Source organism: Balaenoptera musculus, chromosome 14 (assembly GCF_009873245.2).
Source record: "Balaenoptera musculus isolate JJ_BM4_2016_0621 chromosome 14, mBalMus1.pri.v3, whole genome shotgun sequence".
Lineage (NCBI taxonomy): Eukaryota > Metazoa > Chordata > Mammalia > Artiodactyla > Balaenopteridae > Balaenoptera > Balaenoptera musculus.
Window position 1 is genome coordinate 24,718,104 of NC_045798.1, and position 288,358 is coordinate 25,006,461.

Consider the following 288,358-nt stretch of genomic DNA (forward strand, 5'->3'; position numbering starts at 1 on the left):
CATGGCAACCAGCAAGGTTTTGAAGAGGCGGTGACAGGTTCAGCACAAACCAGCTACCATGGGGAGTGCGTGTCAGTCTGTCAGCTAAAGTCAGTGGCAAAATTACCACCTTCTGGGGCTTTCTCTGACATGGCCAACTTGACCTTCTAAAGAAAGAGAAACAGAATGATGATGACAAAGTCATTTCCGTCCCCCAGCATTCCAGGTCTGTATTCTGTTCCTCTCTCCATCACCAAGTCGTTCAGTACTCCCACTTTGAAGCCACCAGCAGAGCAGATGTGGTGACTGCTGTCTACGAAACATGTGTGATCACAGGGCTAGAGAGAGGAGACAGCTCTGGTAAGGTAGGTGACTTGCCTATTGGCTGACATTTCCTGCCTTGTGGAATTCATTCCCAAGAACCCTAATGTGTCTTGCTAGGAAATTTCAGATTGGGTTCATTGCTTTAAGAATTCACGGTTTTTATCACATCAAAAAAATAAAATACTTAGGGATAAACCTTACCAAGGAGGTGAAAGACTTATTGCTAAGAACTATAAAACATTAATAAAGGAAACCAAAGATGATTCAAAGATATGGAAAGATATCCCATGCTCTTGGATTGGAAGAATTAATATTGTTTAAATGGCCATACTACCCAAAGCAATCTACAGATTTAATGCAGTACCTATCAAAATACCCATGACATTTTTCACAGAACTAGAACAAATAATCCTAAAATTTATATGGAACCATAAAAGACCCAGAATTGCCACAGCAATCCTGAGGAAAAAGAACAAAGCAGGAGGCATAACCCTCCCAGACTTCAGACAATATTACAAAGCTACAGTCATTGAAACGTGTGGTACTGGCACAAAAACAGACATATGGATCAATGGAACAGAATAGAAAGCCCAAAAATAAACTCACACACCTATGGACAATTAATCTTCGACAAGGGAGGCAAGAATATACAATGGGGAAAAGACAGTCTCTTCAGCAAATGGTGTTGAGAAAGTTGGACAGCCACATGTAAATCAATGAAATTAGAACACACCCTCTCACCATACACAAAAATAAACTCAAAATGGCTTAAAGACTTAAATATAAGACAAGACACCATAAAACTCTTAGAAGAGGACATAAGCAAAACATTCTCTGACATAAATCATACCAATGTTTTCTTTGGTCAGTCTTCTAAGGCAATAGAAATAAAAGTAAAAATAAACAAATGGGACCTAATCAAACTTACAAGTTTTTGCACAGCAAAGGAAACCATAAACAAAATGAAAAGACAACCTACGAACTGGGAGAACATATTTGCAAATGATGTGACCAACAAGTGCTTAATTCTCAAAATATACAAACAGCTCCTACAATTCAATAACAAAAACAAACAATCCGATAGAAAAATGGGCAGAAGACGTAAATAGACGTTCCTCCAAAGAAGACCTACAGATGGCCAACAGGCACATGAAAAGATGCTCATCACCGCTAATTATTAGAGAAATGCACATCAAAACTACAATGAGGTACCACCTCACACCAGTTAGAATGACCATCATTAAAACATCTACAAATAATAAATACTGGAGGCGGTGTGGAGCAAAGGGAATCCTCTTACACTGTTGGTGGGAATGTAAATTGGTGCAGCCATTATAGAAAACAGTATGGAGGTTCCTCAAAAAAACTAAAAATAGAGTTGCCATATGATCCAGTAATCATATGATCCAGAAATCATATAACTCCTGGGCATATACCCAGACAAAACTATAATTCAAAAAGATACATGCACCCCAATGTTCATAGCAGCACTATTTACAATAGCCAAGACATGGAAACAACCTAAATGTCCATCGACAGACGAATGGATAAAAAAGATGTGGTACACATATACAATGGACTATTACTCAGCCATTAAAAAGAATGAAATAATGCCATTTGCAGCAACGTGAATGGACCTAGAGATTATCATATGAAGTGAAGTCAGAAAGAGAAAAACAAATACTATATGATATCACTTATACGTGGAATCTAAAATACGACACAAATGAACATCTACAACACAAAAACAGACTCACAGACTTGTGAGTTGCCAAAGGGGAGGGGGTTGAGGAGGGAAGGTTTGGAAGTTTGGGGTTAGCAGATGCAAACTATTATATATAGGATGGATAAACAACAAGGTCCTACTGTATAGCACAGGAAACTATATTCAATACTCTGTGATAAACCATAATGGAAAATAATATATATATATGTATAACTGAGTCACTTTGCTGTACAGCAGAAATTAAACACAACATTGTAAATTTTTAAAAATTCATGGTTTTTACATAGTTGCATGTAGGGGAGAAAGAGGGGCATACATTTCTCACAGACCCTGAGATTCTGCTGGATTTGGGGAGACATTCCTGGTAGGTGTGTGCCACACCTGTAAAAGTCTAATTACAGGTGGGCTAGGTATGGGGCACTGTCAGCAGGAGAGCTGGTGACCTCCCTCTCCAGCTTCCTAAGGAGCTGGGTGTGGTGCATGTTTAAAAAAAAAAAAAGAAATCCTCAATGAGATTCAACAAACACCTTGCCACTCTCACAAATGCAAAAGGAGAAACTGTTATATTTATTTTGCTCTAGATTTTATCAGCCATTTGGCCACAGAAGAAAGACCTCTGTTTGCCTTGTCAGATATGCTCAACTTAGAATCTGCAGGAGATGCCACGTATCCTCAAGGCTCTTACCATTTCTCTGCACTTGTGTTCCTTGTCCTGCAGGCTTTCTCTGGAGCACCCCAGCTATTGATACAGGTGACAGGCCAGTGTGTCAGGGAATTAACAAACTCTGAGAGCAGCCGTCATCCAACTGAAGGGAGATGAGGGACAATTATCTCTGCTCTCTCGTCGCTTGGAATGGGGAGGTTAGGGTGTGTGTCTACACTGGCTCCAAGGGTTCCCAGGTGGAAGAGAATTTCTTTTTTTATAAATTTATTTATTTATTTATTTTTGGCTGTGTTGGGTCTTCGTTGCTGCGCGGCCTTCTCTAGCTGTGGCGAGCGGGGGCTACTCTTCGTTGTGGTGAGTGAGCTTCTCATTACCGTGGCTTCTCTTGTTGCGGAGCACAGGCTCTAGGCGCACAGGCTTCAGTAGTTGTGGCACACAGGCTCAGTAGTTGTGGCTCGTGGGCTCTAGAGCGCAGGCTCAGTAGTTGTGGCGCACGGGCTTAGTTGCTCCGTGGCATGTGGGATCTTCCTAGACCAGGGCTCGAACCGTGTCCCCTGCACTGGCAGGCGGATTCTTAACCACTGCGCCAGCAGGGAAGTCCCGAGAATTTCATTAAGCAAGTTATGCACTTATTTACTGCACCTTTTACTGACTGCCTCTCTTCTCCTGACTCATTTCCCTACTGACCTGTGGATAGTTCCTGGGAGGACTTTTTATATATTTAATTTTATTTTCCCACCAATTTTTAAAAATGAGGTGAAATTCACATCCTAACATAAAATTAACCATTTTACAGCGAGCAGTTCACTGCCATTTAGTACGTTCACAATGTTGTGCAATGCCATCTCTATCTGATTCCAAATCATTTTCAGCAGCGCAAAAGAAAACCTCACACCTATTAAGCTATTACTCCCCCACCCCACCCCCTCCTCAGCCCCTGGCAACCACCAATCTGCATTCTGTTTCTATGTATTTACCTATTCTGGATATTTCACATAAATGAAATCGTATAATATGTGACTTTTTGAGTCTGGCTTCTTTCACTTAGCATAATACTTTCAAGGTTGATTCACGTTGTAGGATGTGTCGGTACTTCATTCCTTTTTAAGGTGAATAATATTGCATTGTATAGATGCACCAATTTTGTTTATTCATTTGTCTATTAATAGGTATTTGGGTTGTTTCCACCTTTTAAGCTGTTGTAAATAGTGCTGCTATGAACATCCACGTACAAGAACTGGTTTGAGTCCCTGGTTTCAATTCATTTGGGCCTATATTACCTAGAAGTGCAATTGCTGCATCTTATAATTCAATGTTTAACTTTTTGAAGAACTGCCCAACTATCTCCACGGTGGTTATACTGGGGTTCAATTTCCCCACATCCTCGCCACCACTTACTATTTTCTGTTTAAAATTATGCCTATCCTAGAGGGTGTGAAATACCTCATTAAATACCTTTTCCATGTGCTCGTTCCCAAACACATGGAAAAGTTTAAAAAAAGAACACAAAGCACAGAACACCTGTGTACCGTCCGCTTAGCTTCAACAATTTGGATTTGCCGGAGTAGTTCCTGGTGGTGTCATTTAACCCGTTCGTCCATCTTGTGTATTTTCTGTAAACTGGGAGTTTTGTCTAAAAGCCTGAATAGGTTCAGGTGAAACATCTCAACTTAACATTTTAAATAATAATAGCAGACAAGAGTACTAGGCGCGTAGTAGGGGCCCACTGTTCCACGCACATATTCTTACCGAATCTCAAGATGACTCTGGGTAGAGGAGGCAGCAGTTGTTTCTACCTGCCCGGAATCCACAGCTGTCTCTTCTGGCCGCAACACTTTGATTTTCTTCTCAGAAACCACCGTTCCTCCTTTGGTCCTCCGGCTAGGAGACGCTGACCGCAATCCCTAACACCAGAGGTGCACCTGACTAAGGCGTAACAACCAGAGTTGCAGTGATTGGCCAACGAGAGGCACGTGATCCACTTGGGCCAATGAGAGCCAGCCTTTGCGCTACCGCAGTTCATGGAATAGAAGGCTACCTCTTTTGACTGTAGGACTCACTGTAAAGAGAGTACTGCCAAGTAGTTATGAAAGGGCATCATTTGTCAGATACACCCTGATTTGAGAAATGTTCAAACGTGAAAAGGAAAAATGTCTTACATTGCTGGCCATCTTGCCCTCCCTGGAGGAGAGCCTGTCTGAAGAGTGAAGAGGTGTTTCCTGGGGAGAGTTGCTTAACTCTCCATGCATTCTTTCCTCTTTTCTAGTGGCCTAGGGACAAGCATTGGGAGGCTGCTGGCTGAAGCTCTGGATGCTCAGGAAACCGACCCGTTCTCCCCCAACACCTGCAGGAAATGCCCTCTACTCACTCATCTTTCCTGACAACCAGGGTCCTTTGGGTCCCCACATTTGCAGAGACTTCATGGATTCCATTGAGTGGGGGAGTGGGGGCTGATCGGGGGGAGGCAGCTACACAGTCCCCAGAGACGGGTCTGTGATGGACAAGACAGTCCCATGGGGACTACAGTGGTGGCCAGGGCACTGGGAGGGAGCTCCCAGAAACCACCCTCCCCCAAAGATCTCCAGGCACTGGGCTCAGAAATCGGACTGTTTGAAGGGTGACCACTTAGCTGTGTGACACTGGGCAAGTTACCCAGCCTCTCTGAGCCTCAGCTTCCTTATCTATACTGGCTTGTCATTTACAAGGTTGCTGGGAGGCTTAAATGAGAACATCTCTACAGAGCTTATCACAACGCCAGGCACATTGTGAGTGCTTACCACTTGTTAGCTGTCGCTCTGCCCAAGGTTACCCAGACCTTATGTGTCTGGCCAGCCTTGAACCTAGGGATGTCTGGCTCTCCCGCTGTGCTCTTAACACCTCCCCAGGATCCTTTCACAGCCTAGATCTCCTCCCCCTTTCCCCACTCTTGTCACTCTCTTAAACTCACAGCTAAATTGTGACAAAAGAGGGATTTGTGGCAAATGGCTCAGCAGGATTTAGAAGCAACTGCTGGGCACATCTGCTGCACACGTTGACAGACTCCAGAGAACAAAACTGTGACCACCTCAGCTCACCTCCGGAGTCTACAGTGGGGGTGGGAAGGGATGAGCCGGAGGACTGGGTGTGGGGCAACACCCATCGGGACCTCCAGGGGCCTCCCAGACCCTCCAGTTGTGTGTCTTTCAAAATCACAAAGCTTAGGAATGAGGTTTGTGTATGTGCTCTTTTTGTTGGAATCTCAAAAGTCACAAGATATTTTTAACAGAGGTGGACACCGGAGAAATTCAGCGATGGCTGTGTAAGGCAGGTTTCCGGGCAGCCCAAGATGTGCTCAGCCTGACAATCTGGTCCCTGGGAGATGGAGCTGGTGCCGGGATGATGTGGGGACGGGGGTGGGATACAGACAGAGACCAAGAGAGAAACAGAGGGAGGAACAAAGAGATAGATACAGAGGGAAACAGAGACACACAGAAGCAGAGAGGGAGAGAGACAGAAGCAGAAACACAGAGAAAGGCAGAGAGAGAAAAAGAAAGAGACAGAGACAAAGAGACAGAAAGAATCAGAAGGACAGAGAGAGGACAGAAAGAGGAAGAGAAGAGGACATTTGTTAATTTAAAGAGAAAGAAAAGAGAGAGGCAAGAAAACGGAGAGAAAGAGCGGGGGCAGGGAGAACTTGAGGCGAGGAGACAAAGATTAGAGGGAAAAAGGAAACAGAGGAGAGAAAGGCTGAGGGGAGCAGAGAAAGGAGGTGGGAGGGGGCGGGAGGGATCTGATTAGCCGGTGAGGACCTTTCCCCATTTCTGTCTCCTGTATTTTTCCTCCAGCAGGTGGAGCGCCAAATTAGCAATAATCTCGTGCCTGTGGAAGCCCTGAATCCCAGCCCAGTATCCAGGCTATGTTAGAGGTTTATGGATCTGGTTCTGTACTAGCTTTTTTCCCCACCAGTTTCCGCTCCAAAGTAGATCCTTCTCCTAGGCACTCAATGCTTGTTCATAGGACACAACTTTGGGAAGACCCTGGGAGATACCGACAGCCTGGAACCGGGCACATAATTTTCAAAATGCAAACATGGGGCCCCTTGTTCAAAAATTATCAAGACCTTGACAGCTGATCATTAAACCAAGCATGGGGCTCTTCCAAGGGCAGGGCACCTACTCCCCTCACTTAGATGAGAGTGAGTGGGAGAGCGAGGACCCCAGGGCCTCTGGGAATGGCAAGAGGCAATGACTCTACCTTGGGGTTCTCTGTTAACTTCATTCATTCATTCATTCAACAGATATTTAAGACTGCTAGCCTGTAGCTACAGTCTTAAATATGGCAACAAAACCCTCCATTTCTCAAGTATTTTTCTGTGCTAAGCATTTTATGTGCATTATCTCATTTCATTCTCATTAATAACTAGACAGCGTGGCTGTTATTATCACCAGTCCCATTTTACAGATGAGGAAACTGAGGTCACTGGCTTAAGTCCCAGGGCTATTAAGTGGTAGAGCCAGGGCTGTCTGCCTAGAGCCCTATTCTTTACTGTCAGGCCTGTCTGTCTCTATTCCTCTTCTGAAAGGAACAGGAGACAGAAAGTGAGGCTCAGTAGAAAGGAGCATCTGCTTCACGATTTCTGGTGAGCAGGGAAATTAGAGGGACGAAAAGGGGAGTAGACTTTAAACAGGAGGCAGTCCCTTCCACATAAATGTAGGAGTTTTCACATACTGGGGTATGGGCAGAATTGGCAGGAAGCAACAAATCATGGCCCCAAAAGCACAGCCTGCCTGTGCCCTAGGGACACGGGAATGAGCAGAGTTCAGAAATTCAGCATCTGATGTGTAGTGAAAACATCCGGTGCAAGGAATTACGGTTTTGTAAGTTTGGTTTGTTTTTCTGAAGTCGCTAACACACCGTGTCAGTTTGCCTTGCAGCGGGCACCACTTGATGGATGTGTCACGTCCTCTGGAACGGGGGTTCTTAGCCTGGGGGTGGGAGTGAGCTCTGGTTCTCCTGCATCTGGATGTAGCTTTCCTGGTGGGCGCTCTCCAGAAGCAGACCCTGAGTTAAGATGCCACTAAAAGTGGTCGTTTGGGAGGTGATACCAGGAAGCACCAAAGGACAGTGGGTAAGTAACCCTCAGAAGGGAAGGAAGACCATAAAAAGTCTTATTATTGTTATTAAGCACTGGGAACTCTGGGGACAGCATAGAACATACCTCACAGTTGTTCCTCCCAAGGGAAGTAAGAGCTGGGATAGTAATCCCTCAACTCCATCCCTCATTGGCTGAGAACTGCTCCCAGGTATATCCCTCTAGCGCGTCCAGATGCCCTGTAAGCCACGTAGAGTATTTGATTCTTACCTGTGGGTCTTGACATTCGGTATATGAGTTATTCCTAAATATAGAATTGTCGGTACGCTACACAAATATTACAAATTTTCAGATGTATATAGATGCTTTGTGAATATGACTGCAGGTGTGTGTTTGGGGGGAGAGGCACCTACACAAGACATATTTTCTCAATTACCCGACATACAAATAATAGTCCATTAGTAATATACCTCTTAGTTTCAAGGGACAGAAACCCAACTCAAATTGGCTTTATCCCAAAGAGAAGTTTTGGTTCATATGATTGCAAAGGCAAGAGAAAGTGGGTCTGACTTTCAGTCCAGTTGGATCCAAGAGCCTCAGCAACGTCACCAGGAGTCTCTTTTTTTCCATTTCTGGGATTTGTTTTTCTTGGTCTTTTTTTCATTTACAGCCAGGCTTGTCCCACGTGACAGCAAGATGGTTGCCGGCAGGTCCTGACATCCCTCCAGCAGCCTGGTAACTCCCACACAAAGAGTGAGCCTGTTTCCCATTGGCCCAGATTGGGTCATGTGACCATCTCTGAGCTAATTCTGGAATCTGATTTGCCAGGCTGTGGCCACGTGCTCAGAGTCAGGCGGTAGGGTGGCTCCACCCAAGCACGTGGACTGAGATCCCCTCTCTCTCGTGGTTCCCCAAAGTAAAATGGAGGAGCTGTTACTAAAAGAAGGGAGCCTAGATTTCCATTACAACCAGCATGTGGAGTGCCCGCCACGAAAAAGGGACCTTCCTTTTGGAAAATGTTGGGATGTAGACCAAAATATACCAGGGTCTTCCTAAAGAGACATACAGTTGGTTGATTTGGGGATAAAAGTATGGTTCTTGCAACATAATTTGATGAAATCATTTTGATTATATAAACCGCTCAGAGAATCCTCCAGTAGAAAATAGTTGAAATTCAGGAAGGAGGGACTCTGGTGGGGGGGGTGCGGGGAACTGAGGCAGAGTGGATAAATATCCACTGTAGAGAAGAGGTCCAGGTAGAAGAGCCTCCCTGCAGGTGGAATCCCACAGTACCGTGGGTTAGAGCCCAACTGATAAGAAAAGAGGGATTCTGGAACTGCTGGCAAAGCCTTTCAGATAAATAAGCACAATGGTTCCCTACTGATTGTCCTTGGCATTCTTTTTAGCTTTTGACACAACACATTCTGCTGCAGTAAACAACCTTGTACAAAAATCCTCTCCCCGGTGCCTTGTATTTCTGTGGGATAAGTGGAATAAATTATGATGTTGCACACCATGGGCTATAACTCAGCTTTAAAATAATAAGCTGGAGCTTTATGCAATGACCTGGTGAGATGTCTGGGATAGATATGTCCCCTCTCTCTCTCTCTCTCGATAAAAAAAAGCAAGGTGCAGAATTTTTTCTTTTTTTGAGGAAAACTAAAAACTTTGTGTTTTTATGAGCAAGGGGAGTGGTGTGGAAGGACACCCATCAAACAGTGAATATTAATATTTTAATGATGTGGGACTAGAGGGCTTGAAAAGGTGATTAGCTTGCTTACTAGTCCAGTGGGCTATTTTTATACACATATATATTTCACACACAATCAAACAAAAATGTAAAGAGGAAGCCTGCCTTCTAAGAAGGTTGAAGATTGGCCTGCAGGTTGGGGGTTAGGGAAAATTGAAAAGGCATATATTGCTTTTATAGAAAAGGGAGGTAGGGTTGGTAGATAAAATGCCCAGTTAAATTTGGATTTCACATAAAGGACAAATAAATTTTAGCATAAGTGTATCCCAAACATTGCACTCTCCCACTGGCCCAGCTTGGGTCATGTGACCATCTCAGAACTAATCATGGAACCTCTGACTGGCCAGAGGGTAGTCAGGTGCCCATGGGGTCAGAACTTATACTACAGATTTACACATATTTTTCAAAATCTGATTTTCAAATTTAACTGGGTGTCCTATAGTTTTATTTTTTAAATTTGGCAACCCTGTGTGGAAAGAAGTAAGCTGTCTGGGTAGGGGGTGGGGGTAGTGAGCAGGGGGCCCCAGCTCTGTAAGTGGGAGAGCACTGAAGTTTGGAGAGGGAGAGAGATTAGAACAGGAGCCCAGGAATGTGAGACTCTTGAGGACAGAATTGGGGACAGAGACTTTTAAGGAAGTTTCCTTGGGTGATGTGCCTCTCACTCAGTTCCCTTGAGAGACCATCATCAGTAAAAATTCGATTCTTCAAGTCTTCTGTGGACTTAGAGTGGTTGAGGCCTACACTATGTGAGCCCCTGGTCCAAAGTGAGCCCGTTTTTTAACCATAACACCTTCTGCCTGGATCTATTTCATGCGCAAGGAGAAAGTACCAATGATGTTAGTTTCTCTTTCTCTGTCAAGAGTCAAGGGCAGTCCACTCATCCTCCAAATTGAAAACTGTTGTATCAGAAACAATCCATTTCATCAGATGACTTTGTCCGAAAGGAATAAACCTTGTGAGGCAGTGAAGTGTGGCTGAGGCTGCCATCTGGTGGTTGAAAGGGACTCAGACGCTGGCAACCTTGGCCATACCTCGGGCTTCCCTGTTTGGTTGATATTAATTTCTCCACAAATATTTAAGAATGCCTATATGTGCCAGGCAACCATGTTGCAAACAGTAGTATTAACAGCATTGTTTTAAAATGGGAATTTTTTAGTTGAGTGCAAATAAAAACTTATACTGGAAATGTAAGGAAATGAAAAGTAGGTCTTTAAAACTTGTAAGCCATGAAATTCATGTCGAAACTACTTTTTCTATCCTACGCCATCTTTTAGGGTAGAGGGTTAGTAAATCTTGGACAGAGTTATAACATGGAGAGAGAAAGAGTGGGGAGCAGAGGGAGGAGAAAGGAGGGAGGGAGAGAAACTTGGAATGGGAGGTTCGTGGGGGCACAAGAGCTGAAAAGTTGATAGAACTTTCCAGAAAGTGTCATTCATACCTTATCTTTGCTTTTAGATTCCACTTTGGTGAAATATTTCTTCTGTTTATACTGTTGCAGAATATACAGAACCATCACCTGTATTTATGGAGCTGGTTTCATGCATTATTATGCTTTACACTTGGGACAGGTAGGTTGATGCTGGTGCCATCAGCGGGCCAGGGTTTTCTATCCACTTAGTGTCCATTCTTAGTGGCTTGCTTTTGTCCTCACGCTGGACTCTTCCATTGCAAGATGAACACTCAAGTCCTGAAGTATCATGACTGGGTTCAGAAAGGAGAAAAGGGGGCTGGTGCTGTAGCAGCTGTGTGTGTCCCCTTTTATCAGGAAAGCAAACACTTTTTTAGGGCAACCCTCCCTTTCCACCAACACACACACACACACACACACACAGAGCCAACTTCAGCTAATGCTTGTTGACCAGAATGGGTCAGAGGATCAACCCTAACAGCAAGGGAGGCTGGGGAACTGGGTAACAGGATTGTCATAATTGAAACCAGCCATGACCCGTTGTTGGAAGATGGGTTCATGGCTGCTCTGAACAAAATTAGGGTTCCATTAGCAGAGAGAAGAGAAACAGATATTGGATATTGTCTGCCCCAACATTCCATCACTTTTAGGACAGTTAGTAACTTTTCCTTCCTCTTTTATGCAGGGATTTAGAAGCCCCATAGCGAGGAGTTTCACAGTGACATAGAAAGGCGACTCCTCCCTCTTGGGGTCCCTCACTCCAATACGCTGCTAATCGTTGACAGAGTCAAGATTCAAACCCAGAGTTCCAGCTCCTCATTACTGCTGAACGCAGCCAAACACCTCCCAGGACAAAGCCAAGTGAGGCAGAGTCCCTGAGCTCAGGGCGTCCACAGGATCAGAGCCTGCTTGGGTTCTGGGCGCCCCGGGAGGGAGAAGCACTGCTCAGGCTGGCTCAGGCACTCCTACCCGGGACATCGACCAGGAGCCGGGCCTCCCGGGTCCCCTTCCCTCATGGATGAGCTATGTGGACTTGGGCAGGTAACTTGGCCTCTCTGAGCCTCAGACGTCACATCTGTAAGAGGAGAATGATAATAATTTTACTCACAGGAGTAAATGAGATATTAAAGGGCATCAAATAACTAGGAAATCTAAAACTATTCTACAAGAGAAAGTGTGTTTAAAATGTAGAAAACAAAACAAAAAGAACTAGCAAGCAGCCAAGGAACGCCAGCTACTATTACCATGATTGTTATGATTATTACTACGTTATCCTGGCAGGGATCGCTTTGGTCACTGCTTTATTGTTCTCCCTGGCCCAGGGCTGCCCATTCTGCTCCGTTTGTCTGAAGCACATTTACTAGTGCGGGTGGGCTCATGGTCTCAGGGGAAGCTCTGTCTCTCCACTCTTGTTCTAAACTTGTAGGCAGCCAGGCCTGGGAAACACAGTCTTGGTTTCCGAAAGCATCCCGGGCACCCTCTGCCTTTCCGTCTTCTTTCTTCACCTTGTCTGTCCTTCCTCGGAATCTCCTCCGTTCCAGAGCTGATTTTGAGTGACAGGCCCATGGATGATTCAGCCCCACCCTGGTCCTGCCAGTGGCCCCGCCCCACTGGTGAAACTTCTCCCCAGGAAACCTATCAGAAGCCCCACCCCTTCATTTTATAACGGAAGATGATTGGATAGCTGCAGGGAAGGAGCACGCCCGGCGTCCACCCAGGATGCTGCCCTACGTACCTCCCACACCCCGTTCTCCATTTACAGTGAGTTGTCCCTGAGACGATAAGGCGAACTTGGAGCCCCCTTCCCCCTAATCCTTGAAAATTACCTGAATTTTGGATTGGATTCCCCACGTGGCCACCAGAGGGAGCATTAAACACAAAGTCCAGTCCTATCCTTCCCCTCCCTACATACGTGCGGCCTGCCCCCTTCGGCCTCTCTGCCCCCCTCCCACCACGCAACCCCCTCTCCACCCTCCAGCCACACGGGCTGTCCCTCAAAGGGGACAAGCTCCCACTGGCCTCCCTCTGCCCCGAAGCTTCCCCAAACATCCCCGTATGGCTTTACTCTCCTTTCCGTCCCAGCTTAAAATCACCTCCTTGACCGCCCACCCCTAACCACAGCCGCTCCTGGCTTATCCCTGCACTTGTCATTCCTGGCTCATATCCTTGCTTGTGGTCATCTCTCAGGATTTTTCTACTTTCTTCTGGGTACCACCTGGAGGATTGCTTTCTTTGTCAAATGGAGACAGGCCAGTGATGGTTAATTGTATGTGTCAATTTGACCGGGCTAAGGGATGACCAGATAGCTGGCCAGACATATTTTCAGGTGTGTCTGTGAGGGTGTTTCCAAAGGGATTAGCATTTGAATTGGGAAACTGAGTAAAGATCATCACCCTCACCAGGGCAGATGGGCATCTTTCCAACCCACGGAGGGCCTGAAGAGAACAAAAGGACGGAGAATTTGCTGTCTGCTTGAACTGGAGCATCTCTGCTCTCCTGTCCTCGGACACTGATGCTCCTGCTATGCCCTGCATGGTGGTATGTGATGATGGCAGTGGACGTGTCTTGTTCCAAACATTCCCCAAATGTTCCTGGAACCATTCCCGAGTTGGCAGTCCTGTCTTGGCATTCAAAGTCTCAGTAGGTGTCATCCCAGCCGAATCCCCAGAAACTGGAAACATTCCACTCAGAGCCAGCCTGGAGCGTTTGTAACAAAACCCCATAGCTTTGACTCTTTTTCATTTCTTTTATTAGCATCAATATATACAAAGTGGAAAATGACTTCATTTCATTATTCTAGCTTAGAAAGTTTGTTTTGCATTTAATTCTATTTGGGCATAAAATGGAAATGAAAACTTCCCAGGAGAAGCCTACCTTTGGGGGTTCCGAACAACTCAATAAAACGTGACCTCAAATGACCCAGCGACCTCAAAAACATAGGAAAGTCATACCCTTTGGATTGACCAAAAGAAAGGTCATTTTTGCCCAAGGCTCACGCTCAGCCTACATCTACCTACGTATTTGCCCAGTCCCGTCCGTCTGCTTATACAACCATTTGGATCACGTAGCCACTTTGTTTCCTGCTGGGCTGTTTGGCAGTTTCCAAAGCTATCAGCCTGAGGTTCTGCAGGCTCTCCAAGGAGCTGGCTTCAAAAGATCATTTTTAAAGCATGTCCATGGAACTAAATAAGGATGGCCATCAAGTAGCAACCAGAATACTTATGTTGGCTAAATAATTCTACCCTCTACCACCAAAAAAAAGCAGAAAGATGAGTCCCAAGCCGAAGAGGGTTGAGTGTGTGCATTTTTAAAGCACAGGGCGGTAGCTGGCAGATACAGCTTATACGAATTAGCATGTAATACGCACCATCACGTGCATTCTTTGAAGCTCGAAATCTCTGTAAACGTATTTCCCCGATGTTTTACAAAGAGAAGCTTGTAGGACGGTTCAGTCTGTTCTCAAGTTTCTCAAGATTGTATCCTGTTCAAAAATATTTAATCCCAGCGGGTTTTAACATTGAGCTTATTAAAAACAGACATGACATGAGCTGAAATGAGATGCCTGGTAAATTTTTGGCACGATTATTATGATTTGTTTTACCTTTACATATTACAAAGACACATTCAGGTATTTTAAAAAGAAAAATAGACACCAACCTGTCTTTTCAATCACACTGTACATTGTCAAGCTTGCGTGATTCATCTTTTGACTAAAACAAACTTTTAAAACATGGTCACAGGTGCTGTATGACTAGGACAGAACTAAGACATTGGAATCCTGGAAAAAAAAAGAAAAATCAACACCTCTCTACCCCATCCAACAGCCAATAAGAACTCCTGGGCCATGGCCTGGCCAGTTTTAGGGAACAGGGTTAGAATAAAGATTTTATATTTTGTCAGTCTTTATGAAAGGCAAATATTTAGTGTTCACGTAACCACAGTATGTTCTAAAATTAAATATCATTAATAGAGGTCTTCATTCTGGATGACCCAGGGTTAGGGTTAGAATCAGCATCAAATAGATATAAAAGCAAAGATTTGATTCTGCCTTCAAAAAAAAAAGTTTGCATTATTTGCATTGCTGGTCTTTCTCCAGATATGACATTGCTCACTAATGGTCTGGAACATTTCTCCTCTGGTTCTTTCATAAAATGGGGTGGGCTTTGGGCAGCTGGAAAGCAGCCTTTTATGATCTCTTGCTGTGCAGCATGAATGCATGCTTGAAGGAACAGATGTGCAGGATTCTTTTCTGGCAGAAGGAAAATATTTGGGCCTCAGACCCCCCCCAAGATTGAGGTCCACGGTCCCGGCTGGGAGGAGAGGATGTGTGTGTGTGTGTGTGTGCGCGCGTGCACGCACAAAGCCAACTGCTGTATTCTGTTTCAGATGCTTCCTAAGCAAGCTACCAAAACATGGACTCCCAGCCATTCTCCCAAAGGCATGGCAGCCAGAAAGGTCTTGTTTGAAAACCAGCTGATTTAAAACAATTCTAGAGAGCACGGGAAGGCTCCAAAGAGGACCGCAAAAGCCACTGGGCCGGTGCGCCTCTCCGAGCCACTGGCTGACGCTAGGGACATGAATTAGCCTCACATGCACTTTTCCTTCCAAGCATCCTCACCCCTTGCCTTCTCTTTGCACCTATATTTAGAAAAGAATCTTCCAGATAATCACACACTCATCAGTCCTACTGGGTTGAGGTGAAAGGACTCTGATAAAATACCAGGATGCAGGATTAATGAGATGCTAAGAGTTCCTTTCTGGCCTAAAATTCCTCCTTCTCTCCTCACTGGAGTTCAAATCGTGTGATGTGGATGCCGTTGTGTTTTTAAGCCCCCCGTGCCTGTTCCTCGGCACCTCTACGGTCAAGCATTCACGCCACCATCCAACATCCGGGCAGAGCTTCAGAGAACAGAAAAGTAGTTTCTGCTCATAGGACCCTCCCTCCCTCCAAAATACTTGACTGCAAGTGTATTCTGAAGGTGCCACCTTTTATAGTGACAGTGCACTTGAGTCTCCCCTAGTTTGAGGGCTCTGGCAGTGCAGCACCCCGGGAGGGAAACAGAGCTCACCCCTGGACTTCTCCCCTGCAACCCAAAACCTCTTAACACTATGGGCGGTGCCGCTCACGCCTGCAAAGACTACAGATCTATCATCACAGCTTGAGGGTGGCCTTGCTGAACAAGGTGATCGATTCTGGCCCTTGGAGCATAAATTACCTGCTCTTTCACCGTTGAAACAGTGTCACGGAAAAGAACATTTTATTCTCTCGATTCCCTTAGCCAGCTTTCCCCCTCATCCACTTCTTCATTGGAACTCTCAGATCTCCCATCTTCTCTGAAAACTTTCCTTGTCATCTGTCACCTTTATAGAAAGAAAATATTTTCTTAGTTTGCCAGCATCCAGCGAGGCCAGGGTGGTGAAAGAGAATATTTATGTAACACCTTTGCTGCCTTCCGAGGGGCCATGGGAGGGAGGGGACGGGGCAGGATCTTTTAGAAGCTGGGGCAAATGGAAGGGAGAACACAGACTGGTTTTGGAGTAGAGCTGTTTAAGTCTCCGTGCTAGATTTCAACCCAAGTTAATCCAACAAGAAATACCCTTTCCAACCTAATCTTGGGACTTAGATTTGTACGAAAAACAGCATGGGCGTGGATCCTGAAGATGCACGCGATCTGACGCAGCCGTAGCATGGCATTGCTGATAGGAGAAGCAGCCTGTTGCCGTTTTTTTTTTTTTTTTCCCTCTTCCCTCTACTGCTGTGTTTGCTATTTTACAGGTCCTCCACCTGCCTTCAGGATTGAGGCTGTACCACTAATTTGGCTGCAGCTGCAATACATCCAACCACACCTATTTCGATTTTAAATATAATAAATACAGTGAAGAAAACAGTAAGTCTTCAGTAAAGAGTCTAAAGAAAAGACAGCCGACACTCTGGGCTTTCCATCAAATGCCACATAGTCTCTGGATGAATTTCTCGAGGAGGTTGTAGTTGAGTTTGTATCTGTAAGTTCCCTTCTCACGTGGAGCTCTCTCTAGATGGAAACTTCATACTCTCTGGTTTCCTGCGAGAGAGAGAAGCACAGATCTGTTGACCCCTTGTGTGGCAGAGTGACTCATGCATCGTTCTGGATCTTCACCCTTCCCTGTAGCCAAGATACTGGGCATAGGACTTTGCAGTGCTCTTTACTCTGACCTTGACTTGCTTTTACCAATGGGTTATGGGAAAGTGGGTCATAAGAGGGGCTTGAAAAGTGCCTGTGTGTTTCTGCTGCTGGTGTCCTGCCCTTCTGCCTTCACCATGAGTAGAGCATGCCTTTAGCACCAGCAAGAAGATGAGAGTCATGGACAGCAGAGCTGAGTCATCAGCCAACCACAGATGTGTGAGTGAGCACTGCCAAACCAGGACTACCACCCGGCTGAAACTAGCTGAAAACACTGCCCCGTGGACTGATGAGCAAATTAACGCTTGTTACTTTGAGCGACTGAGTTTTGGGATTGTTACTCAGCATTATCACAGTGCTCGGTGACTGATACATATACGAATAAGTCTTAATAAGGTCTAGTTTCTAAAGTGCTATTTTTCATCAGCTTGACCTTCTCTGAGGATTCAGAAACAAGCTATACACAATGTAAAGTAACATATGACCTTGTCTTACCAGTGCCATATCTAAAATGACCACAACATGTAGGCAGCAACCAGTTCAATTTCTCCAATACTCATGGAGTGTGTGTAATATACTCCAGACCCTCAGGGCAAAGGAGTAGGGAGATAGAAGAAGTCATAGGCTCGGCCCCATGTCACTGTCACATGCTTTAATGGAGGTCTACAGTTCCCACTGGGTCAACACAGATAAGCAGTTCTGTCTGTGCTTCATGGTAGATGGAAGTGTGGGGGGCAGGCTCCAAGGTGGTCCTCAGGATCCCCAGCCTCCTGGTATTCACATTCCTCGTATGATCCCTTCCCCTTAACTGTATGCAGAACCTATGATTTGCTTCTAAGCAACAGAATACAGCAAAGGTGCTAGGATGTCACATCCATGTTTATATTTTGTAGGATTGTGACCTCTCTCTCTCTCTCTCTCTCTCTCGTGCTGACTCTGAAAAAGCAAGCTGCCATGTTGTGAGTTGTTCTATGGAGAGGGACACATAGAAAGGAACTGAGGTTGACAGCATGCAAGAAACTGAGCCCCTCAGTCCAACGACCTGCAAGAAACTGGATGCTATCAACAATCATGTGAGCTTGGAAGTGGATCCTTCCCCAGTCAAGCCGCAGATGAGACTGCAGCCTTGACTGACACCTTGATTGTAGCCTGTGAGTCCTGGAGCAGAGGACCTACATAAGCTGTGCCTGGACTCCTGACCTACGGAATCTATGGGGTAATAAATGTGTGTCCTTTAGGCTCCTAAATTTGCAATAATATTGTTACATATCAATTGATAACCAACAGGAGGTCAGAGTAAGCAGGAGTGACGGAAGGTTAGCACGGACAAGGAACAAGTCAAGTTTATGCCCCCAATGTTGGGAGATGATTGTACATCATCACACAGTGAATTTGAAGGGTTGTGGTTTTGCAAACTCATGACCAGCCTTCTTGTTCTTCACACATGCCTCTGGGCCTTTGCATGTGCTCTCCTGTCTTCCTGGCATCTTCTTCAGCCACCTTATATGACTCAGCTTTCTCAAAGATGAGATGAGATGGCCTTCTCCCATCCCATCAAACACTCATAGCACCCTGTCCAGTTTCTTTCATGGCCCTTAAAAATTATGGTTTGTTGCAATCAAGATATTCACTGGCATATTTGATTGTTTGAGGTTCAAGGAGAGGCAAGAAAGTCTAACAGAGTTTGCATCCTGGCTGCAGGCTGTGTGTTCTGGCTGTGTGCAATCTTGACCAAATCGTTTGTCCTCTCCCTGAACCTCAATGTCCTCATCAGTCAATCAGAAATAACTAGAGAATCCATCACAAAGAGTTACAAGGATTCAAGGGGATTATGCATTTAAGGTGCCTGGCCCATAATATTACTATTACCATTACTACTACTACCACTACTACTACTACTACTACTATTATTATTGATATCTGTCTCCTTTGTGAGATTATAAGCTCATTAACGGAAGGACTGTGTCTATTTGGTTCAGCTGTGTCCCTAGTACCAACACAAGGCTGCTGCTCAAATGTGTGGGGATGGTGCACACTGCCATTCAATAAGAAATGTAGTTTAATAAGATGTTGGGAACGCTGCCCACTGCCACCAGGCCACCGCTGGGCTCTGACCCAACTCAGCTGTCTCTCCATGGGTCTCTGGTGCAGCCCCTCCTTTCTGTGACCATTCTGCTAAGAACAAACAGTTACAGGCTTGTCATCAGTTCCTAGAACGAGCTGAGTTCTCCAGCAGTTACCTCAATAGGGGTCTTGGCGGGGATGAGACAGGAGGACCACTGGCCATGCCTTTCTGCCAGCAGCATCATGAGCAAAAGGAAATTAAACCTCCCATTTCGATGTCGATGGATTCAGAGCAAAGAGGGAGGCACCAGGGAGAGAAGAGAGACCCACTCACCCCTGTCTCATAAATGGGGTTGTCGAACTCGGTTTCCACGGTGATCTGGCTGTAGGGGTGGGAGTACATCAGGGGCAGGCGGAGGTTGGAGTAATAGCGGCATCTGGAGAAGAGACGGTGAAGGGAAGAGAAGTTACTTTTCCTGGACGAGGAGACACCTTACAGTCCCACAGGGGAACGGTGGGTGCCACTTCCTGAGCATGGGCACCTCCATGGATAACAAAGAGGATGTGTGGAGACAGCCTCCTGTAGGTGAGAATCCGAGTGGGGTGAAAGCTGAAATCATAATCGCTCTCAATTTCTAACCCAGTCAGTGACCCTTAAAGCCCCGGACCTCCCCTTACTGCAGCTTAATGTGTTTTCTCCTGTAAGATGATACAAGTCCCTCTTTAATGCAAAGAGCAAGCGCAATAATAATGAGCATTTATTAAGCATATACTGTGTTGCCTCAGAGCAGCCTTCCCTGACCACCTATTTAGATCTGGTCTCTGTTCCCACACCCTGTCTCTTTCCTTTATTGTGTTTATTATAGTGTGTGATAATGTGTGTATTTCTCCTCTCCCCCTTCCAGACTGTGAGCTCCACAGGGACCATTTAGAGTAGGCAAATGCCTGCCTCAGGGCCTTTGCACATGCTGCTTCTCTGCCTGGAATCCTCCTCTCCCAGATATTTGCATAGTTTACTCATTGTTGCTTTCAAGCTCTTACTCAAATGTGATTTCTCACTGGGGCCTCCTCTAACCCTCCCCCACTTAAAATGCAACCCCTGCCTCACCCCAGCTCCCTTTTTCTCTCTTCTAAGTTTTCTTTTTCTCCCTGCATTTTTCACCTTCTAATGTACTACTTACTTTTATATTATACTTTACTTATTGTCTCTCTTCCCCCATCAGAACCTGTGCCCCACATGTCAACAATTTCTTTTTGTTTTGTTCACGACGATGGTCTTAGAGCCCAGAAAATGGCCTGGTACAGAGTCGGTGCTCAATAATTGTGAAATTGAACAAATTAGTGAATATGCTAGCCATAGATGAATATCTTCCTTCCTTATTAAAGGCACGTTCTATGATCCCCGACACCTGGGACAATGACATTAGACTGTCAATACATACGTGTTGAATAAATGAGGGAATGAATGATTGAATGAAGGAAAGAATGAGTCAGTGTGCCTGGCAATAGGAAATGTCTCTCTCTCCCATTAAACATTAGCTCTGTGAGGTCAGGAGAGTGTCTGCCTGATTTGTTGCTGCATGCTCAGCCCTCCTACCATGAAGGGTTGGCAGGCGCACGATCTAAATATTTCTCAGAGTTGAATTGAATCACACCATCCCTTCAATCACACAAATGCCACTGTCCCCAAGAGTGGAGACCCTGAGGCTCAGGGTCCAGTGACGAGCCCAGGCCCCCAGCACGCTGGTCGCTGAGTGGGTGAGAGCCCCACTCCCACCCGAAGCCCCATACCTGGTGATGTAAATGTAGGCTCCTCCCAGCAGTAAGGAGATGATGAGGACTGGGATGAAGATAGCCAGTGCCATGTTTCCCCCTTCCAGAGACGTCTCAGCTGCCGCTTCTGCTACTAAACGCACAAGCCAGTGAGGGCACCTGGCTCCCAGGGGAGTACCCGCCCTCCCAGCCCTGCACCCACTCCAAGGCCTAATGTCACAGAGCCAGCCACTGGAGAACCATCTCCAGAAGGGAGAAGAGGCAGAGAGTAAAGGAAATGGTGCTGGTTCTTGGCAACAGAGCCCCAGACCCATTCTTGGATGGGGTGGTCATCAGTTGAAATCTGGTTAAAATCCAATTCCAGGGAAGACTTGGAGAAAATCCCCAACGTGCTAACTGGAAAGGCAGATTTGCCTGACAGTCCATGGAGAAGACAGAGTTGTGTCTAGACTGGCAGGTCCCTCCCAGACCTGCTCAATCAGACCCTCCAGCAGAGGGCGCTGGGCAGCTGGGTCAGTGCTCGGTACCTGCACACCTCATGACACCCCAACTGCACACCCCGTGACACCCTAACAGTGAAGACACAGTTTTCACCCTCAGAGGCCACGGCTGCACACTCTCAGGCAACCCTCTCGGCCTCACCTGGGGCCTCCCGCTACCTCCCAGTGGTTAGCAGAAATCACAAGAACTATGACGATTATTGTGGAGGTGGAGGGGGGGAAGGGGGCGTTTTCCGAGCAAGGCTTGAAGGCAGACTCCACATCCCTTCTGGACACATTTTTCTCTGCCGTTCCCCACAGCCACGTCTAACAGAGCTCGGCGTTACGCAAATCTGCAATCTGTTAACCACCACTCCTTGGGTCTGAAAAATCAATCTTAATACCCATGATAAACGTGTGAGCCCAGAACATTACGATGGCATCACACCCTCTGAGCAACCCAGGCCTTTGAGATGTTCTCATGGTTCATTGGCCGGTGCAAGACAGCAAAGGAAGGACCTGAATAGAGCCTAACACCATAAATGCCCTTTTTCTTCTAGCGGAGTGACTAATACATGCTCCCCACAACCTACACATATATTTGAGCTCCGGCTCTGTCTGCTTGGATTAAAATGTCATCTGTTGCAGGAAAGAGCAACGAATGACATGTAATTTCCACTGCCCCAGATTCTGAGTGAACAATTTATTGTCAGAAAGATAAGTGGCTCCAAAAATAATTTTTAAAACTGTCCAATTGGTTATATATATATTTTTTAACAAAACAAAATGTTATTTTTTTCCTGACACGACAGCCCAGGGAGTGGTTTTGTACCAAACTGAACGAAGGTTATACAGAATGCAGAACATTTTACGTGTGGGATGCATTGAAAAGGGAAGATAAAACAAAATCCTGGATCACTTTTAGCATCTGTTCCACACTAATAAATCTCCCTTGGTAATTTCTAACAAGAACAGAAAACAAGGGGGATCCAGGGGCAGCTATTTTGGGGAAGAAAAAGACGGAGGGGCAAACAGACCACAGAGAATCCCCTGGGGAAGACCTTTCCCTCCCGAAACCAGGAGCTTGCTCAGCATGAAAGGTGAGGCATCTCTGGATTTAGCTCCCCCAGATAGCACCACATGGCTGAAAAGTTTTACAAGAGGGTATGTGTTTCTCAGGCACGTGAACTCCCAGATGTTTTTACCTCGTCATCATGAACAGAACGGGCGTCAAATCTCTTTCAGGTCATAGTTAGGACTATAAGTTGCAAATTCAATGATTTTTTTGTTCTTTACAATGTCATTTGTTTTGAAATTACCTTCAGCAGTGTGAAGGCAGAATTTTTTGCTTAATTTTCTGTTAAGCGCCTGGATAAGGATCTCCAAGGACCTTCCCTTGCTTTCTGCTATTAGCTTGGTTTATGGGATTTTTTTCTTCATGGGACTCACCTTCTAAAGCATGTTCAAAGCTGTCTTGATTAACTGAAAGAGAAATTGGAGCATTGGTCAATGTCAAGTGAATTCACTCTGTTTGCATGAAGCCTCCCCCAAATTAGGTGCAAAAGTCCATTCCATGCTTTGCTGTAGTGCTGTGGTTTTGTTTGTTTATATTTTTTAATCTTAGGCTACTGGAATTAGTGGAAATGCCTGGACTCATTCCCTTCCTAAGTTCCTGAGAGAAGATGAGACAGATATGAAAGGAAAAGGACAATAATTACTGAATACTCACCACATGTCAGATACTGGGCATCAAGAGCTTTATATATATTCGCTCACTTAACACTCACAACAATCTCATTAGGTAGATACTATTCTCATCCCCATTTAACAGATGAGCAAACAGAGGTTCAGAGAAGTGAAGTGATTTCTCTGACACCACACAGCTCCTAAGTGATGGAGGCAGGATTTAAACTTGCTTGGCTTTCTTGGGCCTTTGCTCTTAACTACATAGTCCTGGTCTCTTCAGTGCTTTTGTGTCGGACTAAGGCTGATGAATGGTGAGGGGCAAGACAAAATTCCAAATCCGAAATCCTGAGCCCAGCCAGAGGTGAAACTGTTTTCCCGCTTTGAAATATACATTTATATGAACCTTTCTAATTTCACTTTTATTCCATATTGATTTGGAATATAGGATTTTTATTCCATATTTTCATTCCTTCATTGCCATAGACTGGAACTCTCTGGAGTTGGTTTATTCCCTGGATTCCCTGTATAACTTCTCTGGAAGTTCAGGATGATGGGGGCTGGTGTCTTCACGCTTTGGCATCCAAGTCATCATGATAGCTGAGCACAAAAATATACCCACAGGGACGGGGTTCAGGGATGCAAAACCCCCAGAGTGAAGGGTTTCGATGGAAAGATTGCATGATAAGGTCGTGGGAGGAGCTGGCCCCCAAAGGCCCAGCAATAGCCGTGTCCTACATAATACGGAGATTTCCTAGTTAGAGCTTTGGTCAAAGTGACTCTCTGACTTTCATCGTTATCATGTGATGATAACAGAACCAGCCGACAAAAAAGCTAACTAACTAACTAACTAACTGACTGCAGACATCTCTGGAGCCAGGGCATTAGGAAAATGCAAAGATTAAGGCAGATGCTTCCTACCCAAGACATGAATGGGACCTTGATTGCGTGTCTGGGAGGGCACGAGCTTCCATGAAATCTTAGAAATGGAAGGAAATGTTGAACCTCTGAGTGTGATCAGTGGGCCCCGGGGGCACGTGCTAAGAGGCAGCTTCCTGGGCCCTTTCCTGGACCTGCCAGGGCGGCGTCCTTGGGAACCCAGGGCCCCTGAGTCCCAGGGGGTGGCCTCACACTGGTGCTCTGTCATTTCTCCAACTCTAGACCACAAACGATGGACTCCACTTTTTTGGGGAAGAGGAAGTGATTTATTATTTCATTACAGGGTTGGCAGGGTGGGTCACAGGAGTGGAAATGGAGAGGAGAGAATAGGGCAATGGTCTCCCAAGACAATGTCTTTCCTGCTAGACGGTCTGTCGTACCTGAGGGGCCAGGACTGCCTCACCTGGTGGGGTTTCAAAGGCAGGGAATTTATAATTAGCAGAAGTGGGTTCAAATCCGAGATTTGTCTTGTACCAGTTGTGTGGTTTGGGGTAAGTCATTTAACCTCTGTGAGCCTCTCTGTCCACATCTGTGAAATGGGTATGACGGCTCACCTATCTCAGAGTATGGTCATGAGGCAATTCAGGGAAAATCTTTTTTTATAGGTACAATTCACATAACATAAAATTAACCATTTTAATTCAGTGTCCAATTCAGGGGCATTTAGTACATTCACAATAGTGCAAGCATCACCTCTATCTAGTTCTAAAACATTTTCATCATCTCAAAAGGAGATTCAGTATCAATTAAGCAGTTACTCTTCCCTCCCCACCAGCACCTGGGGAGCTCTAATCTGAGTTCCATCTCTATGGATTTACCTATTCTGGATATTTCATTCGAATTGAATCATACAATGTGTGGCCTTTTGTGTCTGGCTTCTTTCACTGAGCATAACCTTTTCAAGGTTCATCCATGTTACAGCATTCCTGTTTACGGCTGAACAATATTCCCTTATATGAACATGCCACATTCTGCTTATCCATTCACCAGCTGATGGACATTTGGGTCGTTTCCATCTTTTGTGAATAATGCTGCTACGATCATTTGTACAAGTGTTGGTTTGAATACCTGTTTTCAATTACTTTGTGCCTATACCCAGGAGTAGAAATTCTGGCCGGGAAAGTATTTTTAAGCCTTAATGCTGAACTTCATGAACGAGCATTTGGGGATCCGCTGAAGTTACGGGTTCCCAAGTAGAAATGTAAAACTGCATGTTTCGGTTCCCCCGGGGGAGAGAATTCAGAGTTTTCTGCCTGATTCTCAAAAGGGTATTAACACCATAAAAGGTTAAATCCACTTGCCTAAAGCGTTGAACATATTTAGGATATGATTATGATTTTCACACCTCAAAGACGCGGATAAATGGATCCAAATCTCACTAGGTATGCCCTAACTTAATTTCAACGATGAGTGGTTCACTGATTCTAAAATACACTTCCCCCGCTTTTCACCATCTCTGAGATGGGGGGTGTCTTACAATCACTGGGGTATTACAATCGCTGCCACCAGGTGGCGCTCAAGATGCCTGTGCTTGTGCAATCATCAGCCCAGGACCATCAGTACCTGGAGGATAGGTGTGAGCATCTTGGGAGAACGCCCAGAGGCGACAGGGGAACACCCATCACCCTTGGGAACCACGTGGTTGTGAGAAGGGGGTGCAGGAGGCGGGAAACGTTTCAGCAACGTTGTCCAAGCAGGAGTCAAAAGCAGGCTGCCTCTCCTTTATGATAAAAACCTAAGCTCTTTTAGTAGGTAAAAACAAAAATGCTAAGCAAGGAGAAGGCACCGTGTCATAGTTTAATTGGCAGCCATGTCCTTTCTCAGCAGTGCAGAAAATAACGGTGGTGTCTTAGATTTAGTGAAACACAGTAGCCTGGCTTTTTAGAGCAAGTTTAGAATCGCTGCAAGTCAGTCTTTACATCTCTGGGTCCCTCATTCCCTGGGACTTCGGGGGTGGGGAGGTGGTGGTTTCTTTACCTTTACAGACGGGCAGGGGCCCATTCCAGTGGGATGGCTGTCCCAGGATGCATCGAATGGTCACTTCGCCCATGAGCTCGAAGCCCTCATAGCACATGAAGGTGAGGGACTCTCCTGGCAGGTAGAGTCGTTTGTACAGGATTTGGTACCCATTTTCAGGTAACCCTGGGTTGTCACATGCCAGGGACTCCTCCGCTGAAATGCAAGCCAAAAGGAGCTCTGATGAGACGATGTAAATCTTTGGGGACTCCTACTCAGGGCCTGTGTGATCTGAGGCCAGTCTCTCCAGCATCACTTCTCTGCATCCCCACCTTGCACTGAACTGTTGCCCACTCCTCAAACTCACCTTTCCCTCTCCCACCTCTGGGCATGGGTTACACATGGGCACAGTAGGATATACTAAGCTGTGGAATCTGGGTTAAAAATCTGGGTTCTGCTACTTACTAGCTGTGTGACCTCCAGCAAGGGCGACAACCTCTCTGAGCCTCAGTTTCCTCATCAGTAAAATGGCAATAATAGCAGTACCTATCTCACAGGGACTTGGAAGATTAAACAAGATAATGTGTGCAAATGCTTAGCATGCCCTTGAAATGTAAGTACTCAGTAAATAATGGACGGTGGTGTCGCTAAATTATGAAATATTCCTCCTGCTTCTCACCTTATACCTCACCTGCCCACACAGCCTGGATAAGTCTTGTTTTTCAATACTCAGTCCTCATATCTCCTCCTTCAGGAAGCCTTCCCTGATGCCCCCTACCCCTAATTGAGTCACTAATCTCACTGGAGATGAGCCTGTTAAGGCATGCTGGAAGCTCAGGGCCTGGTATACAGCAGGAACACAAATGACCCTAACATATACAGCAGGAGCATCATAAGTGATGCCTGCTAGCTTAAGACTTATTGGAGAGTTGAACCTGCCAGTTTGACCCATTCCAGGGCCAGTGTGTGATCTAGTTCCTTTTCAGCACATGGATGGACTGGAAAGCCAGCAAAAACTGCTGTGCACACAAGACCACACATCCTGAAACATTAAAAATTCTTATTATTAAAAAATTTAAACTGGGTAAAATCTCCATAATATAAAATTTACCACCTTAACCATTTTAAGTATACAGTTCAGTAGTGTCAAATACATTCCCATTGTTGTACAATCAATCTCCAGAACTCTTCATCTTCCCAAATGGAAACTCCGTCCCCATTAAACACTAACTCCCCATCTCCCCTCCCAACCAGCCCCTGGCAACCACCATTCTACTTTCTGTCTCTATGACTTTGACTACTCTAGGGACCACGTATAAGTGGAATCCTCCAGTATTTGTCGTTTTGCGACTGGCTTATTACACTGAGCATAATATCCTCAAGGGTCATCCATGTTGTAGCTTGTGTCAGAATTTCCTTCCTTTTTAAGGCTGAATCATATTCCATTGTATGGCTGGACAACATTTTGTTTATTCATCCATCCATCAATGGACACTTGAATGGCTTCCCCTTTCAGCTATTGTGAATAATGCTGCTATGAACATGGGTGTGCAAATACCTCTTTGAGACCCTGCCTTCAATTCTGTGGGTAGATACCCAGAAGTGGGATTTCTGGACCATACACTAATCCTACATGTAACTTTCTGAGGAACCACCATCCCATTTTCTACAGTGGCAGCACCATTTTACATTCCCACAAACAGAGAACAAGGGGTTTTCTACGCCAAATCCTAAAACATTTTCTTCCTTCTGGATCTTGCTTTGCTGTACAAAGACCCAAGTCTTTACATATCACAGCTGCACCTGCCATACATGTTTCAGAGAAACAAGCTTCTGTCCACAGCTTCCAATACTCACTTGATTAGTGAAACTCGGAAGAGATGACATGCTGTCTCTTTTACCTGAAGGATTCCTGTAATATCTGAGTTATTTTTACAACCTACTAGTGTAATCCCCCAGCTTGCCATCACCCTGACTCTGCAGGCCCTCGGTTTAGAACGTGGAGCAGGTGGGTCTTTTATTATTTCATACCTGGTGATTCCACTGCGCTTGGAGAAGAGGCAGTGTCTCCAGATTGGGCTATTAGGGCTTTGTCCATCTGCTTCCTGCCTCCCTCTCAAATGGTTCCTCACTTTACATCGAACTAGTCACATTTTGCCAGATGGGTTACTCTGTTTCACCCCTTTGTGCTTTGCCTATGCTGTTCCCTCTGTCTGAGATGCCCTTCCCCTTCCTATCTAAAGGAGAGTGACATAAATACACTACCATGTGTAAAATAGATAGCTAGTGGGAACCTGCTGTATAGCACAGGGAGCTCAGCTTGGTGCTCTGTGATGACCTAGAGGGGTGGGATGGGGAGGGGGGTGGGAGGGAGGTCCAAATGGGAGGGGATATGCGTATACATGTAGCTGATTCGCTTCATTGTACAGCAGAAACTGGCACAACATTGTAAAGCAATTATACTCCAATAAAAAAAAAATAAAGGAGAGTGCAGTGGAAGGGCTAAGACAGCCCTTAATAATCTTCACCTGCTGGTATTAACGCTCTTTGCGGCTCTTTGTAGCAGGACCTGTGACTCACTTCCAACCAATAAAGTATCAATACAGCAAAGATGAAGGGCTGTCACTTCCGTGAGGATGTTATATAAGACTGTAGTTCTGTCTTGCTAGCAGACTCTCCACTGTCTTTGGAGTAGGAGCTCCAAAGCTTGGAAGTGGATCCTTCCCCCGATTAAGCCTTCAGATGAGACTCCAGCCCCAGGTCTCTCTTACGAGAGATCCTGAACCAAAGGACCCAGTTAAGCTGTTCCCAGACTCCAGACCCATAGAAACTGTAAGATAATAAATATGGGTTGTTTCAAGCATCTTATTTTATAAGGCAGATCTCAAGAATTCCCCCAAGGAGCCAGATCTGTCCCCAGCAGCATGAATTCCCCTGTCCTTGGAACGCTGTTCTATAACCTTCACAGACCTCCATCACAGCTTCAGAATCTTTTATGGCACTGTTTGATTCTCACCTTGCCCACTCACTCCCAGGCTGGAAACTCATCTTATGTTCATGCCAGGAATTCCAGTGCCTAGCACCTTGCCTGGATCACAGGAAGCATTCATTCATTCATTGGGTCAATGAATGTTTATTGAACACCTATTATGTGCCAACACATAAGTAGCACTGAGGACACAGAAGTGAATGAAACAGATATAACCCCTTGCCCCATGGAAATTGTGGATGGCACATAGTATAACAGAAGTCCCAACTAGACCCTATTTCTCTGTGAATTTGACCTACACATGGGCTCTACTTAGCTTGTGCAAGTCAGGGTATTTCATGTAATAATCTAAATTTCTGGCTTCTTCTGAAACATTGGAAGATAAGACAATACTGGGTTCACATAACTACATGGCAATGATTGTGACCTGGAGCCCAAGCACTCAACTCACATGGCGTTGAGTAGAAGCTGTCCCCCTTAGATAAGAAATATGTTCCCCAGTTAGCCACAATCCTTACCGCTCCCTATTGTTCTACACATGGTACCTGCCTGACATTTAGGAAGGCATTTTAATGTATCACCTTTCCAAGGAACAAATGAATGAATGACTATGTTTCAGTGACAGTAATCACCACTAATGAGGAATTGGGGCTTTGATCTCTTTGAATGGGTGGGTCGATAGGGACCTGGCTTAGAAGGTTCCTAAGGTTCCTAGGGTTCCAACCTCTTGAGGTTGAAAGATTTTTTTCTTTGTAATTCAATAGCAGCCTTCATCAGGGGTGAAGAACTGTTTTCCTCCCATACCTGCAATCCAGGAAGCCAGCCTGTAGAAAGGGACTTGCTGGGTCGCTGGGCGGCTAGGGGTGCATCTTGCACAACAATGCAGATGCACCTTGGCAGGCGCTGGTGCTTTTATTCAGAAAACATCTAGCAAGTGTCTACTGCATGCCAGGCAACGCACTCAGCAGTGGGGCCAGAAGGCGAATCAGACACCATTCCTGCCCTCCAGAGACTGTGGTCTCAATGCTTTAAGGGGGCAAACAAATGTAAATGGACAATTAAACAAAAAGAGATGGCAGCTGCTGTCAGAGAGAGAAGCTCAAAAGAGTAAGGGGCACCTGGAGGAGACCCCCTAAGTCAGCGGGGGCGGGGCTGTTAGAGCAGCTGAGAGAGAGAAGCAGAGATATTGACTAGCATTCCCTTCAGTTCAGACTCCCAGAAATGAGGCACCAGGTGGTTCTGCCGATGCCTGACCAAAGCTAATCCCTCCACTAAACCAAGGTCATCTCTATGGTTGAAGTTCACCCACGGGCACTTGAGAACAGCCAATGTTACCAAGTCTGGGCCCCCGGTCAAAACACAATGCCTTCCTTCAATCAATCACGGGAACCCTTAAAGACAGCATTGTGTTATGCGTCCATGGAAGACACCTAGAAGGACTGGTAAGGTATCATTAACCTTGCAGAGTGTGCCTGGGGTATGAGCTGTAGGAAGAGAAAATTTTCCTTTTACATTTTATAGTCCTATATAGCATATGGATGTATCGTTTTAAAAACAGGTTGGGCACGCCTTACTTTTATAGTATACACAGGTAATAACATCATGACCCAAACCCTGAACCCATGTCCTAATGATTCCTCTGAAAGTTTGCTCTTCAACCTGGCTGGAGTCTGTAGAGCTGGGGTTGGCTTTTACTCACTGCTGTATCTTCAGCAGTCTGGCACACAGTAGGTGCCCAATAAATGTTTCTTGATAGACCTTACATCAATTCAACTGAAAGAAGATTACAGAATAGAAGTTCTTGGGCTCAAGTGCCTAATGGCCCGGGATTCAGATCCTAGTTATGCACCTGTGGGTAAGATATTTGACCTCTGTGAGCCTCAACTTCCTCATCTGTGAAATGGGATAGCTCATAGGGTTGCTATGATGATGAAATGTGCTCATGCAAGTGAGGGTGAGCAACATATAGTAGCACCCAGTAAAGGCTGGTTATTTTTCTGGGTTTTACAATTTTGGTCATATTTTCATCCCAACTTTACTATTGTTTACTTAATCTTTTTAAAAATTTCTATTATTTTTCCATTTAAACAGTGCTACATAATTTTTTTTTTTTTTTTAAGAAATTCACGTTCTTTTATTTATTTATTTATTTATTTATTTATGACTGTGTTGGGTCTTCGTTTCTGTGCGAGGGCTTTCTCTAGTTGTGGCAAGTGGGGACCACTCTTCATCGCGGTGCGCGGGCCTCTCACCATCGCGGCCTCTCTTGTTGCAGAGCACAGGCTCCAGACGCGCAGGCTCAGTAATTGTGGCTCACGGGCCCAGTTGCTCCGTGGCATGTGGGATCTTCCCAGACCAGGGCTCGAACCCGTGTCCCCTGCATCGGCAGGCAGACTCCCAACCACTGCGCCACCAGGGAAGCCCCCAGTGCTACATAATTTAGCCTCACCCCAAATAATAACATTCTTATAATCACAGGTTTCAAATGTCAGTTTTATTTTTAAAGATTTTCTTAACATTGAAAAGTTAATCTGGGCACTGTCTAAAGCCACACGGGTATCGCCAATGGAGTATATAATACTCCTTGGGAAATGCAGACCAATGCACTACACTTTACAGTTTATGAACTTCCAGAGTCTAGAATTCACTCTTTGGGTTTTAAAAAAAATTTTTTCAGTCCAGCAGACATTTGCTCTGTCCCTATGTTCCAGGCTTGTGCTAGGAGCTGGTAGAGAGTAGGGAACTAAAGAAGCATGGTTCCTATTTCCCCAGGACTCAGTCTAGTAGGGGAGAGGAACAGTTATCAGGTAATTGCAATCCAGTGCTTGGTAGCAGCTGTGATGGGAGAAACACAGAGCAGAAACCTCACTGAGTCAGTCAGAGGTGGGAAGGTCAGGGAAGGTTTTCAGAGGAAACCTGGAAATCCAGTGCTCTACTGGGAGAGAGTGAAGACTCAGACCCCAGGTAAGTGCTGATCTGATTCCTTGGCTTCCCACCCTCCTGGGAATCCAGCTTCCCAGTAAGTGATCCTTAAGAGAAGATAAATCCTTAAGACACACACACACACAAAAAGGTATTACCTGCAGTGTAGCAGAGTGGCCAGCAGGTGGCAGTGGCCATGCAGAAGGATTTCCCTACAAACTTTCCCTGGAATTTTCTTTCATAAATGAACAGATTAATGAGTATAATAAATATTTCTTGAGCACCTTCTATGTGCCAGGCCTTGGACATACAACAGTGAGCAAGACAGACATGGCCCCTGCCTTCATGTAATTTAATGTTCATGTATTCCACAATATTTCCTGTACCAGGCACTGTCCTGGCCCTGCAGAGATAGAAGGTGACAAAGGACAAATTCTTAGACCTGGAGGTAAAGGAAGAGACTGACAGCAGGTCCAGGAAGATGAGGGGGAGGCATCATCAGCTGTTCTTACCTGGCTTCATAGTAGAATCACCCTAGGTCATTCAGTGAGCTGGCTTTGCCCCCTAAGGAATTTTAATCAGTCCCCCCAAATATTCTTATTAAAGCTCCCCAGGTGATTCTAAAGTCCAGCCAGCAAAGAAGGCATACTGATGGCCAAGAGGCACATGAAAAGATGCTCCACGTCACTAATTATTAGAGAAATGCAAATCAAAACTATAATGGGGTACCACCTCACACCGGTCAGAATGGCCATCATCAAAAAGTCTACGAATAACAAATGCTGGAGAGTGTGGAGAAAAGGGAACCCTCCTACACTGTTGGTGGGAATGTAAATTGGTGCAGCCACTATGGAAAACAGTATGGAGGTTCCTTAAAAAACTAAAAATAGAGTTACCATATGATCCAGCAATCCCACTCCCTGAGCATATACCCGGAAAAAATTCTAATTCAAAAAGATACATGCAGCACCATTTACAATAGCCAAGACATGGAAGCAACCTAAATGTCCATCAACAGATGAATGGATAAAGAAGATGCGGAATACACACACACACACACAGACACACAGACACACCCCATGGAATATTACTCAGCCATAAAAAAGAATGAAATAATGCTATTTGCAGCAACATGGATGGACCTAGAGATGACCATACAAAGTGAAGTCAGTCAGAGAAAAATACCATATGATATCATTTATATGTGGAATCTAAAAAAATGATACAAATGAACTGATTTACAAAACAGAAATAGACTCATAAAGTCCAGCCAGAACTTTAGGGCTGAAGGGTTTAGGGCTCAGAACTGCAGCTCTGGTGTCTTGACATGGTTAAGAAATTAATAATTTAATCCATTGATTTCCAAAATATTCAAATACCCATTCTGTACCAGATGATTTGCAAATATTATTTCTAATCCTCCCCTAAATCTTTAAAGATGGTAACAGTACTGACCAGAATAGCCAAAATTTACTGAGAGCATCCTATGAGCCAGGCACTATTTGGAGTTCTTTTATCTATAAACTCAGTTATTTATTACAACAACCCCAAGGCACAGACATTGTTATGACTCTCCCCATTTTATATCGGTGCAAATGAAGCACAGAACTGTTGGGTATCTCGCTGGGTAACCTGTCAAGCTAGTTAGTGGGAGAGATAGGATTCAAATCCAAGTGGTCCAAGTCCACTGTTAATCACCACACCATATGGACATTTTACAGATGAGGAAACTGAGGCTCAGGGGAAGGTCTCCTGTGAAAGGTCCCACAAGAAGGAAGTGGCTGAGTTATGATTTGAGTCTCTGCCTCCAAAGTCAATCCAATTCAATTTTGACCCAACCATCAGTAAGAGTCTGAGAAGAATTCCACATGGAATTCCACCTCTGGCAGAAACCAGCTGTCTTTGAAGGCATCTGTACTTATCTTTAGCTCCCAGAAGATGGCAGGAAAGTGATGAGGGAAGTGACTTGAATTTGAAACTGGAGGCCGGGATCCGCTGTGTTACCTCGGGTGAATCAATTCATGTCTCTGAACTTCACTTTTTCCTGCCTGCTACGTATACAGACTGGACCAAGACCCCATCCTTAAGCTGAGATGTGGCTGGGCAATGACATTCCTACACTGAGGAGGTACCCACACTTTGAGATAAGATTGTTTAAGGCAGGTTTTCTCAACTTAGATGCTGTTGACATTTTGGGCTGGGTAATTCTTTGCGGTGGGGCTGTCCTGTGCCCTGTAGGATGTTCGGCAGCATCCCTGGCCTCTGCCCACTAGATGCCAGTAGCACTCCTCTTCCCCTGTTGTGACAACCAAAGATGTCTCTAGAAATTGCCTTTGACAATTGTCCCCTGGGGAGCAGATTCACCCCTGGTGGAGAATCACTTGTCTAAGGTTTAAACAATTCTGATGGCAATCCGTGTGATTTCAACCTGTTCTCTCCCAGGAATTCAAGTGACTTGGACTGATGGTCTTATAGACGTAATTACAAACCTACCCTCATTTTTATCTTCCTCCCATTTCCCCCCTCTCTTTAAGTATAGGAAAAAATGTACATTTTTAGAGCACATTTGTGCGAAACGCTCAAAATCAGGTTTCTTGGTTATTGCTATGAATGATTTGTAATATACTCTACAGTAGTGGAGCAGTGAAACTGAGTGGTAATTAGCAACCAATGTTAACTGAGCACTTATTATATACCAGACACACTGTTATGAGCATCTGTATTGATGGTTGGCATGATCATTCTTTCTGATGAGGACACCGGCTTCGGCTTGTTCAAAGTCACGCAGCTGGCAAGTGGCAGGGCTGAGATGCAAACCTGACCTGCTGGATTTGAAGTCCTGTGCACTTACCGGTTCTGCTATAATGAAGGGCCCTTCTCCTGCCCAAATTCCCTGGGCTATCGTGAATTGCTCTGAGCTATTGCTTCCTCAGAGACAGGAATTTTTAAATGAAGAAGGGCACCCAGCTAGAGCCTGGTATGCTGGCCGAGGTGAGGCCGCTGGGGATGATTCATCAATGGAAACTTTTACTATGGCCACCGTCTGGCCATGTGGGTTCTATCCAGGTCAGGAAATCTCCACATCTCGTATTTGTGGTGTTCTGGGGGCAGGGCTGTGAAGGGCCAGGGCCTCCTGGGGAATCCCTATATGCCTCTCTGGAGAGCCACCCATAAAACCCTCACTATCTTTGTCAGAGCCTCATTACTTTTCATGCTGTGGTTTATGTCTTCTGGATGGGACCCCCAGCAGCCATCTACCATGCCGCCACCAAAGAAGGGAAGCTGCAACAAAGCCACGAAACTCAATAAAGACTGCATTAGTATTGTTAACAAGGACGATGACAGTAATAGTAACAAATACTGTTATTTTTTGAGCCTGCTGGGCCCAAGGGATACAAGAACCAATTGGATACATTCCTAGCAAGCAAGGTATGTGTTTGAGTCTCTGAACATATAAACAGATCATTTCGATAAGCTGCAGCAAGTGCTGTGTAGCTATAGGAGCCATGGGAGTGCAGATGAGAGAAACAAGACCTAGCCTAGGCAGTCAGGGAGGTCTTTCTGGAGGAGGTGATACTGCGGATCCATTGTTATTTCTTTCATAGACTTGTTTCTCCTCCCCCATCTTCAATAGACCTCAGGCTCCCTGACAGTGCAGATTGTGTCTGTTTACATATTGCTGCATTTTTGCCATATTTTCAGGACCTAACACCATTGTTCCCAAACTATACACCATGATGCCCTCGGGTGCCACCATGAGCTCATAGGGGTGCTGTGAGATTTTTAAAAAATGTTGAGGAGACACAGTGACATCTTCCAGCCTCATGTGAACTCCTAGCTTGAGAAAGTTCATCAGATTGAGTTTTAACATCAGATTGAGCTACATTCTTTTTTTTTTTTTTTTTGGGGGGGTGCATATAGATTGCAGTTTATTTACTTTTTTTAACATCTTTATTGGAGTCTAACTGCTTCACAATGGAGCGACATTCTTTTTGATGATGCCCCATCTTTGCAAAGCTAGGTTTTCTGTGGTTGTTGTGCTAAAAAGCAAGAACTGTGACAAAATCAGTGTGGAACAGGAGATGCAGGTGGCAGAGTCCAGTCTGATGCTAAGAGTCTGAGAAGTTTGGCAGAGCCCAGGAGGCACACACACTCCCGCAGCAGTAGTTGGATTATTACTGTAATTGTAAGTAAGTGTTACTTAAGAACGAAATAAAAATTTTACAATCTTTTCTCTCAATTTATGTGCATTACTTTCTCAAGCAGCTCCTAAGTTGTCAGGATACAGCTGCTTATTAAGTGGTTTGGACCTAACTGCTTAATAAATAGAATTGTTAGGTATTCTGGCCTAGGAAATCTACGAAACAATCCTGACACTCCAAAGATACTGTGAGTTGAGAAAGTTTGGGAACCTCTGTCCTAGCGTGCACCTGCAGATAAGAGGACTTGTTAAATGACCGAATTACATCCAACAAACCTGCATGGTAGGAAGTAGTAATCCATTTTCACAGATGGGGGCCCTAGGTCCAGAGAGGGCAAGCTACTGGTCCAAGGTCACCCAGCAGAGCTGGAGGTGGGTCTGACAGCAAATTTCAGACTCTTCCCTCTACCTACGCCTGACCTGTCTATTCTTGAAGGGGCCTGGCGTAAATGGACCAGGAGTGAAAAGACATGGCTTTGAGCCCCAGCTGGACCAAACGAGGTGTTGGCAAGTGACTGTGAACAGAGGCTGCAGATGTCCAGAGCTTATACGATTTGCTTGTTGGTGGAAAGTCTTGGTCAACAGTAGAGCCCCAGAGCTTCACCCGGGAACCAGGGCTGCAGAGTACGAGGTAGGAAGAAGACACTTTGGGGGTTAGGCAGGCTTTAGCTGGAATCCTGGGTTTTCCCCTTCCTTGCTGTGTGACCTCAGGAAAGCTGCTCACCCTCTCTGGGCCTTCTCTGCCTGCTTTTAAGTGGACACGCAAACCATTCATGCAGTTTTGTGAGGGTTAAATGTGTGAATGTTGGGGAAGGGCTGGGCACAGCCAAGGTGCTCATCAAATCAGGGCTGTTTCCTTGGTTCAGCAGAAGAAACATTTTAAAGCTGTTTTATTGGACTTCCGTGGTGGCACAGTGGTTAAGAATCCGCCTGCCAATGCAGGCGACACAGGTTCGAGCCCTGGTCCAGGAAGATCCCACATGCCGTGGAGCAACTAAGCCCGTGTGCCACAACTACTGAGCCTGCGCTCTAGAGCCCACTAGCCACAACTACTGAGACCGTGTGTCACATTTACTGAAGCCCACTTGGCTAGAGCCCGTGCTCCGCAACAAGAGAAGCCACCGCAATGAGAAGCCCACGCACCGCAACGAAGAGTAGTCCCTGCTCCCCGCAACTAGAGAAAGCCCGTGTGCAGCAACGAAGACCGAACGCAGCCAAAGATAAATACATAAATAAATTAAAAAAAAAATAAAGCTGTTTTATGTCCAATAACCTTGTTAAAAATACTCTCGGAACCCAGATACAACCGCCCCCTCAGTCTGGGCACCTTGTTGCTAGAATCTGACTATCCTCCTGCCTCGTGTGTCATCTCCCGTCAGCCTCACCTACCTGGAACAATGCTGGAACCCCATGCTGGGTTCTCCTGGCATCTGGGAGGAGGATGGCGTGTCTCCTGACACCCAGCTTGACTCGTGAACTCATTAGCATGGGTGTCAGGGACACCTTCTCACCAGAGCTCTGCAGATCTTAGGGAAAGGCGGTGGCCCCGGAGGGAGCGGGGCTGCTTCTCGGAAACCCAGCAGCTGCTGCAGCCCAGAGGGTCTTTGGAGGCTGTGCCTCATTAGTGAGGTGCCTTTTCTTTCTTTTAAAAAAATATTTCCACCTTTCAGTATTTTAAAGGGGAAATGGGAGCTGTATTTGCTTCCTGGGCTGCTGTAACAAACTGCCACAAACAGGGGTCGTAGGACAACAGTCGTTCCTTGTCTCATAGCTCTGGAGGCTAGAAGCCTGAAATCAAGGAGGCAGCAGGGCCCTGCTCCCTCTCAAACCTCCGGAAGGAAGATGCTTCCCTGCCTCTCCCTGGTTTCTGGTGGTCTCTGGCAATTCTTGGCATCCTTGACTTGCAGGTACAACGCTCCCATCACTGCCTCTGTCATCACGCGATGCTCTCTGCCTGTGTCCGTGTCTCCATGTGAGTCCAAATTTCCCTCTTCTTGTAAGGACACCAGTCACTGGATTAACGCCCACCGTAATCTGGTATGACCTCATCCTAACTTGATTATATCTGCAAAGACCCTATTTCCCCAAACCTCATCGTTACAGGTACTGGGGGTTAGGACTTCGACGTTGTTTTTGGGGGGGGACACAATTAAACCCCAAACAGGAACCAACCAGTCAGTGTCAGAACTTGGCCCAAAGGTGTGGGGACTGGGAAGGGATGTGGTGGTGGCTAAGGGGTGAGGACCATAGACTACAATTCCACTGGGACAGCCCTGTGTGAGTTTGCGCCCTGCCACCCATGGTGAAATGATGGCGGTGCCAGGCTGGTGGAAGGGATGCTGGCCTTGGAGATCAGAGCCCTAAACCTGAATCCTAGCTCTGCCCACAAAGAAGTTTTGTGACCTTAGTCATACTTCCCTTTGAGAATCAATTTCCTTTACATACCCCCCTCCACACACGCATTTATACATGTGTGTGTGCACATATATACATTCACAAAAATACATATATATATAATCTAGTTAGCAATGTATTTTACACATGATAACTACTGTTATCTGTATCTTCCTCTGAGCTTTAGTTTCCTTAATGTATATGTGCATGTATATACACACATACTGTACACATATATACATATATGTTCACAAATACATATAACATGCTTAGCAAAATGTCTTACACATTCGATAGATAACAACTATTTCTTTATCTGTAAAATGAGGGCAGCTGTGTTTTATCTCAAGGTTATCCTCAATTGCATTTTATCTCCCAGATTCCCTTCAGCTCTGAAATTCTAGGACTCAGACTAAATTCTAGGACTCAGACTAAATTCTAGGACTAAGGCAGATGGGAACACAGGGTTGTGTGGTCCAAGATTCCCTGTTACTTGCGCAAACAGAATAATAAAGTCTCTCCTTTTCTGTGCAGAGCTTTTTATTGCGATGAATTCCCACTTGTCTGTATTTGCTTTTGTTGCCTGTGCCTTTGGTGTCATATCCGTGAAATCATTGCCAAGACCAATGTCAGGGAGCTTTTCCCCTATGTTTTCTTCTAGAATTTTTACAGTTTCAGGCCTTACATTTAAGTCTTTAACCATTTTGAGTTGATTTTTGTGTATGGTGTCAGATAAGGGTCCAATTTCAAAGAAAACAATCAGTGAGAGAAATCTTCAATGTACTGAATGAGAGAACATATTTGCAAACCATGTATCTGATAAGGGGTTAATTTCCAAAATACGTAAGGAACTCCTACAACTCAATAGCCGACAAATAAATAACCCAATTAAAAAATGGGCAAAGGACTTGAATAGACATTTCTCCAAAGAAGATATACAAATGGCCAACATGTACACGAAAGATGCTCAACGTCATGGTCATCAGGGAAATGCTAATCAAAACTACAATAAGATATCACCTCACACATGGTAGGATGGCTATTATCAAAGAAACAAAAGACAGCAAGAGTTGGTGAGGGCATGAAGAAGAGGGAACCCTTGGTGGGAATGCAAAATGGTGCAGCCGCTATGGAAAAAAAAAACAGTGTGAAGGTTCCTCAAACAATTAAAGATAGAACAAGCATTATGATCCAGCAATCCCTCTTCTGGGTATTTACCCAAAATAACTGAAATCAGGATCTTGAAGAGATTTTAGCACTGCTGTGTTCATTGCAGCACTATTTCCACTAGCCAAGATGTGGAAACAAACATCACTGATGGATGAATGGATACAGTAAACGTGGTATATACATACAACGGAATATCATTCAGCTTTGAAAAAGAAGGAAATTCTGCCATATGTGACAACATGGATGGACCTTGAGGACATTATGCTGAGTGAAATAAGCCAGTCACAAAAGGACAAATACTGTCTGGTTCTACTTATAGGATGCATCTAAGATAGTCAAATTCAGGGACTTCCCTGGTGGTCCAGTGGGTAAGACTCCAGGCTCCCAATGCAGGGGGCCTGGGTTCGATCCCTGGTCGGGGAACTAGATCCCACATGCATGCCGCAACTAAGAAGTCCGCATACCTCAACTAAGAATCCACATGCTGCAATTAAGAAGTCCGCATGCCGCAACTAAGAGTTTGCGTGCCACAACTAAGAAGTCTGTATGCTGCAACTAAGAGCTCACATGAAACAACTAAGAGCCTGCATGTTGCAACAAAGATCCTGTGTGCCACAACTAAGACCCAGCACAGCCTAAATAAATATTTTTTTAAAAATGGAAATTTATTTTAAAAAATAGTCAAATTCTTACCATATGATCCAGCAATGCCACTCCTGGGCATATATCTGGGCAAAACTATAATCCAAAAAGATACATGCGCCCTTATGTTCATAGCAGCACTATTCACAACAACCAAGACATGGAAACAACCTAAATGTCCATCGACAGATAAATGGATAAAGAAGATGTGGTACATATATACAATGGAATACTACTCAGCCATAAAACAGAATGAAATAATGCCATTTGGGGCATCATAGATGCAACTAGAGATTATCGTGCAAAGTGAAGTAAGTCAGAAAGAGAAAGACAAATACCATATGATATCATGTATATGTGGAATCTAAAATATGACACAAATGAACCTATCTGTGAAACAGAAACAGACTCATGGACATAGAGAACAGACTGGTGGTTGCCAAGGGGGTTGGGGAGGGATGGGGTGGGAGGCTGGGGTCAGCAGATGTAGGCTTTTATATATGGAGTGGATAAGCAGCAAGGTCCTACTGGATGGCACAGAGAACCAGGTTCAATAGCCTATGATAAACAGTAATGGAAAAGAGTATAAAAAAAAGACTGTATATATATGTATAACTGAATCACTTTGCTGTATAGCAGTAATTAACTCAACATTGGAAATCAACTATGCTTCAATAAAAAAATCTTTTAAAAAAAGGTCAAATTCATAGAACCAGAGAGCGAAATGGTGGCTGCCTGGGGCTGGAGGAAGGGGAAACGGGGAAATTGCTTATCAACAGGCATAAAGTTCCCATTATGCAAGGTAAGTAAGTTCTAAAGATCTGCTGTACAACACCATGCCTTTGAGTTAATGATACTCTATTATACACTTAAGGATTTGCTAAAAGGGTCCATTTCATGTTGTGTTCTTACCACACCTTCCCCCTTTTTGAGAAGAGAAAATGGGAACCCAGAAACATAATTCTTCCTCTAATAAAGGAATCAGATGTCAATTAAGGAAAATTTATGAAGTAGATGATGTGCACTTAAATTTTTCATTTATTTGGGTCTGTGCGATAAATTCCTTTCGTGGGCTGAGAAAGCTGAATTTATGGACTAGCACAGGGGACCCTGGCCTTGGCTGCCTCATGGATAGAAAGAGAGGAAGGTCTCCCCAGAGTTTGAATTTGACCATGCTCTGTTCTTTATCAGAGCAACGAACATCTCTGTTATTAATTAATTATGTGAATGTGAATTAATGCACGTGACTGCTCAGAATGGTGCCTGGCATACAATAAGTGCTCAATAAGTACAGGCATACCTTGCTTTATTGCGTGTTGCTTTACTGCGCTTCACAGATACTGTGTTTTGTTTTGTTTTTTTTTTTACGAATTGAAGGTTTGTGGCAACCCTGCGTGGTCAGATGAGGGTTACCATTTTTTTTTTAGCAATAAAGTCTTTTAAAATTAAGGTACATACATTTTTTTTTTTAAGATGTAATGCTATAGCACACTTAATAGATTACAGTATAGGCTAAACATAACTTTTATATGCACTGGGAAACCCAAAATTTTGCTTTATTGCAATATTTTCTTTTATTGTGGTGGTCTGGAACTGAACCCACAGTATCTCTGAGGTCTGCCTGTATCTGTTTATCCAATGGAAAAGGACAAGGATTTTCTTGCTTTCCAATTGTCTTCCAAACAGTGAATGCTTTTGTCCATCTAAATGGCAGGGCTGCTTGTTTGTGGCCAAGAAAAAACTCCACAAAGCCTGTTTTGATACTTGGTGAGAAGTGACAAAACACAGCTACTTCAGGAGAGAGCCACGTCCTTAAGTTACACTCTGTTCATCACATAAGATGTAGTTTACAATTAACATAAACATACAATAAACGTCTATTTTTTTGTTGTTGTTTAAAGTCTGATTCCCCAGCACTATCGAGACCTCAGTGCAGCTCTGGGAGCTTGGGCTGGCTGTGCCCTTAATGGATCTCTTCAAAACACACTCATAAAATAGCAGTGCAGCTGACATCTCTAAACCCCAGGAATTGCGTGAGGCTTTGTTCCTTCTGCAGAGCCTCATGCTTTTCTTAAGCAATGGGTCCGATCCCTGTCAGCACATCAGAAACCTTGGGGAGCTTTTGAAACTCACGCTACACCTCAGACCAATTGCATCCGAATCTCCAGGGCGTTTTAAAACATCCTAGATGATTCCCATGCGCCATCAAGGCTGAGACCCGCCCCCAGACCCCTGCTCTCCACCTCCTCTGCCTGGTGAGAATATGCAGTTACTCTTCCATTCTCAGAGTGACCTTGGAAGCCTGTTTTTGAGTTTTTATGGTAGAGAAACCCCCCAAAGTGTTTTTTTAACCAAACGTTTGCTTTGACAGCTCCACAGAGGAGGTCAAAGAGAGTCTAAATCACTCTATTTACTGCCCTGCAGACTGCTCAATTTTAATCGCTTAGAGTCAGGCAGGCCTGGGTTTGCCTCTGGCCTCCTTCTTAACTAACTAGCTGTGTGACCTGGGGCAATGATTTCACCTCTTTGAACCTTAGTATCCTCTTCGGAAGATGGAGACAGTACTGCCATGCTCACGAAGCTACCCAAGGGAGAAGAGAGGGAAATCTGGTAAAGGACTCAGCACAGTGCCTGATGAACTTACCGTAAATGTTAGAGTAGCCATGCCCTCAATCCCTGTTAGCTACTGTTGGGGGACAGTGATAACAAACGCTCCCAAGAGTGGGGACCTCCTCCTAGCAGCCCAGCCCTCCACCGGGAATAGGAAGAAGCCAACCCCCAGATGCACCCTGGAGGCTCAAGCCGATAAGGAGGACTCACACACACAGTGGGGCAGGCGAGAGGTCCAGATGGGCGTGCCGGTTTCACGGCTGTAGCAGGTCAGGAGGGAGCTCCCTTCCAGCACGAAGCCCGTGTTGCAGGTGTACTGGATGGTGGTGCCCACCAGCAGCACGGGGTCCGAAATCAAGCGGGTCGAGTGGTCTACTTCCCCGGGATCGGTGCAGTACATAACTACACGAGATGAAATCAAACCAAGTGGGTGTTAGGGCCTGATGACCACTGGTTTGCTGAGAACTACAGAATGATCTAGAACGTTTCCTCACTTAGTTCTTTCCCTGTTTGAAAGACACTGCATGCGGCTGGAGAACAGGCCAGGACAACAGAGTTCTGAATTTAATTTCACTTTTAGGAATTTGCCCAAAGAAATGTTTGCATCAGGGCCCAAAGACCCATATACAAGGCTGCACATTGCACATAATAATATTATATTTGTAATGGTTAAAAAGCAATCCTTTAACAGAAGAGGAGTTAAATATCATGCAACAACCATTCCATGAAATCCTGACCGACCACTAATGAGAACAAAGTGCTCTTTCTCACTGCTTTCTTAACTACAGGAAAATAAGCATCCATTCCATTCATTCATTCATTCACTCATTCATTTATTTGGCCTCACCGTGTCGCGTGTGGGATCTTAGTTCCCTGACCAGGGATTGAATCCCCGGCCCAGGGCAGTGAAAGCGCGGAGTCCTAACCACCGGACTGCCAGGGAAGTCCTGAGTGTCCATTACTTTTAAGTTAAAAAGTCAGTATAGATAAAAGGAAAAGAATAAACCAATTAAAAAGGAATGAAGTATGGAAAAGAGAGAAACTGAGTTTTAAATTGACAACTGTAATGTAAATTTTGCACTGTGACTCATGATACACTATTGTTAATATTTATGCAGAAAGGAAACATCTTAAGACTAAATAAAACCTATTTCCAATTGTGCTGCAAAAATAAAAATAAAAAGGAATGAAGTAGATCACGTGTGTGATATGAAAAGATATGAAAAGATGTCTATTTCTGAGTTGAAGAAAAAAGCTGTTGCAAGGCAGTTTCTAGAAATTGATGCCTATTATGGTAAAATATAGCTGCAGCTATTTCTATATGTGTATCCATATATATCTCAACATACACAATACACACACACATACATATTTACGTATGTGTGTAACAGACACATACATACATATGCAATTGGAATAAAACAGAATAAACTTTTGAGAGTGGCCTCATTGCTAGAGAGCAGATCATAAGGGATTTTTCACTTTCTACCTCATTATTTTACTACCACTTGATTACCATATTTGTTACTGGCACAATTTTAAGATATAGTTATATATTTACATCTTTTAATGTCAAGAGTGGAGCTTAACCAATGAAAGGTGATTATAACATTCAGGGACTTCTAGGTGGGACCCCATTGTTCTAGGAGGTTCTTCTGCTCTCATTTCACTAGAAGAGAAGCACTTTGGTGGGTCTGTGTCTTGAACGCAGAGTGAGCGTGGCACCCAGCCTGGGAACATAAACATGCAGGCATACAACAGGCCCAATACACATTTATTTGCTCTACTTTGGGCCCTTTCTTGGCAAAAATTGAGGCATGGGAGGGGACCCCCCCCATAGAGAGCTAGTTATGTCCCCTCCAAGCCCTTAAAAATGTTTAAAAAATAATAATGATGATGTAGATCGCATTGGTGGGTTCGTGATGGATCTCTCTTAATTGCACATCTCACTGTCCATTTTTATTTTCTATCACAATCCACACACATACACACACCCCACATTCTGTTGCAGAACAAATCGATGTGTTTGTGTAGCTGGTTTTATGAATCTTTAGGAGTTCTTTCATGTTTCCCACCATTATAATTTTCCTTGATGTTGGAATGTTTATGACAGGAATTGTATGTAACCCCCCCCATGCTTTCCTTCCCTGACAGCCTCTTTCTCTGCTGCACTTAATATTTCTTCTTGGGCAATTGGTGATTTAAGTCATGCTGAACAGATCTACCAAGTATCACCAAGGATCCAAGGATTCCCAGGAAGAAGGTTGCAGACTAGAGCTTTATGTAGGAGGTGGGAAGCAAATGGATGAGGGGAGAGGCCAAATTTAGCTCCCCCCGCCCCCCCCCATACTAAGACATCAGGGTAGAAACCATTAGAGGCACTTCCTGTCACTACCCCTCTTCAAGACGCTAAATTCAGCTATCACTAGACACACTTGGCCTGCACTCAGGCAAGCAGGCAGAAGGAACCAGGAGACTGGGCTGGATGCTGTCTGGATAGTCAGCTACCTACCAGTGTCTACTTCAATGTAAATGCAAGAGAAAGACCACTGAAGGTTTAGAAACAAGGAGAAGTTTTCTTGTTTCTCTAGATACCTTCACTAAGGCATTGTCAGAAAATTCAAGCTACTTCTTTTAAAAAATTATCATCGATCAAACTATTTCCATTTTGGAAATGTTGAGAAAATAAAACGTGCCTTAAAAAAAAAAAAGTTGGCTACCTACCATAGGGGTTTTGAACTGGGGCTCCAAGGGTCAACTTAGATTTGTTTTGCTTGGCTGCTGCAGGTATTTTAACGACTTGAATTTGAATGATGTTTTTACACAGGCTATATATATTCCTGTTGACCGCAGTCCATACCATTCCCTAATGTCTCATACCCAGCCTGCTTTACTTATTTCCATTATCTGCCAGGCTTTTGAAACCACCTGAGTCTGAGATCCCTGCCGTTGGGCTACAAAATGACATTGGTGAACAGCACCGCTGTGCTGGTGGAGTAGAAGAGAGGCCAGATTCTACACTGAATAGCTCCTCCGCATCCATGCAAAAAATACTCCATGGGAGGGATTTTCCATCCAATGACCTAGAGGAAAACAACAAGACTACTCTTACTTTTCTCACAAAATGGGGGATCGCTGCTCCAGCTGAGGTCCCACTGGCAGGTGAGGGTGTCGCTCCCCACGATGTCATAGCCGGGGTCACACTGGTAGGTGATTCTGGCTCCCCTCACGAGCTCCGTATGAGAAGTGGTTTTCCAACCATTCTGGATCTCGGGCAAATCTGAGCAGGAGTCGTTCCTTGACACCTCTTTAAAATAAAAACATCATCCTTAGATGGGGAGGTGGCCTTGTTGTTGGGGGTTCCTTTTATGAATGTCAGAAGGAAGAGCAAATAGAAGAAAAAGCCCCCAAAAGTAAGCAACACAACTTCTGAAATCCCTTAGCCTGCAAGAACTCTTCTCTAGGGGGATTTTACAATGATTTCTTCCCATTTTGGATGTGGAACCTCCAGCCAAGCCATCAGAGGACTGCAGCCCCAGCTGATATCTTGACTATAACCTCATGACAGGCCCCAAATCAGGACCACCCAGTATTAACTCCTGAATTCCTGACTCACAGAAACTGTGAGATAGTAAATGTTTACTGCTAATTTTGGGGGGTCATCTGTTACATAGCAATAGGTTGCTACTATACTCAGCCTTGTCCTAAGAATGTCCATAAATCTATGGGTTTGATGGATTAGTCACATACATTTTTGTAATGCAGACTAAGATAAACACATAACTATTAAGATAGAAATAATTATTGGTTGCATTCTTCAAATCCCGTTGCCTACCATCACTGAACATTAACCACACTCCAGAAGATGCTACACACAGCTTATCGTCACAGAATCTTCCTCTGGAATAATTGTTTTCCTCCTGCAAACCTTTGTTACTAAGGTAGCAATCCAAAGCTCACTATTATCACTCTCGCTTCCAAGTGCCCACTGCACAGATTTTGAGAAGAGAGCTAATTATGCCATGTAATTAATTTGCAGCTCTTATGTGCTTCTGGGGAAAGCAAAGCACCTCTACTGTCTGCAGGAAAGTCATTCTGAGAAACAAGCAATGGCTTTTCCTGGGATTTCATCATGATTTTATTTGGGGGAAGGAGATCTCCTGGGTGTCTGCAAGAGGAAGGGGAGCGGGAAATGGCTTCTAGAACTGCTTGGTGGGGAACAGGAGCCTCTATTTTTAGGCCTTTGAAAAATCAGCCAAGCCCTGGATTTGGGACACAGCTGCAAATGTTCAAACTCTGGATGAAAGAGGAGAAATGGGGGCAAATACTGGATATGTGGTCTGCCTTGTGCCAAATGCTTTGGGACTGAGAAAGGTTTGCTTGTCTGACTTTTCAAGATGAGCCGGCATGGCTACACATTTCCATGGGCCCTCCCATCTCCTCCGTAGCATTCATCACATTTGTCATTCTCAGCGGCTGCCACGATGCAGCAGAGCCTTGATTCAAACCTTGGCCCCACCGTCTACTAACTGGGTGGTTTCGGCTAAGTCACTTAACCTTCTGTTCTTCAGTTCCCAGACTCTACCCCCAGAGATTCAGGAATCTGCATGTTCACCAAACACCCTAGGCAGAGCTTCTGGAATTATCTGTTCCTCTGAACCTTTGTTAACTTTGCTTAGAATGAGAAAACTGGCCCAGGAGTCAGAGAACTTCCCTTCTAATCCTCTTTATTTTAGAAGCTGTGTGACTCCAGTCACGTCAATAAATGTCTCTGGGCCTCACTGTCCTCAATCAGAGAATGGAGACAAGAATCATGACCCTGTCTAGCCCTAGAGGCAAGATGAAAACTAATTAATGTGCAGGACACGAGAATAACACTAAGACAAGTTATATGGATTCATTGATTTGTTTGACTAAGATGTTGTGAGTGCCTACTATGTGCCAGGCACCAGGAATATAGAGATCTGAAGTCATGGTTCCATGCTCACAGTCAAGATCAGCACCATGGTCCAACTTCTGGGCAAAAGAAATACCTAAATGTACTGAATACATACCACCACTTCCCAGTCTTATGCTCACGGCAGACATCACTAATCAACCATAGTAATCTCTTTCTTTGAATCAAGCTGAAACCTCCCAATCCTTCTCAACACAACATTCCAGGGAGCCACTGTCATTTGATTGGAGTTGACCTACAATATGGAACTTATTTATTATCCTGGGATTAGAGGAATAAACATACAAGTGACCAATATCTCTTTGAAAAACACTGCTTACTTATCTCTGCTTTTTAATTCCTTTCCCTCCCATGTACTTGACCACAGACAACAGCAAAACATAAGAAGCAGTGAGAAGAATGGGTCTTTGCTTCTGTCTGTGCAAAGGAGAATTATGGGAAGTCAGAACCATGTAGGCCCAGTGTTCCTATGGAAGGTTCTGACAGCAGCCAGAGCAGAAAAGCCTCGGCCACTTTCCAGAGCTGGGGTCAGGCCTTGAGATCAGTGTAGGAGCTTCAGTATTCTCTAGATGAGGGGCTTCCCTGGTGGCGCAGTGGTTAAGAATCCACCTGCCAATGCAGGGGACACGGGTTTGAGCCCGGGTCCAGGAAGATCCCACGTGCCGCAGAGCAATTAAGCCCGTGCGCCACAGCTACTGAGCCTGCGCTCTAGAGCCCACAAGCCACAACTACTGAAGCCCGTGTGCCTAGAGCCCATGCTCCAGCACAGGAGAAGCCACCACAATAAGAAGCCCACGCACCGCAACAAAGAGTAGCCCCCACTTGCCGCAACTAGAGAAAGCCCGTACGCAGCAACGAAGACCCAACGCAGCCAAAAAAGAAAAAACGAATTCTCTAGATGACAACAGAAACCCCCAACCCTTCCATCTGATCCCTCTACTGGATGGGAGTTGCATCTGTGTCTGGTTAAATCTAGACCCAGGGTAGCAAATACCTCTCCCATGCCCATGACCGACATCACTAATCAATCACGGCATTCTTTTCCACCGACTTCAGGCATGGCCTCCTCTGAAAACAACATGGTCTTCAACCCAGGTAGTCACGGGCAATTGACTGACTTCAAAATTAAATACAGAGGCCCACTTTCCTTCTCTGTGAAATTAACCTGTGTTTCTTTAAGAGAAATAAGCAAAAAGTTGAGCTGTTCTCTCTTTTTGTGTCACCCATATTAGCCAGGCTGTGTACCCCTGGGAAGCACTCTCTGGAATCCTGTGCTCATCAGCATATGATCCTGATATTGTCTGTTAATGGGACTCTTCCATTTTCACTAACTGGCTCAAGGGCAGGGAGAGAATTCTATTCATTCCTGTATCCTGATGCCTAGGACAGGGCCTAGCATGAAAGTTTGTGAACCAAACTCTCTGGAAAATGGAGATAATGCGTTTGAAGATGAAATAAAATAATATATGTAAGAGTGCTTGCCAACCGCAAATTGTCACACAAATCTAAGTTTCAGCTTCAATTAACAAGAGCACCTCCTCTTCAAAATATTGCCAAACTGAACAATGGCCAGGCTTTCTGGTCAACCTTGGGCAGCCTTGGATAGAGTCATATTTCTGCCATCAAGCTGAATGCAGTTTTGCAAGACTGACTCGGGCACCAGAGAAGACAAATGAGCAAAACTATGACCTCATCTTCCAGTAGGGAGGGAGGTGGGGAAGAAAGGTCTAAGGAGACAGACTGAAGCCAAGTCACCAGAAACTTTCCCTCCAAAGGCAGCTGACTCTGGAGGGCACGTTGCCTGGACAGCCTCTGCCCAGGGCATCACCCAGTAAAGAACGCATGGAAAATGGCAGCAGTAACACTCTGAAAATACCTAGCGTCGCGATCAAGGGTAAAAAGGCCCCCGAGAAACATAAAAAAAAAGATCAATACTTGTGATTGCTTCTCTGAGAGGCACCTGCAGAGCAGAGTGGGGATGGGAAGTGTCTACCAGCTGGAAATTAAAAAAAGCAAGGGACTTATTTTCATATGCATGAGGCTCCTTGAGACAGCCAATGGTCAGGGAACTAGCTTGTATTCTGGAGGCAGGAGGAGATACAAAGAGAACACTTTGTATTAGCTAGAGATGGGCAAATCTTCAAGCCAAGGGGAAGAACCAAAGACACGGAATCGTGCTCAAGCCAGGGTCTTTGGTGGTGGCAGAGAGACTTGGCAGGATCAGTTCTCCTTTTCCCGGTTCCACCTTGGAAATCAAGACGTCAACCTCTTCCCTGGGGGGTGCAAGCAAGTCCCCTAACTGCTGGCTGAATCCTGCCCATTGAAATCCTCAGGAAGCAAGCACCCACCATCTTGGATGCCAAAAGAAGTTAGGTCTTCTCTACCTCTTTGTGTCTCCCAGGTTCTCTGCTGTTGCCAAAAATATTGGGGGTAGAGAAACCCTAAGAGCTGGGAGCCAGGAAGCCTGGGTGTGAGCCCCAGGTCCGCCCCTGATGATCAAGTCCCTCATCCCTGGTGGTCCAGGGCTTCTTGTGCTGTGACGAGACAGGGCTGGACCAGACACTGTCAGTTCAAGTCCCTTCCAGGGCTGGGATCAGTGGGACTTCACAGTGTTCTGGTCCCCTGACTGCTGGCGAGGATAGCAGCTTGGACTAGGGTGGGGGACGTGGATAGATGGAGAAGAGTACTTGGATCTGAGATATACTGTGGCAGGAGAGTTGGGAGGATGGACTGGATACAGGGGAAGCAGCCTGAGAAACCAGGAGAGCTGTGGTCCCGCCTCCCGGGATGGGCAGACAGCAGGAGGCGCAGTGAGTGGTGGTGAGAGCGGGGAGGCAAAGAGGTCGTTCTGTTCTGTCCATGCTAAACCTGAGCTGCCAATGAGACATGCAAGAGCGCGGTGAGCAGGGAGCTGGAGAGATCTGGAGTTCACGGGAGGGGTCAAGGCTGTAGGTACAAACTAGGGGTCAATGGAATATAGATAAGCATTGTTTAAAACCATGGGCCTGGATGACAGCACTCAGATAGAAGGCAGGACAGGGTCCAGGATGGGACCCTCCAAGGTTTAGAGCTTGAGCAGAGGAGGGGGATGGAGCCAGGAATGAATAAGGGGGAGCTTCAGGGTGGGGAGTGAGGAGGGAAGGGTGTGGGTGGATGAAATAATTAAGAAGGGGGTACTGGATGGTCACGTGTGAACTTAGTTTGAACTTTATAGCAGGATTTTTTTAAAAGATGATGGGAAGAGAAAAGGTTTGGAAGACACATTGAGCAGCAAGAAAGAATCTAAAGTACAGGAGAATAGTATGGAGGTTCCTTAAAAATCTAAAAATAGAGCTACCATATGATCCAGTAATACCACTCCTGGGCATATATCTGGAGAAAATCATAATTCAAAAAGATACATGCACCCCAATGCCAATAGCAGCACTATTTACAATAGCCAAGATGTGGAAGCAACCTAACTGTCCATCAAGAGAGGAATGGATAAAGAAGATGTGGTACCTATATACAATGGAATATTACTCAGCCATAAAAAAGAATGAAATAATGCCATTTGCAGCAACATGGATGGACCTAGAGACTGTCATATGGAATGAAGTAAGTCAGACACAGAAAGACAAATATCACATGATGTTGCTTATATGTGGAATCTAAAAAAAGGGTACAAATGAACTTATCTACAAAACAGAAATAGAGTTACAGATGTAGAAAACAAACTTATGGTTACCGGGGGGAAGGGGGGAAGGGATAAATTGGAGATTGGTATTGACATATACACGCTACTATATATAAAATTGATAACTAATAAGGACCTACTATATAGCACAGGGAATTCTACTCAGTACTCTGTAATGGCCTATATGGGAAAGGAATCTAAAAAAGAGTGGATATATGTATATGTGTAACTAATTCACTTTGCTGTACACCTGAAACTAATATAACATTGTAAATCAACTATACTCCACTAAAAATTTAAAAAAATAAAGTATGGGAGGTAGGAGAGAAAGGGCTGTCTTGGTTGGATGGGGCCGCAGGAGAAGAAGAGTCCTTAGGGGAGAGCCAAGTTTCAGTTCAGGCAAGATGGCATAGGTAATGCTTTGAGGAGTTGCAAATATGAAGAGTGTGTTGACGATATAAAGTCACAGCTGACTGCAAATGAAAAATGATGAATCTTAAAGTTATGAGACATTATCTACTAAGTCCTGATATCAACCCTGTGGAGGAGGTATCACTATTTCCATTTTACAGATGACAAAAAAGAGGCTCAGAGAGGTTAAGTGACTTGCCCAAGGTCACACAGTCATCAGTGATAATACTAAGATTTGAACCCTGGTCCTTCCGACTAGAGAGACCAACCTCTTAAAAAAATGACGTATATTTACCGTGTCAATATATTAAAAAACCCATGTAGCATAACCCTCCCCAAAAGACATATCTAGAAGAAATTGTCTTAACTTGCACCTAAACCCAAGGAGAAAAAGTGACTGGCTAGGATACTTACCTATGTAGTTCATGATGAATCCCTGGCCCTTCCCAAAGATGAGCCCGGCAGGGTCCGAGTGGAACTGGATGGTTAGGTCCGGCGTGGACGAGTACAGCTTCTGGGGTCCGCTGTTTCCAAGGTACTGCCCCAAGATGTGGGGCATGACCTCATCACCGTCGTAGATGGTCAGGATGTCGCTGTTGCTTAGGTTCAGGCTTGGGGGGCAGAGAGAAGAGGAAGGGTGTTGTGAAGCCAAGTTACAGGCATTCAACAAGCCTTTGATTTCTTTTTTCAAGCAGCACTCATTTTCTTGAGATATACTATGTGTCAGATCCCAAGCTAGGAACTGGGGGTGAGGAAGGCATAGACGGAACCTGTGAACAGGATGTGCTGATCCTTCCTAAAAGCATCGCACACAGATCTGTGGATGGATTGGGCTTTTGAAGACTCATTCATGAAATGACCTTCCCGGCGTGGAGCTCACTGCAGAGTCAAGTGCTGCATTGTCTGTAGAATTGCCTTCAATATCCCCGTCATTAACAACATTTTTTCCTGGGTGAAACTAAGTGCTGGGCATTGAGCCACCTGCTGGGGGTGTGACATGGGTCTTCCATTTTTCTGTGATGCAGAGCAAGCTGACTGCTTGCTAATGATAACTTGCATTCTTATATAAGGTGAAATGATCCTTCCACTTATCGTTGGCAAATTCCTCAAAATCAACCAGCTAATCTATTATGTTTAGGGAACGGAACAGAGAACGGGATGGAGGCACCTTATTCATGAAATATGCTCCAACCTGCCATCACTATTCATAGCATCACAGGATGACACATTTTTAAAGACCCAAACACAATTGAGTACCTTGCCACTAAACATTTGGACAGCGATGGACAGTTAATAATCCAGAAAGCACTTCAGTAAGGCAAAGAAACCTGTGCTATATTAGGTGTGCTGGATAAAATTGATCTGTGATTGTAGGAACGCCAGACAATTCAACTTCGGCTGCATCAATCACGGACAGATATTAACTCATGCCTCTTTCCTTCCTTTCTTCTTCTCCACTTCTCTCTTTCTTCCCTTTTTCTCTTATGTCATTCTCCTTTACTTGTATCCCCTCCCTAATATTTCCAAGCACCTACTATGTGCCAGGCACTGTGCTGTGCTCAGAGGACACGAGGAGTCACAGAGCAGTGCTCTGTTTAGACGAGAAAGCCAGGGATTGTGGTAGGAGTTACAGTCAAGGTAGGTGCAGAGAAGTGTGTCTAACTCAGATGGGGGGCATCAGAGAGGCCTCCCTGGAGGAGGTGATCCTCAAGAAAGAGAAGGGGACCACTAGGCAGATAAACAGGAGGTGGGGGGAGAGGGCAGTGCCTGAGGCAGAGGGAAGAAGGGAGAGGGGTCACAACTCCTGAAGGAACTTCCCTGGTGGTCAGTGTGCCCGGCTTTGGGTATAGACATGGAAGCAGGAGTCAGACCATGAAGGGTTTAGAGAGACAAGTTTAGGTCACCTGGATGTCATCTTGCTGGGGATGGGAGACAATAAAGGATTTTAAACAGGAGCATCCTGACTGAGCAATTCACTGCCAGAGGAGAGGCGTTCCAGGAACTGATGCAGAACCACAACCCCCTCCCCCACGCCCCCCCCCCCCCCCCCCCCCCCCGCTTCATCCACTGCCCAAGGGCGGTGTTTGCTGTCACTCCAGGAGCAGGGAGGAGATGTGGAAACCACCCATGTTGTTGGTGCTTCAAGTAGTAAGAACAAAGCAACAGAAACACAAGGCACACTGCTGAAGGTCTGTTTCCAGAGGGCAGGGGACATATTTTATCCACCATAATTCCTCATGTCAAGTTGTCCCAACAGGTGGCTTGGGGAGATTCTAATTGCCCCCATAACCTCCATCAGCTTCCCCGGCACCACCCCCAAACATCCTCTCCTAACAAAAGCTGTGTGCTTGCTTTGCACACAGGGCTTCCAGACTAAGCTCCGAGACTCCGCCTACTCCCTGCCAGTTTACAACCAGGCGACAGCCTCTAAACCCCTATTACATTGACATTCTGGAGTTGCCACCTTCTCTTGCACACAGTAGGTGCTCAATAAATGCTATGCTATGAAAGAGTCTGCTGGAGACCCTATATGACAACAGAAACAGTAGGGTTGATGTCAGTTTTTGAACTATGGAAGAGCCTCTTAACTCTAAGTACCATGAAAACATCAATAGCTCATGAAGTGCTGGATTAGGCTAGTGTGAACGTGGTAGACGGCAGATATTTATTCCATAAGCCAACTTCACAGCCGATCTGCTGGTAACAGTGGGTTGCAGACAGAGCACAACTTGGCTTTATTCTATCATTCATTTCAATGATCTCAATGCAGTAGAAGCATCTTCAAGGGCGCAAACAGCTTTCATCTGAAAACCCTAGTACAACTCTCTGTTCTTTCTAAAACAGGAAGGAGCAGTGCTCTGGAAAGAGCACACAGCCTTGGAAATCAGAAAGCTCTGGTTTCATTCTTGGTTTGACACTTTCATGGAGGGCATGTGTTTTCTCTGAAGTTCCTTGTCTGTGAACAGGGCTTAATATTTCCAGTCTATGTCATGGGCTTTCAGAGTGAGGTAAGGCAGGCAGAAGATCTGGGATCAGACTCTAGGTTCACTGCTAGCACCTGAGCAAGTCTGGTCAAGTCACTTGAATGTTATGTCATGTTGTAATGTTACTACGTGCATCACCACCATCATCACCACCACCACCATAATCATCACTATCACTGTCACCATCACCACCACCATCACCATCACCATCATTCTCTTTTTGGATTGCCATTTACACCAAGTGACATCAGATGGCTTATGTCTGTGATTCTCAGCTAGAGGTGGTTTTGCCCCTTGGAGACAGTTGGCCATGTCCAGAGACATGGTTGTCCCAGTGGGGGAGGGGGAGGTATGCCACTGGTGAGTCCATGTTAGGGAGACTGTTAAACATCCTACAACGCACAAGATAGCCTTCCCCCACAATAAAGAATTTGGACCACAATTATCTGGTCCAAAATGTCAACAGTGCTAAGGCGGAGAAACCCTTATTTATGTGAATGCATTTTGTAAACTGTGTGCAACAAACTATTAAATGCAACTTCTCCTGTCATCCTGGAATTTCAAAGTCCCCTAAGCTAAGAATAAGCCAACAGGGACTAAGCATTCCTACTTTCTAAAGGGATAGACATGGCCGTTGTTTAAGACTGGGTTCTCGGGACTTCCCTGGTGGCTCAGTGGTTAAGAATCCGCTTGCCAATGCAGGGGACACGGGTTCGAGCCCTGGTCTGGGAAGATCCCACATGCTGCAGAGCAACTAAGCCCGTGCACCACAACTACTGAGCCTGCGCTCTAGAGCACACGTGCCACAACTACTGAAGCCCGTGCGCCTAAAGCCTGTGCTCCACAACAAGAGAAGCCACTGTAATGAGAAGTCCGCGCACCGCAAGAAGAGTAGCCCCCGCTTGCCTCAACTAGAGAAAGCCCGCGCACAGGAACGAAGACCCAATGTAGCCAAAAATAAATAAATAAATTTATAAAAAAAAAGAAAAAAGACTGGGTTCTCCAGAAGCTGAGCCTGAGCAAAGATGTGAGTGTCTCTTGGAGTCTGGCTTATCTGGGAGGCCACCCCAGGCAGCAGCGGTGGGGAAGTGACACAGAAGGAAGGGAATGAGCCAAAACATGGTGCACAGATGGGCAAGTTCCACTGTGGGCAGTGGGCTCAATCCTGCAGGAACTGTGAGAGATGGTGCAGAACATACCTTGGGGGAGAGGGAGCTGGGGTATTTATCTTCCAGCTCCCATCCCTCATTGGCTGAGGGCTGCTACTAGGGGTACTAAATCTCCAGCACTTCTGACTTGCCCACGTGGTACCAGAGAAAGCCTTCAGGTGAAGAGGGTTGCAGTAGGAAGCCATCATGAGTACACAGTGGCAAGGGCTACAGGGCTTGGATAAGACACCAATGGCATCTGCTACCACCATCTATGCAGCTCTTTCAATCTGAGACCTTCACCCACTTCTAGCTTAATGAAGGCAAGGAATTCATTGGGCCATCAAAGAGGCTTGCAGGAAAGGCTGCCTTAAGGGGCAGGTCACCGTGGGAGGGGAACCACAGGGAGGGGAGAAGGTGTATCACCCTCATCTGGTGAAGAGGGCTTCAAAGAAACTCTTGGTGGCTTGACAGTGACTGCATTTGATGTTCACCAAGAAAAGAGTAATGAGAAAAATCAGCCTGGAGCTGCCTGCCTACCTGGGGGCAGAGCAAAGGGAGAAAGGGGGGTGTTGGGAGTGAGCTACCTATCACTGATGAGAATGGGGATGTTTCCTAGGTCTAGACGTGAACCCTGATGAAGGCAGCCACTGTGCATCTCCTTAAAAATGGTCCCACTCTGAAAGGGCAATGGAATCCAGCAGAGGGGAAGGTCAAGTGCATCCAGGCTCTGCCCATATCAAGCATGCCCCGTAAGAGAGAGGAAAAAAAAAAATCAGCATCTACATCTTCTATAATATAACAGTGCAGTGATATTAGACTGTCCTGTGAGAAAGAAGCAGCGCACAAGGCCCTTTCTCATTGCAGAACTCCCAGCCCGAGAAGCCCTGCTGAGGGAAGGGCAAGCTTTTGAAAATGAATAATGTTTAGAGCTGTATGATTATCAGACTGAACTACACTTCTTAGGACCAGAAGACCCATGAAAACAAAGCTTTCAGCCTGAGAAGCAAAAAAAATGGAGAAGGTATGGGAAGGGCAGTGGGAGAAAGAATAAAGTTACTCTCTCCTGTATCCTTCTGGATCCATCTTCTTGAGAGGCTGGTTCCCATGACATATACAAGTGCTGATAATTCATTTTCCCTCCTGATCCAAAGACGAGCCTGAGTTTTTGCTGGCCCATCCAGCTGTGTTTGATATACTGAGTACATCCAGGGTCCCTGCCGCTGGGCCATCCTCAGCAGCTGAGAGGAAAATGCAGAGACTTAATGGCAGAGAGACTGGCCAAAGGGCAGAGCAGGGTTTTCTGCCGAGGACGGAAGAGAGATGTCAGCCAGATACAATCTGAGGAGGTGCCAAGAAATCAGGGTGTCAGTTTTACTCCAGAACTAAGGGGAGATGGAGTGGCTCCGGCAGGCAGGTGGGTTTGATCTGACTGGAACTGGGTGTAGCAGGTCCCCCACAGGGAGAATTCCACGGGAAGACAGAGCTCCCCAAGGCCAGCCCCTGCATGTGCCAGCCCCTCTTAACTGCCAGAGGGAAAGGCTTTCCTTGGGCACAGGGTCTTGAGCTCCTGCCAGAAGATCTCAGCCTCTGTGTCTCCTCCTACACCACAAGCCACCCCTTTTTCCTTGGTCTCTGCCATAGGCTTTTCTCCATCCTTCAGCTGGACTGTGGGGCAGGACCTCATGGCTTACTACCTCCATCCTTCCCTGGTCCCAATCCCTCTCCCATCAGCACTCAGGGAAATCCTTCCGAAACACAAACCTGGACCCTTCACTTGACAGTTCAATACATGAGCAAACATGGTCTATTCATACCATGGAGTCTTACTCAGCCATGAAAAGGAATGAAGTACTGACACACGCTACGACATGGATGAGACTTACAAAAGAGACAGTTTAAAAAAGGCTACATGTTGTGTGATTCCATTTATAAGAAATATCCAGAAGAGGTAAATCCATAGAAACACAAAGCAACTTGGTGATTGCCAAGGGCTAGGGAGACAGGCGAGGAGGATGGCGTGTGATTGCTTAATAGATATGGGTTCGTTTTGGGGATAATGAAAATGTGGTAGTTACACAGCATTGTGAATGCACTAAATACCGCTGAATTGTATATGATAAAATGGTTCACATCATGTTATGTGAATTTCATCTCAATTAAAAAAAAAGCCACCTTACTTTAGGTAAAGTACAAGTTTTTGATCCCAGTGTCAAGACCGTATCTATGTTTTCACCCCCTCCCCTCCTCACAGCCTCATCTCTCCAACCCAATATTCCAACCCAAATATTTTACCCTCCAGCCAGACTGAATTACTTGTCAATCTCGCCAAAGAAGGTGGCCCTTGCCCACCTCTGGGGCTTTCGACATGCTGTTCCCTGGACCCTGTATCCTTCCTTAGCCTTCCCTCTCTAAACCTGGGTAACTAACCCCTCCCATCTTTTACTCTCAGTCTTTCAAGATTCGCTGACGCACAGAGCTCCCCCCTCCCCACCTTGAGTCCGGACTGGAAGCCCCTCTGTGCTCACCCCTCATACGGAGCTCAGCACTCGTGCCCCAATGGCCTGGCATGTCTGCACGAGACCAGAGGCTCCCTGGGGCTGGGGAGCACGTGTGCCTGCTTACAGCTGTGTCCCCAGCTCTTGGCACAGTACTGAGTGTGTGCTGGGTGCATCAGCAGCAGCCCAGAGTGGTTGTCCGGGTCTCAGCCTCAGCTCCCACCCAAGGCGGACTGTGGCTGATGCCGTCTCTGCCTGGGACCCTGACCCCAAATGGATTGTTACCTGTACCAGCCTTGGGAGCGGGACTTCTCTGGCCCTGGCTGCTTTGAGGACTTGCTCCCAGAGGTTAATTTGGAAGGCCTAAGTGATGGGAGCTGCCCCCAATGATTTCTGCCCCACCTGCCTCCTGGACCCCTGTTGCCCACACCCTTCATTCTTCTTAGATATGCAGGTCACCAGAATCAAGCCTGATAACACGACGCCCCTACATGCCTGATAAGCCACTTCAATGTCAACCCATGACCTTGACCAGCTGGGTTCTAGTTTCCTCCCCTCCCCCACCCTGATCCTGCTCCAGGCACATCCCGAGCCCCGTCCAGTGCCTGAGCAAGAATTTGTGGGCACGCCATCCTCTGCTTCCACTTCTGAATTCCTCTTTCAACTCTTCTCTGTATCAGAGCTGTAAAAACACCGGTCCCATGGGTGTTTTGGGACAAAAGGTCTACCAAGACCTCATTTAGCTTTTGAATAACAACATTGCCTACTGAGTATTAAGCACTCAAACAACAATAACCCCGCAAGCTAAGACTTACAACCATCCCCACGTTACAGATAAGGAAACTGAGGCTCAGCCAGGAGAAGCCACCTGTCCAAGGTCACGTAGGAATCAGATTCGGGACTCAAACCAAAGTCTGCCAAGCCAAAGCCTGAGATAGGAACCACTATTTCATATGATGTCCCATGAAAGCCACATATACATGTGTCCAACAAGTGTACCCAGACAAGGACCTACTGTATAGCACAGGGAACTATACTCAATATTTTGTAATAACCTAAAAGGGAAAGGAATCTGAAAAAAAAAAAAATACAACTGAATCAACCTGCCGTACACCTGAAACTAATAACAACATTGTAAATCAACTATACTTCACTAAAAAAAAAAAAAGTGTGCCCAGGTTCAGTCTTACCTCAGAAAATGCAAATTTAAAATTACAAATAAAGCCTGCAGGATGAGGAAGCCCTGTTTCACTGCCACCCTATATCCTGACATGCCTTTTGTTCTCATGACGTCATAGCTAAAGTTCATTTGAATAACGAAAATAAAAACAAAAATAAACAAATGGAACCTAATTAAACTTAAAAGCTTTTGCACAGCAAAGGAAACCAGAAACAAGACGAAAAGACAACCCTCAGAATGGGAGAAAATATTTGCAAATGAAGCAATGGAAAAAGGATTAATCTCCAAAATATACAAACAGCTCATGGAGCTCAATATCAAAAAAACAAACAACCCAATTAAAAAATGGGTGGAAGATCTAAGTAGGCATTTCACCAAAGAAGACATAAAGATGGCCAAGAGGCACATGAAAAGATGCTCAACATCACTAATTATTAGAGAAATGCAAATCAAAACTACAATGAGGTATCACCTCACACCGGTCAGAATGGCCATCATCAAAAAATTCTACAAACAATAAATGCTGGAGAGGGTGTGCAGAAAAGGGAACCCTCTTGCACTGTTGGTGGGAATGTAAATTGATACAGCCACTATGGAGAACAGTATGGAGTTCCCTTAAAAAACTAAAAATGGAACTACCATATCACCCAGTAATCCCACTTCTGGGCATATACCCTGAGAAAACCATAATTCAAAAGGACACATGTACCCCACTGTTCACTGCAGCACTATTTACAATAGCCAGGACATGGAAACAACCTAAATGTCCAATGATAGATGAATGAATAAAGAAGATGTGGTACATATATACAGTGGAATATTACTCAGCCATAAAAAGGAATGAAACTGGGTCATCTGCAGAGATGTAGACGGACCTAGAGTCTGTCATACAGAGTGAAGTAAGCCAGAAAGAGAAAAACAAATACTGTATATTAACACATATATGTGGAATCTAGAAAAATGGTACAGGTGAACCTATTTGTAGGTCAGGAATAGAGACACAGACACAGAGAACGGACATGTGGATACGGGGGGGAAGGGGAGGGTGGGACAAACTGGGAGATTAGGTTTGACATAAATACACTACCATGTGTAAAATAGATAGGTAGTGGGAACCTGCTGTATAGCACAGGGAGCTCAGCTCAATGCTCCGTGATGACCTAGATGGGGGGGTGGGGGCTGGGGTGGGAGGGAGGTCCAAGAGGGAGGGGATATGGGTATATATATATATATATATATATATATATATATATATATATATATATATATAGCTGATTCGCTTCATTGTACAGCAGAAAATAACACAAATTGTAAAGCAATTTTACTCCAATAAAATTTTTTTTTTGGTCTCCTGAACATTTTACATTTCTTGGTAACAATTTGTTTCATTTTATTGCCAATCACATAGGACAGAGAATGTGATAAAATCAGCATTAAACTGGTTGCTTAGTCTGGGTGGCTTTATTTTAGTGGAATGAGATTTCTGTTATGGTTTTGGAAATATTTTAAAAGAGTCTGGGAAGGATGCTTAAGAAACTGGTATAGCGTTTGCCTTGAGGGAGGGGGCTGGTTGCTGGGGAAGGGTGGGAAACGACTTTCATAGTAGACCCTTTTGTACCTTTGGGTTTTGAATCATGTGAATGTTTTACCTTTTCAAAAGGGATAAATACAGCCCGAGGGACCCTCATTATGGCTTTCACTAGGGTCTAGAGAGCCAAAGAGGTGAGGATGGAAGGCAAATTTGAATCTGACACACATTAGCAAGCATATCTTCTCTTGGCCAGCAGAAGGCAGTGTGCGCCTAAGCAAGGTATATGCTGCTATTCCTCTGCAGGGCGCCCCTGCCTTCCCATCCTTACCCCAGCCAACCAGGACCCTGGAAGCGGGGAGAAGGTGGTAGGTGAGCTGCAGTTAATATTCCACAGAAGGTGTAGAAAGAAATGATGAGCACCTTGCTTTGCTTTATTCCCCTCCCAACAAACATCTGACCCTTGCTTAGAAATCTTGCCTTTAAACGTCTTTCCCGAGTAGTATTCATAAGACGATTGTAGGTAGACAAACAAATTTGGAAATGTCTAATGGTTATGCATTTATTTAAATGTGAATTAGAAAAATATATAAATATATGGTTTGCACATCCAACTTCTAATTTCACGGACATTATTTTGTTTACAGGAAGCCAAGAGAAAAAGGCAAGCCAATTTAAAGGGGAAAATAAAAAGCAGCTGGTAGTAGAATTGGACTGTGGAAATAGCAAAAATTAGCCCACAGAATACAGCTCGGTTTCTCAGCCTTCCAAGACTTCCATGAGCTCCACAGATGGGCCCCAGCCCACCTCTGCTGTCTCAAACATCTTTGGATACCAGATGCTTTGTAGCCCCTAGACCTGCCTTAGCCAGGCTGGTCCCGTGTATCTGGAATGCCTCTCCTCTCCTCTCCTCTCCGCTTGACATCATTTTATAGGTCCTTCTGTGCTCCTTACACCCTCCTGCATTTATGGTCATATAATAACTAGCCAAGGCTTTCATAAGGCTTCCTCGGTGCCAGGAGCTGTTCCCAGCACTTCAGATGACCATTTCACTTTATCCTTAGACGAACACTCTTAAGGACTCCTATTCTCACCTGTTTCACAGATAAGCAAACTGAGCTACCCAGAGGTAAAGAAACACACTGAAGCTCAAACAGCTGGTCATACAGGAGAGCCAGAGTCTAAATCCATGTAGTTGGAAGGCAAGACCCCAGCGGAACCACGGGACTCTACCTGCCCATGTCAGCTCCCACGTTGGGCTGCAAGCTCTCCGAAGGCACATGCCCTGTATCCCTGGAGCCCAGCAGGGCTTGGCACAGGTGAAATAACTGTCATTTACACGGATGAATTATGGTGAATTTATCTGTTTTTTCCAGGTGAGCAAACTGAGGGATTCAATGACTTTCCCAAGAAAACACCATCTTGCAATCAAGGCAGGACCTCCACGGGACAGCAGAAATTGGTGATTAAATACACCGGGTTTAAATGAGGGGAAGAAGAGAAGCAGAAGCCATAAATGCAGTTGTAAGTGCAACAAAACTTCTATAAAACACTCATATGTTTTCCGAAGGCCTTAAAGAAAGACCCGTTTAGAATTCCTTTGTATTCATTTTCTCATCACATCCCCTCAGCCACATGGTGAGGTGGTCCAAGAAAATGTACTAATCCCATTTCACAGACGAGTAAACTGACGCCAGAAAGGCCCAGGTCCCAAGGCCTCTGTGCCTTCACGAAGCCACACAGCCAGCACCAGGTGCTCCTCCACACCGTGGAATTGCTGAGGGGCCCTTTGGCCCAGTGCTAATTTGGTTTCAATTTAATTTGATAAAATGGCAGGCGGGACAAGAAACCATGTCACCTCCAAGGAGCATAGAGAAAACCACAATCTCTTTGGCTCCCCAAAAGGACCCATTAAAGCGTAAAAAAGTGTTCTCATTTCCTCTCTGTCCTTCCCTATGTCTTTTCCTTCCTTCCTCTCTTCCTTCTTTCCCCTCCAGATACTCCCCAAGCGCTTGTCTGTGTCGGGCTCAGACCCAGCCCTCGCCCAGTCCTGGCTGCACATAAGAATCTCTAGGGAGATTTAAAAACTCCCAGTGATGTCCAGGCTGGACCCCAGGCCAATTGGACCCTCAGCATCTCTGGGGGTGGGTCCTGTGCATCAGTGTTGTTGAAATTCCCGAGGAGGTTGTGCCCGCTGCCAGGACTGAAAGCCACTGCCCTGGAAGCTTCAAGGTGGATGAGACCCCATCTCTGTTCTGCCTTTCTTTCCTCCTTTTCCTCCACCTTTTTCCCCCTCCTTGACCAAATCCCCCAAAGAGAAAGAGAAGAGAGAGACCCCCTCACCAGATGTGCCTTTCCTACGGGAACACCTCACGGGCTGAGCTGCCACATCCCTGGACTGAGCCATCTCAGAATGTGGTGGGCAAAGCTTCAGCAAGGTCAACAAGACATTTCACACCCAGCACTGCAGACCAGGGGCAAACCCAACAACACTTTTCAGCTGCTTTGCTGCGAAAGCAGAAAGAAATCAGTCCTCAACCACCCTGGTGGTTTTGCTTCATCTTGAGAGGCAGTGCTAAGAGAATGGACTCTGGGTTCAAATCCTAAGTGTACTGGTTTCTAGCTGGGCGACCTTGAGAAAGTGACTTAACCTCTCTGATCCTCAATGTCCTCACCTGTAAAATGGGGACAATATTTTTGAAAGCTGCAAATAACATAATTAGTGCCAGGAATTCAATTAACATAGCATTGTTTGTCTTTGAAAAAACATATTTACAATGAACTATACAGCCTGCTCAGGGGAGAGAAGGTGTGGTATCAGGAGATCTCATTGAGGGCTCCTCCCCCACCCCCCCACCGCTTCTCTGCTCTGTGACTATGGACAAGTCGCTTGCCCAGCCTGGGCCTCAGTTTCCCCAGATGAAAATCTCAGAATCCACGAATTGTTAAAAAAAAAAATATATATATATATATAAACAATGGCTACAGATCCCTTCTGCTCAAAAGGTTGGACTCCCCATGCTCCCTACCCCCTCCTTTGACAGTAGTTAAGGGATGGATTTGGGAATTCAAGGATTCAGACACAGGCTGGTGAAGCTTGGGTTTCTCAGACCCAAGGGTGGCCCTTCCCTGACTTTCCTCTGTGGCGATGCCCACATCTCTCTTTTTGGATATGAGTTTCCCCAAATTTATAAAATTAGTGGGTGGGACCAGAGGCCTTCTTCATTTTAGGACCTCTAAGTCAGGGTGAAAGAGCTGAACTTGAGAGAGTATAATTAAAGCATAATTAAATTAGAGCTTAATTAAGGGTGGATTGGAATTTGCTATGTTTGTGTGTGTGTGTTGTGTGTGTGGTTTGTATGTGCTATGTGTGGTGTGCATGTGCATGGTGTGTGTGTGGTCTGTTCGTGGTGTGTGATATCTGTGTTGTGTGTGTGTGTGGTGTGTATGATGTAAGTGGTGTGTGTGTGGCATGTGTGATGTGTATGGTGTGTGTGTGTGATATGTGAGTGCACGCACACACACACACGTGTGCAGAGGGAGGTGGGCCCAGGACTCTGCATCACTGCAGGAAGATGTTCCAAGCTGTCGCCAAGCAGGAGCTGACAGCTGCTGGATATGTGTTTCCTGTCACTCCGAATCCCCATCATGACACGTATTCTTGAAGGCATCACCTTGTACAGCCTGATGTGGCTCGTCTGAGCTGCCAAAACACTGACAGAGCGCAGTCTCAGGGAGTGGTAGGAACTGTCCTCCAGGAAAAAAACGAACCGTGTGGAACCTCGAGGACTCACCTGAGCTCTCCCCGGAGGCACAAGATGGGCGTGCAGGGGTTCCCCAGGCGGGGCCACACATCACAGGACCACGCTCAGGGCCTCTGCCGCCACCTGGCTGCCTGACCCCTCCCTCCACCCTCCGCCTATTGCCAGGGTGTGCTGTCTAAACCACAGGTCCGACCGTGTCACTGGCCTGCTCAGAATCTCCAGGGAGGCTGGCTGCCGTCAGGACGTGGTCCCACTACGTGAGGCGGGGCTGGGAGGTGACGCTGGACGTGGGCTCAGTGTCAGACAGCCAGGTCCAAACCTGGCAGCCACTGAACCCTCCGAGCATCTGTGTCCTCAGCTATGACATGGGGAACATCATCGTGTGAACGCATCTGTTGTTTACAGAATTAAGTAAGTTGATGGAGGTGATGCACTCAGAAGAGTTTGGCATGCAGTGAGTTATTGTTATCTCCAGGCCTTGGATAACCTAACGCAACACCAGGCGCACTGTGGTGGATCCTCACTAAGCACTTGCTGGAGAGTAAGTGCTGGGGCACGTCAGGTAGTTACCAGACAAGCAGCCGCAGCTCCCAGGATGTCGGATCTAATTGCATCCGAATGCCGTGGGCTCCTAGGGGTGCACCAGCAAAGCAGGGGCCTGGCTCGAGACAGGGGGTGGTCCCCTCCCAGAGCTGCAAACACCAAGGCTGGGAAGAGCGTGGCATGGCTGAGGAGCAGAGAATGGGCATGTGCTGGGGGAGGACCTGTCCTGGAGCTTGTGTTTCCAAGTTACCACTGACCACAACAATCCCTTGCAAATTGGGAAAGGGGAGTAATCAGTCAGGTAGGGTGCCTGGAGAGTGCCTTAGGATGAAGCCTCTTCATCCCTCAGTGTCAAACCAAAACCCAAAACCCCATGGTCAGGGGCAACGTGTGTGTGTGTGTGTGTGTGTGTGTGTGTGTGTGTGTGTGTGTGTAGTTGTATAATGGAGTTCAGTTTGTTCACACGTCATGGAAGGAATTAATCACCCTCATCATCAGAGCTGCCAATTAAAGTATTGAGTGTGTGCACGGTATCAGGCCCTTGCCAAGAGTTCTACCTTCTCAGGAACTCTACGAGGTGGGTACCACAGTATTATCCTCCTTTTAAAGATAGGAAACTGAAGCTCAGAGAAGTAAAGTGACTTATCCAAGGTCATACAGCCAATAAGTAGAAGAGTTAGGACCTGAACTCCAGACTTCCTACCACTGGCAAAAAAAGCCTTTTCCTCTTCCTGAAAAAAACTCAGGATCTTTCCAGAGTCCCTCCCACAAGTAGGAAGCATCAGGTAGAGAAAGAAACATTTTCTGAGCTTTCTTTATGCCAGGCACCAAGCCCTGGGTAGAAATCTTGTCTCCTTCACTTCCTAGCTGTGGGATTGTAGGTAAGTTACTTCACTTCTCTGAGCCTTGGTTTCCTCATCAGTAAAATGGGGATAATGATGGCCACCTCCTAGGGTCAGTTGTGCACAGGGATGTCATTTGGAGCTTCGGACTAGGACCAGGAGACCCGAGTTCTAACCCTTATTCCTCTTTGGCTGAGGTAGCCTGAGTGTGAAAATGATTTCAAAGCTCTGCCCCTCTGTGTCCATACCCTTTGCAGGGAGGCTTCCAAGCATGTGCCACCAAGAGGTGGAGTCTTTCTCCTCCCCTTGAATCTGGTCTGGCCCTTGCTTTGTGACTCGCCATAGGATATGGCAGATGATGCTGAGAAAATTCCTAGCCTAGGCTCACTCAAGAGGCCTTGAATGCTTCTGCTCATGGTTGTGGAACCCTGGCCAGTCGCCACAGGAAGGAGCCCGAGCTAACTGTTGGAGAATGAGAGACACGTGGAGCAGAGGTGAGCCATCCCAGGCTAGGGCTGCTTAGACTGTCTGACAGCCAACCCACCCCAAACATGTAAGAAAGGCCAGCCACGATTCACGGAGCCACCTACCTAACCCGCAGCTGCCCAAAGACACAGGAGTGAGCCACCTCAGACCAGAATAACCACCTTGCTGGTCTGTAGACTCATGAGAAATAATACAACTGAGTTTGGGGTAGTTTGTTACACGGCCATAGCTGACTGATAGAATGGTCTTGGGACAGTCTTTTCCCATCTCTGGGTCACAGTTTCCTCATCTGCAACAGCATGGAATTTGGGCTCTATGAACTGTGCTGTTCCTTCTCAGATTCCCTAGAATGGCTCTCAGATTCCCTAGAATGTTTGGCTCTTCGGAAATCCCTTCTCCCTCCACTAACGGATTGGAAAGCTTTCATTTCTATTGTGGCCATTTCTCCCATGATTTCTGTTGGTGTCTGGATATCTGTGCTCCTGTGGGGCTGCCCTCAAGTCTTGACTCTCCCTTCTTGTCTGGCTCTTGAGCTGAGTTCTTTCCACCCAAAGCAGCTATATCCCTGTTTGATGGACGGAAGTGCCTCTGGACAGGCACTTAATTTTTAGGGCTTGGAGTTAACTTAGCACAGAACAGGCTGGCAGCAGCTGAAGAGAAATACTCCACAGCTATCAATCATATGGTTACTGGGGTTTGTTATTAGGTTCCTTTATTTCCTGGTTGGAGGACTGTGCTGGGGCCCATAAACAGGGAGATATTTGGGGCTGTGCCCCACACTGGAGCTAAGAAAGGCAAGCTGGAGCTTGGCTGGAGCTTGGAAATTTTGTTCTTCCAGAAATATATGTAGGTGTCCAGGAAATGGGAGGAGGGCACCTCTCTGAGCCTCAATTTCTTCTGTAAGATGGGGTAAGGGATTTCTCCCTTGTGGAGCACCTCATTACCATTTATTGGGTGGTTATAACACCGGCTTTGGCCTCAGAGATCTGTGTTCAAATCCTGACTTGGCCTCTTTCTAGCTGTGTGACCTTGAGCAAGTGACTTCACCTCTCTGAGCCTGTTTTCCCATCTGTGAAATGGGGGTAATCATAATGTTATCACATAGGTTTCTTAGTGAGAGTTAAATGACTTTACATGGGGAAAGCACTTAGTGACTGGCAAACAGTAAGCACTCAATGAATTTAGACAATGATTTTGATGCTGATGATAACTGTCATTATCATTCATGTAATAATTCCTGCCAAATGTTTAGCCGAAAATCTGGCATATAGTAGGGATGATTATTTGCCTATTTTATGCCAGAAACCTTCCTAAGAACTTTACGTGTTGTTTAATTAACATACACACTCACCATCTCTCTCTCTCTTTCATTCAACAAGTATTTATTGAGCACTTACTGTACGCCAGGTCCTGGGGATAAAGTAAACAAAACATCCCATTGTGAGGCAGGGATCACCACCTTCAGTCATCTGCCTGAGGCCGCAGAGCCAGTAAGAAGTACAGTCAGGCTTTAAAGGCAACACTTTTTTGACTCTAGAACCTTCGTGTCTCTTCTGGCATGTGGCATCTTCAAGGTTGGCCCCTGGGCTCGGCTCTTGTGGCCACACTCAAGCTGTCTTTCAGGTCCTAACTCTGACTTGCTGTGTGATGCTGGGCAAGTTACCTCCCCTCTCTGGGCCCCTCCCAGCTCTTCCATTCTAGAATGTCTTCTCCAACCATTCCTTAGTTCTTTTACTCTCCTTTCTATGTTTTACACTTTGAGAGAGCAAGAGTAAGAGAGAAGACAGATTTAAGAAATCCTTAAGGATGTAAAAGATTCAGGCTCGGTTGCATTTTAGGGTAAGCAGCAGATTCCTGATGGAGCTGGGAGGTACATGGTGGATTAGGCACTAGGCATTTGGGGTGTGAAGGAGGTTTAGCCTGGGGGCTCCTGACTCACCTTATACACCCACCCCTTCTTATCTGTAATACTGACAACACAAGGCAGAGGGTTCTAATTAATGCTGCAATTCAGGGCATCCACTGGGTGCTTATTGGTCACTATAACACTGCTTGAGTCCTTTGCTCACAAGGGCCCCTCGGGGAATGCCATTCCCCCATTACAGTTTGACCAATGGACACTCTTCAGAATTCTGCTTGGATGTCACCCTCTCTGTGACATTTCCACAATGCGCAGAGATAAATCCAGTGCCCCATACTGCCCCCGCCCCCCACTCCTTCAGCCACAGAACTTTGCCTGCATCTCGCCAGGTTGTTTATGGGCCTACTTCCCTTCCTGACCTTTGAGTTGCTGGAGGCCTGGGAGCCTTCCTGTTTCATCACTGAGACATATAGCTGGTGCCCCCAAAGGCTGTTCAAGTCAATGAAAGTAGACATTACAGTGTGTGCACAAACCCTGGCTCTGTCCTTCATTAGCTGTGTGACCTGAGGAAACTGATTCACTTTTCTGTGCTGTCGTTTCCAAATCCATAAAGCGGTGATGATAACAGCTGCCTCACGAGGATTCCTGGCAATTGCAGTCTTCATTTACGAAGCGCCAACTAGGTGCCAGACCCCACGTGATGTGCTTTGCATACATTATCTCTAAATTTGGGTAATTACCCCTCTGTAATTATCTCTACTCACATTAGCGCTAATTTAGGTAATTATTATCTCTACGTAATAATGTTCATGTTCATTATTGCTCATGGGTATAAACGATGCAGCTCAGGGCCTAGAACACAGTAGGTCTTTCATAAATGATGGCTAATTAGAACTGTTACCCTAACACCCACAACACCACAGACCTGCCCAGTGGATGAGGGGGAGAAAAGTCCCCTCTCGCCTGGCACACTCTGGCTGATATCCTCATGACGCAGCAAACATTCCAGCACCTACTATTGGCCACCTATCCAGCTCGGTCAGCAGTGCAAACTCCTTCCCCTTCGCCGATGTGATAAATAACAACTGCAAACACTTAAGCCACGTGAGGGGCCCCGAGGACGGAATTATTTTTACTATCAAACCCAAATTGGTTTACTAAAACTGTCAGCGGAAACCGAGCAAGATAAATTAAACCCAGCAGCTCCTGGGCCTCATGCATTCTTCGCTGGTGAGCCGCTATTTTCACTCTCTCAGTGGGAGGAAGGGGGTGCCGGGTCCAGATGCCGCTCTGGCAAGCGTGAGCCAGGGTTTGCCGGGGAGCCTCGGGCTGGGACCGAAGCGTTCAGCTCCCTTCTGCAGAGGCTTAACCCTGCGAGCCCCTAAACCCCTTCCCTTGCTGCCAAGGTTGGGCAAGTCCAGACTCCCTGATGTGGCCTTCAAGGCCCTGCCTGATCCCACTGCTTCCTTGTTGATGCCGCGCCTCCTGTATCTCTGAGCTCCAGACACACAGGGCTTCCTCTAGCTCCTCGCGTGAGCTGGTGAAGAACAGAGACCCTGGAGGCAGGGCAAGCAGAGCTGGAACCCCAGCCACGTGATCACAGTCACTGTTCTACTCTGTAGGCGTCAGTTTACTCCCCTGTAAAATGAAGATAATAGGAGGACCCACTGCATGTGCTTGTCGCGAAGGTGCCTGGGATGTGAACGCCTGGGATGCGTTAAATGCTCAGCATATATTCCATATTACAGACAAATAACAAGAGAGTCACGCTTTCCTGCTTCTGGACCTTAGCACGTGCTGTTCCTTTTGGCTGGAACACTGTTCCCTCCATCTTGGCTCATCTTCTCTCTGTCCTTTGGTCTCAGCTCAGCATAGATCAGGGTTTTTCTGCTGTAGCACTGTTGACATTTGGGGTCCGCTAATTCTTCGGTGGGGGCAGCCCTGTGCATTGCAGGATGTTCAGCAGCATCCCTAGCCTCTCCCCACTAGATGCCAGTAGCATCTGCCCCCTCCCAACACATACCAGTTATGACAACCAGAAATGCCTCCAGACATTGCTAAGTGTCCTGGGGGTGGGGGTGGGGGCAAAATCATCCCTGGTTGAGAACCGCCCACTTAGAAAAGCTGCTTTCTCAGGAAAGCTTTTTCTCCACGTAAAATCATCCCTGGTTGAGAACCGCCCACTTAGAAAAGTTGCTTTCTCAGGAAAGCTTTTTCTCCACGTCCTGCTAATTTATTTATTTATTTATTTATTTGGCTGCGTTGGGTCTTCGTTGCTGCTTGCCGGCTTGTGGGGGCTACTCTTCGTTGCAGTGCACGGGCTTCTCATTGCGGTGGCTTCTCTTGTTGCAGAGCATGGGCTCTAGGCGCACGGGCTTCAGTAGTGGTGGCACGCGGGATTCAGTAGTTGTGGCGCTCTAGAGCGCAGGCTCAGTAGTTGTTGCACACAGGCTTAGTTGCTCCGCAGCATGTGGGATCTTCCCGGCCCAGGGCTCGAACCTGTGTCCCCTGCATTGGCAGGCAGATTCTTAACCACTGTGCCACCAGGGAAGCCCCCTGCTAATTTAGCTAAGGGTGTTGAGGGACATCTCAGAGGAGGCAATATGGGAGCAGAGACCTGCAGGAAGCTAGGGAGTGAGCTATATGGATATTCAGGGCAGAGCATTCCAGGGCGGGGTTGGGGGGTAGTGGTAGGAGACAGCCAGTGCAAAGGCCCTGAGGTATGTTTACAGAACAGCAAGGAGGCCGGTGTGGCCAAAAGGAGAGACCAAGGAGGAGAGTGGAAAAAAGTGAAGCAGGAGCCGTAACCAGGGTCAGATCACATAGGGCTTTTGTAAGAACTTCAGCTTTTACTCTGAAAAGAATGAGGAGCTATTGCAGGGTTTGAGGCAGAGCATGATGTGATCACTCAGGGTGCTGGGTTAAAAACAGCCCCCAATGGGACAAAAGCAGGAGCAGGGAGACAAGTGAGGATGAGACAGCGGCGGCTTAGACCACGGTGGTGGTGGCAGTGGGGGTGTCAGAGATGTTTCAACTCCAGGCAGATTTAAGTCTTGAGTAGAATCAACGGGATGTACTGAGGCCCTGGGTACAGGTGTAGGAGAAACAGAAGAATCCTATTCACAGGGAGTGTGCTGGAGCCGGTGGCTCCCACTGGGCCATATGGGCTGACTGTTAAATGTCCAGGCATTTGGTGACCCTGTTGGCTTTGTGTTGGTTGCTTGATATTGGTCACAGTGGGAGTATTTACACCATGGAAATTGGCAAATGTTGCAAATCAGGAAGTTGCTCCCCACCCCACTTGTCAAGAAAAGCCGTTGTGGAACCCTGACCAGTGTTCTCCTGCTCTAGAAAAACTCTACATCTTTTGGGTCTGAGCAGCAGGCAGGATGGGTGACTCCTTTCTGAGATGGGAAGATGAGGCGAAATAGGCTTGGAGAAAGAGAATCAAGGGTTTAAGTTTGGGGACACGTTGTTGGAGATGCCTCTTGGACATCCAAGTAAGAGGTAAGAAGGCAGGTGGAAATAAGTTGAATATAGTAGCTGCATCTTCCTTCTAGGATAACTCTGAGGAGCAAATTAATTAACGTTTGGAAAGAACCTTGCAAACAGTGAGTGCTCAATGATGAAAATGGCTTTCTTTATCACCTCCATGAGAAAGGATATAGACTTGTGGTCCCTCAAGTCTGAATCTGACCAGCAGATACTTTTTGGAGGGGAGGGGGCATTATTTTAACAAATTGAATTTATGTTAGAGAAACGCAAATCAGAACTACAATGAGGGACTTCCCTGGTGGCACAGTGGTTAAGACTCAGCCTGCCAATGCAGGGGACATGGGTTCGAGCCCTGGTCGGGGAAGATCCCACATGCCGCGGAGCAACTAAGCTCGTGTGCCACAACTACTGAGCCTGCGCTCTAGAGCCCATGAGCCACAGCTACGGAGCCCATGTGCCACAACTACTGAAGCCCGTGTGCCTAGAGCCCGTGCTCCACAGCAAGAGAAGCCACCACAATGAGAAGCCCGTGCACAGCAACAAAGAGTAGCCCCCGCTCACCGCAACTAGAGAAAGCCCTCGCGCGGCAACAAAGACCCAATGCAGCCAAAAAAAAAAAAAAAGAAAGAAACTAAAAAAAAAAACTACAATGAGTTACCACCTCACACCGGTCAGAATGGCCATCATTAAAAAATCTACAAATAATAAACGCTGGAGAGGGTGTGGAGAAAAGGGAACTCTCCTACACTATTAGTGGAAATGTAAATTGGTGCAGCCACTATGGAGAACAGTATGGAGGTTCCTCAAAAAAACTAAAATAGAGTTGCCATATGATCCAGCAATCCTACTCCTGGGCATATATCCAGACAAAACTATAATTCGAAAAGATACATGCACCCCTATGTGCATGTATACGTATGTATATATATATGTATATACACATATACATGTATATGTGTGTATATATATATGTATATATAACAGAATCACTTTGCTGTATGCCAGAAACTAACATTGTAAATCAACTATACTTTAATAAATTTTTTAAAAATTTGAATTTAAATGATGTTAGGTGGGGATGTAGTTCCCACTTCACCACAGTTCCCCCAGCTCTACATTATCTCACACAGCCCCAATTCCCATTTTATGATACTTGCCTGACCCTGCAGGAGTCAGCGTTTGCATCCTCTCTGTTCAAGGCAACCCGTCCCTTTGCAGAGAAGGAGTGTGAAGCCCAGAGAGGCTGGGTGACAGGTCCAGGGTTGCTCAGGGATCACTGTCAGGGCACAGAGGAGGGAACCCAGGGGTCCTCCCTCCTAGCCAACACTCACATCTAGAGTCGCCAAGATGATCAGAAGAAAGTGCCCCCTGCAAGGGTTCCTTTTCTGATGCTAATGCTGGTGGTGGCCTGGCTTTGGGGAAGTATTTCTGCTTAAATGCTCCAGTTTCCTGGATGGGCTGCTGCATCGTGTGCTTTGTAGTGGAAATAAAACCCCATCCCATGTTGAGATGAAGGTTAATTGAATATTTGATGCCTGGAGGGGATGAAAGCAGGGTTCCCATTTTCCTGTTTCCTCTTCCAGGCCTCTGACACCAAGGGGAGACATGGGCCAGTCTTGGTGAAGCAAAACCACCCGTAAGGGATGCATGCTGTGAGGAGAGGATGCTGAGCTGGGCAGAAGGGAGGGGACCACAGACCATGTCTTGGGGCATGGAGCTGGAGGACCTTCAGCAGAAGCCAGGATATCGGGAGTTGATTTCCTCTTCTCCTGGCTCAAGACTGAGGTGGTTTGCCCAGCAACTTCTGGTGGTGGGGTGCTCATCAACTGGGACCATAAATTTATATTTGTCATGAGGGCAGTGGGGAGCCATGGAAGGCTTCCTGGAGGAAGGAGCTTTAGAATGGGGTTTCCTACCACCAGAAAACTAGTAGAGCTCATCAATGAATTCAGTAAAGTTGCAGGATATGAAATTAGTATGCAGAAATCTGTTACATTTCTATACACTAACAACAGAATATCAGGAAGAGAAATTAAAGAAACAATCCCATTTACCACTGCATCAAAAAGAATAAAATACCTAGAAATCAACCTACCTAAGGAGGCAAAAAATCTGTAGTCAGAAAACTATAAGCCATTGATGAAAGAAATTGAAGATGACACAAACAGATGGAAAGATATACTTGTGTTCTTGGATTGGAAGAATCAATATTGTTAAAATGACTATACTACCCAAGGCAATTACATATTCAATGCAATCCCTATCAAATTACCAATGGCATTTTTCACAGAACTGGAACAAAAAATTTTTAAATTTGTGTGGAAACACAAAAGGCCCTGAACAGCCAAAACAATCTTAAGAAAGAAGAATGGAGCTAGAGGGATCACAATTCCTGACTTCAGACTATACTACAAAGCTACAGTAATCAAAACAGTATGGTACTGGCACAAAATCTTGCAAATAATTTCCCTCTCACCAGGCTCCTCTGCAAAGCCAAGCAGCACCCAAGTCATGCTTCTCAGACAAGTGGGTTTCTACTTCAGGCTTGAGGGGAGAGCTGACCCCCAGGCTGCATCCAGAGAGGCTCTTCCAAACTTGGCATCCCCCCCACTGTCCCAGCCACGTGTCTGGGTCTGCTGGACAGCCCTTTCTTCTGCTTTTCTAGCCACCACTGTGTGTCTCTGTCCCCTTCTCCTGATTCCTGGGGAGTTAGGGAAAGTTCTGGATGGAGCATCTAATAGGTACCCCCACTGAATATTGGAAACAGCCACACAGCCAGGTAAGTCCATTCATGACAGCATTTCTTCATTCAGCAATCATTTTCTGAGCATCTACTGTGTGTCAGGCTCTGTGTTAGACCCTGAAACAGAGATAAATCAGACCAGGTCCTGACTGCAAGGACCTTCTGGTCTAGCTGAGATAGACAGATAGGAAAATAAACTACTGTGGTACAGAGTGTACATGTTATATTTCCCTCCTCCTCCTGACCATACTAGCCATTCGGTCCTCTGAAAATGCTGTGCCTGCTCTTGCCACAGTGCCTCTGCATACTCTGTTCCTTCTTGGATGAATTCACTCCAATTCATCCTTTAGTTCTGAGCTTTGTCAGATCCTCAGGGAAGGCTTTTCTGACCTTCCTCTTTGTATCAAATCCCCGTTATAGAATCTCATGGCATCAGGCACCTTTCCTTACAGTGCTTAACAAAGCTACATCGATGCAATTCCTCACTTAGTGCCTGTTTCCTTAGGCAACTGACTTTCCTGAGGATAGGAACTCCTTCTGGGTGTGTATGATATTGTCACTTCCTCACCAGAGGGACCCCAGTTCTTTGCACAGTCCCTGACACGCAGTAGATGCTTAATTAATATTGGTTGAAACAATAAAGCAGGAGCAATTTCTTCCCGAACTGGCTGGCCTGGGGGGGTCCACCCATCATAAACACTCACAACTGGATATCTAAGAAGATCCGTTTCTCCTCCCCTACGTGGATCTTCCAGACACAATCTTCACCTTCCACGTAGGGCTCTGGCCAGTTTGGGGACAGCACCACCCCGGCCACGGCAGAGAGCTCCCCACCACACATGGCTGTAAAGACACAGACACACACACACATTATTCATAAGGAAGCAGATATGGTGTAACAGTTAAGAGTGTGGTCTATGAAGTCAGACAGTCCATACATGTGTGCGGAATGATTAAATTAGGACTGGCCACCTGCCTCCTTTAGCTGAAATTTGGCAAATGTGGGGCAAGGACATTGTACTGTGGGTTCTGCATCCATGGATTCAACCGACAGGGGATCAGAAATATTTGAAAAAAAATTCCAGAAAGTTTCAAAAAGCAAAACTTGAATTTGCCACTCACCGGCGACTATTCACATAGCGTTAACATTGCATTTAGGACACTCCCATAGCATTTACATTGTATTTACAACTATTTACATAGTATTTATACTGTATTAGGAATTATAAGTAATCTAGAGATGATTTAAAGTATATGAGAGGGTGTGCCCTTTTATATAAGGGGCTTGAACATCCACGGATTTTGGTATTGGGGGCGCGGGGGTGTGTGTGCCCTGGAACCAGTCCCCTGTGGATACTGAAGGATGACTGTAGTTCTTTCAGGACGAAGGATAGAGTTCAAAGTTTCAAGTGCATCCTTAATAGCCCTCCCCTTGAGCAGGGTGAATAGTGACTAGAGGTGGTACATTCTAGTCAGATGGACCTGGTTCGAGTCTCGCCTCTGCCACCAAAGGCTCTGTGACAAGGCATGTAATAAGTTCCTGGAGCCTCAGATGCCTCCCTCTGTAGAGCAGGGAGAAAGACCAGTGCTGACTTCACTGGGTTATTCTGAGGCTTAAGTGAGCTCATGGATGTCAAACACAGCACAGCGCCTGGCACAAGGTAAGCGTTCAGTAATTCTTAACGTTACTGTGGAACGCCCTGGCTCTGAACTGGAAGCGGAGATGTGGCTGCACCTGGCACCTGGCCCTTTAAATTTCACTCTGTGTTTACCGCTTTGGAAAATTCTCAGTGTGGCAGAGGCCAAAGCACCAATAAATTCCGCTCTGTTAAACCAGCACATTTAATACAGGGGTCAATCCCTCACCACGGCAAGGCTGTGATTTCACGCCAACCACCATCCAGGTGGCGGCTGCCAGGAGCCAGGGCTCTGTTCATTACTCCACATTCCCCACATGGGTCCAGGCTCGGGGTGGCTCAGTGGCCTTGAACATGGAGAAATAGGGGAGGGCAGGGCACTGGGAGTCCCTGTAGATGAGGATTCCACACAGCTGACATTGTCTAAAGGGGCTCAGGGCACAGGTCTCTGAGAACAGAGAGACCTGAGTTCCATTCCCACCTCTGCCAATTACCCTCAGTGTGTTCTGAAGCATGTCACGTCATAGCTTGTTTCCTCATCTGTACACGGGATCAATAATAATATGCACCTCACAGGGTTGTAGTGAGGCTTAAGTCAGATAAGGCACAGAGTGCCTGCAACACAGTTTTTTGCACTCCTATTAACAACTGTTATTATCATTATCATTAATTAGACTCAGGGCTGCCATGTGCTGTTGGGCGGGTTGTGCACTGCACATGTCTGCATAGCACAGGTAGGAGCTGAAATCCATGCAGCGATCTTCTCACCAAGCTGTGCATGATGGGGCCTTGTGCCTGGAGGAAGAGGCAACTTTTCAATTTTATCCATTTTGTGATTTTCTCAAGGACCAGCAGCAAACCTGACCCAAAGGAGGGTGAGCTCCAGAAAGGATTCTAATCCTAAAATCGGTATATAAGCTGGGCCTTTCATCTGAAGGGGTGGAGGGCTCTGGGGTGCCCTGGGAGGAGGGCTGTGACCCACTCACCTCTGCACAGGGGCTCCGTGTCATTCCAGTATGGGTCCCGCACGTTGATGCACTCAATGATGGCCGGGCCCTGCTCCAGGGAGTGGCCGGGGTCGCAGGTAAACTCCACTATGGTCCCGATGTTATAGGTTGGGTCGGACGTGGTGAAGTTCCCATTCTGAATGTAGGGCTCATAGCAGTGGCCTTTCTCAAAGGCTGGGGCCAGGACACAAAAGAGGGCAGCCACTCAAATGAGTCAGGGGTGGCTCACAGGGCTGTGTCTCAGAAGCAGGGGCCCCTCTTGCTGTTCAGGGAAGCCCCAAGGGAAACGGGTACCAGACCCCACATTCCAGTTCCCACTGACCTGCTGAGGGCCCTTAGGCCATTCACTTGGCTTCTCGGGCCTCATTATTTTCACATCTAAAATGGGAACAAGAACCTCTGCTCTCCCAACCCCGCAGAGGCGGCCTTTGTAAGTCCAAGAGTCACTCTAGCTATGGCTTCTCCCCAGTCCTTTGCAGGTCAGATTTCTACCTCCCATGACCCGGCCCCGCCATGCTTCCCCCGCTCCCATGCTGCCACCCCAGGAGACGGGGCAGCCTCTGAGACCCTCACCCTCGAACCGGATGTTGAAGGCTGAGGCCACCCGCCCCTGGTCAGACGTGAATTCGATGCAGATGGTGTGGCCGTCACTCAGCAGGCCCTCAAAGGGGACAGTCTCTGTTTGGAGGGAGTCGTAGAGAAGAGCGGACTTGTTGGTCAGCCCACTGTAGACCATCATCCTGGCAGTGGGGAAGGAGACAAGAGCCAATATGAGGTCTTCTCAGGCCGCTGATGCACAGCAGTGGGAGGTGTGTGCTGTGACCACCCCCTCCGGGGCCTCAATCCCAGACTCACATCCCGATTTCACCCCATACTCGCCCAGACACTCTGCTTCATCTATTCAAATTTGTCTCCCTTTCTGTACAATGCTTGTCCCAGACTCATGGATAGATTCTGAGCTCTTAAGGAAAGTGCTGGGTATGACATAATGACCAGACGAATTAATAGATACTGATTATTATTACTAATTGAGAAGTTGGGATGACTGGGCTAATATCATTCCTGAAATACTGATATATATATATAATCAGACAGAGTTCCGACTTTAACTTCTGAGCTGAGTGACTTTGGACAAAAACACTGCACCCCACTGAGCCTCTGTTTCATCTGTAAAATGGGTACAAGCACACCTACACCACAGTGTGGGGATTAGAGACCATGGATATAAAGTGCACAGGACAGAGCAGGTATGCAAGTCAAATGACCAAGCATTGGACCCCTACTAGACTCTGTCACTGATTTTTATCTCCTAAGACCACCGTGCCTGGAGTCAGGAGTCCCAATTTCTAGTCCCCAGTTCCCTACCCACTGAGCTCACAGAAGTCTCAACACACCTTGTGCCTCAGTATCCACAACCATGAAAAGAGGGATCACAACGTCTTTCCTACCTATCTTACAGGGGGACTGTGAGAATACAAGATAAAGTGTCCTGAAAAATGAAAGGCATCAGACAAAACGTTGGTATTCATTTTTACTGTTATTAAAACCCTTTGGGGACTTCCCTGGTGGCACAGTGGTTAAGAATCCGCTTGCCAATGCAAAGGACACAAGTTCGAGCCCTGGTCCGGGAAGATCCCACATACCGCAAAGCAACTAAGCCCATGTTCCCCAACGATGAGCCTGTGCTCTGGAGCCCGCGAGCCACAACTACTGAGCCCGCGTGCCACACTACTGGAGCCCGTGCACCTAGGGCCCATGCTCCGCAACAAGAGAAGCCACCACAATGAGAAGCCTGTGCACTGCAAGGAAGAGCAGAGAAAGCCCGCGCTCGCCCCAACTAGAGAAAGCCTGCACGCAGCAACGACGACCCAACACAGCCAAAAATAAATAAATAAATACATTTACTAAAAAAGAAAAATACAACCTTTGGCACTTGGCTCTTTGCTAGCCTTGGTATTTTTTAAAAAGTTATGCAAAAATGGGGAAGAAACCAGTATACAAATTGGATCACTTATTTTTCTGGAATCATAAACAGGCATTTTTAATCCTTTGAGATATTTTTGGGGTTTTTTTACTGTGACCCATAAAAACGGGTTATCATATGAATTTCTAATGTCACCAAAATGCATAAATGTTAGAGTCACAGTCTGTTCATTTTGCCATGTGTCCACTGTGGCTGGTATGAGGAGGGGGCTGAGGTAGAGGCCAAGGGCCATTCCGAGAGTAGAGAGGGGCCTCTTCACAATCTTCTGATCCCTGCTGATTTTGCTGTATCTTGGGGGCCATGCCCCAGGACTCCTGTTTCAGAGAACCAATGTCTTCTGCTCTACAGCAAACTCTCAGGATCTCAAAATCTCTAGTCAATTAATCTTCCAAAAATAGCAATTTTCTACTTATGTGCTCTAGAATGTCTAAAATAGTGATAAAAATCTATACATAGTCTATGGTCAAATGGGTTTGGGAAATGCCAGGTTAAATAAAAATTAAACATTTTTTCCCTTGCAGGACTTGTCAGTGCCTTTGCCAGCTAATGTGCATTAGCACCTTCCAAGACAGAGACTGTGTACATATTGTCTCCCAAACATGTTTGACCAGAGAACCCACCTTCTGTGCTGCATACTATGGGACTGGAGTTTAGAAAGACTTCATTCTGGGGGGAAACCATCCTTAAAATCTTTCTTCATTTCTCTCCTCTACTCAAAATCCTTCCATGGCTATCTATAGCTTATAGAAGCAGCCCGGTACCCAAAGCCCTTCAGAAGATGATCCCCATTTACCTCTACATCTTTGCCCACCCCGCACTCCTATTCTCCCTGCTTGGGCTACTCTACCCACTCACTGTATTTTGGGTTCCCTGATCAAATCTCTTTCCAAGGTTTAGATCAGGTCTCATTTCTTCTTTTTAAAAATTAATTAATTAATTAATTAATTAATTAATTGTCTTCATTGCTGTGTGCAGGCTTTCTCTAGTTGTGGTGAGCAGGGGCTACTCTTCGTTGTGGTGCGCGGGCTTCTCATTGTGGTGGCTTCTCTTGTTGTGGAGCACAGGCTCTAGGCACGGGGCTTCAGTAGTTGTGGCATTCAGGCTCAGTAGCTGTGGCTCGTGGGCTCTAGAGCGCAGGCTCAGTAGTTGTGGCACACGGGCTTACTTGCTCCTCAAGGCTCTTACCATTTCTCTGCACTTGTGTTCCTTGTCCTGCAGGCTTTCTCTGGAGCACCCCAGCTACTGGAACAGGTGACAGGCCAGTGTGTCAGGGAATTAACAAACTCTGAGAGCAGCCATCATCCAACTGACGGGAGATGAGGGACAATTATCTCTGCTCTCTCGCCACTAGGAATGGGGAGGTTAGGGTGTGTGTCTACACTGGCTCCCAGAGTTCCCAGGTGGAAGAGAATTTCTTTTTTTTATAAATTTATTTATTTATTTTTGGCTGCGTTGGGTCTTCGTTGCTGTGCGGGCTTTCTCTAGTTGTGACGAGCGGGGGCTACTCTTTGTTGTGGTGAGTGGGCTTCTCATTGCGGTGGCTTCTCTTGTTGCGGAGCACAGTCTCTAGGTGCGCGGCCTTCAGTAGTTGCAGCGCGTGGGCTCAGCAGTTGTGGTGCACATGCTTAGTTGCTCTGTGGCATGTGGGATCTTCCCGGACCAGGGCTCGAACCCATATCCCCTGCACTGGCAGGCGGATTCTTAGCCACCGTGCCACCAGGGAAGCCCCACACCTTGTACTTTAAAGCAGTGATTTATTGATATGGAGTTGTTCAGGATAAAGCTGGACGACTTGGAAGGAAGTAGACTCCAGAGTTGGGTAACTTACTCAGTTTTCTGCTATTTTCTCTCAGAATCCTTTCCTAGAGGTTAATGGTCTAGGTTTGAAGCTTCAAAGAAGCCAGGACACTATATAATTCTAAGATCAACATCGGACAGATTCCAGAATTCTAAGGTGCTGACATTCTGTCGGTGCCCTACCCACATCCCCTCAGCACTCATTACTCACCCATTTTCGGCTGGTTTCCAGAGTCTCTGAGAATCAGCCAGCTCAGCCAGCTCCAAGGGTGGCAGGCAGTGTTGGGGAGTCAGTGTGTCCAGGAGCACGCCGCCTCCAACAGTGGATGGTGGGGGTGGATAAATACCCAGCTCCCTCACCCTCCGATAAGAATGCTCTGAGCCCTGCTCAACACGGCTTCCTGGAGGCCCCCAGAAGATAGAGACCCAGCTGTCTCTGCAGTCACCTGCTTACTAATACATACTGTATCTACTCCCTTTCCTTCTCTGCTCATTTTCCTGGTGCTTTCTAAGATCAGCTCCCAAACAAACCACTTTCTCTCACATCTTTGTCACTCTGTCTGTTTCCAAGGGAACTCAACCTAAGACAGCAAGTCTAAGCAGCTAAGACCCTAATTTTCTAGAACATTCCAGAATATTCTAGAATAAGTTCTCAGAGTTTTCAGATTCTGGATTCTGTGCATATAACTTAGCATCTACGGACATACTCTTGGTTAGATGTTGTCTTGTATCTTCTCTAGTTCCTTCTTGTACATAAGTCTGGTTTTTCCATCTCAACTGCCAGGAACCCATGTTTCCTACTTCTCTCCTGTTCTCCATGGAGCCTAATACATGATTGGGCACAGAGCAGATGTTCAGTAAACACTCCCTCCTTGTTCAATTGCAAAAAGGGATGTGCAGGGGAAGGGATGAGGCAGTTCGAGGTGGGGGAACTGGATTCCCTTCTTGCCTCTCCCCCTACCCTGCTGCGTGACTAGGGTGAGTCCCTTCCCCTCTGTATGTCTTAGTTTCCTTATGTGTAAAAGGAAGAGATCGAAGATGATGGTCTCTAATATCCTTGCCACCCTCCCCAGCTCTTCCTTTCTTGGCGTCCATGAGGCAGCGTTTTAGTCCTTTCAAGACTCCAAATCCCAAGCCACGTTCTAACACTCTGGGAAGGAATGAGGCTGGCTGGGGACCCTCAGAGTTTTACCTGTCCTTCTCGTGCAGTGACAGTCTCTCAAAGTGCAGGTGCAGCTTCTGGCCCTCTGGAGCTTCAATTGTCCACATACAGACCTGGCTCCCATTGGTATTTCCAGAGTGACTTGGGGACAGGACACGGCCGATGGTGGCGTTGTGCACAGCCCCTCCACAAGGGGCTGGGGTCAGAGAGTAGGGGTGGGTGGGCAGTGAGAGGATTGCAGAGAGAGACAGAGAGAGAGAGGAAGTGAGGGTTTCATCCTTTCCCAGTCCCCACCCCTTCATGGGAGGAAATAGGCTGGGGAAGAGAGAAACCATGGGAAAAGTCCCATCCTCCTGAGACAGGTTCATCCTGTTTGACAGGAGGTCTAATTCCATGATTAGAACCATTGCCATGTGCGTTCCATGGTGGGGAATGAATGGCTGTGGTTTAAGGATTCTTCCATGTGCTGGCTGTGCCCTGATTCCTAATTACAAAATGGTAATTAAGAAGGACATAAATAGGCAGTTCTCCAAAGAAGAAATATACTTTTATTACTTAGTAAGCACTAAAATAATACAGCCTCACTAGTAATAAAAGAAATGCAAATCTAAACTATATTCTATCTTTATCTACCTAATTGGTCAAGATAAAAAGCAGCAATAAACTGGAAAGCTATCTCCAGTGATGGGAAATGGTCACTCTCATTCAGGAGTGGTTAGAATGCAAGTTGCTATGGGCTTTCAGGAGGGCAATTTGATGAAAAATCTGGAAAATATGTTCAAACACTTTGACCTAGTAATTAAGGTTCTGGGAATTTACCTTAAGAAAAGATTTAGAGAATTTCACAAAAATGTATGAATGAGGATGTTCACTGCCAGATTGCCTCTAAGAGCAAAAAACAAGAAAGAACATGAATGTCCGCTTACAGATGCTTGGTGAAATAAATGCATGCCATTCACATAGTTTTTAAGAACCATGTTCTCAAAGAACTTGAGAAAATAGGAAAATATTCACTATATTTTAAGTGGGAAAAAAGAAGCTAGAAAATGGTCGGCTATATCTATTTCAATGAGCTATATGCAAGGATCAATTGAGACCAGGAATATAAAAGTGATTTGCTACAATCTTCAACACTTTCTCGGAATTTTTTTTTTTTTTACCAGAGTCATATATTACTTTTATCATAAAAATTTAATAAATATTAAAAAGTGATTTGTGAACTAGGAAGAGCTACACAAATGTGGGGAGGTAGTCTTATTTTTAGGAGATATTTGGTTCTCATTAAATGTTTGCTGAATGACTGCATGACTAATAAGGACTTGCACCGATGAGAAAGGCAGAGAGCTCCCTTCTCTGCTCTAGACTCTGCTGTGACCTACAGCAAAGACACTACCAAGAAGTCTTGTACAGTAGTTCTTTCAGGACCACGGACAGAGCACTGGGACGCAGTCTCTCCAGCTAGCTCTCTTGAACCCCCATCCTAAAGTGAAGGTTCACATCTGGCCAGTGCCACTTATCTGCTGTGGATCTAGGACAAGCCACTGAAGCTCTCTGAACCTCTAGGTCGCTGTAAAGTGTTAATAATAATTCCACCCTCTTTATGGGACTGTGGTGGTAAGTCAATGAAACACTGCATGTAGAGGGCTTGGTGCTGTCCCTGGCACAGAGTAGGTGCTCAAAATGTAGCCAGCATTACTGCCCCATAGCTCAGGAGCTGAGGAGATGGAGGACACTGTCCCTGGTGGGGGGCGCCGGCAACCTGTCCTCCCCGAGCTGCCGCTCATTTGCGGCCTCTCTGCTCCCATTCCTTGCCTTATTAAGCCGACTGATGACTGGTTTCAATTTGCCAGCGGCGGCTCCCCATCCGTCTTCCTTAGCACAAATTGAGGCTTAATTCCTCTCTGATTTCATACATAGATAAAAATTAACATCAGGGAGGCATGGAGACCAACTGCCCTATGGTTTGAATTTTTTTTCTTTGTTAAAAAAAAAAAAAGAAAAATTCTGAAGGGCCTTGGGGGAATGATACTGCAACAATTAAATCTGAGAATTTATCATCAGCTCTCATTTGCATTTTGAATTCTACTGACTATGAATGCCTGGAGGGCAGGAGTGATGTTTTCTTATTCCCAGTATTCTCCTTGTACATGACTCATGGGCTGGCACAGAGTAGGTGCTCAGTTAATGTGGGCAGCCTACACTCTCCTGGCCATGGTCAGGACTTTTGAGAATCTAATAGAGATTAGCTCTCTTGATAACTGAGGATGGTCAAGGTTATGGCCACTGGGGCAGACAGAGTGTGGTACAGAGTGCTTCTCAATCTATAATGTGCACATGAACCACAAAAGGAGCATTTTAAATGTAGATTTTGATTCGCTTGGTTTTGTATGGGGCTTGGGATTGTGTATTTCTAATAATCTCACTGGTCTGCAGATTGCACTTTGAACAGTGAAGGTGTAAGGAAAAGAGCTCAGGAGAGAAGGGTTCTGGACTCAGTTCAATTTCTATCTGGTGACTTTGAGGAAGAAACTTCACCTCCATGAGCCTCAGTTTCCTCATCTATAAAATGGGGATAATTGTTCCCACCATGTAGGATTGCTGTGAGGATTTATCAGAGCCCTGGCATATGGACTGGGCTCAAAATACGGCAGCTGTCATATCCAAAGCACAAGCAACAAACAAAAATTACACAAATTAGACTTTGTCAAAATTAAGGACACTATCAAGAAGTGAAAAGACAACCCACAGAGTGGGAGAAGATATTTGCAAATCATATATCCGGTAAGGATCTAGTATCCAGAATATATAAAGAACTCTTACAACTCAAGAAAAAGACAAACAACCAAATTTTTAAAATGGGCAAAGGACTTGAATAGACATTTCTCCTAGAAGATATACAAATGGCCAACAAGCATATGAAAAGATACTCAATGTCATTAGCCATTAGGAAAATGCAAATCAAAATCACAGTAAGATCACACCCACATTATTATATGGCTATAATAATAAAAAGAAGACATCGAAAATAAGTGCTGGTGAGGATGTGGAGAAATTGGTACTTTCATACATGGCTGGTGGGAAAGTAAAATGGTGCAGCCATTGTGGAAAACAGTTTGACGGTTCCTTCAAAAGTTAAACATGATATTACCATATAACCCAGAAATTCCACTTTGGGGTATATACCCCAGAGAAATGAAAACATAAAAACTTGCATACAAACATTTATAGCAGCATTATTCCTAATACCCCCAAAGTGGAAACAATTCAAATGTCCACCAACAAATGAACAGATGAAATGTGGCCTATCCATATCATGGAATATTATTCAGTCATAAAAAGGCATGAAGTTCTGACAGACGTTACAACATGGATGAACCTTGAAAACACTATGCTAAGTGAAAGAAGCCAGATACAAAAGATTACATATTGTACGATCCCATGTATATGAAATGTCCAGAATAGGCAAATCTATAGAGACAGAAAGCATATTGGTGGTTGCCAGGGGCTACTGGGTCCAGGGTGCCCTTTTGGGGGTGATAAAGATAGTGGTGATGGTTGCACAATATTGTGAATGTACTAAATGTCACTAATGGTCAATTTTATCATATAACAAAACTTTAAATGGCAGCAGCCATCTGTATTTGGAGGAATCTCTTCCCTAAGGTCAATCTTCATACCCTGGGGGCTGGTCTCTCCCCTCTTAAGTGGACCATCCGTGTTTGGTCTGGCTGAGGCTGGCATGTACCTGAGCAGATGGGTTCCTGGCTGCTCCAGTGGGGCTTGGAGGCATTGATGCACGTCAGCGTCTTGGCACCCTGGAGCTCGTAACCCAGGTGGCAGTGGAAGTGGGCCACCCCACCTGAGTGCAGGTCCATCACCATGACATCCCCGTAGTCGGGCCGGCGGGGAAAACTGCAGCTCAGCATGAAGGCTGGGAAGAAATGCAGGGGCAGACAGTCATCTCTCAGAGGGGGAGACAAAGAACGTGACCCACATCCCGGGAGTCCATTTTTGCTGAGGAGAAAAGATGAGGTCCCTAAGGACCCTGGAGTGCTGGAGGAGGGTATTTTTGTGACTCGAGTTGACCACGTGGTGCTGACACAGCCAGATGAGCACTTCTTTCTAGGCTCACAGCTCCCCACGCTGCCTAATCAGAGACAGCAGGTTTGGGGTGGCAAATGTGTTCCCATCTCTCCCTGGAGACAGAATGGCCTTCTCCTTGATCACAGGAGGGACAGGAGCACCCAGGTAGGTTAGTCTCACCTGCACGAACAGCTTAGGTGTCTGATAAAAATGCAGGCTCTTGGACCAGAGTTAGAATAACCAGTTCTTCAGGAAATGCCCAAGATATGAAAGCTTGGAAACAACTGTCCTGGGAGGTAAGGGCTTGGGCTCTGAGGGAGATGGATGTGAGTTTACATTCTCTTACTTCATCACTCAGAAACTGTGTGACCTTGAGAAAGTGACACGGTGTCCTGAACTTCACTCTCCTCTCTGTGATCGTCCCTGTTTCACAGGTGGCGGTAAGGATTACATGTGAAATGCCACAGAAGAGCCTCCTTAGCCCAATATCTGGTGCACAGAGCTCACTGGATGGGGTGGTAGAAGGGTGTACGTGACCACGTTGAGCTCCTTGAGTTTCATTTTCATAAAAGGGTGCTGAATCCATCCTAGCTCCACCACTAGACTATGGTCTGACCTCTGCTGTAGCCTAGGATATCTGCATTCCCAGTTCCCATGAGAAGGACTAAATTCAAGCTCATGGCTCAATGAGCTATTTTTTGCATTTTTTAATTAACAAAGACAACAGACGGTAGTCTGCATTATTGAGAAGGTGTGAGGAAACGGACACTCCTGTATACAGTCACCCATCTGTTTCAGAAACATCCAAGGGGAAATTTTTAAATGAATTGTTTTTCCAGACATTTAGTCAATGTGACGTAAATGTGGATGGCTTTCAATCTCCCAAGGTATGGCTAAGGGCTCCCCTTCCCCGTCATATACTTGGCAAGTATCCAGGGGGAGCTCCTGGTAAGGGAAGTAACCGGAGGTCTTGGGAACCGCCCAGGAGGTGGGGAAAATGGGATGACATTGAAATGAGAGAGAGAGAGACAGAGAGAGAGAGAGAGAGAGAGAGAGAAGGAAGAGAGAATGGGGGTGGGAATGAAGAGAGGGAGGGGAGGAAAGAAAGATATGAAGGAAGCAAGAAAAGAGGGAGGAGAAGAGAGGAGAAAGGTGAACAGAAAACAAAAGAGAGGAGACTGGAAACAGACAAAAAGGAAAGAAAGAAACAGTGGAGAAGAAGAAAAAAGAGAGAAGGACTCCAGTAGCAGAGGCTCTTTCCCAGAAACCCATGGACTCTCATGGGATTTGTGTGTCAGATTCAGGAGACGTGAACTTGAATGGGAAAAAGCGGCTTGCTTATTCTTCATTAACCTTTTACTTAACAATGATATTTCCTTCAATCGCAAATGTAGGCAACAATCTGTAACATAGTCACAGAAACTGTGACTCTGTCACCAAGAGAAATCAGATATTTTCATATCAAAATGAATATCTTGACATATTTCTTATGCTCCTTTGAAATTACAGTAATTATCAGAGCCACTGGGAAATATTATTTAATGTGTTAATAAAGAAGCGCATAGATTATCATAGATGAAAACAATATTTTGACAACTGCTATTAAATATGAATGGCTTCCTTTTGAATTGTATATATTTTATGCTCTTAAAAACACAAATCTAAGAAGGGGTTCACAGTGTTACCAAACTGCCAGAGGGGGGTCCCTGGCACAAAAAGGGTGAGAATCCTTGGCTCCAGAGGGAAAGGGAGAAAAAAGCTACATCTCAACAGCCTCAGCCTGATCTTACCCTGGTAGTGCAGCTGGAAGGTCCCAAGGCCATCGTCCTGGAAGGTCCGGAAGTAGACAGAGATGGTGTTGGTGGGGCTTCGGATCACCTGCCCCTCTACCAGGAGGGTGTGGTTGGCCAGAATGGTCAGGGAGGGGCCGTCCACCCCGCGGATGGAAAGCAGCTCCCCCTCGGACAGGTTCACACTCTTCACCTGGAGACAGGTAGGGGCAGACAGAATCTGAGTCATGTTTGAGACAGGGCATCTGTTAGCCCCCTTATCTGAGTCCCATGAAAGAGGCTTCTGGATGCTGGCAGCCGAGACAGAGTCTTCTGGAGCTGGCAGGTGGGGGCAGGGGTTTGATCAGCCTGTGCCTGAGGTCCCATCTCCAGGGAGACAGAAGTCATTTCACCAGAAGGTAAGCTCCAGGGAGGCAGGAAACTTTCCGTGCTGCTCAGGGTCCCCAGGGCCTAAAATAGTGCCTGGCCCATAGTACGTGCTCAATAGATCTTTATAGACTGACTGAATACATTCTTGCCCTTCTGCATAAACTGGTGAGGGCGTGGGGGGCCTCATCTCTAGGGCTTTCTCAGGCCCACTTTCTTATCCTCCTCAATAGTGGCTTCAATGGCAGAGCCTCCTCAAAGCTCCAGGTACTTGGTTTGCCAAGTCCACTTTCCAGGCTTGGGAGAGAAAGAAGGGAGATACTTTACTCGCAGACAAGGATGCTGAACAAATGGAGCGGGGGTGGGGTGGGGACCTTAGTCAGTCCCCAGTTCCCAATATGAATATTTCTCCTTCTCTTAGTGGGGCCTGGGACCCCAGACCCTTGCCTCTTGTGTAAGCAAGGCAGGCGTTACTGACAAGTCCTTCCACTTTCAGGCCATACACCTTACTCTCTTTTCTCTTTGATGAACGCCTACTCATTCGTCAAAGCCCCACTAAAAGTGCCCTTCTCCGTGAAACCTTCCCTAACTGCCAAGGAGCTTGCCTGTCTCTCCACTGTGATTCTACAACATCCACTGTGAACATCTACTACAGACCACTGGGAGAAGCATCCCAATGTCTTCCATGTGTGTCTATCTCAATCACAAAACAGCAGGCTCCTTTAGGGCAGGCTCTGCATCAGCTTTACACACCACCCTGTCCCCCACTGCTGTGACTGGTCCAGAGTAGGTGCTAATGAAGGAATTCTACTGTGCCTGATAAAAAGCTCCGTACAGTATTACACAGAGTGGGCCTATTCAAGTGGAGGAAAGTGTTCATCAAGTGCCAGAATCAGCTGGACTGCAACTTTTCTCCAGGTTAGTTCCATGAACATTTACGAAGTACCCACCATGTGCCACATGCTGTGCTAAGCTCTGGACACAAGTTCTGCTGAGAGGCTTACCTTTCATCCTCCCTGTACAATCAGAAAACCTTCCTAAAGTAAAGTCCTGCTTATGTCATACAACTGACTCTGCTCAAAATCTTCTGGTGGCTCCTTACTGCCCATGAGAAAAAAGCACATGTCCAGCCTCTAACCTCGGCCTGGAAGGGTCTGCCACCACGTGGTACTAACCTCGGCCTGGAAGGCTCTGCCACCACGTGGGACTGGCCTCCATTTCTGGCTTCACTTCCACCCTTTCTTCTGTGAGACAGTGAACTGCACAGTTCACCACTTCCTGGCATGTCATCTTACTTCATATCAAAACGTGCTTCTAAAGATGGGGAGGTCGGTTGGGGATGGCCTGGAACTAGGGTGGGGATAATTGGTAACATGCACTGAGTGCCCGCTCTCTCTCCCTTAGGCTCTGGATGAATGCTCTCTGTGCACTGTCATATTTACTCCTCCCTGAAACTCTGTAAAGTAGCAACATTTTCATCTGTTTTACTGATGGGGAAACTGAGGCTCAGAGACCTGGAGTCCCTTACCCAAAGTCATACAGCATTAACTGGTAGAGCTGCGACTTAAAACCCAGATGTTTGAGCACTATGCTACCTTGCTTTTCCATTCTTAGTTTGCAGCCAAAAGTTTATGAATCACATGAGCCACATGTTTGATAAGCAGGATATCAGAGGACTTTCCTTCTGGGTGTAATGATTCACAATTTATCAACACATCCCCTTTCCTCCATGTGTGCCAAGCTATTTCAGCTGTGCCCTGAGTTGGGAACTCCTATTCATCCACCAAAGCCCAGCTTAAATTGCCCCATTAGAGCAAAGCCAGAACCAAACTGGTTAGGATGATAAAAATAAGCGTGACTCAGACAGTCCTTCAGAGACTTCCTGCTGGAAGAGGCAGCCACTGCAGGGCGCCTTTCTGGGGTTACCTGGAGCTCCACCCCATAGCCAGTGTAGACTGTCACGTTGTACGTGCACTCCAGGAAGTTGTTGAGGGGCAGCGGTGGGTAATCACTGGAGTCGATGTACCCTTCAGGATCGGAGAAACTCACACTGCAGAGAGCTGGAGGAAAGCACTGTCATTAGGACACGGAGAACAGCTCAGATGTCATCTCTCAGATGGGCTGCGGGCTGGAACAGGGCCTCTGGGGACACCTGTGCTCTCCTGTCCCCACTCCTCCCACTGCTGTTCATTCTCCTTCAGCTCCAGAATCAACGTGATAATCAAACAGCAGCATCTGACATAGAATGATAACTTACTACATGCTGCTAGGCACCTCATCGGTCTACAGGGGTGACCCCACTCATCCTCAAAGGGACTGATATTTCATTCTCATCTCAGAGATAAATAAAGCAAAGCTCAGAGAGGGTGCGCATCTGGGCCAAGCTCACACAGCGAGCAGGAGTCAAACCTAGAGCTCATACTCTTTCCTGAGCGGCCACATTGCATTTGTCCAAAATCAATGTATGATTGACAGCTGATGTCTCTCTTCTGTGTTTGAAGATGGAAAAAAAGATAGAAGAAAGACTGGAACACAGACGTGCATTTTATCAAGTTCATGTAACGGTAAAAGCAAAAGCACCTTGAAAGGCTAGGGCCTTCTAGGCAGACAAAAGGATTCTGTTCCAAGATGAAAGGTTTTGAATCCCGCTGTTTAGCTGTGTGGCGTTGGGCAGGGTGCTCAATGTCTTACGGTCTCAGGGGTCTCATCTCTAAAATAGGGATATTAATTCTGGGCCACAGAGTCAAGCTCATAGCCAGGGCTCCATAGATGGTAACCAGTGGTGGGGCGTGGACCTCCCCGGCCCCCCTCTCCCATGCCCTGCACACAGCAGGTGCCTCATCGCAGTTCTGGGAGGGCTGGAGGGGTTGGGGGCTGCACACCTGGGGCCTGCTCGGTGGTGATGACTGTGGTGGTAACGATGGTGGACGTCGTGGTCTCCTGGCTTTCCTCCGAGGCCGACCCGGTCAGCTCGTTCTCACATTTGTCCATCAGGGTCATGGGGCTGGCATCCCCTGGGGGAGCCTCGTGGGCCTCCTCAGGCACGGCGGGCACCCCGGGGTCGGGGCTCTGGGGGAGCGTGTGGGCCACCAGCGGCTGCGAGGTGAAGGGGGCGATCTGTAGGGGCGCAGGCGTCGTGGGGACTGCACCTTCCTTCCGCTCCAGCCAGAGGGGCTCCTCCGATGACAGCGACAGTGGGTGGGTCTCCTCCCCTGCGGAGGCCACGGGGTCGTGGTCCCCAGGTGGGCGGGGCTTCTCCGTGGCAGAGGAGAGGAGACCCAGGCCCGAGGATGCTGGCTGTGACGCCGCCCTCTGCACAGCTGCTGCGGTGGTGGCCTTCGGCCTCAGCTGCTTCCTGGTCAAGTTCACCTGCTTGAGCGAAGGCGGCTTCTTCGTGGGGGGGAAGGCATGCCTGGTGCCGGGTTCCTCCGGAAGCGGAAGCAGCATGGATGCGGCCGCGGGGTCTTGAGGTGCGGAGGGGACCATCCCTTCCATCTCTGGCTTGTGAAGCTCGTCCCCTGACTGCGCTGGATTCAGAGGGGCCATGGTCACTCTCTCGTTGGGGGTCTCTTGGCTCAGACTGCTGCTCCCCAGGGCTTCCGAGGGCAGAAAGTAAGTACCTGAAGGGCCAGCATCTCCCTCCAGTGGCGCATCTTGGAAAGAGAACGGACACCAGTTAGCTTGGGGCCGGGGGCTTTAGGTCCTCACCTGGCAGACTCTGAGGGTGGCCCTCCTAAGGTGGTACCCAAGGCTTGCGAGGATGCTGGTATAGCCCAATCAACCAATGTGGGGCTGCCTCCTTTCCTTCCTTCCTTCTTCCCTTCCTTTCTTACTTCCTTTTCCCAACCAGGGAGACTGGGGTTGACCATGGCCAGCCTGAGCTAAGCATTAGAGCTACAGAAACCAAGGGCACAAGAATTTCACAGTCCAGTTACATATGCCCTGGGAGGGGGAATAAGAAAGTAGAAATAATCATATTTGATGTGATAAACCCTTAGAAAGAGAAAAGCTTTGTGGGCTAAGAGGACAGGCCCCTAACCCAGTCTGTGGGGCAGGACCACCATGTACAGCTGGGCAGGTTGCTCACTGCACAAGGCTATCCCACTAAGAGGATGAGTGGGGCTGTAACCAACCCACAGTCTCTTTTCTAAGCTGTGTGCCCTGACTCAGGGCTATAGTATCCTGGGATTGGGGGAGTTTGATTTTTTTTTGTTTTAACTAAATAATGTACAAGTGACCTTGTGGGAAACACACGAAGATTTAAGGATCCAGAATCATGAGGCAGGTTTAGAACAGAGGCATGTGGGAAGACCCGAGGCCTGGCTGAGGTGAGTGCAAAAGAGGAATGAAAGAGAACAGGGGACAGAGGTGGAGGGTGATTAGAGAGAGAGCTGGTGAGGTAGGGAGGTCGGGGCCAGGCTCTGGTGGGCCTTGTATGTCCTGCTGACTCCTTGTGAGTTATTTTTGTCTTGAAAGGAAAACCACCTAATAATTTTAAATAAGGGCTGGCCCAGGCTACTGTTTAGCAGAATTATGCCTGAAAGCAGCTGCATCTACTTATTTGAGACCCAGTTCTGCCAACTGCAAGCTGGCAAATGGCTTCACCTCTCTGAGCCTCAGTTTCCTCAGCTGTAAAATGGGGCTATTGCCCCCTATTTCATAGGGTTTTCATCGTTCAAGAGGTTGATTATGGAAAACATACGTACATGTACATACATGTGGGTCCCTCACCCACAGAGTGCCCCGTATGTATCCACTGCTATATCCGTCATCGTTTTTTATACTCTTGTCATTGTAATCGTGCCCTCAGCAGGGGGCTGGAGCAGTCAGAACATTCCCGATGATGATCTTGAGATAGAGAGGAATTACGTCCTGGGGACAAAGGACTGATAGCTGTCCTTGTCAATTTTCCACAGAAAGACACTCACTCAGCCACAGTCTCAGGTCCCCTCAGCACTGTCATTTAAATTTATTTCCGTAGCCGTTGGAAAGGCTCTTTTACTTTCATGGAGTCGGCGGCGACAGTGGCTTACTCTATCTAGACTGCAACAGTTTGCAACTGGCATCAACAAATATTCCTGTTGTGTAACATTGATTACCAAGCCAGTGTACATTCCAGGCCGACGATGGCACTGGGGCAGAAGCAGACATCAGGGAGGAAAGGGTGTGTGGATGACCTGAGGACAGATCCAGGTCATTCAGGCGCCAGGCAGGTTTCCTGGTCCAAGGTGGGAAGTGTTGAGGCTTTGGGGTTAGACCTGGGTTCAAATCCTGCCTTTGACAGTTACTAGCTGCGTGAACCTGGGCAAGTCCATTAAGCCTCTTTTGTGTAGCAGAGATACTCCATCTACCTCATAGGATCAGATCAGTTGTGGGCCTGCTTGAAAGCTGTGACTTTTATGCTCACAGTCACTTTTATCAAATGATTGGTATTGACCATCTTTGTAGACTGTCAAGTGAGAAGGTGATGAGACAAAAACAATCAAGGATGAGGGTTCAGGAGACCTGGCTCCCAAGACCCAGCTGTGGTTTGATGCACAGAGCTTGGATGCAACCAGGGGTTGGGGGACCCGGATAGTGGTCCTGTCTTGGTCACTACTCCCCATCATTACTGGGTGGGTTTCCTCTTCTCTCTGTGTGTCAAATGGGCAGCCAGACTAGATAAAATCTAAGGGTCCTTCCAGCTCTGACTGTTGATTTTTGAAACAATCAGGTAATTGGCAATTATTCTTAGAGCTTGTTGGTAATCTTGCTAAAAAGGGCCAAGTGACAACCTCAGTCCTGACACTAGCTTGTGAGTTTTGTTGGGTCCTGTGGCTACATTAGTTTTAGCCAGTCTTTCCACAAAAATGTCCCCTTGATCACAAGGGGCTGGAGGAGAGAGAGGAAGTGGAAGAGGGAGTGAGAGATAGAAATACTTGGAAAACAAGTTGTGTCAAAGGTGATAAAAGATTACAAATGACATAAAGCACATCAACGTGCCTTGGCTATAATAAGAGTGATATTTATAACATTTTATTTCTGATCACTTTATTGAGTGCTGAATATGTGCAAAGGCATGTGCTACACGCTTTGTATTCATTACCTCACTTAAATCTTTCTCACCCTTATTAATTAGAAATCATTATTCCTATTTTATGGATGGGCAAATGGAGGCTTTCGGATATTAAATAACTTTCCAAGGTCATACAACAAAGCTGGGTTTCAAACCTTGGTTTTCCTGATGGCAAAGATCACGCTGCTAGCCTTCAAGAAATACGGAGCATTATCACCTGCAGCCTCTCCTCAGCTTGAATTGGCCTCTCCCCGCAAAACCCCTCTCTCTAAACCCTTGGTCTGTTTGTGTTTCTGCTGGGTGGGCTACAGCGTTTTTCAACCCCCCAGATGGCACCCCCCAACCCCAACACGTTCCTGGTTAAAATACGAATTTTAACCAGACCGGATGGGTCTGGTCTCCTGTGCCAGACCCATCACATCTGGATCTCCTCCAAGCCCACTGAGATCCAGCACAGCCAAGAAAAGCAGAAGGAAATACAAGAAAGAGGACCCTGTAGTCAACTTCCTCCCCCCCCCCCAATCACTGCTGCCACCTCTGGGGTCCCCAGGGAAAAACTGGTGCCAAGCTCAGCAGCTAGAAAGCATTTTAGGAAGCGGATCCACTGGACTGCGTCAGCCCTTTCTCACTGAACACCTGTCTCCCAAGAAGAGTTGCAATATGCACCATGTAAATTCATCTCCCTGCCCCCGATGCCTCTTCTTACTCTTCAGAGCTCACACACGCTGGGGTCTTGCTGGCTGGCTCCAAACTGAAGGCCATGTTCAAGACAGATGAGTATATTCTGTGATCTGCAAGGCATGCAGCCCATGAGACCCGGCCTTTGTTCTCAGCTGGGACGCTGGCCAAATGAGTGCCACGCGAAACCACATCCCAGGGGGAATTGGCCAAAATTGGATTCCATGGCCTCAGAGGTCCAGAGACTTCACTTGCTCAAACAGGCCTGCTTCTCCTGGGGCCCCAGTGACCACCGGGTTAAATTAACTCCTCTTTCCCATAGCACTTAACTTTTTCAATCATCGTAGTCACGTCTGGCTGGTTCTCCCTTTATCGTGGGTGTTCAGTGCCCCACTGGAATGCTGTCAATCAATTGATGAGTGAAGGCACTGGGTGCTGACTCTCTTGGCTGGTTGGCCCTCAGCATGAGAGTCAACACTCTAGGACATGGTCCCTGCATTCAAGAAGTTAGGAAGGCGTAACAAGGTCCTACTGTATAGCACAGTGAACTATATTCAATATCCTGTGATAAACCGTAATGGAAAAGAATATGAAAAAGAATATATATAACTGAATCGCTTTGCTGTACAGCAGAAATTAACACAACATTGTAAAATCAACTATACTTCGATTAAAAAAAAAGAAGAAGTTAGGAAGGCAGACGCACAGCGATAACCCAATACGGGTACCAAACCGAAGAGACAGAGCTTTAATTACATCCTTATGCTGCTTTTCTCTCTCAAGACAGAATGGAGCAACGTTGAAGGCAACTGAACATTTGTTCTGCTACCCAAGTTGTGGGGGAAACACATCTCTCTCTCTCTTTTTTCTAACGTTGATGGGGAGATGGGAGGTTAGACGGGGAAGCATCCCACTGAAGTCGAAAAAGCACAAGTTCTGAAGCTCTGAAGCTGAAGATCTGTATCTTAAATGCCCGCAGCAGAATGGCCAGGATCAGCCTGGATTCTAAGCAATAGCACATCACACAGGCACGAAGGGATAGAAGGAGAAGTGGAGCAAACAGAAGCCGGACGATGTTTCTGCTATAACGTTCTGTGAAAACAGCAAGACGTAAAACTCTATGGTGTGGATGCGAACGACTAGACGCAACCAACTCAAACAAATCGCAATCAAAGAGTCATCTTTTGACTTGGAGGAAAGGCCCCCAAGTGTGATCCTGGTTGCCTCTGGGTGGTGGGCCTTTCAGTGATGTGTTTTCTTCCTTCTACTTTTTGACATTTTCTAAAATGTGCATAAGAAGTATTCAAAACTTTCTTAAGTGAAAAAAATTTTATGAAAAGAGCAGGGTTTAAATGCTGCCTTGTGATGGAGAGGAGGAGGGAAAGCAGACAAATATTTGTAATCACAGAATTGCTTCATTCACTAGTCACTGAACCCCTTTGGGATGCAGTCTCCCGGTGGGGATGATGGTAACTCTTGTCTCACTGGACTCGTGAATTAGTAATCAAAGTGACTACTTTTAGGAAGTAGGAATGGCAGGTGGATCAATGGATACCTTTCTGATAAATGGCAGTACAAAAATGTTAGTCACTGTTCTCATCAACAATATTCATATCTAATTCAGTGGTGCTTTCTTCACCTTCCACAATAAGGACTTGCTCAGCCCATGCTGGTGGGTTTGCTTGGCCCCCACAGGGACAAAACCAAAAACGAAATGTCACCTCTTATAGATGGAAAGTGTCCCAGAGTTCCTGGTTACAAAGTGCCCAGAGGAAGGACTTGAGGTCCAGAGAGGGAAAATGGGCTGCCCAGGGTCACACAGCATGTTAGCAGCCATAACAACACAAGGCTATTCGAGGCTTGAAAAACCACATCAAAGCACATCAGACAAAACCAGAAACAAAGAATGTCAGTTCATTCCGTGCCGTCTACATCTGGGCTGGATAATTCTTTGCTGGGGGGCAGAGCTGTCCTGTGCACTGCAGGATGTTGGGCGGCATCCCTGGTCTCCACTCTCTAGAGGCCAGTAGCAACCTCCCCCCACCCCCTGTGTGACAATCAGAAATGACTCCAGACATTGCCAAATGTCCCTTGGGTGGGGGCGGGGGGAGCAAAAGACCCTCTCATTGATGACCATTGGTACTGCCCCCAGAACTGAACAGACTTTCACTCCCATTCCTGGGGTTGATCTGCTTTGTTTTTTTTTTTTTAAAGACTGTTGCTTTTTTTTTTTTTTTTAATTTTTATTTATTTATTTATGGCTGTGTTGGGTCTTCGTTTCTGTGCGAGGGCTTTCTCCAGTTGCGGCAAGCGGGGGCCACTCTTCATCGCGGTGCACGGGCCTCTCACTATCGCGGCCTCTCTTGTTGGGGAGCACAGGCTCCAGACGCGCAGGCTCAGTAATTGTGGCTCACGGGCCTAGTTGCTCCGCGACATGTGGGATCTTCCCAGACCAGGGCTCGAACCCGTGTCCCCTGCATTGGCAGGCAGATTCTCAACCACTGCGCCACCAGGGAAGCCCCTGATCTGCTTTGTTTTGCTTAAATCATTGAATTTTAGGGCGGAGAAGGTCTTCAGCTAATCCCCATTTTACAGATAAGGACACTGACATAAGTGAGGGCTGTATTTCTTTCTCCCACTCACATTTGATCATTCATTCATTCAGCGAGCATCTACTATGTGCCAGACACAGGCAACAGGTGCTAGCATCCAGAGGTTCACCTTGGACAGCAAATAGCCAGAGCTGATGAATACAACCCATTCCTTTCAGCCAGAGAGGACCCAGCTCACCCAGCTCACTCAGCCCTGAGGGAACAAGGACCCTCTGGACTTTGAGAAGACTTTCTGGGGCAGAAAGGGCAGAGATGGGGGTGGGCTTCGGGTGCCGTGGGGTTTCATCTAGTGCCTCAGTCAGAGCCCTCTACCTATGCCCGGGCTAACAACACTGACATTCAGATGGTGACTGACACTCTGCAAGGTGCATTCCCAGCTGCGATCTCATTCCAACCTCCAAACAGTTCTGTGAACTTGGCATTTTGTTTTTCCCATTTTATAGATGAAAATAAAAATCAAACCTCAGAAAGAGGAAGTGACCTGTCCAAGATCATAGAGCAAATTGGGGTAGGATTAGACACGTTCTGACCTTGTTTCCTGTGTCCTTTCCTCTTTTCCACATAACATAGTTTATCTGAAAAATGCAAGAATACCTGAAAGGTGTAAAATCAGAAGTATCAGCCCTGTACCACCCCGACCCATCCACCAGTCCTACCTTCCAAAGGGAACCCCTGTTAATAGGATCTTGTTTAATCTCCAAATAAAATGTATTGATATAAAAATAATAAAGCATTTTTACCTTAAAAGGTGTGACAGCACATAGGAGTGTGGGGTTGAAGTCAGAATTGCTTGGGTTCCAGACTCAGCCTGCCGCTAACTGCCCACGAGACCCTGGACAGTCCCTTCCCTTCTCTGGGCCTCCCTGTTCTCATCTGTAAGGTGGGATCACACCAGCCTTATCCCTTAGGCTTGTCAGAGAGTAAGATGAGCCCATGAGTGTCCAGCACGGCTCACAGAGCAGCTGTCAGCCCTCACAAAGCACTGTTGTCACTGTCGATCTAAATATTCACAGAGTTATGACATCGTATATACTGCTCTGGCACTTACTAAGAAGTGCGTTTTGAAATATTCCAGCCATTCAGATAGAGCTGAAGACTAAGGCAACAATACCCATGTGTGTACACCTTTAGCTTAAGAAATAGAAGGCAAACCAGTACAGTCAATCTCTGTTTGTTCCTCCCTACCATCCTCTCCTTCTTCTTCTCCACCTCCTGGGAGTAACTACCGTCCTGAATTTGGCCTTGAGCATTCTCATTTATTATGTGCATTATGTATATTTTACTATTATTATTATTGTGTGCATTTATTATGTGTCAATATCTCTGAACAATATATTGTGCAGCCTGTTTTAAAACTTTATATATGAATCCTCCTGCAACCTGCTCCTTCCTTTCCTTTCCTTTCGTTCAGCATTTTGTGAGATTCATCCATGTTGATAAGCGTTGTTTTTTTTTTTTTTTTTTTTTAAATGCTATTCTTGTCTGCTTACATTCTTTTTATTTATGTATGTATGTATGTATGTATGGCTGTGTTGGGTCTTCGTTTCTGTGCGAGGGCTTTCTCTAGCTGTGGCAAGCGGGGGCCACTCCTCATCGCGGTGCGCGGGCCTCTCACCGTCGCGGCCTCTCCTGTTGCGGAGCACAGGCTCCAGACGCGCAGGCTCAGTAGTTGTGGCTCACGGGCCGAGTTGCTCCGCGGCATGTGGGATCCTCCCAGACCAGGGCTCGAACCCGCGTCCCCTGCATCGGCAGGCAGACTCTCAACCACTGCGCCACCAGGGAAGCCCATAAGCGTTGTTTTGATCAATTCATTTTTCACTGCTGTATAGTATTCCATTACACTAGTGCCCCACCACCATTTTTTCACTTATAATCCATCATGGCTATCTTTTTGTCAGCACATATGTGGCCACTTCATGCTTTTTTAATGGCTACATTAAAATATAAACATGTACATTACTGAATCAGGCTCTTAATCGATTAATATTCAGGTTGTTATTCTCCGCCCTGTCTTCTCAAATAACACTGCAATAAAGACATACCTTTCGTGAACATGTCCAGGTAATTCTTCAGGAACATGTCCCAGAAGTTGTATTGCTCAGCCAAAAGATTTACATATTTAACATTTTGATTGATGCTGAAAAAACACCTTCCAGAATAACCTAAACTTGTTTATTTACCCTGACACCTACTCTACACAAGAGTGCTGCTGCCCTCCAGCTCTGTCTATGCTTAACTTCCGGTGACTGTTAACTTGACCATCTAAGTTGGAATCCGGGGCAGTTGCATCCAGGCATAGTGGTTTCTAGAATGCACCCCCCGCCCCAGGTGATTCCGAGGTGCTCCCTCGCTTTCTCTAGTTGTTGCTGCAGGTGTGCCCAAGGTTGGTCCTGACCTTTCACCTGCCTCACCTCACTTTTACTCCAGAGCACCCAAGAAGCCCACCCCACTGTAGCCAGACTTTACATCACAGATCAGGCCGGGGATCTGTGGCACATGAGGGCTAGCAAGAGAGTGTGGATGCAGTGGCTTGGTAGCAAAAGAAGTTCCATCTAAACAGCTGTAGACTTCTAGGTAGATGGGCTGCTTGGTCAGGTCCCCAAACAGAAGGACAGTTATGGTCATGACACCCAGTGGGATGGTACAAAGTGTTCGCAGTACCAAGTATTATTTCTATTAGCAAAAATCTGGAAACAATTTACCTGCCCATCTATAGGGGGCTAGTTAAATGACTGCAGAAACACAAGATGGAATACACGCGGGGCTCAAATGGATGAGATTAAGTCACTGGTGAATTACATGGTGAGTAACCCGGCAAGAATGTTCAGAATTACATCTCCCCTTTGACTCAAGTCCACTTCTGGGAATTTATCCTGCAGAGAGATGTCTGCCCACGTGCAAAATGACATACATACAAGGTTAAGCAATGCAGCACTCTATGCAGTAGCAAACGACTTGGAGACAAACGAAGTATCCATCAATAAGGTTAAATCAATTACGGAACATCCAAACAGAATGCTGTGCAGCTGCAAGAAAAGGATGGCGAAGCTATCTGTGGACCAAAGAGGAGAGATGGCCATGGTTTGCGTTAGGTTAAAACGCAAAGTGCAGAACAGTACACAGAATTCGTTGCTTTTTGTGTAGAAATGGGGAAAGAAAATAAAACTAGATATGTTGGCATTTGCTTATATGTGCATAAAGAAACTCCGAAAGGAGACACAAGAAACTAATCATGATGGTTATAGGGGAGGTGGGACACTGGAAATAGGATGGCGAGTAATGGTGGGAAGGAGAATTTTCACTACATACCTTTACATCGATACATATATATGTATCTATGTGTGTGTATATGTATATATACATATATAGCTGTGTGTGTCTGTATCAATAAAATATTACCTATTCAACAACTATGTAACTAATTTAAAAATAACATAAAGAGGGCTTCCCTGGTGGCGCAGTGGTTGAGAGTCTGCCTGCCAATGCAGGGGACACGGGTTCGAGCCCCGGTCTGGGAAGATCCCACATGCCGCGGAGCAACTGAGCCCGTGAGCCACAACTGCTGAGCCTGCGCGTCTGGAGCCTGTGCTCTGCAACAGGAGAGGCCGCGACAGTGAGAGGCCCGCGCACCGCGATGAAGAGTGGCCCCCGCTCGCCGCAACTGGAGAAAGCCCTCACACAGAAACGAAGACCCAACACAGCCAAAAATAGATAAATAAATAAATTTTAAAAAAAAATAACATAAAGAACAGCAGAGCTATGTGCCAACACAATTCAGTGTGAGGTGAAAAAAATCAAGGTAGAGTAGTGGGTATAACAGCTCTCATGGGAGTGAAAGGAATACATTTGAGCAAAGTAATGGGAATTGCCTTAGCAGAGCAGGACTGAGGCTTGCAGTGGGAAAGGGAACCACTTTTTACTGTGCATTATTTTTTAATAATTTGATTAATTTGCCATCTGTGTGCTATTTTTATAGCAATACTAATTAGTAATAGTACGTAACTCCCTGAGGTTTGCCACCCCAGTTTCAGAGAAGGGCAGAGAACAAACCCCAACCTTTCTCAGGGTTTCAGACGGCTCTCACATTTCCACAGGGGGTGGGGAAAATGTGCGTCACTCCAGCAGGGAGTGGTCCACTTCTCCATCTCTCCCTCACTTCTCCTGAGAGAGGAGGGATCATCTGATTGGAGATGTTAGGGAGGGAGGTACTTGGGATATCTGATATCCATGGCATCCCATTTCCAGGGCAACAGCACTGGACCAAAAAGCCAGCAGTGGGGCTTCCCCTCTGTCCCCCCTCTTTTCCAGACTTCTCTCCTTGGCCCTGGGTACGCTGAATCAAAGTCACTTGGGGAGGACAGAGTATAGGTGTCCATCTATGGTCTACAGCCCAGCTTCCTCAGTAATCAAGCTGGTCCCATCTGGCTCCTTGGGTCTGTTTTTCCCACTTGGTTAAAATCAGCGAAGAGGACTACTGAGGGGAGTGACGACCATCCCCACCCTCTGCGCTGACTAATTAGAGCCCAGAGACTCGGGAGGAACTTCGCATGGGCCTCATTGACTTGCTTATTAATAACATTTAGGTTAAACACAAGTCACCTGAACTTCACCTAGCACTTCACGCTCTTCAAGGAAGTCTTGACTTCGCAGTTATATCAAGGGACCCATGGTGGTCCTCTACTTTGGGCAAGACAGATGGGAATCCTCATACACATGTAGACTGTCAGCCACTGAAGATTTCCCACCACACCTCCAAAATCGATCCCCAATCAGGCTTTGTACCAGATGAGTCCTTGGAAATGATCAAATCATCTGGAGTGGATGGGTAGTACTTCTAAGATGTAAATCAGGTCATAGGATCTCTTTGGTTAGAACCCATTAGTGACTGCCCATAACACTGAGAATAAGATCAAAACTCCTTTCAGTGGGCTTCAAAGCCTTTTGGGTCTAGCCTTGGACCACCCCCCCCTCACCCCCCGGCCAATATCATCTCTTACCATGCTTCCCCTCAAACTACAGTATGACCCCATGCACTTTTTTTCCCCTTAAAACTTCCAAATTCATTCTGTACCTCAGGGCCTTTGCACATGCTGTTCCCTCAGTCTGGAACTCTCTTTGGTATCTTTGCTTGGCTGGCTTCCTCTGGTCATCCAGGTCTCAGCTCTCCTTCTCCAAAATCCCCTTTTTCACTTTCTGTATCATTCCTTTCAGAGTGCTTCTCACAATCTGAATTAGTCTTGGTGACTTGTCCTCATGTTCACTGTCTCCCACGAGATGGTCCACATTCATGCAATGTCACCTCTCATGCATACGTGTGTCCCAAGTGTAGAATAACTGTGACATTCAGAAGCTGTCTGGGAACCACAAGACCCCCGTACACTGTTGTCCTCTGTGTTGGGTTTGGTCTTCCCTGTATCTTCCTGAAAAGCTAAGTTAATGCAGTGCTGAGTGCACAGTAAAAGTATATAAACTTTATTTATTTTACTCACTATTATATCCCGCACCAACTACCACAATGTCTTCCATGGAGAAGAAATCGAAAAAAAATTTATTGAATTCATCAAGGAAGGAAGGCGGTAGAGAGGGAAGAGTGAGGAGGGTGGGGAGGGATGGGGAGAAAAAAGGGAAGCTGGGATAGGCAATGCATCTTTGGATTTCTTGCAAAGCTCTGCACATGCTAGACGTCCAATGCAGTGGGTGAAGAAGAGAAAGGGTGCTTTGGAACACTTAGCAAGAGCTTAGGAGATAATGAAGTTCCCTTCAAATCCAGAAATTCTAGAATTCTGAATGTGGCCGTGCCTGGGTGGTGGGGAGCAGGGTGTAGACATTACTAACGAAGGCCAAGTGCCCTGGCCTCATTGTGGTAAAAGCTACTCTGGTCCAGTTCTCAGCCTCATAGGTCCATTGTTCTAACTTCCTTCCTTTTCTTAATCTCTATTTTATTTATTCCCTCTCTGATCTTTATTATTTCCTTCCTTCTGCTGACTTTAGGTTTTGTTCATTCTTCTTTTTCCAGTTCTTTTAGGTGGTAGGTTAGATTGTTTCATTTGAGATTTTTCTTGTTTTTTGAGGTAGGCCTGTATCGCTATGAACTTCCCTCTAATAACTGCTTTTACCACATCCTATAGATTTCGTATGGTTGTGTTTTCATTGTCATTTGTCCCAAGGCATTTTAAAATTTCCCTTTCGATTTCCTCGTTAACCCGTTGGTTTTTTAGTAACTTCCTTCCTTTTCAACCAATTTTCTCTTCAGGACTGAAATGGACAGATTTCTATTCCATGTCCTCCCTCCACCTGGAGATGAGTTAACTGACAGGGGAATGAGTGCCAGGAAAAAGGGAGGAGGCTAGGATCATTGACTGACCATCCGCGATTCAACACCTCCATCATGGGGGCACAGGAAAGGCCCAGGACCCCCAGCAGAGGAGAGGAAGGAAAATCCCTCAATATGGGATAGGCATAACCCAGATCATCTAGCCATCCTCTCCACCAGGCTCAGACATTCATCACTCTGAAAAAAAATCATCTAAGGAGATTATTTCCGGGAGCACTGAGTAGTCGCAGACAGAGCACGGGAAACGTCCACGGCAGGCACCAGGGTTCCATTCCACAGAGTCCAGTGGGGAGTTAGATGAGCTCAGCTTTTCATTTTTACAAGGCACCAGAGAATCTGAGGGCCGCCATGAAAGATGCAAAGAGAGCAAGTTGTACCTTAAAAAGATATTTTTAGCTATCCTATTATTCCCACAACATGGTTATGAAAACCCTGCTTCTCTTCCGGACTTTGTTTCATAATTCCAGCCCATTCTACCCACAGCAGCCAGAGGGATCTTTCTAAACCACCCCCTTCTAGTGGCCGGTAGTCTCTCCTGGATTTTCTGTCCTTCCCTTAACTCCTAACACTACCAAAAAGATACTCCTGGATTTTCTCAACTTAACTCCTACCAAAAAGATAAGCCACAACATAAATCACACTATCGTACTGGTCTGGCATCTTTCCCATTCTTCCTTACTAGAAGTAAGTTTCCCGAGGACAGCAATCACGCCTGCCCTATTCATCACTGTCACCCTAGAACTTATTCCATGACCATGAGCCTGACACATAGGAGGCCCCTCGTCGATAGCTATTTAATGAATCATGGTTATGCCTGCAGCACTGTGGAGAACAAGACTTGGGGTCTCAGATCAAGTCCACCTCTTTAAGTGAGGGATTACAGACCAGCAGGCAGTTAACACTGCTGGCTACCATAAAGGGAAATCCTTAGTCAACAAAGATGCTTTGGTCTAAGGTTTCGAGGCTGGAGAGTTGTTCTAGATGAACATACATACCTACTCATTCTAATTACAGAAGATAATCTCATCACGGTACAGAGAGCAGGAAGGCAGCCCATTCCCATCAATCACACAGTTGGCTTTAGCAGTGGGAGGGCAAATAGAAACCCACCTCGTGAATTTGTTTGTCCCTCTCTTCATTTCCCTGGCACTGCCCAATATGCCATAATCATACAGATGGAGGGGAGATTTTGGTGTGATGTACGTGTCACCCCAAAGAGCACACCAACTGCACCTGTGAGCAGACACTCTGAACCCACCCCCCAGTCTGCTGCAGAAACCGTGACACCCCGACCCCCCTGAGTCTGCTGCAGAAACCCAGGGGGCTGCAGGGGGCTTGGAGCAGGTGTTAGAAGGACAAGTTTGTACAGGCAAGAAAAGACTCTTTCAGTGTTTCGGCTGCAAGAGTAATTATCCGATAATTGTCCTCTGTGAGCTGGCTTCTCCCCCACAAACGGGCCTCCTTTGTAATTCATGTTGGGTTCAGAAAGCGTTGAACGTTCTTTTATGTCCAGTTGCGTCTCATCAGAGCGACGGCTGGGCGGTGCATCCATCTTCCCCGTGAATGAGCCCAGATAGCTGTTGGCACAGGGGTGCAATCCTGCCTTTGTCTTTAACAATCTGATTAACTGTGGCTGACATCAGTGCCAACTGATTAGCATTTAAACGCTCTTCTCCCTTCCCACCTCCATCCCCCTCCCTCCAGCCCCAACTCTATTCACATCTCATGGTGCTGCGATGTGCGATTTCTTGCCGGTAGCGAGGGGGGGAGGAACACACTGTGATTTATTTGTGTACACGAAATTCAGTGAGTCATTGATAGAGGGCTGGGAGACAGACACACAAGACAGCTCCGAGAGGAAACTCATAGTGGGAAATCTGTCTAGATTCAGTTACCTATATGCTCGCACAGGCAAATATAATACTTGGGAATGAATCCAGGTTGTCCGTGAGTGAGTTAAAGAGACATCATGAGTAAGCTCACAATTTCCCTTCACCTGTGTGCTCAGACCTGCAGACAAGAATAAAGAATAGATCGGCATCCTGGGATGCTTCTAAGACATGCTCAGAGTGGAGAAGATCCAGGGAATCAGGAGACCCGGGTTCAGGCATTGGTTGTACCACTACTTTGCTATCTACCTTAGACAAATTCCATCTCTCAAAGCCTCAGTTTCTTGCTCTGTGAAGTTAAGACAGTCATCTTTGCCTGGTCAACCTTAAGGAAACAAAACTGGGGCGATGTGGAGGTGCAGTAATGTATAGGATTGAGTTTCATAACTGTGAGGCTTAATTTGTTTCATTAAAGAGCTGACAGCAGGCCTCTCTTCAGACAGAATATGGACAGCAGTGGCTTTATTTGCTGGGGACAAACAAAACATTTTCATGGCTTTACCTGAGGCATTAAAATGCTTTCCCCCCCCCTTTTCCTGAAACATAGCTATTGTTATCTTCATTTTAATGATGAGGAAACATGGGTAAGTGGCAAAGAGCTAGGATTTAAACTAGGGCTGTCTGGCCCTCAAACCCATACCTATATTTGTTCTGTGTCTCTCCTCCAGCCGACCCCTGACCCTGGCCTGGCTGCTTTCCAGAGAAAATGTCAAGTGCTACCTACTATCAACAAATTAGCATAGGATCTACTCCAGCTAAGAGGTCCCCAGTGATGGAGGAGGATGCTGACTGCGCCCCATGGAGAGCAGAACACTGGTTGCTCCTCCTAAGGCCTGGACTGCAGAGAAAAGGGGGAGAATGGCTTCTGCAAAGGCAGAACCTAAAGAGGCACGGAAGATGCCCCAGCATTCCCATTTCACAGGTGGGAAAACTGAGGCCTGTGCTGCAAAGGAAAAAGCTCTGGATTAGGAAGGTCAGGGTGCCTTGTTAACTCACCCTATGGCCTTCAGTAAGCCCACTCTCATCTCTGGGCCTCAATTTTATCCTCTGTTTAATGGAATCATTTCTTCAAATAAAACCTTAAGAGGAATGACAATGTATAACTGTGCAGTAAAGGATTAACTCAGCCGGTCTGGGTTGTCCATACACTGCACATTCCAAAGAAAGGTTTGGCCCTTGCCCCTGGTTCCTGGGACTTAACCTTTAAGCCCTTGGAATATGCTGCCTGATAAGAGCATCTTTGTTTATTGGCTGGGGGCATTGGGCCTCACCATGTACTCTATGCTACCAATGTGATTTATGGTGGGCGCCTTGAGGTTGGTACCAGTTTCACCGCTAGAGGGGCTGGAGGCTAAGATCAGCCACATGGATGGTCAGTCACCCCTAAGTGATCAACTCCCAATAAAATGCCTGGATACCAAGGCTCAGGTGAACTTTGGTGGTTGATAATACTCTGGGTGTTGCACACCCAGAAGTAAGCACTGTGTGCACGACTCCACTGGTAGAGGACATCTGGGAGCGCGTGCCTGGGCTCTCTTTATCTCCACCCTCTGCGCTTCTTTCCTTTGCTGACTTTAGTCCGTATCCTTTCACTGTAATTAACCAGAACTCTGGATATGATGGCTTTTCTGAGTTCCATGAGTCCTTCTAGCAAATTATTGAACCTGAGGGTTGTCTTGGGGACGACTGAACCCCCATAATCAGCCAGAAAAGGGACCTCATGGATTGAATCACGAGTGGCGGTGGCAGTCTGAGAGCTGCCCCCTAAACTTCTTCCTTATCCCTTCGGTGACGATGGTGAGGAGATGACGGAAGCTAAAGGTGGTAAGTGCCTACTACATGCCAGGTCCTTTACATCCATGCTGCTACCTGGATCATTTCACCTACTTTTCTCAACACCCTTGGGACGTAGGTAATATTATCACTGAAACCTAGCAGGACCCTGTGGGGCTCCCGGGCACGGAAGCCTTTCTGTGTCCCCTGTTTCTTGTTTGTAGGAAATGGGCTTCAGCCTCCATGACCTTCCCTGAGTTCCAAAGGGCAGGTTCAAACAGTGGCTAATCAGGGAAGGGAGGGGATGCAGAGACAAGGGAAGAGCAGTCAAGAAACAACAGTGCAGCCTTGGGGCAGGGTTCTGGTTCCACCTCAAGGGATACATATAACAATATCTTTGAGTTCTTCTGCAGAAATAAAACCCCCAACAAATGGAAGATGTTAACTACTTGAAGCATTCTTTATAACCTCAAGAACCACAGAAGCTCATCAGGAGACCACCTGAGGCCAGATTAAAGGAATATAGGCCCTGCACACACCCTGATCCTTATCAGCAACTCACCCTTGAACAACTGATATAAAACTCCACCAAATTCCCCTGGGTTGGGACACACAGTTTTGAGGACAGGAGCCTGCTGTGTCCCCTTTTGCCTGGCAAAGCAACAAAGCTATTCTTTTCTATTTCACCCAAAACTTTGTCTCCAAGATTCAATTCGGCACCAGTGCACAGAGGCCACGTTTCGGCATCATTACCCACCCACCCCCCTTTTACGGATGAGAAAACTGAGACTCAAAGAGGTTTGGTTTACTTGCTGAAAGCAACACAACTAGTAGCTGGTGGGGTTGAGATTTGAACATAATTTGTAAAGCACTTGGAAGGATGGTCTCTCATATCCCTTCCAGATGTGATGTCTTAGAGATAGGTGATTTTAAGGGACAGTTTATCTTTTGGGGCCATGGTTGAGAATTCTGTGGCTTGGAGGAAGAAATAGTTTCTACTTATCCCCCACTTCTCCCCTGCTCTCTTTCAGGTGACTTTGTCCATGCCAGGTCCACACCTGCTACCTTCTAGGTCAACTTCAACAGGGACTTGGGCTGGGAACAGGAGAAGCCATTCTATTCTATCCTATCCTATCCTACCCATCCTGTATCATTCCATCCCCTCACATCTTACCCATCCCATCCCTCTCATCCTCTCCCATTCCATCTCATCTCATCTCAGCCATCCCATTCCACCCCACTCCAATTCAGTCCATCCCATCCCATTCCTTCCCACCCCAACCCATCATCAGGTACTGAGCACACACTGTGTGTTGGGGGGATACAGGGATGCACAACACATCACCTCTACCCTCAGCCTCACACAGGTCAAGTTCCTCTCCAGGCAGATGAGCTCAGTGCATCCTGGGGAGTGGGTTGGCACCATCCAATGCCAAGCTCCAGGCTCCTCCATTCTCTAACTCCTGAGCCTTGATGTCTGCCTCTTGGAGTCCAGCCAGCCTCTGCCCAGAGCCTAATGAGCTCTTGCAGCCAACAAGAACAATGCTTCGGGTGTGCATGGGCCTGAGGCCGAGGCGGTGCACAGAGCCTCCCTTCACTCCCAGGCCCGCCCGCTGGGCAGGTGGTGGGCGTGGGGCTTGGGGGAAGCGCCAGAGGGGGCGGATTTGATGGTCCTCAGAGTGGCCACTGTCAGCCCCCGAGCCTGGCGGAGACTACACAGAGAGCCTCAGTGCCCTGGCGCCCACCTGGCCCCCTTCACAGGCCCTGTGCCTGCACACACTGGCGCCGGGCCATCTCCCTGGGGTGGCGGGGGGAGGATGTCTTTTATTCACTCAGCAGCCAACTCTGCCAAGGTTGGCTCAGCACATGTGGGGCTTGCGACACAAGGAAAGAGAGATGGATGCAGAGAGATGAAGGAGGAAAGATGCCAGTCTCTCCTTTTCATGAACAATAACCGCAGCTTCATTCACAGTGCCACTCCTAATTTTTACGTAATGACAGTAACGGCCGCCACTTTTGGAACCTTATGATGTGCTGTGTTTCACATGCACTGTATAATTTAATCCTTACAACTATTCTGCAATAAGGGGGCTGTTAGTCTCCCCATTTTGCTGATGGGAAAACTGAGGTTCAGAGAGGGAAATTCACTCACCCAAGAACACGCTGGGAGAGGGTGGTAGAGCAGGGATTCATAACCAGGTCTGTTTGACCTATGAGTCCCTTAACTTCTAGCTCTCTCCCATTTCAGGTCCCGTTTAAAGCATTCTACGTACATTATCTTATTTAATTTTCACAGTAGCAATTTGTTCATTCATCCATACCCTCATACAGTCATTCAACAAACTCCCTAAGAACCCACTGGGTGCCAGGCACTGTGCTCAGCGATGTGGAAGGAGGTGTACAATATGTTGGAAGCAGTCTCTCTTCTCAGAGCGGGTGGAAATGAAAGGGAGGGGAGCTAACTCCAGAGCCCCTGCTTTTCCTTTCAAGGCACCCACATCATCTGTCTGAGGCTATGGGATCAGGAGCAAAGGGTGACCTGAGGTTTGTCCCTGACCTCTGCCTGGACAGTCCGAATTTCCCACTTGGCATAAGATACCCGGATGGAGCCTCACCAAGTGATAAGAGAATTGGGTGAGAGCTCGAGTCTCTTGTGCCCAACACTCAGAGTGACGGTGGTCATGTAGACCATATTTTGAGTCTCTTGGTCCCAAACCTATGTTTTCATCCTTTTCATAAACTTTACTTGAAGCGTAACCTATGCATAGAAAAGTCTACTCAATGAACTTTCTCAAGCTGGACACACCTGCACAGCTAGCAACCAGATCAGGGAGCAAAACACTGCCAGTACATATGGTATCTTCTGGTCACATCCCGCTTCAAGGTAAGCCCAATTTTGCCTTCTGTTGTGGAAGATTAGTTTTGCCTATTTACGAAGTCATTGGGTAATTATGCAACATGTTCTCTTTTGTAACCAACTTCTTCCACTCATTATATTTATCCCCGTCACTGCATGTAGTGGTAGTTCATTCCTTTCTTATTGCTGCATAGTATTCCATTTTGTGACTATACCATACATTATCCATGCTACTGCCGTTGGACATATGAGTTGCTTCCAGACCTTGGCTATTATGAGCAGTACAACCATGAACATTGTATTACATGGGTTTTTTTTGGTGCACATGTATACCCATTACTGCTGGGTATATTCCCAGCGGAATGCTAGTTGCACAGTACGGCATGTTCATCTTTAGTAGATACTGCCAAAGATTTAGTCCAAGTCTTTCAACTTAGATGAAAAAATTATTCAGCTGCTTTCCTATGATGCTGTAACTAGCAGACCAACAGAAACCTAATGTTGTTTATAGAAATACTACTAATAATGACTATTTTTATTGCTGTTCTGTTGTTCCTATCCTTCCAGGACTTGGGAACAAAAGCACATGCTAAGCACCAAATGAATGGTTTGGATAAAAACCTGACCCAAGAGCACATCCAAAGAGGCCAACCGGACATAACTGCAATATCAATTTCCATTTTCCAAGGGTTGGCTGGCCACGCTTCCTCCTCATTTTGGTGGTCTGGATCATTAGTGGACATTTCATTATACCCTTGAATGGGGATTGCTTCTTGCAGCTCCCTCTTTAACTAAGCATAAAATGAATCCAGGGGGCTGGGGCTTGCCTGCAATGAGGTTTCAAGACAGCTGCCCATGTAGAGGGGCAGGAAGGCAGGGGGCAGGGGTCCAGGCATGGGAGGAGCTGCAAGCATCCAGGAGACACCAGGGAGGGCTTCTCCATGAGAGCCAGCCTTAGGCAATCAGGCTTTAAGCTGGAGGCAATGCACCCCCTATGTACCAACTTGACCTCCTCTTGAATGAAGAAGAGATGGAAGGGTACAAAGATGAAACTGGGCAATTTGCAATGGTCTGAATTTAAATCTCCAAGAGGTCTTAATCCACATCTTCCCTCTTCAGGGCACCAGAGACATCCACAGTTTCTATTCGGCACACTTGCCTCTTACTTTTTTTGCCACCTTGTCTTTGCTGGTGTCGTTCTTCCACAAGGAATTCTTAACTCCCTGACACAGAGAAGCTCACACACACATCACAACCATCAGCACTAACATGTGTTTCCAAAATCTCTGCCGCATCTGCTATTACAACTTAAGCCTCTTGCTTTTGCTACTACTGTGTTGTTTTCTTATAGATGCAAAGGAATCCTTATTTTTTCCTTGGAGAAATTGAGGCCAGGGAGGGAAAGTGATTTATCCAGTGTTACCCAGGAAGTAATGAAGATGACAACAATGACAATAATAACATCTCATTAATAATAATTGAACCTTTACTATGTACCAAGAACTGGGCTCAACACGCCACCATGCATTATCTTATTTAATGCTTCTGTGTCAGGTCCCGTGTTTTGTCCATTTTATAGACAAGGAAACCGAGGTTCAGAAAAGTGAAATTATTATCCTGAAGCTTCTGAACACAGGCTTAGCACTGTCCATGGGTTCGTCCAACTCCAGGGCAAGTATTTTTAAGGACTTCTTGTGTTCTTGGCTCTCTGACACCTTCCCGGGGCTGTCCTTTCTGATGGCATCCTTCTCCTTCTTGGAAGGCCTCTCCCCCCTCTCTTCCTTTGTGTACTAGGCTTGTAACACAGGACTGACAACTCATTGGCCACCACTGGAATGACACTGGTGGGTGAAATAATACAATACTGATCTTCCCATGGTAGACTCCATTCTTTGTAGCCGAGTGGAAGGGAGATTAATGCAGGACCCTGGCGGATAGCAAACAGCATCCGTAAGGCAGCTTCTGTGACAAGCAGGATAACATGCTTTATTAGCCTCATGACAAGACAATGTTTTACCATAATTTTTGATCAGAGACTGGGTGATGTTAGTATCAAAATAGGTTTGGGAGGCGGTCACGCTGTATAAGTAGCAAATGAAAAATGTAGTCAGTGGCAGGGGCTGGCAGGTTGGAGACGGAGGTTAAACTCTGTTTTCCAAAGGGACACAGAAAACACAATGAATACTTAGATCTCCAAACTAGGAGGCCGGGGTTCCAATGCTGACCTTGGGACAGTGTCGGCCACACCTCCCCACACTTTTATGCCTTCATTAAAGTTCTCGATCCTCTGCAGGACAGCCCTGGGCACTGCCTTCTCTGAGACCAGTGTTTCTCCAAAGATCACTAGCACCAGAATCTCCTGGGCTGATTTTTAAAAATGCAGATTCCTAGGTTCATCTCAGACCCAGTAAATTAGAATTTTTTTGGGGGGGTGGGACCAAAAGGAGTTTGCACTTTTACCAAGTCCCCAGATGAGCCACATGCTCATTGATGTTTAAGAATCATTGCCTTTGGACATATATTCAATGGAATGTTACTCAGCCATAAAAAATAATGCCATTTGCAGCAACATGGATGGACCTAGAGATTGTCATACTGAATAAGTAAATCAGACAGAGAAGGACAAATATCATATGATATCGCTTATATGTAGAATCTAAAAAAATGGTACAAATGAATTTATTTACAAAACAGAAATAGAGTTACAGATGTAGAAAACAAACTTATGGTTACCGGGGATAAGGTGGGGGGAGGGATAAATTGGGAGACTGCGATTGACAATATACACACTACTATATATAAAATAGATAATTAATAAGGACCTACAGTGTAGCACAGGGAACTCTACTCAATACTCTGCAATGGCCTACATGAGGAAAGAATCTAAAAAAGAGTGGATATATGTATATGTATGACTGATTCACTTTGCTGTACAGCAGAAACTAACACAACATTGCTAATCAACTATACTCCAATTAAAAAAAAAAAAAAGAATCATTGCCTTTGGGAATTCTGGGCATGGAGAAACTTACATCCCATAATATCCCCACAACCATGTCATCACACCAGTAAAATTGCATTTAACTGTGTTACAGTTAATCAGGTAATCTTTTTATAGCACTTTATCATGTACACTGCAAATTCACATCCATTGTCCTCTTTGGCCCTAGAACAATCTTGTGCAAAGAAATTGTCCTTCCCATTTTACAGAGGAGGAAACTGAGGCTCAGATATGTAAAGGGCTGTGCCAAAGGCCTTACTACCAGTACGCAAAGCAGCCAGCGTTGATTCCCTTACTTTCCTTCCAACACACCTTGCTCTCTGGGATTTGCCCTAGGCTGGTGCTTCTCAGCTGGGGGTGATTATGCCCCCTAGGGGACAGTTAGTAACATCTGGAGACATTTTTGATTTGTCACAACTGGGGTGGGGAGAGTCACTGGCATCTAGTGAGTAAGGGCCAGGGGTGCTGCTCACCATCCTCCAGTGCACAGGACAGCCCCCACCTCCAAGAAACATCCAGCCTGAATGTCAGTAGTGCCAATGTGGAGAACCTGGACCTACGTACCGTACTTTGTCCCACCCAGATTTTATTTTAAGTTCACTGAGATGCTTCTGGAGAGTTTTGGCTCTGGACCCCTCTAGTTGCTACAGGGAGCATGGACTGTAATGAAGAAAAAGTAAATTCTGGGAGACCAGGTTAGGAAGCTTATTTAATCGTTGCATGACCTTGGCCATGCTACCCCTCCCCGCTGAGCCTCAGTTTCCACTTAGGTAGGACAGGCGTAGAGTGATTAGGCTGGATGAGACTCTTCGTATCGCTTTAAACGTGTCCTGTGATCTAATTATGCCTAATTTTCTGTTAATGCTGGGTGACCTCTTTTGGAAGGCGAGACAAGATCTGAGTCTGGCTTTATGAAGGGCAAAGTTGTGCATTTTGGCCGATCCCTCTTCCCACCTCATCAGCCAGATTTGCTCCACATTAAAAAGGAACTCCCAAGGCAGAGAATGTTTTGGAAGGAAATTGGACTGGAATTTAATTGATGGCCCGGGCGATATGCCACAGCCATTAAATTACCCTGAAAAGCCAGCCCATTGTTCTATACAGAAGCAACATGGCTTTGTTTGGATAATGCCATGTGTGTGAATTCAATTTCTTCCCCACTGGACCCACTGTGAGTAAAAGCCTCTCTTTGATGCCAGTAGGCCAGATGCAGGCCAGTGGCCCTGATGGCCTTCACTCACATCCTGGCTGGAAGGGTCTTGAAGTCAGCAGAGCCTCCGAATCTAATTCCTGCCCCTTATGTTCTCCAGGCACCTTCCCTGCTGTCCTGGTGATCCTCTTTGATCTGACCACACCATCCCCTCCCTTAAACCCCCTCCATGGATCTCTGGCATCTATGTCAGCCATCCCCAAATTCTGGGGGCTATAGAGAGGTGTGCCACAAAAGTATGTTTGGAGATGCTTCTCCTCCTCTTGGACAATGCCCACTTTCATGGTAAAGGCTCTAGCAAATCCTGCGGCAAACAGAAAATGTGTCCAGCTTGATTTAAACCACGTTTCCCAAACCATCTGCATATGAATCCCCCTCCCACTCTCGCCTTTATCCACATCTCACTGTTTATGTCTCGTAAAAAAGGCTTCCACAGAATTCCAGGCTGGGAAATAGTAATCTATAGAGAAGTACGAAAGGCTTTTCATGGAAAGGTTCTTGGCTACCTGGCCAGCCTCATGTCCTATCCTCCAAGCACTCACCCTATGGCCGTTTCCAACTCCTTGATATTTCCCCAAACCCATGTTTTGGAAGGGCAGGCAGTAAAACACAGTGGTTACAACTAAGCCTGGAGTCAATGAATCACTGATTCATATTTTTGACACTTCCTAGCAGTGTGAGCTGAGAGAGTTAACCTCCATGACCTCAGTCTCTTTACCTATGAAATGGGTATAAGAGCACCACCTCACAGGGTAGTTGTGAGAGTTAAATGAGCAGATGTATGTAAAAAGCTTAGAAAATAGTAGATTCTCAATAAATGTTAGCTCTTGATTTCATTACAGATGGTCCCCAACTTACAATGGTTCGACTTAAGATTTTTGTACTTTACGATGGTGTAAAAGCAATACATATTCAGTTGGAACTATACTTTGAATGTTGAATTTGGATCTTTTCCCAGGCTAGCGATACGTGGTCCAATCCTCTCTCATGATGCTGGGCAGCGGCATCAAGCCACAGCTCCCAGTCAGCCACATGATCACAAGGATAAACAACCAATACACTTACGACCACTTAGTACCCATACAGCCATCTCGTTTTCACTTTCAGTAGAGGATTCAATAACTTACGTGAAATAGTCAACAATTATAAAATAGGCTTTGTGTTAGATGAGTTTGCCCAACTCTAGGCAAATATAAGTATTCTGAGCACATTTAAGGTAGGCAAAACTATGATGTTTGGTAGGTTGGGGTATTAAATGCATTTAAACTTATGATATTTTCAACCTATAATGGGTATATTGGGATATGACCCGAACCTAAGTCGAGAAAGATCTGTATATTGTTATAACTCCTTAACACATTATTCCCTCTGTTGGAAATACCTTCCCACTTCTTGGCCATCTGGTAAACCTATACTCCATCTTAAATGTCTTGGCTCTGATATCATCTCTCTGTAGAGCCCTCTTTACATCTGTTTGGAAGAGACAGGTGATCCTTGCCCTGTTCTCCTGCATCAACTGGCCTGCCTGTTTGCCTTCCTTCCTTCATTCATTTAATTTAACTGAGTCCCTGCTCTGTGCCTGCCATTCTCTGCACTGGGGACACAGTGGAAACAGGACTGATTTGGTCTCTGACCTCCTGGAGCTGAAAGTCTAGAAGGAAAGACAGATGTGAAACAAAGAATGACACAGAAAATTAACTGCCACCAGGATGAGAGCTATGGGAACACTTACCAGGGCTCTGGTTTCTATTCTTGTTCTCAGTATGCTGCATTTTAATGATTTGTTTTCAGGCACATCTCCCCCACCAGACAGGGAGCTACTTTAGGGAGCCTGACTGAAAGCCTGGAACATAGAAGATGCACCTGAAATGTTTACTGAATAGGGGGAGGGTCTGGGAGCAGCCGAGGTTGGGAATGACCCTCATCCCTCTGTCCCCTTTGACCAAACATACCTGCCAGCTACTGGGACATCTACCAGTTAGAATATCATAAACCGAATCCCTTTAAGGAGGAGAAGAGAGAATGACCTGGTTTATTTTATTTGAAGAACTCAGAGTTCCCAGAGCCCTGGGTGCCTCTCGGAGCTCCATTTTTACTTCTAAAAGAAAAATAATAAACCAGGTTAGTGCTAAAGAAGATGAATAGGAACAGAAACAGGCTAACCTGCAGTCTGCCACTCTCCGAGGTGCTATCCTTGTCAGTTCCAGGGAGAGGGAGACAGAAAAGACACAATTCTTCAAATAGCTCTTCTCTTTTTTGGGGAATATGTAATCGTCTCAATTAAAACACAGACCAGAATACTTAATGGCACGGAAATTGATTTCGATGCTATTTAAATAATTTCCCACTAGAGAAAACAGGTATTACTTGGCCTAATTTGGTGGAAGCATTCATTTCCTTCCCAGCTCAGAACGTGCATGCACGAGGTTCTGCTCACACAAAGCAGATGTGAATTCGTGTCCGGCTCAGACGACTTTTCCAGGGGACTGGAACGGAAAGGAGCCTAAGGCTCAGGTCAACCAGAGACGTGCACAGGAGGCAAATTTAAGAAAACTTGCCCCAACTACACCATCCTCACCTCCTCTAGTGTGTTTCCATGGGAAGGATCTTCCGGAGAGTGGGACTTGTGGTCCTGCAGCACTGCCTATGATGTCATTGAGGTAGGGGCTAAGTGGAGGAGGGGGTCAGTGATGCATGGTCCTGTATGATTCCTCCAACCCTAAAAACACATCTAGTGCAATATGAGCTCACATGTCAGTTCTTTCTAAATTGCCTTTCTTGGCAAGAGGGTACGAGGAAGGAAATGAACCTACATAAGCTGCTCACCAAACACTCTGCTAGGCACTCACAGCTCCTCTGTGCAAATTCCACATCAGAAACTATCACTGGCAAAGGGAAACCCATGCAGAGGTAGGCAAACCACAGCCCATGAGCCAAATCTGGCTCACCATCTGTTATGGTAAATAGCTTTATTGAAACACGGCAATGTTTTCTCTTTCACATATAGTCTATGGCTGCTTTTATGCTGCTATGGCAGAGTTGAATAATTGTCTCAGAGACTAAACGGCCAGCAAAGCCTAAAATATTTACTATCTGGCTCTTTACAGGAAAAGTTTGCCAGCCTCTGGTTTGAAGTATGAATATGTGAAATTACCATTTTAGTCGTGAAAAGAAGAAAAAGGTAAAATATCGGCAATTTCATGTGGTTCAGTCTAATGCTCTGTTTTAGTGTTAAACCCCATAGGTTGCAGAGCTTGCCTCATTCATCTTCCTCATTTGTATTTGTGTAGTAAACAGAACTAAAGCTCAGAGAAGTTAAGTGACTTGCCCAAGGTCACACAGCTGGAAAGTGACAAGATTAGGACACAAACTCAGGAGCCCAACTCCAAGATAACTACCCTTCCTGCTCCCTGTGGCTCCTCCCAGGGAGCCCTGACAAAGTCTATGCTCTGTTGTCAACCTCTGTGCCCTCAAAGTCACCAAATATTAACATCCTCCCCCTCAGTGCTGTTCTAGCAAATGCAGCCTCAGAGTCTGCCAAGAATCCAGAAATGAGATGACCCTGAGTTTATTCTCTGTGTTACTAGCAGTAAACTTTGTGATGGGAATCCTTGATCTGAGAGATGGCCAAAGGTCATCTCAGCTGTCTATGTTGAAGGGTTTGGTGTTACCTCAAGAGCAATGGGGGGTTTTAAACACGCGGCGTAGAGGTGACATAACTAGATTTACAAAGACCACTCTACTTTCTGGCTGGAGCTTGGAGATGGGGCAGGGGTAAAAGCAAAGAGACCAATCCAGGTGCAAGATGATGAGGTTTGGCTAGCAGTGGAGGCTGAAAGGTGAATTAAATTTAAGATAGATCTTCTTAGAGTCAAGAGGTCTTGGGATTGGATTGGATGTAGAGAGGGGAAGGATTGAAAGAGGGAAAGGTGACAAGGATGATGCCCAGGCTGGTGGATCACCAAGAAGGAAAATGCTGAGGGAGGACAAGTGCTGGGAGGGAGATCGTGTTTGTTATGTAGGTCACTGCAGAAAGCGGAAATTGTTATCTCAGTTGGCTGTTGGAAGAATACGTGAGATAATGTTTGTGCAGAGCTGAGCACGTAGTGTTCCTTACATGCAGAGTTTAAGAAAGTGAAAGGATTTCAAAGAAGGCACGTGGCAATATGGAGAGAAAGGGTCTTCTGGAATCAGAGAGACTGGTGTTCAAATCCAGAGGCTGCCACTTACTCACCAAGTGACTTCGGATACTTTATTTCATTTATCTGAGTCTTGGTTCCTCCTCTGACAACATGGACACGTGGATGGGTAGACACTGTGCTAAGTGATTCACGTGCCTGTCTCCACTGACCCTCACACCTGCCCTGACAGGTAGAGGCTACTACTACCAGCCTTGTGTTATAGATGAAGACCATGAGGCTCAGAGAGGAGAAGGCACCAGCCCCAGGTTCCACCACAAGCAGTGGAGCTGGACTTTGAATCCAGGCCCGAGGGCTCTACAGTGATTATGGTATGCAGGTAATAATATCCACCCCCTTGTGGTTGTGAGAATGAGATCAAGGGAAGGGCTAATGTGGTGTCTGGCCAGTATAGACCACAGGTGGCATGGAAGTGCTGAGTGGTATCAAGTCCTTCCCATAAGAGTTTAGGGGAACAAGGGGTAGGTGCCCTGGGAGGCTTCTTGGAGGAGGTGGCGTTAGACCTGAGTCAGAATTGGAGTCAGTCTAGCAGGGGACGACTATGGGAAGAGGGGAAGATGCCTGTGGAAGCTCTAAAACACAAAATTAGTCATTTTGTAGGTTGAAAAGGAACCAAAGTTCTTTGTCTTGTGCTCAAACCATCCCCTCTTCTTTTTGATTGCTTTGGAATTCTAGTGACCTCAAGTTGGTCTCTCTTTAGGGATTGAGCTTTGTCATGATAAATAATTTGGGCTTCACATTTTGGGGTCTTGGCACCCCCCCACCCCCCCTCAAACTCTGAATACGTTGGTCCTATCTGTCTCCATTGGCTACCTTTCTCACTCAGATTTCAGGCTATTTGCTTAAACATCACCTCTGCAGCATTTTAGACTAGGTCAGTCCCCATTACATGCTCCCTGAGCTCCTGTGCTTCTAATTACTTGCTCAACATCTGTCTCTCCCCTTGGAAAGAAGCCTGAGAGTGGAAACAATATCCATTTTTACAAAACTACCACTAGCAGCAGCTCTGAGTCGGGCACACACAAGAGGCTAAATAAATACTTGAATAAACAAATGAATGGATACATTTGTATACCTCATCCTGGTTCCCTGCCACATCTGGATTAATATCTCTCCCTTCCTTCCCCCCAGGGCTTTCTACAGATCGCCATGAGATGATATGTGGCTGAGTCTCACGTTTACTACAATGATCCAGAAGTCTCATATTTACCTTCTAATTTAGAAGGGTCATGGATTCCTTTTTAAAAAATGTCCATCATTCTAGCCCTGGCCACCAGATTACTATTCCTGGAATTCCTCTTTCATCCTAGTACAACCCAGCTCCCTCCCCCCTGGAGATAAGAATCTAAATACTCTCCCTAGGCTTTTCAGACCCTCCAGTCCTGGACCAAACAAACCTCTGCACTATTATCTCCTTCTGACTCCTGACCACTCAGGCTCACTCTTCCCCACCCCTGGCACACTCACATGATTGAAATTCTGGGGTCCCCCTTGCTGCTGTTCCTTGGTCAACCCTACCTCCTCCTCAAAGCCATCCCCAATCACCCCAGTCCAAACTGACTTCTCTGAAATACCTGTATCCATTCTGTCTGAACCATTCTTCTTTGTTGTTTTATCTGTGTCTACCCCACCACAACTACATTCTTTGAAAGAAAAGGAGGCCTTGTCTTGGCCAACTCTGTATTCTTACAGCAAGTAGTGCCGTATGCTTAGTGGGCACATGTTACTAACCTCCTGTACGTAACACCGATTCCACCTGTAGCTACTTGTTCAATGTCTGTCTTCCCCCTTAGACTGTAAATTTCATGAGGGCAGAGACCTGATTCAACTTCACACCCCTGGCTTCCTGATCCCTTGCAGAATCAACAACAAGTGTTTATTATGAGTACACCAAATATGTGCCTCACACTGATGTTTATCTTTGCACTGTATATCTTTTATTCCCTACTTAGATCCCTAAGGATGACAAATCAGCATATGGGCGGGGGGCGGGGGGAATGAGATCCCTACCCAAGTTCCCAGGGTTGGGGGAAATCATCTTGTAATTGTTCAAAGCATAATCAAACCTTCATAAAATTAAAACCTGCAATGGTCACGCATAAGCCATGGCTCAGTTTTTTTCCTTCAGTAGCACAGAGATCAAAAACCTTTTTTTTTTTCCCCAAGAAGTTGAGAGAAACTATGAGTTCTGGGAGAGAGATGAAAGACATGATCTGTACTCTAGGACTAGAAGGTACTTTGGTACCCTGAGCACACTGATATTTCAGGACAATGGACAGCAGCTCCCGCCCCACAGGCGCCTCCTCTAAACAGTGGGCAGTTCCTATAGCAGATAGTGACTTGAAGGCATTGTGCCCTTAAGACCTCCTACCTCTGTGTTAAGACACTTCAGGGTGTCTCTTCAAGTCCACTCTCCCCTTTACCCTCCTGACCCCTTTTCCTGCCATGCTCTCTCCTGCTGTCCCATTCTTAGAACTCAGTTTTTGCCTTTTCCCTAACGATCTGTGCTTTTGCTCTTCCTTGGTAGGTTTTGCCAGCTAAGAAGGAAAGCCAGAGAGAGCAGAGGAGTCTTACAGCTTTGATTCCCTGGGTTCCTTCACCTTTACCTGAACCTCAGGTTGCCTTTGAAGGCTAAACTCTATTTTGAACCTCATTACTGAGACATAGGAGATTTTTCCCCAACTCTCCAAGTTTGTCAAGGATAGAGGGAAATAGTAATCATTATCCTGCCTCTCCTGGTGCCAGCCAATTTCATCTTCATATTCTAACCCTAATCCTAACCCAATGCTCTTTTATTTCTCTCATTTGGGATGAAAATATAATTTCCTTCTCACTTCAGCGATTGTGGTAGTCCTAACAGAAGCCAGGATCCTGCAAGTCTTCCATTTCTGCTCCCTCCATATTCAGTCAACCACAAAGTCTTGTGATTGTTCATTCTTTCAACTTTACCACTTCCTCTACCCCTATCCGGCCATGCCCACTGGCTCAAGCTACCATCATCTTGTGCCTGGGTGATTATTATAGCCTCCTCACTGGTGGCCCTCATCCCAGTCTTTCCCTCCAAAAGATCCTCCTTTCACGGTGATTTTTCTAAAATTCAAATACAACCATAGTACTCCTCTGCCTAAAATCCTTCAGATTTTACCCTCAAAATATGGTTTGACTCTTTCGAACATTGTGTATAAGGTCCTTCAATTCCAGTCGAAGCCTGCATTTACAGCCTCAACTCCCCCTGGGTCCCTACCCCAGATCCTTTATGATTCAATTATTCAATGATACAGAATTAAATATACATTTCTAGATACATGTAGTATAAGAATAGTGGTTAGGAAGATAGGTCCAACAGTCAGACTGCCTGGGCTTGGATCCAGTTCTGCAATTTGCTAGCTGTATGTCATGTCCTTGTACACGTTTCCTCATTTAAAAATAGATATAAAGCAGAAACTAACACACCACTGTAAAGCAATTATACTCCAATAAAGATGTTAAAAAAAATAGAAAAAAAAACGTAGTAGCACCTACATCAGAAGGCTGTTGTAGCATAAATGAGATAATTCACACAAAGGTCATAACACAGTACACACCTTTTTAAAAAAATATTATTATACATGCTGTGTTATGTGCCTTGGTTCATTCTGGCACTTTTGTCCTCTCTTCACCTGGTTAATTGCTAACTCCTCCTCTTGAACTCTCAATCCAGGAAGGCTTTCTGGATTCTTGCGCTGGGTTAATGACTCCCCCATCCCTATTCACTTCTCACAATGTCCTGTAACCATCTGTGCATCTGACACATGCCGTGTGAGTTAAGAGACTGCATCTTCCCTTTCTCCATCCTCAGTGCCTGGCCTACACTTGCATAGGATCTGTCAAATGAATGGACATGGAAGAATCTAACTCTCCTATGAGGCTGTGTGTATCTCAAAGGTAGAGGCTGCCGCTTCTCTCCCAGTCCCCCTCCCGCAGCTCTCCACCCAGATCTGGGCAGAGTGGATGCTCACAAAAGACTTTTTAGCTCAGCTGAATTGGAAATGACAGACTCATTCCAGGAGTCCTTGCGTGGCCATCTTGATGGAGGGAGAGGGCGGCCGGTTGGCAGGAGCACGCCGATAAAGCCGGCTAGAGTTGGTATAAGCTATTTATTCTGAAAGAACTAAAGCTAATCTTTCAGAAGCAGTCTGGTCAGATTCTCGGTTCTAATACAGATGCTATCAGGGTCCTAGATGTGATAAACTCTCCGGGGTTTCTGTAAGTCTTTGTATGCTGGCTGGAGGTGAATGCCTGTTCTCCTCTGAGTTCCAGCAACTCCCTCCAGATCAGCGAGCTGCAGACACACCTTGACTGCAGGGGAAAAACCGGATTCTCCTTGCAGGCTGGAGTCCCGGAAATGGTGGATCCTTGGCACCCCCTGGCTCCCGCTCCCCATGGCTGCCCCTCCTCCGCCTTCAAATCTCAGCATAAACAACACCTCCTCAGAAGGGCCTTCTCCGGCCACCTTACATGAAGAAGTCTTTATAATTTTACTGATGCCCCGTTTACTGTGAGTTCCACGAGGGTGGGAATCATCTCCGTCTGGTCTTCCATTATATCCTTTGTGCCAACACAGTACTTTGCACATAGTAAATCCTCAATAAATATTCATGGAATGGATTAATGGATAGGAATTAGGAGTGCTGGGAGACCCTAGGGCATCATTTTGGTTCCCTGACTTCTTTCCTCTCCTGTAAAGGGAGAGAGTTGAATGGGATTTTGTAGGGTTCCTTTTGAGTCCACTGTCTATGAGCTTACATGAATGAGATCAGGAAGAGAGCATCTCACACTGGACGTCTCTCTTCTAAAGCTAGAGCCTTGCTAGATGTATTCACCTAGATTGGGATTTCTCAACCTCAGCACTCTTGACATTTGGGCAGCAAAGTTCCTTGTGGGGGTGGGGGGATGGGGGCAGGGGGCTGTCCAGTGCATTATAGGACGATTAGCAAGATCCCTGGCCTCAACCCATGAGATGCCAGCAGTAGCCCCCAAACAAGTTGTAACGACCAAAAATCTCACCAGACATTGCCACGCGTCCTTTGGGGAGCAGAGTTGCTCCCCACCCCCACGGAGAACTCCTGGTGTAGACCGTGGAGGCCTGAGAACCATGCTGAGGAGTCTGGACTCTTTCCTTCCCCAGGAGCATGTTTGCCCTTGAAGGACTCTCAGCAGGTGACAAGCTCCCTCCTTGGCAGTGGACCTCAGACCTGAGCAGGTATCAGGATTCCCTGAGAGGACCTGTTAAGAGCCAGACTACTGAGTCCCAGTCCCAGAGTTTCTGACGCAGCAGGTCTGGGGAGGGGCTGGAGATTCTGCGTTTCTAATAAGGTCCCAGGTGACGCTGCTGGTCCAGGGACCAGACTCTGAGAGCCGGTGCCCTAGGGCAGTGGTCCCCCACCCTGGCAGTACCCGAGAGCCACCTGGGGAGGTTTCACCAACGCCTATGACTCGGCCACACCCAAGCCCACCACATCAGCATCTTTAGGGTGGCACCAAGGCATATGTGTTTCTTAAAGCTCCCCGTGTTACAGACAAGCCCAAGACCTTCTGCCCTATGGCACAGAGAGAGCCGTGAGCACCTCCTCCATGTTTTCTACATTCTGTTCATTCAAAAGAAGGCTTTGGACCATGCTGGCCATGGGGAAATGCTGGAATGGAAGAAACCTGTTTTCTATTCCTGTGTTGGTCCCCTCCTCACTCAACTGGCCTCTTATCCACTTCGCTGATTCACTTGTTAGCTCATCTCCTTGTCCCCATGTGTCTTTGTTAGTTTCTTCTTTCCTGCACACGCCCCTTTCATCCCTTAGTGCCCCACTGCTTATCTGCGTCTCACCCTTCACCTAGTCTCATTCGTTTCCCTCCTGCCCGCCTATTTGTTCATTCTCCTCCCCATTCTTCTCTTTGCTCCTTTATTTTCCTGTCTTGCTTCTCGAGCAGGGAGGCAGGAGCTGGATGACTAAGATGGCAGACCTTTGCACATGGAACTCTCTCTCCTGCCCCCCTTCCCTCCCTCCTCCCCTCCCTCCTCCCCTCCTAATCCTCCTTGAGGTTTCAGAGTCATCATCCCTTCCTTAATCTCCCAGACCAGCTTGAACCCCTCTCATGTGCACTTATACCCCTACAGCTCCCACAGATGTCGTTTTACAATGATCTTTAAATTATGTGATCACTGTTTGTCACTTGACGCCAGGAGGGCAGGGGCCCTGTCTATTTTTGCTCTCACTGGACTCCAGTGTCTAGCCCGGTGCCTGCCCTTGTGTTGAATGAATGCCGCGAGGGTGCTTGGACACCTGTCACAGGGCATCCCCCCCCCGTCTGCATCTGGCAAGGTCTTTTGTGTCGGCAACTGGTGGACATGGAAGTGACAGCCCCAGGACTCTTTTCCCAGCAACTGTGGGCCCAGATGGATTGTGGAATTACCTGGAAAAGACAGAGACAAGGCTAATCCCCACTATCTTGGCAAAAGTTATCCTTGGTAGTCAAGAGTGATTTCTCAAGCTGGTCTCAACTGCTGTATTTCAACCCAGGATGTTGAAATGGCAAGCTGTCTGACATTTACCCATCAGGGTGATTTCAGGTCTCTCTCCAGGCCATCCAGGCCTCCCCACGTGGGAAAGCTGTAGGGGATTAGCACAGACTTCCTAAAGCATTAACCAGACTCTTAGGAGGAGCAAAGGGCAAGTTTGTAAATGCAGATGCCTGGGCTTTAGACGGATAATGCCTTACGACACCTTCATATCCCTAGGCCAGAGGAAAATAGGCTGTGGGAGAGAATTCTAAAGTGTTCTTCAGAACTGGTCTGCACAGCACACCCCATGCTGGCTCCTTAACCCTAGTTAACCAATGCAAGTTAACTGTAGAAACTGGAAGCTCCGACTTTCTCACTAGCAACGAGCTCGGGGGACCAGGTAGTAGAATTCTGAGGACAGGAAATCGACAGATGAGTGGATAAAGATGTGGTATACATATACAATGGAATACTACTCAGCTATAAAAAAGAACGAAATAATGCCATTTGCAGCAACGTGGTGCAACTAGAGATTACCATACTAAGTGAAGTCAGAAAGAGAAAGACAAATACCATATGATATCACTTATAGGTGGAATCTAAAGTATGACACAAATGAACCTATCTATGAAACAGAAACAGACTGCCAAGGGGGAGGGTGTTGCGGGGGATGAAGTGGGAGGTTGGGGTTAGCAGATGTAAGCTACTGTATACAGAATGGATAAACAACAAGGTCCTACTGTATAGCATAGAGAACTATATTCAATATCCTATGATAAACCATAATGGAAAAGAATATAAAAACAGAATGTGTATATATATGTGTGTATAACTGAATCACTTTGCTGTTCAGCAGAAATTAACACAACATTGTAAATCAACTGTACTTTGTGTGTGTGTGTGTGTGTGTGATGTTTTACTTTTGATGCTTCTGTAAGCATGCTTTTTTTTTTGGCTGCGTTAGGTCTTCGTTGCCGCACGCGGGCTTTCTCTAGTTGCAGAGAGCAGGGGCTACTCTTTGTCGCAGTGTGCAGGCTTCTCATTGCCATGGCTTCTCTTGTTGCAGAGCACGGGCTCTAGAGCACACGAGCTTCAGTAGTTGTGGCACGTGGGCTCAGTAGTTGTGGCTCGCAGGCTCTAGAGTGCAGGCTCAGTAGTTGTGGCGCACGGGCTTAGTTGCTCCGCGGCATGTGGGATCTTCCCAGATGAGGGATTGAACCCGTGTCCCCTGCATTTGCAGGCGGATTCTTAACCACTGCACTACCAGGAAAGTCCTCAACTATACTTTAATTGAAAAAAAGAATTCTGAGGTCAGGAAACAGCCCTCACATTCATGCCTGGAGACACCCAACCACTGACAAAGAGCCATGTAGGATGTCCCCCTGCCTTGGCAGCTGTCCAAGGTTCTAGCTTTGCTGGGGTTGTCTTCCAGACCTTCCTCCCTATGACCCCTGACACTGACCTTCTTTCCCAAAGCCCCCCAGATGGCACAGATACTCAATTCTTCCTAACTGACTGCTAGCTGGGAGGGGAGGTCCAGGGGAAGCCACTGCCTTTGGAGTATTTACCACATGCTCAGTACTCTGCTAGATGCTTCATCACATGTGTTGATTTTGGGGGGACATATCTCCCTCCTTCCCTCTCTTCCTTTTCCAGTGCTAGCTTTAGCTAATGAGCATCTTCATGCATACAACTTCTGCTACCATCAAATCCATTGCCAAGCACAAACCCAGAATGAAATTTTTTGGTCAAAGGGCATGAAGATTTTTACAGCTCTAGCTGAACAAACTGCCACACTGCCTTCCTAAGGGGTCTTTCAAATTACAAACATCCTTGCTTACCAATGTTACAGTAACCTTGCCAGCACCCAGCCTTATTGGTTTAAACATTTTAAGCTAATTTATTCAGTGTAATGTGGTCCCTCAAGGACACTATCAGGTGCATTTACTTGACCTCTATGAAGGATGAACATCTCCCATGAGTTTTCTACTTGTGGTTCATGTTGGTGAATTATTTAATTATGCACTCTATTTGTGTTTTGTGGACTAGATTTTTAAAAGGATAACTCTGAATAAATTATATTATAAACCTGTGTTTATCAAATCTTTTCTTTTTCATTATCACCCATCCCAGCAGGGTTTTAAGATAATTTTTTCCATGAAAATTTAATCCTGCAGCTAGACTATATATCTCTTTATGTACTGTATGTAGATCTGTGCTTTATACATACACAGGACCCCAAGAACTAATCTTTGTCCCATTGGGGTCAATATTGCCCTCATTAAGAATGTATGCAACAAACTAAATTCAACTAAATAGTTTAGTGAAGTAATAATGAACTAATGATCCCGAACTAAATACTAATTCAGCTAAAGACATTAACTAAATTCAACAAACATTTCCTGGGTGCCTATGACGTACCAGCAACAACTGAGTCACTGTGGATTCAAAAACGAAGAAAGCAAGGGTCCTAATATCTTTTCATCTGCCATTTTTAATGCAGATGAGGATGTTGAGGAAGGGCATTGTAAGTGGGAGGTAGGATGGACAGCCTGAAGAAAGGTCTGGGGACAATCAAACCAAACAAACAAACAAACAACAAACAATAGTAGCAGCCATGACAATAAAGCAGGTGAGAGGTTTGTGAGCAGATGCATTTCACGCAGGAGCAGAAGCTGGACCAAGGATTACACTGGAGACATCCTCCCAGTAAATAAGGATGCTCAGCCAGGTGGACAAAGGGGGACCCAGCAGCAGGAGGACCTGGTTCCAAGACCAGCTTGTACCTGACATGCTGTGTGACTCTGAACCAGCCACGTCACTTTGGATTCCAACTCTGTAAAATGAGGGAGACTAATAAGACCCGCCCCTCCAGGTAGGTATGAGGATTAAATGATATAATGCTCCCAAAACTCTTAGCACAGTGCCTGGCCCAGAATTAGGGCGCGAAGACTGTTTGCTATCATTATTAATACCACTGTGTTAATTTCAAGAACATTGCAGGCTGTCAGACACTTGGTGAGGAATGGCTCTGCCAAAAGGTTTTTCAAGGGTCCCAGGTAGAGTGTGACCTTCAGGTGTGAAACCACAGTTAAGTACATGAATAAGTACCAAATAAGTACATAAATCACTAACAAACTCAATTCCACAGTTCTTTTCTCCCTAATCCTTTCCTTTTTTGTTACTCTCTAGCCCAGTGCTTCTTAAACTTCAATGTGTATACGTGAGTCACCGGGGATCAGGTTAAAATGCAGATTCTGATTCAGTTGGTCTGGGATGAGGTCCATGATTTTGCATTTCTAACTACTTCCCAGGGGATGTGCTGCAGACCACCCTTAGAGTAAGGCTGCCCCCGTGGGTTTCCAAGGGGGTGGGTGATCTCAGGTCATCGCTTTACATGGGGGTGCTTCTGATGATGGGGGTGAGCTCAGGACCCTGCAAGCCTCCAGGGGGTGAAGCGGGGGAGTGGAGAGCAGACCCCAACTGTGCCAGTGCACAAGTGGTTGCATACAGACCTACCCCTTTGCTCCAACAGACAAGATCCGAACATGAGTCTGGAGACACAGGCCCTCCCTGGCTCAGGGAGTGTGAGTCTCCCTGGCCCTGGGGTGAGGCTTTCCAGCTCCACAAACACCACTGCGTCCCGATAATGACAGCCCCTCTGCAGGGGGCACCGACTAAGGGCACTTTTCTGTCTTACCGCGCATTTATCCTGAGATAGGCCAGCACTTGTCATATTCCCATTTTGCAGAGGAGGCAACAGGCTCAGGAAGGTGAAGCGTACGGACCCAAACTGGAGGGGCAGAGATGGGATTTGAATGCAGAGCTGACTCCGAATGCGCTCCAACCCCCTGACCTCAAACATTCACACAGCACAATGCCTGACTCCCTCCCAGTCTTTGCAGGCCCTGGGGTAGCCTCTGGGGACGCAGTGCTGAATGAGAAATGCATGGGCGTCAGCGGGGTTCATATCCACTAGCCGGGCAGCCTTGCAGGGCAACTTCTGCCACTGGGTGGTTTCCACCAAGCTTGTAGTAGGAACCACCACGTGGGGTTCTTGGCCTCAAAACCAGATTTCCTTTCCATCAACACCCCGAAAAACAGGGTTGGCATTTCATTCACCATCAGCTGAACCTTTGGTTTTCAACTGAGAACCCCACCCTCAACCCCAAACATCCCATCTCCTTGCTACAAGCAGGAGAAAAGGCACTTCTCCAGAGAGGGCCTGAGATGCAAGAGGCCAGAGTCAGAATCCTATGCCCAGGTCCCAGGTCAAGTGCCTGATGGCTGTGCAGCTTGGGGTGAGTTACTTTGCCTCTCTGCACCTTACTTTCTCAACTGTGAAAAAGAGATAATTATAATAATCTAAATACCAACAGTAATTCCCACTTATTAAATACTTATGTGCAAGGCACTGTGTTTCCTTAGTTAACCCGAATCATGACTCTATGAGGTAGTAATGTCATTATTCCCATTTTACAGATTAGGAAGGTAGTGTAATGACGTTGAGCCTGAAGGGCTTTCTGGGTATTCGGTGTGACAATGTGTACAAAGTGCCTGGTGCACAGTAGGTCCCGTTGCTAGGTGGTGGTCAGGGCCTCTGTCCAGCTATTGCACTGTCACTTCGTCCATCCCCTGCAATCCTGTGGACACATAGTGTCTTCTGCGTCCAGGCTGGCAGCCTGTGACGGAGGCACAGCGGAGCTCTGGTCGTCTTGCTCAGAGCCGGGTGTCCAGGCATGATCACTGGGAGACCAAGTATGTGCCCAGCATCATTCTAAGAGCTTTGCATGGATCATCTCACAGCACCCACCTAGCCACATGCAAGCTTGTATTATCTCGTCCCCATTTTATAGGAACCCAAGGCCTAGAGAGCGCGTATTTGTTTCCTGTTGCTGCCGGGAGAAATTACCACCAACTGGGTGGTTTAAAATAACAGAAACTTGTTCTCTTGCAGATCTGGAGGCCAGAAGCCCCAAATCAAGGTGTCTGCAGGGCCAGGCACCCTCTGAAGGCTCTAGAAGAGATTCCTTCCTGGCCTCCGCCAGCTTCTGGGAGCTCCCAGTCATTCTCAGCATTCCTTGTCTGGAGGCTAGAAGTCTGCAATCAAGGTGTTTGCAGGGCCAGGCACCCTCTGAAGGCTCTAGAAGAGATTCCGTGTTTGGCGCCACCAGCTTCTGGGAGCTCCCGGCCATCCTTGGCACTCCTTGGCTTGTAGCTGCATCGCTCCAGTCTCTGCCTCCTTCTTCCCTGAGTGTTCTGATCTCCCTTGCATCTGCACACGGCCTTCTTTGGAGGACACATGTCTTTAGGGCCCACCTTAGTGCAGTATGACCTCATCTCAACCAATTACATCTCCAAAGACCCAACTATCCAAGTCATATCCAAGTAAGGTCACATTCTGAGATTCCAGGTCGACATGAATTTGGAGGGGGCATGATTCACCCAGGAGAGAGGGTGATGTGTCTGAGGAAGTGGCGGAGCTCAGGCTTAGACTCAGATTCTGTAAAGCCCAACTCTGTGCTTTCAGCTATTCCACTAATGACAGAGTTGGGACCTCTCCGCCCTACCGATGCCCCTCGTCTGCTTGGGTCTTGTGCGCGCCTGAGTCAAAAAGAGGTCTGGGCAAAAAGAGGAAAGCCAGGCAGTCATTTCACACCATGGGATGAGACTCTGGGCTCTTCCTACAGCTATGACAGAGCTACCTCTGCCTCTCCACTCAGACAGCAAAAAGCAACACAGTTTCGATGCTTGTAAATCCCTGCAGAGTTTGCAATGCACTCACACACGTAGCCCTGTGTGAATGGCCTCCTGACACCTTCACGTGGTTTGCACTGCCACCCCCACTTGTCTGACGGGAAAACTGAGACCCAGATGGTGCCATCAGGAAATGCATTGGAAAATGGGCTGGAAGTCCCAAAGTGCTGTGCTAACGAAGGGGGTTATTAATAACTAATTAAGAACAGCAACAACGACGCTAATAGTTGCTGCCCGTTACTGATGCGATTCTGTGCAATAAACATTTCCAGGCGCCGTGCTAAGCACTCAACCAATATTATCTCATTTAATTCAATTAACGACAACAACCCAGGAGAAATGTCGTGAGTTAATTGACTCTGTTGTGAGGACGAGTGCTAGAAGGTCTGCAGCTCTGATGCTCTCGCATTTTAGACATATTTATTTTCTTCCTTTGGGCGCTGTTGAGTAAAAGGGAAGAGAGAAAGACTGGGGCCAGGGGAAAATAATTGGCTTTTCCACTGAGACACATATGAGAGGGTATGCTTCTACTTTCCTCTCCAGATTAATGGCTCGGAAAGCAACATGCCCCCTCCTCCTCTCCTTCCCTCTCTTTGTCCCTTCCAACCAATGTGTCACCTATGTGCCACTGGGTGAGGGTTAAGAATATAGCAGTGAACTAAACCTGGTCTGTGAATGTGCTTTTCTTCTACAGGAGGTGGAGGGCATGTCTCATAAGTGTCTGAATTCAGGATTCTCAGTCGAATTTAGCATCATCTACTTTGGAAATGGACATACAACCCAGACCTGGCGTGGGAACTCAGGGACAGGAGATTTAGGTCAATTATTAAGACTCAGACAAATGACCATTTAAGGATTAACCTGCTTAATTACTCTCAATACCCACAAGCAATCCTGTCTTGATGTATATATGATATAGTATTTAATTTCCATGAGCTCTTTCCTATAATTATGTCTCAAAAAGGGAAGATGAAAGGGTGTTGCATTGTCTGCTTTGGTATAATAATTTCACATTCTCCACTAAGTGGAAGGGGCTTCCCTGGTGGCGCAGTGGTTGAGAATCTGCCTGCCAATGCAGGGGACACGGGCTCGAGCCCTGGTCTGGGAAGATCCCACATGCCGCGGAGCAACTAGGCCCGTGAGCCACAATTACTGAGCCTGCGTGTCTGGAGCCTGTGCTCCGCAACAAGAGAGGCCGCGACAGTGAGAGGCCCGCGCACCGCGATGAAGAGTGGCCCCCGCTTGCCACAACTGGAGAAGGCCCTCGCACAGAAACGAGGACCCAACACAGCCAAAAATAAATAAATAAATAAACTCCACTAAGTGGACTATTTATAGGACTCAAGATCTTTGCCCTTTGCAGAAGGGACCAACAGAATAGGGGTTATAATAATAGTACTAATACTAGCAGTAATACAATAATAATAGTAACAACAACAACAATAATAATCAGCCTAAGAGTTTGCAGCACATAGGAAAGTGTAACATCTCCATATGGCATAAGGACAGTGGAAAGAAGGGAAGTGACTCTCTTAAGGTCACACTCCAGGCAGTGGCCGGCCTGAGAGGAGGACCTGGTATCCCGATACCCAGGCCAGCATTCTTTAATAACAATGCCAAAGAAAGCAATAACCGCCAGCATTTGGTGCTAATTCCCCTGGGCCAGGCATCGTGTAGGGAGCTTGGCAAACAGTATTGCAAGTCATCACAAGAACCCTGAAAGGAGGCACCATCAGCCCATTTTCCAAATGCCCTAAGCCCCCATGGGGTAGGATGTAAGCCCAGGGGCAAGGGCAGGCTTGGGAGAATCCCTGCCTGGAGGAGGGAGGAGGAAGAGGTACAGGGGCGTTTCAAGGGCTGCCTGTGAGCCCGTACCCCAATTCCAGCAGAACAGCTTTGCCCGACTCTACCTCTCCTCTTCCAATCCTACCGCATTCCAGTCTATCTAAAGTCAAGCTTTCAGCTGCCAGGGATGCTGGCTTCAAGGTCCACAGGAAAGATGCCTGGGGAATTGCAGAGCTACCTTAGCTATGGGCAAGCAAAAGTTGCCATGGAAACCCTTCCTCCCTTCCCAGACCTGCAGCCCATTCTCCCTCCCCTGATGCTCCATCTCTCGCTTCCTTTCCACACAGGGGCTGGGTTGACCAGAAAGCCCAGATAAAGGCAGGGCACAACTGCAGGCCTTCCTTTGATGCACACTTGTCTCCCGGCCTTTGGCCTCCTTCCAATCCATCCTATACATGCTGCCCTAATGATTATCTCTTCTCCAGTTCAAATCATGTCATTCCCCTGCTTAAAACCGGCCATGGAGCCCCACTGCCTGAAGAAGCAAGCACAAACTCTTTGTTCTGATATTAAAAATGCCCCCCTTCTTCATAATATAGATACACGTAAGCATTAAAACCCCATCAGTCCATGGGCTCCAAGATGGACCAGGTCTCTCTTGTTCATTGTTGCTTCCCTGGTGCCTAGCACAGCTCCAGGCCCACAGCAGACACTCAGAAAGGAGAAAAAAGGAAGAGAGAGGAATGAAAAGTGAAAAATGCCGATTTCTCCTACCGGTAGTAGACCCTCTGCTTCAGTCGACCATGAGACAAATTCAAGTTCAACATCCTTCTTCAAAGTTCCTCCTCCAAGACCAGGCAGGTCTCCAGCCCAACTCTTTCTGCCAAAATCCTACTCATCCTTAGAAGGCTCAGCTCAGCCACCACCTCCTCCAGTAACACTTCCTAGATGCCCCTTTTAGAACCAATGTCTCTCTACTCTGGAAGCTCAAAGGGGCGAGCTGTGTGTGTGCAAAGCACCTTTGCCTCTTCTCTGTAAGTCCTCTGAGTTTAGGGAGCCTGTATTCTTCATTTGCCTCCTGAGCACCTCGTGGTGTTAAGTTCTAGTCACTGGTGCTCAGGAAGCAAATATATTTTGGATTTATTTGCATCAAAGGCCACTGTGACTTTCCCTCATTCCAGGGCTTCTCAGCTTCCACCCACACGCCACTTGGGCGATGGGCCACTCTGCTGGTTTTTCTTCTCTGGGGGCCTCGATGGGTTAAACAGAATCACCAGACCAAGTCCTCTGATGAACTTCAGTGCTCTCTCTCGTCTTCATTTAGTTGCCCTGCTACCATCCTTGATCCCTTTGCAATCTGTTTTCCATGCGTCGGCTAGAGTGATGCTTATAAAACCTCAGCCACAACAAAGTCACTCCATGGCTCAAAACCCTGCAATGGTTTCCCTCTCGTTCTGAATAACAGCTGAAGCCGCTGGTCTCTAAGATGACAGGCTGCCCCATATGGCTGATCTTATCTGCCCCCTCACTCTCAGCTCCAGCATCCTGGCCTCCTGGCACATCCTGAGCACAATACTGCCTCAGGGCCTTTGCACTTGCTCTTCTCTCAATAGGAATGCTGTTCCCTTAGGTATCTGCATGGCTCATGCCCTCATTCATTCACTCTCTCTGCTCAGTGTCACCTCCTCCCAGAGGCTTTCTTTGCTCATTCATCACTTGAAATCCTCTTTACCCTTCTTAATTGTCTTGAAGTAAGGTGGAATCTGCCACTCTCTGACATATTCTCTGTATGTTTGTTTACCTTCTATCTCCTCATAGTGGGTCAAATTGTCTCCACCAAAAAGATATGCTCAAGCCCTAACCCCTGGTACTCGTGAATGTGGCCTTATTTGGAAATGGGGTCTTTGAGGATGTCATCAAGTTAAGATGAGGTCATACTGGATTGGGGTAGACCCTAATTCAATAATTGGTGCCCTTACAAGATGAGAGGAATTTGGACACAGACACAGAGATGAGCATGCTGTGGGATGGCAGAGAGGCAGAGATTGGAATGATGCATCTACAAGCCAGGGATGCCAAGAGTTGCTGGCGACCACCAGAAGCCTGGAGAGGGGCACAGAATAGATTTTCCCTCAGGGCCTCCAGAAGGAATCAACCTTCCCGATGCCTTGATTTCAGACATCTGGCCTCCAGACCCATGAGAAAAGACATTTCTGTTGTTGTAAGCCCCCCAGTTTGTGGTACTTTGTGACAGCAGCTCTGGGCACAGACACATTTCTTCACTAGAATATCAACTCCATGAGGACAGGACCATATGTTTGTTCCCTGCATCCCCAGCTCCTAGACCAGCGCCTGGCAAGAGTAGGTGCTCTATCTGTACTTTTTCAGGTGAATGAATGAATTCCTTTGGCAAGTCTTCACTGAGAACCAAGTCCTGTGCTAAGCTCTGAAGAAGTTTCTTGTTAACCCAAGACTGAGCCCCATCATGTTCTCCAGGGAGTGATCAACTTCAGAGTAATAGCATGATTCCTAAACCACTCTGCCAGGCTCTCAAACACTTTCAGCCCCATCACTGCACACGGCTCTCACCAATCAGCCAACAAACTCAAGATGTATTTATCATCAATATCTCGATTTTCCAAATAAGGAAGAAAAGACTCAGAGAGGTAGAGAGATTTGCCCAAGATCACCCAGCCAAAGAGGGGCTTCAACCCAAGGCAGCCTGCCTCCTACAGAATGAGATGAACCCGGGACTTCCCTGGCGGTCCAGTGGTTAAGAATCCATGCTTCCAATGCAGGGGGTACGGGTTCGATCCCTGGTCAGGGAACTAAGATCCCGCGTGCCACGCGGTGCAGCCAAAAAAACAAAAACAGAATGAGACAGACCCAAGGCCTGGAGGGCATCGGCACAGGAGAGCCTCGGGAGGCGGTGTTCGGATGTTTACTGAGTGCCTGCTCTGTGCAGTGAGCCTCTGTGCTGGGCATGGCATGTGGCCCCATGGAATGAGACAGAGGTGGGCGATGTGGCACTGTGGTCCTAGCAGCCAGTCTGGGCAGCAAGTCTGAACGCCAGCTTCAGAGAGAGCTGTGTGATTTGGGCAACTGACTCCCCCTCTCTGAGCCCTGGGGACACCAGTGAAGGCATTTACATCCCCCTGTCAACCCCCCAAATGTCAGTTTTCCACAAGCCTCTTAGGTATGATGGTTATCATCGATGTGTACCAATCCCGTAACACCTGATTAATCACAGCATCTCACTTTTAATAGCCTCGAGGAAGCCAGGCTCGGACCCCGGGGCTCCCTTGTTCCTTGTGCCTGGGTACATATGACTTTTGAGCCCATGACGTTGACAGAGAGTAATGCCAGCCTGTGGCATGAGGCAAAGGGCCTCCTCTTAAAATAAAACAGGAGCCTGAAAGCCCCAAAAGCTATTTTTAAGGGAGTCTGGAAGTGTTTGTTTTTAAAATATCATGAAATGGTTATTACCAACTGTTTTTTTTTTCTTCTCCTCCCGCCTTCTTCCCAAACAGGTGCAGTAAGATTAGTGGTAATTTCAAAAGCAGGATTGCGTCTGTGTCAATTTCTTGCTAATGAGCAAAACATGCCATGTAATTGCTATGTATTGAAGGAGGCAACAATACATTTTCGGCAGCTGTTTAATATGCCAGGGCTTGGTTGAGCAGATGTTCTGAGACTCGCTTTCGAAGATGGAGGAGGCAAGCCCAGAGCAAGAAGGCGATGTTTCCCTTTCTTTCTGCTTCATCCAGTAGCGGGCCCCTTGGAGGGCATAAGACAAAGCCACGTGCGTGCGTGTGACACAACCTGTGCTTGATTCCCGGAAGCAGAGCTGATAGGAGCTGGAAACGGGCTGGGGCAGCACGGGAGGGGCGCAAGAGTGCCCTGGGGCACTTTGTCATCTGGGGCACCAACCTCTGGATCACAACAAGGTCTTACATTTTGACTTTTGAGCTACCAGGATGTCCCCTGCTAGCTCTGTGATCTTCAGCCTCTCTGAGTGTCAGCCTCATCAACTCTCGAATGGGGATCATAATACCCCGACATAGCTCGTGGGGATGAAATGAATGAATAGGCGGGGATGCCCATCTCTAAAGTGCCCACGTGACTCACTCCCTCAACAGTCTGCTGCAACAGTCACCCTCCTCTGTCTGCACGTGGCAAGGTCCTTGGTGCTAGGAACTGGTGGACATGGACAGCAAATATCATGTCTTCATGGGACCTTCCCTGACCACCTCCCAGCTCCTAGTGAGGGCGAGGCTTTATCATCTGTGTTTTTCTTTCACTGATGAATTCCAAGTGCCTGAAACAGTGCCCGGCGCATAGTAAGTGCCTGATTCCTCTTGACTAAATGATGCCTCTGGAATATCTACCCTAGGGCCCATAACACAGCAGGAGCTCCGTAAATGGCAGCACATAAGTTATTATTTAAATTGCTCAGAGCAAAGTGTTACATTAAGTGTCTGCTGCCTGCCAGGCACAGGACCAGATGCTTTTACATGAACTACCTTCCCAGTCCTCCCAACAACCAAGTAAGGCAGGTACTGTTATCACCCCATTTGATGGAGCTCAGGGAAGAGAGACAACGTGCCCACATTCACACAACTGTCAAGAGGCAGGGGCTGATTCCACATCCCTCTGTCCTGAGTTCCAAGTCCCCTTTTCAGGGCCAGCCCTGTCTGCCAGTTGCCCAAACAGAGAAGGCCCCTGATGAATGGGACTTCCCTTCCATCAAGGAGGAGGGCTGGGTTGTTGGAGCCTCTGCAAGGAGGAGTCAAACACGAGAGAAGGGGAGAGGGCACACGAGACACAGGGAACAGCATGAGCAAAGGCATGGGGGTCAAGCCAGATGCATTTCTCATGTGTCTACTCTGGGCTCCGCCCTGGGGAAGGTACAGTGAGGGCTACCCGAGGAGACCCACCCCTGCCAGGGGGAGAAACGGCACCTGAGAGACACCAGTGAATGATAAGGAAGGAACAAAATAAATCCCATGATTCAATGATATTTGCAGCTCAAGAAGCCCCAGCCCCTGGCTGGCGGAGGGAAGCCGCCCTCCCTGAGTTAAGCTGAGGCTGAGCTGCAGGTGGGGGCCCGAGGGGGTGCTGTCGGAGGTTGGAGAGGGAAGAGGATGACACTGAAATGAATGGCTTCCTGCTTGGGTCTGCAGGCAGCAGCCCAAGGTCAAGCTGGCAGGTTTCAGGTGCATTTCTCCAATGTGGAAAGTGACACGAGAGAATGTTTTATGACCTCAGTGGCTCAGGCATCAGAACACCACGGTGGTTTCATGTTGATAAGGCACCCAAGTGGGATAGATTGCCCCTTGGATCTGAGGAAGAGGCAGGGCATGGAACTGGAAGGATCTGGAGGCTGGGGGCTGGTCTCGTCTTGAATCCATCCCTCTAGTGGATGCAAAGTCACAGAGCTTGGGCTCCGGAGTCCTGGGGGCTTGGGTTCAAGTCCTGGGGGCTTGGGTTCACAAGCCTCTGTTTCCTCCTCTACAAAGTGAGGGTTAGCACGGCCCCTCCTCATGGACTGGATGGACAAAATGATGCTTTGTGAACATTAAAGAAATAGGTGGGGCTTCCCTGGTGGCGCAGTGGTTGAGAATCTGCCTGTCAACGCAGGGGACACGGGTTCGAGGCCTGGTCTGGGAAGATCCCACATGCCGCGGAGCAACTAGGCCCGTGAGCCACAATTACTGAGCCTGCGCATCTGGAGCCTGTGCTCCGCAACAAGAGAGGCCGCGATAGTGAGAGGCCCGCGCACCGCGATGAAGAGTGGCCCCCACTTGCCGCAACTGGAGAAAGCCCTCGCACAGAAACGAAGACCCAACACAGCCATAAATAAATAAATAAAATTAAAAAAAAAAAAAAAAAGAAAGAAATAGGGGGCAGACGCCTGCCTGACGGTGCTCAGAAAGGCTTTGAATGAACGTGTCAGTCAACGTGCAAGACACTACGGTGTGTGCTGGGGACAGGGTGCTAAAGCCACTGCCAAGGGCTCACCCCACCCCACCCCCAATCTGGGTGCATACTTCCTGTAGTTCCTACTCAGCAGTTAAAACGATGTGTTCTAAAAACAAGAACAGAATGACGTGCTCTAGCTATTTTGAGAGGCAGGCTGACCTAGTGGTTTGGGGTCAGATGGGGCTGGTTTGACTCATGATTCCTTCCCAGCTGCCTGGGCCTCCATTGAGCCACACACCCCCCTCGGAGCTCCAGGCTCACCATCTGCACACCGAGGGTGAAAACAGGACCTATCTCACGGAGCTATTGTGAGAATAAATGAAGTAACGTGCGCGGAGCCTGGCTTACTGTCAGCACCCGATCAACGGCCACTAGTTTTGCTCTGATCGTTGTCGTCATCGTTGTTGCGTGCACTTTCTTGATCTCGCTTCTTATGCAGCTGCCTCCCGGGGAAGCAGGGCCTGAGTTTTACTCCCCTCTACCATCTGCAAGTCATCAGAACCGTGCCCGCCTCTTCGTAAGGTGCCAAGTTTCTAAGTAAACGAAGGAGTGATTGAATGAAAGCCATCTTGTCGTGGGACCATCTTTATCAACACAATTCCCCGACTTCTCCATTCTTCCAGATGGAACTCGTATTTTTAGCTCTTATGCTTGCGTCTGTGTTTCCTCTCTTGGGTGCTCTGCCCAGTGGAAACTCACAGTAGGTGCTTATGAAATACCAGCCTACACGCCTGGGCTTTACCTTGGGCTACATTGTGTCAAGGATATAACCTTGACATCAACAGCACAGGGCCCCGAGCCACACCTAAGCCACCTTAGTTAGCCCTCCTGCCCCTTTGACTGATGCCTGCCCCTTAATTAATAACGGGGACATAGTTTGCTCAAGCCCCCGCCTCTGTCCATCTACCTACCGTCCTGGGTTATCGGGAAGACCCCACAACCCTTGAACCTCCCCCCAAGACCGTGGGCCGAACAGCTCCCCCATCAAGAATAATCCCAGGCTGCCGGCCCGATGGTGGAAAATGAATATTCTGGCCGCTTTTCAGTTTCCAGATTGACTGGGGACAAACAGGAACTCGGCCCCCTCAACCAATCATCCAATGCAGTCAGCTGTAACTAGGTATACACTTAAACAGGCGGTGTGTGAAATAGCACACCCTCACTCTGCTGATTAAAAAAAAAAATCTCAAATCCTTATTCCCCGCAGTCACGGGCTTGGCTTGGAGGCCGGGGAGCGGGTGGGATGGGTTAGGGGAGAGATGGGACCACCTTAATAGCCACAAACATTTCAACATTAATGGCCCCCTCACCCCACTGTATACTATGAAATATGTTTTGTCATCCACACTGCTTTAGTGAAGTAATAAATCATTCAGTTCCCTGGTTTTATTAAACAAATAATAAGAGTAACACTTAAATAGTGTTTGCTTTGTGCCAAGCACTTTACATGTATTAACTCATTTCATCCTCCCAGCAACCCTACAAGGTAGGTACTATTATCATGATACCCATTTTACAGATGAGGAAACTGAAGCACAGAGAGAGAAAATAACCTGCCTGGGTTCACCCAGCTGGTAAGTGGTTCTGGCTCCCTCCCTGATGTCTTTGGACATCTTCATGCAAACATGTACTGGGCGTCTCCTATTTGTGAGGTGTTGCACCAGAATCTGAGGACAAGGGATCCAAGGCCTGGTCCCTGTCCCCTTGGGGATGCTGTGGGGAAAGCAGACTTGTAAACGAAGACAGGAAGCCACAGGTGACATGAAGAGTACTATCTCAGAGGCAAGTCAGTGCTGAGAGCCTTCACAATTCCATTAGATCCCCGTGACAACTCTATGAGGTAGAAACATGATTATCCTTGTTTGACATGTGGGGAAACGGAGGTCCAGAGAGCTGCGTTCATGCTTCAGGGAAGTGGCTGAGCTGCGATTTGAAGCCAGGTCTGTGTAACTCAAGATCCACTCCCTAGAGGGTCGCCGGGACACTGGTCCAGAAGGTCAGTAGAAGCTTCTGGGAGGCAGGATGGTGAGCTGAGAACTGGATGAGGCAGATGATGAAGGGGAAGCAGGGAAGGATCTCCAGCAGAATCTGGATGTGAGAGAGGCTGGTGTGTATGGGGGGCTGGCGTGTAGGAGGGCGTGTTTATGAGGGGGGCTGGTGTGTGTGGGGATCCAGTGTGTATGGGCTTCTGTGCGGCAGAGAAGAGAGCACTTGATCTTAGCCAAAAGGCCAAGAAGCGATGAGAAGAGAGCAGAGCGAGGCTGGAAGGGACATGGTGGCAGTGAGGTCCTAGCGGCTGGCAGTGCGCATGCCAAGCTGAGCCTCAGAGGTCAAAGTTAGGGTGTCATCCTGCAGACAGTATTGATGAATTTTAAACTCAAATAACCTGATCTTGGAGCTAGCAGATTCAGCCTTAGTTTTGCTAAGTATAGAATCCCCAGCAGGGTTTTCAAAAACCTTACCCTTTTTCTCATACCCTCCTCCATCACTCTTTTCAAAGACCATTAGGATCTGGGGACCCCAGACCGGGAACTGGCGGTTTAGTTGATACCTTTTTGAGGGGCCCTTTTGAAATGTCACAACTGGAATTAATCAAGTCCACAAGCTGAGAAGGTTTGACACCCCCCGTCCCAATCCCATTCCTAATATTTAATGTTTCCCTTCCCAGGCAGATCAACCAAATATATAAATAAATGGTTTTTTTAAAAAAGTCATCTGTAATTATTAGAGAAATGCAAATCCAAACTACAGTGAGGTACCACCTCACACGGGTCAGAATGGCCATCATTAAAAAGTCTACAAATAACAAATGCTGGAGGAGGTGTGGAGAAAAGGGAACCCTCCCACACTGCTGGTGGGAATGTAAGTTGGTGCAGCCACTATGGAGAACAGTGTGGAGGTTCCTCAGAAAACTAAAAATAGAATTACCATATGATCCAGCAATCCCACTCCTGGGCATACACCCAGACAAAACTATAATTCAAAAAGATAAATGCACCCCTGTGTTCATAGCAGCACTATTCACAATAGCCAAAACATGGAAACAACCTAACTGTCCATCGACAGATGAATGAATAAGGAAGATGTGATACATATATACAAGGGAATAGTTCTCAGCCATAAAAAAGAACAAAATAATGCCATTTGCAGCAACATGGACTCAACTAGAGATTATCATAGTAAATGAAGTAAGTCAGAAAGAAAGACAGGGACTTCCCTGGTGGCACAGTCGTTAAGAATCTGCCTGCCAATGCAGGGGACACGGGTTCAAGCCCTGGTCTGGGAAGATCCCACATGCCAGGGAGCAACTAGGCCCGTGCGCCACAACTACTGAGCCTGCGCTCTAGAGCCCACGAGCCACAACTACTGAGCCTGCGCTCTAGAGCCCTTGAGCCACGACGACTGAGTCCACGCGCCTAGAGCCCGTGCTCCACAACAAGAGATGCCACCGCAATGAGAACCCCACGCACCGCAACGAAGAGCAGCCCCTGCTCACCGCAACTAGAGAAAGCCCGCGTGCAGCAAAGAAGACCCAACGCAGCCAAAAGTAAAATAAACTAAAAAAAAAAAATACCATATGCTATCACCTATATGTGGAATCTAAGACAGGGCACAAATGAACCTATATACAAAACAGAAACAGAGGGGCGGAGTCAAGATGGCATACTAGGAGGACACGGAATTCGTGTCTCCTCACAACTGGGGCACCTACCAGACACCGGCTGGGGACCACTGACACCTAAGGGGATGGGAAGAACTCCCAGTGACCGGGTAGGACATGGGGTGTGGGGGTAGTGAAGGGGGGGGGAGTGAAGGGGGAGGAGAAGGGGAGACGGGATGGGACTGGCGCCCCTGAGGGGTGGCTGGGGGAGGGAAGGAGTTCCTACACCCAGTGGTACCCACCTACAGTTAGGGGTCCAGTGGTGGCGGGGGAGACCCTGGGGGAGGGGCGCAAAGGAACGGAAGGGAACGGGGCCAGTGCTCTCCCTGTCCGCTTAAGCACCGGGGACCTGTTGGGCTCCTAGGCCTAATCCTCTGCCCTCGGAGCCTCCGTCCTGCTGTGCAGAGCCCAAGCCCCGCCCCTACAGCCCCACCCAGGGCCCCACCTCTACACTCGCTCCAACCCTTGGGCCTAAACACCACCCACACGCCCTCACTCAGGGCCTACCTCCAAACTCCGGAACTCCACACTCGGGATGCCCTCCTTTCCACGTGCTGCCTCTCCCCTTCTGCACAGATCCTAAGCAGAGGCCCCGCCCATGCTTGAACGTTGCCCCGCCTAGGCCCCGCCCCATGCTCAAACGTCACTCCCAACCTGCCTAGGTCCCACCCCACCCTAAACCCCACCCCTGTCTAAGTTCTACCCTCCCCCTGCCTAAACTCCACCCCCAAAGCCAAGGCTTTTTTTTTCTTTTCTTTTTTCCTCTTTTAAAAAAAATTTGTTTTGAATTTTATTTTATTTATTTTTTTATACAGCAGGTTCCTATTATCCATTTTATACATATTAGTGTATATATGTCAATCCCAATCTCCCAATTCACCCCACCCCCCCACCCACCAATTAAGATGGACTTAATTGATATTTATAGGACATTCCATCCAAAACCAACAGAATACACTTTCTTCTCACGTGCTCATGGAACATTCTCCAGCATAGATCATATCTTGGGTCACAAATCAAGCCGTGGTAAATTTAAGAAAACTGAAATTGTATCAAGTATCTTTTCCAACCACAACGCTATGAGACTAGATATCAATTACAGGGAAAAAAATGTAAAAAATACAAACATATGGAGGCTAAACAATACGCTACTAAATAACCAAGTGATCACTGAAGAAATCAAAGAGGAAATCAAAAAATACCTAGAAACAAATGACAATGAAAACATGACGACACAAAACCTACAAACTCATTCTACAAGGCCACCATCACCCTGATACCAAAACCAGACAAAGATGTCACAAAAAAAGAAAACTACAGGCCAATATCACTGATCAACATAGATGCAAAAATCCTCAACAAAATACTAGCACACAGAATCCAGCAGCACATTAAAAGGATCATACACCATGATGAAGTGGGGTTTATCCCAGGAATGTAAGGATTCTTCAATATATGCAAATCAACCAATGTGATACACCACATTAACAATCTGAAGGATAAAAGCAATATGATAATCTCAATAGATGCAGAAAAAGCTTTTGACAAAATTCAACACCAATTTATGATGAAGACTCTCCAGAAAGTAAGCATAGAGGGAACCTACCTCAACATAATAAAGGAGACCCCCTCCAACCCCACAATATGACAAACCCACAGCCAACATCGTTCTCAATGGTGAAAAACTGAAACCATTTCCTCTAAGATCAGGAAGAAGACAAGGTTGCCCACTCTCACCACTATTATTCAACACAGTTTTGGAAGTTTTAGCCACAGCAGAGACAAAAAAGAAATAAAAGGAATCGAAATTGGAAAAGAAGAAGTAAAACTGTCACTGTTTGCAGATGACATGATACTATACATAGAGAATCCTAAAGATGCTACCAGAAAACTACTAGAGCTAATCAGTGAATATGGTAGAGTAGCAGGATACAAAATTAATGCACAGAAATCTCTTGCATTCCTATACACTAATGATGAAAAATCTGAAAGAGAAATTAAGGAAACACTCCCATTTACCATTGCAACAAAAAGAATAAAATACCTAGGAATAAACCTACCTAAGGGTACAAAGACCTGTATGCAGAAAACTATAAGACACTGATGAAAGAAATTAAAGATGATACAAACAGATGGAGAGATATACTATGTTCTTGGATTGGAAGAATCAACATTGTGAAAATGACTCTACTACCCAAAGCAATCTACAGATTCAATGCAATCCCTATCAAACTACCACTGGCATTTTTCACAGAACTAGAACAAAAAATTTCACAATTTGTATGGAAACACAAAAGACCCCGAATAGCCAAAACAATCTTGAGAAAGAAAAACGGAGCTGGAGGAATGAGGCTCCTGGACTTCAGCCTATACTACAAAGCTACAGTAATCAAGACAGTATGGTACTGGCACAAAAACAGAAATATAGATCAATGGAACAGGACAGAAAGCCCAGAGATAAACCCACGCACCTATGGTCACCTTACCTTTGATAAAGGAGGCAAGAATATACAATGGAGAAAAGACAGCGTCTTCAATAAGTGGTGCTGGGAAAACTGGACAGGTACATGTAAAAGAATGAAATTAGAACACTCCCTAACACAGTACACAAAAATAAACTCAAAATGGATTAAAGACCTAAATGTAAGGTCAGACACTGTAAAACTCTTAGAGGAAAACATAGGCAGAACACTCTATGACATAAATCACAGAAAGATCCTTTTTGACCCACCTCCTAGAGAAATGGAAATTAAAATAAAAATAAACAAATGGGACCTAATGAAACTTAAAAGCTTTTGCACAGCAAAGGAAACCATAAACAAGACAAAAGCTAACCCTCAGAATGGGAGAAAATATTTGCAAATGAAGCAACTTACAAAGGATTAATCTCCAAGATTTACAAGCAGCTCATGCAGCTCAATATCAAAAAAAAACAAACAACCCAATCCAAAAATGGGCAGAAGACCTAAATAGACATTTCTCCAAAGAAGATATACAGATGGCCAACAAACACATGAAAGGATGCTCAACATCACTAATCATTAGAGCAATGCAAATCAAAACTACAATGAGGTATCACCTCACACCTGTCAGAATGGCCATCATCAAAAAATCTACAAACAATAAATGCTGGAGAGGGTGTAGAGAAAAGGGAACCCTCTTGCACTGTTGGTGGGAATGTAAATTGATACAGCAGCTATGGAGAACAGTATGGAGGTTCCTTAAAAAACTGAAAATGGAACTACCATACAACCCAGCAATCCCACTACTGGGCATATACACTGAGAAAACCATAATTCAAAAAGTCATGTACCGGGGCTTCCCTGGTGGCGCAGTGGTTGAGAATCTGCCTGCCAATGCAGGGGACACGGGTTCGAGCCCTGGTCTGGGAAGATCCCACATGCCGTGGAGCAACTGGGCCCGTGAGCCACAACTACTGAGCCTGAGCGTCTGGAGCCTGTGCTCCGCAACAAGAGAGGCTGCGATAGTGAGAGGCCCGCGCACCACGATGAAGAGTGGCCCCCACTCGCCGCAACTGGAGAAAGCCCTCACACAGAAACGAAGACCCAACACAGCCAAAAAATAAACATAATAAATAAATAATAAATAAAAATTAAAAAAAAAAAAAAGTCATGTACCACAATGTTCATTGCAGCACTATTTACAATAGCCAGGACATGGAAGCAACCTAAGTGTCCATCAACAGATGAATGGATAAAGAAGATGTGGCACATATATACAATGGAATATTACTCATCCATAAAAAGAAACGAAATTGAGTTATTTGTAGTGAGGTGGATGGACCTAGAGTCTGTCATACAGAGTGAAGTAAGTCAGAAAGAGAAAAACAAATACTGTATGCTAACACATACATATGGAATCTAAAAAAAAAAAAAAAAATGGTTCTGATGAACCTAGAGGCAGGACAGGAATAAACACGCAGATGTAGAGAATGGACCTGGGGACATGGGGAGGGGGAAGGGTAAGCTGGGACGAAGTGGGAGAGTAGCATTGACATATATACACTACCAAATGTAAAATAGATAGCTAGTGGGAAGCAGCTGCATGGCACAGGGAGATGAGCTTGGTGCTTTGCAACCACCTAGAGGGGTAGGATAAGGAGGGTAGGAGGGAGATGCAAGAGGGAGGGGATATGGGGATATACGTATGCATATAGCTGATTCACTTTGTTATACAGCAGAAACTAACACTACACTGTAAAGCAATTATACTCCAATAAAGATGTTTAAAAAAAAAAAAAAACAGAAACAGACTCACAGACATAGAGAACAGACTTGTGGTTGCCAAGGGGCAGGGGGGTGGGGGAGGGATGGATTGGGAGTTTGGGATAGTAGATCCAAACTGTTATGTATAGGATGGATAAACGACAAGGTCCTACTGTATGGCACAGGGAACTATATTAAATATCCTGTGATAAACCATAATGGAAAAGAATATGAAAAAAAAGAATGTCTCTGTGTATATAATTGAGTCACTCTGCTGTACAAAGCATTGTAAATCAACTATACTTCAAAAAAAAAAAAAAGGTCGTCTCTTTTGGAGAGCTGCTAGAAACGCCGGGGCCACACTGGGCAGATCATACATCATTCAGGCATGAGGAAGTTTCAGTAACACCAAAGTTCTCAAGCAATTAGAGGGTCGGCCTCTCTGTTCAGCTCCGGAGACCTAAGGGGATGGCAGCTGTGACTCTCCGGAGATAAGCTTCGTACCATATCCCAGTCTGCCTTCAAACTCCAAATGCAATCAGGGGCTGGATGACAGGTCTAAAGGCAGAGGTAGCTTAAAACTTTTCCCTATGTCAACCCGGAGGGACTGTCATAACTCAGAAACTGCTGGACCGGAAGGTGGCCTTTGCAGAGGGTGGCGAGGATGACATGGAGACAGAGCCATTGAGAGGTGGGGGGAGACCCAAACGTCTCCTCTGCGAAGGGAACCTGGAGGGCAGGGCAGACCTATGCCCCACGTATGCAGAATTGCTGTACTCCCCCAAAAGGGCCAGGTTTCCCCATCCTCAAGGGCTTTGCTTAACCCATGTTCTTGGTTTAGAATGCCTTCTCTCCCTTTCACCTGGCTAATTTCTATTTATCTTTTAAATTCAGTACAGGTGTCATCTCTTCCAGGGAGCCTTCCTTGAATACACCCCCCTATGCTCCCATAGCCTCTGTGCTCCCCCATCATAGCTATTGGTTTGTATCTCTTCCTCTCTGGCCTGACAACTCCCCGAGGACAGTGGCCATGGCTGTATCTTACACGTTCTTGTGTTCCTAATGCCTACCGTGGTAAGTATTCAGTAAATGTCTGTTGAATGCATGAATGAAAAATTAAATGAATGAATGACTACATGGAGTTTCCATGACAGTGATTCTCCAAGTGTGTTTGCCTCCAGGGGACATTTGGCAATGTCTGAAGACTTTTTTTTTTGTCTGTCATGACTGCGGGGAGGAGGGGGAGAGGGACCAGGGATGCTATTAAATATCTTACAATGTACAGGACATGCCCCCAGCCCCCTTCTTGCCCCATATAAAGAATTATCCAACCCAAAATGCCAATAGCTCTGAGGTTGAGAAATTCTGCTGTGTGTCAGGTCCTGCATCCACTGCTGTAGGAAATGGGAAAGAAGGCAAAAGCACAATCCCTGCCCCTAGTAAGTTTATAGTCTGGCAAAGCACATAAGAGCAACATCTGAGCAACCACTAGAAAAAAGAATAGGACAGAAACATTTATTGAACACCCCCTAGCATCAGGCACTGTGGGTAGCTCTACCCTGTCAAACTCCTACTTATCCTTCAAAATCCAGCTTAAATATCACCACCTCCAGGTAGCCTTCCCTGACGTCCCAACCCAGGCTCAGTCTGCCCCTTCTCTCTGCTGCTGCAGTTTCCACTGTACCATCCTGTAATTATTTGTATACATGACTGTCTCCCCTCCAGCCTGAGGACAGGGTCTGTGTCCTAATTGCCTTTATTTTTCTGGTTCCTGGAGAATAACGAGTGGTTTCCTAAATGTTTGGGGAAATGAATATCAGAAACAGAACTATTGCAGCCTTCAAGCCAACAGTGGGGTTTCCCTGCCTTCTGGAACCTGGGAGAGGCCTGTGTAAGGACCACCACCGCTGAGATGCCCAAGGGTACAGGTGAGATCCACCCCCAGTCATGACTGGCCACGGAAGAGGAAGGCTGTTCTGGGCTGTCACTACTTTGTCATTGACTTGGCTGCCAAGCCAGAGACCAAGACGTTCTCCCAATGAGCCCGTCAACTAACAAACTATAAATTAAAAAGGAGAAAAAAAAAAGGTCTTCTAATTCCGACCCACTCTATTTTTCACTCGCAGCTGCTTGGGAGGGAATGCACTGTGAATTTCAGATGGAACATTTCTTTGGCTGAAGCTCCCCTCTCTCTGCCTGCCCCATCATTTCCCTCCTCCAGGGTCCAGCCTGGTGGGAGGCCAGGGAGCATGGGCTTTGGGGTTTGAATTCTGGCTCTGCCACTTCTTAACCATGTCTCTCTGCACCTTCCTTTCCTCACCTATAGAATCCTAATATCTTAGCAGTTCCGGGAAGCACTGAGTCCTTTGGGGTGAAAGGTTCTCCATTGCCCTCCACGCCAGCATCTCCCAAGTAGCCACAGAGGATCTGAAACCACCTACAGGATGCTTTTAGCTCAAAAGGGAGGCAGGACTTCTGATCCCTGGAAAGGAGCCTCCCCATCCTAGCTCCCAATCCCCAATCCTTCTCCCTCAATATTCCCTTCCAACCTTTAGAGAATATTAACACTCTGATCTGTCTAAGATAAAGGGCTCTCAAACATCACTGAGCCATGCAACTCCCCCACTGTACACACGACGAAACTGAGGCTCAGAGAGGGGAAGAGAGCTTAGCTGGGCCACACAAAGAGGGGTGAGAGGTGCTGGGCCCCTGGGCCTCACTCGGTATGCTTCATTTTCCCTTTCATAGTTATAACAATGGCATATAACATTTGTTAAGTGCTTGCTAATGTGCCAGGCACTGAATTATCTTAACACCTTGTGAGGAAAAAAAATACCCGTAAAAGGGAAAATGGATAAACTGAACCTCATTAAAATTAAGAACTTCTGCTCTCTGATAGACACCATTAAGAAAATGAAGACAAGCCACAGATGGGGAGAAACTATCTGCATATCTCATATCTGATAAAGAATTATAACCAGAATATAAAAATGATTCTCAAAACTCAATAGTAATAAAATAAGTAATCCCCCAAAGGGGGCAAAATATTTGAACAGGCACTGTGGCACCCAAAAGATACATGGATGGCAAATAAACTCATGAAATGATGCTCAACACATTAGTCATTAGGGAAATGCAAATTAAAATCAGAATGGACACCCTGACACACCTACCAGAATGGCTAAAAATAAAGACAGATAGTAGCAAGTGTTGACAAGGAAAAGAAGCACCTGGAACTCTCATATGTATGTGGTGGGATATAAAATGGTACCACTTTGGAAAACAGAAAGTTTTTAGAAAGATAAATGTATACCTACCATGTGATTAAGAAATTCTACTCTTAGGTGTTTATCTAAGAAAAATGAAAACCTATGTGTCCATATAAAGACCTATACACTTGTTCACAGCAGCTCTATTCATAATAGCCCCAAACTAGAAATGACCCAACTATCCATCCACGCGTGAATGGATAAACAAACTGTGGGTCATTCGTATGATGGAATGCTGCCTGGCAAGAAAAAGGGATGATCTCTTGATACCCACAAAAACATGGATGAATCTCAAAAAACAAAATACCGAGTGAAAGAAGACAGATTAAAAAATCAGAGTACATATTACATGATTCCATCTATAGAAAACTCTAGAAAATGCAAACTAATATATAGTGACAGTGGCAGCCTGGAGAAGATGAGGGGAAGGATGAGAGGGAGGAATTTTTTACAAAAGGGCATGAAAACTTTTTAGGGGGATCGATGTGCTCATTATCTTGATTGTGGGGATGGTTTTATGGGTGTATGTGTATCTTGAAACTTATCAAATTATACATTTTAAACATGTGCAGTTTATTGAATGCCAGTTATACTTCAATAAATCTAGCAAAAAAAAGAAACCTATGAGGAGTAAAGCAATGGTGTTTTACTCCTATTTTATAGTATAAACTGAGGCTCAGAGAGGTTAGGTCACTTGCACAGGATCACCCAGCTAGTAAGTGGTGGAGCTGGGACTCAAAGCCAGGATGTGGTGACTAAGAAGTCCCACTTCTCGATTGCCAGGCCAGTCTGCCCTCAGCTCCCAGTGGGTCATGTTATCTGTCATATCGTTCATAAGGTGAGAGACAGAGAAGTAGTGAGAACAAGAGAGGGAGAAACACACACACACACACACACACACAGAGAGAGAGAGAGAGAGAGAGAGAGAGAGAGAGAGAGAGAGAGAGCGCGCGTATGTCTTTTGGAATTCCTTCCTCCCATCCCTCTCCACCCCACCAGCTTCCCCAGGCTATCATGGATCTGCTTTCTGTTACTATGCATTAGTTTGCATTTTCTACCGTTTTATATAAATGGAATCATGTAGTGTGTAGTCTATTTTTTTTGCTCTGGCTTCTTTCACTCAGTATAATGGTTTTTGAGATTCATCCACATTGTTGACAGAGGTGGGGGGAGGGAGGGAGGGAGGGAGGAAGGGACAGGGAGAGACAGAGAGAGACACCTGAGGAGAACAGGGGAGTCAGTTTCCCTAAACTCACCACTCTCCCCACAACCGCTCCTGACCCTATATAACACTGTACAGGGCACCCACCCATCCCACACTGTCCCTCCTGCCTGAGGTGCCACCACCCCTCTCCTGGCTGATTAGTAACTGAGGGCTGTGCTCCCCAGAGTCTGGACTGACCAGCATCGAAGCCCGTCCCCCCCGAGCTTCTTCCCAGGGCGCCTAAGCGTACTGGGGTGCCCCCTGGATGACTGGGCTCCCTTCGGGTCCTGCCTCCTTTCTTTCCACCTCCCCTCCCCCGCTAGCCAGCCTGTTTTCACTTGGTGCCTCCCAGGCTGGGGAGGCTTCCCTGCTCCTGGGTCCTGACACCCAGGCTTCCCAAGGTGGTCGGAGGGGGTCCTTAAAATGTCAAATGGTGGCCCCGTGCCCCCCTCATGGCCTCTGGTTGCACTGAGAATAAGATCAAACTTCTTCACTGGCCTCAGAGCCCCATGTGGATGGCTCCTCCCAGCTTCCCAGACCTGCCTCCTGCATTCCTATCCTCATTCCCAAGCCTGGTCCTCCCTCCTGGAACCCTCTTCTCCCAGATCCCTGTGCAGCCGGCTGCCCCTCATTGCCCAGGTCTCAGCTCAAAGAGCACCTTCTAAGAGGGGCTCCAGACCACCTTTGTTAGATATCACACATACATGCCCCCAACGCTCATGATTACAACCCACTTGCTTTGTAGTGGTCACAATCTGAAATCACCCCGCTTATTTGTGGGTTTTCTCGTTTGTCATCTGCATCCTGTGTTTAGATCAGAGACTTGTATGTACTAAGCACTCAGGAAATACAGGTGCAATGAGGAAGGGGTGTCTGATCTGGCACATTCACCCCAAGCTTGGAGAAAAGCTGTGTGACATTGGTCCAAGTACTTAACTTCTCTGAGCCTCAGGTTGCTCATCTATAAAATGGACATAATAAACTTCCCTTCCCCATGGTGTTGGAAGGCATGGGGCCGAGCACAAGGAGTGCTATTAATACATGATAGCCCCCTTTATTAGTAGTATTATTTCTTCTTTGGTTGTGAGGGGTGGGTAGATGGACTTGGGAAGTTACTACAGGACCCTCTGAGCCCCCAATCCCAGACAAGCATCCACCTTCCATCTGCAAGGATGTTCTGGGGAGAATCGCTCCACACGACAGGATGAGGCAGCTCCCAGAAGAGGCTGCATCTGAAGAGAGTGAGCGAGACGGCCCTGATGAAGAGACCCCGTGAGAGACAAGGGGAGATTTCAGACAATCTCTAATTTGTATTCTCCACTCGACGCAAAAGGACACTGCATCTCTAAAAAGGGAACAATCGGAGATTAGGGAAGATTGCTGTGAGAGAAAACCTTGTTTAAATCTATTACTGAACAAAAATGGTCTGTGGGTTTGGAATGGAAAATTTGTGTTTCTGGTCCCATCTTAGATTAACCCGTGGCAGAGCGCCACTGAGTCCATGAGGGGGTGCGTGGGGGAGGACAGAGTCTAATGGCTGATATTAGACACCGTTTCTAAAACCCCTGTGCTGAGAACGAAACTGCTGTATCCCTCTGAAGCGCCAGACCACTATCTGACATGGTCATCCCCATTTTACAGATGGGGAGACTAAGGCTTACAGGGATGCAGTAGCTTGGGCAAGGTGATACATTCAGGGTAGAGCAGGCTGAGATGTGAACTCATGTCTCTCTCTTTCCAGAGTCTGAGCTCCTGGCATATGCACAGATGTGTGTGTGTGTGTGTGTGTGTGTGTGTGTGTGTGTATGTGTGTGTATGTATGTGTGGGCACATGCATGTGACTTAATGACTTTTAGGGCAGGAGGGATCTCAGAGGTCAGCTCATAGGGCCACTTCCTTTCATAGATGGGGAAACTGAGGCTTGACTGAGGGAAGGAATTTTCCTGGGAACTTGCCCAACTGATGCTAGAAGGATTTCAGGAATTCTGATTGAACACGTGCCTACTACTAGGTGCCAGGCACCTTGCTAAGGCTTCCCATTGATCTCCTCATCCACGCCATGAGGAAGAAGGCACCATGAGCCCATTTGACAGCTGAGGAAACTGAGGTTCAGAGAGGCTAAGTCATTGCTCAAGGTGGCGGAGTAAGGAGATGGCAGAGCTGGGATTCAACCCCAGGTCTCTCCGAGTGCTTCGTGGAGTGCTGTCTGGGGACCTTCTGGCAGGCAGCCCTCCTCCCCATACATGTGTCCCCCAGGGCACAGGACACCAAGCTGGCTCCCAGGGTCTTCCATCTCCCCCACATCTGCTCAGGTGAGGGCTAAGGGCCAAAGCTGGGCTTGGAATTGACCTTGACCGGTGGCCACTTGCTTAGCCACAGGGGCTGGAGCTTCTGCCCCATGACAGCAGGGGAGCCCAGAATGGTTTCTGTCTCCACCAAGATGCAGAGTGAGATGGGAAGCGGGGTGGGTGATGGATGACCTGCTCTGGAGCCATTAGCTTTGAGGCAACACTGAGGGGTGAAGAGAACCAATTTGGGCAACGAATCTACCTCTAGGGCCATTCTTCAGTGGAGTAGAAACTGCACCCGTCGTGCAAACTCACGCTGACAGACTGCTGGTCAGACAGAGGGGTCCCTTAGAACAGAAAACCCTGCAGAGCTTTCCCAGCGCACTGGGGATAGAACTAACTCCTGTGGAATCTAAAAAAAAAAAAAATGACACAAATGAACTTATTTACAAAACAGAAATAGACCCACAGACATAGAAAACAAACTTATGGTTACCAAAGGAGAAAGGGATAAATTAGGAGTTTGGGATTAACATATACTTACTCCGATATATAAAACAGATAATCAACGAGGACCCACTGTAGAGCAGAGGGAACTATACTCAATATTTTGTAATAACCTATAAGGAGAAGAATCTGAAAAATAATATGTATATGTATAACTGAATCACTTTGCTGTACACCTGAAACTAACACAAAACTGTAAATCAGCTACACTCCAATCAATCAATAATAACTCCTAGCCTGGCCTGGGGGTGACTGGTCCCCCCAGGTTCCTCTAACACCCCAAACTTGTCCCTTCCTTAAGACCTTTGTTTTCACGGCTCCCTTCCCTAGAATATCTTCCCCAGTTCTCTCCCGGGCTCCCTCCCTCTCTTTACTCAGGCCTCTGCTTTAATGTCTCTCTGGAGCCTCTCCTGGCCACTCTGGTCACTGGTCACTCCGATCAGTTTCCATTTCACTTTTACTGAAGGATTTTCTTCAAAGTCCTCATTCCAGTTGCATTTTCTATTCCTCTAGCTGTATGTTTCATGTTTCTTATCTGACTTATTCCATTAGAAGAGAAGGGCCACGAAGACCGATATCTTGCCCATCTTTCTCACCCCTGTCATCCCAGCACTCAGCCCCAGGCCTGGCACAGAGTTGGTGTTCGATAAATATCTGTTGAATGAATGCATGACCTGCCCAAGCTCCCACAGCACATGAGAGATGGTATAATCAGGGCCAGCTGCATGGAGGAGAAACCCTTTTCTGTCTTTTCTACCTTTATGATCAAGGAACAACCCTCAAGTCATTACCTTCCTCCTCACTCAGTTTCCCCAGTCGCAAGCAGGGGCTTGGTGCCACTATTCTCATGGGCCACCAGCTCTGATTCTGGAATCGTTGAAACGGCAGGTTCTTGCCTTAGTCATCCTTGGCACTGTAGCCTGTGGGCTGAAGTGGAGGACTGCCTGATCTGGGGATGCCAATGCCAGGGCCACAGCTCAGCCTGGCTCCTATGTGGGCACACATCTTCATGGCAGCCGAGGGCTTTGTACATGGCTTGTCAGGGGCTGCGCCTGGCAGCTTATGGCCAAAAGCGATACTGTGTGCATTAAGAACAAGTCCAGGGCTTCCCTGGTGGTGCAGCGGTTAAGAATCCGCCTGCCAATGCAGGGGATATGGGTTCGAGCCCTGGTCCAGGAAGATCCCACATGCCACGGAGCAACTAAGTCCGTGCGCCACAACGACTGAGACTGTGCTCTGGAGCCCACGAGCCACAACTACTGAGCCCACGTGCCACAACTACTGAAGCCCGCGTGCCTAGAGCCTGTGCTCCGCAACAAGAGAAGCCACCGCAATGAGAAGCCCGCGCACCGCAATGAAGAGTAGCCCCCGCTTGCCGCAACTAGAGAAAGCCCGCGTGTAGCAACGAAGGCCCAATGCAGCCAAAAATAAATAAATTTATAAAAAAAAAAAAAAAAGAACAAGTCCAGGGCAGAGAAGGAGGGCTTAATTTAGTGAGGTTTGTTTGGGCTTTTGTCATCTTCTGGAGCATCTGCAGGCCTGACTTGCCTAGCCTGGCAGAGCAGGGGGCATTGATAACCACCTGCACCTGGCTTTGTACAGCCCCAGCCAGGTGGCGATGAAAGGGCTTCTTACATTCTCTGTCCTGGCAGCACATTTGAATCACCTGCAGAACCTTGCCATCCCTCATTCCCCATCGCCAGAGAGTCTGTCTCAACTGATCTGGGGTGGGACCCAGACCTTAATGTTTTGTAAGAGCTCCCCAGGTGATGCTGAGGCGTAGCTGCAGTTTAGGACCACTGGTTACCTACATTGAGGCAGCTGAGTCAGGATCACCTGGAGGATGCTTGTTAAATCACAGATTACTGTGCATCACCCCAGACCTGCTCAATCAAAATCTCTGTGGGCAGCGGGTGGGGTCCAAGAGTCTACATCTTCTAATAAGCAGGGGGATGGTTATGCACATTCATTATTTTGATTGCTTTTTAAAAAGTTTTATTGTGGTGTAACCGACATACAATAAACTACATATTTAAAGAGTACAGTTTGATATGTTTTGATATACCTACATCTGTGAAACCATCACTGCAGTCAAGAGAGTGGACCTATACATTTTCCCCCGAGGTTTCTGCGTATGCACCTTAAACTTTGAACTTTACTGGCTCAGAAGAAAAACTCAAGCAGGCGAGCACAGTAATTAAGAGGGCAGAGTTTGGCTTCTGAGAGAGTTGGGTTCCTGTTCTGGTGCTGCCATGTACCAGCTGTGGGACTCCAGGGCACTTGCCTCCCCTCTCTGAGGCTCAATTTCTTCATTGTGATGGTCCCCAATTCACAATGTTATTGGGAGCATTGAAGGAGATGTTTGGAGAGCACTTTGCTGAAAGCCCCCAATCAGCACCGCCATTAATATTAGACCCACCATCACCTCCACTCTCATGGCGGGCTGAGAGGAGGGGGCAGAACTGGGAAGGAGAGAGATACTTGGGAAGGGTGAGGGGTGCAAACGGCTGAGTGGTCTTGTCTTCTCCACTGGGTGCCCAGGGCCCGGTACCATGCTGGCGCGTACTTGGCTTTCAATAAAAATGGGTGAAGTGACAAATGGCATGCTGCGCAGCACTTACGAGACACTGGGGTGGGGTGGGGTGTTGTAAAGCCTTATCTTTCCTCCCTGACTCCGCCCACACCTTCATTCACCTTCTCTCCCGACCACATTCCCCATCTCTGGTTTGGGTCACAAGCCTGCAAGCCTGGCCCTCCATCTTCCCAGACTCTTATTTTTTTCGGAACATGGTTACTTCCTCGGGAACACCTACATCTATTTTCTAGCTCATTCGTTTCTCTTCAGAAGAGTTCATTTGTTTGTGCTTTTGCTCATTTAGTCCATTGTTCGGGCAGGCAAGAATCTGCATGTAATCATGTCCGCACCTCTGCAGGAGCGTGCCTGTGTTATCCTAGCGCTTGGCCCCACGGTGGGAGCACCAATAAAGCTTGTTAACCAAGTGAGCAGAGAGGAAGCCGGCTCCCTGCCCCCGTGCTGTACCCAGGAACAACTTTACCAATGCATCTGATTCTTCCCTGTTCTCCGCTCCCAATAAGTCTGGGGTCTCTGCCCCTCCCCTGGTCATTGGCACTTCAACTTCACCACATGTTCGTTTGAGTCTTTTCTCACCAACCGAGCTGTCAAATCCTGGAGGGCAGAAGCCACCCTGCAGACCTTGGCCCCTGAGTGCCTATCACAGAGTCTTGTATATAGTCAGCACTCAGAGTGGCAGGTGGAGGTGACAGAGGCAATCACTCATAATCATAATACCATCAACTCCCATTTATTGAGCTTCTGGTACTTTCTACACATCACCTCATTAGACCCACAGATGAGGATGATGTTATTTCCCTGGTTTTCCACTTGAGGAAACTGGGGCTCAGAGAGGTTAAGTGGCCACACAGCCATCAACAGTGGAGCAGAAATCAGAGCCTGGATCTACTGGACTCCAAGGATAGTGCTCTCTCCATCCACTCATTCAGTATACATTGCTGAGTGTATGTGCCAGGCTCCATGCTAGGGATGTGTGCAGAGCAAAAATATTCACAGTTCATGTCTTTATGGAGCTTGTATCAGTTAGAATCTTATGGAATAAGGTGCAAGTCCTATGGAATTAACTCAGCTACTGCTAGTCGCACGAAGCCACAGCCCATGGCAATAAGAGGTCAGTGGTAAGTGGACCAGGGCTGATCCAGCCACCCAACAGTGGCAGCAAGAAACCCCAGCTCCTTCTTTCTGCTCTCCCATCTTTGTGTGACTCCACTCTTCCATGGCTGAAAGATGACTGCTGCAGCAGTCTTCACTGGGTTTGTACTCTAGCCGGGGACAACAGGAAGAGGCAAAAGGGCAAAGGGCATCCAAGTTGAATCTGTCCTCTGGAGAATCTTTCCTGGAAGTCTCAACAGCACCTTCTGCTTGCATCTCACTGGCCAGTGTCACATGGCCATTCCTACCTGCAAGGAATTCTGGGAATTCAACCATAGCAGAGAACGGCTAGAGAGGACAGGAGTGGGCTCGGTGTTGGGTAAATCCGTCGATAGTTTCAGTCACAGAGTTCAGGCTGATTTTAACAGAATAATCACAGAAAAAAATGATGGTGCAATTACTAGCTGAGATAAGGGCTCTGAAGGAATGAAATATGATGCTCTGAGTGTATTTAAGTTTCTGATTTCAAAGGCAAAGCGCACACAGTTGCTTTGCAGAATTGATGCTTGAGCTGGAATTTGACGGATGACTGGGTGAACTTGGTGAAGGTAGGAAGGAAGTATGTTCCAGGCTGACGGAACAGCTTTTGCAGCGGTGAGAGGTGGGCAGGGACCCAGACCCTACTGGGAACAGTAGATTATATTCATAATTTTAGTCTTTATTCTGAAAGCAATGGGGAGCCACAGAAGGGTTTTAAAACAGGCAGGTGGCGTTGGCAGATCTGTGTTTTGCAAAGATGGCTGTGGCAGCAGTGTGGAGAATGGATTGAAAGTTGGAAACCAGAAGACCAGCAAGGGGACTGTTGCCATTGGCCGTGTGAGAGCTGATGGTGGCTACAACTCAGATGATGGCAGCAGGGATGGAAAAAAAGTGAGCAGCTTGGAGAAATATTTAGGAGGCAAAAAGGACAGGATTTGGAAATGGATTGGATAAGGGGAATGAGGGAGAGCGAGGAGTAATAGATGACTTCCAAGTTTTTGTCTCGCTCAAGCGCCCATATGGCAGCACCATTCACTAAGCCAGCAAATACTACAGAGAGGGGACCAGGTCTGTGGCATGCAGGGGCGTGGGGGGGAACAGTGGCTTGAGGAGTGTGAGCCGAGTGAAGGGTTGGTACCGTGTTAGAATTAGAAGCCATCCTTTCTCTGCAAATCCTTCACCTTTCAGGCAGCCACACTTAGCCCCGTTTGTTCCTAAATGCAGCTGCTTCAGGGTTCTTGTTGAGTCCCTTACTTTCTGTCCAGATTGCGAATTGCCACTTGGGATGGCAACAATTTTCCTCAAGTGCATCCCTAATCCCTCTTTCTCCTGATGCATTACCCCAACATGGCTAAAAGCATCACCTTGTTGGTTCTCTTCCTTCCTGGAGTCACTTAATAGCTTAGCCATGGATGCTGGACCAGGGTCACTGTCTATTTCTCCTTTTATATGTTCAGCTTGTCCTTGAAAAGACCCCTCAGCCTCCTTCTCAAAATCAGCCAGCCCTGGAGTCTAACGGCTTCTGACAGGCTGAGTGATCCCACTGTTCGAAACCAGTAATGTAGGAGCACGCACTGGCTTGGCAGTGGTTGTGATTCTTATTGTTATGTGGATGGCATCGATTAGGGGAAGCAAGCCAATCTCTCTGACTGAGTCAGCTTCCTGACCACTGACAGGCTCATCCTGTGCTTGGCGTGACAAGCTGTCTGTCCCACAAAGTTCCTGCTAGCCATGCAAAGTTCCTGCTAATCAGAAAACTGAAATTGCTTGAGTCTGGGATAAATTGGAGCATCCTCTGATGCCCTGAATTGTAGGACGGCTGGGACAAATCTTTTCAAGCAGCTTTAGAGTCATTCCACCACAAACTCTTCAAAGCATTGATTTGTCCCCTTTGTTTAGAGTAGCGTATTTGTTTTAGTAAGTTCTTTTCAGATCCCAAAGTAAAACGTGTTCATTATAGAACTTTTGTAGTAATAGCTAATGGCATATCTAAAACAGATTTCTTTTTTTTTAATAATTTATTTATTTATTTATTTATTTATTGGCTCCGTTGGGTCTTTGTTGCTGAGAGCAGGCTTTCTCTAGTTGTGGTGAGCAGGGGCTACTCTACGGTGCGGTGCGCGGGCTTCTCATTGTGGTGGCTTCTCTTGTTGCAGAGCACAGGCTCTAGGTGCACAGGCTTCAGTAGTTGTGGCACGTGGGCTCAATAGTTGTGGTGCACGGGCTTAGTTACTCCGTAGCATGTGGGATCTTCCCGGACCAGGGCTCGAACCCATGTCCCCTGCATTGGCAGGTGGATTCTTAACCACTGTGCCACCAGGGAAGTCCCCTAAAACAGATTTCTTAGAGCCTAGCTGATTTGCAGATGACTGCAGACCCACCTGAGCCGGGGGTGGGGGTGGGGGTGGGGTGGTGTGATTTGTTATGCAGCATTATCAAGGCAATAGCTGACTGATACAGGTATTGACATCCATCTAGCTGCTTAATCCCTAATCCAGGGGAGGCAAACATACCTTGCATCTGTGTGCTTTCTCCATCACCACTTCACCACCTTAATCCTATGTCAAACATCTTTAAACTCTTATCCAGATGATAGTAATAACTTCCTACTTCTCCCACTTCACCCTTCTTCAGTCTATTCTCCAGCCAGTGGCCAAAGTGAGTTTTAAACAATCATATTAAATCACCCCCTGCTCTAAACCCAACAGAGACTTCCCATTGCACTTAGAAAAAAATTCAATCTCTTTGCCATGGCTTTGAAGGCACGAGGTGATCTGTCCCTGTCTGCCTCTCCGATACCTCCTGTTTCTCTTTCTCTGTCACTACCCCTGGTTATAGAGCGCAGAGATGGGCCAGGGCCTGCCATCCTGACTCCCAGGCCGGTTCTCCTTCTGCTCCACAGAGTAACTGCTCATCAGGGTAGCAAGTGTCCTCAGACCTCCCTAACTCCTCCTTGGTTGCAGAATTGCCAATTTAGAAACATCCAAGACAGTGAGGATAAGTCGACTTCTTCCTCATTTCCCTCCCACCTCAGTTTCTGCCTCCAAAAGCTCTCTCACGATTTACAACCTCCTTAGATTAATTGTCAGCAGCAGCCAGCGTTGTTAGGGATTTTCCAATTGGACTCAGGATGGTGCATTAAGTCAGCTTTTTTTTCTCTTTTTCCTTGAGACGTTTTACTCAATGATGATAACCCCACTGGGTTTGCCACTGATCCCTCAGTGCTTAATAACAAGGCCACTTTAATAGTAATTAATTCTGATACTGAATATATTTTCATTAAAAGCAGAAATGACAGGTCAGATTTAATGAGCTATGAATTATCAGACCCAGACAGTACCAGCTTTGCTTTACAAATGCCGACTATGCCCCAGACTCTCAATTTCCCACCTTCTCCCTATCCTGGGGACTTAATTATAGCAACAATGAGGACAACGATAATAATTATTACTGTCAACATTTATTATTTTCCATGTACCAAACACTATACTAAGCACTCTACCTGCATTATCTGAATTAAAACTCACAATAATCTTTTCATGTGGATTCTATTATTATCCCCAGAGAAATGAAGGGATTTTCCCAAGGTCACATAACTAAGAATCATCAGGGCCAGGATTCAAACTCGGGCTGAGCATAAAATCTGCATTCTCCATCCCTAAGCAACACTTCCTCCCACTGAAGGAGAGGCCGAGGAGCAGATATTCTGTGTCATAAATTATGCTTGAAATTCAACTTGAGAAACTCAAGTTACTCTACAATGTAATTACAAATAGATTGTGTTTGATACAAAGGAATTACTGTGGCTAATGTTGCAACATCTCACTTTGTGAGAATTTCATCTATAAGGCAAGAGACAGTACTTGAAGTATCATTACCTTTGGATTTAGACAGACCTGGGTTTGACATCTAACTTCTTAGCAGTTGCATGATCTCTGCCAGGAGACTTCATTCACATGTAACCTATTTTCTCTCTTTTTTCACACACCTCATCTCACACCACCCTAACAGACTCATTTTGTGGATAGATAGAAGATTAAACATCCAAGGGAAGAGTTGAAAGCCTATCACGTCTGGGGTGAGCCACCAGGACCAGAGGTTATACTGCCTCCTCATGGTAGAGACAACCACAAACGACATCACAACCAAAGGAAGAGCTTCACATCTTACAGATCAGGGTTTCTCAACCCTGGCACTACTGACATCTTGGACCAGCAGTTCTTGGATTGGCAGACAATCCTAGGCACCATAGGAAGTTTAGCAGCATCCCTGGCCTCTACCCACTAGATGCCAGTGGTCGCTGCCCAGTTGTGACAACCAAAAATGTCTCTAGACATTGCTGCATGTTTCCTGGGGGGCAAAATTGCCCCCAGCTGAGAACCACTGCTACGAATAAAATTATAATGGCAACAACATGTCATGGGCCAGTGTTATTAGGGATTCCTACTGGGTTTCAATATGTAGTATATTCTGTTTCCATGAATGAAAAAATATTTCTTTTCCTATTAAGCCATTTTAAGATCATTTTCACCACATGTATGATGAGAGGGCTCCCCTCAATTTCCCCTGTAATATTGGAATTGTTCTTATACACCAGCAGGTTTTGTTTCTCAGCAAATATGATGGTTTCTCTCTCCAGTTCACAGCTTCCTTCTCTAGAATGACAGGCATAATACCTAGCCCTAAGGACTGCTGGAAGGTCCTATGTCAAGTGCCTGGTATACAGTAAAGGTTCAATAAATGCTAATTTCCTTCTTCCCCTTGAGCCAGCAAGGACTCCTTCCAGAGGAAGAGGTAAGTGGTGCAACGGAGGAAAGCTAGCGGGGCAGTGAAACTGGAGCCCTTGGTCTGTGTCCTGGCCCTGTCACAGTCTTGCTGTGTGACCTTGCATAGGTCGCTTACACTCTCTGGGCCTCACTTTCCCCAATCTGTAAAGTGAAGAAGTTAGACTAGAAACTCTCAAAGGCTCCCAAGCTCTGAACTGTAGGTTTCTACAAAGCTGTGCATGGCAGTAGTTCCCTAAGTAAGCATGCACTAGAATCACCTAAGCAACTGATTAAAATGCAGGTTCCCAGGCCCTGAGCTTAAGTGTTTCTGATTTAGGGAGTTCTGATGGAAGGGGTTCTGGGCCCACGCTCTGGGAAATCCTATCATCACCTACTGATAACCCAAGAGCATCAGAGGCTCCACAAGCTTGTTGAGAACATGCACTGATTTTTCATTCTTTTCTGCAATACAGTCATTTCTGAAAAGTTTGCCTGGATAAAATTCTTGGCAAATCAAATCTCACCTAACATAGATCTTTAGAAATGAAACTTCCTGGACTTGGGTCCAAGCAGACATCAACCAATAAGCATTGTGGATTCTTAACCCTATGCTAGGGTGTGTGTGTGTGTGTGTGTGTGTGTGTGTAGGTGTGTGTGTGTGTGTTTGTGTGTGTGTGTGTCCTGGGGAGGAGAGATGGTAGTTGTCTTTAAAACCTCACAATGTTGTTGCGTTGAAGAGATGTTCACAGATCACAACAATAATACTGGTGGTCACTAACCTGAGCGAGGGTTCGCTATGCCCTGAATCTCTCAGGAAGCTCGCTGCACACTTTCTCATGGGCAGTCTTCCTGACACCTCTACGGGGCAGTGACGGTGTGTCTATTTCACGTACAGGACAGCACAGGCTTCAGGAGTTGGAATAACTTTCTGTCATTTTGTTAGGAAGTGGCAGAGCCAGAATTCCTCCTACAGCCCCATGATTAACCACTGCCCAATGTTAACAAGCACTAAGGCTGGTTTCAATCAGGGCAAGTGACACTGGGTAACCAAGACGCTCACTGGCAGTTAGACAATGGGAACACACCATGTTAGAAAAAAGACCAGTCTCTGTGGGCTGGAACAGACAGCAGAGGGAAGATTTAATGGGGCCTTGAAGGCCGTGGGGAGAATCAGATGGGCAAGGGCAGGGGGTCAGCTGTGGGAGTGACAGAAGGAATTTGAGTTGCATTTCATTATTTGTTCAACATTCATGGACTCTTCCAAAGGAAGCTCACCTATTCCTCCCTCTCTCCATTCCTACTCCTTTCATTTTCCCCTTCTTTTTCTTTTTTTAAAAATATTTATTTTATTTATTTATTTGGCTGCGCCAGGTCTTAGTTGTGGCATGCGGGATCTTTTAGCTGCAGCATGTGGGATCTAGTTCCCGGACCAGGGGTCAAACCCGGGCCCCATGCACTGGGAGTGTGGAGTCTTAACCGCTGGACCACCAGGGAAGTCCCTCCCTTCTTTTCTTTCCTCTCTTTCTGCTGTCAACCAGCCAGCCAGGTAGCCTCCCTTCCTTCCATCCATGGATCTATCTATCTATCCATCCACCTATCTATCCATCTACCTATCTATCCATCCATCCATCCATCCACCCACCCACGTTTCCTTCCATCCACCTATCCTTCCACCTGTCTATACATCCATCCATCTATCCATCCATGCTGCCTCCCTTTCTTCCTTCCATCCATTTATCTATTCATCCACCTATCCATCCACCCTCTACCCATCCATCCATCCATCCATCCTCTATCCATCCATCCATGTATCCACCCATTCATCCATCCTGCCTTCCTTCTATCTATCCATCCATCCAGTCATCAATCCATCAGTCTAATATTTATTGTGTGATATAAGCCAGAAATTCCTCTTCCCTCTTTTTTCCTTCTTCCCTTTCCTCTCTTCCTTTCTTCCTCCTTCATCCCTTCTTCTATTTCAACATGTATTCCCTGAGCATTTACTGGGTGCCAGACTTCACGCTAAGCCCTGGGGATACAATGGTCCCTGTCCTGGAAGACCTCACAATCTGATGGGGGAGAGAGAGGCAGGAGATTGTGGGACTAAATGGCAATTCCCATCACAGATTCTGCACACGCTACATAGGGTGACATCCCAGGGATGAATTTCAGGTTGAGGAAGAGGCCTGCACAGTGTCTGTCCCGTGATCTCACCTGGCAATAAGATCTGATTCCCCCCAAGGCAGCTGGTAGAGTGGAAAGAGCTGGGAGGACACACTCTAATGCTGTGGGGTGCTCCTGAGCCTCAGTTTCCTCATCTGTACTGTGGAGACACAACAGCTGCTCTGTCTGCCTCAAAGAGATGTGGAGGGGATTGAAGAGGACAGGGTCAGTGAAGGTTCGTTATTATTACTCTCTGACTTAAGATTCTACGCAAATGTCAGCTCCACTGGTGGCGGTTTGCCAGTCTTGTTCAGCACTGCAGCCCTAGTACCTAGAACAGTGCCTGGTACATAGCAGGTGCTCAGTAAATATTTGTTGAATGAACAAATGAGTGTATGATGATTTCCATCTGGCAGATATGGCATCTGTGGCCAGAAAGATGGAGCCACGTGCCCACAGTCCCACAGCAAGTAGGTGGTGGACCCAGGGTTCTCACTAGAGCCATTAGACGCCAGCATTCATGCATTTTCCACTTGCTGTGAGGCTTAATTCTACCACCAAAACTCACTGGTATCACTCGCCCAGCCTCCTTGTCACCTACCTGGTGCCCTGGTGGACGGACATTGTTCTCATTATTGTCATTGCTGTCACTGGGCACTGCATGTCCCTCTTCATTGCCAAGGACAAATCTGCCTTGTTCCCACAGCCAGAAGCTTTAATGAGTACCCCTTGGACTTCTGCTTAATGCTTTTTATTGGTTTTTCTCATGGCATGAGATTAAGAAAAAATGCTTTTAGAAAGTGGCGGATTTCCTGGCTTACGTAGGTTCCCTGGGCTCAGAAGACAGATTCACAAGAGAAAGGTTGTTGACGTCAGAGACGAGAGTTCATATGGAAAACAAAGCAGCAAGTCATTTGCTCAATGACAAGTTCTAATTGCTTAATTCTTTCAAATTGGCCATATATAGAACAGATTCTGTAAAAAAGGCACACAGGACTCTATCTTGTTTATGTTTCCACTGTGATGCTATTCACATCCTACCTGCTTTCCTACTGACGTTTGCCAGGAGTGAGGAAAACTTGCATTTTTTCCCCCAACATCTTCTATGAAGAGAAACTGGAAACATTCACAAGATTTGCTTCACTTAAACATTAAAACCACCCTGTGAACCTAAGTGTCCATTGACAGATGAATGGATAAAGAAGATGTGGCACATATATACAATGGAATATTACTCATCCATAAAAAGAAACGAAATTGAGCTATTTGTAGTGAGGTGGATGGACCTAGAGTCTGTCATACAGAGTGAAGTAAGTCAGAAAGAGAAAAACAAATACTGTATGCTAACAAATATATATGGAATCTAAAAAAAAAAAAAAAATGGTTCTGATGAACCTAGAGGCAGGACAGGAATAAACACGCAGATGTAGAGAATGGACTTGGGGACATGGGGAGGGGGAAGGGTAAGCTGGGACGAAGTGGGAGAGTAGCATTGACATATATACACTACCAAATGTAAAATAGATAGCTAGTGGGAAGCAGCTGCATCGCACAGGGAGATCAGCTTGGTGCTTTGTGACCACCTAGAGGGGTGGGATAGGGAGGGTGGGAGGCAGACGCAGGAGGGAGGGGATATGGGGATATATGTATATGTATAGCTGATTCACTTTGTTATAAAGCAGAAACTAACCCACCATTGTAAAGCAATTATACTCCAATAAAGATGTTTAAAAAAATGGTCAAAATGGCAACTTTTATGTTATATTTTATCAGAATTTAAAAAATAAATTTAAAAAGAAAAAAAAAGAGTTTAAACAAAACAAAACAAAACAAAAAAATCCACCCTGAGAGAAAGGTGATGGGATCCCTACTCTGTCAGCTTAGGAAAGTCGTGTGCTTGTTGGTGCCAGAACCAGGACTTGAATCCAGGACTTTCCAATATTACAGCATGCTGCCTCCACCAAGACATGTGAGAATTCTGGCTGCGGCCAGGGAATCATCTTTGGCAAAGAAACAGAACAAAGCCCACTGCTCTTCGCGTGGCCTGGATACTTACTTCACCTCTTTGAGCCTCGGTTGCTGCATCTGTGAAATGGGGATATTACTAGTACTTCAGAGGGCTTTGGTTGGAGTTGAAAAGGGACAATGAAATGGTATTTATAAAGCACTTAGCACTGCCTGAAACATACATGCCCTCAACAAAGGGGAGACCTCAGTTTCCTCTCCTACTTGATGGTTATTTGCACACCTGCATCTGTTTCCCTACTCAACTGCGTGTTCATAAAAGGCAGGGAGCATGTCTAATTTACCTCTGTGCCCCAGCATCCAGGAGGCTGACTGATCTCCAGGAACTGTTTGTAGAAGGAGCAGTGAAATGAATGTCTGTGTTCATTTCTTGTCAGCACCTGCCTCAGAATGCCTCCCGCGTTCAGGATTCAATTCACCTCTTATGAGAAAAAGCCAGGCTCCTGGCCTTCTATCGCAACAGGTGGCAAAGGGATTTTAGAAGCTGTTCTATGGCAAGTCTAAGTGGAAGTCCCTCGGGGAGGAGACTTCCCATAGAAGCACGTTTGCCAGGCCCACTTAGGGCCCCAGGAGCCCATCTCGGACCAGCCCTTGGAGGTTTGTCATCTGTTTTACAGATTAAGAGAGTGAGGGCCAGAAAGGGGAAAGGATGGGCTCATGGCCACACAGATAGGAATTGGTTGGGTGGGAACTTAACTAATTACACAATTAAATAATCCCATCATTAATGTGGAATCACAAAAGGATGGATACCCCAGAGGAAGAGAGAGAGCTCTCTGTGGAAGTGACAGGCTGAGATCTGAAGGAGACGTTAACGAGGCCAAAAGGCAGGGAGGAACATATGAAGGGAATGTTTAGGAAGCGAGAACAGCAGGTGCAAAGGCCCTGCGGTGGGAGGAGCCAGCATGGTCAAAGCAGAGTGAAGGGAGGATGTTAGCAATGCAGTTGGAGGCAGAAACAGGGGTTGGATCATGCATGTTTTGAAGTCCCGAGGAGGAGTTTGGGTTTGGTTTCAAGGAGGGTTGTGAGCAGGAGGCTGACACGAACAGGTTGGGGGTTTTAAAATATCCCTGTGGTGCTTGGGGGAGGGGAGGACGGGGAGTTTTTGAGTCCCAGCCCTGCTGACTAGTGGTGTGACCCTGGGTGACTGCAGGTCATCACACCGGTTCTTGAGGTTGCTGAGTAAATGAGACAGTAATTAACGAGTTACTATAGTCATCACTAGTCAAAAGAGCTAAGAGTCAGGAGTCCTGGGTTCAAATCCTGATTCTGCTCATGTACCCTTCTGGGCAGGCAGAAGAGCCCATTGATTAAGGGCTCTGGCTTTGACACCAGAAACCTGGGGTCCAGGCCAAACCCTGCCACTGACCTCCTAGTTGCATGGCCTTCAGCAAGTGACCTTTCCTCTCCAAGCCTCAGTTTTCCCATTTGCAAACTGGGGACAATAATGGGAACCACTTCATGGGGTGGTTGTATGAATTTAATGAAAATTAGTAGCTTAATGTCTGGTAAGTTATGGCCACTATTATTATTATTATTATTGTGGTCAAGTTCTATTTGCATTAAGGGCAATGCCTCTACCTCCTAGATCATTTTTTAGAACAATAAATGCAACATCCAGCACCTTGGGGATGGGTCAGCTGTACCCTCAGGTGTTGAGTGATTTCTTGCGAAAAATTCTAAGACAAGGGAAAGACTGATGTAGCCAAAAGAACTGGATTCCTTTCCCAGCCCCTCCACCAATTGATCGTGTGGCCTTGGCAAGGCCCTGGCTTTCCCTGGTTCTCTGTTTCTTCCTCTCTGGGCATTGCTCCCAAAAGAAACTGTCCCTTTAACTAGCTGGCTGATCGGAATGCTCTAGGTTGGGGGCAGGGAGAGAGGAGGATGGGAATCACTCAAATCCAATTTCCCTGGCTTCACCAAGTGCTCCTGTCACTTGATAAGGAGAAGCTGGGACCTCAGCTTTGCTGGTGGCAGAGAGAAGTCGGGATGGTTTAGCACCTTGCAAAGCTCGCTCATGGTATCTGGCTCTGCAGATAAGGCCCAGCTAATCAGACAAGTTGGCCTCCATCTCTCCTCAGATCCTTGCTCACCGCCAGCAGCCGAATGGCCCTTCTTTCTAGAGGTGAACATATTTGAAATGATCCCTGACAAGGCACTGGAAATGAAAACTTGATCCTAAGCCCAATACAGGCTGCAGGGGCCTAAACTTCAGGCTGTGAAAATGAAGGCCTAAGGAATTCCTTTTATCCATTCACTTACTTCTTTATGGGGTTTCTCCCTACCTCTCACAGCTTTGCTCTCCAATTCCCTTTTGGATGGAGTCTCTCCTTCTCTTATCTCTTCCTGTGTCTCCATGAGGGGCCAATTTTCTTTTGAGAACAAGAGGAATTGCCTTTGCCATGTTGGTTCGCCAATCCAAGATGGCAGGAGTAGCCCATCAAGAAAGTAGTCCATCAAGAAAGGTTTCCAGGCAAAGGAAAAGAAAATCAGGGCCTTACCTGGATATGCAAAACTGTATCTAAGGCCAAAATTGAACCACACAATGATCTCATTTAACATTCTAATTTTTTAAATTAAAAAAAAAATTACAACAGGTATTTACATATATATAATTCAGTTCTAACCAAATACCACCCATGTAAAAATTGATAGAAGTTCAGTTCTGAGAAATGTTTCTCTTGAACCATTTTGCTCTCCTCCTTTGAAGAAACCATTTCTTTAGTTCAATAAACACATACTGAGGCCTGCCTAATTTATACCTAGTCATTCACTTTCAGCACTGATATGCCAGGCACTCTAAATGTGTCATCTCAGTTATCACCCATGCAACCCCATGAAGTAGGTGTTACTGTATTTCACCGATTCTCAGGTCCACACTGATTGACAATTTAACATCTCTGAGATGAGACACATCTCTGAAATCTGGACACACAGTATGTCTTTGTCCCATTGGCTGCATTTTTAAATTCCTTAGTGACCCATAAAATATTAGGTGTCTTATAATCAATGCCATCTTAGAGTTGATGAAATATTTTACAGTGGAGGAAACTGAGGTTCAGACAGTGAAGCCACAGAGCCAGCATGTGACAGAGCCAGGATTCAAGCTCACATTCTCTTCCTGCACAGCCCCAGGCCCTCAGTCACCCCAACTCTGTGTCCATCCCTGGGGCCCTGAGGTCAACAGATCCTGCCTAAATTGTTAGAGCTAGTCCTGTCTGGATGGTTAGATTTGTGGAAATCTAGCAAAATAACCTTGTAGGTGACCTACTTTAAACCCTTCCTCTTCCAAATGACCGGACAAAGGGCTCGCAGCAAAATATTGAGAGAAAAGTGGGACCAGGATCCAGACACATGACCTCCAGGCATATGATTTTGTTCATCAATGTCAAGAGTTCAATTTCCAACCGGCCCCTGTCTGTCCCCCAAACCACGATTCTATGTTCTACTTTTATCTCTCCTTTCTCTCTTTCTAAGTGTAAGCTGCCCACTCTTCTTTCCCTCCCTTCCAAATCTGAGCCAACTGGCTCCAAATTCCTTTTGTTGAGGTTTGTTAAAAACAAGGTGTTACTGTCTGTTCACACCTTTCCTCTGGGCAAGCTGCTTCCTCCCTGAAATTCCCTCTGAGCTCCAGCCGGCTAATTCTCATATGTCATCCTCCAAATGATATTCCTGCTTTGCATAGTTCCAGGTTTTAGCTCCCTCTTCTTTTTCATCACAGAATCTATAACCTTGAATCCTGGGTCCTGCAGCATATCTGGGCAAACGGGTCTCGATGTGAATAGCTAAGAATAGCTAACATTTATTGCCTCTTTCCGTGTGCCAGGCCCTGTCCTAAGTACTTCACGTACATCAGCACATTTCATCCTCAGAATGGCTCTGTGCGGCAGGCTCTATCACTGTTTCCATTTTTCAGATGGCCTCAGAGAGGTGAAGCGACCTGCCCAAGGACACACAGCTAGGTTTCAAATAAAGTTTACTCCAAAGCCTCTTTCTTAACCACCAGACTTTACAACTTCCCCCTCCTTCAATGCTTTAGGAGGTCGCTGACCCCCAAAAGTCATCCATTTCTCTTGTAGTTTCTTCTTTGGTCCTCACAATATTGCTGTGGGTACAACTGAATTCCAAGCAAAGTGTGGGCAGAAAATGGCATCGTGTAGCCCCTGCATTGCCTCTGGGCCTTGCACAACATTGGACATGTCACATGGGCCCAATCCATGCCATTGCCTGAGTTATTCAATTTCCCCCTAATTTAGGAACTTTGACTGAGTCCAGCTGTGTGCTGGGTCCTAGGGAGAGAAAGGAAAGTTGAAGCTCTGCTCTCACGGAAGAAAACAAAGAAAAAGTAAACAGGAGTTCTTAACCTGGGCTGCAGGGATAGACCTTGGGGGGATGTGGTCTATGAACCAACTAAATTATATGCCCAGTGGTGTAGGGTGTGTGCATTTTGGGGTGACGGTGTGCATCTTGGGGTGACGGTGTGCATCCCTTTCGGTTGGTTATGATCCTCTAAACAGATACAAATCACATGTGTTATGACAGTTCCCATGAAGTTCAAGATAAAGTGGAATGCGTCATTGTTTCCACCCTGCAGATGGGAAAGCTGATGCCTAGCAGGGTAAAGAGACGTGTCCAGGGCCATCCAGCCTGTGCCTATAGCCAGGAAATGAATCCATTTCCTTGCTTCCTCGTATTAGGTTTTTGCTGTTCTCTTTTGGAATTGCAATCAGCCAGAGATAAGTGAAAGACAATTTCCCCATGATGAAACAGCTATTTTGCTTTAAAAACAAACTGGGGGTCAAGGAGAGGGTTATGTGGACAAATTAAGCCTCATCACAGTCACATAATTCATTGCAAGTAATTCTGACCACTGGTGGGAGGGGCTTAAGGCCCCTCAGCCCACCCCCACTCTGGGATTTAGGACCCAGCCCTCCTGGGTGCTCAGATGACTGATACTGCATTGGGCTTTGGTTCTGGCAACAGGGTTTCTGCCTCTGTCCCAGGCTCAGCCCATGCCTTATCAATTCTGCTTAGTCTTGCCAATCCCTGTCTCAAGGACCAGAGTGCTGAACCCAAGGCTGGGGTCCAGCTTCCTGCTCTAATCTCACCCTGATACTTGGCCACCATCTGCAATCTTCCTCTCCAGGCATTGTATTTTGCCTTTCCTCTCATCTCCAGCTGCACCCCACCTGCCACCTCTCTCTCTCTTCAGGCGGACCATCTGCTTCAAAGCCCCCTATCTTCTCGGGCTGTGCCTGGTTATGTCCCATTCTGAGCCTGTTTCCTCACTTCTAAAAGCAGTGGCTGGAGACTTCCCTGGTGGTGCACTGGTTGGGAATCCGCCTGCCAATGCAGGGGACACGGGTTCGAGCCCTGGTCCGGGAAGATCCCACATGCCGCGGAGCAACTAAGCCGGTGCGCCATAACTACTGAGTCTGAGCTCTAGAGCCCACGAGCCACAACTACTGAGTCCGTGTGACACAACTACTGAAGCCCGTGCACCTAGAGCCCGTGCTCCGTGACAAGAGAAGCCACCGCAATGAGAAGCCCGCGCACCGCAACGAAGAGTAGCCCCTGCTCGCCTCAACTAGAGAAAGCCTGCGCCCAGCAACAAAAAGCCAATGCAGCCAAAAAATAATAAAGAAAGAAATTTTTTAAAAAGATTAAAAATATTTATTTTTTTATTTAAAAAAAAAATAAAAGCGGTGGCTGGAGCAATGGTTTTTCCAACTGTTTTTAACTATAGAATCCACTGTTTCAGTGAGAACATATCATGAACTGTAGCATAGAAAGATGATAAAAATGGGATTTTCTGGCTGACTCCACGGGGCTATGAAACCTTTAAATTTTTCTTAGGATAAAGCCCAGGGCCCATACCATGATCTGAAAAGCCCTGCATGGCCTGAAACCTTCCCATTTCCCTGTTTTATCTCAGTCACTGACCTGCTTCTAATTCCTTACACGACTCATGTTCCCTCCACCCCAAGCTCTTGAATCCGCCATCCTCTTTCTCTGAAGCACTCCCTACCTGCTCCCCTTCACCTCATTAGTTTCCATTTGTCCTTTGGATTTTATCACTTAACCAGGAAGCCACCAAGCCCAGGCTGGATTCTCTGACATACGAATGCATGGCCCCAGTGCCCTTCCCCTCTCTTTTAGGTCTGACTTTCTTTCTGAGGGTATGGATTCTGTCTACTTTTGCTCACCATTGTCTACCCGTCACAAAATAGCTTTGATGAGTATTTTATGAATGCCTGAATGTGATGGGAAGCTCAGAAGCCCCCTGGGCTGACCCTCGACTTCTCCAATTTCCACTGGATCCTGATGGAAAAACCCCTGGACTGAATCACTTGTATTTTTTGAGCCTAAAGCTTCCGAGAACTTTGGTTGCAGTTCTAGTGCATATACAATGAAATAGCAGGATGGGCAGGTAGGCAGAGTGGGTCTTCCTTCCTTTAGACTTTATCTTCTGGGCCCAGCCCAGGATCTAGGGCAGGAGGGGGGTTGGGTTACATTCTTGTCCATGGCCTTGTTTCCGATGACACTGCTCTTCAGTGAAATGGCAAAGACTTTGGCCAACACCACTAACAGCCCAATCTCATTCCAACCGACTCCATCAACTAAATGCCTTGGCAGGACTGAAAGTTGACTGTAGCAAAACCTCTTGAATGAAAAAATAAAAAATCTTGAACTAGTCTTTCCTTTCATGGGGTGGGAATTTCCATTACAACAGTACAGATCCGGTTAGCTTCTGTGGTTCTCTTCTCCAAGAAATGGAGAAACCCGGGCAAATCTATGGGGGAGACCAGAGCTTGGGCGATAACGAAGCTTAGGGGCAGGTTCATAAGGTCAGATGCCTACGACAACTGAGAGAAAATGCATATGAGTGAAGTGGACCGTATGGCATATCAGGGAAAAACCCAAATTAAGCAGCATGCTCGCCTATTCATAGTACCGGAATGTGGGTCCTGGGTTGTGAACTCTTCTGATTTTTCTAGGGATGCCTGAACTTGGGATTGCTCATGCAAACGTCTTCCATGTTAAATGCTGGAATAATTCATTGAAAATGTAAAATATTTCCTGGCCAAAACTAAAAATGCGTGTGGGTTAGTTTTGGCTTGTAGACTCTCTCTTCTGATTAGAAGCTTGGAAAAAAGTCCAACTTCCTTTGCCTCCCCAGGAGTCCTTTGAATTGGAATCAGAAAAGCACGGTGAAAAAGGGGATGGGAAAAGAGGAAATGTGGGTGAGGGCGCTGGGCTGGTGTATGAGTGTACGGACACCCACTCTCCCAGGCAAGACACAAAAGAAACTGCCTCCAGGGAAGCTGACTAGACCATCACGGTGTGTCACTGACATCTTACATTAAATTATCACCACTCGAGGGCCTTCCGCTGTTGTTGTTTGTGTTCCAAAATGTCCCAATGAAATCTAAAAGGAGTGCTATGTTCTCTTAAAGGGAAAAAACCTAACGTTCTGTCCTTGATCAGAACCCGCTCAGGAAAATGAGTGCTCTGAATGGGAGCCCTCCCTCCTCCTCTCTGGGGGAGAGAAGGAAACAGGGAGAATTGACTAAGGCTTTTGATTAGTTCATGGAAAAGGTTTTTTTGTTTTTTTTGTTTGTTTCTTTTATTATTGCTTTGTCTTTCCTCCAACAGAAATTGACCTGATAGATCTCAGAGGAGAACCAATGGAAATATGTGGTGTGTGCACTGGGGCGGAGGGTGGGGGAAGGGTAATGGTTTGTATTTACTGAGAGGCTTTCCAGGTGGTGGGACTGTGTTATGCTCCCACCTTGGTTCACAAATGAATGATATTCTTTGCTAAATAGGTGTGTGGTATCTGCAGCTTCACAGGATGTATTTTTCCACTGACTGACCTCCTTCCCTCCTTCCCTCCCTCCCTCTTTCCTTTCCTTCCCTTCCCTTCCCTTTCCTTCCCCTTCCTCTTTCTCCATCCACTCCTTTATTCAGTAAACATTTACTGAGCATTCTCTCCCTCTCTGGCACTGTGCTGGGCAGAATGGATAAGATACACCTAATTCAATCACATCAGCTGCATCGTTAAGTGACATGAATCCATCTACATGAGCTCAGATAAAGAAAGAAAGTTAAGGGCTTCCCCGGTGGCGCAGTCGTTAAGAATCCGCCTGCCAATGCAGGGGACACGGGTTTGAGCCCTGGTCTGGGAAAATCCCACATGCCGTAAAGCAACTAAGCCCGTGCTCCACAACTACTGAGCCTGCGCGTCTAGAGCCCACGAGCCACTACTACTGAGCCCACGTGCTGCAACTACTGAAGCCCGCGTGCCTAGAGCCTATGCTCTGCAGCAAGAGAAGCCACTGCAATGAGCAGCCTGCACACCACAATCAAGAGTAGCCCCCGCTTGCTCCAACTAGAGAAAGCCCATGCGCAGCAACGAAGACCCATTGCAGCCAAAAAATAAATAATCAATTAAAACAACAATTATTTAAAAAAAAAAAAAGAAAGAAAGTTAAATAATTTGGGCAACTTGGCTTAACGTTCTACAAGATGACTACTGACTAAGCAACAGGTCATGAATATCTGCCACTCTCTTAGTCTCCATCCTCTTGCGCCTCTCAAAGTGTGAGCATCTTGCAAAAAGGGAGTGATATTAGATCGCAATGTTAGAAAAGTGTGGTGGAGGATTCTGGGTTTTCACTAAAACTCATTTCCTGTTCCTCCTGGGCATAAAGCTGGACTCCACATCCCAGCCTCCCTCACAGTTAGGTACTGACTGAGTCCTGCCTGTGGTTGCGTCACTTCCAAACCCAACGTGTTAAAAGCCCCTGTGTCATCCTCCGTATTACTCACTTCTCTTCCAGATGGATGCTGAGGACCCATCAAGGAACTCAGGACCCAGGGTTCTTGGTAGAGCCCCAAGAGAGAAGGAATTTACATGCCTGAATGTCCATGAGGAAGGTTACTTGTTGACTTGGAATGTCTTCAATAGACATTTTATAAGCAAGATAAACTTTTAAGGCTCTAAGTACACAATTTTGGGGTTTGTTATAGCATCTTGCGTTACTTACCCTAACTAGTATATCAGCTCTTTCACCAAACGAAGAACTGATCATCTGTGGCAAAACTGGATTAAAATCCAGCCATATTGGACAGATAGGGAGGAGGTGTGTGGTTCTCCAGTGTGGCTCCATGCTATGTAATTTTTTTTAACCTTATGAGCCGACCTTAGAGCCTTGACCATGGATGTAAGGTGTGACTTCTCTATATGGAGCATCACCTGGGATAGTTCATAGACAAGGCAATTCAAAGTGAGGCAATGATTTGGTCAACTGAAGAAGTAAACACCTCAACTCCCATCTTCCCAACACGCATGACTCATAACAATTTCAGTTACCTGGGCCATTTCTGCACAAGCAGATGTTTACCTAGCCTTCACTGACAAAGTGATTATAGCAAAGAATGCCCAGGCATTCTTTCAGAAATCCACTCAGTCCTGTCCTGGGGTCAGGCTGGAACTCAGTTCACCCCAATTTCCAGCCCATGTGGTTTTATTACTCATCTTTAAATAGAGATAAAAATACCAATTTCAAAGATTGTGGGTTAAACACACACACACACACACGCACACACACACACACGCTACTGTGGCTCATACACAGTACCCTTTTTAAGTCAGATCCCAAGAATGATCCTTCAAAGATCGAAGACTAGAAAACTTTAAAAAATGTAATAATATGGTGATGATGATGATGGGTAACTGACCCTCCCTCAGGTAACAGCTATAAACTCCAGAGCCAGTGGAAGGTAAACAAAAATACAAAGACTTGTAAGAGAGTCAAAACTTGAAAGAAGTAAAATAAACAAGGGTTCAATTGTTTGTTTTTGTGGCTTTTAGCTTTAGAGCAGGCTGAAGTCAGTGCTACTTGGGAAAGCCAAAACTCCAAAAAAAACTTATAGTCTAAGGAGGAACACAGGAAGGAAAAACAAAGAGAAAAAAACCAAACAAATAAAGCTACTAAAACAGAAGATTCAAATTCACCCACATCAACACATACCTTAAATGTTCATATGATGATAGGTGCCATTTACTGTGGACCTACTACGTGCCGGGTGACTTATCTGCATTATTTAATCTGATCCTAATAACAATTTTGTGAGAGAAATAGTCAATTTCATGGTGATGAAGGAATCAAGGGTCAGGGAGATTAAATGTCTTGCCTAAGGTGTGATGTTAATAGAACCAAGATGTTAGGTCTGACTGCAAAGCTTATGATAGTTCTGTAGCATTCTGCCTCTAGGGTGGTTATCAGTACTGTGGTGTCAGAGCAAGAAAAACGGAGTGCTGCATTGCCTCTTCCTTCCTACTACCTCATGACAATTACAGTGGGTATAAGTGACTTGAAAAAACAACAGGAAAAGAGCAGCATACGAGAAAATACCTGTCCCAACATCTACCTTCAGTGAGTGACCTCATATGCCAACCCCTCGTAGAGCTAATATTAAAGTTTATGCTTTTTGCTTTAAACAAAATTTTAGATGCATTAAGAAGGAAATAAGGGTTGTCACGGTTCAAAAAACACTGGATTCATTCCATAGGTACCTGTTAGGAATAAACTGTCCCTGGAGTTTTCAAAATAAATTATTGTGGCTTCCTCAGGCATAGGAGATTAGCTCTAAATCCAATGCTTCAGTGCCATTTTCAATTTCCCGTTCACAAAGAGATGGCTCAGTTTCTCTGGGTTCTTCTACCTTTCTCTGATAGTGTAGCTTAAAACAAGTTTCTCTAGGTTATGTGACAGCACCTCAAATGGGTACTGCTTCCTACTTCCTAGAACATTCCGATTATCCGCATTTACCATAAAGACCGTACAATACGGATGCTGGACCATCTCGCTGTCTTGACACAGACAGCGTTCAGCCTGTTCTCTCTGGGTGTTTGAGTGTTTGCATGTTACTGGGGGCTGCTTAGTGCTAGCCAGATGGCTGTAGTTTTGAATCTTGACTCTCCATCTTATTAGCTGTGTAACCTTGGCCAAGTAATTTTACCTTTCTGGGTTTTTGTTTTCTCATTTTCAAAGCGCAGACAATAATAACAGTACCGACTGCATAGGACTTTTGGAAGCTTAGGCGAGATAATGTATGTAAAAGACATAAAGTGGCTGGCATATAGGACACACTTCATTAAAAGTTTTAAAAAACTGTATGCTATGCAGAACTGTTGTGCCATAGATAGAGGAAAGAGCTACTATCTCTGTCCTGGGGTAGGAATTGAGAGAAAAGGATATGGTTCTGTAAATTTTCTCAGGGGAGGGACAACTTGGGTTGAGTTCTAAAGGGTGAATGGTAGTTTTCTAAGTGGGTTGAGTGGAGAGATTATTCCAGAGAGTAGTAACAACATTTTCAAAGGCTTATGTGGTAGAACATTGCCTGGAATGATGGGAAGAAAACTGGAAACTTATGTTATGATGAAGCTGTGAGGGGGCCTATTTGTGCAGCGAAGGATTTGAGCACTCATTCTACAGGAGAGGCTGCCAAGATGCCGAAGGCCGAGAGTGCCACGTCGTAGGCTCTCTGGGGGAAATCACTCCAGCGAGAGGGTGGAGGATGCATTCCAGAGGCATAACGAGGAGGCCTGAAGAAGCTTGAAAGGTCTGGCGTGACGGTTCCCAAGAGCGAGGATGGTGACCTGAACAGGGTAGTGGCCGTGGAGGGTGAAGAAGAAAGGATGGACTTTAAAATCACTCCAGAGACGACTAACTAGCTGCCGAAAAATACTTGAACAGAAAGAAGGCTTGATTCATTCTCCTGAAGAGGAAGAGATTCTGCTAAATTGATTTCTGAAAGGACTCTCAGGAGAATTAAAATTAATTCAAGAAGAAAGCAATTTGGTTCGAGCCATGGTTCTTAAACGTCAATGTGACTGGTTTGGAGGAGTTGTTAAAATACAAATTCCAGGTCCCCTCCCTCAAAGATTCTGGTGCAGGAAGGCTACGATGGGAAACCATTGACCACATTTTTAGTAGATGCCCCAGGTGAATCTGAGGGAGGGGACCCAGACCTCCCACTTTGAGAAAAACGGGTTTCGGGAAAGAAGAGTGACAGTCAGGGTGCAGTTAGAAAGCCATGCAAGACTAAACTGAAGCAAGGGCTTTGTGGGTTAAGCAATCAGGGAACAATTCAGGAAGAAAGTCACTTGTGAGTTGACTATTAAAGGGGGAGAGGAGGAGTGGGGAACACATTCAGGTGAGGAATTTACCAGCAACGAGAAAACCATCCTGGCAGATGTTAACTCACTGAAGATAACCTTGAAGGGCAAAAAGAAGCCAGACTTGAAAGAAGCTTGAATGCTAGGTAAGCAGTGGTGGTAGCTGGCAGGAGGTGCCAACGACAGCCATATATTCTTGAACAAGGAGAGGCAGTGAAATCCACCAAATAAATGGAGTTCCACCTCTCTTTAGATCTGACACTGAGTTAGCTCTGCCAGTTATATCGATGGAAAGGAATAATGAGGAGGCAAACAAAGGCAAGAGGGAGTCAGGTCTGGTGGTTCAGAGATCTCTTGGTTACATGATACGAGTCTGTTCGCTTGGAAGCTCACGAGTCACGCTGGTTTAAAGTGGGACCTTTCACCAGAGAGAGACAGAGAGAGAGAGCTGGGCAGGGGCAGGACACAGAACCACAGCATGGATTCTTGTGAAGCTTCTTAAGAAAGCTATTAGAAGGTCCAGAAAATGGATCCAGAAGGTAAGATCCTGGAACTACAGCCCATCAGAGCATCTCTGCTTCAGTCTCTGGCAAACTTGATGAGCTCCAACCTGCCTAGAGCCTTCTCATATACTGTTCCCTCTGGCAGAACACTCTTCCACCCTCTACCTAGTAAACTGCTTCACATCCTTCCACTCTCAGTAGAAAGATACTTCCTCAAGGAAGCCTTTCCCAACTCCCAGACTGGATTAGATGCCCTCCAAGCAATAAACCCAGGTGGTTAAGAACACAGGCTCTGGAGCCAAACTGCCTAGATTTAGGTTATGCCACTTAGCTGCTGTGTGACCTTGGGAAAATGCCTTAACCTCTCAGAGCCTCAGTTTCCTCATCTATACAATGGGGATGATATTAATAGCATATGCTTCATAACTTAATGTGATTATTAATTGAGTTAGTGAACAATGACGAGCACATAGCAAATGCTATATTGGTGACACAGCTATGTTAGAGCCCTCTGGACTACTTTTTTCCCAAGCATTGTGTTCTTGTCACAGTGGTAGTAATCATTATGTGTGTGAGCAACTGTGTCATGGCTGACTCCCCACGTAGATTAAAGACCCCAAGAGGGACCATGTCTGCATTGTGTCCTGCTGTGATTCCAATTCCTGCACATACTAGATACTAAAAAATATGTATTGGATGAGTGTATCTAACCAAATCTTCACGCTGCAGATGAGAAAGCAATGAGATATAGGGACGGAAAGTACTTTCCCAAGGCCACAGAGGGAGTGGGTACTAGGATTGCAGAGTGGGTTCTAGAATTAAAGTGCCTTAAAATTTAGAACCTTTGGGGAGGCATTTTGGAAATTTTTAAATTCTCCACTCAAATCCTGGCAGTAAAACCCTTCTTGCCTCATAATCACAATGCCCTCCTTGCCAAAAATGAGAAAGAGAAGTTGAAACATCATTTTATGCTCTCCCTCTCTCCACTTCTGTTCCCCCTCAGCTCCTGGGATCTACATCCTGCACATAGCCCAGTCTGGCCCTCACCTGGAGGCCGGGCAGGCAGGATGCCATGATGGTTCAGGTCTTTAGTGAAACATACCTGGCTTCCAATCCTGGCTAGCCGTGGGACCCTGGTCAAGTCCTCACACCTCTTTGGACCTCTGTTTCCACATCATAGCATGGAGGTGATAAAGTGTCCCTATCCTAGAGTTGTTGACAAGTTGAGATGATAAAATGCCGCTTGGCATGCAGTATGTGGTTAGTAAGTGTTCCTGTGGTTATCACATCCTTATTTTACACAGGGAAACTAATCCCAGGGAAGGAAGGGTTGTGACAAAGGACAAAAATGAGTGATTTGATGCATCCATTCAAGAGGCTTGTACCAACCCTTCTATTGCCTACAGCTTGTCAAAGACATGAACAAGATACAGCCCTGACCTCGAGGGGCTCAGAGACTAGTGGGAGAAACAGAGACATAAGCTAATAGTCACAACATGCATCACGGCTGCTATCAAGAAGGGAGATGTCTGGGACTAAGGGAGCATAAAGGTCTCACCTAAGTGAATCTGGAGGGTTCCAGGGAAGGTTTCACAGAGATGTAAGGACAGGCCACCCAGGTGAAGGTGAGAGATGGGAAAGGGCATTCCAGGCAAAGGTGTATGGCATGGAGATGAGAGAAAGCAAGTTGAGTGTCAGCTTGATTTATTCCTCAACAAATGTCTGTGGGACATACTTCTGTACCCACAATGTTCTAGGTCCTAGAAAGATGATCTAGACACTGACACCTTGACTATTCATAAATCAGTCACAAGGGCAGAGGCTCTGAGTTGCAGGCACAGATTTACAGCCAAGCTGCTTCTTGCCAGGGCAACTCTAGGAATTGCTCCACCAGGGGGAGCTGCAGTCAAAATCTGTCCTTAGCTGTTTGACTAGAAAAACAAAAGTAGTATATAAAGAAACATAAAAATTAAAATTTAAATCTAAAAATTAAATAGTGTTGTATAAGTATTACAATTAAGGAAAATTACTACAGCTCCGTGTTAATTTTTAAATTATTTCTATTAAACATTAGTTCATGATGATTAATGATTCCTTGCATGCAAACTTGATAATACAGTAAGCGGAGAATATTCTAAATCACCCAGGGACTGATGGTTCTATTTCTGTGTGATTGTGATTGAAGAACAGATCTGCCCTTCCAACCACATCATCATTAAACTCTCCTTCTCCTCTGCCACTAACCTCCTCAGAAAAAAGTAAGACATCAAATTGATGAATTGTTTACTGGGAGAAGAATATCAGAGTTAACCCCTGTTACCTCCCTGTCCCTCTAGCTCAGGATTCTGTGTCTGACAATGGCCTCAAGAGAGCATTCTGGGGAGGAGATGGGCGGCCTTCTCATCCATCAATCTCAAAGCTTAGGAACATTCCTGAGACAGCCCACGCCTCCTTCAGTGTCTATTAGAGAACATGCCAGCGCGAATTTACGGAAACCCATGAGGACCTTTGTGCCTGCTCAGCTGTAACCTACTGTGGCTAGGGAGGTTGGGGGAAGGACCTTTCCATTTGCTTACTGGGATCATCGAGCAATAGATCCTGCTTTTACGTGAATCAGAAATTTAACCATTTGTTCAAAGGGATCCATGGGGATACAAACACAGGTATGAGGGAAGATAGAAAATGGACCCCTCAGGTGTGGAGACAAAGGAACCCTCCTATACTGTTGGTGGGAATGTAAATTGGTGCAGCCACTATGGAAAACAGTATGGAGGTTTCTTAGAAAACTAAAAATCATATCATATATGGTAGCTATCAAATATGGTAGTTGTATGATCCTGTAATCCCACTCCTGGGCGTACATCTGGAGAAAAGCAAAATTCAAAATGAAACATGCACCCCAATGTTCACAGCAGCACTATTTACAATAGCCAGGACATGGAAGCAACCTATATGTCCATCGACAGATGAATGGGTAAAGAAAATGTGGTACATATATACAATGGAATATTAGCCATAAAAAAGAGTGAAATAATGCCATTTGCAGCAACATGGATAGACACAGAGATTGTCATACTGAGTGAAGTAAGCTACACAGAGAATGATAAATATATGATATTGCTTATATGTGGAACCATACTGCCTTCCTCACCTCCTTCGATCCCTTCTCAAATACAAGAATACCGCAGTGCTCCTGACACAGTGATATCCTGGCCAAGGAAGGTAACGCTGGGGAGGCAGTGGCCAGTGGGGACTCCACAAGCCCTGACCACTGACCTGTGATGGGACCGGAGAAAGAGGGAAGACCCCTCCCTCCTCCATTAGCCTGTGAGTCCCATGAAGGCAGAGGCTGTGTGTCCAGCATCAACGACCAAGCCTGGCAAAGAGCTCAAAAATTATTGAAAGGATGGATCCCATGCACATAAACTCACACACATATACAGGCATAGACATATACACACGCACAGACATACACACATACACAGGTAAACATATATGCAAACAAACACATATACAACCGAAGTTCTAATATTAGAGAAAGGAAAGGAGTTAAAAGAAAACATATACGTTAGGAGGAGAAGGGAGAAGGAAGGAGAGGGATTCAGGAAGTCTTGGGAACCAGCTACATTTCTATCTCACCCCACCACTTCCTATCAATGTGATCTTGGCTAAGGAACTTAACCACTGGGTCTTAGTTCCTCATCCATGAAACGGAAATAACAATAACAGTACCAAGTTCAGAGGACTGTCGTGAAATTTCAAGGAATCCATCTAGATGAGGTGCTTGGCCCAGGACGGAGCTCATGATAAGCAGATTAAAAGTGATAACATACAAGAAGTGTCAGGCTCACAGGTCTGAGGGCGGTGCCCTGTATCTGCCAGCTCCCCTTCCTTATCTTCACGTGTTTAGTTAAGTCTAAAGACCCAGGGGGGCTGAAGCTACACAACTTCCATTCTTGCCATGCTGTAGGAGGACTCTACCCAATGGCTGAGTACAAATTAGCAGAAGAGGATTCACCAAACTGCTAAAAAGCCGCACTGACAGTTTGAAATTAATCCTTGCCTCGGGCCCTGGATGTACCACTCTTCACTTAAGTTTTGCCGCATAAATATGTTTTGGAAATATTCAGAGGTAATGGGACTGCACATAAGAGAATCAATTAAATTAACCTTTCCCCAAAAGCATCAGGTAGACGGATCAAACCAAGGTAATTAAAGAGATTGCTTTTGCCTCTCTTTTAAGTTATCATTTTGTACAAAGTAGCTCCCGATGTCATCACACTGCGGGTTTCCTCTCGGATGAATAGACACAAATTAAATCAGTTCCCAGACATCCCCGCCCTCCCAGGCTGTCTATTCTGGAGAGAGCAGGTTTGAGATTAGCCCAGAGGGTGAACACTAGCGGGATGTTGGTAGCTACCAAAGCCACTGCTCAGCATCAGGCCCCAAGCAACTTGAGACCTGGGTGTGGTTCTCCATCTACATTTTTTTTTTTAAATCACAGGCTCTAACACAGTGATTGGTACAAAAGGTTGGTCGGAGATTGGCAATGGGTTGGTTTTCTCCATCGCTAATTTCCAAGTACTTTGGGCCAGTGTTTTCCCTTCTCTGGGAATCCGTTTTCTCATTTCCCAGTGGTCAGACAACTCTGATTTTAAGGACCTGTCCAGAGCTGATAATCTCTAACTTGTCCTCAATAGTCTAGACTTGCTATGAAATTTCCAATGACTCTCTGATCACTCCAGTGTCTTTCCAGGTTCTTGAGCATAACTCCCCTAGGACTTGGGAAGCTGAAACTCGTTTCCCCCAGTAGATTTTTCCTCCTTCTTAATTATGAAATCTCCACATTTTAGCTGGAGACACGGCCATCTAGGATATATTGAATACTACAATTCTCAGCCTCACTTGCAGCTGGGCATGGCCATGGGGCTATGTTCTGGCCAATGGGAAGTGATAGGTATGACTCCCGCTGAAAGCCCTCAGAAAGAAGTGTCCACCACTCCCTATTTTTACCCCTTCCCATTGGCTGGAAGGTGGTATAAGGACAGGAACTGGAACAGCTGTCTTTGAAGATGTGAAGGAAGGTCCAAGTTGAGGATGCCAGAGCATCCTCTGAGTTGGAAGGAGCCTGGGGTCCCTGGAGATTCCAGATCTGTCTTGTTATCTCTGGACCATCCACATTGATAGAGAAACAGAGTACTGTCTTAATTAAGCCACAAGTATATTTTGATCTCTCTGACATAGCAGTTGACACAATATTATTAATAACTTATACAGCCTGCAGAGGTGAGTCTTGCTTTACCCAATAATAAGGTTCTGGAAATGTGTGAGTAAATGGAATTATTGTGCTTTCAATCACATTTTCAATGTGCCGGGAGAAGCAGTATGTTGGGGTAGTTAAGAGTAGGATTTGGGAGTGAGAAGTAAAGTTCAGCTCTATTGCTATCTGTGTGGCCTTGGGCAAGTTACTTAGCATCTCTATACCTCCATATTCTTCATTTACAAAGTGGAGGTGTTTGTATTCATCTCACAAGATTCTTGTGAAGATTAACTGAGACCTGAATGCAAAGTCCTTAGTGTGGTACCCAGCATTGTAGTAAAGCACTCCATAAATATTCCATGGAATTATCTGGGAAGTGAAAAAACAAATGTCCCAGAAACCACCAGCACAGATTCTGGCTCCACTGGTCTCAAGTGGGGTCTTGGTATCTATGCATTTTAAAGCTTTCCAAGGGAATTCCCTGGTGGTCCAGTGGTTGGAACTCTGCGTTCCACTGCGGGGGAGAGGGGGGACATGGGGGGGGGGGCGGGTAGTGCATGGGTTGATCCCTGGTCAGGGAACTAGGATCCCGCAAGTCGCGTGGCACAGCCAAAAAAATAAAGTAAAATAAAACTTTCCCAGTTCCTTGAGTAGTTGAGAACCACTAAATTAAAGGAATCTAGGGGGAGAGCTTTCTATAAATCAATTCCTGATTTGCCTATCATGCTAATACAGCCACACCTTTAGGATGAGTCGTCCTTACCTTGCAATCCCTTTCTGTTTCTCTTTTGTTTCTTCCCCCATCACCTCTGTATACATGCGCGTTCCTGCTATCACTGTTCACAGCATGAGCTTCCAGAGGAACCCCTGAGTCTAAGTTACAGTCTCAGCCTGATTCCAGTGATAACTAATATCTATGTATTGGGTTGGCCAAAAAGTTCATCCGGGTTTTTTTCCCCGTAACATCTTATGGCTTAGTTTTATGGGCTTTCTGGAGCACTTTCATATATATCATCCCACTAGACGTTGGCCGCACCCCTGCAAAGCACTTAAGACTGGTTTTACCATCATCATCACCTCCATTTTACAGGTGAGAAAACTGAGGCTCAGAGTGGTTCAATAATTTCCCCAAGGGGAGCCCAGATTTGAACTAAGTTTGGTCTGATTTCAAAGCCTGTGATTCACTCCTGAACCCCTCTGCTTCTCTAATACTGCATTGTGATTATTGAAATGAGTCATTTCTTCATTTATTCAATACACGATTGTAGTCTCAAAGACCAAAGAGATGGATAATTCCATGAGCTAATGAAACCCTGGGTAGACCAGTAGCTTCTCCCTATTTGCCCAAATCCAGCTGTGAGTTTGGTGAAAGCTTCGGGGGAAATCTGAAGTCACCAAAGCCCTCTGGAGTATCCACAGAGGGAGGCTGGACCATGCCAGAATTCCCCAGGAATTCCATGAGAGGAAAGAAGACTGCCCTTTTACCCCTCTCTCCAAATCTATCCCTTATCAGATGAAAGCATTCTCTTTGGTCAGAGGAGCTTGAAAGCCATTGCAAGGCCACTCTCCTGTCTAACTTGCCCAAGCCAACTGCAGATCAGAAACATTACGGTGAAAAGCCCCTGTCATCTAGAAAGCCTGTGTTCCATTTGCCAAAAAAAAAAAAAAAAAAAAAGTTTCTCTTACACATTATATAACTCCAGGGAGGCAGTTGCTTAGCAACTGAGCCAAGTTGGCTGGGCTAGGAGGAGTTATTAACTCTTCCTGCAGTCAACTGACATTGTTGAGTCTTCCTGGAAGGCCACCAGCCACCCTATTTTCCATAACAGAAAGCTCATGACCCCTCCTGGCTCTCTTTTCACCAGAATTGCATAGGTGACAGTGTGCAGCTTATCTAGTAAGACCAGCCTCAGGCTTTCCCTAGCCCATGGAGAGAATCTATTGAGAATCCATTTGGTCATTTTAGCTACATGAAATTGAACACCTGGCAAGCAACAGAAGTTAAATGCACATTGCCACATCAGCATATACACTTACATTTTTAACAGGAATTCACAGAGCACCTACTGTGTGCCAGACCCAGTGCTAGGTACCGGGGATCGGCAGTAAACAAGATCATCAAATGCCCCACCCCGATGAACCTACATTCTAGTTGGGGAGAGAGATGGTACCTATGGAAAGAAAGAAATAAACAAGCTACTCTGTTTCTCGTAAGTGCTTTGAAGGAAATAAAATAAGGGGACGTAATAGAAAGAGCCTAGTGTACATGTAGGAGGGGGTGTATCTATATCTACAGCTATCTGTACGCACCCACCTAAATTTATCCATCTATAAGATGTGTCCACATTCTGGACACAGCGGGTTGCTGCTGACAGATATCTTCCATTCAGTGTCAGCGTTACAAGAGCTCTAGAGCTGCTCTTGTTCAATCTCAGAAATCTTTCCTATCCCTGTAAACGGAATCATCCGATCCAGCCAGTCACTCAAGCAGTAACCTGGGGGACACTTTGATTCTGTTTTCTCCCCTTTTCCCACATTTATCCAACAAATCTATTGACTTTGATTTAAAAACAGGGGGCTTCCCTGGTGGCGCGGTGGTTAAGAATCCACCTGCCAATGCAGGGGACACGGGATCGATCCCTGGTCCGGGAAGATCCCACATGCCGTGGAGCAACTAAGCCCATGCGCCACAACTACTGAGCCTGCGCTCTAGAGCCCATGAGCCACAACTACTGAAGCCCACGCACCTAGAGCCTGTGCCCCGCAACAAGAGAAGCCACCGCAATGAGAAGCCCGTGCACCGCAACGAAGAGTAGCCCGCACTCGTTGCAACCAGAGAAAGCCGGCGCGCAGCAACGAAGACCCAACGCAGCCAAAAAATAAATTAAAATAAATAAAATAAATAAATTTCAAAAAAATAATAAAAATTAAAAAAATTAAAACAGACCTTGGACCTGCCACTTCTCTCCATCTCTGCAGCTTCCACGCAGGTGCAAGCTGCCACTCTGCCCCTCTGATGACTCCACAGCTTCCCTACCGGCCTCCCCTTACAGTCCCTTCTCCACCCAGCAGCCAAAGGGAGCCTTCAGAAAGGGAACTCAGACCCCATCACTCACTCCTCTGCTTAACACCTTTCAGAGGCTTGCGTCCCACTGTTCTTAGATCGCCTCCAAACCCTTACTGCAAGGCCCTGTGTGTCCCAGAGCCTGGCTGCGTCTCTCGACCCGTTTCTGACCATGCCTGCCCTCATTTACCAGCCACAGCGGCCTTGGTTCTGAGTCAAACAGGACAAGCTCATTCGTTCCTCAGGGCTTTTGCACATGCTGTTTCCTTTGCTCTGGGCCTGACAAACCCCTACTTATCTATCAGATCTTAGTTTAAAGGTTGCCTACTCAGGGAGGCCCTCCCTGACCACCTGATTCCCCCATGCCAGCACCCAGCTTGATGCCTCTATAGCACTTTTATTCCTATTTGTAATTGTGTTGTAAGCAGCTTTTGGCAGGAAAGAGCTCTCTACTGGGAGGTCCCTTTTGTCTTGTCACTAACTTTAAACCAGGCACCCCCATGCTCTACTCATCTCTGGCCCTGGCACACCTTTCAAATCTTTTGGCCACACGATACCTTGCCTAATCTGTTGGCTCTTTCCGTAGATCAAAGAACTAAAAATGAAGAATAAGTAATTCACAGATGACCAGATCTGTTCCCTCACTTCCCCTTTGGTAATCTCGCGAACAAACTGTGAACAAGAGAGCATCTAAAGAAGAATCACAAGAGGGACTTCCCTGGTGGCACAGTGGTTAAGAATCCACCTGCCAATACAGGGGACACGGATTCAAGCCCTGGTCCGGGAAGATCCCACATGCTGCAGAGCAACTAAGCCTGTGCGCCACAACTACTGAGCCTGTGCTCTAGAGCCCGTGAGCCACAACTACTGAGCCCGTGTGCCACAACTACTGAAGCCCGTGCGCCTAGAGCCCATGCTCCGCAACAAGAGAAGCCACTGCAATGAGAAGCCCGTGCACTGCAAAGAAGAGTAGCCCCCGCTCGCTGCAACTAGAGAAAGCCCCCACGCAGCAACGAAAACCCAATGCAGCCAAAATAAATAAATAAATATATTAAAAAAAAAAAAAAAGAATCACAAGAAGTCGACAAGCCTGCACACAGTGGGGGACGGCGATGACTCTGATCCCCTATCTGAATGATTAACTTAGACTATGTCCTTTTTTCTCTTTAAAAACTTTCATGACTGAGCATAATCTTTGGAACAGGTTTGTGGGGGGACACTGAGTCCACCATCTCCCCAGATTGCCGGCATTCTGATTAAAAGGAACTTTCCTTTCTACCAACATCTGTCTCTCTCTCTCGAGTACTGATTTTTGAGCGGCGAGCAGCTGGACCCGATTCGGTAACAGTGTGTGTGTGTATAAATATATATACTTGACTTGCTTGTTGTTTTTCTCCTTTTATAGACTGAGCTTCATGAGGGCGGAGACCACATCTATTTGGTTCCAACAATGTCACCAGCATCTGTCCTGGAGCATGGCATATATAGACAGTATTTAGATATTTCTATTTTCTAAATGAATGAACATAACATAATAAAATAGCTAGAATTTGCTGAGTGCTTACAACTTCCCAAGCACAATGCCAAGCACTTAACATAGAATCTCATTTCATCTTCAATGATAACCCAATGAGATGGGTGTTACTATCCCCATTTTAGAGATGAGTAAACTGAGGTTCAGAGAGAAGAGCTGATAAGACCAAGGTCACACAGTCAGGCAGTCAGTGGCTAGGCTGAAATTAGAACTAAGCTTACTCTGACTCCCAAAGCTGGACTTTTCAATCACTATAGAATTCCTAATACCTTGAGGAGTTTTATGACGCTTTTTTCACCCTTCCCTACTTTACTGTATGAGGAATATTTCACCCATAGGCAGCAGGCCTATCAAAGATAGCTTGAGAGTCTGAGATGGCATTTCAGGTTAGCTCAGTCTGGCCAGTCTTGTAAAGTCAGGCAAAGTTCAGTAATCTGAACAACCAGAGCACAGCAGACAAAGGGCGAAAGAAAATAACTCCCCTCACGGAGTCATTCCCAATTGTGCGTGGGAGGCTTTGCAGGACATCTGAGACGCTCTACAGCATGGAGCATCTCCCTATTGCTTTATGCCCAGCACAAACCTTGATGAAAAAGAATATGTCGGTGGAAGTAGCTGGCTCTAAACAGTTCTGCAGGCGGAGGGAACTTGGTTTGGATTAAAATAAGATAATGCAAACAGCTCTTTTTTTGGATGTTCTGAGCCCTCAGTCAAGATCCTTACATGGATTTGTATCCACCCAAAGTCCTTTCAGGTGGGAACTCTTCCTATCCCTATTTTACAGGTGAGAAGATGGAGAGAGACAGGGGTCTGCTCCAAGTTGCACAGCCTGTAAGTGGTGGATCTGGGGTTCCAACTGAGGTAGGTAAAGATCCAGAATTCTCTTTCCTATACCATCAGGAATACCCCCTTCCCATAAGCCCCCAACCCTTTTCTAAAGACCTATTGCGTTGCCCAATGGTAGATTCATATGCAGATTCCTAAATACCATGAAATGGCCAAGATGAAGCAGGTACTGTGGATCACAGACAATTGATGTGCAGTCCAAGCCTGTCAACCACTGAGTGTAAGGTAAGGCTCTCTGAATTCAGGGGTGGGGGTAGACAGTCACATACACATTTAATCCACATCTCCTTTGCTTCAAGATGCACTAGTTATAACAAAGATCTAGTTATATCAAAGATAATCATCTTTGACAATACCACTGTCTTCTAAAGGTCAACAGAATGAGCTAGCCTGTATAAAAGCACCCTACCCTCAAAAATGCCTTGCTTTTCCCATCTGTGAAATAGGAATTTCAGGAGTAGGGTCTAGTTGCATCTAAGATTGCTTTTAGTCCCAAAGTTCTCACCTCCAACCTTTGAGTTTGCTCTTCTCTGAGTCTGCAATGCCCTTCTCTCTCCTATCTCTGCTAAGTTTTACTCATCCTCCGGGACTCAGCTCAGGGCTCGCCTCCTCTGGGAAGCCTGCCTGCCTTAAAACCCTAGTCTGGGTCATGTGCAGCCCTGGAGCTCTGGGGCTTATTTCTATCCTGGCACACATCGCTATTTGTCACAATTGTCTGCTTATACATTCAACCTCCCCATCAGCCTCTGAGACTGTTGAGGGCAAGGATTCTGCCCTAGACAACTTCTTTCCTTCAACAGCCAGCACGGTTCCTGACACTCAAGAAACACCCAGCACGGGTGCACTGTATACACAGCACCATGATCTCCAGCACGGTTATTATTCCTGGGAGAATTTGACCCAAACAGCCACAGGGAATTGAGCAAAATGAATGCCATGGCAAGACTAATGCCATGGTGGGGTGGGAATGGGATAACCAATTTTCTCTACACATCTCCTCAATGTTCAAAAATGTCAAATGAAGAAAAAAACCAAACTGTAAAAATAGTACCTTTTTTGTTCATGCATTTCCCACTATTTTAGGACAATGTAAAACAACAGGATTGAAGAAAAACATCAAGCCAGGGTGAGCTCTTGGCCTTAACACAAACTCACTTTGTGACCTTGCATAAGTTATCTTCCCTCTCTGTCCTACATGCTTCATCTTTAAGTAAGGGAGATGGACCAGGGTATTCACCAAGTGCTCCGATTCATATATATTCCTCAGGCATCGAGCCATGTTTTTCTCACATGGATTTTCTGGTGACAAATTAAGGGGGTTTTTTTTCCCCTGGGGAATTCTCTCATTTTTCCGTGTTCAAAGACACACAAACTGCTCACAATCCCCTGCTGTTGTAAGAGCAATTTGCCTTCATTATACTAAAGCTTTCAGCATTTCTTGAAACCACTTTTTATATGGAAAAAAACTGTTCCTGATGTGATCACAGGAGATAAATCTGCTATTTCACATTTCAAACAGTAATCAAAATTCTCCCTACTAGAGCAGGTACTCATTACAATTTATGGCGAGGGCTGAAAACTGCTTCTATCGTCCTCTTTCACCTGTCCAGAATTATTATTTCTATTTAGGACAGGAATGCCTAAAGGGGTGGAGGGTGAACGTGAAGAAATCTCTTTGGTGTGATGTTTATGCTTCATTTTGTGTTTCTTTCATGAATCACATTATCTTGGGTTGACCAGATAGCTCATTTGTATGACCTCACCTTCCTTTCATTCAACTAGGAACCAAAAATTATAGGAGGGATAATAGAGGACTTGGGAAATGGGCCTATTTTACCCATTAAGGCCTGAGGCCTACAAGCTTTTTAAGAGCCCATGAAAACATCTGGGAGCTAAAAACAATATATTGGCTCCAAAATAATAAAACTGCACAAGCAAAATTAATAAAGGCTCAACTTAAACGGCTCCATAACCATACCATTATGTCAATCTTAGTATTTTTTAAATTTAGTGTTCACAAAGTTTCATTATATTTGAAAAGAGCTGATGGGTTAAAGTCTCATTTCATAAGAAATGTATGTGTGATGATTTTTTCAAGAAATTACAGATAAACATAAATTGAAAGAGTTACTGTGGTAACAAAATAATTCCAAAAGTATAACTTTAATATTTCCTTTAAAATGTTATAATAAAAATGCATTTAAGGGCTTCCCTGGCAGCGCAGTGGTTAAGAATCCACCTGCCAATTCAGGGACACAGGTTCGAGCCCTGGTCAGGGAAGATCCCACATGCCACAGAGCAACTAAGCCCGTGAGCCACAGCTGCTGAGCCTGCGCTCTAGAGCCCGTGAGCCACAACTGCTGAGCCCGCGTGCCACGGCTGCTGAAGCCCACGTGCCTAGAGCCCGTGCTCCGCAATGAGAGTCCACTACAGTGAGGGGCCCATGCACCGCAACGAGGAGTGGCCCCCACTCGCCGCAGCTAGAGAGGGCCCATGCGCAGCAATGAAGACCCAACGCAGCCAAAAATAAATAAATTAATTAAAATAAATAATAAAAAATGCATTTAATTTGTATGATGCGATGTGAGTTTGGGGCTCCAAAATAAGACTTCTTAGGGCAAACCAAGGTCTTAAAATGGCCTTCCATAGGATGAGCTGATGAATGGACAAGTTGATAGATGAAAAGACAAATGAATGGATGCATGGATGGAAAGACAGATGAATGGATGGATTCATCAACAGGTGAATGGATGAAAAGATGGTTGGATGAATGGACAGCTGTATATAAGGACAGATGAACAGATAGGTGGATAGATGGACAGATAAATCGATGGATTGATGAATGGGTGGACAAGGATGGATGGATGGATGGATGGACGGGTGGATGGTTGGTAGGACAGGTGGATGGACGGACAGATGGATGGATGAAGTTACTTGCCCAATATCTCTCAGTGAGTTAGTGAATGTGCCCTGATTCCTCACTTTCAAGCTGTTATTAAAGCCACTTAAATTTAGTCACAGTTCCTCAAGCACAAGGACTGGAAGGGTCCCGAGAGATCACCTAGTACAACCTGCTCATTCTACAGATGAAAAAACTGAGGGTCAGAGAAAGGAAGAGACTCAGCTGACGGCACATTTCCTTTATTCTAATCAAGCAGGAGGTTGTTATTTAAATGTTTGCCTCTTGGAGAGACCTGGCACACGCCTATTTCTCAGGCACCCTACATATGTATAGGATAGTGTTTCACAACTGATGGCAACTTGCTGCTAAACTGACAGGTCTCTGTCTTGCCAAGCCCCACAATCCTTCCTGCACACTTTCCCCGCTGTCTCCTGAAAAAGGCAGAATGGTGAATGGCAGTGTTGTGTCTGGGTCCAAACTACTTTGTAGATAGACTCTGCTCAGGAGAAACACATCTGCTTAATTCATGCTCATGCCATCTTATTTTTAGCACATACTCTGTCTCTTCCTGAGTCCTTCAGGTATCAGTTGAAACATGGTAGGAAAAAAAAGAAGCTCTTGGTCTCCTAACATACTGGACTTGTCTGTGACTTTTCTCTTGGTGACAGCATTTTGATTTTCCTTTGGGAGGCCTCCATTCCTCCCTCTTAATCCATGTGTTGGGGTAGCTCAGGCCTGGCCAATCAGGTCCTACATCACTCCAGCTCCAGTGATTGGTTCAAAGGTGAGCATATAAACCAAGCCTGACTATATGGTATACACATATATTAGCCTACTTAATCCTCTCTACCACCCTGTGAAATAGGTACTCTTATAAATCTCTTTTAAAGATGAGGAAACTGAGGCATGGAGACATTCAATAACTTGCCGGAGATTGTAGAGCTGCTAAATGTCAGAGATGCAACTTGAACCCAGGTGGCCTGATTTCAAGACAGCATGCCTAATCTTGCAACATCCTGCCTTTAATATTTGGTGTATACTCTGTCTTCCGAAAATACCAGTTGATGGGTTTTATCATAGATGCTGAAAAAAATATATGTTTGCTCCCATTAAGTGCTTAGTTTATAACTTCAAAGTGACTTAATCCTGGGTGAATTGGACTGAATGACCTCAAGTAATTTCATACATATGACAACTCACTTTTCTGGAACTTTACTTCCTGGTAGCCTCAGCTAAGTGGAAGCTGCTAAGAACTAAGAACGAGTGAAAAATGAAAGCTTACAGTAAAAAGCGTTGCAAAGGGTGGGAGCTAAAGCTGGCGGAAGTTATCCATAGAAGAATCCCTCACTCTGATTTTGCACACTATTTTTACATGAATGTCATCTATCTTCTCAGCTTAAAGTAACTTAGAAATTGGCAATCTGGGAGGCACTCAGTGTAGCACTGTGGAGTCACTGACTCATGAGTTAGACTGATCTAGAAGCAAATCCCAGCCATGAAACTGACAGGTAAAGGAGTTTGCCTCTCTGAGCCTCAGTTTCCTCATCTGTCAAATGATGGCAATAATAGTATCTACCGCACACCATTGCTACAAGAAGGAAATTAAATGGTTGGTATAAAGTGCCCAGCATATAGTAGGTCACTGATAAATTATATCCATTATGATTGGCCAATGATAAGTTCTTCATCCCTTCTCAGGCTCAGTTTCCTCATATATAAACTATGGATTATAACAGGAGTCCTCCTGGGGTATTTCTCAAGGTTGCTGGATAGAGTAGTAAGATAACAGAAATAAAAATGCCTTTTAAGTGGCCAAATGCTGCTTAAGTGTAAGGTACAGTTATTACTTCTAGAGCAGTAGGGATTATACTATTGTTAATACTTGGTACAATTAATCATCATTATGACTACTGCTATTATTATTGCTGCTGCTACTATAAAAGAATATAATATTAGTCCTTAGGTTCCTGCAATATTTCACGATAACCTCCTGGATTAAGAGTGACCACACTTGAAATGAACACCCAGAATTGTGGCCTCTATTGAACCTGAACCAATAGCACCTCCTTTGTACCTGAAATGAATTTAACAAGGGTCCCTTGGCATGAGGAGATACAGACATAAACTGAGTATAGAGAGGTGAGTACCTAGCATAGCAGTTCCCAAGCACATGGTAATTGCACAATAAATTCTATATCATGAATGAGTACGAGAGGTAGATTAAAGATGGTGGCCAAGACTCTGCCATCAAGAATGAGGTTTGTTTCCCCTCCCCTTGAACCTGAGCTGGCCTTGTGACTTGTTTTGACCAAAAGAAAGCAATGTGCAACTTCTAAAGCCAGCCCTTGCAAGATCTTTAGCTTTTGCCTTTGCTCTTGGAACACTCCTGCTTAGAATCCAGCTGCCATGCTGGGAGAAGCCCAAGCCACATGGAGAGGCCACATGAGGGAAAAACTAAGGTGCTCTGGTGATAAGAAGCTCAAGTTGCCCAACATATAGATGAGCCCCTTAGACCTTCCAGACCAGTCAAGCTGCCTGATGACCATGGCTCTGTCCAACAGTACATGAACCAGAAGAATCTCCAAGCTGAGCCCTGTTAAACCACTGAATCATTTGAGATAATAGATGGTTGCTACTTTCAGCCACTAAGATTGGGGGGTGGTTTGTTATGCAGCAATAGCTAACTGAAGCAAAGTGAGTGTCAGTGCTCCAGTGAGATGTTCCTAACCCAGCTTCAAGGGGTGGAGATGGCTCCCCAGAAGAGACAGCATGTGGAAGTCATACAGGATTTATGGGTGATGCAGGCACGAAAGGGCCCCGGCTCTCACACAAGTCAACCCTCTTCTCTACATGACGCTTTTTAGTCCAAGGCGGATAAGTGACAAGAACCAGGATTTTTAAATCTTTTCTCACCTGAATAATTGTTTCTCCTCTTTAGGGATCAGCCCCAGTTCCCCGGCTTTAAATCAAAATGACAGAGCCTCCAAATTTGTTCAGGTGCTTGTGCATTTATAAAAATGTCTTTTGCTGGAAAAGCCCTGGTATGTCTAAATTCTGCCCCAAGCACATTTTTATAGTTAAGCTATATTATGTCATTTAATTTACCCTGCAATGTCAGGCCTCCATGAAACCGAGAGCCAGTGATAATACATATAAGATCTTTTTTGGACAGTCTGATCAGGGACTGGGAGGAAGGGAGGCGGGGGCATTTAATCATCATTTGTCCAAATTTATATTCTTTACCTCTGCTCTCTGCTGCTTTTTCTGTGTTCTAGCCACTGCAGGGAGGACAAAGAAAGCCTTTCAAAGCACCTGACCAGGTTTGAGGATGCAAGTGTGTGGGTTGGTTGGAGGTTTGAAACACTGCTGAAGGGTCAAGGGCTGGGAACCCGTGGACTTTTGAGCAGACTCAGAGCATCAGCCTCGCTTCCACTGTGCTTGGAGAGATTGTGCCAGGAGGGGTGGGCTGGGCTGAATGGAATTCAGATGGTTCCAGACCTTACATGAGAGGCAGGGAACAGGTGGGCCTGTCTCGTGGTGGGGGCGTGAGGGGGTGGGATAAACTCCTTCAAGTCTTACCTGCAAGGGCTTCCTAAATAACCCTCCTCCACTTCATCAACAGCTTTCCAAACCAGATCAGGCCACTCTCCAGCTCACAATGGCTTCTAAGCACAAGAGAACAAACTCCCAGTGCCTCCCGGCAGCCCTCCTTGCCCTACGGCATCTGGCTCCACCACCTCTTAATGTCATCATGCCCACTTTCTTCTCAGTTCTCAACACTCTGACCACAACGGCTTTCCGTTAGTTCTCCGAATGCCCCAAACTCTGGCAACTTACCCTGGCCAAGGGCAGAGCTGGATCCTGGCTGCTAACACACCCCTGGCTCAGCCTGGCCCCTGCAAGAGCAAAAGTGGGGGAGAGGGCTGATGGCAGGGGTAATTCAAGTCAGGGAGCCGGGCCCTGTGCACGGCAAACCTGGGCCGGTGCACAGGAGGCTGGGTGTGATCGATCCCATGCTTCACGGGGCACATTTATTTGGCTCATTAAGGGAATTAACTAGATTTCCAGGAAGAGAAGAGCTGGGAGACCAGGACTGCCCCTGGGGAGGGAACACAGAGTAGACTCCCACCACACCCATATACCACAGAGAGGCAGCGGATTCTTTTAAAGTCCCTCAGACTCAAATAGAAATCCCAGCTCTGGGTCTTTCTAGAGCTGTGCGACCTTGAGCAAATCCCTGACCCTCTCCAAGCCCCAGTGGTGACTGCGGTCAAATGGGCATAATAGTCTCTAACCCGCTGGACCATGATGGGGGCTTAAATGGGAGTAAAGGGCGTAGCGTGTGTCTGGCATATAAATGGTAAGCATAATTATCATGAACAAAGGAATCATAAAAGGTCATGGTTTAGGGGTCAAATAATCCAGGCACACTTTATGGATGCATCAGAAATCTCCAGGTACAGTGGGTAGAGCTTCCGAGGCAGTAGGCAGGGGTGTAGCCCAAGTATTCGTGTCTTTAAATTCTCCCCAAGGGATTTTAACTCCCTCTTAAGTCCACTTTGAAAACTACTGATTCAGCCCAGGCCGCTAAATTTAAGATGGAGAAACTGAGGCCCAGAGAGGGACAGCGATGGGCCCAAGGTCACACAGCACATCTCCACACACACACAGCTCCAGAATGCAGATGTCTGACCTCTGGTTGGGTGGTCTTTCTGCTAGTCCATGCCAAGGAGTTAGGTTAAACCAAGGTGCCTGGCTCTGGCTAAGCCCCCGCGGGTAGTGTGAGGGTTGCCCTCACATACTCAGCTCATACTCTGCAGAGGTTATAACTACTCTCAGGGTCCCCAGCTCTCTTTTTAACCTCTTCATGTATACAGCGCCCCGGGAGAATATCTGAAGTTCTTTGGAAACTCTTTATCTTGTTTATTATCACACACTGACAAGCTGAACCCTTTCTCTCCTGTTGCAGGGCTGGGCCATCACTTTTACCCCATTATGCAAATAACGAGTGATGGCTGCGGGGGATGCAGCCCACCCAGCACATGGATGGATATTTGATGGATATTTGATGGATCAATGAATGAATGAATGAATGTGCTGAATCAGTGAATAAGTGAAAAATCACCGAGAGTAAGTTCTTTGAGGGCTGGCACTGGTTTTTGTTCCAGGGCCTGGAGCAGAGCCTACACAGTAGACACTCATTAAATATTTGCTGTTTGTGGTGGAATCAGTGAATTTCCAGCACCCTCCTGGGAAAGACAGATGCCTAAATAAAAACTGAGACTAGTACAGGCTTATTACTACAGCAGGGGTGCCAGCCTGGGGCCTTGGGGCCAGCACAGGGAGAGGGAGGGAGAGGGGACGCATTGGGGAAAGGACCCCAGAAGTGGGTACACGGTATCGGAGACTGGGGAGGGAACCAGCGAAGACAGCCTGACTTGGGTTAATTCTGGGCCTTGTTCCAGTCACAGAAAAGAGGCCCAAGAAATAGAAAAGCAAGTTACGGACCAATATGGAAAGCATGGTACCAGGTTGTAAGAATTCAAAGTGTGTATGCTGGGACTTTCCTGGCAGTCCAGTGGTCCAGTGGTTAAGACTCCGCGCTTCCACTGCAGGGGGCGCGGGTTCGATCCCTGATCAGGGAGCTGAGATCCCTCATGCCGCGTGGCGCTGCCAAAAAAAAAAAAAAAGAGTGTATATGCCCAAATTGAGGGTCATTCTACAAAACAATGGGCCAGTCCTCTTCCAAAATGTCAATGTCAGAAAAAGCGAAGCCAAGAAACCATTCCTCATCTGAAAAATAGGACTCACTTTCTTTTTTTTTATAAATTTATTTATTTTATTTATTTATTTTTGGCTGCGTTGGATCTTTGTTGCTGCACACGGGCTTTCTCTAGTTGCGGCGCGCGGGGGCTACTCTTCGTTGAGGTGCGCAGGCTTCTCACTGAGTTGTCTCCTCTTGTTGTGGAGCACGGGCTCTAGGAGCACGAGCTTCAGTAGTTGTGGCACACGGGCTCAGTAGTTGTGGTTCGCGGGCTCTAGAGCACAGACTCAGTAGTTGTGGCGCACGGGCTTAATTGCTCCACGGCATGTGGGATCTTCCCAGACCAGGGCTCGAACCTGTGTCCACTGCATTGGCAGGCGGATTCTTAACCACTGTGCCACCAGGGAAGCCCAGGACTCAGTTTCAATATTACTAGCCTCTCAAAGTTGTTTGTGACCATCTAATACAATAAGGGGTACCCTCTGCCACATGCACACAAGTAAATGACTATTTTTATTACTACTTAGAATAAAACTACTCCAGGACCTGAAAGAGGTAATTTGTTTGTGGCCAAACCTCATTAACTGATTGTCCAAGTTTATGCTTTATGGACATAGTGGGTACATAATTTACATATATACACACACTCAGGTACATCTATATAATTCTCTGCAATTCAGGGTGTATTTTCCCACATGCCTAATAGAATGCAGCACCAACATAGTTGCCATAAGTGAAATCAGTGACACTGCTCTCAGCAGGCCCTGATGGAGCTCTCTTGTCTGTGTCTGTGAAGTCCGGAATGGTTCTTGAAGGTTTTCTTCAAGTGGCACACTTATGTGGCCCATGAAAGAGCATCTACTAATTTTTTTTTTTCTTCTAGAAATGAGGGTGGGTGAGACCAAGCCAGTTTGCTTTGTGTAGATATTAGCCAGGACCGCAGGCAGTGCTCTGGGAATTGGCAGTTCCCAGCCCTGATCCCTTGGAGAGAGCTGCCCGCTTGCCTGGAAATCAGGGCAACACGAGAGAGGGTAGAGGAGAGAAGAAAAAACTTGCATTTTTGACTCATACTTGAGTTTGAAGAATGATTAGCTGTTGGGACTTCCCTGGTGGCGCAGTGGTTAAGAATCCGCCTGCCAATGCAGGGGACACGGGCTCGAGCCCTGGTTCGGGAACATCCCACATGCCGCAGAGCAACTAAGCCTGTGCGCCACAACTACTGAGCCTGTGCTCCAGAGCCCGCGAGCCACAACTCCGGAAGCCCGGGCGCCTAGAGCCCGTGCTCTGCAGCAAGAGAAAGCCCGCACACAACAACAAAGACCCAACGCAGCCAAAAATAAATAATAAAATAAATTAATTCAAAACAAAACAAAAGAGAATGGTTAGTTGTTAAGTTCTTTCAGGACAAGGATATGTTTTATTCATCTATCTCTAGCCCATGCCAAGTACCTGATACAGAGTAGAAGGTCTTGAAGGATGAGAAAGTGGTCTTGAATGAATGAATCAATGAATCCTAATCCACCACCATTTAGCCATCTGAGCCTCAGTCAGCTTCCTAATCTATAACTAAATGGCTGTTAACAGTCACCTTTGAAGTTCTGCTAATAATTAAGCAAAATCCTACAAATGAAGCCATAGCAGGGATTCTAGGGCATTACAGGAGCTTGTTTCCTTCTCAGCCTTTCCAGAGGCCTACTTTCTTTGGAAACAGGGCAGGGGCATAGTGGAGAGACAAATAGATAAGACCCAGACTTTGCCCTCTGGAAGCCTCCCCCCCCCCCCCCCCCCCCCCCGACCCCGACGGCAAGGGTCCTCACAGAGGACCTGGCCACACCCAAGCTGCTCCTTGTCTGGGCTTTTGTGGCTGATGTGAGATGAAACTTGCTCATAAAAAACTGGCCAGGGAGTGATGGCTTCACCCACCCAGACTCCTGCATTCTGCTTAGAACCTCAATTTTATTAAATAAGATAATAAAGTACCTTAAATCGGGAAGCATAGTTTAGATTTGGGTGCTGTAAAGTCAATACACCTCTGTGAATTCCCACAGACTGTTTTACCTGTGGGGTTCATGCAATTGTGAATTCTGTCCCCACTGGTAAGGTAATTTATACACCAAGTCCCTCTTCCTCTATTGAGACTCTTGGGAAAGGTCATTCATTCATTTATTCATAGCTGTATCTATATCGAGTACCTAATTTGTGTCAGGCACCGTGCTAGCTCTTGATGAACAATTCTTCCTTTATTTCAAATAGATGAAAAAGGTACAGTTATTTTCCCTGCCCATGCTTTTTGCACAAGGCACAAACAACCTGCCAAGGTTATGCAGCTAGTAAGTGATGAAGCTGGGTTTCAGACTCTGGTCTCTGTGCCCCTGAACTCTGAGCTCTCGGCCACTGCCCTACACCCAATGAGCACCTGCTGACTGCACGACGTGCCATGCTCTGAGCCAGATGTTGGTGACACAGGCTTGAGGAGTTCTTAGTCTGGGAAGAAGACAATCATGCCTTAGCAGGCATGCTGATATTAAGCATTTCCTGAGCACTAATTAAGAATGATTACACTTCAGCAGTCATTCAACCAACCACTGTACATTTATTGAGCTTCTGTTTTCTGGAGATGGACTGTTGAGAGGTGGGGACTGAGAAAGAAATGTGATCTATTCCCTGCCTTGGAGGACCTCATTGTCCTGAAGGGGAGAAAGGCTTTCCAATGCTTGCATCTGTGGGGAAGTGATTAATGATGATGATAATCCATTGATCGTGCATCCCATAACCAGACACCTGCTATGTCCTAGCACAAGTCTAGGTCCTGAACTCGAAATCACTCCACGTGGGTACACACTGATAATGCATCCTTCTGACTTTTCTGTGACATCAACGGTAGGTCTAGATACATGTTTAATTAATGAGGAGGGTGATGATGATATATGTTACATTATATATGTTCCTATGCTTATTGAGCTCCTACTATGGGTACCAACCACTGTTCTACAAGTTTTATAGGATTAACTCATGGCTTCTCACTACAAGCCTATGATATGGGTCCATCTGTCATGCTCACTTCACAGCTGAGGAAACTGAGACCTAGAGAGGTTAAATAATTTGCCTAAACTTACACAACTGAATTAACAAGAGAGGTCTGAGGCTTCCTTTAAAAACAACCACAAGAAAATGTTGTTTCTAATGCCAATGCAAGTAACAGTATGCAAATTAGCCCCAGCACATCATTTTTTATTTATGCCATAAATTAGGCAAATTTCCCTTCCAAAGCCCTGGAAAATGAGGCCTGATTCTACATATTTTGCATTCATTTCCAAGGTGGTTGGCCCCCAGTTAGCTTTACAACTCATTAAACCTGCTCTAAAGAGGGGCACGGAGGTGCAGGCCTGATCAGCAGGCTTTAGGGAATGAGAAGTGGGAGAAGCACTGGCCCTCTCCCTGTGCAAATCGCTTTATAGTTTAGTGGTGCCCTTCTACATTCAGGGCTGCCACGTACAGTTGCATAGGTTGTGCACTGCTTAACTTCAGGGGAGCCTTTCACATACACTACAGTATGAATAGCGCCTCCTGCAGTTGTGCAGGGAAGTGACCATACGCATTGCATTCTCACAAGCTACCCTGTGGAGGGAGGCTGAGGAAGTATTCTATTCTCGTTTTGCAAATGGAAACCAGGGAGCTGGGCTGATGAGAGGACTTCCTCCAGCATCACACAGCACATAAATGGCAGAGCTGGGATCCACATTCAGGCCTGTCTCAGTCCTAACCCATGGCTGAGTTCACCATTCTCAGAATGTTCACTCTGAGTACGTTCTTTTAAACACCTCCTCCCCATTTCCATAATGTTAAAGCTTTGGAGAAATCACAACCTTATATAATAGCCGTGTTACTAAAACCACCCATAGAACAACATGTTTGAAAAAGCACATCCTGTTTTCCCACTGGCCTCCATCATTGCTTCTAAAGACATTGTTGTCATTCCGGAAGAACCTTTCACAAGGATGGGGAGGGCTCCTGGGACCCTATCTTGAAGTTTCTCTTCACTTTCTACCCTAGCTTGATTTTCAGAGATGATGGATCACCTTGAAATGCCTAAATACATCAGTTTAAGAGGACCCCTCTCATCAACTTCCGCCCTAAATTGTTTTTTCCTAAGTTTACCCAAATGATGTAAAGATTGTATATTTCCTACATATGCTTTTTCCTATGCCCCCCAAATTTGAGCCATTCATGGCCAAAGAATGCCTTTCTTTCTCTCCTTTCTCTCTTTCTTTCTCCCTTTCTCTCTTCCTTCCTTTCTCCCTCCCTTCCTCCTTTCCTTCCTTCCCTCCTCTCACTCATCCACTCAACAAAACGGCTGAGCATAGAGAGATAATAAGAGTCAACCCAATCAACAGACACTTACAACACATTGTGATTCTTTCCAGCTCCCTCAGATGTGTTTATCAGTGAGGCCACAGCTTGATGAATATGGATGTACTGGAAAATGAGTTCCAGGGCCACATCCTCGCAGTTAGAAGGGTTGAGGAAGCAACTATCGAGGGCAGCGGAGCAAGTGTGTGAAATGTCATTAGCGGTGATTACTCAACCCAAAGTATAGACCTGAACGGCCCCATGTTATGCCCCATGCATGCTTATCACCCCAGCCGCACATGATTGGATCAGACACAAAGAGCCAACCTTCCGCCTGAGCAGGACAAGCCATATTCCTCTTAGGAACCTGAACCAGGAAACACGAAGAGGCTGAGTGTTAGGAGGTCTGTCTGGACTGCCATGGTCTAGAGCGGTACCATCCAGTAGAGCTTTCTGTCAAGATGGAAACCTTCTTTCTCCATGCTGTCCAATATGGCAGCCGCTGGCCACACAGGGCTACTGAGTACCTGAAATGTGGCTAGTGGGACTGAGGCACTCAAATTCTAATTTGACTTAATGAATTCAAATCTAAAATTAAATAGCCACATGTGACTAGTGCTTTCCACAGAAGGCGGCACACCTACAGACTTTGAGCTGGAAGAAGGGTGGGTATGAGCCACTGTACCCACCCATCTTGCCCTCACCTCCAGCCCCTGGATCATCCCTGGTGTTCTCTCTGCCCAAAGCTGGCCCTGACCACATCATCTATGCCTCCTGCGACCCCCACCCCCCAGCTCTCTACACCCCACGCCCCTCGCTGGGTTTCTCAGTCAGCCACTCTCTACAACCCATGGTGAGAGCAAGGAAACCCATGGTGAGAGCAAGGAAACCCAGGAGGGGCACCCGCCCTGGGACCTGCACCTCTCTGAGCTTCCCTGGCTTATTCTTGCTTGCTTGACTCGAGCCATCTGCTCGGATGGCACCACTGTGAAGCCACAATGGCCCGCGTGTCAGTGGAGGTGATGAGGGAGATGCACAGTGAGTGAGCAGAAGGGGGCACAGGCAGTGGAGAGGGAGTCAGAGGCAACAGATGCACAGCAAGAAGCAGATGCCGTGAAAGAGAAATGCAGAGAGGAGCCAGGCCCTGGAACAGCCTTGGTCCAATATCTGAGGTATCCTTTGAGCAAGCCTTCTTCTTCTCGAGCTATCCTGAGCAAGTCTTTGTTCTGTACAGCCCAAAGAAATCGTGGTTCCTCCCTTGGGAGCCAGCATGGATTTGGGAATTTGAGAATCAGCTCAGAGCGACAACAGCTGCAGCAACAAATCATCACCATCATCTCAGAGAGAAGTGACTTGTCTAAGATCACACAGGCTGGAATGGATATCTCTGATTCTAGAGTCTGTGCTATTTAATACACTACACTGCCTTGCCCAGTGGGACTCTTGATCTTGGGTCAATGCTTCGTTTCAGTATCCTGAACTCACTGATTTATGAGCTAAGCTTTGGCACGTGCCTACCCCCAAGCTGGGAATGGGTGAGACCAGACAAGGAAACTGTCACCCAATGGATCAAACCCACCCTTCTTCCTTCTACGACTTGTCCCAAGCTCCAGACCCCATGTATTAGACTGTATCCACCCACCTTGCCCTCACCTCCAGCCCCTGGATCATCCCTGGTGTCCTACTTGCCCAAAGCTGGCCCTGACCACATCATCTATGCCTCCTGTGACCCCTCCCTGGCTCTCTACACCCCACGCCCCACGCTGGGTTTCTCAATCAGCCACTCTCTACAACCCATGGTGAGGGCAAGGAAGCCCAGGAGGTGCACCTGGCCTGGGACCTGCACCTCTCTGAGCCTCCTTGGCTTACTCTTGCTTGCTTGACTTGAGCCATCTGGTTGGATGGCACCATTCCCAGGTGCAAGCTGGTCCACTGATGCCTCGAAGATTCAGGTGCCAAGTCAGCAGAGGAGGGAGCTAGAGCTTGATTTCAGCTTCTGCTGAAGCTCCTTTTATGCAGCCACTCCGCCGTGGCCACGTAATGTAAATATCCAATGTGGGTAAGGGATGCCACTGGTTTAATGGAGACAGATGCCCTTAAGGCTTTCATTGCCACGTCTCCTTGGGTCTCAGAACATACGCTTGAGGACAGCTGGGATACTATGGCTCTTAAAGAGGGGGAGTCACTTTAGAGTGGGAGCGAGAAGACACAGTCAGAGGTTCCAGTCCTGGCTCTGCCACTCACTTGCAGTGGGATTTTGAGTAAGTCAGTCCCTTCTCATCTTTGGGTCTCTTTCCTCAATAAAATGAAAATATCAGGGGGAGGGTTGAGGCAGGTGGGGAGCCTGAAGAACTGCTATGATCTGATGAATATTACAGACCCCAGGAAGGGTAGCTTGTTTATTTTTTTTGCAGAGCATCTCTATACCAAGCCCTCCTCCATCCCATGATCCCTGGGAAGTGGGCAGAGAATTACCCCCAAATGAGGCCCAATGCTGGCTCAGAGTGACAAAGCAGCTTGTCCAAAGTCACACATCTAATGAAAAGCAACAGAGTTACACTCAGGTTGTTCTGACTCTAGAGCCTGGGTTTTCATTCACTTTGCTATTCTTTCCCAGTTTTCAGCTGGGCATTTGTTGTTTTTGCAGCTGCCAGGGAGCCAAGAGAAAGCAGAGTCTACAAAAACCAGTGTGGTATCCAGAAAGTTCCTAATATTAAATGAGCTAAGCCACAGGGTAAATAATTGCAACCAATATTCCCCTTGGAAAGAAAGATGCCCTCAGCAAGCACTCAGTGAATGGTCCATCTTGTGGCCATGTGTCTGCACAAAGGTGGGTTTTTTCTCTTTACAAAATTTCTCTCCTCCCTCATCTTCTAATTTTCCTTTCTCCTTTTCCTATTTGTAGAATTCTTCAGTGAGTTCACATCTATTATCTCATTGATTTTCCTCATGGCAATCCTATGAGGTAGGACACTATTATTAGTCTCATTTTTCAGATGAGGAACCAAGGCTCATACCCGCTGCCTAAGACCACACAGATGTAGGAGGAGTCGGGAATGAAACTCCGATCTCAGGACTCTACCACCTCACCGCTAAGATTAAGATGAAAGGTCATTTAACAGAGTAAATGCACTTACACTGGGTTAGATACAGGCTAAGAGAGCTATGGATGCGTATGATTCAGCTGAGGTGTTTGGAAAGTTCATTGTCTAGTGGGAGGGAGGCATGTAAACGGGTAACTCATCAGTGCGTGAGTTACGCATAATAGGGGAATAGAATGCGTTGAGCAGGGAGACAGAAGATCATTCATAACTGGTGTAAGGAGGAGAGAGGCAAGGGAAGGTCTTATAGAAAAAGACAATTAGGGACTGGGTTTTGAAGAATGAATAGAAGTTCACCAGGTGAACAATACTAGCAATAATGGCAACTTTTTATTGAGTGCTTGCTATGGGCTACACATACCTACATACATTCTTGACAGTCTTTCAAGGGAGACACGACCCTCGCATTTTATATATCAGGCCAGAATAGGTACAGAACGCTAAAGCAAATAGCTCAAAATCATGATGCTAAATCAGCTATCTGGGAATTTAATCTGGTCCTCTCTGAACTCCTTCAACCTCCTAGGATGACAGTCCAGGATGAAGGAACAGCATGAGTAAGACAAGAGGGATGCTTCACCCAGAAGCCATCAGAGTGGGTGTGAACTCTTTCTCCTCTTTGTGATCTGCTGTGAGATACCTGGCATCTGCCACTGGGTGAGACAACATCTCCCCTCCTGGAGGCCAGTCAAACCGCCTTGATTTCTGGATTTGCATCAGCTCTTTATTTAGCCATTGCTATGTGATACCTATATGCTCATACTCTAGCATCTAGAACAAACCTGGGCTTTGGAGTCAACCAGTCTTGGGTTTGAATCCTGACTCCATCATTGCTTGCCCATGACACCTTAAGCAACTCCGTCCTTCATTGCCATGACACCTGTATGTTTCTAAGGCTCAGCTTCCTCATCAGTAATATGTAGTTAGTGACATCATCTGATAGGGTTGGGTGAGGATCAGATGAGTGAATACAGAGTAAGCACATGGACAGTCCTGAGGCACAGAGTAGCCCACGCTCAGTGGCAAAGAGCATGTTATAGTTTGTAATTCTCTCATAACAAGCCCAGGAAGAAACACATGGGGGGTGTTTGGGGTCTTCAGCTTTCTGTGCCAGCACCCACCTCCCTGAAGCTTGAACTTCTGGCATGCATAAAGCATCCTGACTCCTGTGTCTCATCCCAGCCCTGTGAGGACAGCTTTGTGTATGGGGTAGTGGTTACTGTGATCCATTTTACAGATGGCAAAATTGAGGCTCGTGGCTAGGAGATGGTTGAGTTTAGGTCCTGAACTCAGGGGCTTACAGAAACCAAGCTACACTGTGAGTTCTCCATGAATGGTTGAGTGGCCTGGGAACATGAGAAATTACAAACAGCCACAGCTTCAAAACCAACCAATGAACCAGCTGTATCTCCCACCTTCTTTCATGAAGTCTCCTTTCCCTGCCTGGGAAGGATAACCCCTATGCCTTTTTTTTTTTTTTTTTTGAGAGCTATTAAGAGCTCTCAGGAAAATCCTAGTTGATTTAGGTTTCTGTCCTGTCAGTCTTTGGAGTTGGGTGAGCTGGGGTTTGGACCCACCCCGCCTAGCTGCACACTAACGGTGAAAGCATGCTTTGTACACATTTCATTTGGAAACACAGCAGGACCCAGCTTGGAAGGCGCTATGCCCAGCAGTCAAGCTCACAAACGAAGCAGCTAGGCTACCTGGATTCAAATCCTACCTCTGCAACCTTCTGGCTAACAACTGTGAGCTTTCTGAACAGATAACAGCCCCTCTAAGCCATGGTTTCCTCATCCACACAATGGAGAGAAATGGTGGAGATTAAAATAACCCATGTAAGGGCTGAATATATATCAAGTACTCATTAGATATAATTATTATGAATTAATTGCCTACACTTTAATTGTAGCCTACTTCACTTTACGACTCACTTCAATTTGACCAGTTTCACTTGAGTGCTTACAATGTGCCAGGAACTGTGTAGGCACAGGAGACACATCCGACACACACTTGACAAGTATTTATTGGCCCCCCCGCCACCAAGGGGTCTGCAGAATCTGCACATGAGCTTGGAGAACGCTGCAAGTAAGAGGCAGTAGTGGGGCATGGTTCTAAAGGATTCTGGTTCAGGCCTGGGTTTGATGCCAGACTGAAACCACTTCTTGGCTTTGTGACTTTCAATGCATTGCTTAACCTCTCTGTGCCTCGATTTCCCCGACCATAAAATTAGGAAAATAACAGCATCTACCTCATGGGGCTGTTGTGAGGATGCTCTGACCAAATCTATATAAACCACTCATCACGAGGCTTGGAATGAAATCAACACTCAATAAATGCTGTTTTCATCACTGACACAGTCCCAGCCATGGTCTAGTAAATTACATCACATGGGTCCACTGACCTCAGCCCAGTGCATCACCCTTTTACCCTCCCCTGAAAGCAGCCCTGCTCTCTTCCCACGCCCCACCCTCCACCACCACCAAAGGGTTTCAGAGGAACTACAGTAACCAGAGGATTATACAAATATGCAAATCCTGTAAAGCAGTGTTTACCCAGGGCTGTGCACTGCTGTCTATACTCAGCATCTGGGCTCGGCTGTCTTCGGAGAGGATTCCATCGGTGTCATCACAACCTCTAGTGGATAACAGTGAACACCGCGGCTCACAGGCCTTTGTTCCAGCTCTCACCTCCTCAGCGGCCCATGCAATCCAGGGGAACGCCAAAAGGGTGGGCAGATCCCAGGATCCTTCTATCCTTCTCACATGTGCGCGTGCGTGACTGCCTCCTTTCCCTGCCCACTCGCTCCTGTTTCCCCAATTCCACAGGTGTATGATGTGTTCCGAAAGTAAAGCCTTCTTCAGGATCATCACTGCCCCAACGAAGAAATCTCCCGTGGCTGCTGGTACCTGTCACATCCCTTTAGGGCCAGCTCAGATGCTATCAACTCAGGGAAGCCTTCACTGACTACCTCTGGCCAGAATTAAACACACCCACCTGTGAGATCCCTGCACTCTGATTAAAATCACCCCCTCCCAACACGTATCACATGGTGTGGACACTGGTGATTTACCTGCAGGTCTTTCTTGCTAGGCTGCCATTACCGGGATAAGGACCTCATCATATTATTCTGTGTCTCCAGCACCCAATACAGGGCCCGCTGCATGCATAGAAGTGTTTAGTAAATGTTAAATGAATGAATGGATAACTGTTTTTTTCAGAAGACTCTCTTCTTAGGTCTTCTTTCCAACCACTATCCTGCTATCCTATATCTCTGGTACAATGAACTCTGCTTTCTGGTGGTAATATTGAGGTTCAAAGAGATAGAGTATGAGAGTTTAAAAAGAAAGGGAGTCTGCACCAGGTCACGAAAATTTCTCACCTGGGCCACTCGTTACCCTACCTCCAACCCTTCTACTTGGGCCTAAATTATCCAGATATTTATTCCAACATTTCCAACACCAACTTCAAGGATCTGCTTTCAAGGTGCCTACTGGGAGGGGCAATTTGCTCTTTGGAAAGTAGGGAAGAAAAGGGAGAAAACATTACTTGAGCATCTATTACATGCCAGGTGCTTTACAGGTGTAAGTGTTATGTAATCACTGCAACCATCCTTCCAGGCTGGGACCATTAATCCCCACCCCACCTCCATCCCCATGCCACAGGTAGTGAAATGGTGGCCCAGAGAAGATCGACCTGACAAAGGTCACACATTCATAAACAATGCAGCTGGGCCTGACCCAGGTCGCTCCGACTCCAAAACCACATACTTCTTTTCTGGAACCCTATAAATCTAATCCCAGTGGCCAGCTGAGTCAAACTCCTCAGAACAGCCTTGCCATGGCCTCTTTGGTGTTTTGCAATTTGGCTCCATGAAGGAAACCACAAACTGGTATTAAAAAAAAGGGCAGTTGGACTCTGTATTCTAATGATGCCTTCCTTGGAGCATCCCCCCTCCCTCTTTTCACCTTTCCTTCCTCTTTTTCACTGCATATATCCAGCACCATCAAGTAATTTTTCTCTTAGAAACAGAGCTCCATTCCACTGACCTTTGGCATTGCACACACCTGGTGGTTCCAAAGGTCAGAATTCACCTCTTCTACCCTCAATCACCAACCGTAGCTTTGAGCGCCCCTAGTGGAGGTCTGTGCCAATGGCATGTTGCAGAATGTGGACCAAATGTGAGGACCAGTAAATTGAGCCCTTTTGAATCGCTTTTTGAATAGCAGGAATGAACTTGTGAGCAAAACTAGAAAACAAACCGTTCTGATCAGGAAACATCCTTTTGCCTGGGAAGTGGGAAGAGGAAGGAAAGGAATATAACATTATTTTCCTAATGTCCAGCTGAGACATGCGAACGCAAGAATCCCTCAGGCTTTGATAAGGTGGCCCAAGCAAGGGCAGCTAAAACTCCACAGACCAAAAAAAAAAAAAAAAAAAAAATGCCGATCCACCATGAAAATAGTCTTTAAGTGAATCTAACAACAGTGTACATTAGAGACTGGAGGAAGCCGCAAATTTGAGTCTTATTAAGCAATATTGAATTTACTTTATTAATTCAAGGAAAAAGAAAAGAAATTACACTCAGGCTCTGCAGTCTTAGCACACAGTTACAGCTATACCCCATGTGCATATCTTAGACAATAAGAAGCCTCTTCAAAAACAAGTTATACTTTATACTTATTCATGCCTTACAGCAAAATGGCCCAGAGAATCACGTGACCTACATAAGCATTTAGCAACAAGTCTCTTTCAAGTACTGTATTTACAAATCTCCTCACTGCACCACAAACAGAAGGACCGGCTTCCAACACGGAATGAGACGAATGGGTCTCCATCTGACATTAGTGGAAGTTGGGCTCCACGTTAAAAACAGAATATACTGTGGAAGGTCAATTGTTTCCAAATGCTCATAGGCTACCCTTACTCCCTCCTTATGACTCACAGTCTTGGAGTCAGAACCACACCGTCATTAATGAACCTTCTGAAGTAGTACACCGGTTGACTTTAATTTGGCAATGACCTGAAGTTAATTAAAAATATATGCTGGCTAGCTACAGAGCCGAGCAGTTGGAAAAAATAATGTAAAATGTCTTAAAAATTAAAACACACACACACATTTTGTGTTTGAAGCCAGGGGAGGAAGCAGGATATGAAATCCTTGTCTTGGATGACAATTCAATATGTGCCATTAAGACATTTTTCCTGGAGGGTGGTATATTGGAGAGTGCTGTCCTCAGAGGTAGAATCACTTTAGAAAAGCCAGCAAGCCACTGGGTAGCTTTCAGATTCAAAAGGGGAGTGAGGGAGGGAGATCTGGACTCTGTTCAAGACCACCAAGCCATTGTTGGAAAAGACAGCTAATTAAGAAAGGGCATGCTGTGGTGGAAACGATTTATTTAAACCGATTCTCTTCTCCCATCTTTCCCAGAGAAATTGTCCAGACCTGGTGTAAATTGTGAATATTACTGCCTCATAAAAGGGGGGTTCTTTAACGATATGCTTTGTTAAACAAAAGGTGATGAATTATTTCCTTTGCTCTGTACTCTGGGCTCCACATTTAAAGAGAAAGGGGTGGGGGATAAAATGCCTGATTTATGCTGAGGAGGGCACTCCAGGCCGTGGGGAAGAGTTGAAGAGAAGGAGACCCAGGGCCAGTGCCCGCGAGCGGAGAGCTGTCCGCGGCCTTCGGTGCTGAAAGCAGGTGCGCGCGCCAGGGGTCCAGAATTCCCCAGGGAGAAGGGACACAGCCTGTCCCCTAGCTCGGGGTCAAGACGGTCCAAGCCAAACACGGGGCCCCAGATGGACAGAGTGTGCGCCCTCCGGATTGTCTTCAGCCTGGGGAGACCCTGCACTGCCTGCTTTTTCCCACGTGAGGGGCGAGTTACTGGCAACAGGAGTTGGACCTTTCAAAAGGCGAGGTCTACGAACGCTTCCCACCACTCTTGGGTCTCTTAGTGGCCTGATCAAACCCTCGAAGCTCTCGGGGTTAGTTTTGGATGAGTTCGGCGCCATACTCCCCTTTCCATCTCAAAGCCCCACCCACCTAACCACCCGCCACAATTTTCCCTGGGGTACCTCAGCGGGGTGGAGGAGAGGGTGCGGCTCCAGGTCTGGGAAGAAGGACCCCCCCCCGCCTTCTTCCCAACCGGCTAGCACGTGCTGGGTGAAACTAGCAACCCCCCGCGCCGCCCCCAATTCAGAGTAGTGTTAAGAGACACCGGGCTGTTGAAGGGAGAAAAAAGGGGGAGTCCGCTCAGGTTCCCGCCTGTGACCTAAGATCTCCTCTCCCTCCCCCGCTAAGTTCTGAGAACCCGGAGCACCCTCCACCGGCCTCCAGGCGAAAGCCACACCCCAGTTAGGCTTCCAGATACTTGGATGGGATAGGTCCAGGGACCCGGTCCCTCGGGGCAGCCTGAACCAAAAGGAAGCAAGGGGTCCTAGCGTGGGAGGACGCGGCACTGCGACGGCCCCCAGACGCACTGTTCGAGTCTAGTCCTCACTTGCACGGCGGGTCAGCTGCCCCCGCTTCTCGTCCTCTCCGCGAAAGGGAGAGAATTACCTGGCACCCGGCCCCGGGTGCGGCTGCAGAGAGCTCCGGGAATCTGGGGTCTGGAGGCGACCCCGCTCCAAGGAGATTCTCTGGGGCTGCACAGGGGAGTCAGCCGCACAGCCGGGAAGGCAGAAAGGGAGCCCGCGGCCGAGGCAGGAAAGCGCCCGAGTCCTTCAGACACATCCCCGCCTCCACACTCCCAGCAGCCCGGGCCAAGGGGACGCGGTTCCTAGTCCCAAATTTGGGCAGCCGCCCCCGCTCCACATCCCGGCAGACGTGGAGCGAGTCGTCTGGGTCGGCTAGGACCCCCAGCCGCCCCGCACTCGCGGCAACTTTGCCCCTTCCCCCGCCCCGCCCCTCTGGGCGCTTACCTTCTGCCCGAGCGGCCGCGGGGCTTCCCAGGAGCAGAGCGAGGAGCAGCGCGATCCCGCCGAGTCCCGCGGCGGGCGGCCGGGCCGCGGGCATCTTGGCTGCGGACGGCGCGGAGCCGCGGGCTGCGCGGCGGGCGGACGGCGCGGGAGCCGGGAAAGGAGAGAGGCAGCGAGCGAGGAAGGGAAGGCGGGAGCCGGGGAGGGGGCCGCGGGCCGGGGGCAGCCGCCGGAGCCCCCCGGGCGGACGCGCGTTCAGCCCCGCGAACGCTCTGGACGAGCTGCGCCGGGCGCGGGCGGGCGAGTGAGGAGGAGCCGGCGAGCGAGCGAGCGAACGAGCGAGGCGCGAGCGGGAGGAGGGAGGGGGCTGGGGCCGAGTCGGTGCCGAGCCAGCGCGGGGAGGAAGGGAGGGGGCGGGCGGGCGGGCAGCGAGCGCGAGGGGCCGGCCGCGCCCGGGGTGCCAGCCTCCTCCTCTGGTCGCTGGCCCGTCGGCCCTGCAAAGTTTAACGCCGATTCCCCTCGCGTCCTGTGGGCCGAGCGTTTCCTCTTGGCGGATGCTCACGGCAGCCCTGCGCCGGCGAGGCGAGGCTGGAGAGCGCCCGGACCATTTTCCGGACGGTCAGATGGAGGCCTCAAAACCGAGCGCAGCCCTCAGCCTGTGCGCAGCCTAGAGCTTTCCATTGCTCAGCCTTTCGGATAGATCCCAATTTCAGCTCTCTCGGCCCCAGCCAGCCTCTTCCCTGACAGCCCTCCGCATTTACTGAGTCCCCATAACCTAGAAAGTCTCAAACTCTGTGGATCTGATGAGAGCTGTCAATCTCCCTAGAAGGATACAAATGGCCACAAAATTGTGCATCCAATACCCGGGGGCTTTGTACACCCCTGAAGCCCAATCTGAAAATTTATCCATGTTCTGATCTGAGCACCGTTTCTCACATTCCCATTGTTAACGGGGCACCAGAGCTCGCCAAGGCTTCCTCTCAGCTCAGTCCCTTAGCCCTGCTGTACTCCCTTCCCCCATCTGAGCTGGAGTTCAAGGCCTACTCTCTTGCTTTGCTCTTGCTGAGCCCTGATTCTCAGCAGCTTGTCTTTTCTCCACAAATAGAGGTGATGGGGGGGAGACAGGCAGATGCTTGGGGACAGGCAGTGGCTGGATGGGGGACAAGCTTGCGCCCACTCCTGGAGACTCACTGTGTGGTCTACTTTTGCAGGCCCAGCCAGCTTCCCAGGCCTCTCACCCCAATTTAGAAAGCCCTCCTTCTCCCTCCCCCCACTCCACCTTGCCACACTATCCCCACGTTGTGCAGCCTGAGCAGGCAGAGGAGCAGATGGAGAGAAGGTTGCAGGCAGCAGCGGGGAGGAATATGTCTTTAGCAGAGTGGAGGAGCTGGGAGTCCCTATAAAGAATGGGTGGGGGAGTTGCATACTGGGTGGAGGAGGACAGGAGGGGAGAGGGAGCACTTTGGTCCAGGTTTCCGAAAGACCCTCCACACCCAAAGCTTCCCCAGTCACTCATGCATTCAGTGTTCTTTTACAGGGTCCTCACTACAGGCCCAGATCTGCATCAGGTTCTGGGGGGTAGAGAGCCCCCAATAAAACCCAATCAGTGGCTGCAAGAAGTTTCCATTCCTGGCAGTAAAGCCAATCGGTTTTGATAAAGAGGGAGGCTGAGGCACACGGTGCCCAAGAGCTGATTTCTCCTTTGGGGAAGACGAAGCATCCCCGTTGCTTTGCTGGATTGGGTGGGGGGCTCTGTAAGGTGTGGCCTTGCCTGTCTTGCTCATCACCATCCACTCAGTACTGACACAGGGCTAGCATCCAGCAGGCTCACAATAATACTTGTTGAATGGAAACATAAACCAGCAAGAAAGACGGAGGAAAAGGAAAGGGGAGAAAGCAAGGGAGAGGAAAACAAAGATAGGCCAGCTCCACACCTGGAAGCGAAGAAACTAATGTTTATAAGCATCTACTGTTTGCCAGGTGCTCTAATGATATAATTTCACAATGATCCTGCCAGTGAGATGTGATTGTCTCCACCTGACAGGTGAGTACCTGAGCCCTAGAGAGCGGCACAACCCAGCTTAGGTCACTTGGCCAGGATTCAATGCCAGGTCTGAGTCCAGAGTCAGAACCCACTGCATCTCAGTACGCTGTTTCCCAGGTATTTGAGGGCTACCTCTATGCTATGATTCCATGGATGTTCCCTGGTGCTTCAACACCTCCTTGTTACCAGGAGACCACAGTGAATAAAAGTCTACCATCAGAGACACTCCTTTTGGTAAAGTCATGGGGCCTCTAGAAGATCAGTTGCTTGCATGCAGGTGTCTTATGTGGCAGAAGTGACATTGCAAACCCTTAACTCATTGAACACATGGGCAGGGATTTACTCATTCCATTTGCCAGCTGAAACAAGGCACAAAGTCTTGAGAGAATGGGACATAGACCCAGTAATCTGAAATTGGATGCTGGGAATATAAGGGGATTCTCTAAGAGCAATATCGACATTTTTTTTTCCCAAGAAGAAATACCATGATAGGGATAGAATTCTGCAAAGAACCAGAGCAGCTTGCAGATGAAAATCTTCCCCTAGCACAATTTCAAAACCCATATCACAGATGAGGAAACTGAGGTTCAGGAAGGCAAAGTGACCCCCTCAATATCATGTACTTGGTCTACCTTTTGTCCAGGCTTATGCTCTATTACCATAGGGCACTTCTGGCCTCGATTCTGGCATCAGGGTGGACTTCCTGCTACCCACTGCTGCCTAGGGAGAGAATCCGAGATTCTCTGCAGAGCTGATGACGTGTGCTCACAACTCTATATGTTGCCACTTGATAAATCAGCTCTTATGCAGCTAATATTGGTCCAGTGGAGACAAAGAGTTAGATTCTAGCCTCACCTCTTCCTGCTGGGTAAGAAGGGCAAGTTATTTAACCTCTCCGAGCCTTATATTCCTCTTCTGAGGAGTAGGGATAAAAATAACACTTACCGGGCTTCCCTGGTGGCGCAGTGGTTGAGAATCCGCCTGCCAATGCATGGGACACGGGTTCAAGCCCTGGTCTGGGAAGATCCCACATGCCGCGGAGCGACTAGGCCCATGAGCCACAATTGCTGAGCCTGCGCGTCTGGAGCTTGTGCTCCACAACAAGAGAGGCTGCGACAGTGAAAGGCCCGCGCACTGCGCTGAAGAGTGGCCCCCACTTGCCGCAACTAGAGAAAGTCCTCGCACAGAAACGAAGACCCAACACAGCCATAAATAAATAAATAAATTAATTAATTAAAAAAAAAAAAGTCAAGGTGCCTGAAATCAGATTTGTCCTATTTCCGCCTTAGTCTGTGTAGACCTGCCTTTAAAATAAATAAATAAATAAATAACACTTACCATGTGGGGTGATTGACACAAGTGGATAATATCACTGTGACATGAGGAGATACAATAGCATCTATTTTATAGGGTTACAGAGAGCATCCCATGAACCAATAAACTAGAGCATTTAGCCCAGTGCAAGCCATAAGGAAAACACTCAATTTCATTCTCAAACGTTTGGTGTTGTGAGCCAGAGAGTACTAGGATAGGAGTCCTGAGTTCCGATCTCTTTTCTGCTGATATGCTGTGTGATCTTAGGTGAGTCGCCAGCTTCTCTGGGACTCTGTTTCCTTATCCACCCATCCACCTATCTGTCCATCCATCCATCCATCCACCCACTCACCCACTCACCCACCCACTCATCCATCTATCTATTCCATCTATCTATCCCATCTATCTGCAAATATTGTTTGAGCATCTACTATTTATTGAGTGACTACTAGGTGCCAAACTCTATGCAAGGTGCCGTGGATACAGCAGACTCCATCTCTTGCTCTCTAGAGCTGATAGTCTAGGGAAGTCTGGTAACCTGAGTGCCCAAATCCTTTTCAAGATTAATGTTCTATGCCAGGGGAAGCAGAGTGGTTAAAAGTGGGCTTTGAAACCTGACAGAACTGAATTTGAATTATTTCTCTCCTACTCACAGCTGTGTGACCTTTAACAACTGTCTTAACCTCTCTGAAGCTACTTCAATGAATGGTTGTCATTTAAGATTAAATGAGACAGGGCTTCCCTGGTGGCGCAGTGGTTAAGAATCCACCTGCCAATACAGGGGACATGGGTTCGAGCCCTGCTCCGGGAAAATCCCACATGCCACGGAGCAACTAAGCCCATGCACCACAACTACTGAGCCTGCACTCTAGAGCCTGTGAGCCACAACTACTGAGCCCACGTGCCACAACTACTGAAGCACACGCGCCTGGAGCCCGTGCTCCACAACAAGAGAAGCCCTACAATGAGAAGCCCATGCACTGCGACGAAGAGTAGCCCCCGCTCACCGCAACTAGAGAAAGCCCGCATGCAACAACAAAGACCCAACGCAGCCAAAAATAAATAAATAAAATAAATAAATTTATTAAAAAAAAAAAGATTAAATGAGACAATCATTATAACGCACTTAGGATAATGCATGTAGCATGTAGTAAACTCTCCATTCATCTGTCCACCCATCCATCCATCTATCCTTCTATCCATACATCTATCCTTTCAACAAATATTTTTTGAGCAGCTTCTATGTGCCAGATACCGTTTTCGGCACTGGGGATACACAAATGAATAAAACAAAGTCCCTGCTCTCTGGAGCTTACCTTGTCAGGTGAGGGATAGACAGTAAAACCTTAATAAGAATTTCAGAAAGCTCTATGAGGAAGATAAAACAGGATGAGCTGAGAGTAAACGAGGTACATTCCTTTTGAGTGATCAGGGATGGCCTCCCAGGCTAGGAGACATTTAAGCAGAGGAGTGAATGGTGCAAAAAAGGTAACCAGGTGAAGATCTGGGGAAGATGTTCTAAGTAGAGGACACAGCAAGTGCAAGGCTCTGAGACTGAAAAAGCACTGTTGCGATAAATGCTAGCCATTGTCGTCATATTTCTCTGATGCCATTTTTCTGTCTATGCGGATCATAATTAACCAGGGGCTTGACTTTGAGTGTGCCAGGTAGTCTATACTCAGTAATTACTCTCCCCATCAACATACAATATAGGAAGTGTCAATTTTTATTCACAGTCCTGCCCCGCCCGAACCCAACATCAATTTCTCCCCCTAGGAACGTCTGGTATTGGAAAAGTCTTTATCACTGGGGGAAAAAAAAAGAGAAAAAATCTTTTGTCTTGGAGTAAAAATGGAATATAAAGGAGACATACTGAAAGAGAGGGAGCTAGTAAAAAGAAAAAAAAAAAAAAACCCCAGCAAGAGTAAAGTCCAGGAGACAAATCCACCCTGGGTCTGTGAAGAGCAGGCAAAGCATCGAACCAGCATCTTCTCTTCATGTGTTTTCAACCCGGTCTTCGTAAGCTGAGCCTGTGCAGCCCCCAGGCAGGAAGCCCGTGGCTATCACATAGCTCTGGTCAGATGCTAACAAGGGAATGATCAACTGTGACACAGCCGCCCCCATCCAGTGCATCTACATTACCTGGAAAGAAGCAATTATGCCTATTTGATTTTCCTGAAAATGCTGGATCTGTCTCTATCACCTGTCCTGGCTCTTGAGAAATGCCCATTGCACAGCAGAGATTTGCCTTTATTTCCAAACTGAAAGTTTACAGAATACAAAGTGAGCCTGCAAGATGGATTTGCACTCTCCAGAGGCCTGTCTGGCCAGACAAGAAGGAAAACCAGGACACTGTTAGAAACAGGAAGGAGGCTGAAGGAGAGGGACAAACATATAGGATCTGATGGGACCGCCACAGTCAAGTTCCTGAAAACCCAGCTGGGAGATTTTCTTGGGTTTAGGTTTTTGAGTCTCAAAGGTGAGAAAAAAAAAAAAATCAATAAAAGGTACTGTGTATATTTATATACTCTGCTGGCACTATCAACGGTGACACACACATTTTTCAGACCATGAAGAACAGCCTATATCTGCATAGAAGTACACACCTGTGGGCTATTCTAAGACTTTCATATTTGGTGACCCTATGAGCACCTGAGTCCTTTGGAATCAGCAGGTTTACCTGGAGTCAGACATGTCTGAGTTTGAGGGAGTCAGAACTCCCTCCTATATGTGTCACCTCTGAACTTCAGTTTCCTTGTCTATACGCAGCAAGGGATATTAGTAACTACTTCCGGGGCTTTTGTCATAGTAAGAGACAGGATGCATGTTCAGTGCTGAACCAAGTACCCACGCTGTAGTAGGTGCTCAGTAAGCGGGAGGAATTATCATGTATTATACAGATTGTAAGTGAAAAGACATGGCCCAAAGGCCATAAAAAGCTCTTCTCTAACAGGATTTATTAAGTGTATTTCTGTATGCCTAGAACCAGAGGAAAGTCCAGCTGGGGTTAAGGGTATAGAATCAGTAAAACACCCAAGCCCATCAGGGACTTAGCCAGTCTAACTCATTTTCCATGTGACTCGCCTCACTTGAAATTAAGCAAGGCGGTACTGCTCTGTTCAGTTGTAGAAACATCCTCTAGCCCTTCGCCTTCCTCTCTTATCTCACCATCCTCTTCATAATGGAATACTGAAATACCAGGCTCTGTCAGGTCCCTGCTGACCCATATCCTGACCTTTCTTCCAGCTCCCCAGCCAAAGCCCAGCCTTTGTTCCCAGGAGGACAGGAGGGCGGGAGAAGAGGACTAATGTCTGAGGACCCTCTGAGGCTCTGTGTTTTTCCATTACCCCACACTGTTCCCCAGGAGGAGCACCACCTGGCACCAGCAGGAACAGAGACCAAGGGGTTTCTCTTTAGAGATCATGGATGGACTTGAGTCCAGGAGCCCAAGGGAGAGTGGGTAGAAGTCGGAGAGCCCAGAGGCTGCCCCACTGACTCCTGTGCGATGTCTGTAAGTTCCTTGCCCTCTCTGATCCTTAATTCATCCATATGAAAAAGGAAAATAGGAAAAGTGATCTCTGAAAGCCCTCCCAGGTCTGCAGTTCGATCATTCTGTGGTAATAGCTTCCACACCCAAGAGATGATGGGCTGCAGATATCCTGGTGAGAATATAAGCTGACGTTTTCAAGCAGCTGCTTTAGAGTTTACTGTTCAATATCTCATTTAATCCTTGCAACCACCCTAGGAGTTTGTATCACTGTAACCCAAACTCCTACCCTAGCCTACAGGGTCCTCCAGATCTGGCCCCTTTACCCTCTCTGACCTTTTCTTGTGCTTCCCTTTACGAAGGTCCAGCTGCAAACATTCCACACTCAGGTCTGTCTCTTATTCTCTGTGATTGCTGTTCCCCTGCCTGGGAAGTCTTTCCTCCTGATAGGTACACACGTGGCTCACTCTCCCCCTGTGGTCAGCCAGAACGGCACCTCCTTGGAGAGAACTTCCTCAGTTTTAAATCCTTTCAAGCACGTATCACTCTCTAAAATCATCTTTCTTATTTCCTTATGTGTTTCCAGGTGTACTATCTGTGTTCTCCCCCTGGATTCTAAGGGGGATGAATGATGCAGATGAGTAAACGGAGGCTCAGAGGGGTAATGAAATTTGCCAACAGTCACCAATCAGTGACAGAACAGGGACTCAAACCCAAGGCTGTCTGACCTCTGGCTGGAGTTTATAACCACTTGACCACACTGCCTTTCAGTTCCGGGAACAGGGGATGCTTCCCAGCCGTAAGATTCGAAAGCAGCGGGAGTTCCCAGCCGGAGACACGATCTAAGTGCCAATGTCTGAATGTCTGTGAGCATTTCAAGTTGTTTCAAGAAAAGGCGACGTTAGCGGCACCATTAAAGCCTGCTGTTCCCCATCCCATCACTGCCATCCCTGCCTATTAAAATAATGGTATGAAAAATAAACAGGCTTTATGGACAATTTTATACAAATGGGTGCATTGTTTGTTTCTCTTATCGTTACCATGGCAGTGGTGTTCTCTGGATAACTTCATGTTTCTACATGATGGAAGGGAATGGAATAAAATTGCTTGTGGAAAAATTGCCAAACAAAGGCTTTTTCCTCTTCTGGATGCGCCACCCCCCAGCACTCAGAGGCAGCCGCGCTCTGAATACTTGTGCACAGGATCAAAACTGCCTCATAACCTAGAGCCTGCCATGGCTCCCTAGTGCCCGTAATGTGAAGGCCAGGGGTCTTGGCATGGCTGTAAAGCTTCTACTATCTGTCTTCCTCTCCTGCCCTTTGTCCTCCTGTCTCATAGACCTGCCTGTAGGTAATCCCCCTCCTCATTTTGTCCCTCTCCCCTTGATGCTTCACACATCATACCATTCCAGCCACCTGGGTTACCCTTCTTCCTTCCACATCTCTGCTGGGCCAGCTGCTACTCAGTTTTTCAAGTCACAGTTTAGGTCTGATCCTGTAACCTCCCTCCTTCCCCACCCATCCCACAATCTGGGTGAGATATTTTCCTCCCAATTTTTCCCATGGTCCCCTCAAGCGTAGCAGGATATGGTCACCCAGACACCATGCTGTTGGAGGACAGGAACGGTGCTTGATTTTAACAGTGTGCCAGGAGCACAGAGAGATGCTCAATAAATGCTTGTCGAAACAAATTAGAAAAAGAAAAAGCAGCTGGTCTGAGAGGCTGTCTAAAGGCACATTGTCTGAGTGTCTCTCGTTCTTTGGGAATAAATGTGGGGGGTTTAAATCAACACCCTGAGACAAAGCAGTGCCTTTCAACCTTGGCTGCACCTTGGAATCACCTGGGAGCTTTTAGGGATTCTGATGCCCAGGCTGCATCCCAAGTGAATTACATCAGACTCTCTCTGGGAGAGAACTCGGGCATCTGCGTTCTTTAAAGCTCCCCAGGTGATCCCAGGGTGCAGCCGGGAAAAGAGCCACTGGGCTCAAGGTTCTCAATCAGAGTCCCATTCACGGTTCTGTGTGAATGTGTGGGACCAGGGTCTCCTGCGGGCGGAGTCCAAGGACCCAGAGCCAGGACTGAGCCAAGATCCCCGCACTGTGTGCATGGCAGGCGGCTAGGTGCTTTCCACGCTTCACATCAGAATCCTCTCTCTAACCTATGAAGTTGGCATTATGAAACTGAGACTCAGATACTTGTGAGATTGCCTACGTTCCCATGTCCAGGCAATGGCAGAGACAGGATTTGAACCCGGGTCCATTTGAACCCGGTGTCCAGAGCCTATGCCCTTGAGTATTTCTTGAATGTAGGCAGGGTGGGGCAGCTGGGAGGAACTGCAGATGTTAGAAGTACCCTGGCCACCCAGGACAAGCTCACTGCAGAGGAGTTCCATCTGCCTCTCTCAGGCTTGGGTAATGCATTTCCCTCCCTCTTTGTTCCTTGTTTTTTCTTCTTCTTCTCCCGCCTTCCGTCCCTCCCTCCCTCTGCCTCTCTCTTTCTCTCTGTGTGTGTCTCTGTCTGTATCTCTCTCCCCCCCTGCCTCCCCCCGTCTGTCTCTCTCCCTTTTTCCCCCACCCTCAGTTCTTCTGGAGCAGTGGCTGGGAGCAGCAGAAACAGCCGGCAGCTGGGGCTGCCCGAGGTCCCTAATTAGAGCAGCATGGGAGCTGGGATGGGGGAGGGGCACTGGTGATTACAGACCACCCTGTGAGGCCACAGCCTCAGCAGTTTCCAGGGCTGGGATGCAGCATCCCCAGGGTGATGGTTTAGGATTGGAGGATGAGTGCTGGTGCTCCCCACACACAGCACTGACTTGGCATCCAAAAGGCTTCTTTGCACTTGTTTTCCAGCTGATGTTTATTGTGTGCGTTTTAAGTGTCAAGTCCTGTCTCCACAACAGCCCTATAAACCAAGTCACCTGCAAAATGGAATTTGGAAACAAGGACAAGAGAACACATGTTTCCATTTTCCAGGTTTTGCTCAAATCTCAGTGAAGTCTTCCCTGACCAAAGGGTTTTAAATTGCAAGCCCTCTTTATCCCACCCCTGACACCACATGCTACCCATCCTCCTGTACTGCTTTATTTCTCCACATACTACTTCTGAGCATCTGATTACTCTATATTTTTATTGTTTGTGTTATTTACATCTGCCTCCTCCAAACAGAATATCAATCTCACAAAGGAGAGCTGGGAAAGCAGGTCTGAGGACAGCATTACAGCAGTTCTGGGAATCTAGGAAGCTGGGATCCTCCCAAGTCCTTTAAAGAGGCTGCACTTGATATGAATCACTACCTGGGTTGGGTCATGTGACCACCTCTTGGACAGAAGAGGATAAAGCTTTTTTTTTTTTTTTTGCCTGCGTTGAGTCCTTCTTGCAGCTTCCCCTCCAGGGAAGCCCCAAGAGGGTAAAGCCTTTTGATTGACAAGCCCACCAGGCCTGCATCTGATGAGTGGTTCTCAAAACAAAACAAAATTTTGGTCTGTTTTTTTAAGTCCTGTATCCCCAGCACCTAGATGTTCATTTGCCCATAACTGGCACTCACAGTATGTTTGTTGAATGAACAAATAAGTTTGCATTCTACTGGGACTTCCCTGGTGGCACAGTGGTTAAGAATCCACCTGCCAGTGCAGGGTACATGGGTTCGAGCCCTGGTCTGGGAAGATCCCACATGCCGTGGAACAGCTAGGCCCATGCGCCACAACTACTGAGCCTGTGTTCTAGAGCCCGCAAGCCACAACTATTGAGCCCGTGTACCACAGCTCCTGAAGCCTGCACACTTATAGCCCGTGCTCCGCAACAAGAGAAGCCACCGCAACGAGAAGCCTGCACACTGCAATGAAGACTAGCCCTGGCTCTCTGCAACTAGAGAAAGCCCACACGCAGCAACAAAGACCCAATGCAGCCACAAATAAATTAATTAATTAATTTTTTAAAAAAGTCTGGGCTTCCCTGGTGGCGCAGTGGTTAAGAACCCGCCTGCCAGTGCAGGAGACACGGGTTCGAGCCCTGGTCCGGGAAGATCCCACATGCCGCAGAGCAACTAGCCCATGCACCACAACTACTGAAGCCTGTGCTCTAGAGACCACGAGCCACAAGTACTGAGCCCGTGTGCCACAACCACTGAAGCCCACGAGCCTAGAGCCTGTGCTCCGCAACAAGAGAAGCCACCGCAATGAGAAGCCTGTGCACTGCAACCAAGAGTAGCCCCCACTCGCCACAACTAGAGAAAGCCTGTGTGCAGCAATGAAGACCCAACGAAGCCAAAAGTAAATAAATAAATATTTTTTTTTTAAAAGTGAAAACAAACAAAAAAAAGTCTGTTTTACTTAACCTCAGAGTTTTGTTTTCTTAGGCCATCAATCATAAATGTCATTCCAAACTTAGAGTAATAGGGCAACAGAGTCCAGCATGGTACCCAGCACATGACAGGGGCTTTGTCAATATTGGATGGAATTCATTATTATGTATTACTTAACACTCTTTGATGAAAGGGAGCTGATTCTGGCTAAATTCAGCCAGAAAAAGGTGTGAGAGCTTTGTCAGAAGAATAGGAGTATCTCACAGACCAAAGAAGAGTTGGGAAAGCAGGTCTGAGGACAGCATCACAGCAGTTCTAAGGACCTAGGAAGCTGGGACCCTCCTGAGTCCTTTAAAGAGGCTGCACTTGGTATGAATCACTACCGAGGCTGGGTCATGTGCCCACTTCTTGGACAGAAGAGGGTAAAGCCTTTGGATTGACAAGCCCACCAAGCCTGAATCTGATGAGTGGGTCTCAAAACAAAACTAAGTGTTGATACCAAAATAAAGATGGGTGTGAATTCTGGTCAGGGGAAACAATGGATGCCCATGATATTTGACATATCAATTCCATTGGGCACCCCGGTATGGGTAGGAGTCTATGTGGCTGTGAATGACCCATGCAAGGACCCTGTTATTTTGAGTTTTCCATCTTTCTTTCTCCCAGTCACCTGTGCTGTCCGAACAGTGAGGGGCCAGCCGTAGGTTGCATCGATGGGCATGAGCGTTACGGCAAATCTCTGAACTTAGAAGTCCCAGTTCCCCTCCAGTCTACCTGAAATAGGTTCTGGAAAAAAGGTGCATCAGTCAGTCTGGGAATGGCCAATAGCCAACAAGCCATTAGTGCATTCAGAGCAAGAGGCACAAGCAAAAAGGTGGATTTCATGGCAGAGACCAATCACTGTATTAATCAGCATAAGCTAGGTTATGCTGCTGTAACAAAGAAGCCTCAAACTTTCAGCAGCTTAATGCAACAGTGGTTTACTTTCCACTCACACAAGTCCAACAGGGATTCCATTGCTCTCCAGGACAGCTGTCCTCCCTGCAGTGACTTGGTGATTTGGTAACTTCCGTCTTGCAGTTTTGTTATCTCTACATGTGGTTTCCCAGCCACCGCTCTTTAATTGCCTCCAAACGGAAGTGACATATTTCTGCTTACAGTCTACTGGTCAGAAGGGGTCACAAGGCCTCACTCCCAACTGCAAGGGAGGCTGGGAAATTCAGGGGCCCACATGGAATATTTGATGAGCTCTACTATCTCTTCCGTATATACAGATGGCAGAAACACTTCCCGGCAACTAAGGTCATGACAGTGGGACACGGGCCTTGCAGGAGGCAGCACAGAAAAGCCTCTGAGTGAAGGCTGTAATTTGAAACCTGGAGATTCTAGCTTTTATATCTATGCATGCCTGAGCTACACCACCACCAAAGCAATCTGTTGAGCGGATGGGACTGGATATTCGAGATGGAGAATCAACATGGCTCAAATGGCTAGCTCCATGCCAGGCATGACCCGCATCCCTTGTCACATTCCCAACATCCCCTTGAAAATTGTGCTCATTTTACAAATAAGGAAAGAAATATAATGACTTGCCTGAGGTTGCATACATTATAAGTGGCACAGATTAGAGAGCTACCTGAATCCAAACTCATGGTCTTTCCCCTACACCATGAAGCTCAAGAGTCATGGCAGATATTACAAGAGTCTTCTCTTCATTGGATGAAAATGGTAATGATGATGCTAATGGTGATAAAGATGATGGTGGTGATGATGATGATAATGACGATGATAACAACTCCTAATTATTAAGGTGTTACTTCACGTTGAAAATGTGTAATCCCATTAATTCTCTCAATCATCCTGTGAGATAGGTTCTACCATTATCCCCATTTTGCAGATGAGGAAACTGAGGCTCAGAGAGGCAAAACAAAGCCTGTTCAAGATCACACAGCTAGTTAACAGCAGAGTTAAGATGTAAACTCGTGGTTGCCCTATTTCAAAGCCACTCCATCCTACAGAAAAGAGAATGATTCAATTCAATTGGTTGTTTTGTCTACATACCTCCAATCACCAAGTTTGACTAACTGTTTTTCTTTAAACCGACCACTTCTTGTTTAGGCATTTCTTAGATGTCTTCACAACTTGCATCTTCTTTCAAAACAGTTCTTAAAAAGGAACAAGAACAGTATGGTCTGCCCCACCTAGGATCCAGAAAACAAAGACAAACACCTTGATTATGTTCCCTGTAAAAAATACATCCTCACCTCGCTGTCCTTAACAAAAGACAGATGCTAATTAAAATTTTCACTAGCATTTACAGGCTCAGTTTTATTTGTACCAGATCTATCTGAATTTACTGTAGCCCTCTGATTAACAGGGAAAGAAAATCAATAAGCATACCAAAAAATTTGAATGTGTTATATGACTAATTCCAATTTTATGTTATAATCATGTTTTAATGTGGCTAATTACCATAATTAAGCTGCCTGTGACAGCACTGGCTGGGACAGAAGCTGTTACTATTCTAAGATAACTTGTCGAAGGCTTTTCCCAGATTTTGGGTGCAATTTGCCATTTGGCTGGTTTGGGGTGCTATGGGGGTGGGAACAGTGTGTGTGTGTGTGTGTGTGTGTGTGTGTGTGAGATAGTTCTTGGAGCCCTAGCTCTGCCCAGGAGTGTGTGTGTGTGCGTGCACGCGCGCGCGTGTGTGTGTGTGTGTGTGTTTGTGATAGTTCTTGGAGCCCTAGCTCTGCCCAGGAAAGCCTTGGCTCTAATGTTAAAGCTGAGCCAGGTACCATGTCCACGTCATTTATCAAATATTTATTCATTGAGCACTTACTATGTGCCAGGTCTTTTGATGCACTCTGGGAACATGGATGAAATTTTCTTGTCCACTGGGGTGAGTTAGCCATTTAACAATTAATTACATAAGGGGGAAATACCAGGTGATAGGAAAGTGGTTATCATTATCTACACACGCAACGTGATGGAGAGGTCTGAAAAGCTTCCCGGAGGAAGCAAGTTCTTAGCTGAGACATTAAGAGTCTCAGGAGTTAAGCAGATAGGAGATCATTCGTAGGACATCATTCCTGGCTAAGAAAGCAGCATTTGTAGAGACCTCAAGTTGAAAGGAGGCTATCTACGTTTTTTTTCTTTCCTCTCTCCTTTCTTTCCCTTCCATCCATATGAAAAGTACCATTGACTATGTACCAGGATGTAGACTTCTAGCTCTTGACTCCGTTAGATGATGCAGCTCTTGCAGGAGCAGGTGAGGACCACATTGACTAGACAGGATTAACTCCTTCCTCCCTGAGAAAGAACAAAGAGGAGTTTGGAGATTAACTGACAGGATATTCAACCACAGGGATCTGTAGTTCCCAACCTTTAATAGTCCATGGGATCCAACTGTGAGACTTGTTGACCATGCAGACTCCTGGGCCCCACCCCAGGTTGTGGTTCAATGGGCCGAGGGTGGGGCCTTGGAATCTGCATTTTAACTGGTATGATGGTGATTCTGAAGCAGGTGGTCCACAGGGCTCTCTGAGAGGAACACCACTTGGGCCTAATAACCATCCTTTACAGATGGGACAACTGAGGCTCAGGGAGAGATTTAATTTGCAGTAACGTGTATGATCAGAACCCAGCCCTCCACCTCGCGGGCCAGAGCTGCCCTCCGCTAGAAGAGGGAAGACGTCATGAGCTCCCAGGTACTTGTGCATTTGAGGCACACCCTCTGTTACTCACAGGCACTAATGGTGGTAACGAACTAAGGCAACCTGAGTTCACCCAATAATTGCAAACGAGGCGAAAAGAGTAAATATAATCCTCATTAATGTAAAGCAACCTTCACTATAGAGATCTTATATGAATTTTAAGCACAGGCAGACTAACCACATCCTTTATTCATTTAGCTTTCAGGAAAAAAAAAATTTCAGAATGCTTATAAAATACACACAGTACGAGAAACCAAAGCTATATCAAGTTCCCCAAATTCAATGTACGTAACTATATACTTGCATTAAGATGAATGTGGACACAGGCACATACCCACCTAGCCACCTTAGATGCTCACCTGGACAGAGAAGCAAGGGGTGAGGAAGAGAAGGTGTGAGAAAAAAATGTAGCAGGATGAAATAATACAGATGGTATAATGTTAATTGGATGCAGGATACAAAATTCTATATGTACATTACCGCATAGGTATAAAAATAAAAAATGCAACTATACAAGTCCTGAAAAGAACAAAATAAGAAGAAAAAGGAATTTCCAGGTAATTAAATATGGGGTGTTTTTTTTTTTAAGCATCACTCCCCATCCCCCTCCCCCCAACAAAAGTAAAGAAACTGGGGAAAAAAGAATATAAGAATGTAATAGCAAGAGAGAGTGAAAAAAAGAGTTTCTCTTCTGGTAGGCATCCCATAGGCAGGGATTCTACAACTTTCTTGGAAATGAGAATTATCTGGAGGGTTTGTTAAAATGCAGATTCCCAGGCTCATCCCTCAGAGATGTTGATTTTAAGGAGTTTCTCATGTAGTTCTGATGTACATTGTGATTAGGACACAATCTGGTTCCAGACAGTAAAGCCTGCCCTTAGCCCCTCTTCCACCCAGCACGATTTGATCAGGCCTGAAATCCCAGTTAGAATCTACTTCCTATAACAAGTCTATGTTAAAATGCAATCGCCATCTGCGGGGATCAGCTATTAAAATTGATCTTCATAAGACAGTGTGATGGGCTTCCCTGGTGGCGCAGTGGTTGAGAATCTGCCTGCCAATGCAGGGGACACGGGTTCGAGCCCTGGTCTGGGGAGATCCCACATGCCGCGGAGCAGCTGGGCCCGTGAGACACAATTACTGAGCCTGCGCCTCTGGAGCCTGTGCTCCGCAACAAGAGAGGCCGCGATAGTGAGAGGACCGCGCGCTGCAATGAAGAGTGGCCCCCGCTTGCCACAACTAGAGAAAACCCTCGCACAAGAAACGAAGACCCAACACAGCCATAAATAAATAAATAAATAAATAAATAAATAAATAAATAAAAAGACAGTGTGATAAGGTGAATCAGACCTTTAGAACTTTTCCTGATACTGGGTTCATGTGCTAAGAAAAGTAAATATTTATCGACTGCTTATGTGCCCAACGCTAAGAGCTTTCAACGTTCCAGGAGGTACTACTCTGATTATCACCATTTTCCAAAAGAGAAAACTGAAGCACAGAGAGGTTAAGTAATCCACGCAAGGTCACACAGCTAGTAAGTGGAAAAGCCAGGTTTTGAACCCCCATTATCTTATAATATATTAATATGTTACCTCTCCCCAATAGAGACAAAAGGAGGAGATGACATTATGACTCTGGGAATCCAAAATGAGGGAAAAGACACAGCAAGAGAAGGTAAAGTAGGAATCCAAACCAAGTCTGATAACCATATTTCCCAAGCCAAAATTCCTGTGTGTGGTTAGACAAAGAAAACTTCTCTTTTCCATTTAGCAAAGGTCTGAAGATGTGACCATGCTTACTCATCTTCTTAAGGAATAGGATATATTGAAATGAATAAAACTACGTGACTATATGGAAATGGGACTGGATCTCTCAATCAGGATAAAGATATGGGCTCTGGATATGGAGGGTACAAAGGCCTGGGGTGGGTCTGTAAAGAAATTAGGATATACCCTCGGAGTGTTTTATTTAAAGCTCTCTGATATCAGGCAGACCTTCCCCGTAATCTGATGCTGTAAAGGAAAGTGCTGAAATATACTAGATGAATCAGAAGTATCAAGATGCCAGTGGTGTTGCACTGTATGGCTAGATCGCAATTTGTCTTTATCAACTCACCTGTATGATGGGCATTCAGGTTGTTTACTTTTTAGCTATTACAAATAAAGATGCTACAAGAATTTGTTTACAAGTCTTGGTGAGGCATGTGTTTTCGTTTCTCTTAGGTAAACCCCTAGGAGCGGAATGGCTATATCATACAGTAGGTGTATGTTTAACTAATTAAGGAACAACAAGATGGCCTTCCAAAGTGGTTGCATCATTTTACATTTCCGCTAGGAGCTTGTAAGAGTCCCAGTCACTGAACACCCATGCCAACCCTTGGTATAACTCAATTTTCTAATTTAAGCCATACAGTGGGTGTGTAGTGGTTTTAAGTTTCATTTCCTTAATTACTAATGATGATGAACATCTTTTCATGTGTTTATTTGCCATCCATATATCTTCTTTGGTGAAGTGTATGTTCAATTCTTTTGCCCATTTAAAATTTGTTTTGGGGGAGTCCCCTGCTGTCCAGTGGTTGGCACTCTGCGCTTCCACTTCAGGGGGCACGGGTTTGATCCCTGGTCAGGAAACTAGGATCCTGCAGTCCGCATGGCACAGCCAAAATTTTTTTTTTTTAAATTATTTTTGTATTTTTAAATGATTGTGTTGTAAGAGTTCTTCATATATTCTAGAGACAAAACCTTTGTTGGATACATGTTCTCTAAATATTTTCTCTCAGTTTGTGATTTGCCTTTTCATTTTCATAAGTGTATCTTAAAGAACAGAATATTTAAATTTTGATCTTATCCAACTAAATGATCTTTTACAGTTCGTGATTTTTTTGTGTCATATTTTTCAAACTTTTGCCAAATCCAAGTCCACAGAGATTTTCTCTTATGTTCTCTCCTGGACGTTTTATAATTTCAGCTCCTACATTTAAGTCTATTATCTATTTTGAGCAATTTTTGTATCCGATCTGAGGTAAGAGTCAAGGTTCTTTCATTTATTTATTTTGCATATAGCCATCCAATCGTTTTAGCACTATTTAATGAAAAGATTGTCCCTTCCCCGTTGAATTGCCTTGACAACACCACTGCAAATCAATTGATCATACATGTGTGGGTCTATTTCTCAACTCTCTATTCTATTCCACTGATCTATATGTCTGTCTTTATGTCAATACCAAACCGATACTGTCTTGATTACTGTAACCTTATAATACATATTAAAATCAAGCAGTGTAGGTCTTCAACTTCATTCTTTTTCAGAATGATTTTTTGCTCTTCTAGGTTCTTTGTTTTTCCATATGAATTATATAATCTTGTTGTAAATTTTTGCAAAAAGTCCTGCTGAGGTTTTAATTGGGATTGCATTGAATCTGTAGATCAGTGTGGGCAGTGCTGACATCTAAACAATATTAAATGTTCTGACCCATAAATGTGGTTCATCCTCCCATTTATTCATGCAATCTTTAATTCCTCTCAACAATATTTTATAGTTCTCAGAGTAGAGCTCTTAAATATCTTTTGTCAAATTTATCATTAAGTATTTCACATTTTTCATGCTACAGCAGTGGTATTATTTAACTTTCAACTTCCAAAGGGTTGTTAACTAGTTTACAGAGATACAATTCATTTTTTGTATAATGACCTTGCTAAACTCACTTATTACTTTTAGTAGCTTCTTTGTGGATTCCTAAGGATTCCTTTGTAAAATCTCTAGGATTTTCTATAGAGACAATCATGCCTTCTGCAAATAATGTTAGTTTTACTTCCTCCTTTCCAATCGATATGCATTTAATATTTTTTTTTCCCACTTCATTGCCCTGAGTAGAACTTCAAGCAAAATGTTGAATGGACATGATGAGTGTGGACACCCTTGCTTCATTCCCAATCTAAGAGGGAAAGCATTCAGTCTGTCACATTAAGGGTGCTGTTAGCTGTAGGGTTTTTTTCTTTTTTTCTTTTTTTTTTTTGTAGATACCCTTTATCAGGTTAAAGAAATTTCTTTCTATTCCTGATTTGATGAGAATTTTTATTAGGAAAGGATATTGAATTTTGTCAGATGCTTTTCTGCATCTACTGAGAAGCTCATTTAATTTTCCTTTTTTAAATTCCCTAATATGATGAATTCCATTTATTGACTTTCAAATCATGAAACAATCCTGAGTTTCTGGCATAAACTGCACTTAGTCATGATGTATTATTCTTTTTTATACATTGTTGGATCTGATTTGCTAGAACTTTGTTAACCATTTGTGTGTCTATGTTTATGACTGATATTGACCTGATTGTAATGCCTTTGTCTAATTTTGGTATAAGAGTAATGCTGCCCTCATTGAATGAATTGGGAAGTTCTTTTTTCTCCTATTTTCTGAAAATACTTGTATTTAATTGTATTATTTTTGTCCTCACATGTTTGGTAGAATTCACCAGTGAAGTCATCTGGGCCTGGAGCATTCTTTGTAGGAAGATTTCCAGCTACAAATACAAGTTCTTTAATAAACGCAGTGTATTCAGGCAATCTCTTTTTTCTTGAGTGAGCTTTGGTAGTTGGCACTTTCTGAGGTATTTGTCCATTTTACCTAAGTTGTTGAATTTATTGGCATAGAATTATTCATAATATTCCCTAATTTGCTTTTTAATATCTATAGTATCTGTAGCAATGCTGCCTTTCTTATTCCTTATATTAGTAGTTTGTGTCTTCTTTTTCCTGATTATGCCATCTAGAGGTTTACTACTTTTGTTAAACTTTCACAAAGAACAAGCTTTACTTTCATTAATTCTATTGTTCTTTTGTTTTCTATTTTATTGATTTCTGCTCCGATCTTTATTATTTCCTTTCTTCTGCTTACTTTGGATTTAACTTGATTTTCTTTTTTTAGTTTTTGAAGGTATAAACTGAGGTCATTGATTTCTCCTTTTCTAACATAAGTGTTTAACATTCTAAATTTCCCGCTCAGTACTGCTTCAGTGGCATCCAAATTTTGATATGTCGCCCTCTTTAAAAATTCAGTTCAAATGTATTTTTATTTCTCTTTTTTTTTTTATTCTTTGCCCCATTAGTTATTTAGAAGTGTATTTTTAGTTTCCAAATATTTAGAAATGTTCCAGATATCTGTTAGGGATTTCTAATTTAATTCCACTGTGCTTAGAAAATACGCTTTGTATAATTTGAATCATTTTATAGGTATTGACTTGTTTTATGGTTTATAATACAGTCTATATTGGTAAAAATGCTCCATATTCATGTACAAAGAATTTGTATCCTGCTGTAGTTAGGCAGAGGGTTCTATAAACGCCAGTTAGATCAAGTTGGTTGATCGCGTTCTTCAGTTATCTACACCCTTTTTGATTTTATGTCTACTGTTCCATCAATTATTGAAATACGGATGTTGAAATTGCCAACTATATTTGTGGATTTATCATTTTTTTTCTTTTACTTCTATCAGTTTTTCGTTCATATATTTTGCAGCTAATATTTGACTTTTTGAAATAGCTTTGTTGAGGTATAATATACAAACCATAAAAATCATCCAGTTAAAAGTGTACAATTCAATGATTTTTAGTAAACTTATAAACTTGTGCAACCATCACCACAATCCAGTTTTAGAACATTTCTAGCACCCCCAAAAGACCCCTCCTGCCTATTTGCAGTCAATCCTCCATTCCTACCTTTAGCTCTAGGCAGCACTAATCTGCTTTCTGTCTCTCTCTAGATTGGCCTTTCCTAGACATTTCATATAAAAGGAATCACATGATATGTGACCTTTTGCATTCTTCCACTTAGCATAATGTTTTTCAGGTTCATCCACGTTGCAGCATGGATGAGTACTTTCTTTTTTATTGCTCTTTTATTGTATGGATAGATGACATTTTGTTTATCTACTTGCCAGTTGATGGACATTTGGATTGTTTTCACTTTTTGGCAATTACAAATAATGTTGCTCTGAAGATTTGTGTACAAGTCTTCGTGTATTCACTTCTCTTGGATAAATTCCTAGGAGTTGAATTGTTAGGTCATATGGTAAGTCTATGTTTAAATTTGTGAGGAACTGCCAAACTGTTTTCCAAAGTAGCTGTACCATGTTCCATCCCCACCAGCAATGTAGTTACAGTTTCTTTACACACTCACCAGTGTTTGCTAAAGTCTGTCTTTTTTTATTATGAACTGCTTTTTGACCTATTAAAAATGGCATTTCACATGATTCAACTTATTACTGAGGCAGGAGATGGATGGGCCCCAGGCTGAGCAGCTGGAGTTTGTCCCCTGTGGACAGATACTCCAAGATAAATAGCAGGAGGGAGGAGGAGCTGAGCCCTGCCCAGATACCAGATATGGACTCAGAGCCAAAGCAAGACAATTGGCCAGAGGAAACCTGGAAGAAATGCCCTATATAAGTGATTCAAACTACCACGAGGGCACGACTCTCTCTCTGAACTCGCCCGTGTGTGTCTATTCACACGTACTCTTTTTCTTCCTAATAAACACTTTACTTGTTTCACTACTTTCTGTCTCTTTATGGAAGTTCACTTCTACAAAGCCAATGGGCCAGGGCCTTGTCACTGGCCACTGGCCCTGGTGGTCTAGCGGCTAGGATTCAGCACTCTCACTGCCACGGCCTGACTTCAATCTCTGGCTGGGGAACAAATATCCTGCTTCAAGCCACTGCAGGCCGAGGCCACCCAAGATCAATACTACCAGCCCATTATACAGATGTGGAAGCTGAGACTCAGAGGTAGGAAGTGGCAGAAATCTGATTCCAGTTCACCTTGGTCTATCATGTAGACCCAAGCTTTATGAGCTGCCTGTGGCTGCCACCCTTTCTCATGGGCAGCTCAGCCCTGGCTTTCCTTTCCAGTTACCAGGGAGCCAGGCCCCCATCTCAGAACCCCTTTCATCTGTTCTCTCAGTCCCTCTGGAGGCTGACTCGGCCTGTAGGTTTGCTGCCTCGACTTGGCTACAGAGAAAGACCTGCTCCACGCTTGCCGCCCCTGCAAGACTGATGCAGAAGGAAATCCGTGCTTGCTTAGGTGTGTCTGAGTCCCGTGGGCTTATTCCCAGATTGGTATTCATACCAGGAGTTTCTCAGCTTCTGCTTAATGAATCCCCCGCAAATTGTGAGATAAGTTCATCCAAGTCTGTTTCTACATTACTGTTACAAGAAATCTTCTTTCAGGTTTGTTAAATTTGTGCTATTACCTGGGGAAGAACAAATATACATATAATATACATATATAAAAAGTATATATATGTATATTTTCTCCAGCTATTTATCAGCTGACACTTTTCTGAAAACACATTCATTTAGAAACATGCTCTGACACCCCAAACCTCTGCGCAGTGGCACCACCTCCCCACCCCCACCAAAGCCTTGGAAACCTGGGCTGAAACCTGGGCTGGCCGCTGATGAGGTTTCCACTGGTCTGTGGGGAAGTGAGAAGAATAATGTTGAGAGAGTACTCAGAAAGCTACATTCATGTAATTTAAAGGGCTCTCCTCTACCCTGCGATTATGTTTTTTCCCTACCTTTTAGGTGCTAAAATGCCTTTGCTTTATGAGATGATGGTGGTAAGAGATGGTAGTCATTTTTATAAGAAAATGGAAACACTATGTCAATCCGCATATATTTATTTTAATTTTTATTTGCTTACTTTTTTGACTGATCAGTGATGTCCAAATGTCTGGGAACTACTGGCCGGATGACCCAGGGATGGGGGAAAAATTACACAGACCTGGCTTTCAATGTGGCTTCACCACCCTGTAGCAATTTGATCTTGGGTAATAATAATAACAAACAAAAATAATGGCAGAAATAGACATTCCTGGATGTCTTTTTATGTGCCAAGCACCTTTCTAACTACCTTATGTTCATAAACTCATTTGGTCTTTATGACACCCAAGTAAGGTAAACAGAGTTAAAACTACCAGGATAGTAGTGAGTCAATTAACATGACAAGACAGCTATTTGCCTTTGTGCCAGGTTCCTGGCACAGAGCTCCTAAAATCCTTGGAATTTCCTGAGTGATAAGCATCTTTTGTTTTAATGAAGTACCTTGATAGCTTCAGGATGGGGGCTGGTCCACCGAAAGACCTTGATTAGAAGCTTGTAACTTTCAGCCCCACCCCTCCCAGAAGCAGAGAGGGGCTGGAGAATTATCAGTGGCTAATGATGTAATCAATCACACCTACTACTGAAACCCCTACGTGATGGGTTTCCAGGTTGCTGAACATGTCAAGGTACTGGGAGGGTGGCACGCCCACTCCAGAGAAGGCACGGAAGCCCTCCACCCCTCCCCCATACCTCGCCCTGTGCATCTCTTCCATTTGGCTGTTCCTGAGATGTATCTTTCATAATAAATCAGTAATAATAAGTAAAACACTTTCCTGAGTTCTCTGAGCCATTCTAGCGAATTATTCAACCTTGGAGGTGGGGGTTGCTGGACCCCCGGAATGTGTAGCCAAGTTGGGTCGAAGTGCTCATAACGTGGGGACCCCCGACTTGGGACCGGTACCCAAAGTGAGGCAGTCTTGTGGGACTGAGCCCTTAACCTGAGGAGTCTGCATTGACTCTGGGTCGTCAAGGTCAGAACTGAATTGAACTGTAAAACCCCCAGTTGGTTTCAGAGAATCAGAGAGTTGGCTGGTGTCAGGAGGGAAAAAAAACCCCACCTCTCTGGGGCCAATATATTGCCTAACCAATTAATGTTATATATATATATATACACACACACACACACCCAATTAATGTTAATTCCTTTCCCCCTCCTTTTCCTCCAGGCAAACCCTCTAAATTTCTCATAAAGGGCATGTTAATTGGTTAACGACTTGGGTTTGGGGATCTAACAGACCTGGACGTAAGTCCAGGCTCCCCGCTTTCTTGGCCGGGAAGCTCCTGGGCAGTTTCCGCACACCCAGGCACCTCAGTGGCTGAAGGCTGGAGGGCAGCCGAGGACAGTTTTCACTTTGTATAATATTCATCCTCTGTTGGGGGAGAAGTCCAGAAATGAGAGACTGGGAAGGAGCGTCTGAATTCCACTTGTCTGGTTTTCTCCTCCTGGATGGGATCCACCGCTGACTGCAGTGATGTGTGACTTAGAGTCTCCTGCCCACCCTCCGCCGGGCAGAGCAGCTTCCCTCCAGCCCCACGCCCCCAGCCAAGCTCAGCCCTGCCATCAGCGCTAACTCCAGCAGAGGGAGGCCTGGCCAGCCGCGGTGGAGCGTTAAGGAAAGCTTGAGTCAAACTTCATTTCCTCTTGCCCAGGGAGCCTAGCCCGCCATAGGCCAGATGCCAGGCCAGTGTACTCCTGGCAAATGAGCTTATGCTGCGTGAATTCACCACTTGCAGTGCCCAGGCGAGCAGGCACGCACACACCCACCCTCTCCCCTGCCATCAAAGAGCCCCCAGGGACACCTAGCTTGATGCGCATTGCACAAATGAGAAGACTAAGGCTTGGATAGGCAAGGCTGCCTGCAGAACATCCCAGAGGGGCTTAAGTCCAGACTTCTTCCGATGCTGACTGTCCTTCCTTTTATGCCATTTTTTTTTCCTGTTTGCTCTTAGGTGCAAATGACTCATTAACCAAGCTCAAAATACAACACTCTCCTTGGAGAGCCTCGTGCAAAGAAAGAAATACAGCAGCTGGAGGGGAGGATTTTAGAGGCACCAGGATTGTCTTGCAGGATCTTGAATGGTACCAACTACCATTCTGTGAGCATTTAGGAAAGCCAGGGGTTGGGCTTTCCATAAATCATCTCATGTTAATCCTCACAACAACCTAGCAGGGAAAAAGCCAACAGTTCCCAATTCACAGATGCAGAAACTGAGGCTCAGAAAAGAAAAGCTCGGGATTGCACAGTCAGGAAGTACAAGGGTGAAGATGTGAACTCAGGACTGTGGCTTCAGAACAAATTTCCCTGAATGTCAATACACATGGCAGCAACCTGTCCCTCCTGGGGCTGGCCCAGAGGGTGTGCTGCACAGACCGGGGTGAATCTTTGGTATCCTCTCTCCTGCACACATGGGGCATGATGCTGCTCTCAAAGGAGCTATAAATACAGCACAACAGAACTTTGCCCCTCCAGTGGAAAGTGTCCAGCTGGGGAGCAAGGACACCTGGTTCTGTTCTTGGCACCATTACTCAGTGGTTACCCTTTTCCTCTTTGAGTCTGAATTCAAATTCAGTCAAGGAGGGCAATTAATTCCGACTTGTATGCCAACTCCTATCCATTACTAGTTGCTGTCTAGAGTGTTGTATTGAAAAGAATCTTGAGGACTTCCCTGGTGGTGCAGTGGTTAAGAACCCACCTGCCAATGCAGGGGACATGGGTTCGAGCCCTGGTCCGGGAAGATCCCACATGCCGCGGAGCAACTAAGCCGGTGCGCCACAACTACTGAGCCTGTGCTCTAGAGCCCACGAGCCACAACTACTGAGCCCATGTGCCACAACTACTGAAGCCCGCAAGCCTAGAGCCCGTGCTCCACAACAAGAGAAGCCACCATGATGAGAAGCCCGTGCACCACGACAAAGAGTAGCCCCCGCTAGCCGCAACTAGAGAAAGCCCACGTGCATCAGCAAAGACCCAATGCAGCCAAAAATTAAAAAAATAAAAAAATAAAAAAATCTTGAGGCTCAGCAATCTATTTGTAATGTCTGTCACTACAGAGGTGGAGGCTGGTGTGTTCCGGGCTGCTTCTACACTGTGCTCTTGCAGATCCCAAACCAGGGGCTCTCTAAGATCCCTAAAAAGAACCCCAACCTCCTGTGTCAAAGAGCTGGTTGTTTGCACTTGAGCACTAGGCAAGGGGGGCCAAGACCTTAGGGTTGCCAGATAAAATCTGGCAGTCCTGAATTCTTATTTGCTAAATCTGTCTACCCTGCAAGAGCTACAAATTCAAGAGACTCCAAAAGTCTCTCTCCAGCAGCTCAGTTTAATCTCAAAGTTAGCCACCGTTGATATACAGTCACAGTTGGCCAGACTTCTGTGCACTTTATTCTTCATTATTCACTCAGCTTAGCTTATGACCCTCTTTGTGAATAGAGGTAGAGCCGTCCCTAAGTATCTCCAGGGGATTGGTTCCAGGACCCTACTCCCCTACTCCTGTGGATACCAAAATCATGGATGCTCAAGTCCCTTATATAAAATGGTATAGTATTTGCATATAACGTATGCACATCCTCCCATACACTTTAAATCATCTCTAGATGACTTATACTACCTAATACAATGTAAATGCTGTATAAAGGGTTCTAAATACAAAGTAAATGCTATATAAACAGTTGGCACTGCACAGCAAATTCAAGTTTTGCTTTTTGGAGCTTTCTGAAAGCAATTTTTTTTTTCAAATATTTTTGAACATGGTTGAATCTTTGTTTCTTTTTTTTTTTTTTTGGACGTGCAGCATGCGCGAGACCAGGGATTGAACCCGTGCCCCCTGCCGTAGAAGTGCGGAGTCTTAACCACTGGACCGCCAGGGAAGTCCCCTGAATATGGTTGAATCTTTGGACATGGAACCCAGAAATACAGAGGGCCAACTGTATTAACTTTGCTAAGTCAAGGCAACTGAGTTACTTTGGGGTGGGTGTTGTTAGGGTTAGGGTTAGAGATACTTTCAGGGGCGAGTATTTAAACTCAGTTTCTTTTTGGGCAGTTACTGGGACAATTCAGGACTCTTCTCCCTCATCCGCTTTGCTTATCCCTGGGTGCCATCTGAGTCCAGAGAAGGCTTCTGTCCTGGCTGGCCTCTGGTGACCTTGTGCCAGGTCTCAGGGGTCAGCCTTCACCTGGCTGATGCCCAAAGTGCACCAAGGCCTGCAGTTGTAAGGCCCACGTGCCATCCTTCTTGGTTCCAGCTGGGGGGCTTTGGTTTTACTGTACCCCGGGAGGGAGCTCTGAAAGGTGGCCTCAAGTCTAGGCAACTCCCTGGGTTATTGCCACTCTATGGTCAGGAGCCACGTTGATTTCAGGCTTATCTGGGAAGCCAGGAGCCCTGGGATGCATCTCAGCTTAGGGAAGTTTTAGTGGCCCCTCTGTCTCTTCTTCTGCCTACAGATCAGGACCCTGGGGTCCTTCTCAGGACCCTGCTGATCGCTCTTTCCAGCCCACTGGCAGGGAAGAATGGATATCACGCCTGCACACTTGCTTCTGCACTCTGACTTATGCCCCAGGTGCTTGAAATTTGAAGCCAGCATCCAGACTTGTTTTTTAAAGGTGGGTTTTTTTTCTTTTTTTGCTCAAACGTTTGACATTTTCAGGTGAAATCCATGGCTTTCAATACCATGGTTTCTGTTGTAGATTCACAAGAGTCTGCCTAAGAACTCTAAGCCAATACTTTGATTCTCAGTTTTTTTTTGCCTCCCTTCCCTGAGGGCAATCTGATGGGATTCCTCTCTGCTGCTGGAAAGGTAGGCAAAAGGGGCACAAGGACTTGAATATAAATACAGTTTTTAATATCAATATATTACGCTGCTATGGATACATTCAGAATAAGTTATGAAGTCCACAAACCGAAAGGATTTTACCTCCCATACAAAAAAAGATCATGTAAACATAAGCTGTGTATCTCATCTGACTTATTTCCAGGGAGGCTCACATATCTGTGGCTAGGATCCTGCTTTCCAGAGGTATTTCCATCCATCCATCCATCATCACCACACTGTGAAAAGACTCCCCCAGACTATATTTCTAGAGTCTCAGTACCAATTGTTCATTCATTCTCTCATTGATTCATCTTTTCATCTGCAGGATTTCTTACGCCTGCGCTCTGAGTTAGGGACCTCGTGACAAACCAGAGACAGCCTCTGCCCTCACAGAGCTCACAGGTAAGAACAAAGCAGTCTTGGGAAATGCTTGGTGAGTGAATGAGCAGATTCTTCTTGGATATCCCTTGGTTATTGTGTTATTTTACTAGAGCTGCCATGACAAAAGAGCATAGACTAGTGGCTTAAACAATAGAAATTTGGTGTCCCAAGTTCTGGAAGCTAGAAGTCCAAGATCAAGGTGTCAACAAGGGTTGTCTCTCTCTGAGGGCTGTGAAGAAGAATTTGCTCCATGCCTCTGATCTCATTTCTGGTGATTTTCTGGGGATCTTTGGTGTTCCTTGGCTTCTAGAAGCATAGTCTCGACCTCTGCCTCCATCTTCATATGGCATTCTCCCTGTATATGTGTCTGTATCCAAATTCCCCGTTTTTAAAAAAAATTTTATTTATTTATTTATTTATTTTTGGCTGTGTTGGGTCTTCGTTTCTGTGCGAGGGCTTTCTCCAGTTGCAGCGAGCAGGGGCCACTCTTCATCGCGGTGCGCGGGCCTCTCACTATCGCGGCCTCTCTTGTTGCGGAGCACAGGCTCCAGACGCGCAGGCTCAGTAATTGTGGCTCACGGGCCTAGTTGCTCTGCGGCATGTGGGATCTTCCCAGACCAGGACTCGAACCCGTGTCCCCTGCACTGGCAGGCAGACTCTCAACCACTGCGCCACCAGGGAAGCCCCAAATTCCCCGTTTTTATAAGGACACTAGTCATATTGGATTAGGGCCCACCCTAATGATCTCATCTTAGGTAACAACATCTGCAACGAACCTATTTTCAAATAATGTCACATTCTGAGGTGTCAGGGGTTCAGACTTCAGCATATAAATTTGGGGGGACACAATTCAACCCATAACAGTTATATGTGGGCTCATGGTTCTCATGTCAGAATGAGGATGAAGAAAGTCACCTGCCATATCAGTAAACAAAGGGTGCTGTGGACATCAAGCCCTCAGCCACTGCAGCTGCCCCTGACTGTGCACCGAGGGGATTCAGGATGGAAAAAAACAGGATACTGGCCCTGGACAGCTAAGGTGCGTGTCAAAGGAATGATTTCAATGAGCCCAGACCCTTGCATCTTCCCATACATAGAAAAGAGCTGAATTCATTAACTTAAGAGGTCTGTTTTTTCTTTAATTAACAGTAGTCTTTTGATGTTCTGACTACCTGGTTTTTGTTGCAAAAACTATTATGTATCCTGGCTCCTCCCTTACCTCTTCAGAACAGTCCATCAGAGCTTTCTGAGAGGCTGTCTCCTGGGCTTAAGTCCTCAGTATGCCCACCAAATAAGACATAATTCTCAACTTTTAGGTTGTGCATTTGTTTTCAGTTGATAAGACTGTCCATGAGGACAGGCTGTACCTTACACTTGCATATCCCCAGGAACGAGCAGAGGACGCGCCTGTAGAAGGTGCTCCACCAATATGTCTTTAGCCTGGGAATTATCCACCAATTCATGGAAGGAACCATGGATACGGTGAGGTTAAGGACTTGGTCAAGGTCAAAGGTGCAGCTAGTGTGAATATATGAGAGTCTGTGTGAGAGTGTGTGTGAGTGTGCATTTGAGTCAGTGTGAGTCTGTGAGTGTGAGATGGCGCACGGGAGTATCAAGGGCTTGTGAGTGAGCAGACGGCTGTGCACGTGTGCAAGGAAGTGTCAGCTCATGAGTGTGCGTGAGAGGTGGTGAGCGCGTGTGAGGATGTGGGTGTGAGCATGAGAGTGTGGGTGAGCATGTGGGAATGAGTGGCTGTGTGGAAGTATATCTGTGCACGTGCATGTGTGCGTGGAGAGGGAGCAGTGACTTCCTCGGAGAAGGCTTCCAGGCGTGGCCACGGATGGAGAGAGTCAGATGTGCAGGGAGAAAGGGGAGGGAGGGAACTCTAGACCCCGCAGTCTCCTGCTCTCCCTGGCCAAAATGCCTTTCTTTTCACAAGTTCAAACCTCAGCAAGAAGCCCGTTAAACCCAAGAACAAGGTTGGTGCACACACACTGTTGAATGTTTATGTCCAGGAGCTTGAGAGCCCGTACACATCCCCATATACACAGCTGTGGAGAGATGTGTGTGTATATACAAATGACAGAAACAGACAGAGAGGGGGTGGGGAGAGATTCAGGACTCCTAGTTAACCCTTTCCAAGGTGCATGAGATTGATCTCAAGGATACATGGGCCAGTGGTAGAGTGAAAAAATTGTTAAAAGTTTTTAATCTCTTAACTCCAATATTTAGCATTGGTAATTATGGCCTTTTCATACCCATAAATACAGTTTTTAATATCAATATATTACGCTGCTATGGATACATTCAGAATAAGTTATGGTGGCGAGGACTGCACTTGCGGCAGGTACCTTGCACACGTTGCTGTACTCTTGGGATAATTTACTCACTGACAAACATTTATTGAGCACCTATTCATTGCCAGGCCTTGGGGTAAGTACTGGAGATACAGTAGTGAATATGAAAGAGTCATTCATTCAATCATTCACTCATCAAGTTTCCGACTGCCTTTCTGTGGTTCTGAAACCGAGCAGGACCCTGTGAGGCCCTCCTAGGCGAAAAAGCTTTTCTGTGTCTCCCATTTCTTGTTTGTAGAAAAAAGACTTTCAGCCTCCCAGACCTTCCCTGAGTTCCAAAGGATAGACTCAAGTTACTAACTAGGAGAGTGAGGAATACAGAAAGAAACAATAGTGCAGCCATAGGACAGGGTCCTGGTTCCTTCTTGGGAGATGTGCATAACAATTTGATACAGACCTCTGAGTTCTTCTAAGGCCCCTACCCAGATGGAGGACGGTAACTTCAGGCTGAGCACAAGATTCCTGGAGCGCCACCCTCTTACCTCACCACCAACCAATCACAGGAGGATTACATGCCTGGCAGCCCTCCCCACGAATTTTGCCCATAAAAACTTCTTCCCTGAAACCCATCAGGGAGTTCAGGTCTTTTGAGCACAAGCCACCCATTCTCCTTGCATGGCCCTTGCAATAAACGTTTCTCTGCTCCAAACTCTGATGTTTTGGTTTATTTGGCCTCACTGTGTGTCAGGCACATGAACTTGGGTATGACAACACTTCTGTACTAGACACTGAGGCTACCATAGGAATTCACACCCATTCATTCAACAAATACTCATTGACCACTCAACTGTGTGCCCCCAGAGTAACTCATTCATTCATTCACACATTCATTTATTCATTCATCAAATTTATGACACCTACCCTTGGCTCTGGGCTAGATGCCCAGGCTGCCACAATGAATCATGCAGGGACATGCCCATTTATCGACAAATGCTCACTAAGCATCTACTATGTGTGGAACAGAATGACTCATTCATTCACTCAGCAAATATTTATTGGAAGTCTATTCCCTGTCAGGCCAGTACCAAGTGCTGGGGATTCAGTGGTGAACAGACAGACAAGGTCCCTGCCCTCAAAGCATCTTGCAGAGTCATCCTTGTGGTCGGGGATTTAGGGGATTAGGGGTCCAAAGGAGAGAGACCATTCCAGGGGTCAGGGGTCACCTGAGGTGCTGATGGTGGGGACGAGGGTGGGACCGCATCTTCCAGCCACCCAGAGCCTGTCTCAACTGTATTGCTCATATGTGAGTAACCAGGGAGACCACTGCGCACCAGGGATGGGGCTGCACCCTCCTTCCACTCCCTGTTGCGCTCTCTCTCTGCCTCAGGTGCAACCCTTTGTTTCCTCCAAGTGGTCTGCCTTCAGTCTAACGCGTGGATATTTCCACTTCAGGAGCGCTGTCACAGCAAATATCCAGCTCATCTCCCTCCTCTTGGCCTCGTGGAGTCGGCCCTCCAAGCCTGGCCGAGGGGACCACACATCTAATAACAACACTTGACATTGCAGTCAAGACTCACGAAGCCCCCATTCTGAGCACGCAGATCAAACCCCACACTAACTCCCCCTCCAGGCCAGCAGCTTCCGGCTCTGGCTCTCCTGCGAGAACTCTGGCTGCAGGCAACTTCCTAGGGATTCTAGCATTTATTTTTGCCTGAGCAAGCTTATTTTTTTCCTCTTTTATTCTCTCAAGGTTTTGTTCCTGGCTCAGTTACTGGAGATGCTCTGGCTTTGCCGTGAACCGAGATGTGATTCAGTGCCGGGGGAAAGAAAACGAGCAAAGTAAAGACTGCAGCTTCACATAAAATAGGTTTTTAGTCATCAGGAAAAAGCTGTAGTGAGGAATGGAAGTAAAAAAAAAAAAAACAAAAACTTTGAGCTCTTGTGGCAACATGCCTCCCACTTGCCTACAGGAGTCTACTTGGGGTCCAGCCATTAGGAGGCTTGTCAGGAGGGCCCAGTAAAGGGGTCTCCAAACAGTACTTGATTGATTGATTCATTCATTCATTCAATATTTATTGAGCATCTTTTACACTAAGGCACTGTGTTAGGTGCTTGCAATACACTGATAAAGAGACAGACTTGCTCCCTGCCCTTTGAATCTTACAGTCGTGGGGTAGAGACACACTATAAAAAATTACCCAGCAATGTACAGAATGGAAGAAGTCTTTGAAAATTGTCTATCTGATAGGGGTTAATATCCAGAATACATAAAGAACTCCTACAACTCAACAACAACAAACAACCTGATTCAAAAATAGGACTTACATAGATATTTCTCCAAAGATGATACACAAATGGTCAATAAGGAAGTGAAAAGATGCTCAACATCACTAATCATTGGGGAAATGCAAATCAAAACCACAATGAGATACCACCTCATATCCATTAGTATGGCCACTATCAAAAAACCAGAAAACAAGTGTTGGGTTGGTGAGAAATTGGAGCCCTTGTGCACTGCTGGTGGGAATGTAAAGTAAGTGAAATAAGCCAGTCATAAAAAAAATAATGCATAATTCTACATATATGAGGTACCTAAAACAGTCAAATGCAGAGAGACAAAAGTAGAATTGTAATTGCCAAGGTCTGGGGGGAGGAGGGAGGGGAGTTGTTTGATGGGTGCAGAGCTTTAATTTTGCAAGATGAAAAGAGTTCTAGAGATGGATGGTGGTGATCTCTACACAGCAATGTGAAGGTACTTAGCACTACTGAACTATGCATTTAAAAATGGTTAAAATGGTAAACCGTAAGTTATGTGTATTTTATCACAATTAAAAAAAAATTACCCAAAGGCATGGTTTTAAACTATAACAAGTGCTATGTAGGAAAAGCCCAGGGAGCTTTGACAAGGTCCACCAGGGAGGGGGTTCAGATCCTGTTTTGTGACTGGTCAGGGAAGGCATCCCTGAAGAGGTGACATTTAAGCTGAGACCTGGATGGGGAGGAGGAGTCCAGAAATCAAAGAGGGAGGAAGGGCACTGCTGGCAGAGGGAACAGCATGGGAAAGCAGATTTAAAAAAAGATGAGATATTACAGCAGGAGGCGAGGTGACTTCAAAGTCTAATGGGAAATAACTGGAATAACTTTCAAGTGCTGACTCCAACTTCACTAAAAAGAGAACTCTGCTTACCATGTGATCCAGCAATCCCACTCCTGGGCAAATATCTGGAAAAGATGAAAATTCTAACTTGAAAAGATATATGCATACCAATGTTCACTGCAGTACTACTTATCACAGCCAAGACATGGAAGCAATCTAAGTGTCTATCAACAGATGAACGGATAAAGAAGATGTGGTATCTATATACAATGGAATATTACTCAGCCATAAAAAAGAATTGAAATAGTGCTATTTGCAGCAACATGGATGGACCTACAGATTATCATAGTAAGTGAAGTAAGTCAGCCAGAGAAAGACAAATATCGGATGGTATCACTTATATGTGGAATCTAAACATAAATGACCTTATTTACAAAACAGAAACAGACTCACACACATAGAAAAGAAACTTATGCTTACCAAAGGGGAAAGTAGGGGGAGGGATAAATTAGGAGTTTGGGATTAATAGATACACACCACTATGTATAAAATAGATACACACCACTATGTATAAAATGGATAAACAAGGACCTACTATATAGCACAGGGAACAATATTCAATATCTTGTAATAAATTATAACGGAAAAGAATATGAAAAAGAATATGTATATATATGTATAACTGAATCACGGGAAACTAACACAACATTGTAAATCAACTACACTTCAATTTAAAAAGAAAAAGACTTCTGCAGAATGGACTGTAGGGGCAAGAGCAGAGGGAGGGAGACCAATTCACCCAGACCAGAGATGATGGGGTGGGGGGGTGGTGGCATGCAGGGGTGGCCATGGAGGTGGAGAGGAGGGGGCAGATTCAAGAGACAGGTTTGAGGGGGGAGCGGCCAGGAGCTGGTGAGAGGCGTCTCTCATGAACAAGGAATTGGAAGCCAGGTCTCTGATGGAGCACCTGTGATCTGAGGTGGGGAAGAAGGTCAGCCAGAGACAAGTCACGAGGTCAGAACTGGAAGCAAGGAAGGGAACAGGGGGTGGGGCCAGGGGTCCAGTCAGCACATCCACGGCCCCCTGCCCCCCATGCCGGAGGTCTGCTTGCATGGACTTCATGGTACCGAGGCAGTCCTGATACCCAGGAGGGCTGGAAGAGCTCTGTGTGTTTACTGCACCTGCAGCAGCCAATTCTGCAAGGCAGGAGAACATCCTAGTGGGATCAGCCCACATGAGGCTATCGTGGAAAAATTCTAAAGACTGGTTCTGTTTAGGTGGCTGCTGTAAGTATCCTATTCTTATAATGCTGAGCTCGTGAGAGCTAATGACCACCTGAAGTTTTCTGCGCTGCTATGGTAACCCTTCCAGGTGCTGGAAATGAGACCCTTTAAGAATGGAGGAGACAAAATTGGCAGTATCTGAAAGAAAGATGGTTCCCCCGACCTTGGAGAAGAAATCTCAATCTAGGGTTATTAAAAACTTGCACTGCTGTTCTATAACGAATGTGTTTTACTTGTGTGAAAAAAGGAAATGAAGAGAGAAATTACACTGTTGGGTTCCTTCATTGCCAGAGGCCACTTGTATTGATGCAAAAAGCAACAGGGGCAGGCAGATATCAAGATTCTTTAAATTGCTTATGACTTTGGTTGCAGTAACTGCACTTCTGAGATTCTTTCTTCATGAGAAGATCCTCAATACGAAATACAAGCTTTACAGACACCAGCATGGTCGCTGCAGTGGTACTTGTAGCAAATGAAAAATTGAAAACAGCCTAACTGTCCAAAATAAGGGCCAATAAATCCTGCCCCATTCTGCTCATAATGGAATATTATGTAGCCACTCAAATTGATGATTACAAAGTATGTATGCCAACCTGGGCAATGCTTATAATACACAGAAATGCCTGGGTAATTGATCTCAACCACAGAAAGACAAATCCACAACAACAAAAATAATGTTCTAAACAAAACCAACAAAACCTGAAGGAAATGTATCAAAATATTAACCACCCTTGTGTTGCAGGGATGGAATTGATGATACTGTTCTTTGCTCTGCTTTCATTTATGCAACAATATTTCTACAATGTGTGTGTATGTGGTAATGGGGAAAGTTATGTTTTGTAAGAAAAACCTTTTCCAGTTAGCTTCCTACTGGGAAATGACCTGAGCTCTTTACGAAGCCAGGTCTTCAAACATGGACACAGGGTTCAAGGTGATGGAGGAGGTGAAAGCAGTGCAGGGAGGTGTGTTTCATGGTGATTATGAACTTGGCCTTGGGCTTGGTGTTAGACAGGGCTTGAGTCTGGTGGGGCACCTTGCTGACTATGTGACCTTGTGTAAATGACTCCACCTCTGTGAAGATTTCTTTCTCATCTGCCACATGGAGATAACAGTACCCCCTCCATAGGGCTTGTGAGGATTATTTGAAGTGATATGAGAAACCACTTAACCATACGCCTGGCACATAGACTGCCCTCCATAAACATTAGCTATTATTAATATTGTTATTGCCAAGGGACAGGCTTGAAGGGATGTCTATAGAAACAGTTGACAGCCAAAGAGTCCAGATGTCATTGGTCCAAGAGAAGCAGGCCGTGTAGGCATCTTTGCTCTGAAAGGAAAGCGATGTTGCCGTCGACACTCCGTGGAGCTTTGTGAAGGGAGGTAATGGCTGAGGCAGCGACCGGGCTAAGGGCCCCCCACCTTCCTGGGAGCTGCCGAGGGCATCTACGAAAGGGTCTGCATCAGATGGACTCATGGTCACTGTCATGTCGTGGAGAAACGCCTGACTGAGGTCACCTTAGCATTTCCCTGACTGTGAAAAACTCTTTTCCTCCATCTGGGGGTCACAATCTCGCACTTTTGTACCTCCGCACAAGCTGTCTCCTTCTCTCTGAATGTGTGTCCCTCTGTTTCCACCTACTGTGAACTCCTACTCTTCCTTCAAGACTTGGCTCAAATGTCACCTCCTCTGGGAAGCCTTCCTTGAATGCACTACCCTAGAATGAATCACCTAGAATGAACCACAGATAACGCCTTTGTACCTTGTACACCGTTAGAGATAAATGTACTTCTATCATAACCCATGCTTTCCTTCTCCATTGTAGCTCTTGTCATAACTATACTAAAACAATTCATTATGGAACTGTCTATCTAATGCCTCCGCGAAGGCAGGGATTGCATCTCTCTTGTCATGGCTGTTATCCTTAGCAGTCTCTGGAACACAGTAGTTGTTTTATCAATACTGAATAGATCAGTCTCGGTTGCTCAATTTTAGGTATTCCATGGAATAGGTTTTCTCAGACAGAAGGAAAGCTCTGGCAGGGCTGGGATTGTGTTTGTCTTGTTCATTACTCTTTCTCCTATCATGGACTTGGGGATGCACCACCCAGATACCTCTCCCAGTGCTGTTGGCAGGCAGCACTCTGCTCTCAGCCCCATTCAGGGAAGACTTAGCTGCAGAAAGCTGCCTCGTCCAAGGTCATGGCCTTCTCGGGGTGGTCACACCCAGTGAGTGACTGGTATGGTCCAATTTGGACCGATGCTGGAAGGCTATCCCAGCTCCAGGGCCCTCATGGGGTAGGTCAAAGCTGATGTTGGTCTGTATGTGGCTTCTCCTCTCTCTGCCCCGTCCTGCATTCTTCTCCACCCTTCTATAGGTGATCCTCTCGAGGGCTTCTCTTTACTGCCCATGAACCCTGTCTCAGGCTCTCCTTCCCCAAGAACCCGTCCTACCACATCTTCAGTCCCTGGATGGTTTGGGGACACTGAGTAGCTACTCACTAAATATTTCCTGAGAGAATAGATGGATGAGTGAATCCCCTGAGTGAATGATTGCTCTGTCTCCCTCTCCACCTCCCCCTCCAGCCCGTGAGCTCACCAAGGGGGCAACTGTGTTTCCTTCATCTCTGTAACCTCAGCGCCTAGCGCCATGCCAGGTATACAGCAGCTGCTCCATAAGTGTTGGAGGAATGACGGATACATGAGCCCCAAAGGAGGACAGCTTTGGGCCAGAGAGTGGGGATGAGTCAGCATAAACCCGTCTCCACTCTCAGATCTTAAATTTAAAGAAGTCTCTCGGCAGCTTCCTTGCCAAAGGTGGGCCAGGAGCACTGTTTCTAGAATGGTCAGGTGGGATTGGTGAATTTCCTCCTCCGCTTTCCTTCTCAAAGGCTCTTTTAGTTCCACTTGTTTGAGGAATAGATGCTAGCTCAGAACACAGTCGAGTCTGGTAACAATAAACACCTCTTTAGAAATGACTTCCATTACTTGTGGTCAATTTGAGGTTTGCAGGCCATAGAAACAGGTCTCAGCAGGCTTGGAGTTGTGTGGGATCAGCACCAATTGATTCTGGCAATTAACACGGCAGCTCTCCCAAGCCCAGACCCGTGAGAGGCTGTGCCTCCCACCGCAGCCTGAGTCGGGCTGGTCCAGAGGCAGTCAGCGCAGCAGACAGCACCCAGACTTTGAGGGCCTATGGGCCATCGCCCAGCTGCGTGATCTTGGGCAAACAGCTTCACCCCACGGAACCTCAGTTACCTTCCCTGTAAAATGGGCCACTCCAGGCCTCCTCCAGGACAGAAGAGAATGGTAGTCCTCACAAGCTAAAGTTTGATTCAGATAAATGGGGTCTGAATTCCAACCTTGACCCTCGCTCAGCTGTGTGACCTCAAGCAACACGCTCACCCTCTCTGAGCCTCAGCTATTTCACCTGTAAAATGGGACTGATAATGCCTTTTCTTAGAACTTGATGTGAGAATTAAGATTGTATTAAACCTGACTGAGTGCAGCTTTAATACAGGTTTGCTACTATAATAATTCAGGTTATGGATTTCGTTCTATTGCTGAGGCAATTATTTTGGAGCCTCTGTGGAGTCCACAAAGTAGCTGACAGAGGCTGTACCACGTCCCCATTGCTGGCTGGCCCAGTTATTTCTTACCAACCTGCATCATTTAATTTTTTTTATATTACACTTCCATTTTCTCTGATTATATAAGTAACACATGTTCATTGTAGTATATTTGGAAACCACAGAAAAGCACAAAGAAGCAAATAAATATCACCCAGAGATAAACACTGCTAACACTTTGGCTTATTTTTCTGCTCTGTGTATTCTGTACCACGTTCACATATGCATACGTATGTAAATACTGGTGCTTCCTCCCTTAAGTTGAGTCATATGGTATCACATGGTATAAATCAGATTGTAACCTGCCTTTTTCACTTAATAGATTATTTTCCTGTGTAATAAAATATTCTTCATAAACGTGATTTTTAATCTTTCATGGTATTCTATTTTATGGATATACCGTACTTCTTTAACCATTTTCCCATTAAGGTTTCTCCTCACTCCAAATTATACTATTGTAAACAGTACAGTGATGAACATCTTTGTGGCTAAATCTTTGTAGGCTCTTTAGAAATACTTGTAGGACAAATTCTTCAAGGGGAATTGCTGGGTGAAAAGATAGATATCTTTTAGGCAGGATTAATGCAGCCATGATTCCTGTATAATATGATCTATTTGCAGATTAAATATCAACATGATTTCTAACTATTCTGTTTCCGAAATGCCCCCCAGAAAGATTTACCAATATTCATGCTTTCTAATTATTGCATGGGTGTGCAGTTTTCTCATACCATGCCAAAATTGGCTATTAGCATTTTTTTAAAAAAAAGGTTTGCCTAAAAAAAAAAAAGGTTTGCCTAAAGTGTGTTTTTAAAATACAAAAATCAACCCATACTGGATTTCCCCACAAGTTTGCTCTGTGACCTTGGGCAGGTCACATCCTTTCTTTGGGCTTCAATATTCTTATCTATCAAACAAAGGGGTAAAAAGTCATAGGATTCTCTTGATTGTAAGTGACAGAAGCCAAATCCAATTGACTTAACGCAATAATAATCATTTATTGGTTCACAAAACTGTGAAGTTTAAGGAGGAGGACTTCAGGCACAGCTGCATCCAGGACTCAAACAACATCATCAAGAAGTAGCTGTTTCTGTCTTCCCAAGATTCTGTTTTGGTTTGCTTATTGGGAAGGCACCCTCCAGGGAATCACCTCTGGCACTCCCAAACTGACGTTCTCCCAGCTTAGCAGCACCTCCTTTGTAAGAGAGTCCCAAGATTCATTCTGATTGGGCCAGCTTGAGTCATGGGCCCATTATAAGCCAATCACTGTGGAGAAGGAGGCTGGACTATGCTGACTGACCAGACCTAGATCTTGGACTCCCCCTGCAGGTGGGGAATGATGGCTCCCCAGTGAAAATCAGAGTGGTGTGACCAGAGCAGGTAGAATCAATGCTGGGCTGGCAAATCAGACCTGACAACCTCTGAGGATCCTCTAACCCTGATATCCCAGGAGTCCAAGGCCCTGGTTTCCCCCAACACATCTCCTGCAGAGGTTTTTCATACCAGCTTTCCCTATGGGCAGTGTCTCCTGCCCATTAAACTCATGGGTGCCTTTTTCAGCTATCTTTGTTTCTAGGGGCAGTGGAGCAGCAGGGAGGAGAATTACCATATAGATTTATGGACCTCTGCTCAACAAACAGGGCCCTTTCCCTGCAAAGGCACAAAGCCAGTCTCATAAATATTAATCAGAAGGAAACGGCAATCAACTCAAGTGGGAGAGGAAATGGAAATTGCTTTTTCCCTCTCTAGGACATAAAAGCAACATTTATTTGTTGCATGACCAGAGGCTGTTGGGTGGGCTGCCTACTTCTTCCAGATTTCATTCATTCATTCATTCATTCATTTATTGTTTATTTTTGGCTGCATTGGGTCTTTCCTGCTGCGCGTGGGCTTTCTCTAGTTGTGGTGAGCAGGGGCTACTCTTCGTTGCAGTGTGAGGCTTTCTCATTGCTGTGGCTTCTGTTGTTGCGGAGCACAGGCTCTAGGCACGTGGGCTTCAGTAGTTGTGGTGCATGGGCTCAGTAGTTGTGGCACACAGGCTCATTTGCTCCGTGGCATGTGGGATCTTCCTGGACCAGGGCTCGAACCTGTGTCCCCTGAATTGGCAGGTGGATTCATAACCACTGCACCACCAGGGAAGCCCCTCTCCCAGATTTCAATGATAATCATAATAGCAACTACTATTTATGAGGCACCTACTATGCGCTGCCCTTAAATGTGGCATTTCACATACATTCATGTTAACTCCTGTTTTACACATGAGGAAACTGGGGCTCTGGAAGTTTAAGTCACTTGATCAGGAAGACACAGCCAATAAACAGTTGAGTCGGGATTCAAATCCCATCTACCTGATCTCGGTGTCTGCGTCACTGCCCTTTAATGGGCTGCCTCGGGCTTCTCAGGAGGGAGGAACTTGACTATCCTTTGAGTTTTGGGGACACCGGAAATCAGACTTCTATTTTATATATACAAACATCAGGGATAGTAGCAAAGGGGATCCTGGCTGCTTTTGTAAAAAGTTGTCGACATGCGGACCTCACAGCCTGAAGGTTCTGGAAAGATCTGCTCTAGCTCCAGCTTTGGGCAGAAACCAGGTGCCAGGTTTATATTAACTATGCGTTTAAGTAAATACCTAATGGAATCTTAGCCAACTTCCTCTTAACCAACTTGCCATGTTTACAGACACTCATTCTCTCCACTAAACATGACAAGGGATGCCCACCACCCAGTGATGGCTACAGACACGATTCTCATTCAACGGGACACTTGGCAACCCCCCTGCCGAGTTGTACGCTTCCTCCAAGTCAGTTGTGTCTATTCCCAAACCTGTTTATGCCAGTTGTACTTGTTATTATAATTATACAATTTAATTAAGTAAACCGATTACACTAAATGTAGTGTGAAAAGAAAAGAAAATGTTGCTATGAATAGGAAACTCAGTGCTATACAAAAACTCAGTGAAAAGGAGAGTTCCTGGGGGAAAAAAAATCCTGCTATCAAATTAGGTGTGGGAGGTGACTGAAGGTTCAGAGTCAATGCATAGCACCCAGTGGTGGCTTTGCAAGAGAAATTATAGGAAGCTCTAAAAGCAAAAACATACTCAGGAAAAAAGCCTTCCCTTCTGTCATAAGGTTAGTGAATCTATGCCCATGTCTTTGAATTAAAAAAAAAAAACAACTGTTAAGGAATTCATCATTTTCATTCTCAGTTTTAACCATGTTCCTTTTGATTCACTAAATTACTGGCCCTACATGGGTTTGGTAAGACGGCTCCTCTGTATACCCAAGATAACCAGTTGCAGAAGGATATGGGGAAGGACTTCCCTGGTGGTCCAGTGGCTAAGGCTCCCTGTTCCCAATGCAGGGGGCCTGGGTTCAATCCCTGGTCAGGGAACTAGATCCCACATGCCACAACTAAGAGTTCTCACGCCGCAACAAATATCCTGCACGCGGCAACAAAGATCCTGTGTGCCGCCACTAAGACCCAGCGTAGCTAAACAAATATTAAAAAAATAAATAAATAAAGAAGGATATGAGGAGACAGGGGCATGAAGGAAATCAACACATTGGAAATGAACTCAAACTTCTCCCCTTTCTCCCGTCTTAAACACTTTCCTTCCTCCGGAAGGATGAATGGTCCCTGCATCTGCCAGGATGCTTAAGCCAAAACCAGGTGTCATCACAGACTTTTCCTCCCTGCCTTCACCCACAGCCAAAGTCCCACTGATGCCACCTCCCTGCCATCTCCCAAACCCACCCTGCCCTCCTTCCAATCCCCCTTTTTTCTCCCTCTCTTCCTCTCTCATTTCTTTCCATCCTTCCTCCCTCCTTCCTTCCCTGCTGTTCTCTCTTCCTCCCCTCCTTCTGCTTGCAAATACTTATGGAGTCTCCTCTATGTACCGGCTACTCAGTTGACTCTGGGGAGGCACTAATAAGCACGGCTGATGTGGTCCCTGCCCTCAAGGAGGTTAGAGTCTACCAGAAAAGACTAAATAAAGTAAGTAAACCACGAAACACACTAATAATTATAAATTACTCGAAGTGCTATGAAAAAAAGCAAAGCAAAAGGGACAGGGAAAGAAAACTTGTGGAGGAGTCTGCTTTGGAGGAAATCAAGGAAGGCTTTCATGAGGAGGTGACATTTAAGCTGAAATCCAAATGATGTGAAGGAGCTGAAAAGAAGAGAAAAGAAGCAGGGAAAAAATATTCCACAGAGAGGAAACACCATAGAGGGAGGTTTGAAATCATATGAGAGACACAAATGAAAGCTTCCTGGGGTGGCTAGAGTCTTCTGGAGAATGCGGCATCGTGGGATGATTTGGGGGGTCAGTGGGGTCTGCAGGCCAAGATGAGAGTTTGAATTTTATTACAAAGTCAGTAGGACACTTTGGATAGTTTTAGGTAGGGAGACAATGCTCTTTGAAAAAAATTAAAATTTTAATTTTGAGAGAGCTGTAGATTCACGTGCAGTGGTAAGAAATAATACAGAGATCCCATTCACCCTTTACCCAGTTTCCCCCAGTGGTAACATCTTGCAAAACTAGAGTACAATGTCACAGCCTGGATGTTAACATCGATACAATCAAGATACAGAATTGATGCATCACCACAAGGGTCCCTCCTGTCACCCATTTATGGTCACACCCACTTCCCTCCCACACCCACCTCCTCCTTAGCCCCTGGTAACCACTCATCTGTTCTCCATTTCTATAATTTTGGCATTCAAGAACGTTATATAAATGAAATTATACAGTAACATTTGCAGTTGGCTACCCCCCACCCCCAGGCATAGTTCCCTATAGATTCATCCAGGTTGTTCCAGGTATCAACAGTTCTTTCCTTTTTGTTACTGAGTGGTGTTTCATGTGTGGACGTACCACAGTTAGTTTAACCGTTCACTCACTGAAGGACATCTTGTTGTTTCTAGTTTTTGGCTATTACGAATAAAACTGCTATAAACATTCATGTGCAGGTTTTTGTGTGGACATAAATTTTCATTTCTCTGGGACAAATGCCCAGTGTGATTGCCGGGTCTTATGATATTTGCATATTTTATAAGGAGCTGCAAAGTTGCTTTCCAGAGTGTCTGTCCCATTTTACACTCCCACCAGCAATGTACGAGTGATCCAATTTCTCCACATCTTTGCCAGCACTGGGTGTTGTCACTATGTTTTTTTTAATTTCAGCCGTTCTGATAGGTGTGTAGTGATATCTTACTGTGGTTTTAATTTGCTTTTCTCTAATGGCTAATGATGTGGAGCATCTTTTCATGTGCTTATTTGCCATCTCTATATCCTCTTTAGTAAATCAATGCCCTTTTACGAATTTATCACTCTGCTTTTACTGACAAGCCCCTCTCCCTTAATAAGACTTGAGAGCAGGATCTGACCCATGGATGATGCTTAATAAATGCTCCTTGGATGAACAAACACAGGACCAAGAGCATCACTGAAGCCCAGACATGGCTCGCCCTGGGTCAGTGCCCCTCCTGCAGCTCAGACCCTGACGCCAACAGCACAAATCTCATCCCTGCTCAACCAGTACACAGCTGGCAGTGTCAGTAAGCTCCATCTAGGAAGGATTTGACGCCCAGAGACTTGCGCTCACTGTATAATTAGGTCTAGCAAAGCTTATGAAAGTAGTCCCAGATTATAATCACTTTTTAATTATATTTACCTTTGTCTGTAGAGAGGTGAGGTATATTATGGGCTCTAGGAGGTAACAATTCAAATCTTCATCCAAAGAGGCAGGTGCCCTGAGGAAAATGCAAAGAAATTAAAAATGATCCGCAGACACAGAGCTATGGCTTCCAGAATGAGTCTCGGATTCTGAGGCCAGGAAGTCAAGGATCTTAATGTTTTCTATTCTCAGGGCACCAGGAGGGTGGGAGACGAACAACAGAGTTCAGATTTTGAGTGCTACATGCTAAACACGTTCCATAAATATCTTATTTAATTTGCAAAAGTAACTCTGGAAGGTAGAAACCATTAGTATCATTCCCATTTTGCCAAGGAAACTGAGGAACAGAGAGGGTAAGTGGCTTATCCAGGGTCACACAGCCAGGGAGAAGCAAGACCAGAATTCAAATTCAGCTCTGCCAGATGTCAGAGCCCTGTAGGGAGCCCCAGTGCTGTAGACTGCTATGACCCTGCTTTACTACAGCTGGATCCTCTGACTCACACCCTCTGCATTCCCAGCCCCCTATGCTCACCCTCATTGGCTCAGGAGGTGTCACTCTGAACAGGATTCTTAACACCCTCTTTCCTCTTCCCTTCCTTACAGGGAACATAGCAGGGGACATAAAGTCACACACTCCCACCATGCCTGTCCTAATTCCTGTCACCTTTGCTGCTAGCAAGATCCAGATCCCTTTCCAGAAAGTTCTGAGCCTGCAGGATCATGCAATGGTGATGATGATGATGATAGTGATGATGAAGCTGGCAATGACAGCCAGTAATTTACTGAGCACTTATTATATGCTGGGCGCTACGTTAACTTTTTTTTTTTTTTTTTTTTTGGTTGCATTGGGTCTTTGTTGCTGCGTGCAGGCTTTCTCTAGTTGCGGCGAGCAGGGGCTCGTTGCGGTGCACGGGCTTCACATTACAGTGGCTTCTCTTGTTGTGGAGCACGGGCTCTAGGCGTGCGGGCTTCAGTAGTTGTGGCACGCAGGCTCAGTAGTTGTGGCTCACGGGCTCAGTAATTGTGGCACGCGGGCTCAGTAGTTGTGGCTCACGGGCCCTAGAGCGCAGGCTCAGTAGTTGTGGTGCACGGGCTCAGTTGCCCCGCGGCATGTGGGATCTTCCCGGGCCAGGGCTCGAATCCGTGTCCCCTGCATTGGCAGGCAGATTCCAAACCACTGCGCCAACAGGGAAGCCCTGTTAACTTCTTCATAGGAATTAGCTTATTGGGTCTCAGAAAGCAGTCCCTGGTCCAACAGCACCATCACCTGGGAATGTATTAGAGATGCAAATTCTTGAGCCCCAACACCAGATCTACTGAATCAGAAACTCTGGGGCCTAGCAATCTGTGTTGTCACCAGCCTTCCAGGGATGTTGAAGCATGCTCAGGTTTGAGAACCACTGTGAACTCATTTCCACCTCACAACCATCCAAGAAGTAGGTATTATCTTCTCCATTTCATAGGCAAGGAAACTGAGACGCAGAGAGGTGAGGTCACATGTCCAAGGTCACACAGCTGGTGAGACGTCGAGCATCTCTCTCCTCTTTCTGGCCCAAAGCCTTGCCTTTGCCTTAATCTCCAACACATACCTCCTTCTCACTATGGTTGGAACCCCAAGAACATGGCTAAATCCTAAACCCCACATCACTCACCAAGGGTCTAGATTGGGTTTCCTCAACCTTGGCACTACTGGCATTTGGGCTGGATGACTCTTTGTGGTGATGGACATCCTATGCATTGTAGGCTGTTTAGCAGCATCCTTGGCCTCTACCCACAGATGCCAGTAGTCTTTCCTCCCCCATCCCAGTTGTGACAACGAAAATTGTCTCCAGATATTGCCAAATGTCCCCTAGGGGAGCAAAACTCTCCCTGGTTGAGAACCACTGATCTAGATACATCACCTGCTTCCATCCAGGACAGAAAGAGTCACCCTGGTCCCATACCTTCACCACTTCCCTCCATCCCACTGGGTTTACTGCATATAAACAGAAGCTGCATTAATGTAAAGGGGAAAGTTTGAAGCTTAGACCTGAGTTCAAATTTGTCTTCCCACTGCTGTGTAACGGTTTGTAGCTTGCTGCATCTCTCTGAACCTCAGTTTCCTCCTCTATAAAGGTGGGGGTGGGGTGGTGAGATGAATGCCATTGGGCGGTCAGGAAGATTAACTATTCTGATGTAGGCAGACAGTCTTTAGGCCCTGGAATCAGACATACCTATTCCAATTGTACACCTCACCACTAATAAGCTGTGTGACTTTGGGCCAGTAATTTCCCTTGATCCTCAGTTTCCTCATCTGTACAATGGAGATGTTTATAATAGATGCTTCCTCATAAAGCGCTTAATAAAGCACCAGGCACGTAATGAAGGATCAATAAGTGGGAGTTTTACGTAGAACTGGAACACAGTAGGTGATCAAGAGCAGTTAGGGCCGTCTCTCTATTCCACACGACCCCCTGACCCTGAATCTGACTTACCTAATGGACTTGCCCAGTAGGGACCAGATTTGCCTGTCCCTGTCGGACAGTGTGTCAGGGCTAATGGGCTGCTCCCTCTCACGAGCTTCTGCCTCAGCCCCTGCTCCCATCTCCCCCTGGATGTTCCAGGCTCAGCTTGCCTCTCATTTGAGGCTGGACACTCAACTAAAGACCATGACCCTCAGTAAGAGATGAGTACCCTCTTATCCAAACTTGAGGAGGGATTTATATTTAGCTATTTCCTCATTCTCCAGTCATCTGCAAATCATAATAATCTGCTGTCAGGACTGCCAGACTTGAGTCTAAATCCCATGTCACTTTGGTTACTTTTTGTGTCGCTTTGGGCAAATGAATTCTGACTCTCACTTCATCTTGCCCGAGTCCCAGTTTCCTCCCCTGTAAAATAGAGAGAATAGATGTATAGGGATCTCAGTGGTTTCTCTTCCTGGAATACTCTTTCCTTCCATGTGCATCTGTCAATTTCTTTCCATCTTCCAGACCCATCCTGGGTTCCACTTTATTCAGGAAGCCTATTCTAATTCCCTTTCTCCTCTGCTCACCTGGTGTGTACTTTCCATGTTTGTTACAGCATGAAATCCTTATACCTCAGAACTCATTATAATACTAAGCTGGGTATCATTAGTTTTGGACATTTCTGCTCCTATACCAGGTCATTAGTTTCTTAAGAATATTGCCTAGCAATTCCAACTCATCCATCTATCTGCCCATTTCTCCATCCATCCATCCCTCCATTCATTTATTCATTTGTTTGTTGATTAATTTTTAAAATTTATTCATTCAAGAAATAATATCATTATTTCTTGTGGCTAAAGGTTGAAGCCATTTAGTTTGGGTGGGATCTTGTAGGGAGGGTTTTGGGTAGTGAGGATAATGAGCAAAGAAAATCCCTAGAGAGCATTGTTATTTAGTGATAAAACAACAGAGAAGAACCTTGACAGAAAGAGAAGTATGAAGAAAGACCCAAGGAGGTATGAATGAAACCAAGAATTGCTTCAGAGGATCATGGAAAAGGAGTTATATGAAAAGGTATTATCAAAAGTGTAAAGTGGCATACAGAGGTCAAATCATAGCTTTGAAATCCAATTCAGCTGAGCTAACTTACTTAGATCCTTCTCTTCTGTGTGCTTTAGTTTAATCATCCAGAAATGGCAATAAAATATGCCTTCTTAGGGCCATTATGAAAATTCAGATAATGTTAATGGTCTAGCAGTACCTGACACATAGTAGGTAATTAATTAGTGATATTTTCCATTCACATTCCCATGATAGCCTCAACAATAAATGCTTCCAATTAAAAGAGGACCAGAGTATCCTCTATATGTGTACATCTCATTTTTCATTCTCACATATCAAAATTGTATGCGTTGTGGAAAAGGCAGTGTGGTGGGTTGGGTGATTTTCCCTTGCATGGTCTGGGCTGTCAAGGACTGACATCTCTGGTTCAGACTCTGCAGCGACTGTCATCTGACGCTACTGAAAGCCAGCTCCGAGCGAACTCCCACAGTGATGAGACTGGTACCTGTGCCCTTGGCATGCACCCTATCTGCAGCTGACGCGAGGGCTGGAATGTCAGAGCTGTCAGCCTAGCCTCTTATTCAAGCAGCGAATTCCCTGAAAATGGGGTGTGTGTATATAATTATCAGAGACGTAGATCCTGACATTAAAACAAACTGTCTTGAATCCCCGTCATCTCTAAGGATGGCAGTTGAAGAGGGAGATGACATGCCAGCAATGATTAGGGAAGGCATATAACTCAGCATGCTGGGGGATGCATACAGCAGAAAAATAGAGGAGGCATTTAACAGCACAGATTATGTTTTTAATTGCTTTAGCAAACGAACTGTTCTTGTGCTCTGGTAAAGTTGTTGGTGAAGCCACCCCCGGTGTTCCCAGGCTGCCTCTGAGTCACCACCAGGATGGGGGCTGGTCTTGGGAAGCCAGAGAGCTTCTAAGGCAGCACAACTGGGATTGCAAGCGATGTCTTCTTCCCAGGGAATCCTTTGCCTCGTCCACCTATGGGGCACTCGGATCATTATCAGTGGTGTGGTCAGGAGCACCGGTGCTGGAGGCAGCCTAACTGGACTTGAAGTTGACCTCCACTGTTTACCAACTGTGTGAACTTAGATAAGTCAACGGTTATGTGCTGAACTGTGCTCCCCACCCCTGCCGATTTATATGCTGAATTCCTAACCCTCAGTATCTCAGAACATGACTTTATTTGGAAACAGGGTCACTGCAGATATAATTAAGATGAGGTAACGCTGGGGTAGGGTGGGCTCCTAATTCAATGTGACTGGTGTCCTTATCAAAAGGGCAAGTTTGGCCACAGACACCCACAGGGAGAACGCTGTATGAAGATGAAGGCAGAGATCACAGTGATGCTTCTACAGCAAAGGCAGGCCAAAGATTGCCAGCAACCCACCCAAAGCTAGGGGAGAGGCAGGGAATAGATTCTCCCTCACAGTCCCCAGAAGGAACCAAGCCTGCTGACACCTTATCTTGGACTTCTAGCCTCCAGAACCATGAAACAATATTTCTGTTATTCTGTTAAACTAGTACCACCCAGTTTGTGGTACTTGGTTATGGCAGCTCTAGGACATTAATACAACAACTTTACATCTCTGTGCCTCTGTTTTCTCATCTGTAAAGATAATGATAGTATCTAGACCTCATGGTGTTGCTGTGAAGATTAAATGCAATTTATGTCAAGCATGTTAAACCATGCCAAACTACACGACAAAGCTCTCAATTGCTGTAAGCTGTCAGTTTGATTATCAAAACCCTTTTGGAAGGGGGTGCTTTGAATGGGGATTAAGAGAGGAAAACCAACTTGGATCAGATCCTTAACGCTTACTGGGAGCCATTCCTGGCCCCTTATATATCTTGTTTCCTTTGATACTTACAGCAAGAAGGCATTTTAATCCCATTTTACTCACAAAAAAGGTGAGGTTCAAAGAGGTTAAGTGACATCTTACCCCAAGGTTACACAGGCTGTAAGTAGCAGATGAAAGATTTGAACCATGAGCCTCTGACTTGGAAGGCAGTAGCCACACCCTCTACTAACTTAGAGCCTCCACGGCATTAACACTGAAGACATCATCTGTGCTCTTGGGATGGAGGAAAGGCAGCAGTGTCAGTAAGGGAACAAGTAGCACAAATTGTGAGAAGCCACCGGGTCTGGGTGGAGCAGATTTGGGTTCAGAACTCAGGGCCATCACCCTCCGGCTATCTGACCAGGGACAAGTCACTTCCCCATCCTTGAGCCTTAATTTTACCATCTGTGGAAAGGGAACAATAATGACTACACTGAAGAAGTATGGTGAAGACTACATATAGCAACTTAGGTGAAGCACCTGACATGTGATGGGCACTCAGTAAATCCTCATTGTTATTACCATTCTCACCAGGAGAGAATGCTTACATTATATATATCATGTGCCTGGATGTGTCTCTGCTTGATCATTTCATGGTCACTCTCTCTGAGCCTCAGTTTCCTCATCTATAAGATGGGGTTATTAATCATCTTAGTCCTTTGAGGTGGTCCCTTGTGATATTCCCCTTTAGCTGGTGGGTTCTGATTTTAAAGCCCTTGCTCATACAGAAATGGGAGGTTGGTGGCCTCCGTGACCCAGTTCTCTGCATCTACAATTTCTCTGAGTTGCCCTATATTTTTGTGTTCCAGTCTCATTCCAGTTACTACGGCTGCGTAACAAATTACCCCAGAACTCAGCAAAACCACCATTTATATGCTCATGGATTCTGGGGGCTGGGAATTCAGACCAGGGCACAGCAGGGATGGTTCATCTCTGCTCTATGATGCCTGGGGTCTCAGCTGGAAGACTTGAAGCCTGCGGCTGGAACCATCTCGAGTCTCATTTATTCCTGTGACAAGCGGTTGATGCCGACTATTGGATGTAGGCTCGGTTCTTCCCGTCATGGCCCCACTAGGTGGTCTCTCAGCGTGGGCTGGTTTGGGCTCCCTCCTAGCAAGATGGCTGCGGTCTGAAGTGGAGATGGGGGGGAGGGGGAGGGGTAACTCCAGGAAAGAACTGTATCCTTTCTTATGATCTTGTCTTGGATATCCCATAGCTTTAGTCCCATTACACCCTATTGATTGAAACAGTCACTAGTCCCTGAAGAGATTCAAGGGAGGAGACACAGACCCCCTTCTAAGTGGAAGGAGTGTCAGTCCCATTATAGGAAGAGTTTATGGGAATGCATCTATCTCCATCTTTGGAAAATACAACTTGCCAAGCTCTTTCATGGCTCTTAGGTAAAAATCTATCATTAAAGGTCCCTAGAAAAGGCAACGTTCGGATAGCAATGGACAGAAGCCATCGTACAGCTGTACAAGAGAATAATATCCTCCTAGGACCAAAACCCCCACGCTCTATGACGGCAGGTTCCCTAAAGGAGTTTATAAGAGACAAACTATAATATGACAGCCTCCCGACAGCCCTAGCAGAGAGAATACTCTGGGTCCCCACTGGACCCCTCACCGGTCCCTGCCTAAACCCACTGAGGTTTCACCTGTGAGTCAGTGGATAGCTCTGAGCCACGTGCGCTCTGGCTAATCCCGCAGGGGCTGAGGTCAGGAGCGCAGCCTCGGCGCCAGGCGGGACAGAAAAGCGCATCACTGGATTCTCAGCCGCATCCTCCCCCACTGTTGTGGGAACTTACACATCATGAGCCAGAAAACTCTAGCTGTCTCTGGAACAGAGGGTACATTGGGGAAACTTCCTGGAAAATCAACCAGAGACACAGTCGTGTTTGTTTCCCTGGGGGCAGATCGTGTTTTCATCATTCATTTAAACAACGACGGCAATCGGTTGAGGGTGTCCTACGTGCCAGGTCATGGAAATAGTGTGGTAACAAGTCTGGCTTCACAACCTCACAGTCAGACAATGATGATTCAGTATGCTGAACGCTCTAATGGGGGAAACTGAGGTAGCTGTGGGTGTTCAGAGGAGGCCTCTGACTCAGTCTGGGGATCAGAGAAGGCTTCCTGGAGGTGGTGATGTCTAGGAAGAGTTTTGAAGTTAGTGGAGGAGTTAGATAAACGAAGACGAGGTGGGGAAATGAGAATTCTAGGTAGAGGACCCTGCATGTACAAGGTCCAGAAACTCAGGTGAGGGAGACGGTGCACCAGGGCACAGCCTTCAGCTCCCAGCAGGGGACAGAGTGAAGTTTTGATCTCACTCCTGCTGAGAGAATCCTGGCTGGTGGAGGTGGCGATGCTGACAGGTGGCAGCTCTCTCCTCCCTACAGGGGGCTGCAGCATCTCCCCTCAATGATAGAGGGCTGAGAGCTTCTGAAAGTCCCCAGCACTGGGCTGGTGGTGGCAGGGGGCTCAGAAAAGGATGGGGAGGAAACCACCAGCTAGAAATGTGGCAGTCGGTTTGGAAAGGATGCGAGATTTTCTTGAGATGGCTGGCAAGAGATGGAACAGAGAGGGGAAAGAGAGAGGCTGGAGTAGATGAAGCTGTAAGGAGGCTGGAGAGGAAACTGGCTGAGCGGAGGCTGGTCAGGGCAGAGTGGGGCGAGCACCGTGCATGGTGACTGAGCGGTCGGCGAGTGGTTACTAGATGACGTGCGCGCGTGCGCGCACGCGCACGCACGCACGCACTCACGCGCACACACACACACACTTCTCATCAGTCATTTCAAATGCCCAGGATGACCCTTTGCTCAGCAAACTGATCTTTTTATACCAAGGGGGATGACCCCAGTTCTCAACCCAACCAGATCATGGGGAGATGCCTCAAGCAGCAAATAGAGAACAGGTCTGTACTGTTCTTGTGATTAAAAATAGGTAACATTCATAACGCACTTACTTTGTCGTGGGTGCTGTGGAAGTGACTTGGCCCTCTGCAGGCTCCCGGGTAGATGGCCAGGGATTGACTGGAGAAGATGTTGCCCACCCATCCCAGCTCCAACACACGCTCCGTGAGGTTAGACCTGTGTCCTGACAGATCCCAGAAACGCTTGTTTCTCGTGTCCCCACAAGCCTGTTTACTTGGGGCTTTTATCTCCTTTCAATAGAACCTTCACAGTCTATGCCCTTCTTAGGAAAATCTCAGACACCTGGGCCTCTTCTAGTTCTCAGGCAAATGCAGCCCCATCCTTAGATCCATGGCCACACCTGGGAGGAGAAGGCAGTGGCCAGGTGAGCCTGGACAACCTCTCTACCCTCCTCTTTAGTGGTCCAGAAAGTTCGTCCCCTTACATTTTTTTTTTTGGCTGCACTGCACGGCATGCGTAACTTCCCCGACCAGGGACTGAACCCGTACCCCCTGCAGTGAAGGCTCGGAGTCTTAACCACTGGACCACCAGGGAAGTCCCGCCTTGCATCCTTATAATACCCCTGTGAGGGCATGTCACCCTGTTATCAGACCCATTTCACAGATGGGGCCACTGAGGCTCAGAAAGGTGCAAAATCACTTGAGCAGGGTTACACATATTTAGTAAGTAGTGGAGGCTGGACATGGACCCAACGTTTTTTTTGTTTTTGTTTTTGTTTGTTTGTTTTTCATTTTCCTAGATCATCTTTACTTGAAGATTTTTTTGGGAAAAAAAGTAGGTAATGCAAAACATTCTTATATTAAAACAAATGCAGATAATATTGAATAGAATATAAAATTTACATTCCTTTTTGAGACAAAGAGCCATCAAAGACATTTCAAGGTAAGCTACTCAGGAGCTTCAGGCTACATTCCTAAACCCCGGGGGAGGGAGGAGACCCTGCATGCCCACTCTAATATTGTGGGTGCTGCAGCTTTGATAGGGAAGTAGCAAATTCTGAGAAACAGCAAAGTAAGTGCTTACCCGTTGGGCAACAACCCAGTCGATCCCCGAGGGTTCTGAATCCACCGTCTCTGCCCTCCTCCAATGCCCTAAACAACACAAGGTGATAAGGTTAAATCTGTGTGGGGATGGAGTTCTCTGACAGTGCCTTCAGAAGGGAGCAAAAAGTCACCCATGACTTCAGAACGGACAGGACTGTGGGGCTCGGTCTTCAAGGCTGCGTAGGAGTTTGGTGAGGAGGGCACGGCTGTCAGGGCGGAAACTGACACGTGCGAAGGTGTGGCGGCCCTGTGACAAGGTGAATGGGGGAGCTCGGTGCGGCTGGAGGGTAGGGTGCAGGGGAATAAGGTGAGGCGGGAGGCAGAGTCCGGGAAAGGAGTCAGGAACCCAACTTTAAAGGACCTGGATGCCACACTGAAGCATTCGCGGGCACTGAGGACCCAGAGGAGACCAGGGAGGGCAGCGGTGGATCAGGGTGTGTTGCTGATGGGAGGTATGGCTGCGCAGCGGCTCAGAACCAGCTGGGGAGGCCGGCCGCTGCGCGCAAACCCCAGGGCCGGGGCTCCCAGCTGGTATCCTTGGGTAAATCATGTGACGGTTCTAAGCTTTGCTGTCCTCAGCTGCGAAATGGGGAAGGTGGTGATTAAAAATACATAACTCAGAGTTACCGAGAGGCGCAGAGGATATAATCCATGCCTAGCTTTCAGCGGGGTGTCTGGCACACGGCAAGTGATCAGTTAATATTCACTGCCATTATTATTATTGAAGGAAACCTCTGGAGGTAGCATTCAAGTGGCATGAGCCAGTCGGGAGACAGAGGATGGGGATTAAAGGGGCTGCAGCAGAAGTCCAGACCAGCAAGGCTGATGCCTGGTTCAAGGATGCAGCTGTGGGGATGAAGCACGGAGTGCAGATTTGCGGGAAGACGGGTGAGCGTCATTTAAACAGAGGATTAAATAAACTAACACGTATGGGACGGTTTTGTAAACTGTACACATTCCAGTATGATTTCAATTAGGGCTGTTTTCATCAACTTTATTTCTGGGCCCATCAGCTTTGGTTCTCTAGAGAGAAGCTGCCACTTAATTCTCCCAGATCAAATATTTAACAAACACAACACTGAATAAACCCAGCCTTGCCTAGTTAGCATGCTCTTGGTATTTTTCGTTGCCAAGTGCAACGCCGGAGATTTACCACCTTGGCTGACACAGTTCTCTGCCTGAGACTGTTTATCTGTAATGGAGACTGTATACACATTGTCATGGCCAAGAATACAGTACCTGGAGCCCATCTGCGTGGGTTTGAATCCCAGCTCTGCCCTTGGGCAAGTTAATCTCTGAGTGTCCCCAATGATAAAATGAAAAGAATCTTGGAATTAACGTATGGGGCTCTTGTAAAGATCCCCGTGATGGTAGTCAGGGTCTGGGATGTATTATAAATCATTGTCACCACCGTCATCAATGTCACTCTTAGTATTTCTACTGTGCAAAAATACAGTTATTTTTCAGTAGAACATGTTAGGTATGTTAACTTGTAATCGTTTATTATTGTGATTTGTAAATGAATAAATGTTTTTAAAATGTGTCGGTGTTAATTTCTAATATGATGATTTTTACTGATATAATACACATATATACAAAAGCTCTTTGGGGATCTTCCAGCATTTTTAAGAGTGTCAACAGTCTTAAGACCAATAAGTTTGAGAAACAAGAGAGAGACTGGGCAGTTACAATTAACAGGCAGGGAAGTATTTGGCATCCCTCTTGGGTACCTGGGATTAGACTGCCCTGGGGTTTCTGGACCCCACTCCATAGTGAGGGCTGCCAACCCTGGCCAAATGAGGCTTCCATGACCGCAGCTGAGTGGGCCAGGTGTTGGGGGAGCAGGTCTGACCACCCTGCAGCCATCAGTGACTCCAAAACCACTGTGGGTTGACTGCCCTCCAGAAGCCGCAGCCTGAACTTCACGGTTGCTACACCTCTTTTTTTTTTTTAATCAATCATTTTCACAGTTGTTCCCCTTTTTTAAAAAAATTAATTTATTAAATTATTTATTTTGGCTGCGTTGGGTCTTCGTTGCTGCGCGCGGGCTTTTCTCTAGTTGTGGCGAGCGGGGGCTCCTCTTCATTGCAGTGCGCAGGCTTCTCACAGTGGCTTCTCTTGTTGCGGAGCACAGGCTCTAGGCACGTGGGCTTCAGTAGTTGTGGCACGTGGGCTCAGTAGTCGTGGCTCACGGGCTCTAGAGCACAGGCTCAGTAGTTGTGGCGCACAGGCTTAGTTGTTCCGCCGCATGTGGGATCTTCCCGGACCAGGGCTCGAACCTGAGTCTCCTGCATTGACAGGCAGATTCTTAACCACTGCGCCGCTAGGGAAGCCCTGCTACACCTCTTTATGGGCCATTAATCTCCTCTGTGTCAGGACGAAGTGCTTGGCTTGGGTGCACGTGCTTGTCCACTTCGGGAGTTGCTTTACTGTCTCTTTACTTTGGCCCCAAAGAGCACCATTCTACTAATTAAAGGGGCCTTTATTCTAGAGGTCTCTGGAGAGGGCGCACATAGAGTTATTATGCCGTAGACAGGCTGAGCCCTTGTCCTAATGGGGTCATTTTTGGGAGAAGAGCAGGAACAAAATTTTTATAAGTATGTACTTTGTGCAGGGCATGGTATCCTGGTGTTTTCAAGCATGGTTAAGAACACAGGCGTCAGAATCAGTTCTGGCATGCTGCGTATTAGCTGTGTGACCTTGGGCAAGTTGCTGCACCTCTCTGGTCCTCAGTGTCTGCAGCGGTACGATGGATATAATCGTCACACTGACCCTTGTAAAACTGCGGCAGGGATGGAGTAAAAATCCCCCCTGTGGGTGAAGAGTAAGCATCACTAATGGGTGCCTGATTCTATCACTGATTAAGACTACCACTACTATGTTAATAAACATTCCCAACAACTCCACAAGTAAAGGAAGAGGAACCCAAGGCTCTGAGAGATGGAATTAGTGTCCAAGGTCACACAGCCATTAAGTGGCAGAGCTGGGATTGGAACCCAGTTCCTAAGCAGAGAGTCCAGTGCATGGCTCTGGCTGGGGTGGGGTGAGCTGAAGCCAGGAGCTAATAGCATCGTCTGCTTGGTGATTCCTGCTGTTTCCAACCGAGATCTCATTTTCCCTCTCTTTCACCTTGAGGTGAGTTGCTAATATCTGATAGGAAACTCGACATGAAACACAGGATTTGTGTAATCATTTTGTTTCCATGTCTATTTCTCTGTCCCTGAATGATGAGGAGGGGGTTTGCAGACATCTTTTTGACTAGAGCAGCAGTCCTGTTGGAGCTTTAAAATGATCCAGAAATATTTCAAATCATTAAATTTTTTTTTCTGAAGGATATCAACTGTAAGGACAAGGTTTTTGTTTTTTTTTTAAACTATTTTGATTTGCACTGAATGAAGGGATGCTATTATAGGAACCAGGTGTGGAAGGAAGGAGGTAGGGAGGAGTGTGGAAAAGGAGGCCTGGAGAGACAGTGAATGAACATTTTCAAAATGGAGCTGCTGAATTAAGGCATCAGGAAAATGCCCCAATTATGGTATCAAATGGAGGAAAGAGAGACATGAAACTTACCTGGAAAATGAACAAGGTAGTGGAAAACTGAACACCTTCCAGATCAAGGCTTCTACCTATTTGGAGAGAAAGAGCTGCCTTTATTTCCTTGATATGTATCACTTGCGGAAGAGAAGAACTCAGATAGAGCCCAGTGACCACCATCGGTGTGGAGACCCACAACCCCCGTCTCCTGATTTGGGACACCCTGGGTGTCCAGTCTGTAAACTATGGGCTGGACTTCTGCCTGGGAAGTGAACAGATTCCCCTCGACCCCTCTAGAGAGGGTATGGGGAACAGGTCTGGTCAGAAGGTTGGACCCCAGACCTGGCTCTGCTGGGGCTTGCGGTGTGATCTTGCGCAAACTTACCTATCTACTCTGGGCCTGTTTTCCCACCAGAGGATCACTCTGCTCCTTCCTACCTCGCAGGGCTGGTGTGAGACTTTAAATATGATCATGGTTCTGAGTAGGCGTCTAAAAGTTAAAAAGAAAAAAAAATATATATGAAATCCTTAATTTCTTTTTGTGGGGGGCAAGGCCCACTTTGCTGCATTCCCTAGATAACTCTCCAATTCTCCTCTTAACTGTAAGGAGCCAGTCTGGGCAGAAAAAGGATCATTGCATTTTCAGGCTTCAGGAGGAAAGTGTTCAGGGAATTTACATCGTGCTCTATTCCAGAGGAGAACCCTTGTAACAGGCCATGAAACTCAACAGGGAAAAGATGGAAATGGTAATAACAATTTAAGAAAAGGAAAAACAAAGCGACTCGAATCAACTATAATAACATACGAGGGAAGTGCTGAGTGATTTTCTTCTCCCCCGCAGACTTCCTGGCTTCATCTCCATCACCAGCTTCTGGATGGGCCATGGGCTGCTAAGTAATTCCTTTTGGGAGCAGTTTATGGATGTGGCCTTCCCTTTCCATCATGCCCTGCGCTACTCCTTCCTCTTCGTCTTGAGATGGATTCTGAAAGGAAATGGCTCAACAGGCCCCTCCTCATCTTCATTTCAGGGTAAAGCATCCCTCTCCAGGCTGTCCAGAAACAAGTGTGAGGAACTGGCCCCTTGGAAGGAACGGCACCACCAGACATTATTCAGGGAGGAACCAGTCCTTCTCCCTCTCAGGCCTGCGGGCAGCCCGTGGGCAGCAGCTCCATAACTGCCCGCTAAATCAAGGGGTTTGGCAGGAGGTGGATTCCTCTGGCCGTTTCCTTCCTCATTTGCTTCATGAACGAGAATCTTCTGGATGAAATAGTTGAGTTGCAGTCAGGTGGTCACTCACACTCCATCCTTACATCTGACCTGGCAGGTGTGTTTCATCAACACCCCAGCTTGACAGGTGGAGCCCGGAAGCATCATGGTGGCACGTAAGATGAGATGGGGCTGGATGACACCTGCCTGGGGCTCGCTGTGTGACCTCCTACACTCCTGGGTCTATGGAGACACTTCATCTATAAAGTGGGGAAAGAAATTTCTTCCTTATTTTGTGGAGAAGAGGGGAAGTGTACATAGAAATGTCCTGCCTTGTATAGACTGGAAGTTGAAAAAAATAAAAACATGGAAAAGATAACTACCATTGACTTGTGTGTGAAGAGCCTCGGAGAGGTTTAGTAACTGGCCCAAGGGAAACAGAGTTGGAATTGGGTTTGAAGCCTGGTGTTTAGACTGGACTCCAGGGTTCTTCTTTCAACTAGGTATGTTTTGTTTTGTTTTTTTAATTTATTTTTGGCTGTGTTGGGTCTTCGTTGCGGTGCACGGGCTTCTCATTGCAGTGGCTTCTCTTTGTTGAAGAGCATGGGCTCTAGGCACACGGGCTCAGGAGTTGTGGCACACAGGCTTAGTTGCTCCGTGGCATGTGAGATCTTCCCAGACCAGGGCTCGAACCTATATCCCCGGCATTGGCAGACAGATTCTTAACCACTGCGCCACCAAGGAAGTCCCTCAACTAGGTATATATCCTACATCACAGCAAGGTCACTAACATTTTGTTGGAGAAGTGACACTGCCTGTGTCCTTGGTACCTCCTGGCTTCTCACTATACCTCACCTTCCCCAGAAAACACTTTGTTTGTAAAGACAGATGTTCTGTCTTCCCCTTCATCAAAACTTACTTGACTGGGGACCCATCCTTTTAGAGCTCAGCCTTCAGCCTACTGTCATACATCAAAATCCAGAGAGATGTTTCCAATCCAGAGTCAAAATCAAATAAGTACAGAGGCCAGGGCAGGTGTAGTGAATGTGAGAGGCAGTCATATGTGAGGCATCAGGGAACACTGGGGTCTGGGGCAAATCCTAATTGTGTACATTAATTATCTCAATTCAAAATAAAAAAAAAATTTAATTATCTTAAATTAAAAATCATTTGAAAATTTACGATTTAAATAAATCATTACATTGAAATATTCAGCATTAAATATACTTAAATAAATTATTAAATGAATTGGTCATCTAAAAGTAATTATCCCAGTTAAACATTTAAAAATATTTAACAGAGATAAAAATAGGCCTGGGGGCCCCATGTGGCTCACAGAACACTCGTAACTTTCTCTCTAATTCAGCTTCTATGCTCTGCAGAGGAAATGCAATTTGCCCAGGCCACATTGCTGACAAGGTGGCTGAAGCCACAGTGGTTTCAAAGCCATGTTTCTCTACTCCCAGTCCAGTACTTGTTTCACTCTGAGATCTAACTAATTCACACTATTGTGTTACTGACTGACTGAGCCTTTGTGTTATTCTTAGAAAGGTAACAGTCATGCTAGGAATCTATGCACTGTGACAGTGTGTTGGGAGACACTGAGAGTAGAGGCGCCCCTTGGCAGGTGTCCTAAGGGTTCATCTCTGCATTTCCAAGGAGGAAGGAGCATCCTCACTGCTCACAGGAAGTGTCGACGCCCATCACTTCCTTTTTGTTTTCAGGCAAGAGAGGCTTCTCAGGCTGCATGGCTCCACCTTAGGGGATCAGCTCATCAGTTTCCTGCCACCCACCCCTCCCCAGGAACCGACCTGGTAATGAATGCAAAGCAATGCCATCTCCTGCTATTTTCCTGTGCTTTCTTGGAGAAGGAAGCATGATGCCCGTTATTTGAATTCTGCGACCTTTGCAAATGCATGCCTGCTTATTCCATTCTGTTGCAGAGGTGAATGTGAAAACCCACGTGATGCAGGAGGAAAATGAGAGATCCTCCGAAGTTTCCCTTGGTTTTGGCTTGATGATGTAGGTACAAAGAGGCCACATGATGTTTTCAGAGAGTTTATTTGTGCAATTCACAGGTTTTGAGGAGCCTCTGTTTTCCCTTCTCAAAAATGGGGAGGGGCTTCCCTGGTGGCGCAGTGGTTGAGAATCTGCCTGCCAACGCAGGGGACACGGGTTCGAGCCCTGGTCTGGGAGGATCCCGCATGCCGCGGAGCGGCTGGGCCCGTGAGCCGCAATTACTGAGCCTGCGCGTCTGGAGCCTGTGCTCCGCAACAAGAGAGGCCGTGATAGTGAGAGGCCTGCGCACCGCGATGAAGAGTGGCCCCCGCTTGCCGCAACTGGAGAAGGCCCTCGCACAGAAACGAAGACCCAACACAGCCAAAAATAAATAAATAAATAAAAATAAATGTACTAGGAATTTGAAAGATTTACATAAACTTGGAGGTGATTTCCTATCAATTAAAATAGAATTAAGTTGTATTTAAAAAAAAAAAAAATGGGGAGAATATGAGAATTCCAGTCTAGTGGTTTGGAGTCAGCTCTTTCACTGCCAAGGGCCCAGGTTCGATCCCTTGTCAGGGAACTAAGACCCCACAAGCCATGAGGCATGGCCAAAAAAAAAAAATGGGGAAAATGTAAAGATGAAACCAGGAAACACAGCCCAGGTGGCCAGCACAGTGTCTCCCACATAGTAAGAACTCAATAAAGAAGGACAACAGTGTGACTCAGGGAGTTCCCTGGTGGCCTAGTGGTTAGGATTCCAGGCTTTCACTACCGTGGCCTGGACTCAATCCCTAGTTGACTAGTTGCTGAAACAATTTATTTCTGACCCTCTGCAGAAAAAGATTGATGACCTCTGACCTAGTGGAATCAGACAGGGCTGGGTTCATGGTTATGGAACAGGTTGCTTTGCTTCTCTGAGCCTCAGTTTTCCCGTCTCTAAAATGGGGATGATAATTGAACCTTCTTATAAAGATGTCACAAGGAGTAGGCAGTACAGGGCCTGGCACACAGTAGGGACTTAGATGTCAGTCCTTAGATATTAGTCCCTTCCTCCCCCATGTCTGCAGCCTCTTGGCCTCAGGCTGAGGCTCTCTGAAGTCTTAGACTCTCTTTAGGGTTCGGTAGCTGGTCTGGCCAAAGCCAGCTGTCCACACAACAGTGTCCAAGGGCCATTATTTGCAGAGTGGAGGCCAGGAGCCAGGCCCTCTGCTAAACCCTTGACCTGCATGAACAGTTTCTTTTCACACCACCCTTCTAGGTGGTAGGTATGTTGTCATTCCCATTCTACACGTAAGGAAGTTGAGATTTGGAGAGTTAAAGCTAGAAAGGGGCAAAGCTGTTCACTCTGCTTAGGGGACTGCTTGCACTTAGTAGTAGCAGTGGCTAGTAATAGTAGTGACTGGTACTAGCAGTGATGTTTCTAAGTAGTGGTAGTATGTAGTAGTAGTCAGGCTTAGTAGTAGTGCTACTTACTAGTAGCAATAGTGCTGCTAAGCTAAGTAGCAGTACTTAATATTCGTGGTAGTGCTTAGTACTGGAGGTGGTGCTTAGTACTACTAGTAGTGCTTACTAGTGTTATTGCTTAGTAGTGCTTGCATTTGGTGCTTGCACTTAGTAGGCCTATGCATATGTGTTGGGTTGTATGAAGGAGTATAACTGATGCTGGTAAAGGATATATATATAATCTATTTCAAATATACAAAGACGTTTTTCGTGCAGACATGTTGAACATGTAATATAAGTCTTAAAAGAAGATGTATTGGGGACTTCCCTGGTGGCACAGTGGTTAAGAATCCGCCTGCCAATGCAGGGGACACGGGTTCGAGCCCTGGTCTGGGAAGATCCCACATGCCATGGAGCAACTAAGCCCGTGCACCACAACTACTGAGCCTGCGCTCTAGAGCCCACGAGCCACAACTACTGAGCCCCCACACTGCAACTACCGAAGCCCGTGTGCCTAGAGCCCATGCTCCGCAGCAAGAGAAGCCACCACAATGAGAAGCCCGTGCACCGCAACGAAGAGTAGTCCCCGCTCTCCGCAACTAGAGAAAGCCCACGTGCAGCAATGAAGACCCAACACAGCCAAAAACAAAATGAAAAAATTTTTTTAATTAAATAAATAAATAAAAGATATTCATGAAGGGAAGGCTTTTTAAAAAAAAAAAGATGTATTAGGAAAAATAATGGCATTGGTGGGTAATCAAAGTAGCAAGCACATTTACAGTGCTTACTCGGTTCTAGGCACTTTACACAAACTGATCTATTTAATCCTCACAACAATCTATGAATACCCTCATTTTACAGATGCAGAGACTGAATCACAGAGAGGTCAGGTAACTTGCCCTAGGTCACAATGCAGGAAAATGGATGGAGCCAGGATTTGCACTCCAGTGGTCTGACTGCAGAGACCATGCTTTTAATCATTGTACCATCTACTGTCTCTTTCCAGGCTCTGGCCGGGGAAATTGTGGCTACAAACAAAACAACAAAGAACAACTCAATAAACAAACATCATGGCCCATAAAAACATCTAAAGAGAGATGTTGAAAAGATACAAAGCTCGTGTTGTCTCAGGGGAGCAGTCTCAGAACACTGGGGAAGGCTTCTCCCCTCTCCGGTCCTCAGTTTCCTGATCTGGGGAGATGTCCTCCAGTGTCCCTTCCCATCTGGGGTCCTGGGTTTCTGCACAGCCCCCTAGCTGCCAGCTACAGAGCCAGGAGCCCGGAGATGCCGTGAAATTCAGGTCACATGGGCTGAAATGCTCTGCTCATTTCCCAGCGGGACCTGCCTCCCCACAGGCTCCCAATGTGCCCAGCAAAATGGAAACCAGAGAGACTGAACGCTTTTATCAAAGGAGTAACTCTGGAGAAGCCGGGAGGCTGTGAAGCCTTGGGAAGGCAAATCAAAGGCAAACTTTGAGGACACACTTTGTGAAGCGAAAGAACATTCCATCGTGCTTCCAACAGCGTGATCGACTCTACGGAAGGTAATTTACTTGGAGCAGAGCGAGGCTGCGTCTGTTCATGTCTCCAGGCTGAAAAAGCAGACCCAGAAGGGAAGTCGGACAAGCATGCAGCAATCTGTTTGTCAGATAATTGGCATAAAAATGTTGCTTTTCCCTCACCTCTTGAATTATTTGGGTGCTTCAAGAAAAATCTTCCGTCCTCAAATTTTATATAGAAACACAATTGTAAACAGACGTTTATTCTATATCTATCTATCTATCCATCTTGCTATATAGATATCTATCTGAATGTATTAGATATATATTAGATCCTTTCTTTCTTTTTCTTTCTAGCTATCTATCTGTACCTATCTGAATATATATTAAATATATGATCCTATCTTTTTTCTTTCTGCCCACTTATTATCTATCTATAGAATCTCATCTGTATATATAATATAAGGGAATCTAATATGTATCAGAGAGTGAGAGAGAGAATCTATGTATCAGGCACTGTGCCAGGCTCTGGGGATTCAGTGATGTACAAGACACACATGATAAGAGCTCATGGAACTCATGGAATTTACCATCTAGGGGGTTATAACCCAGCTGCTATATACTGGGTTGCAGCAAGCATGGAGGAGGGGGAAGCTGGGGAACCAAGGGGAGACCCCAAATCAGCCTAAAGGGTGGGGAGAAATGATAGTAGTCAGGGAAGGATCCCTGGAGAAAGATACTATCACACAAAAACATTGGACTGAAATTCAGGATCAACATCTATACTTTCTGCCACTTTCTTTTTACATGATAATGAACATGTCGGTTTCCCTAGTGACCTGGGTGGTCTCCTGCATGAAATCAAGTCAGCATTTCTCAAAGGATGTACCACAGAACACTTGTCCTTCATGAAATTCTGTGAAAGAAGGGTTTCCTGGCCAACCAGGTATGAGATACCCACACGGGATCTTCCTCTACTGAGAACACATACTACATTTTAAGGTATAATGAAGGCGCTGACAATTCTGCAGTAAAAAAAACAATAATAACTGAATTTAACTCCACTTCCAAAACTTCTCTGAAATACATGTTTTTAAAGTAGAATCTCACTATTGTAGGATTCCACAGGAGGCTTTTTGCAAAGTGCAGAAACACAACTATGTTATTAAAAGTAGCTTACATGTGCATATCATTTTAAATTTTACAAGCATGTTCATAACATCCTGCTTGATTCTCACAAAAAGTCTGTGAAGGTGATGCAACAGCCCCTCCCTCCCTCTCTTCTTCTTTCTTTCCTTCCTCCCTCCCTCCCTTCCTTCCCTCCTTCTTTCTTTCCTTCCCTCAACATTTTTTGGAATGCCTCCCTGGACCAGAATTCAACAATTACAAAACATGAGGAAATTGAAGTCTACAGAGAAGAAGTGATCTCCCCCAGGTCACCAAGAGCTGGAGTTAAAGACCAGGATGTGTAACCCAGGGGAAAATCAAAGAAGCAGCCAGTCAAGGCCAGAGGCCTTGCTATCTTACTTCCCGATAAAGAGTCACAAACTCAAACCCTCCAGAGGCCAGGGAGTGGCAGCATCAATGAGCCTAGTAGGCCAAGTGTAGGGCAATAGGGAGTGGTGGTGACTGAGGCAAAGTAGAGAACGGAGTCCTTCCAGGAGAGGGTGGCCACCACTCGGCTCCAGCTGATGTTACTATGTGGAAATCCAGGCCTGGTGTTGTAAGATTTCTTGACTTTTCCTGGGGAGCTTTAAATCTAGATTTTTATGTGAAAACTCTAGATGATTCTTGGCCACAAGTTCAATTTTTATGGGGGCCTCCACATATGCTGATGCGCTGAATTTGACTCAGAGGGCACTGGTTAGAACCACCCTCCAATGAACACGCTTCCACCACAGCACTTGGCACCCCTTCATATACTTATTTACTTACACATCTATTCTCTTTCCCCACAACTGGGTTGTAACCCCCTTGAGGTGAGGGATTGTGGCTTAATCATCTTTGCATGTCCCACTGCACTTTATGGGGCTGGCACGTAAAAGGACATAATAAATGGTTATTGAATGAATGCTTACATTCCCTCCCTCTACAGCAGCTGAAAAATAAATATATAATAGCTTTTAATTAAAAAGAAATGGGATGAAATATGCGTGAGAATCCTAGTCTTTGACAGGAGGCAGCGTGTTAAGGAGAAAGATTTTCAAATTACGTTTGCCAGTGATGCTCCCAAAAGACTAAAAAAGTTTTCTGACGCAGTCTCGGCTGGCGAAATCTCGTTCTCAGTTCTGCATTGCGACCAACGCTCACTCTGTTTGGAAAGGTCTCAAAGAACGAGAAGATTGCTTGTTAAAACAGGTTCCTGCCCTTGTCAGCCAGTTCTACTGGTGAGGAATCCCAACACTGCCTCAGCTGACCTCACGGCCATCATTTGGACTGTTACTCCCTGGAAATGTCTTTTCTGACAATAACAATGCACTAAGACTAATAACAAACTGCCTCCAATAAGAGATATGGTCCAGCAGCCTGAGGGTTTAACCACCGGCTTCAAAATCAGACAGAGCTCAGTTGGAATCCCTGATTTGGCACAACTACCTAGGTGACATTGAGCCAGAGACCGAGCCTCTGTGAACCTCAGTTTCTTTTTCTTAAAAATGGGATAATAATGCCTACCTTACAGTTTTGTTACTGAGGGTTGGGAATAGCATATGTGAAAGGCTTGGCATATAATAGGTGCTGAATAAATGACAGCCACCATCATTTGAGGAGATGGTTCCCAAACTTCTTTTAAGCAGCAGTATTTCTTTTCAAATTAACTCATACCTGGAACCCTGACAAGAGAAATAAAGCCAATCTCCCTCATTCCCAGGCTTAGCTTCCCTTCACTTTCCCTTGGGGGAAACTCTGCAGACCTCTGGGACTCTAAGGAACACAGTCTGAAAGCCATGGGTCTAGTTTAACTGTCTCTTTCCAGGAGGTGAAGACTGAATTCCAGGTGGGGATGTAGCATCCTTAGGACACACAGGGAGTCTTCAAAGGAATTGGGACTGGGACCCAGGAAGCTGGGTTCCTAGGCTGGTTGGTGCTAAGAGGTCAACAGAACGGAGATGAAAACCAATGGCTGAGGGATCTCTCCAGCCTGGTTCCTATCCTGGATCTATCTCCACTGCCCGTGTGACAATGAGTGGGTCATCTCCCCTTTATGAAACTCAGCCTCCCCCTCCATACAAGGGAGACCATGATGAGTACCTAACCTGCAGAGCCATTACGAGAGAGAAATAATAAACAGAAAAGCACCAAGCAGGGTCCTTGTCCCATAGTTGACAATGTACAAAAAAACGAATAGCAGAAACAACAGAAATCAGTGTAACCATATTAACAATACCTTGTGCCTGTACAGAAATTCACAAAGGGTTTTAACAGTCGTTTTATCCTCATAACCACCAATGAGGTAGTGATTATTCCCCCTGTTGTGCAGACAAAAAAAAAAAAAAAAAAAAGAAACTCCAAGAGATGTAGTCATTTGCCCCCGATCACATGAGTAATATTGGGTTGGCCAAAAGGTTCGTTCGGGTTTTTCCATAAGATGTTGGAAAACCCTGAACGAACGTTTTGGCCAACCCAACAGAATGGTGGAAGCGGGTTTTATCAATAGATTTATCTTCTGGCAAGGGTCTACTGAACTGACACTCTGCCCTACTGCCACACTCCCATCTAGCTGGACTGATAGGCTTTCCACAAAAATACCCTGGGTCACAAGTGGCTAATACATGGCATATAGACCACCACTCTCCACGTCTGAGCTCATGGCAGACATTGCTAATCAATCCCCATAGTCTTCCCCACTGAGCCTCAGCATCTTTCCTTGTGCAGGGCTATGGTAAATGGGCAGCCATTTATGAGAGATTGGTGTTGGGTCCAGGAGCAGCAACTCTTTGCTCTTATCCCACCCTCCCCCCACCAGCCCCAGTCTCCTGCCCTGGGCAGTCGTGAGCCCAGGAACCTGGGCTGCTATGCCTTACTGAGTACACAGGGCTCAGCATTGGTTGGGTCACTAGGACATCTTCCTTTGTCCTCTGGCTCTCTGCCCAGGGACGCCTGAGAAAAGAAACAGCTATTACAGAAAAAGCTATTTGTGCTTCAAAAACATCCTTTATCTAGGTGTTGAATCATATAATTAGGAGTCCTTCCCAATAAGACTGAAGCTCATGTACTGATCACCATTGTACATAACATGTACTGATCACCATTGTACATAACATGTACTGATCACCATTGTCCACACTCCTCCCACCTCCCCACTGAATTTAGCTCCCTGCCCCCTGCCAGTCCCAAGCAATTTTCTTGGACTTGAATTAGATGCCAGTGAGAGCCTGCTTGTCCCAAATGGGCCCCCTTGAGATTTATGCCTTTCCAGGGCAGGAGGAGAGAGAGAATCATTCATGACCCCTTGAGTCCTGGGAGCTTTGTTTTAAAGACACACTGGGTTGGAGGAGTGGAGAACAATCTCAGACACTTGCTTCTAGTTTTGTCATGGTTGTTCCCACTTCCTCCTTCCCTGATGCTCACAGCTGTTCTTCTCTGGTTTGATGGGGGAAAAATATGATACACTGATGCAGAGCGGATGCAGCAGTCACTTTATGATCATGATGTACGCAGCTCACTTCACAGTTACACACAGCTGACAGCTCTATCGTATTTCTGAAAGTTACTAACACCTACCCCCACATCCCCTCAAGGTATCTAGGTGTGTAAATGTGTGTGTGTGTGTGTGTGTGTGTGTGTGTGTGTCAGAGACAGAGAGAGATGGCCCATTGGTGTAATCACTCCTTTGCATTCAACCTTCCTATTCTCAACCTTCTACCTCCTTCCCACTCACCTGCAAAGCCTCAACCCAGCTGAAATCCGAGTCCCGGCCTTTCCCCACCTGTGGCTCCACAGATCCACATGACTGCTGCTGTTTTTCACTTTAAATTCCTGCTCACTGACCTCACAACCCGGTGGCATTTCCTTGATCCCAGCTGCTGGACGACTTTCCTAACTCTCTCTCCAACCCTCCAACTCTTCCTCCTCGGTCTCAGTTAATAACCTCGACTCCTTTCCCCTGAGAAAACAGGAAGCTACTCCCCCGTGCCGTGCTCCTGCCACGTCCACACCTGCCAAGCTTCCCCAGGTGAACCTGCGCTCCTGCTCCCTTCCCGTGCCCAGGGAGGCCCATCTGAGCTGCAGACCCCACCCTGGGACCCTGGGCTCCTCCACTGCACCTACGTAAACTCTTCACCCCAGCAGCTGATCCCTTTCTCTCCGGCATCATCAGTTTTTCTCTTTCTATGGGGTCATTCCCATCAGTGAGCAAAGTTGGTCCAACAGCTCCCTTCTTAAGACAAAACAAACAAAAATAACAAAAAAGAAACTTCCCTTGACTCCACATCCCACTCCAGCCACCATCTGTTCCCTTTAGAAAAAAAAAAAAAAAAATTACTCCAAAGAGTTGTCCAGATTCCTTTAATTCTTCTCTCATTCTCCCTTGAGTCCAGTCCAGTCAGGCTGCCCTGAAACTAGTTCTAGCAAGGTCACTGATAAACTCCATTTTGCCATATCCAATGGGCCACCCTCAACATTCATCTTATTGGAGCTGTCAGAAGCATTTGCTACAATTGGTTGTTCCCTTCATCTTGAAACGCGTTCTTGACTTGGCTTCCAGGACACATGTGCTCCTGGTTTTCCACCTCCCTCCCTGGCTTCTCCTTCCCATCTCTTTCTGAGCTCCTCCTCATCGCCTGCCCTCTACACACTGGGACACCTTGGGACTCAGGACCCTTCCCCTCTACACTCACTTCCACTGAGTCTCATCCAACTTCTGAGCTTCACATACAAGCTGTGCTCTGACAACTCCCACGTCAAGTACACATCCCCAGCCTCCGTCTTTCCAAACCCAGACCGTCCTGCTTAGGACATCCTGGATGTCTAATAGGCATCCAGCCTAAGGTGTCCACCTTCCCCCACATCTCATCAATGGCACCTCTGTCCTTCCAGCTGCTCAGACTCAATTTTGTCACTTCCTTTTTCTCACTCTCCATGTATCATCTGTCAGGAAATACTGACCTTTCAAATAATCTAGAGTCTGATGACTTCTTAAAACCTCCACTGTTATTATTCTGGCCCAGGTCATCATGATATATAACCTGGATTATTTTGTCCTCATTTTTATTGAGATATAATTGACATAACATTGTATAAGTGTAAGGTGTACAGCATAACGATTTGATATATATAGTGGACTGATTACCATGATAAGATTAGTTACCATCCATCGCCTCACATAGTTAAATATTCTTTCCTTGTGATGACAACTTTAATATCTTGGCAACTTTCAAATACACCCTGGATTACCGTAGTAGCCTCCCCATGGTCCCCCTTGCCTCTGTCCCTGCCACCACAGTTCACTCTTCACACAGCAGCCAGAAGCATCCTTTTAAAACAAAATCTAATCACGACACTTCCGCACTCAAAACTCTCCAATGATTTCCTCTCTCACTTGGAGTCAACGTGGAAATTCTTACCAGTGACTAAAGAGCTCCGCTGCGGTCTGGCTTCCTCCGCCTCTCCCCGCCTTGCCCTCTCCACCCCACACACGGCCTTTGCACATGACTTCCCACTTCCTGGGATGTTCTTCCCCCAGACACGTGCACGGCTCACTCTTTCACTTCCTTTGGTCGCTTCTCAAATCTTATCTTATCAGAGACATCTTTCCTGACTATATTATATAAAATACCACCCCCATCCACACACATCCGTCCATACCCTGCCATGAGAGGCAGGAGTTGGTGGAAAATACCTCAGCTACCCTGCCTCTTGGTGGGCAAATATGAAGTGTGTTCTTTGCAGGATTGAACCCCAGTTGCGCCCAGCAAAACCTACTCGTTAACATGTTATTTATTGGCTTTCTTCCCTTCCTTGTTTCAATTTCCCATTCCTTGATGGTACTTTCTAGGACCACCTCCTAAATAAATGACCTCCACTTGAATCCCCTACTCAGTCTTCTTTTAGGGGAAACCACACTAAAACACACTATTTGGCCAGATGCATTTGTATGACATGATATATATTTATCTATTTATTTTCTTTATTGTCTATTTCTTCCCACTAGAACATAAGCTCCAAGAAGTCAAGAATGCTCTCCTCACGGTGGCTGATGGGCACTCAGCAAATGTTTGCCCAGTGGAAGGGTTTATTCATTCATCTGACAAGCAGTTATTAAATGCCTACCCTGTGCCAGGCACTCTTCCAGATGCTGGGGATATGGTGGTGAGCAATACAGGTGAAGTTCCTACTCATAAGGACCTCACTTTCTGAGCGGATGGATAGGTAGATCGATGGATGGGTGAATAAACAGACAGATGAATAGACAGACTCTAACTCTAGAGGTTAGTTAGGGTTAGGGTGGGTGGATGGATGGATGGATAGACGGATGGATGAAATGATAGCTGGAATGATGGGTGGATGGATGGATGCATGGATGGATGGATGGATGGATGGATGGATGGATGGATGGATGGATAGGAAAGATGGGGGACCAACTGGGACCCACGACAACCTTACAACACCCAACATTTGGATGCTAAGGTACCATACCTGTCACAAGATTTCTTGTATACAGCCTCTCATGACATGTTCTTGCTTCATCCATTCTGTTACCTCTACCTCTTTGTCATGTCCTTACCACATACATTTTCCTCAGAGATGCCTGTGACCTTCCTCACTTCTGCAGCTGAAAACTGCCTGCTCACTGCCCTTTCAGACTCAGTTTCACACCCTCTAATGTTTTTCCTGCCCCCTGTGCTCTGATTCCATCCTTTTTCTGGTCCAGTGTTTTTGAGGCAATTCTGCCCAAACCCTACATAGAAGGCAGTTATTTTCCCCCATTGACTCTTGGAGTGTAGTGTAGACTGGCATTTGTGTTACAGGAAATTCATCTTTGTTATTCATGGGAATGGAAGGCAGGGTGGGGAGTGGTCAAGCCTTTGCATTCAGGAGTCAGATGGGGCTCAGACTGAGTCCTGCTACTTCCTAGCTGCATCACCTTGGGCTTGATACTTCATCTTTCTGAGACTCAGCTTACTCATCTGTCAAACAGGGATGGGAAAGCCTCTCCTCTCTCAGAATTATAGAGCAATCAAAGGAGATTATGAGCATAAAGGAGACGAATTTTTATTCAAATCCTGGCTCTGTGTGACCTTGGGCAAGTGTCTTCACCTCTCTGGCTCTCTGTATAATTACAAAATGGGGATAGATGTGAGCTCCTCATAAAGCTGTTGTGGGCATTACAGGAAATCATGCATACAGAATGCTGGGCCCAGAGCCTGGTGCGTAGCAAGTACTTAATCAATTATTACCATTATTATTTTTATAAAGCTTTTGAGCTCAAAAGCCATGGAGGACTAACAGCCACCAAGCCTGCTGAGTAAACCTCTGGAACATCAGACTGCTCACATGATGTGATGGCATCGGAGATAAAATCTTAACCTGGAGATGTTGCTTTTCTGGGGCTTAGAATCTCCTGTTCTTCCTTGGGCATTTTGCTTCTCAAATAGCACTTAGAAGCAAGCCAAGATTCTTCAATTCCGAGGAAGGCAAGTGCTGCAAAGCCTAGGGTAAAATGTGAAAGCCTTCCTTTTCACGTTTATCCCACCAGCAATCTTAAAGAGGGCAACACATCACCCTTTTATCTTCATCTGCAGATGAATGTAAAACACACTGCTTGGGGGATGATGAATGGGGAAAGCTGCTGAACAGATCAGTTCCTTTCCAGAAGGCTGAGGCTCCCTTTGTGAAGGCAAATACATCACCAAGAGGCCTGCAGGGAAGGCCAGATTTCAGCTGGGAGCAGGAAGAGAAAGGTTCTGATCCTCTTCAATAATGAATTCCATTTAATCTTTAAAATTTATATCGTTAAACAGATCGTACGTACAAAACAGTAAAAATCTATATATGCAGTTAAAGAATAATAATCGTGTGAATATCTGTGTCCTCACCATTTGGCTCCTGAAACAGAACATGATTAATAACTGAGCAGCTTCTAAAAGACACCACTACTCTGAATTTTGTTTTAATCATTTCCTTGCTTTATAGTTTTGCCATCATGTGCATGTTCCTAAATAATGATAATAATGACAGTGGTAATAACAAAGATAAAAATAATAATAGGAGAAGCAAGAAGAACTACAATCCTGCAGCCTGTGGAACAAAAACCATATTCACAGAAAGACAGACAAGATGAAAAGGCAGAGGGCTATGTACCAGATGAAGGAACAAGATAAAACCCCAGAAAAACAACTAAATGAAGTGGAGGTAGGCAACCTTCCAGAAAAAGAATTCAGAATAATGATAGTGAAGATGATCCAGGACCTCGGAAAAAGAATGGAGGCAAAGATCGAGAAGACGCAAGAAACGTTTAACAAAGACCTAGAAGAATTAAAGAACAAACAAACAGAGATGACCAATACAATAACTGAAATGAAAACTACACTAGAAGGAATCAATAGCAGAATAACTGAGGCAGAAGAACGGATAAGTGACCTGGAAGACAGAATGGTGGAATTCACTGCTGCGGAACAGAATAAAGAAAAAAGAATGAAAAGAAATGAAGACAGCCTAAGAGACCTCTGGGACAACATTAAACGCAACAACATTCGCATTATAGGGGTCCCAGAAGGAGAAGAGAGAGAGAAAGGACCAGAGAAAATATTTGAAGAGATTATAGTTGAAAACTTCCCTAACATGGGAAAGGAAATAGCCACCCAAGTCCAGGAAGCGCAGAGAGTCCCATACAGGATAAACCCAAGGAGAAACACGCCGAGACACATAGTAATCAAATTGGCAAAAATTAAAGACAAAGAAAAATTATTGAAAGCAGCAAGGGAAAAATGACAAATAACATACAAGGGAACTCCCATAAGGTTAACAGCTGATTTCTCAGCAGAAACTCTACAAGCCAGAAGGGAGTGGCATGATATACTTAAAGTGATGAAAGGGAAGAACCTACAACCAAGATTACTCTACCCGGCAAGGATCTCATTCAGATTTGATGGAGAAATCAAAAGCTTTACAGACAAGCAAAAGCTAAGAGAATTCAGCACCACCAAACCAGCTCTACAACAAATGCTAAAGGAACTTCTCTAAGTGGGAAACACAAGAGAAGGACAGGACCTACAAAAACAAACCCAAAACAATTAAGAAAATGGTCATAGGAACATACTATCGATAATTACCTTAAACGTGAATGGATTAAATGCTCCAACCAAAAGGCACAGGCTTGCTGAATGGATACAAAAACAAGAGCCATATATATGCTCTCTACAAGAGACCCACTTCAGACCTAGGGACACATACAGACTGAAAGTGAGGGGATGGAAAAAGATATTCCATGCAAATGGAAATCAAAAGAAAGCTGGAGTAGCTATACTCATATCAGATAAAATAGACTTTAAATTAAAGAATGTTACAAGAGACAAGGAAGGACACTACATAATGATCAAGGGATCAATCCAAGAAGATATAACAATTATAAATATATATGCACCCAACACAGGAGCACCTCAATACATAAGGCAACAGCTAACAGCTCTAAAAGAGGAAATCGACAGTAACACAATAATAGTGGGGGACTTTAACACCTCACTTACACCAATGGACAGATCATCCAAAATGAAAATAAATAAGGAAACAGAAGCTTTAAATGACAGAATAGACCAGATAGATTTAATTGATATTTATAGGACATTCCATCCAAAAACAGCAGATTACACTTTCTTCTCAAGTGCACACGGAACATTCCCCAGGATAGATCACATTTTGGGTCACAAATCAAGCCTCAGTAAATTTAAGAAAATTGAAATCATATCAAGCATCTTTTCTGACCACAACACTATGAGATTACAAATGAATTACAGGGGAAAAAAAGTAAAAAAACACAAACACATGGAGGCTAAACACTATGTTACTAAATAACCCAAAGATCACTGAAGAAATCAAAGAGGAAATCAAAAAATACCTAGAGACAAATGACAATGAAAACACGACAATCCAAAATCTATGGGATGCAGCAAAAGCAGTTCTAAGAGGGAAGTTTACAGCAATACAAGCCTACCTCAAGAAACAAGAAAAATCTCAAGTAAACAATCTAACCTCACACCTAAAGGAACTAGAGAGACCTAAATGTAAGACTGGACACTACAAAACTCTTAGAGGAAAACATAGGAAGAACACTCTTTGACATAAATCACAGCAAGATCTTTTTTGATCCACCTCCTAGAGTAATGGAAATAAAAACAAAAATAAACAAATGGGCCCTAATGAAACTTAAAAGCTTTTGCACAGCAAAGGAAACCATAAACAAGACGAAAAGACAACCCTCAGAATGGGAGAAAATATTTGCAAACGAATCAACGGACAAAGGATTAATCTCCAAAATATATAAACAGCTCATGCAGCTCAATATTAAAGAAACAAACAACCCAATCCAAAAATGGGCAGAAGACCTAAATAGACATTTCTCCAAAGAAGACATACAGATGGCCAAGAAGCACATGAAAAGCTGCTCAACATCACTAATTATTACAGAAATGCACATCAAAACTACAATGAGGTATCGCCTCACACCAGTTAGAATGGGCATCATCAGAAAATCTACAAACAACAAATGCTGGAGAGGGTGTGGAGAAAAGGGAACCCTCTTGCACTGTTGGTGGGAATGTAAATTGATACAGCCACTATGGAGAACAGTATGGAGGTTCCTTAAAAAACTAAAAATAGAATTACCATATGATCCAGCAATCCCACTACTGGGCATATACCCAGAGAAAACGGTAATTCAA

At 46.1% G+C, this 288,358-nt stretch overlaps 1 protein-coding gene across 1 annotated transcript; it reads right to left on the reverse strand.

Annotated features, from left to right (window-relative positions):
• Positions 1–13,648: 13,648 nt before the first annotated feature.
• SEZ6L (seizure related 6 homolog like) lies at positions 13,649–214,720 on the reverse strand. The gene is made up of 18 exons (XM_036823427.1): positions 214,713–214,720; positions 213,780–214,345; positions 91,730–92,500; positions 90,774–90,907; positions 88,482–88,674; positions 86,354–86,539; positions 82,639–82,804; positions 78,239–78,405; positions 77,645–77,839; positions 75,726–75,864; positions 52,364–52,560; positions 46,018–46,212; positions 43,116–43,307; positions 25,999–26,193; positions 22,849–22,881; positions 20,939–21,053; positions 19,482–19,584; positions 13,649–16,984 (listed from the first exon to the last, which is right to left on the reverse strand). Exons 1-18 carry the CDS (start codon positions 214,718–214,720, stop codon positions 16,955–16,957), a joined length of 3,585 nt encoding a protein of 1,194 aa, XP_036679322.1. The 3' UTR covers positions 13,649–16,954.
• Positions 214,721–288,358: the final 73,638 nt, after the last annotated feature.

Bases quoted from the DNA above. Each gene is read 5' to 3' on its own strand.
- SEZ6L (XM_036823427.1), bottom strand. The intron at 19,585-20,938 runs GTATGGGGCTTC...TCTCTTCTCCAG, and splicing joins GCCTACATTTACATCACCAG to ATGCCGCTATTACTCCAACC. The intron at 16,985-19,481 runs GTGAGTGGGTCT...TCTCTCTCGCAG, and splicing joins ACCCCATTTATGAGACAGGG to GAAACCAGAGAGTATGAAGT.